This window comes from Ochotona curzoniae, unplaced genomic scaffold (assembly GCF_017591425.1).
Source record: "Ochotona curzoniae isolate NIBS_2020 unplaced genomic scaffold, NIBS_Ocur_1.0 contig_291, whole genome shotgun sequence".
NCBI lineage: Eukaryota > Metazoa > Chordata > Mammalia > Lagomorpha > Ochotonidae > Ochotona > Ochotona curzoniae.
In genome coordinates, this window is record NW_024465649.1 from 11540601 (window position 1) to 11823849 (window position 283249).

The 283249-nt window shown below is 45.6% G+C and overlaps 3 protein-coding genes and 1 non-coding gene across 7 annotated transcripts; 2 read left to right on the top strand and 2 right to left on the bottom strand.

Moving 5' to 3' along the window:
- Positions 1-27539: 27539 nt before the first annotated feature.
- On the top strand, positions 27540-27642 carry LOC121155397. The gene has a single exon (XR_005883658.1). It is a non-coding gene; the product is annotated as a U6 spliceosomal RNA (small nuclear RNA).
- A 24857-nt stretch (positions 27643-52499) lies between these two features.
- USP24 (ubiquitin specific peptidase 24) lies at positions 52500-183472 on the top strand. Of its 3 annotated transcripts, XM_040978488.1 has the most exons (68): positions 52507-53082; positions 77643-77808; positions 79013-79080; positions 83307-83450; positions 84046-84168; positions 91247-91282; positions 91647-91712; positions 96187-96252; positions 97341-97415; positions 98022-98180; positions 99963-100077; positions 100272-100375; positions 103073-103180; positions 103358-103453; positions 103546-103707; positions 103878-103925; positions 109738-109845; positions 110461-110610; positions 111208-111339; positions 112044-112155; positions 114732-114808; positions 116137-116277; positions 116442-116495; positions 117429-117544; positions 122131-122197; positions 122320-122430; positions 123035-123133; positions 123229-123402; positions 124882-124967; positions 125113-125206; positions 126182-126337; positions 128671-128768; positions 132739-132834; positions 132959-133187; positions 134076-134235; positions 136170-136325; positions 138194-138264; positions 138903-139063; positions 143943-144004; positions 145575-145766; positions 146743-146860; positions 149392-149536; positions 151647-151766; positions 152246-152371; positions 153695-153793; positions 154563-154645; positions 154998-155139; positions 155337-155456; positions 155809-156029; positions 156489-156613; positions 157764-157905; positions 158323-158473; positions 160632-160727; positions 162109-162212; positions 163512-163625; positions 164517-164613; positions 166514-166630; positions 167251-167343; positions 168432-168534; positions 170086-170207; positions 171722-171835; positions 172518-172583; positions 175436-175502; positions 176461-176539; positions 178377-178452; positions 178904-178990; positions 179307-179417; positions 180885-183472. In XM_040978488.1, the coding sequence occupies exons 1-68, from the start codon at positions 52768-52770 to the stop codon at positions 180945-180947; spliced, it is 7854 nt and encodes a 2617-aa protein (XP_040834422.1). In that variant the 5' UTR covers positions 52507-52767; the 3' UTR covers positions 180948-183472. The 3 variants fall into 3 exon arrangements, with proteins under 3 accessions (XP_040834420.1, XP_040834422.1, XP_040834421.1); XM_040978486.1 differs by lacking the exon at positions 180885-183472 and having other exon boundaries at positions 52500-53082; positions 179307-179596; XM_040978487.1 differs by lacking the exon at positions 180885-183472 and having other exon boundaries at positions 52571-53082; positions 77646-77808; positions 179307-179596.
- A 17533-nt stretch (positions 183473-201005) lies between these two features.
- BSND (barttin CLCNK type accessory subunit beta) lies at positions 201006-207175 on the bottom strand. Of its 2 annotated transcripts, none has more exons than XM_040978656.1 (4): positions 206999-207175; positions 203720-203811; positions 202330-202584; positions 201006-201426 (listed from the first exon to the last, which is right to left on the bottom strand). In XM_040978656.1, exons 1-4 carry the CDS (start codon positions 207173-207175, stop codon positions 201006-201008), a joined length of 945 nt encoding a protein of 314 aa, XP_040834590.1. The 2 variants fall into 2 exon arrangements, with proteins under 2 accessions (XP_040834590.1, XP_040834589.1); XM_040978655.1 differs by having other exon boundaries at positions 202330-202605.
- Positions 207176-216372: 9197 nt separating this feature from the next.
- TMEM61 (transmembrane protein 61) lies at positions 216373-220446 on the bottom strand. The gene is made up of 2 exons (XM_040978606.1): positions 220112-220446; positions 216373-216616 (listed from the first exon to the last, which is right to left on the bottom strand). The coding sequence occupies exons 1-2, from the start codon at positions 220444-220446 to the stop codon at positions 216373-216375; spliced, it is 579 nt and encodes a 192-aa protein (XP_040834540.1).
- Between the last annotated feature and the right edge of the window lie 62803 nt (positions 220447-283249).

A 283249-nucleotide genomic window follows, 5' to 3' on the forward strand; every position in this document is an offset into this window, starting at 1 on the left:
CAAACACACATACCTTCTGCACCGGCTGTGTCCTACCCCTCAACCTTCAATGTTGTGCTCATCAGTCTCTCTTCCAGGCAGCTTGCCCAGACTGCCAGGTGCCTGTGCTATGCAGTCAGACCAGTATCAACCTGTACTTTCCTTTTCTCAGTACTCACCAAGCTACGAGCAATGTGTTCTTTGATTATACTGCAATCAATCTAGAATTCGCACAGCATGTGAAAAGTAATTGTACCTACTAATAATACCTTTTATGTATGGAACTTCCTGCCAGGCTCTATGCTAAGCACCTATGTTAATTACATGTGCATTACATAGACACATGTACATGCGTGGGCTCAAATGTGTTTAAAAAGCTCATGGGAAATCGGTAAGTTTATTTTGATGCAGAAAAAATTTCTGAAATCTGTGTTTTTTGGTAATGTGCATTTTCCAGATGCTTTGAAGACCTCTAGTATGAAATGATTCAGCTTCTGAGGTGGTGAGGGCCACTTCCTTTGTTCTGTAGGTGGTAGCAGTGGGGGCAGGCAGGGACAGAGCCTCAGAGGGGTTACCGATTGGTCTCAGTCCCTGTAGACACCTTCGAGAGGCTTCAGAGTACAGGCTGCCCCAGGCCTCATTTCCTCGACACAGCACAGGATGCACTGACACCTTCATACCAGAACAGGGGCCCTAGAAGAGCTCGGTCAACCCCGAGAGTGGCATCTCTTCTTTCCTCCTCCAACTGTGACGACAACTGCTAGAAAAGTTATCAGCTCACAAATGATGATTTAAGTTTCTAGCACTGTAATATACAGGTTAAGCCATTGCCTGAGATGCCGGGATCCCATACAAACCCTGGTTTGAACCCCAGCTATTGCGTCATGACCCAGTTCCCTGTTCATTCACCTGGAAAAGCCAACAAGAGATGGCCTATGAGTTTGGGTCCCTGCACCCATGTGGGAGACCTGGAAGAAGTTCCTGGCTGCTGGCTTTGGGTTGGCCCGGCCTAACTACTGTGACCACTTGGAGAATGACACAGCAGACAGAAGATCTGTTTCTATCTCTCCCTCTGGAACTTTGCCTTTCAAATGAATAAAGAAGGTTTTTTTAAAATAGTTGTTATTTGAACTCAGTCATTAGAAATTTCCAATAAACTGCATACTGCCAGAAATGGATCAGAAAGGAATCACATGTTGGAGGTGTTCCCATTTCTAAAGCTCAAGAGGGACTCACTGAAACAAGTGAATTCCCATCCCTTCAGGTTTTACACACATACATTCACCTCCGGTCAGAAGCTGAGCTGTGTGAAGTGTTGCTCAAACAGAGACTCTAAGGTAGACCGTGTCAGCCAGTGGATTCTGGAGAGATTTCATCGTGCTTGGAGTGGCAAGATCGACAGCAATACAGAACTATTGAGCAGGACCCTTGCAGCATGCCCCACACTGGGGACCTGGAAGCTTGGAAGGCTGGGTGTGGCTTCTGCCCTTATCTCTCCCCTCCCCACAGATACAGGAAGGAAAGAAGAGCATTTGAAAACAATGGTTTCACCCACTTTTGTCTAACCCTTGACCCTTTGCACCCTAATCAAACATGTAAATATGTAAAGATTATCAAAAATAAAATTTATACAAGAAAAAAAAAAAGAAGTGTTGCCCAATGTGACCGCAAGACTAGGACAGAGGCTGGCACAGAGCTGCAGCTCAGGGAAAGGTGACGGACTGTAAGTGGATTTATGTTAAATCACAGGAGCTGACAAGAATCTTGAGACACCAAATATCCCTGTGGCAAATTTTTGTCATATTTTGTCTAAACATGGCACAAAACATATTTTCTATGCACTTAAATGCTCAAAATCACATCCAATTTTTAGAAACACATTTATCATTTTTCTTCTTTTTCCAATAAAAATAAAGGTTATATAACATAAAATACATCAATGATTGCAGATTACCCTTTTTCTTATATCATTACTGATAGTATAACATAAAGTGTATTAACAGTGCGCCATGGGCCTGGCACAGTGGTGCAGCCTAGATGCTCTACTTCTGATTCAGCTCCCTGTTAATGTACCTAGGAGAGCAGCAGGGAAGAGCCCAAGTGCTTGGACGCTGCACCAACATGAGAGACCCAGATGAAACTCCTGGATCCTAGCTTTAGCCTGCCCAGCCCTGGCTGCTTGGAGAGTGAGCCAGTGGATAGAGGATACCTCTTTCTCCCTTTAAAATAAATGTTTTAAAACACATAGTGCACCATATACCACACAAGTTGCTGATAAGCACACAACAGATTGCTACCATCTCCTGCAATACCATGACTGGCCCAAGGGAGAATCTGTTGAAACAAAAGGGAGAGAAGTGAGTGCAGGACAGAAATCAGGGCGCAGGGGGGAGCTGCAAGGCTGCTCAGAGGCAGGCGAAAGGAGGCTGGAGCAGGTGCAAAGGTGAGCAGAGGCAAAGGTGAGCAGAGGCTCTGCCAGGGCCACTCTCCACAGCACAGCTGACCCTGCGCAACCCACGTGCCCTCATGCCAGGGTCTCCCAGCTTCTCTGCTCTATCGCCCAGAGCCTCCTCTGTAGACCTCTTGGGGTCTTCCCCCAAAGCTCTGGCTTATCTTTCATCATGGTTATTCTATAAAGCTATTAATCCATGCTGTCCCCTCACCACGATGAATCCGAGCCGATTAATCAGCTCCTAAAATAAGAATGTGAGTGTGCAGTGGGTGAGAGGAAGCCCGCACTGAGGGCAGTTACAGGGCCCAATCATCTTCCGGGATTGCGCAAGCACAGATTTTCTCACTCAGGACTAGATGGTCCCAGGAACCTCCTTTCAGTCCAGACATGAATGACGCGGAAGGGTGTTGGCAGTGGCCAAGGCCATGCCCCCGTCCACAAGAGGGCGGTGGTGCACGTGCTGAGACTCCGCGACTTAAATCAACAGTGAAAGCAGATCCCAGCTTGCAAGAGCTGAGCCCAGCAACACACACACACACACACACACACACACACACACACACACACACACACAAGACCTGGGGAGAAGGCTGTGCCCTGGTCTACTAGGACAGAATACAGAGGCAGAACCATCCCCACCCCGCCTTCCCCAGGGCTTCCTCTGCATAATTAATACACAGCAGTGTAGAATGGCAACAGGGGGCGGGGTGCTGATTTCCAAAGCACTCCAGAGGGCCTGCCCTATTTGTCACTGCCTCTGAGCCTCCTGTGTTGTACCAGCTCTCATGACACCTGAACAGACACGAGCTGGCGGTGACATCGATAATGTTCTGAGAAAGTATTTGAAACCACATTACACATGTAACATCAATGTTACATGTCTATATACCAAGGTGCCAGCAAACAAATGTCCTACTCGAATCAGGAAGCTAGGGACATACTAAATGAATGACAAAACTACCCTTGGAAAAAGAATCAGCCCTGCAGGATGGGGACTCTTCCTCCCAGGACCAACCCAGAGGAAGATGTGCCCAAGGCAGGCAACATGAGAAGGGCCACCAGCTAGGAGCAGAGACCATTAGCTGAAGGAAACAGCCAAATCTACTTTCCCCACCCCTGGAGCTCCTTTAAAAATTCCATGAGGGGTCTGCATTTTGGCACAGTGGCCTAAGTCATTGCTGGCATACCATGTGAGCTCTGATTTGAGTTCTGGCTGCTCTACTTCTAAAGATAAATTTATTTTTATTGGAAAGGCAGATTTACAGAGAGAAGGAGATACGGAGAGAAAGATCTTCCATCTGCTGCTTCACCACAAGTGGCTGCAACTGATCCGAAGCCAGGAGCCAGAAGCCTCGTCCAGGTCTCCCAAGCCGGTGCTTTGGTCCATCCTCTGCTGCTTTCCCAGGCCACAAGCTGGGAGCTGGATGGGAAGTAGAGCAGCCAGAAACACAAACCAGCTACTGAGACCAGCCCTGCTCCACTTCTGATCCCAATAATGCATCTAGGAAAGCAGCTTCCAAGGCCACACTTCTCCACCACCAGAATTCAACAGACTTTCTCTTTCTTCCTTTCTTTCTTAAAAGCAGAGTTACCGATAGAATAGGGGAGACAAAGAAAAAAATCTTCGATCCATTGGTTCACTCCCCAAAGGGCCACAATGGCTGGGGCTGGGCAGGCCAAAGCCAGGGGTCCAGAGTTTTTTCTGAATCTCCCATGTGGTTAAAAAGGCCCAAGCACTTGGGCCATCTTCTGCTTTCTCAGGTATATTAGCAAGGAGCTAGACTGGAAATGGAGCAGCCAGGGCTCAAACCAGCAACCATATGGAATGCTGGTGTTGCTGGCGAAGGCTTAAGCTGCTATGCCACAATCCCAGCACCCCCTCAACAGCTTTCTTTCCTGCAGGAATTTTCAGGGCCTTTAATATGTTAATGTTTTTTGCCAGTCACCAAGCTGACAATTTTAGAGAAGTGATAATCTAGACAACTGTCTCCCAATCTTTTTATCACAATTCACTCTCATTAATAAAACTTACATGATGCATGATTCGGCATACAGACGCACACACACAATTCACCGAGCAATTACCTTCACCGCATTCCAATACTGTCTATCATTTCCTTTCTACATGTTCATATGTGGGAGACCAGTGTGTGTGTGTGACTGATAATGACAGAATTATTTCTCACTGTCACTGTAGGCTACAGCAGAAGTGCTGGCAAGCTGCAGTCTTGGCAACGCGCAGCTCTCGGACTCAATACGTGCCGGCTGGAGCTGCGTGCGGGTGTCTGATCACAAACGGTATGATTCCTCCATCACGGGCGCCTCTGTGCCTCTCCTCACAGCTGAACCGGGGTGCGGGAGCGTGGACAGGATGGAGGGAGGAGAGCCCGCCCTGTCCTTGTCTCAGGGGCCCAGGGAAAACAAAGAGGATGTCTGTCTCCCGGGCAGCCCATTGCGCCTTATTCACAGGCACTAAATTCATTCCACTCCGGCCGCCCGCGGGCAATCCCCGTCCGGCCGGGCCTGCCAGCCACTTCCACAAGGGCTTAGTGTCAGATCTGGGCAGCGCTCCCTGCCTGATGTGACGGGCATTCAGGTCCCCTGTGAGAATCGGAAACGGAGCGGTTCTTGTCCGTTGAAAAGCAGCCACCTTCCCCCACCCCCTCGAGCCCCATGCTGCCCCCCCCCCGCTCCGCACCCTCAGGAGGACCCAGGAAGGCCAGGCCTACTGAGAAATGTGTCCTGCCTGGCGAGTATGCTGGGGGAGGAGGGGAGCTGGCACTATGGGCAATGCCTCTCCACTTCACCTCTCACCCTTTTTCTTCTCTGCCTATTGAGGTGGTTAGCGAGTGCGCTGCCTTCCCAGAGATGCTTCTGGAAGCCACGGCTCCAGGAGGAGGAAGGGAAGGGAGGACACACTACCATGTAACCAGCACCTTACACAATCATCTGTGTAAGGACTCAAAATGCAAGGACCAGGGAGGGAGCAGGGTAGCTGAAGAAGCTTGAAGGAGCCCCAGGCAGCCTCAGACCTCAGGATAAAGGCCAATATTTCACAGGAAGCAGACCCACAGGGTCAGGGCACAGGCAGTGGGAGCCGACAACCAGTGTCGGCGCCCAGGCATGAGAGCACCTGTCTTCACCCCCCACAGGCCCAACCGCTGCTGAGACTAGCAGACTTCATCGCTTGCAGGAGCTTTAGTTTAATACAAAACTGAGTAGAAAATGCAAAATTTTCATATGTGCCCTGTGTCCCCAAATTCAACCTATCCCTACCCCCAACATCTCCCACCAGAGCACTACCTCCTTGACAGTGGTTAAAAAAAAAAAAAAAAAAACAAGCACAGTACTGTCACCCAAAGGCCATAGATTACACTGGTGCCTGTTCTCCGTTATATGGCATTTCTGGTGAGTTTGGATAAATGCATAAAGCCACATATCGGCCACTGCAGAATCAGAACCCATTACTCTTCTGCCCTGGAAATGTGTTATGCTTCACTCACTTCTCCCTCCTTCTCACAATTCTATCCCGTGTTGCAGCTTTTATAGAGATGCCCTCAGGCAGCATCCACTTCCAGGAAGATGAAAAGGACACACTTTCGCTCATCCCTCCCACTGAGCAGGACTCCAAATCCTGGCATCACAGATGCATGCCTGTCAAACATAAGAAGATTTTGAAAAACGGACAGGGACTCAGACTCCAGGAACGCTCAGTGCTGACTTCCTCGGTAGACTGGTCTGTCTTCTGTTACTCTTACGACATACCTAATGATGCGAACAGAAGCCAGAGAGAAGGAGCAGCCACGTGTGCACTTTCATAGCAACTTGCTCTTGCAAGAACTAAGCCACTGCAAGCCTTTCATGGGCACTGCCTCCAGAAACCCAATTGCCTTGAACTAGGCCTCATCTTTTTGTTTCGTTTAAATTATTTGAAAGGCAGAGCAGAGGGAAAGGGAGTGAGAGAGAGAGATGCCTTCCCTTTATTAGTTCACTCTCCAAATTCCCAGTAGGCATTGGGTCAGACTGAAGCCAGGAGCCCAGAACTCAGTCTGTGTCTCCCACAGGGGCAGCAGGGACTCTAGTACTTACATCATCATCCGCTGCCTCCCAGGGTGAGCACTAGCAGGAAGCAGAATCAGAAGTGGAGGCGGACCCTTTGACATACCTGGAGAGCAAGGCCTCCCCAGCAGGGGCTTAAGCAGCTAAGTCACAAAGCTGACCTCTAGGCCTTACCCCTTAAAGGCTCCTTAACACCTCAAAACATCACTATACTGGGGATCAAGCCTTGAGCTCATGAACCTTTGTGGGACACACATCTCAAATGCAGCACTGGGGTTTTCTTTTTGCCTCATATAACTCAGGTTGGAAGCTCTTGCTTTTTTAGCTAAAAACTAATGGTGTTCTATATTAAAAAAAAAAAATTAAATGCCATGTGCTTTCTCATCAGATATGCTAGAGGCCAGAAGAAAATGGGATAACCCTTATCAAGTATTGAAAGAAAAAAACTGACAGCACAGGATTCTACATCCAATGAAATCATTGTTCAAGAATGGATGATCCCAGCTGCTCCACTTCCCATCCAATTGCCTGGGAAAGCAGAGGATTGCCCTACACTACTGGCCTTTCAAAAAATAACAAATATTTTTTTAAAAAATAGGTTATAGGGCCCGGCGCGGTGGCGCAAGTGGTTAAAGGTCCTTGCCTTGCACCCCCGGGATCCCATATGGGCGCCGGTTCTAATCCCGGCAGCCCCGCTTCCCTTCCAGCTCCCTGCTTGTGGCCTGGGAAAGCAGTCGAGGACGGCCCAAAGCTTTGGGAACCTGCACCCGTGTGGGAGACCCGGAAGAGGCTCCTGGCTTCGGATCGGCATAGTATCGGCCCGTTGCGCTCACTTGGGGAGTGAATCATCGGACGGAAGATCTTCCTCTCTGTCTCTCCTCTCTGTATATCCACCTTTCCAATGAAAAAATAATAAAAATAAATCTTTAAAAAAAAAAAAAAAAGAAAAATAGGTTATAGGGCCCGGTGCGGTGGCGCAGTGGTTAAGGTCCTCGCCTTGCACGCCTGGGATCCCATATGGGCGCCAGTTCTAATTCCGGCAGCCCCGCTTCCCTTCCAGCTCCCTGCCTGTGGCCCGGGAAAGCAGTCAAGGACGGCCCAAAGCTTTGGGACCCTGCACCTGCGTGGGAGACCTGGAAGAGGCTCCTGGCTTCAGACTGGCAGAGCATCAACCGTTGCGCTCACTTGGGGAGTGAATCATCGGAAGGAAGATCTTCCTCTCTGTCTCTCCTCTCTGTATATCCGCCTTTCCAATAAAAATAAAAATAAATCTTAAAAAAAAATTTTAAAAATAGGTTATACAAAGAGATATGATTTAAAATTCTATAAATAAATGAAAATGGAAACCTCAAAAATCATTTTAAGTCATCTGTAGCAAGATGGTGAAAAATAAAGAAACAACAACAGAATATGCACAGAAAACAAAAATTTTAATGATAGATGTACTACATCAATTATTACATTATAAATAGTCAAAGTCCTCGATTAAAAGACAAGCATTGTCAGAGTAGATTAAAAAGCATGAGCCAATTCCATGTGGTTTACATGAAACTGATTTCAAACATAACAATATAGATGACTGAAAGTAAAAGAATGGGGAAAGATAAGTCATGCAAACACTAACCAAAGGTGGATTCTGTTGTGTCAAAGAAAACACACATTGCAAAGCAAAGAAAACTTATCAGAGTTCAGGAGAGCATTATATATTTAAAAAGTTCCCCAAGAAGACATAGAAATCCCAAGTATGTTTGTGCCAAACAAGAATATATGAAGTAAAAAAGGGATATAAAACTGAAAAAAATAAGTAAAATTACAATTCAATTGGAGACTTTGCCATTTTCTAGGTAATTGACAGAACAAGCAAACAGAAAATGAGAACGGCTGTGGACCTCAGCAACAGGCTCCAAAGGTCAGAGACAACCCTACAGAAGTGGTAGCATGCGTATTCTTTCCAAGAGCCTATAGACAATCCAAACTACTTCAGAAAGTTCATGGAAAAGAATGAAACTAAAAGAAAAAGTTTGGGTCCAGCACAATAGCTTAGCGGCTAAACCTTGCCTTGTATCCTTCAAGATCTCTTATGGGCATCAGTTCGTATCCCACCTGTTCTGCCTCCCATCCAGATCCCTGCTTGCGGCCTGAGATAGCAGTTGAGGAGGACGAAAGCCTTAGGACTCCGCACCCACGTGGGAGACTTGGAAGAAGTTCCTGGGTCCTGGCTTTGGATGGGCTCATTTCTGACCATTGCAGCCACTTGGAGGGGTGAACCAGCAGATGGAAGATCTTTCTCTCTGTATCTCCTTCTCGTTATGTATCTGTCTTTCCAATTAAAAGATTAAAAATAAATCTTAAAAAAATAAAAAGAAAAGCTTAAGCACGGGTGTTTGGTGCAGCATGGCACCTGTATCCCATATTCAGTGTCTCACTGTGTTTCTGGTTCCAGCTGTCTGGTACTGTGCACCCTGGAAGGCAGCATGATGACCTAAAGACCTCAGTCCCTGCCAGCCAAATTGGAAATCCAGATTGAGTTCTGCATTGCTGGCTTTGGCCTGGCCCATCTCTAGTTGCTGTGAACACTTGGGGACTGACCCAGCAGATGGATGTTCTGCCTTTGAAACATAAGTATACAGAAAAGAGAAAAGGTTTCAAATCAATAATTTAAATTCCTACCTCAAGAATCTTGATAGAGTACAACGCAATAGCTAGTGGCTAAATCCTCACCTTTCACCCACCCAAATCCCCTATAGGCATTGGTTCATGTCCCAGCTGTTCCACTTCCCATCCAGCTCCCTGCTTGTGGCCTGGGAAAGCAGTGGAGGACGGCCCAATGCTTTGGGATCCTGCACCCGTGTGGGAGACCCGGAAGAAGCTCCTGGCTCCTGGCTTCGGATTGGCACAGCACCGGCCGTTGCGCTCACTTGGGGAGTGAATCATTGGACTGAAGATCTTCCTCTCTGTCTCTCCTCCTCTCTGTATATCTGACTTTGTAATAAAAATAAATAAATCTTTTTTTAAAAAAAAATCTTAGGAAAAAATCTTCAAGATCCATAAAAGAAAAACATGAGTAAACACAACTTCACTTATATATAGATAATTTAAAAAAAAAAAAACCTGCTAAGACAATGAAAAGGCAAGGTACAGAGAAGATATTTGCAAGTCACATGTCAAATCAAAATTCAACCAGCTAAAAAGCAAACAATCTAATTAGGAGATAGGGAAAAGAGATGTAGAAGCATTTCAACAAGAGTAAGCACAGTGAACGTTGCTGGCATTAGGGAGATGCAAATTACAGTGTGAGATGTCACTATGCATCTGCCAGAGTATCTACAATGAAAGATAGTGACAACACCAAATGCTACTGAGGACTCTGAGGAACGGGATCCTTCACACGCGGCTGATCAGAATGTCAAACAGCACATACACTCTGCAAAGCTCTGCTGCAGTTTGTTGAAAAATTACACATGCAGCTGCCATACAGACCAGCAGTAGCATTCTGGGTATTTATTACAGAGAAATGAAATTTTTCATTCATGTAAATGCTGGTACAGAAGTGCTTCTAGCAGTTGTAATTGCAATAGTAAAAAAAAAATAGAAACAATCCACACATTTTATAAATATCAGCAATTCCACTAATGATCACTTTTGTAAAATATCTTCTCATATGCGTCAAGAGTATGAGACAGAGTGTTACTGTGACGTAGAAAATTAAGCCTCTGTCTGTGGCACCAGCATCCCAGATGGGTGCTGGTTCAAGACTCAGTTGCTGACTTCTGATTCAGCTCCCTGCTAATGCACCTTGGAAAGCAGTGCAAGACGACCCAAGTGTTTGGATTCCTGCGCCCACATGGGAGACTAGGAAGAAGTTCCAGGCTTGTGTCTTCTACCTGGTCCAACCTGAACTGTTCAAGCCATTTAGGAAGTGAACCAGAGGATGGAAGATTTCTCTCTCTCTCCTCTTTTTAACTGTGCTTTTAAAATAAATTTTTTAAAATCTTTTAAAACTTATTTTAAAAAGGAGTATGGGGACTGGAGTTGTGATGTTTCATGCTAAGCCTCCACCCAAGATACCAAAATCCCACATACTTTAAGTCCCAGGTGCCCCACTTCTGACCCAGCTCCCTGCTAATGCACCTGGGAAAGCAGCAGCAGATGATCCAAGTCCCTGGGCTGTGCACCCACATGGGAGACTAGGAAGAAATTCTAGGTTCCTGGCTTCAGCCAGGCCTACCTAGTCCAGGACATCCCAACCGTTTGGGAAGGAACCAGCAAAGGAAAGATCTCTGTCTCCTCCTGTCTCTGTAACTCTGACTTTCAAGTAAATTTTTAAAAGAAAAAAAAAATTAAGGAAAAAAAAAAGAGTATGGCATATTGCAGAATGTCTCCCACATACCCCATTCACACCTTCTAAAGCAACATTTTAATAAATGTTACAGACCCGATTCCCACTGTTGGAGCTCACAATTTGCATATTGGAAGAAATAAGCAAGAGAAAAGTGTCTGCAATGGATTGCTTCAGGAATGGGCCGATGTAAGTTCCTGTCACTTCCCTCCTACCCAACCCAAAAAGCTGCCAGATACACTCATGGACTTCCCAAGCTTTCACAGAATAGTCTAGGACTCATCATAAAACGTTCAAAGGAGCAGGTGAAAGCCTTAGGAGCCCTAATTAAATCTGACTTAATTAGAAATCCAAACATTGCAGAGGCTCTCTGATCCACGAAGCGAGGGACAGTTGGCTTGATTTAATTATTTTGTGAAAAGCTTGCTTATTCCCTCTTCTTGGACCTATGTGTTAATGAGCCCGTCCAGTAAGTAACCGTATCAAGAGCCCATACACTAGTCAGGTAATGCCAGCTCCTCCATGGTTTAACATTTCCCTGACTTATGAAAGCTTCAGTTTCTTCTATAAAAAGAGAGATTGTATGGGAGTACTCACTTTTTAAGCCAAAAGCATGCATTAAATGAAATACGGTCATTTATAACCTAATACACTAAGGCACTCAGCACAAACGCCAAGCACCTGCAGAATTCTCATTCCTGATAAGTGATGAGAGTGAAACATTTGTATGATTTTCATAGGATGGATACTTGGGGTAAAATTACAAACCAAGAATTTCAGTACTTTGAAATCTCATGAGAAAAACCAACCCCGTCTATTTTCTCCAGCTTTGTAGCACCCATCTCACTTTACCCTGGCTGACCTTGTATGCTCTCATGTCAAATTATTTGCAATTTATAGACAAACATTTTCATTTCCCTTCCTTTGTGTTTTTTTTTTTCCTGGTTATCAGCAAGGCTGAATGTTTTTTTCTTTCAATGTCTGTCAGCAATTTGCCTGGCTTCTTCACTAGATTGTTGATCCTCTACCTGGATAACTGACAGGGTTTGGGGTTGGTGTTATGGCATAAAGGTTAAATTGCCACTTGAAATACAGCATCCCCTATGAAAGCATGGCTTCAAGCCCTGGATGTTCTTTCATTTCTGCTCCCAGCTCCCAGCTTATGTATATCTTGGAGGCAGCAGGTGGAGGCTCAATTACTTGAGACCCTGCCTGCTCTCCACTTGGAAAATCTAGATGGAGTTCCTGCTCCTGGCTTCAGCTTGCCCCAAAACTGGCTGTTGCAGCCTTTTAGGGCGTGAACCAGTGAATGAAAGATATCTCTCTACTAATATATTGGTTTCTAATAATTTTCAGTGTCTCTTTATAAGTGAAGGAAGTTAATTCTTTGTTGGCAGTGTAGCATTTAATGAGAGCAGTTCTGTTTACCTCTGGGACGGTGGGGTGATAGTTATGGGTAGGTTACAAAGGATGTTTACACTATTTTTAAACCTGCATTATAACAGACATTTCTTGGGACTTGGTTTTAATTTTTCCCATCTACCTACCGTATCTCATCCACTAAAGACCTAATGATACAACTTCTGTTTATCACTGTAAGGCAGCTCTGGAGCACCCTGCAGGCGCCCACTCTCCACATGAGTTTTGGCTGAGAAAATTCTGCTGCCCTCTTCTACACAAAGTTGCTCTGGCTCGAAATAGAGCACTCTCCCTGCACAGGCTACACCACTTCCTGCCACACTTAACCTGTCCACAGCCACCAATCAATGGCTGGTTGCCATCTGGATACAACAGGATCTAGGATCCTAGGGAACACATATTGCACACAGGAATTCCTATCCTGGGCTCTGCTTCTAGGGAACCTAACCTGAGACAGTGACTTTTCCAGGAATAAACATTTTTGTTTGCCCATTAGTTTCTACAACCAACCTAAACTACACATCTTTGTGGATATATATGCAAACCATGTACCATCTGCTTTTCCTTAAGGATTAAGGGAATTGTTCCAGAAGCTTGTCCAAGGTCACCCAGTATATTGGTTAATTTACTGAGATTCCTAGGCAAGATTAGCTGAATGTGAACTTTTGACCACTGGCAGTTGGAATGCTTGCTTGGCACCTAGCCCCAAAGAACTGTGCGTTCACATGTTATTCCAAGGGTTGGCTTCTCTGAACAGAAAATGACCCACACTGCTCAACAGCTCCAGTATTGAAGGTACAGAAACTGTGTCTTCAAAAGCCCCAAGTGGCTGGCATATGCTGGTCCAATCATACAAGGTTGGGGCTGTAGAAGACACTGAGGGACAATGTGATCCCACAGACGGGAAAACTGAGACCAGAAAGGTGGAATCACTTACTGAAGGTCAAGCAACACAGCACTGCCACTACTGGCCATTCTTACACAGGGCAAAATAATGGACCTACTCAACTGCCTTTGCCTTTGATTCTCCCATTATCACCTATTCTAGCAACCCAACCCTCTCTCTCTTCCCTTCTTGTTGGTTTACCTAACAGACTGTCCTCCACCTCCTCACCATTCTGCCGTCCTACCTCAGTCAGTTTTCATGCCTGCACTGGTTCACCAGGCACTGCTGGAGAAAGTGACGCAGGGCAGACATGGTTTTTGCCTCCCACTATGGCTGACCCAGGCCTTACTCATCCTCCAATAATTTGTGGTTGACTCTCCTTTCCTTTCCATAATTTCCCAGTCCTTAAAAATGTACTCTAACAATATCTTTAAGGACACAGATGTGACAAATGTGTACCTCCTTGCTTGCCCTCCTGCTGTAACAGAGTTTGCATGTATGCTTGTATGAGTCATCCTCCCCCAAGTCCCTGAGGTGGCCCCCCTCAGCTTCTGTTCCCTGTGGGTTCCTTAGAGAGTTTTTTCTTCTTACCTTGTTCTCTTGCCTCTATCCCAATCCCTATAAACTTACTTGAGTTCATCCCATCTCCAAAACAAACCAAAACAGTAGGATGCCCTCCTTTGATGCCCTGTTCCTCTACAGCTGGCATCCCCTCTGTCCCCTCCCCTTGTTGGTAAACCCTTGTGGAAGAGCTGCCAGTGCTCCCCACATTTTCCTCCTGTTCTGTACTGCATTTTTCAGTCTGTGAAGCCTGACCTCTGCCTCCTCTGTCCCCAAGAACTGCTCTGGCCATGGCCACCAGTGTCCTCAGATTGCCACATCTAATGACTGTTTTCAGTGCTCATATTATACTCCTATCCACTTGGCGCTACACCACAACTAACTCCAGCATGACCAACCAACCTTCCCAGTTTGCTTGGGACTGACAGTGTGCATGGAACATGGGACTTTCAGTCCTAAAACTGGGACAGTTGGGCCCAGTGTGGTAATCTAGCAGCTAAAGTCCTCACCTTGCATGCACCGGGATCCCATATGGACACCAGTTCTAAACCCGGCAGCCCCACTTCCCATCTGGCTCCCTGTTTGTGGTCTGCAAAAGTGATCAAAGGTGTCCCAAAGCCTTGGGACCCTGTACCGGCATGGGAGACCCTGGCTCCAAGCTCCTGGCTCCTGGGTTCAGATCGGCTCAGCTCCTGCCGTTGAGGTCACTTGGGGAGTGAATCAGCAGATTGAAGATCTTCCTCTCTGTCTCTCCTCCTCCTCTCTGTATATCTGATTTTCCAAGAAAAATAAATAAATCTTAAAAAAAAAAAAAAAACCTGAGACAGTCTTAGGCAAACTGGGATGATTGGTTACTCTGACTTCCTGCCTTTTGAAATTACCTTTACTCTTCACTGGTCATGCTCGGTCTCTTGAACAATTCCTTCTCTGTTTCTAAAATATCCTTTCACTTTCGCTTCAGGATTTGATTTCTCAAGCCAATTTCCTTCCCTAGATATTAGCCTTGGGCCAGTACTGTCTATCCTTGTAAACTGGTAACTTTCACCTCTATATCTCCCTTCTAGCTCCCTTCTGAACCCTACAACACTTGAATTACAAGTCTACAAGGAAAATGAAACTCGGCAAGCTCACTGCAGACTCCATCTCTCTCTCTTGGTTAATGATGTCTGCTCTTAGAAATAGTGATGGCAGGGGCCAAGCACGATGGCGCAAGTGGTTAAGGTCCTCGCCTTGCATGCCTGGGTTCTAATCCCGGCAGCCCCGCTTCCCTTCCAGCTCCCTGCTTGTGGCCCGGAAAGGCAGTCGAGGAAGGCCCTAAGCTTTGGGACCCTGCACCCATGTGGGAGACCCAGAAGAAGCTCCTGGCTTCAGATTGACATAGCATCGGCCGTTGCGCTCACTTGGGGAGTGAATCATCGGATTGAAGATCTTCCTCTCTGTATATCCGCCTTTCCAATAAAAATAAAATAAATCTTAAAAAAAAAAAAGAAATAGTGATGACAGTGCCAATTATGATGACGAGGAGGAGGAAGATTGTGACTTTCAAGATATGAGCTGCTTTTAGCCATCCAGCATCTATTCATCTCTTTTCCTCATGGCAGCACTTGACTTTTTGGAGGAGATGGTCCACTTGTGTGGGCAGATCCCATCAAGTTCCATCAGATTAGAATCAAGGGATGTGAAGACATATTATGATTGGTGAAGGCTTGTCCCATACTCTTCATTGCTTCCTACAACACGAATTCCAGAACCCCCATTCTTGTCTCCTCTAGGGCCCAGTTAATGAGCTTTCCTTGTGATTCTAAGAGTAAACCATTGGCTTCCAGTAACTTTTTTCTTTTCTTTCTTTCTTTTTTTTTTTTGCTAAAATTATCCAGAACTGTTTTCTGGTGGCTGATCACCAAAGAACAGTAATAGATTCTGGTGAGATGTCAACCTGTCCCTTACCCTGCTGAATGGCCTATCCTCTCACTGAAAAGCCTGCAGCTTTTTTCTCACTCCCTCAGGTTTAATCTTTCTTCAGTGTCTCCATTTGACTCCTTTCTCATTTCTGTCCTCATTGTCTCTGCTTTGTCCTAAGCACCAAACAATCATTTCTTCAAAACCCTCATGCTAAGTTTAATCATCTCCTTCTTAAGCACAAGAAGTGGAACATGGAGATGCAGAGCCACCTGTCCAATGAGACAGGTGAGCCGGGTTTAAGCGCTAGCACTCTGCACCACTCCACACTGTCTGCCCAGTTGAGGTCCCAGGTTGAGCCTTGCTCCCCACAGACCTGCACAGAGGTTTGTTGAAAGGACACATCTGGCTGTTCACATTGCTGCTGCAAAGCTTGTCTGGGGCTCTCCTGGTCCAGAGACGCCAGCCCCAGACCTGTGTGCAGTCTTCCTCACCTGACCCCTGTAGCCTCACCAGCCCCTGCAGTTTTCTGCTCACCTCGGCTCTGTGCTTCTGAGTACCTTGCTTCTTTAGGATTTCCTGCACATACTGGGCTGATTCTCCTCCATACAACTCAAGATTTAATAAGCTGCTTCATCCCTCAAGAGGCTTTGTTTGAAAGCACACCCCCACACACATGCACACATACATACATACACACAGCCAAAATACGCAGAATTTCCCCCCAACATACACAAGCACATGTGCATCCTGCTGTGTAGACAGACTACCAACAACCCACTTGCTACAAGGGGCTGTGCCTAGAAGCTCCCAGCAGACCCCGGGGCTGTGGAATCTCCCTGGTTGAGTCAGGCCTCTGCCCTAGCACGTGGGAAGGGCTCAGCCTCTGGGGATTCCCCTCACTCTTCCTGTTTAGTTGGTTTCTCAGGCCTGTCTGCTGTGATCACAACTGGGGTTGTCACATGCTAGGACAACACAGACAAAATCATCACCCGTGTCACTGTCACAGTGCTGCCACTGTCACAGAAATTCAGCTCCACAACTGGAAAGTGATCTCTAAAGGACTCAAGTTCTTTGGTTGCACATGCTAACACTGCAAAGGGGACTGTCGCTGGAAGCACATGTCCCTTGGCTTCCTTTTCACTTCTCTGGAGTGCCACAGCTGTTCCGCAGCAATGTCTCCAACACTTCCCTCACCTTCTGCTTTCACTTTCTCGTCCTCCTGACATCACAGAGGCCTTAAAAGAACAAGCCTGGCATAGCTGACACCTCTACAGGGAACCTACAGATACAAAGGGAGAAGAGCAGTCTTCTTAGAGTTTACAACAGAGGAAAAAATAGGCGCACTAATTCCTTTGTATGGAGGTATCCAAATGCAGATAACTATTCCATTCCTACTTAGAATGTTCTTGACATTGTACTATCGAACAATGTTTGGCTTGATAAAGATATTCTTTGGCTAGAAATGTCTGTCCCAACATCTGCACTCACTAACGTTCTGACTTTTGAAGTTGAACACATTCCTTATCCCATCTACACCTCTGTTTCCTCAAGCATAAAATGGAGAGAATAATTCCCGCCTCATAGGCTTGCTCTGTGGACCAAAGGAGACATAAACAGAATGCAACATCCTTAGAACAGTAGCAAGTGCATAGCGTGCACTCTGATAACGTGTCACTTCTTGTTGGGTGACGGTTGCAATTGTTGGTTTATCATTATCAGTTCTTGGTCATCTGCTGTGAGCTATCATCTGACCACCAGTCTGTAAATCCGCCCTTGCATATCTCATGTGCTTTTCAAACACATTGAAGCCTGTTATCGTCCAGTCCAGTCCCATCTGTCTTCCCACCGATCACTCCACTCATCCTCTGTTTTGTTTGTTGTTTTCTATTTTTAATTTTCATTTAATAATTATACATACCTACAGGTTATGGTGTAGTCGTTTGACACGAGTGGACAATGTATAATGATGCAATCAGGGTAACAAGCATTCCAGGTCCTTAAGCATTGAACGTTTGTTTGTGTTCAGAAGTTCCAGACACCTCAGTTCTAAAACTTTGTAAATTTAGTGTACACTATTGGGAGCTGGAGCTACCTGCTTGTGCTGTGGCACCTGGAACACACTCCCACTCCATTCTGGTAGCTTTTACCTAATCCCCTCCACCTTCCTGTTCTTTATCTTCATGAGTGCCACTGTTGACCCCAGCAGTCTGAAGCTATCAACCAAGCAGAAAAATTTTCCTGCTTTGCTTGGGCCTGAGCAGTTTCACAGGGTGTAGGGCTTTCAATTTCCCAACTGGCGAAGCTCCTAACAAAGCAAGATAAGTTGGTCTCCCTGACTATTGAGGCTTCTCCCCACTTCTCACATACATTGGTCACTAACCAATAGCAAACACAACCTTCTAGCCAGCCTTCCATGCTGAACCCCATATTGGAGCTTTGTCTTGTGCGTGTGGGTCCCTTGCATCCATTTTGTCTCTCTCTTTTCCTTTTTTCCTTACTGCTACTAGGCTGATCTTCTCAATAGACAAAAGTCTGAAGGCTTAAATCTCCTAGTAGATTCCCCATGGTCTGGCTGTTAGTCCCAGCTTCTTGTCACTGCTACCGTCTCATTTGTCAAAACTCCACAAATAGATCAGTATCTATTTACAAGCACTTTGTATTACTAATGAGTATGTATTATTTATAAGCATCAAAGGACAGTCATCCAGATGCTTTAGCCTAATGTTGGTCATTGTAATGATAATGGAAAGCAAAACATTTTGATCAGAATTCATCTTAAGATGGGTGAACTAACTGTTGGCAAAAAAGCAGTGAATACTTGGGTTGGGCTGCCTCCCCTACAAGAGGAAAAGACTCGAAAAATGGAGGTCTGTGGGTTGGGATGGGCCCTAGACCTACAATGTCTGCTCCCATATGTCTTCAATGGCACAGGGAATGCTGGTGGAAGTTGGGGGAAAAGCAGCTCAAAGCAGCAAGACAGGAGAGGTCAAAGTCTCAGAGAAATCGCATACAAGATCCAGAGGTCATAGGCTGCAGTGTTGGTGCTCAGATCAAGGTTAGCAGCCCTCCATGGGGAACCCCAGTCAGCATCGAGGTTGCACAACTACATCCTGAATCTCATCCTCCTCCCTACATGTCCTGGTTCATGTTCAGGTATCACAACCCAACCACAGCACAGAGAGTAGAAGAGGGGAAAGATGTAACCTTGAGGAGGGCCAGGCCCCGACAAAACTTGGTACCCTCTTGCCGATTCTAGTAAAAGCTGGGCTACCTTCAGCCTCCCCCTGTACTCTCTGCTCAGGTCTCCTGCTCCTCTTGTCCTGACCAAAGCTTACCTGTCTTGTGTATGCATTTTCAGATTGTATCTCCTATGATCGCTGATACTTCTCCCTTATCCTCCTCCCCTCAGCCATACCTTAGAAAGATGTATCGATCAGAATGCTTTTACTCACAGTAAATCAATTTTTCCATAGTTTAACAATCATAGGCTTATATCCCATAAAGGAATTCTGTCCTTTTCCCTAAACATAGTTTCAGATATTCTCTAACTTTCTGAAGCCTGCTACTTCATGTCACTGTCCCCAAAATGGACAGCCCGATCCAAAAGTAAACTATGCAATGGGGAAAGCATGGACATAGACATCAAGCTAAGGCTTGGATTTAAATCGCTTCTCCACCATTGCTTCTCAGGTAGCTTCAGACATGTTTCCTCTCTTCCTAAGCCTCATAAACTGAACAGTAATAACACCATCCCCACAGGGTAGCTACGAGGATTAGCCATAGCATAAAAGACATTGAGTCATAATAGATCCTAGCTAAATGAAGACAGCTGTTCTTAGTATTATCAACATAAAGAGGATTCTTTTTTTCTTGCAAATTACCTTCTTGCTTTCCAGAAAGCTTGTACACACTTTGATGATTAATTAAGATTTAATCATTTAGACTGGTTACAGATTAAATTTGTCCTCTAAGGCATTCTCTTTTTACTAGAACTTTCCAGCAATAGCATATACCTCCATGTAATTATTAAAGATGGAATTACCTACTAATACAATATGGGAGAGGAGCTAATAATTGTATTCAGGACGTCCATTCACCTGTTTCAAATTAATCACTAATTACCATCTATATGCCAAGCACAATGCAAGAAGCTTTATCATGCTTTCTGACTTCATTCACATAGTCTTACACATCATCAGTTACAACCCTACTCTTCCTTTTTTTTAAGATTTTTGTTTGTTTTTTGTTGGAAAGTCAGATATACAGAGAGGAGGAGAGACAGAGAGGAAGATTTTCCATTTGTTGATTCACTCCCCAAGTGATCACAACAGCTGGAGCTAAGTTGATCTGAAGCCAAGAGCTTCTTCTAGGTCTCCCATGCAGGTGCAGGGTTCCAAGGCTTTGGGCCATCCTCAACTGCTTTCCCAGACCAGAAGCAGGGATGGGAAGCAGAGCCACTGGGATTAGAACCGGCACCTATATGGGAGGCAAGGACTTTAGGCAGGCCCACAACCCTACTCTTTTAACAGATTTATTTATTTGAAAGGCAGAGCAGTACTTTCCTCAGTAAAACTTATAGTAAAGTTGAAAAAACAATAAAGAGAAGAGAGGAGAGATAAACAAAGAGATCTTCCGTATGCTGATTCACTCCCATAGATGGCCACAACAACTCAGGCTAGGCCAGGCAGAAGCCAGGAGCCAGGAATTCCATCCAGATTTCCCACATCGTGGCTTGGGCCCAAGTGCCTGAGTCATCTTCTACTGCCTTCCCAGGCACATTAACAGTAAGTTAGTTTGGAATAGGGCAGCTGGGACTTGAACTGGCATCTGATACCAAATACCTGCAACACCACAACTCAGGCTTCCACAAAAATGAGAAAGCTTGGAGCCAGTGAGGGGGCATTGCATGCTAATTCTCTACCTGCAATGCTGGCATCTCATACGGGCACCAGTTTTAGAGTCATGGCTGCTCCACTTGCCATCCAGCTCCCTGTTTAAGTCCCCAAAAGCAAAACTAGACAAAACAAATCATTTTAAACTTAAGAAAAAAGAAGAAGAAAATAAAGTGAGAGTGAGATTTTAGAAATTGCATCAGGCTGCTCAGATAGAAGATGCTGAGTTTGGTTTCAAACGGAAATCTGTGTGACTCCGAAACTCACAACCCCTCTTCCTCGGCTGCTTCCCCATGGACTGAAATGAACATAGGAAAACAAGCACTGCCACGTGGACGATGGGCAATGCTGGGGTCCTGTTTGGATCTCCCTAACAGCGGCTGTGTTGGTGACCATTCTTTTCTGAAACTGTGAACTGGAAGCCACGATGTGATCAGATGTCCTCATCCTCAAGGCAAACATCTCAGCAAGGGCTCCCTTGTCCTGCGCTCTGAGCATGCCTCTGCTACGCACTGACCCTGCGGACGCTTCTTAATATTCCCCAGCCTCACCTTCCTCAGCCATGAAGTAGGTATAACAGCAGGACCTAACTCTGAAGGCTAGAATTAAGAAAATTAAATTAGCTCGTGTGTACAAATCCCTAATTCAGAACTCGGTCCTAGTCAATGTCTAATTAACAGTACCTATTATCCTATAGTGCTAATGTTATCATTACGTAGAGAACTAATCTGTTTCCAACTCAGGTGTCTTTGTCTTGAGTTCTTTTCTGCCCTGCATGACCCTCTTCCCTATTCCTCGTGATAGAAAAGCTGTTTGGAGCTTATTTCTGCCTGGGATTAGGTGGGCAGAAAACGAAATTGAACCAATCGGGCTATAAAAATTCCTCTTCGCCTAGATGGCTTTGTGCCAGGCTTACTGGCAGTCACATGTAACAAGCCAAGGAGAGACAAAGTGTACAAGTGCCTTCAGAGAATGTCACTGCCATGATCGGTCTCTGGCCTGGAGTTAGGACTCTCCTTCTCTAGGGCAGGACAAGTGATCCAGAGGCCCTGGAGAGGACAAGCCCAGACCTTCTTGTGTTCATCAGCCTGGCTTCTCCACCAGGAAAATGAGGACAGAACCAGGGACACTGGGTGTGTCCCTTGCATGGAGCGTGGAAGGCCTGGTTAGAATGTGACTATCGGTAGCCAGAGAGCAGAGAGGAGTTCCCAGGCGCCAAAGACAATGGACAAGGGAAGATCATCAGAGCGAGGTCAAGGTGGGGAAAGAGCCCAGGCTGTCAGGGAGAGAGAAAGCAGAATGCCAAGGTCTGGAGGGTGGTATGGGTGGTTGCAGCATGAAGGACGAATACAAAGCTGGAAGAGTGGACGACTGGCTGGATGGCAGAGAACCAAGGGGGTAGGACTCATCTCTCAGGATCATCTATCATGTGGGGTTTATAATGTTTATCCTGAAGGAAATGGAACTTTGAAGCTTTCTGTTTATGCACTTGTTTACTTGCTTACTTGAGAGAGACAGAGAGCACTCTCAAGCACTGGTTCACGCCTCCCAGCACCGACACCAGCTGGGCCAAGGCAAGCTGAAGCCAGGAGGCAGGAACTCCATCTGAGTTTTCCATAGGCACTGCAGGAACTCGGCTACCCTAGCCATCAGCACTGCCTCCCAGGATCTGTATTAGCAGGATGCTGGAGTCAGTAGTCAGAGATGGATTTCAAAACCAAGCACTCTGAGTAGGAACAGGGGAGTCTTAACCATCATCCTAATTATTAGGTCCAACACCTGCTCAGGAAATGGAACATTTTAAGCAGAAAAGAGACATAATCAGATGTGCATTTTTAAACTGTTCATTTAAATATTCTTGAGTACCTAAAACAGATTGTGCAAGGTACTAAGAAGGATGTTATGGAAAAATTAATGACCTTGATTAAGCATTCAATTTAGCAGGGGGATAAGAGCAGCAACCATATAAATGTATTATGTGGAATACATATTTCCTGAAGAAAGCTCTGTAAATGGAATCCAAGGGACTCAAAGGCAGAGATAATGTTTCTAAGTAAGAGGCCTGGAAACTTCCAGAACAAGGTAGAATTTTAACACAGGGTTATAGTTGCACAAAGATAACACATCCTAGTGTTACAGTATGGACTTGTAGAGTGTAAACACTGCCAAGTGACAGCTGAACACTAAGACCATCCCTAACACCTGCAAGAGAGTTGGAGACCTTGGGCAAACTATACTACCAAATAATTTATTAGAATTATTTCTAGATCAAGACAAACATCAAAGGAGAAATAAACTTTGGACGTGAAAGATGGGAAAGGGGACTTTTAAAAAGATTTATTTTTACTTTTTTATTGAAAAGTCAGATAGTACAGAAAGGAGAATTCAGACAGAGAGGAAGATCTTCCATCCCATGATTCACTCCCCAAGCAACCACAACAGCCAGAACTATGCCAATCCGAATCAGGAGACGGTAACCTCCTCCAAGTCTCCCACACGGGTGCAGGGTCCCAAGGCTTTGGGCAGTCCTTGACTGCTTTCCCAGGCCACAAGCAGGGAGCTGGATGGCAAGCGGGGCCTCTGGGATTAGAACCGGCATCCATATGTGATCCCAGCGCATGCAAGGAAAGAACTTTAGCTGCTAGGCTACCACATTGGGCCTGGGAAAGGGGATTTAAAAGATGAGAAACATGGGAGCTGGTGTGGTGGTGTATCATACTAAATTTCAACCTGCAATACTGGCATCCTATAAGGATACTGGTTTGAGTTCCTACTAGTTCACTTTTGATGCAGCTCCTGACTGTGGCCTGGGAAAGCAGCAGAAGATGGGTCATGGCCCCTGCACCCTTGTGGGAGACCTGGGAGAAACTCAGCCTCCCAACTTGGGATCAGCTCAGTTCTAGCTGTTGTGTCCAGTTGCGAAGTAAATCAACTAATGAAGACCTCTATTTCCTTCTCTCTCTGTAACTCCACCGTTCCTGTAAAAATAAATAAGTCTTTAAAGAGAGAAAGAGAAACAGCAAGGAAAAAAATACCACTAAAGACTCAGAGGGCTCAAAGTAGTTGAGCAAAGCAGCCTCATCTGGCTGGGACACTGTACTAAGAACATTGGAACAAATAAAAGAGCATTAGCACTTTGAATTTTTACAGGCTGTGAATCCAGCACACACCGATTCATTCACAATCTTCACAACAAACCAGCAAAAAAAAAAAAAAGTGCCATTTCCTTCATTTTTACACGAGCTCTGAATACCGGAGCTGGTGTAGCGCAAGGCTGTCAGTGACAGAGAGCATTTAAACCAGAGCCCTCTGCTTCCAGAGCGCACACTCCACCATGACCTGAGGGCACTGCCTCCTCCTGAGCGCCCCAAAGCACACAGGCTTGCTGTCACCAGGGACTGCTGGAGAGTCCTACCCCAGCTGAGACTAGTAATTCTTTTTTTTTTTTTCAAATTAATGATTCTTACAAAGATATTCCAGAAATGCTGTGAGCAGAGACTTTCAGCGTAAGCATAAGATCTTCCAGTGGCGACAGTGTAAGGAGCTCTCCCTGCATTCCAACGTGTGAGATGGCAGAGGATTCTGCGACACCAGCCACATGACTTGATATTCACACCTCTGCTTTACCTTGGAGTAGTAGCAAATTAAAGCGAAATCAGCCATCCACACTGAATGATTTCACTTCACGCCTGCAGGTTGGCTGCAGTAAATGCCAAAAAAGGAAGCAGAGAGGGGAAAAAACAGCATTCAAAGAAGGCACATAAATTACCCCCAAATCCCGGACCCTGTTCTTCCAGCATCTCTTTCTCGTTAATTCTTTTTAGCTCTTGGTTCAAATAAATAGAGTGCTGGCAAGAATTTAGAAAAACAAAAAGTATGACTTCTTTCCAAAAAGAACCATTCATGATAAATGTGACATGTGTATTTGCAGAGTAAATTCTGCCAGGAAAACAAACCAAGCAACCAGCATGTCTTTGAAAATGGATATTGACATTTGCGAGAGAATTGACATTTGCCACATTTAAAAATAGACACTCTAATAGAAAGAGCATCTGCCCACTGAAAATCAGAATTAACACACACCCTGCCACAGACCGAGAACTCTGACCAGTCACCAGGTTACTGGGTTACTCAATAATACCCTAATTTTAGGGCTGTGCAGCCATGACCATCAGGCTAACTTCAAAGGCTCAGTTTTAACACGTAATATAAGGACATTCAAGTCCACCTCCAGAATAACTAAAAAGAACACAGGACACAGGTTTTTTTTTCTTTTTCTAAAGTCTTATTTATTTTTATTGCAAAGTCAGACATACAGAGAGGGGGAGGAACAGGGAGAAAGAGCTTCTATCCATTGATTGACTCCCCAAGCGGTGGCAACAGCAGGAGCTGAGCCAATCTGAAGCCAAAAGCCAGAGCTTCTTCCAGGTCTCCCACACGGGTGTAAGGTCACAAGGCTTTGGGCCATCCTCAACTGCTTTCCCAGGCCACATAGAGAGATGGAAGGGAAGCAGGGCTGCTGGGGTTAGAACCGACCCATATGGGATCCTGGCACGTTCAAGACAAGGACTTTAGCCCCTAGGCCACCATACCAGGTCCAGAACAGATGTTTTGTGGCACAGTAATAATGCAGCTTAAAAAAATTATATATATATATATATATATATATATATATATATATAAAGGCAGATATACAGAGAGGGAGAGAAAGAGCTTCTATTCACTGATTCACTCCACAATGATCAGAGCTGAGCTAATCCGAAGCCAGGAGCCAGAAGCTTCTTCCAGCTCTCCTACATGGGTGCAGGATCCCAAGGCTTTGGGCCATCCTCTACTGCTTTCCCAAGCCACAAGCAGAGAGCTGGGAAGGAAGTGGAATAGCCAGGATACAAACTGGTGCCCTTATGAAATTCTGGTGCATTCAAGGCAATGATTTAGCCACTGAGGCACTGTGCTGGGCCCAGTGACAGAGCTTTACTCAGCAGCTGGGGTGATGCCTGAATCCATTCTCATGACAGCAGAGCCTTGGACTGTTCACATGAAGGCCCCCGCATGTCCTGCTGAACATGTGGTTTATGAGCAGCCCTTAAATCTGATCCTCTTGCTTTCTCCCCTGGGGGGCGCTGTTCTTAAAAACGTAGCTGAGTGGCAGAGTTGGCCTCTGGCTGATGAGAGCTCCAGAACATAACCTACCTAGGGATGTCAGATGCACTTGCTCAGGTTTTTGAGTCACGAGTTAGTGATGCAGAAAATGAAACAGGGGAGGCGAATTCTTTCCGAGAGTGTCAGCAAAGGCAGCAGTATCCAGTTTCCAAGGGCAGCATGCCGATGGGGCCAGCAGGGGTGTCCAGTGCCCACTTCTGGCACAGCCGCAAGCTTGGGCTTGCACACACTACCGTGTGGCGGCCCCAATGGCCTAGCCCCAGTCGGGCCCCTCCAAGATTCTGGCCCTGGTTTGACTTTGCTATCTTCTTTGTTTTCGCCCTTTTTCAGGATCTGGGTCTTTGGCTTCCTGGTCATCTGTGAGCTAGCCAGAATCCTTTGTGTCAGTTGATTTTTTGCTTCAGCTGCCCAGAGGCAGTAATTGTTCTTTACCACTAAGAGCTCTGATTGCTGTAATAATCCAGCCCTGTTGGTTTGTAGATGGGATTAAGAATGAGAGGACAAGAACACACAGCTGATTGGCAGCAAACCCACACCAAGAAAGCAGTTCTCTGGCTCATGGTTTTGTGTGTTTACTGACTTATCGTGTACCCTCATGGGGACAGACAGTGCCACAGCCACCGTGCTATGCTTTGTCCCCTAAAGAGCCCTTTAGTTCTCTCCCGCCCAAAGATTATCACTGCGATGACCTACATACCTACTTGCCCATACCTTCCCTGACTCATCCCTAAAGCGGTAATCTACCAGGCCTCAGTCACTTGCCCTCTAGGCCCTTTTGGATTCCAGCATCTCTTTAGGCTTGCTTCCTTCCAAAATCTATTTGTTGAGGACCTACTAAGCAATTGGCACTACATTAACTAAGCTAAGTATCCCATAGTGAGGAAAACAGATATGGGTTGCAACAAACATCACAGTATAGAGGGGAAGTCAGATGGAAGATCAGACAGTCAGATAAAGAAAAACACGGGCAGGCATGGCAGACAGTAAGGGAGGGGCTTTATCTAGAACTCAAGAAAGGCTCCCTGCAGCCAGGGTGTTTGAGCAAGAAGGGGGAGGAGAGCTTCTCACAAAGGCAATGGCATTCCTAAGATCTTGAGCAAGAACAGCACAGAAGCAGAACAGCTGAAAGGAGGCTGGCAAGGTCAAACGAGAACTGGATCTGAAGTGAGGGGCCGAGGGGGCCTTGGGGAGCAGAAAGAAGAAGCGTTCTTCCTTGTGCTATATTTTGAAATCATCACTGCAGTCATGCTGTGGAGAACTGGGGAAGAGACAGCTGTGTGTGTGTGTGTGTGTGTGTGTGCAAACCAACTGGGAGAGTTTAAGAGAGATAAATGATGGTAGCTCAGACTTAAGAGGATAGCATGGGGAAAAAGAGAAATGTAATCAGACAGAGGGATACTTGGATAAAACAAACAGGACTTGATGTATGAAAAGACTGGGAAGAAACTGTTACAAATGAAGCTGTGAGCGAGCTGCAATGGTTCAGTTGGCTGATCCTCCCCTTGCAAAGCACTGGGGTCCCATGTGGATGCCAATTTATGTTCCGGCTGCTCCACTGCCCATCCAGTTCCCTGCTTGTGGCCTGGGAGAGCAGAAGAGGACAGCTCAGAGCCTTGGGACCCTGCACCCACATGGAAGACCTGAAAGAGACTCCTGGCTCCTGGTTTCAAATCGGCTCAGCTCCAGCCATTGTGGCCATTTGTGCAGTAGACTGGCAGGTGAAACTGTCTGTAGATCTGCCTTTCCAATAAAAATAAATAAGTCTTAAAATAAAAAAAAATAATAAGCAGCAGAATAAGCTACACTTCAGGGTAGATGATGTATGCATTGCAGAGCAGCCGATTTTGACATGGGACACCATGAGTTTTATTTTAAATAAGTTGAGTTGTGCTCACTTTGGCAGCACATATACTAAAATTAGAATGATACAGAGAAGATTAGCATGGCCCCTGGGCAAGGATAAATAGTTGGGGATGCCTTTTAGATGTTCCAGTGGATGTGCCTATGTATATTAATCTGAGTCTTAGACAAGAAGTCTGGGCTAAGGACATGCATTTTTCTTTGTTGTATAATTGATCACCTAAGCCATGAGTGGGGATGAGTTCACTTGGAGAGAGGGAATGAACAGACAAGACAAAGAAGAAAAAGTCTTTTAGAAATCACATTTAGAGCCCGGCGTGGTGGCGCACTGGTTAAGGTCCTCGCCTTGCACGCCCAGGATCCCATATGGGCGCCGGTTCTAGTTCCGGCAGCCCTGCTTCCCTTCCAGCTCCCTGCCTGTGGCCTGGGAAGGCAGTCGAGGACGGCCCAAAGCTTTGGGACCCTGCACCCGTGTGGGAGACCCAGAAGAGGCTCCTGGCTTCGGATCGGCATAGCATCGGCCGTTGCGCTCACTTGGGGAGTGAATCATCGGATGGAAGATCTTCCTCTCTGTCTCTCCTCTCTGTATATCCGCCTTTCCAATAAAAAATAATAATAATAAATCTTTTTTAAAATTAATTAATTAATTAAATAAATAAATAAAAATAAATCTTTAAAAAAAAAAAGAAATCACATTTAAAGAGTTTATAAAATGTGGCCAGTGTTGTGGTATAATAAGTTAAGCCACTGCCCATGATGCCAGCCAGCATCTCATATGGACACTAACTGATGTCCCAGATGCTCTACTTCTAATCCAGCTCCCTGTTTATGTAACTGGGAAGGCAGCAGATGATGAACCAAGTGTTGGGACATGCCACTCATGTGCAAGACCGACATGAAATTCCTGGCTCCTAGCTTCTTCATGGGTCTGGCCCAGCCACTATGGCCATCTGGAGGGTGAACCAGCATATGAAAGATGTCTCTTTCTCTCTTTCTGTTCCTCCGCCTGCCAACCCAGCACTAGGTCTTTCAAATAAATAAGTCTTTTTTAAAAATGTCATACAGAAGAGGTGTATTAGGGCTACACAGACTCAGAAGCAATAGGCTATACAATAGGCTATAAAGGGACATTTATTAGGAGCATTGCCTCACATGAATACAGGAGCTGGAAAATTGTGCAATAGGGCTTGTGTAGGCTGGAGACCCTGGGATGACTATACTGTGGCTCAATTTACATCTGAAAGCCTCAGAACCAGGAAAGTCAAGGCCACAATCTCTAGTTGAGACCCAAAACATTAAGCATCTAGTGAGAGAGCTGCCTATGTAGGTTATGGAGTCCAAAGGTTGGCAAGCATGGAGTTTTAGTGTCCAGGACAGGGGTCCAGAAAGTCCCAGCTCACAGAATGAGACAAATGATCCATCTTTATTTATTCTTTGAAGGTAAGTCTTTTCCACTTAGCTCTCTCAGATCCACATGATAATCTCTGCAGCAAACACTCTCAAGGACACACCTAATGCCTTTCTGGGTTTTGGGGTTTCCCTTAATCTAGTCAAGTTGACACCTAAAGTTGGCCATCGCAAGAGAGTCCAGCAAACACTCATGAGGAGGAAACACTAAAGGAGGAGAAAAAAACAGGAGAATTATGTCACAAAAGCCACAGGCAACAAATGTTTTGAAGAGGAACTGGTGTCTGTTACATCAAATATTACTAAAAGCTGAGTAAGCTGAGGATTGAAAAGTTGCCAGTTTTTCCAGCAACATGAAGCTATTGTCAACCTCAGTGACAGTCATTTTGATTACGTAATGGAAATATGAACCAAGATGGATAAAGTAAGCTGGGAAATGAAAGTAGAGGAGAAAACGCCTCTTAACAATTCCTTGGAGATGTTTTTCTGTGCAAGAAAAAGGGGGATGTGAGTATTGGATGGGTGGGGTTCAGAAAGAATTATTTATGGTATACAAACCTATACACCCTTAAATGCTGAAAAGAAACACATACATAGAAAGAAAAAGTTGCCTATTTTCTATAATACTTACCTGATAACTATTAGCAGGCAAGTTTAAGACTATCTTCCTCAGAGGCATCATCTTTTATATAGGTATTTGATTATTTAATCCAAATAATAGAGGCAGGCACTGTGCACAACAGACTGAAACCACCACTTGGGATGCCTCCATCTCATACCAGAGAGTAGCTTCAAGTTCCAACTACTTTGCTTTCAATCCAGCTCCTTGCTAATACTCCTGGGACCGCAGCAGAAGATGACCAAGTATTTGAGGTCCTGCTACCCTACCTGGGAGATCAGGATGGGGTTCTTGGCTCTTGGTTTCAGTCTGGCCCAGCCCTGTCTGTTGTAGCCCAGTCTGTTGGCAAACAAACCAGTGTAGAGAGAACTGTTGATTTCATTCCCTGTCTCTCTCATCTTCGCTCCCTCTGTCAATCTGCCTTTCAAGTAAATAAATAAATAAATAATTTTTTTAGAAATCATCCAAGCAATAAATGATGTGTGACTTTCTTTTTTCATCTTTTAATGTTTATTTACTTTTGTATTTGAAAAGCAGATTTACAGAGAGAGAAACAAAGATGGAGAGAGAGCTCTTCCATCTGCTGGTCCACTCCCCAAATGGCCGCAACAGCTGGAACTGAAACAATGCAAAGTCAGAAGCCTGGAGCTTCCTTGGGGCCTCCCACATGGATGCAGGGGCCCAAGGACCTCTACTGCTTTCTCAGGTGCAACAGCAGGAAGCAGATTGGAAGTGGAGCAACCAAGATTCCAATCAGCTCCCAAATGGGATACCAGCACCACAAGTGGAAGCCCAACTTATTACACCACTGTGCTGCTCCCAGTGAATAACGTAGGACTTTCTATCATTGTTACAGTATTCCAAGTAAAATTAGCTACTCTATCATTTGTGTACCTGATTCATGTTTATGAATGTAAATGCAATGATGTACTATGATCTTTCATGTTTTTGCCCCTCATCATATGTTCTTTAATGGTAAACACACACACACGTTTTGCTCATATTTATGACCCTTGGAACAAGTACAGACCGTAACAGTGCAATGGCATTGCACAAAGGTTGATGTACCCAAATTGAGCTATACGGTGGCTCTTCCCAACACACAGCACTTTCCTGACTCATTTATTAAATGGACAAATACCCAACAAGAACAAGGGAAGAGACCCCTGAAAGAGAACACTGGAGTTTGGAAGACACTATTCATCTCTCATCAAATCTCACCATGTGGTGGCAAAGTAACCCCTGTCTAGAGTGGTGCAACTTTTGGTCACCAACCAGTGCAAGTAAAATGTGTGTGTCTGGTTCTGCCAGAAACATTCAGCTAAGTCAGCCCTTCTCGGTCAAGCCAACTTCTCAAAGAACCAAGACCCCTTACATCAAACTTGGTCTGAATTGCCTGCAAATTGGACCAGCATTCTAATAGCAACAGGCCAGAAATTATCCCAGACTTGGGCACCTGTTTCAACTCTGCCTACCTGCTGGCCGAGAAAGCAGATTTAAGTGTGATCTCTTTTTCCTCTTATTTGTCACCGAGTTGATCTGGGAGATTCCCTTGATTGGGAGAAAGAAGAAACCACAGCTTCATGTCCTCCATGGGCAACCATGAAGGTAGACTGAAAGTTAGAAGAGCCTGGGTGTGGCCGATGTGTTTCCCTCTTTGTGATGGTATCCCTTCTGAGACTTCAGTCACTGCTGGAAAGCCCTTCTTCACAACTCCAGCTCCCAAAAGGCTGTTAGGCCAACCAGGAACGAAGACTGCTCCCCAGTCCTCCCCAGCTCCACCAGTTCTTCTGGACTTAACCTATGCCAGAGGCCAGCTCCAGCCAAGTTCAGACCTCGAGAAGAGCGCATGGAGTCGGTGAAAAGAAGAGACACAGACACTGTCACTTGGTGCCCTCTTGTAACAGCTCAAGAAGCTGTCCTTTTTATTTACTCAGACACATCACAAGCCACTGCACACACATTTGATAGTTCTATTTTTAACTTCATGACCAAGCCGACATGCACAGATGTTTGATTAATTAAGTTTTTACTTCATGGTCAACCAGGTACTGTTAAAGATAATTCTGTAAGTTACTATGATCAGTTTCTTCAAAGCAAGACATTATTCATTCTTCAGTGGCAGCCATTAGGCGACAGCCAGGACTCCAAGGCCAAGGCACATGTAGTTACCTACTAATCAGTAATACATCCGCACATTTCTGCTTCTACAACTTAACTGTCACTTAATGGGAGAGATACATCAAAAAGGGAAAAAACATAAAGATCCGAGACAAAAGTTTCAAATATTAAATCCCCTTACAACTACAGGCTCTATAACCCTGTAAACAGTCAACCAATAATTAAAAGCTATGATATTAATAAAAACACCCTGTAATTCCTCTAGCCAAAAAATTATAAAAGCAGCTACATGTTCTATACTCCAATGAGTTGTAAGGACAGGCTAACCTTTAAGGTCACAGTAACTGTATTTATTGCCATAGCAGTTTCAGCTCATACTCCCATCACTTTCATTAGTTCGTAGGATTCTAATCAAGCCATTACCCAGAAGTCATTCTACATGTCTGAGCCAGATTCTGGAGCAATGGGTAGGCGCACAATAAGGTGTCCAGAAACGGCATGGGTTTAATTGTACTCCTGTGTGCAGTTAAAGGCCCACTCACCAAGACATTATCAGCAACATTAAACCATCTCACAGGGGCAAACAAAAATGCATCAATGGATTGCAGAATTCTCAGCAGGTTGGTTGAGTGTCCATGCAAAAAAGGGTGAGACCGCTTTGAGGTGGCGGGAGAGACATCTGCCAGGCCTTGCCATACAGCTGGAAGCTCCTTGTGGTCCTGCCAATAGGGGAGCTATCCTCTTCACAGCTTTGTGTCATCCACACATACTGCACAGACCCCAGCAAACCTGTGCTTAACCAAGCCCAAACTTAGCTTTTTCCTCCTGCCAGGAGCCTGACTGACACAACCCACTTTTTCCCATTTTCATTAGGATAAAGAGTGGTAAATATTTAAAAGTTGCTGGGTAATCCACACCAAGCAACAGCATACCCATAAGAAGAAGCTTAAGCATCAGTTAAGCAAAATTTTACTATTTTATGACTTGTGCACGTGTAGAAGTGGATTTTCAAAGTGTGTGTCAAACACACTTTCTTGGGCCTGGTGCTGTAGCCTAGTGGCTAGTGTTCTCACCTTGCACATGCCAGGATTCCCATATGGGTGCCGGTTCTAATCCCAGCAGTCCTGCTTCCCATCCAGCTTCCTGCTTGTGGTCAGGGAAAGCTGTCGAGGACGACCTTGTATTCACATGGGAGATCAGAAAAGGTTCCTGGATCCTGGCTTCCGTTGTGGCCACTTGGGGAGTGAATCAGCATAGGGAAGATCTTCCTCTCTGTCTCTCCTCCTCTCTGTGTATCTGACTTTCCAATAAAAAATAATATAAATAAATAAGTAAGAATAAAATAAATCTTAAAAAAAAAAACTTCCTTGTGGGATCTAAGCACTCACTGTGCTTGCTCACCTGCATGGGCGAATTTCCGACTTTGATTGAAAACTTGCTGCAGCACTGAGCAACCTGGATTAGCACACACAGGTATCAGCGTGGAGTAGGCATTCAGTAAAACTCTGCCTTTACCTTTCTTTTCCTAACCTTTCATGTGGCTCTAGCGCCCAGGGTCTGTTCTTCCATAGCACAGCAGAGAGAAAAGTTAGCATACCACGCTGTTGGAGGCCTAATTCAACTCTGCAAATCCCACAATGACCAGCCGCTGTTTTTCTATCTTGTTTTCACACACAGAATCCTGTCACGCCTCCATTCTTGCAATGTCACACACACTGAACACTAAGATGTGGGACAGAGCTTAGCCTTATTCAGCAGGCATAAGCCAAATAAGGGAGACAGAATGCAAAAAGGAAAAAAAAAAGAACACATGGAATTCAACAGTTTATAGAAGTGCATTTTCTGGGGAAAATTCAATGTGTGGATTTCAGGGGTTTTTTTGTGGGGGCGATGGGAGAAGGGGTACCAAAATAAATTCATCCTAACTTATTCTAATGTGTCCAAACAGGATCTAGTTGACAGCACTAAGAAGTATGACACGTTGGTTTAATGAGAAACCTTATCAGAGCAAATGAATTCTACTAAACCTGAAGCAAGAACAAACAGCAAATCCATGAAGTTTTGGGGAAGAATGACAAGATCACTGATGCTTTACAAAAGGTTTATAGAAACAAGCCCACTAAAAAGTACCAGCATATATGAGGCAGGCATTACGGCTCAGTAAGTTAAACCATTACTTGCAACACCTACATCCTCTATCAGAGTGCTGGTTCTAGATCTGGCTCCTCTGCTTCTAATCCAGTATCTGGCTAATACATACATGAGGAAAGATATGATGGCTAAATACTTGGGTCCCTGCCAATTGAGTGGGAGACTCAAATGGAGTTCCAAGCTAGTGTCTTCAGCCTCGTTTATTCTTCTCTCTCCCTGTGCATTTCAAATGCACAAAATATTTTTAAAATCCCAGTTTATAAATGAATAACTTGTTTTAAGAAGTAATACATTGCTGCTGCCTCTGAGGCCTGCAGCAGCAGATCAACCACATGAATCCTGCTTCTTCCCTAACTGAAGGAGACCAGTAACTAACAGCAGACATGGAGGTCAACATCACTAACAGATCAATTTTGGTCCAGCCTACATCATCTTGACTGAAATATTTAAGGAGAGCAAACTTCCTGCTTGATGGCTCTCAAATATTGTAGGACCCAAGTCTGCTAAGCTTTCAGGAGACAATGCAATTTTTTAAAAAAAAAGATTTATTTATTTTTATTGCAAAGTCAGGTATATGGAGAGAAGGAGAGACAGAGAGGAAGATTTTCTATTCATTGATTCACTCCCCAGGCAGCAGCAACGGCCAAAGCTGAGCTGATCCAAAGCCAGGAGCCAGAAGCTTCTTCCGGTCTCCCACAGGGGTGCAGGGTCCCAAGGCTTTGGGCTGTCCTCAACTGCCTTCCCAGGCCACAAGCAGGGAGCTGGATGGGAAGTGGAGCCACCAGGTTTAGAACCAGTGCCCATATGTGATCCTGGCCATCATGCTGGGCCCAATGATGCAAATTTTTAAATCAAGGTCTTAAACTTCTTTGAAGAATTGTAGTAAGTGATGAAGCATGGCTCTAACAGTATGACCCTGAAGACAAAGCAGGACCAAAGCAATGGCCCTGGGGGTAGAAGGCAACAGTAAACTGGCCAAGAGCAAAGGTCTTGGAAACTGTTTGGGAGAGATGTCCAAGACGTTGTTCATTTTTTTTCTGAAGGGCCAATGAAAAATAACATCTGCTTCTTGTGAGAGTATTTGGAGGAAGTTAATCAAAGGTTTATCAGGAAGATTCTGGAAATCTTCTCTACCATCACAGCACTCCTGTCCATTTCTCTCATCAACCAAGGACTTGGCAGGAGCTTCGATGGAATATCATTAGGAATCCACTTTAAAGGCCTGACTTGACTCCTTCTGACCTGTTGTTTCCTAAATATTTGAAAGGCATTCATTTAAAATATTTCATTGACATGCTTAAATTATCAGGATCTTCGGTTCTTCGGGGATGGGCTGGAGAGATGATATCATCACTTCTAAAAGTGACCTGAATGGGGCTGACATAATGGTGCAACTGGCTGATCCTCAGCCTTGCAACACCAGCATACCATAGGGATACCAGTTCCTACCCTGGCTGCTCCTCTCCCCATTCAGTTCCATTTTGTGGCCTGGGAATAATGAAGGATGGTCCTCTTTCCATTGGTTCAGTGCTCCAGATGACTGCAACTGACAGGGCTGGGCCAGACCCAAGCCAAGACTCAGAAGTTTCATCTGATCTCCCACTTGGACTTGGGGAACCCATCAGTTGAGTCATCTTCTGCTCTTCCAGCTGCATTAGCAGAGAGCTGCACTGGAAGTGGAGCAGTTAAGACTCAAACTAGTGCCATTTGGGATGCCAGTGTCACAGGTGGCTACTTATTCCACTGGACTATTCTCATGGGTCTCTCTATTGGGATTCAGGACTCAAGATATGACAACTGCACCTAGAAGAATTGGGACACAGGATACAAAGGCAAGATGAACTAATGCACACTTCATTGAGTTATACTGGGCAACTTACACCATGATTTTTGCAGGGCCAGCAGACCAGTGAAAGCTACTAGTTAACTAAGCAATAGCATACAAGCTACCCTAACAATAGATCACAAGGGATTTGGAAAACAATCACCAGATCTCAGACAACAGGATAAATAAACATGAGTTACAGTAACCAATACCAGTAAACAAACAGATGTAACTAGAAAAGGAATCTAACAGAACTTTGCTTGTATTCAGGTATGTTTAGGTCATAATCACTAAAAGAAGAGAAAGATAGTGAGGTTGCCTCGCACCTCCCCAGACACACTTCACCAGCAACGCGGTCCAGAATCTCAGCAGGATGTTTGCTTCGTGCAGCATTCTCAGTCTGCTGAGAATGTCTGAGATTCGGGATCTTGGGTTTTGTGGTCTGGTTTCTGGGGAACAAGCCTTCAACAGACCATAGCACCAGATCCACTGTCATCGTTTTTGAGCATTCATTTTCAAGGTTCCTGGAACTAGGGATGTTGTTTATTCCTTACTTTCTGCCCCGCACATGTTCTTGCGCTTTCCTCTGATTTGCTGACAATTGCCCTTTTTTGATTACTTCAGCCAATATAGCTGGCTCCCAGAAACCCTCATTTTCCATTCAGGAAATGCTGTGTAGTAGTTAGAGCTACTTTTTTCTCCCCCAGTTCCACCCCTCTTTTTGTTGTTGCTGTTAAGCATTTATTTATTTTTAATGGAAAGGCAGATTTACAGAGAGAAGGAGACACAAAGATCTTCTGTCTGCTGGCTCATTTCCCAAGTGACTGCAAAAGCCAGAATTGAGCTGATTCAAGCCAGAAACCAGGTATTAGCCATTGCGCTGGACCTCTAGTTCCACTTCTAATTAATGCCACCCCATAGCAGCTAACCAGTAAATCAGCTAGGTGTGCTTTATTGAAACAAGAGTCTGCTGAGATCCTTGACTTGTGTAATGCTGTAGCCATCTGGAGTACTGAAGTGAGTGGCCTCGTAGATGAAGCAACCATTCACATCTTCCTTAAATAACAAGAAGAGCACCTAGGCTGCTTCTGTGCATTACTCTGGAACCTACCATGGGTGGCAGCTCAGGAATTCATCAAAGCTTTTATTCCTTCCATCTTCATGCAAAGAATATTTACCATGGATCTATGTTGCTGGCCTAGGAAAAAGGAGGGTTACTCAATCCAGGGCTGCTGGTGGCACCATGGGCAGGGCTGCCTAATCCATCAATGAACATTGACTGAAGTATACTTCAACACCAGCTTTTATCAGAAATAAAAGTGATTTTAAGTTTCTTTTTGTAATAATTTGTTCGTAACACCAGCAGCAACAGGTGGAGCAGATGTTTTTAACAGGGGGTTGTTAGATGATGACCACCAACCGCCCACCGGCTGGTGGAATAATATCAGCAAGTTGTTCAGAGTTGTAATGGAAGCTTTATTGGAAAACCTGCTCCTAGGCCCCCTTCTCACAGAGGGGAAGGAAGAGGGAGGCGAAAAGGGCGCCTGAGATAAATGTGGAGGAGTTTTATACCCCTCTAGACATGTGGGCAGGTAAAGGGACTGTCTGTGCCCCAACTATGTAAGGAATGTCCATTCAGGTGTGCCATTGGTCAACTGGAATCCCGCCAGTTCGGTGACGTAACTGGCTCCTGTGGCCCCTCCTGTTCCAGGCTGAAGCCTGGGAGACATATCAGGTCCGGAGCAGACCAGCCCCTTGTCTCCAGTGCCCTGGGCAGCCATCAGGGTTAAGAGGAAGTTGCTCTGAGGAGGCAATGTAGAGGGACCTGAATGATGGCAGGACATGTGGGTGAGATACACCAGGAGCTTTTAAGAAAGCAAACAGTGAGGAGAGGCCTCTGAGGTGGGAAGAACCCAATATAGGCAATCAAAGACTTGTGTGACTGCAGTTTCGAAGTGATAAAGAAAGACCGAGACCCAAGGCCCAGAGACATGGCTGGGAGCAGACAATGGAAGGGGAAAGCATCTGGATTTTCTTCTAGTGGCAGTGGGAAGCTTTGAAGGGACTTTCAGTAAGAGATCGGATACAATCCGATTTGGGGGGAAGGTTATTGATGGGTTCACAGGAAGTAACAAAAACCTGTACAGACCGGTCTCTTAAAATATTAACTTTCCTCCTCAATGTTACTATTTTATGTACTATATATGTAAAATACATAGGACTATATTACTGTAGTACAATATCAATAGCTCAAAATGAACTTCACTGTAATTCAATGTTTCTTCAGATTTCACCAGTAAACCATGTGCTAATTTGTGTTTGTGTGTATGTGTATGCATTTTATAATGTGTAGACTTTGTTAACCAGCACCATGATCAGCATGCAGAATGTTCCATATCCACAGGCTCTGTGTTGTTAGCTCTTGGGAACTACTGCTTTTCCATCCCCAAATCCTAAACATTGAAAACCACTAATCTTCTTCCATGTCTATGATTACAGCATTCCAAGCTCATTATGTAAATGGAATCACACAATACACAGCCTTTTGAAACCTGCTTTTCTCACTCAGCAGAATTCCGTTGAAGTCCACCCAACTGGTTTCGCTCAGTGGTTCCCTCCTCTTTATTGTCAAGTGGTACTCCATGTCCTACCGTTTGTTCACGCCAAAGGAGGTCTGGGTTGGTTTCAGGTGTTGCTTACTTCAAATAATACAAACAGCCATGTGGTGCTTATTACATGAACCTAAGTTTTCATTTCCCTGGTATCAACTTCCAAGAGTATAAATGTATTTTCCATTTTAAAAAGAAACTGCTAAGCTGTTTTTGCAGAGTGGCAGTAGCATTTCTATATCCCTAATATTATCAATGATCCAGTTTCTTGGACACAAACACACTCACACACTCTCTCTCTCCCACTCTGCCTCATAAATACATACATACATGTTTTTATGGAAAGCAGTTGGGTTTATTCATGTGAGGCTGTTTCTGAGTTCTTTGTTCCTTTCATTTCACCTGGAAGTCTGTCTGCTAATACCACACTGTCTTGATAACACTACATCAAGCTATATACATAATACCAGGTAGGATGATTTCTCCCATGCTATTCTTCCTTTTCAAACTAGTTTTCCCTATTCCAAATCCTCTGCTCTGTCACATAGCCAGCTAAATCCTTGCCTTGCAAATGCCAGTATCCCATATGGGCGCTGGTTTATGTCCTTGCTGCTCTACTTCCTTTTAAGATCCCTGCTTGTGCTCTGGAAAACTAGTTGAGGACAGCCCAAAGCCTTGGGACCCTGCATTCACATGGGAGATCTGGAAGAAGCTCCTGGCTCCTAGCTTCAGATCAGCTCAGCTCTGGTCATTGCAGCCACTTGGGAGTGAATCAGCAGATGAAAGCGCTTTCTTCTGCCTCTCCTTCTGTCTGTATATCTGACTTTCCAAAAAAAAAATCAAAAATAATTTTATAATAAGATTTTCTAATTCACCAAAAAAAAGTCCCACTGGAGGTTGAAAGTCTGACTCAGGAATTATGATGCCACTTGGGGTGTTCACATCAGAATTCCTAAGTTCAAGTGCTAGCTCTGTTTCAAGTCCATCTTTCTGCTAATGCAGACCTGGGAGGCAGCAAAGAGTGACTGAAGTACCTAATGCCTGTCACCCATGAAAGAGACCCAGATTGAGTTCCACACTCTTGGCTTCAGGCTGGACCAACCCTGGCTGTTGTGGGCATTTGAGAAATAAACCAGTAGAAGCAAAATCAGTATCTCTCTCCTCCCCACCACCCACCCCTGGCCTCTGTCTTTGAAATAAATAAAGAATAAAGAAATAAAATTATTTTTAAGTCTTACCGATTTTGACAACAATTTAATTAAACCTATACATCAATTCAGAGAGAGAGTGAATATCTTTTCAAGTCTTTCACACAGTGAGCACAGATCTCACGACAATGTGTCTCAAGACATTGTGGAGAAGTGAAATTTTAAAATGAAAATAATAAGTGCTTTATCCCTCAACATGAGCTCTATCAAATTCAAGACACTTTTCTAAGTATGGTAGCAGTTATTTATTCCCTCTTGGAAGAATGCAGCATCTTCCAGCCAGTGCGAGCTGGAATGGGGACAGACTGTGCCAGGCCAAGTTACAGCACTAACTGGCAAATGCCAAAGTGAGATGGGCCATGCTATACTGGACCACTGCACCCACCCACTGGCCAGTTAGGTGATGGGGTGAGCCTGGCAGGAGAGTAGTAGGGACTCCACTACTAGGCCACTGCTCATATTGGCAAGCATGAGAACTGGAACGGGGGGTTGACTAGGCTGGGCAGTGCTACAATAGCTGTTGGCAGTGAATTAGATTAGTGGGAGAGCCAGACTGGGGTAACTGAATGTATCCACTGGTACAGGCATAAGCCAGAGCCAGGGCAGGCAGGTTGGGCTTTGCCTCATCATCAGCTGGCAAATTCTGGGACTGGGGGCAAGTCCTGTGGAGTTAGACTGCAGAAACACCTGGAGAGTGTAATACCTGAGGTAGAGAGTAGGTCCATGGGGAGGTTGTAGGCTCCTGTCTGATGGGTTTCAACTCCCTCTGGTGAACATGAGAACTAACACAGGGGAGTGGGCCTGGCTGGACAGGTAGTTACACCCCTGGCAAGAGTATGGGATGGAGGATGAAAATGGTATGCTAATGGTATGTAAGATCTCAATGGGATGTAGGGCAGACCAGAGCAGTCCACCATACATCTGGCAGGCAGAGGAACCAGAGCTGGGGGACCAGTCCAGTGGGGACTTTTAGGAGTAGCTCTGACTGGGCTGTAGCTCCCCCTGTTGTATGTGGGGGCCGAGTGTGTGTTGGATAGGGCTGGCTTGGCCACAGCACTCATTGGCTAGGATGGAGAGCAGAACAAACTGATCCCACTGGTGAACTACCCCAGTGAAGCTTGACAACAAATATCTGAGTTAATATCTGACTCAGAGGTGGACTATGACAGCCAATCAACCACGGAAGGATTTCCTCATCAGTGGAGTGGCGATATCAGGAGCATCTCAGAACTACCGAAACCACGTGAGCAGAACCTTCAGAAAATGCCCCACAGTAGGGACCCAGGAATGACATCGGGTGGCAGTTTTCCATCCTCCGGGTAATGCGGCAGTTTGGAGGCTGGATGTGATTTCTCCTGTTGTATCCCTTCTCCCCCATATTCTAGAAGAAGAAAAAGAAAATGTGTAAACAAGGGTCTCACCCACAATCCCCTGATCCTCGACCCTTCCCACCCTGATCAACTATGTAAACATCATCAAAAATAAAACTAAAAATTTCATATTAATGGCGGACAAATGAGTGAATGTCCTTTAAAGATTTTTTTTAAGGTCAGGAAATAAAAATAAATCACAAGGAGCCAAGTGAGGACTGGTAAGGTGGATGCGCAATTATTCCCCATCAAAATTGCTGCAAAGTTACCCTTAGACAAGGAGAATGAGTAGGAACGCGATGGGAGAGAATGCTTCTCTGGCCAATCAAGACGAGTCATGTAGAAAAAAATTACGGAACATCCAGAATAGACTGCTGGCATTTCCTTATCTCTGATGAGGATTTTCACGTGTTTGTCTGTTAAAGCTTTGCTAGCCTTTTCAAAACGGACTTCTAATAAATCAGGCTTTGAACCTCCCCCCCCCACCCAAGTTAACAAACAAAATGCCTATATGCCCTATCTCAAAACAAAACAAAACAAAAAGCCATTGCCATGACTTTTTCTCCTGGCTAGTCCACTTTTGCTGGGGCTGGATCACATCCACCTCTTGCTAGCCATTGCTTTGACTGTGCTCTGGCTTCGTGATCATACTAGATCAGCTCCTGCTACAATTCTCCAGTGAAATGCTTCCAGAATTGTGACCCCACATGGCTGAAATTGCCCTCAAAGCTCTGCTCTTGCCTGGAGCTTATCTGACACTATCAAGCAGAATGTCTGCTCCACCTGAATTTTTTCATCAGAATTTCTTTTTTTTTAAGATTTATTTTTACTATTTTTTTATTGGAAAGGTGGATATACAGAGAGGAGAGACAGAGAGGAAGATCTTCCGTCCGATGATTCACTCCCCAAGTGAGCGCAACGGTCCGAATGCTATGCCGATCCGAAGCCAGGAGCCTCTTCCAGGTCTCCCACGCGGGTACAGGGTCCCAAAGCTTTAGGCCGTCCTCGACTGCTTTCCCAGGCCACAGGCAGAGAGCTGGAAGGGAAGCGGGGCTGCCGGAATTAGAACCGGCGCTCATATGGGATCCTGAGTGTGCATGGCGAGGACCTTAACCACTTGCGCCACCGCGCTGGGCCCCATCAGAATTTCATAAACTGAACTGATCGAGATGTCTACAGTGTTGGAGCTGTTTGTTAATTTTTGGACAAGAGCAAGCATGGTATTTTTCCTTACAAGTTCATGTGGATGATCTATTGCAGCAGGCTTCATCCTGAAATGAGTTACTGATTTACAAACTGCTGATTTCTTCTTTTTTTTTTTTTAAGATCTATTTATTTTTATTACAAAGTCAGATATGCAGAGAGAAGGAGAGACAGAGGGGAAGATCTTTCGTTAGATGATTCGCTTCCCAAGCGGCCACAATGGCTGGAGCTGAGCCAATCCGAAGCCAGAAGCCAGGAGCCAGGAGCTTCTTCCAGGTCTCCCACGCGGGTGCAGGGTCCCAAAGCTTTGGGCTGTCTTCAACTGCTTTTCCAGGCCACAAGCAGGAGCTGGATGGGAAGTGGAGCTGCCAGGATTAGAATTGGTGCCTATATGGGATCCCAGGCATGCAAGGCAAGGACTTTAACCATTACGCTATTGCGCCGGGCCCAAACTGCTGATTTCTTTGGGGCACTGTACCAATAAACATTTTGTAAAGCACTGACAATTACACTATTCTTCCATGCAAGCTTTGCCATTATTTGTCTTTCTCTCTTACTTTCATTTTAGAAAAATTTTATTGTTTGGATAGAGACTGTTTTCGTGTCTCACATAATTAATTCTTCTAGAGACTCAAGCTAGATCCTGTTATAACAAATTAATATATGTTGCATTACCCAAAAAATTGAAATTCACAAATGGTTTTTTTCATAATATACATTTTTGTTAACTTGTTGAAGATTACCACACTATGGTATAAATATGTGTATATGAATAAATACAAATCAAGATGTCATGTGGGTAGAAATTATGGAACATGCAAAATACACTGCTGATATTTATTATTTTCTATGAATATGCCAGTTTAATCTTCAACTCCCTAAATAGAAAGCCTATTTTATGCCTCTCAAATAAATCCAGTATATAACCCCTGGTGGCTATGCAATGGGTGTTTATTAATGATACGAGTAGCAGTGAAAAAGGATGGTGTTCCTTGAAAATGACGCTGAAGGGCTAGGAGCTAAAGAAATTACACTTCTTGCATTTTTTTCAAGTATAAAGCAACCCATAGAATGTATTTTTATTGTATGGGTTTATATCAAAGGAATGGCTTCTTTTTGCTTTTGTCTCTGTCAGAGATCTGAATATGGCTATGAAATGCTTATGTTTTTGCCCTGAAGATGCTTGTAGATGCCTTTACAGACTGTCTCTAAATTACTGCTCCTTGGACTATGTGTTAATGGATGCTTACCAATGGTCAGCCTAACACAGTAGATTTGCAGCATTTGCTGTTTTCTCCTGCGCAAGTGTTCCCACGGCCATTTTAAAGCTCTTGGTTTCTATGATCAATGCAGAGACCAGGAGAAATGCATGGCAACACATTTTAAAATGCTGTAGAGATATAGGACTCATGAATGACCATCTGTAGCTAGTAGTAAAGTCATAAGAAGTAATGAATTTGAAATATTCTCTTTTTAGATGTACTTTATTTAATTATAAATTTGTATCATTCAATTTTAATAACGGTTACCAGCTAGCTCACATAATTCCTGCAACTTTAATATTCTGCCCCCAGGGGATGGTGTGAGCCAGTCAGCAGCTCAAGGGCAGAGCTGCCTAACAGATGCCTACTGACTATGGTGAACTGGGTCTCTAGTCAGATGAAGGGAAGGAAGGAAGTTGGATTTGCTAAATTGGCCCCAGCTACCTGCCTAAGCTCCGCAGAATGACAGGGTCACGCAGAAAGTTTCAATGAAGCGGCCTACAAGTTAGTTGGCTTAGGACATCTTCCAGACCTGCGTATACTGCTTTTATAAAGGCTGCTAAAGCTGAACACTCATTTTTCTCAACTTTCCATGAAGCTGAGTTCCCCATGAGACATCAGAAGTGCTAGATAGTTAAAGACTAGCTGGATCTGCCTTTCCTTGTTGTCTCAGATAGGAATTTTGTCTGGAGCTGTGGTAGCTATTTTGAAACTGTGAGTCAATATATGAGGAAAAGGTCGGGAGACTTGCAGAGCTCTTTGCCCTGGGTTTAGGGTGCTCCTAGACTAAAACTGAAGCATCCAATTTCAATATCAGACTTAGTGGTATGTGAGGAAAAGGGTTCTTATTTCTTTAAGCTCTTACGATGAGCTTTCTGATATTTATAGCTCAAACCATTCCTACCCAATCCATATAGAAATTTCATCTGTTCTGGCTTCTATTACCCTAAATGCTGGAAAGGGAATAGAAGAAAGGCAACTGCGTGGTGCGGGGTAGTTTTCACACTTCATCCTCTTTAAGTTTCACAACACTGTGAGAAAAGAATTTGATAAAAAAAAATGTGTAAACTATCAAGGCTCCTCATATTTTATGTTTTGAAGGGAGATGTGACAGCGTTACAGTTATACGGACCTTGAAGAATTGATTTCAGGGTGAACTTGCAAAGGCTTGCATACTTTTCTTTCTTCAGTAATTCTGAAATACATTGCAAAGATGTTTCCTCTGGATAAATTAGACCCAAACTTCATGCCGGCAAACACAGCATCCTTATCCACCCTCTGCCAAGGAACTGAAGATATTTGTTTTAATTAGTAAACACCCCGGAAACAACTTTCCTTTTGTCCAAATTGCCCAGAGTTGCAAGGAGATTAAGGGGCACATGGTGGCATCCACTGTGGGGGGAGGGACAGTGGTGCTTTCTGTGGTGTGGATTGCTTCTCTCTTGGGCAGGCTGGACACCTATGTTTCCCAGGGGTGTAAGACTCTCCTCGTCACAGGCCAGGCTACGTAATCAGACTGCAGATGCTAAGGTGAGGTGAGTTGTCAGCCTGGGCCCAGCAGAGTCTGTGTACATGAACCCCAGGGACAAGGGAATCTGACTGGGCTCAGGTAGCTTGACTCAGGTCATGGGGCTGTGGTGGGGGATGGATTCTTGAGACCCAAGGATTGGGGAACTGATGGGGTGTAGGTTGGTTGGTCCAGATTCTGGGGCCTGCCTACTAGGTGGATGTCAGGTTCATGAGCCCCAGGGGTGGGGGATCCGGCGATGTTTGGGATGCCTGGTCCAGGTACTTGGTCTTGCCTGCAAGAACATGTCCTACTTAATGACAAAGGTGGAGCAGTGGACACAGGTCCTACTGTAAAAGAAGAATATGGCAGCACACTTGGTGCTATAGCAGAAGAACAGAACTAACTGGACAACTACCCCATACAAACGATTATAGCAAAAAATCTTGGTGAGTGGAGCCAGTGGACGTTGGGAGGGTGACATCATCCTCGGATTAGTGAAATTGGCAGCATTTCAGAACTATCCAAACTACTTGGACAGAACCCTTGGAATATGTACACACTGAGACTCTGGGTTGATATGAGGTGTTCCTCGTCCCTGAGTACTGGGACATGTGGAAAGTCATGAGTGGTTTTCCCTTTTGTCTCTCCTGTTACCCCAGTAACAACAAAAATAGCAAATGTGGAAGCAATGAATTCACCCAATTTTCCCTAAACCTCAATCCTTCCTACCTGATCAACCATGTAACCATGCATAGGATAGAGTGTGGCCTTCCATCTAAACTAATCACATTAGCTATTTTTCTAGACACTGACATGGACTGCAGAGGGCCTTATTAACCATTTGGAGTTCCCTGACAGGATTTTGCTGGGCGGAGCTACTGGGAATAATCCTTTCTTCCTTAGCTGCTGGGTGCTGGAGTAACAGAATGAACACCAGCCTCACTCAGCCATTCTTGTGAGGGCATCGGTCTAATTAGAGAATAAACAAAGCTGACAAACACCGAGCAGAGATGAGTTTCTCAGTTGTATAAAACAACAAACGTCCCCTTTGGCTCAAATATGTTTGAATTCAATCTCTGTTATTTGCAACCAGATTCTGAGCCCATCTGCAAAGCAAGCAGAGTCATACCTATTTCTAAGATGATGTGAAGCTGAAATAACATGCAGCAAAGAGTCTACCTTCTGACAGTGCCCATTGCGACAGATACCAAGCATTTTCATTCAACACGTGTCACTATTCCCAAGGAACACTAATTGCAAAGGCTGTGCTTGGCTTTCTCCGAGGAGAAAAAATGATGAAATACTCAGAGAAATGCTTCGTAAAACAAATTCTTTCCCAGGGGACTTCTCAGAATCTCCAATCTTCTCATTTGCACCACGAATCTCCAAGAAGGCAAAGTTATATGACCACAGAACCATCTCTGAGCCCATTTTGGGAGCAGCTCTCCACTAATAACAGCTAATTCAGCAGATGTGCTACACCAAACACTGCTGCAGTGGGAGGTAGGCTCACATCGTGCGGCTCCTTTCCTACTGCACTGTAGTCTGATGAACTTCTTACCCCAGTTCTGACAGTTACTTCCTAATGCCCTGATTCTCAGTCTCTTGATATATAAGGTGATGATATTAGACTCCAGGGAATCCATCCAATAATACAATTCTTTGCTTGTGGGATTATAGAAAGCTGTAGGAAAACTGAGTGTAATGTAAGGACACACTGGGCCTAGGAAGGTAAGAAAGGCCCAGACATTGAAGAGAAAGCGTGAACAGAAAGGATGCACTCTAGGGAAGGTTCACAGTAGTCACTGGAGCTAGCTCAGCTTTTTTGGAGATTTTGCTGGAGTCATCAACAATCTAGTGCATGCAATCCTTGAACAAACTCAGGTTTTGGAAGATTTCTAATGGCACCAACTCCTATGCATTTGTACATTTCAAGTCTAAATGGAGCAAAATTGAAACCTTGTAATCAGAAGGTTAATTTTTTTCTTGTCTTATGGATCCTCAGAGATCAAGAAAGCCTAACAAAGCAGAGGTGAAAAGTGAAAGATTATATATCCCAGATTTCTTCAGCACTGTACTCCTTACTCTGTCAATCACTTGCAATTTTGCCAAGATAGCTGTAGTGTAAGCTCTCTTTGAAGATCCTCACCCAACAACCAAGAAACCTTGGAGAGGCGGAGTGATTATAAGTGAAGTGATCCAGGAGAGAGCCTTTGAAAACTGCAAACCATTTTACAAACATTCTATTTTTATCATTATCCATGCTGTTGAAGGTGCAGTTTTGGCTTTACCACAGACATGACTTCAGGCAAGTAATTCATCAGCTCCGCCCTTCATGTAAAATGAGTGTAGTAACGGTTGGGAAGGATTAACTAGAAAACCATGGCGGAGAGGTTTGAAAACTGCAGGGCTGACTAATTAACAGTAACCTGACAACTGTGAAGGTGAGAAGAGCTCTGCATCTGCGCAGAAGCCAGAGTGCCCTGCTCCTCTTCAACTTGTTGCCATTTCGATTAAATCCCTTAGCTCTACTAACCTATAATTAGCGCAACACCCTGGAAAATTAATCCAGCCTGGTGACTCAACATTGGGGAAATGAAACAGACTTCTTAAATCATGTTAAAGGCCTGAAGCTGAAGCCAGAGGACTAGGTCCTCCTGGTTTCAGAGGGAAGTGAAAACCTCAGAACCCTTTGTGTTCAGCTAAAGATAGAAGAGTCCATTTTTCTACTTTCAAGAGTTAAGTTTCAACATTGTGGGCAAAGTAAAAGTAGTCCTTGTAAGAAATTTTAAATACTTATAGAATTGGAAGTTGCATTGCAACTGTATCTCCTTTATTAGAATGTGACTTTAGAGAAGCTGTTTTTCTAATAAAGATAAACTCCAATTCTTGTCTTCTAGCAGAGACTCCAGAGTCAACCTGGGCAGGAGGGTTCTGAGGAAAGTATTTAGGAGGCAGAAGTATTACTGCCATAAATTCTAATAACTCATCTGAGTATCCTGAGAGCTCACAGAAAGAGGTATTCTACAGGCAGGAAGCAGAGTCGGCTGTTACGAAAGTCACGAACACATTTTAGATTAAAAACCAAGCCAGTTATCCTGGGAGATGAAAATGAGGTACAGCGGGGTACAAGCTGGCAGTGTGCTTGGGGCACTTCTCCCAGACGAATTCTGCTTTCTTCAGCTGTCAGTTAGTGTCGTGTGAAAGGGAGTCTGCTGTGTTAGACACCAGGAAGTGGGTCATCAGAGAAAGAAACAGGTCCTTCCAACTTTCCCCTTTCTGTACATTCTTTTCTCAATCTAGGTTAAACAGCCTTAATATACTTTCCTTGAAAATTCTTACCTAGTTTAACTGTCTTTCCTCCCTCCAATCTCATGCCTGGGATATAATTGTGGAAGATTGCAGGCAAACTTTCCTAATCATACCACAATTCAGCTAAGGCCAAAGTCATCACCTGGTCAAAGTAACTTCAGGAACACCACACTGTCTTCTCAATCATTCACCATTAAAAGCGAGGAGTCTTGGGCTGGGCACCATAGCCTAGGAGCTAAAGTCCTCACCTTGAATGTGTACTGGGATCTCATATGGGCACCAGTTCTAATCCTGACAGCTCCACTTCCCATCCAGTTCCCTGCTGTGACCTGGCAAAGCAGTCGAGGACGGCCCAAGGCCTTGAGACCTTGCACCTGCGTGGGAGACCTGGAGGAAGTTTCTGGCTCCTGGCTTCGGATTGGCATAGCACCGCCATTGCGGTCACTTGGGAGTGAATCATCGGATGGAAAATCTTCCTCTCTGTCTCTCCTCCTCTTTGTATATCTGCATTTCCAATAAAAATAAATAAACCTTAAAAAAAAAAAAGCTAGGTGTCTTTGATTGGTCTCAATTATCAGGTCCAATCGCTGAATCCAGAAGACTCTTCCTTCTGCAAAACTTCTTTTCATTCTCACTCCACAGCAATTTATTTGCTCTTGTATTCATTGCCCTAGTGCCAGTTTAATCTTCCTAAAACACAGCTTCAGCTATGGATTTCCTTGACTCAAAACATTAAACAGTTGCCTACTGCTTAATGAATCAAAGGAAAATTCCTTAGTTTGCCTTTACCTGTACCAGCTCCTCTGTATGTGACAATCCAATAAAAGCATTATCAATATCAATCCCCAATAATTTGAAAGTGTGGCCTGGCATGTGACTCAGTGACTAAATCCTTTGCAAGTGTCAGCATCCTATATGGGTGCCAGATCATGTCCCAGCTGCTCCACTTCCCATCCAGCTCCCTCCTTGTGGCCTGGGAAAGCAGTAGAGGATCCAAACAGAGGTCCAAAGCCTTAGGATCCTGTACCCATGTGGGAGATCTGAAAGAAGCTCCTGGCTCCTGGCCTTGGATCAGCTTAGCTCCAGTCACTGGGGCCACTTGGAGAGTGAACCAGCAGACAGAAGATTGTTCTATTTCTCATTCTTTCTGTAAATCTGACTTTCCAATAATAATAATAATAATTTTTTTTAAAGAAAGACTCTCAAAGTATGAACACTTATGTCAATTTACTGGTTGTTTATATTTTAATTTATTTTTCCTTCAATATACTATATGTGCTGCCTAAGCGAGCATTTTCCTTCAATATAGATAGCATGGATTTGCTTCCATCAGAAGGTGGGGTGATGTTACGATACAGTGGGCTAGACTTCTGCTTGTAACAGCAACATGCCACATTGGAGTGCCAGTTCCTCTTCTGATTCAGCTTCCTGCTAATGCACTGGGAAGGCAGCAGGAGGGTCCAACTGCTTGGGCCTCCACCACCCATTTAGCAGATACAAAGAAAATCACATTTAGACACATCAGAGTAGAAGGCACTGCAAACTGAGAACCAAAAGACAAAGATTGTGTACTGGATAAGAAAATAAAACTGCACTCTTCTTCACAAAGTGACTATCTCAGAAGGTGAACTGGTTTTGCCACTTGGCTGGATTCTCCACCCACAATGGGTCTTCTAAACCATTCTTCCACATTGCAGTTGCTCTTTCTAAAATGTAAGTATCTCACCCTTCTCTGCTCCATCAGTGTCCCCATGGCTTCCCCTCCTCCAGAATGAAGCTCAACCCCTTTGTCATAGTCTAGTGGCCCTGTTGGAGCTGGTGTTGATCAGCTTTTCCAGCTTTCTTTCTCAATGCGACCTCTCTAGAAAGCTGCATACATTCCAGCCACAGTGTATGGACTTTTCAATCTTCCACATTGCTTTCATCTGCCCCATCACAGGATCTCTGAACGTGCTACTCACAAGCTCTCTCAACTCATATTTCTTTTCCTATTTTGTCGCATTATAGTTTCAACATCATTTACTTTATGTAATTTTCTAATTTCCTAGACTTGGTAATTGATCCTTAGGGCGAACAAGAAATTTACCAATTACATTTTGACATTCTATTAAAGTACCAATCACATTTTATTATTTCATGTCCATCTCCCTGGATAGAGAATAAGTTCCAAAAGGGCAGAAATTCTGCATGTCTTGAGCATCAATGTCTCCCTGTTTTCTAGAACAGACACTGGATCATTCAAAAATTATTAATTAACATCAGAAACCCTTTCTATGTGTTTCCTTTATCTTAGCCCATCACATCTCACTTCTACACCTTTCCTTTTCTAGAAGACAATACGTATTTATGTTAAGTCCTTTTGACCTGTTCTGGATTTTACTGTAATAAAAATATAAACATGTAAAGCATGAAGACTCAGAGCATCAGCCACACCTCTGTGTGTGTGTGTGTGTGTGTGTGTGTGTGTGTGTGTGTGTGTGCTTACACTGCCTGCATTCTCACTTGACATTCTAGGATCTACTTCAGAAACAGCCTCCTACTTTGAAGCCTTCTGCAGTTCCTCTCTGGTTTTATCAGGTGTTGTTTTCTGTTTCCTCTCAGCCAGCAGTTTCCTCCGGGGTGTTCTGTGCCCCTGACACTGCTGCTAAGCGTTTTCAAATGCCATTTGAATCTGTTGGCTCCTACACTTCTTGGGTTCATCTCAAACTTTAGTGGCATACAATTTTTTTTTTCTTTCCTTACTTTCCCTGTGTGAGTTTTTTTTTTTCTCTCTCTCTCTAAGATTTATTTATTCTTTGGAAAGGCAGATTTACAGAGAGAAGAGGATACAGAGAGAAAGATCTGTCTGCTGGTTCACTCCCCAAGTGGCCACAACAGCCGGAGCTCAGCCCATCTGAAGCCAGGAGCCAGGAGCTTCTCTCAGGTCTCCCACATGATTGCAGAGTCCCAAGACTTTGGGTCATCCTCTGCCACCTAAGCAGGGAGCTGGATGGGAAGTGGAGCAGCTGGGACAGGGCTGGCACTCATATGGGTTCCCCGGGCATGCAAGGGCAGAATCTAGCCACTGAGCCATCACGCCAGGCCTAAGAGTCATTTCTTGATTTGGTCAGTGAGTTAACTCCTCAAACAAACCAAGCTGGTATACTTTGCCATCCTGAGACTTTTGTCTGTTTTGTTCATAGTTCCATCAACATGGCCAAAGACAGTAGCTGGCTGTTGACAGACAGTACACACAACACTCAGTGCACAGAACACTCAGGCATGTACTTGATAATTGTTCTTCATGTGTCCAGGCTATTTAGAACTTGTTCAATACCTGAAACTCGGCAACAGTAAAATTTCATTTCTGTATATACGCTGAGACCCAACCCAATTATAGGCATTCTTCTACAGCAGGATTTATGATATTTATTTGCACCTACTTGAAAGACGGCGGGGGTGGGGGAATGGATCCTGAGCCAAAGAAACGGGGATGGGTGAGTAGGTCCGCAGCGGGTCTGGAGTTGAGTTCTGTATGTCTCCGTCTGAGTGTGGCTGAAAGAGGGGAATGCAGAGAGCGTGTACGAGGTTTCCCTATAGGGCACTGTGGTTCGGATTTCGGCTTGGGGGGGATATTTGCACATGAGAACTGGGATTTCGGTTCAGCGGATTTCAGCCTCAGAGTCTAGCAGAGCCCAAACATCCTCAGCGGTGGCAGGTGGTCCGCCCATGTCTGAAGGAAAATTACAGCCAGGACTGGGAATTTGTCCCTAAAGTATTCGAGTGCTTTCCGAGAGAGGGCCTCGCGGAGGTCGGGGAACCTGAGGGGGTTAAGTTGAGCTCAGATGGTCGCTGTGCCGGGCCGAGGCGTGAATGTCCGTGGGTGGCTTCGGGCAGCGCTGCGGGTGGATTCCGCGCTTTAGCTCGGCTGTCTCGGATGACAGTCGCGGTGCAGGGAACTTCCTCTAGGATGGGGTGGGAGAGGTAGAGGAGGCGTCTCCGGCCGTGCCAACCAGGCCGGGGCAATCCCAAGGGGACTCCGAGGCGGTTCGGCTGTGGGCGGGAGGGCGGCGGCGTCAGGGCCGAGCTGCTCGGCCGGCTCTCGGCGGAGGTTCAGTACCGAGAGCGGCTCCGAGCGCCTGCCCCTCCCGTCCCAGGGGAACCTGTTGCCGGAGAAATGGGCGGGCTGCAGCTGCGGCGGACCCTCCCTCGCCTCAGCTGGGGCTGCCCGGCAGCCCTTTCACCCTAGCACGCTCACGGCGGGGCCCCGCCTTCCGCTTCTTCAGTGGAGGAATTAAAAAAAAAGTAATAATCAAAACAACAAAACAGTCGCCGCCTCTTCGCAGGGAGACGGGAGCCCGGTCGCGGCACGTGCCGCTTCCGGGAGCTGAGGCGCGGCCCCGCGGCCCCGGGAGGAGGAGGAGGCCAACATGGCGGCGCGCAGGGCTGGGCCGCGCCGCCGCCGCGCCTGAGCGCCCCACCGCCCCACCTCGGCTCGCGGCGCCCACGCCCGCACCCAACCTGGCCCGGCGGCTGCGGAGCTCGCGGGGCAGGAGCGCAGGAGCCTGCCCAGGCGCGGAGGCCGCGCGGACGTAGCGCCGCGCCGCCCGACAGGCCCCGAGAGCCGCAGCGCAGCCGCTCGCCGGCCGGGTGGCCGGCACGGCCCGGAGGCCCGAGCCATGGAATCGGAGGAGGAGCAGCACATGACCACGCTGCTGTGCATGGGCTTCTCGGACCCCGCCACCATCCGCAAGGCCCTGCGTCTGGCCAAGAACGACATCAACGAGGCCGTGGCGCTGCTCACCAACGAGCGGCCCGGTCTCGACTACGGCGGCTATGAGCCCATGGACAGCGGCGGCGGCCCCAGCCCGGGCGGGGGCCCCCGGGGCGACGGAGGCGGCGACGGTGGCGGCGTTCCCTCCCGCGGCGGGAGCACCGGCGGCGGGGGCGGTTTCGACCCCCCGCCCGCCTACCACGAGGTGGTGGACGCGGAGGTGAGGAGAGGCAACCCCCTGGTTCTTGTGGGGGCTGGGGCGAGGCCGCCAGGCCGCCGCGAGTGGGTTGGGGACACACCCCACTGGGCTGGCAGCCGGAGCGTATTGGGCCGTGGCTGGAATCGGGGTGGAGGGCACTGAGAGCCGGAGTGGGACACCCAGCTCCCGCCGAGGATAGAGGTCACTTGGCCTGGGCTCACGTGGGGGAGTGGGGCCCCGTAGGGGAGGGCTCTGAGTGGGAGTTGGGGCTCCGCGGGAAGGGGTGGAAAGGGCTTTTCTAGGGTTCAGGCGGAACTCGCGGAAGTAGCGGGTCGGGGATGGGGCTGGGGAGGCGGGTCCGGGGCTAACCTCGGAGGTAGGGGACTGCAGGCGAGGTAGCCCGGAGCCACCAAGTGAGGAAGAACGCGTGTGTCCGGGGTCAGAAATGGGGAACTGGCGGAATAAGCTGGGACGCACATTTCGTGGCACCTGATTTCTGTGAAGGATTGTGAGAAGCACCAGGTTCGGGATCAGAGAAAAAGTGGGATGGGCTCGCCAGAGTAGTAGGGTCACGGGATTGCTGTTAGTGGTGGATTTTAGCCGCGGGTTAGAGAAGAGAGGGCACGTTGGGCAGGATCTAACCTGAGGAAGGACTGGTAGGGGCCTGGAATTGATAGAAGGTGGGGGAGGGAACGCGAATAACGTAAGCCGGGGTGGGGTGTGGGGCGAGTTCTTCTGTAAGGCCAGGTATCCGAGCAATGGGGATTGACCGGAGAGGGTGGAGCTACGAGATGTGCTGGGGGAGGGGGCGGCTGGAATTGGTGGATGAAGTTGGGAGCAAACCTGGTTGGGTCTGGTGGGGTATGTGCCAGATAATTAGGTTAGAAATGAGGGATCCATATGACCCAGACTGAGGGTAGGGGGGGAGTGGGATATGCGCAGGAGTGGGGCCATGTGTAATAAATGGATGCTGGAGATAGAGCCCTCCAGACTCATGGCCTGGGTCAGAGGTCTGACGGGTAAGTGGAGACAAACTAGTCCCCTTTAAGTTGAGGTTACGGAGCAAGGGACATGGTGAGAGAGGTGACAGTTTCATTGCAGTAAGGGAGAAAAGTTGGGCCAGAAGCCACTGGACAGTTACTTTGCAGAGAAATGGCAGCTGAGGGCAGGGCTGGTGGTGGGATCCATCAGAGAGTGGGCTTCTGTGGAGGATTTTGGCCTGACTTCAGAAAAGCACAGGTTTCAAATTAGTCTGTATTTTTAGAAAGAGGCAATAATTTGGACAGTTCTTTTTATTTTAATTTGGACAATTCTTACAGAAGCTTGAGCCTTCTGAGCATTTTGCCAGAGGAATGACAAATGCTTTTTTGCAGCAGTTGCTGGAGCTGAAATAACTTGGGAAAGAAGGTGGCACTTGGTACTTCCACAAAAGAAAAATAGGTGTGCACGTATGATTTCTCTGGTGTGCAGACTTTTACACACTTGGTAACTTACCCACTGTTGCTGTGTCATCTGCTTGGGGGTGGAAGTGAAGGTCTTTGCTATTCCTTGTATGGGTATTAAGAATTCCGATATAACTAAGTACCCGTCCTGCACCCACTTCAGGAAGTGGGTTGCACATCCTGTCACATCTCACCTAGATCCTTCTAGTTTGGGCCCCCATTTGCAATGAGGAGGGAAGCCATTGCTTGTTCTGGCAGGTGTTGGCAGAACTCTTCAGAGCTCGGGAAGTCTATTATGTGAGACATTTTGTTCTTTGGTTACACTGTTTAATTTCCTGGGATTGAGGAATCAAACTGTGATAGCAGTTAACTGCCTGTACATTAAGTCCAAAGGATCGAGAGGGGGCTTGGTTTCCTGTGGTTTGCTGCCTGAGGAGTTTGCTTTTCAAGTGAAATGCAGAGACTCTTGGAAGAATTTGGGGAACAGTGCTTTCAGACTTTTGCTCCCCCCTCACCTGTGGATTTGGCCTCAGGGCAGTTCTGGAGGGCTGCTTATAGATGAAATAAGCCCGAACAAGTGCAGACCAGCCCTTGGCTGGCTTGAAGGGAGCCTGCTGAGAACGCTCAACTCAATGTTTGCCTGTGTTTGTAAAAATCTTCATGCCTGCCACCTGTGTGACTTTGTTGGCCATCCTTGTAAACAGTGGGAAGCTGAGGCTTTTGATCCTGGGGAATAGTTAAAGGTCCTGAAGTTGAGTGTCTGCAGAATGTTAGGGCCTGTTAGGCGCTTCAAACTTTCATTTGACCCTGAATGAGATAGATGATAGCGTCACCATTTTAGGGAAACTGGTTGGCAGAGCCTGCATTTGAACCCTTTCTTTGTGACTTTGAAAGCCAGTGTGCCTTTTACTCACTGAACCCCTCTTTAGAACTGAACTCATTCCGTTGCAATATAGATTGCAGAAAAATAAAAAGGACCAAGAGACACACTTGGAGGCTGCTGTCTTAGAATGATGTGGTGAGCAGTAACTCTGGGCTTGAGGAAGCGTTTAAAGGGACAAAGTTGGTTAAGGAAGAGTTTAGGAATTAGTGATTAGTTCAGTGCCCTTGTTTTACAAATGCAGCCATTCAGGCTCCAGAGGGGAAGTGACTTGTCCCCTGGGCAGGTTCATGGCTGAGGTGGAGATGGGCCTCCAGGCAGCTGCCTAAGGTCACAGTTCATTCTCCCCACCAGTCATCTCCTTTTCTAAGGAAGAAGGATCAGGCCTTGTTAAAGAGGCTGGTGCAAAATGTCGGTTATTGTGTAATGACCTTTTTTTATTTCTTAAAGCTGAGTAAAATTACTTGATGTAGAGAACATTTCCATTTCAGTGTCCCCTGAGAAGTGTGTAGCAATACATGAGATAAAACCTATTGATTAAAAAATTGATTAAAGAAGAGAGAATGATTTCGTTGACTTTATATCTGTAAGGGGACAGCAATGGTTCTGTCATCCTGTAAACTGCGCCTGCTTCTGAGCCCTGGGGCAGGCAGTAGACTGGTAAGGGAACATGCCTTTTACGTAGCCCAAGGCTCTAGTTTGACACTGACTTCTCAAGGTCATGTAACAAGTTAGAGAAAATCAGTTGAGTAATTTGGGGCCTTGCTATAATTAGGATTATGGCTTGAAAATTAATATTTGCCAGCTAAAAGCAGTTAACTTCTGGTTGAGCAGAAGCTAGGAGAATGCAGACAGAAAAAAACCCAGATGTCTAGCAAAACTCAACTGTACAGACAGCCACTTTCAAGTGTTGCTTTGTAGGAAACTTGCGTGCGGGTCTTGCTCTTATTGCTGGATGTAGGTGTCTGTAGAGCTTGCTCTCTTCTGTGTTTAGAGGGGACTTTGTGTGAGGCGTTCAGAGTTTGGTTTTAATACATTGTTTCAGCGTATCAACACAGGTAGCTGACCGCTAAGTGCTGGCCCCCTGGTTCTGCACTCCTTAGAGGTTGAGGAGTTGCGTGCTTGTGATCCTGTCCTGGAGGTGACTACCGAAGTCTGATCCAGGTATCCTGGGCACCTCACACAAGACAAAACAACTGTGACATGCATCTCAGCCACCACTTAGTCAACCTGTGTCTTTAGAGAATGCTAAGAGGAATTTTCTTGCAAGGCGATGTTAACTGAGGAAGTACCTTTCTTAGCTCCTCTGTTAGTATTCCCAAAAGTGACATTTAATACTATAATCCTAGGGTATGAATTGCTTGTTTTGTTCTTATTTTCATATGGACAGTCCTGGAGGTATTTTGTTGGCAATGTGTGCAGGATTTCGTTGCAAGATACAGTCTTCTAAATTTATCCTGCTATATTGTATCTAAATCACGTAAAAATAACTTTAATTTCTTATTCTTACTCTATTTCTGTCTTTTCCTTATTTTACTTGTAAGTACTAGGTGAAAAAGAATGAAAGCTGTAATACCACAAATATATGCATTAAAGTTTAAAAGTTCATGTTCTTTTCTTTCCTATCATAGTCCTAAATGCGTAAATATTTAAGTTGAACATTTCAGAATACCCTTATAAAGTTAAACCTTTGAAAAAAGTGTATAGTTAATATTAAATAAGTAAATTTTGTTAACTGTTAGTTACTTGTATACATGACCCATAGTTTGTGGTTTGGTCTGATTTGGTGTATCACACTAAAAAAATTCTCATGAAGGCTTTATTGTAAAAAGTTAAGATAATCCCCTAAATCAGTTGAAAGAAGATGAAGTAAAAACAGAGAACAGGCAGGACAGAACAGCATAGCCAAGGCTCACCAATGAGAATTTCTTTATGATCAGTATGTTTATATCTTTGGAGAGTGAGGTCTGTGAGTTCATCTGACAGTTGGATTCTCAGCTTGTAATTACCGCTCACCGTGCGCTTGCAGAATGAATGTAATTTGGCATGAAGGAAGCATCTTTCATGTGTCTGTGTGTGGTTTTAGTATAATCACAATAGATTGTGACAATTTTGTACAACATAATATCGTGTTAGCTTAAAGTTCAAAATCAGTTTCAATATTGGAAAGTAAAGATAGCAGTGTTTTAACAGTTTAAAGAAGTTTCAACTTTAATAGAAAAGTACAGCAACAGTATATTTACATTTTTTATGCTTTTTATCCATGTATCAGATAACATTTAAAGCTGATACTGAAGGTAAGAAATTCTTACATTTAGTAAGGAAGGCTTAACAGCTCTGTGGTAGAATCTTTTAAATCTGGAGTTCAGTTTTCCAGGAGAGTTTTCATATTTGGCACACCAGAGAGAAATAAACACATAAATATGTAGAATCATATCACTTTAAAACACCCCCATTATTTTAAAGCTCATGCAGTTCACACAACTCACATAGGTTTTCATATCAGGTTTCCTATCAAATTAGAAAGGTTTAGTCCCAACCTGAGGTGCTGGAGGCAAGCCTGGTGGACAGTCCTGAGAAGTGACGCAAGTAGCCCTGTGGAAGTTGAGGAGACTGCACAAGTGGAAAAGCCGACTCAGGACTGCTGCAGTGCACACTGGGCGGCCCTTGGCCCGGGAAGCTGCACTGAGGCTGACAGAGGGATGCCCAGCTCTGAGGTCTCATTGTGCTCAGCTCTCAGTGGGGCGGGGAAGGGGAAGCACATTTTAGTGAACCAGCACATGGAAGAGTTCTCTCTCTCTACCTCTCTGTCACTCTACCTCTCAATTATCTAAAACTTTTGTTTTAAGTTATGCTTTATTTTTGAAAGAGTGCATATAATTTTGTTCTCATTTTCCCCTCTAAGGGAGTTTGGCTCTTTTTTTAAAGCTTGCACTTCTCATTTTTATTATGTTCATAAGAATTTTACTGTTTAATATTGTCATATTTTCTGGTCACAACTGATTATTTTTTTGTTAGCTTGGTAGTTGGTGAATTTTTGTTGTTGTTAATATGGTAGTGTGTTTCTCCATCCAGTATTGAGAAACCCGAGGCCTGCCGCTGGTAGGTTACATTTGTGCATGTGTAAGGCAAGTAGAATCTACTTGTTTTAAAGATGATTATCTCAAGCTGGTTGATGTACGTTTATTTGTCCTGAAGAAAAGAACTAACACAAGTTGAAAATGCTTCAGCCGTGATGCTGGGGTGTAAGGGTCTCTTTCTGAGTTAAAGATCTGTTTGTCCTCTTAGAGATAAGCAGCTTCTTAGGCTCTTGGTAAGCCTACCTACTTGTAAAGATAAGCTTCTTTGTTGTAGTACCAGTGGCTTTCCTGTAGTATCTAGCCAGTTACTTGTATTGTGAAATTTGATTGATATTAATATCCTCTCACTCAAGTCTAAAACATGCTTTTTTTTTTCCTAAGAGAGAGATTTATTTATTTGACAGGCAGACTGACACAGATCTGCCATCTGTTAGTGTAATCTCTAAATGGCAGCAATAATGAATGTGAAGCCAGACACCAGGAGACTCTATCCATGCCCCCCATTGCGTGGTGGGGTCTCCAGTACTTGAGTTGTCATCCAGGGATGTTAAGGTAGAGCTGGGTTGGAGTTTGAATAGCTGGGACTGAACCTGTACTTTGATATGGGATGCTGGGCTCCTGAATAGCAGCTTAATCTGCTAATGTCTTGATGTTCACCCTACTGCTTACACATTCCTTATCAGCAAGTTTTCAGAATTGGTTTATGAAGTAAAAGTTTTTTTTTCAGAAAGACTTCAGCAGAATTCTGTTGCCAATACTTTTCCATTTCTGCTTAACGTGCTTTTAGAGACCAGCTTTTCATAAATACATCAATATTTTTTTTCATTTTATTTCTATGTCTCACTTTGTATTGTCAGTTTTGTTTGAAAATTGAATTGCTTTTTGTAATGTTTCGTTGGCAATTTAAAATGTAGTTTAGATCTTAGAAAACAGGAAGGCATTCCACAATGAATGATAATAGCATCTGTCGAATTAGTAATTCTAGACTCTTTTCCTTTAGTGAATAACGTGCCATTTTTATTGCTAAGTATTTTTCCTGCCCATCTCCCGGTCCTCTCTGTTGCTGCTCTGGTTTGTTCACAGCCCTTTAGCTGTTTCTCTGTGCCACTTGCTCTGTCACCAGAATGACCTAAACACTTGGGGTTTGATGGTTCCTCCTGTCCTGGAGGTGCAATTGAAGCCCTTGTCTTGGAGGCCTCCAGACTTGATTGGCCTCCCTTCTGGTTGCAGCTTAGGTGCCGTCTTCACCACACTCACTGCCTCCCTGCAGCATCTCTTCTGCCCACCAAGCACTCATTCCTCAGCCGAGGTTAGCCCAAATTTCACTTCTCATTGTGCTTGTCTCACACCACTGCATCTTTCCACTGCATTTTTCACATGCACCATCTGAGGCAGTGATGGCATTTCAGTTGAACAGTGATATGCTAACATCTGTGTTCCTGTCTTCCTTTGGGCTTGAGGAATGAAATACTCCTTTTGTCTTAGCATAGCAGTTGAAGTAAGTGCCAGGTTGGAATGCCTGTATTCCATACCAGTGAGAGTGCTGGGATTTGATTCTGGCTCTGCTCCTGATTCCAGCTTGTGTTGCTGCTGTACATCCTGGGAGGTAGCAAGTGATGACAAAAGGATTTGGGTTGCTGCCACCCCACATGGGAGACCTGGCTTGACCGCCCAGATCCTGGCTGCAGGCTGACCCAGCCCCAGTTCTTGCAGGCCTTTGTTGAGTGAGCCATCTAATACAAACTCTCTCTTTTTGCATATTAAATAAGAATACTCATCTAGCAAAAAATATCTAACCAGTGAGGTTTTTTTTTTTTTTTTGATTGGATAGGGAAAGATTCCCTAATGGATGGATGGACAGAAAATCTGAACAGAAATTTAAATTAAAATGAAATGATATTTGAAGTGTTAAGCTGGGAATTTTGAAGATTGTATGTTTCTGTTGCTTGCCAGCCATGTTGTTTTTAAGTTTGCCTTTCTGAGCGTCTCTTTTCCCTGTCATAAAATACAAGTCTTAGACCGCAACTGTGCATTCATTAGGTCCTGGGAGGGAAGATCTGTAAATATACACAATGCTCAAAATAAGCTGGTATCACATTTATATTTTTCTGAACTTATATAAAAATGAAAATAAATGATGAAACATATCTGGCCATCAACAGAGTAATATATATTCTTAGGAAAATCTTGCATAGTCTTAAAAATAATTTGAAAACTTTGCCTTTGAGAAAAATTGAATTTTAAGGAGACGGACTTTGCTTTTTATCTGACCCTTCATTGGGAATTTTTTGTTTTGTTTTAAGCTACACCTCATATTTTGTTCTCCAGTTGTTTCTAACTGTAAGGAGAGTCCAGAGATGCTGCTGAGGAGGACTTTTACTGTGGAGGCGCAGGGGAAGTTGGGGCCAGCTTCTGCCTGGGCACCTTTCCTGCCCTCTCCTCCTCGATCACCTCCCTCCCCTACCTCCCATCAGTGCTGCACCATTGTCTCCCATGTTTGGCCTGTGATCTTTTTAGAACATTGGTAGATGTGACCCCCCCCAGGGTATTTTCATTGAGCTTCCGTTTAACCTGCCAGTTGACTGTATTTTGAAAAGAGCTGTCTTAGAACCCTCTTCGGAGAAATGGGACAGAGCATAGCTATGTGCTTGTGCTGCAGGGCCTTCGCTTGCTCTCCGTGCCTCGGTGACCTGCAGCAGAGTGATAGCTGTTGGCTGTTGGCTGTTGGCAGCAGGCGGGCACAACCTCATTTGTTACTGACCAGGAGGAGTACATGCTCATTTGACTCTTGCTTTGGCGTACTTAAGTGAACTCTGTTGTGTCTCTGTACATTTTTTAAGAGGGTAGGAATGCTCATTCTGTTTTTATTAAGTGGAAAGTAATTTATAAGCTCTCAATTAAAACTCTCAATTTATATTTGATCATAGTCTAGAACAAATTGCAATAGTTGCATACAGGATTAAGTGGCTTGGGATGTCAACATTCAAAATTTTGAACATTCAGCTCACTCCCTGCTTCTGTGGGAAGGCAGCAGGTTATGGCCATACTTGTGGCCCTGCCACCTGTGTGGGACAGACACCCACATGGAGTTCCTAGCTTGGGCCTGGCTTGACTGTTGTGGCCATCTATGGAGTGGACTGTCAAATGGAAGATTTCTTTCTGCCTCCGCCCATCTTTTGCTGTGTTTTGCCTTTCAAATGAATAAGTAAATCATTTTTTAAAATTCCAATAAATAAAACATGCTGTCATGAATATATCAGAAGAACACATTAGCTGAAATATAGAACATTTAACAAACTAGTAGTCCTGGGCCTGGCGGCATGGCCTAGCGGCTAAAGTCCTCCCCTTGAACGCACCAGGATCCCGTATGGGCGCCGGTTCTAATCCTGGCAGCCCCACTTCCCTGCTTGTGGCCTGGGAAAGCAGTCGAGGACGGCCGTAAGCCTTGGGACCCTGCACCCACGTGGGAAACCTGGAAGAAGTTCCTGGATCCTGGCTTCAGATCAGCACAGCACTGGCTGTTGCGGCCACTTGGGGAATGAATCATCAGACGGAAGATCTTCCTCTCTGTATATCTGACTTTCCTATAAAAACAAAATAAATCTTAAAAACAAAACAAAACAAAACTAGTAGTTCTTTAATTGAGAACTTACTGTGTACTAGGTCCTAAGCAAAGTGTCAAGAGTAAGTGCAGGGATGAACAAAGATTTAATAATGGTGTAAACGGTAGTAACTAAATGAAAATCTGTCTGGGATTAATAACATTAGGAATCTTTGATTTATTACTTGTGTTTTGGTTCTTTTTCTTTTTTACTCATGGCTTTTTTTTTTTTTAATCTCTAACCTTTCCTTTACAGATTAAAACTGAAGATTTGTTTCCGAGCCAGATTTGTTTCTTCGGTGTTGGTTGGGGCTGAGGATGTTGGCTCTAGGCTCAGTGACAGTCAGGAAGGGATTCTGCCTGTTGCCTCCCCAGAGTTGTTTTTTGCTTCCTGTATTGTCTGTCTGTAAATGTGCCTTTCCAATAAAAATAAATTTTTAAAAATACAGAAAGTTTATGAGGAAGAATATATTACAGATGACCTACAGTTAAAGACTTCCTTGTGTCAGAGAGACAGGGATCCATAACTGCTAGGCTGGACCACAGGCCGATGCATTTGATATCACTCCTTTATGTTTTTTCTTTAGCTCATATGGAAAAATACTGCACATTGGAAAGAACAGGGTGGCTGCTAGAAGAAGCAGACCCTTGGTTTGCATTCAGTAGGACTGATGGCCAGTCTGTTTCTTTAGCTTTATTACATGCCATAGAAAAGCTCTGCTTGAGTAAAGAGAGGATTATTGTAGGTTGTCATTCCTAGAGAAGAAAGAGAAATTGTACTGTAGGATCATTAAAATAGGAAACTGATTTTTTGGTGGTGTTTTTACAATGTTACTTTTGTTTCATTTTTCTCTATGGTAATGATGAATGATGTTACTGCTAATCCAAGTGAGTTTATTTTACGGTGAAGCTGTTGTGCACCGTCACTTGCCATGTGTCCCCACCTTCTTTTCTCACACAAGAAAGGTGTGTGGAGGGACAGATGCAGTAGTTTGGTGACTGTTCCCATTTGCTCAGCATTGAGAAATGTTGAATATCTCCTGCTCTCCTGTGGCCTCAGAGGCTTAAGGGGCAGCCTCTGCTTTCAAGGAGTTCCTGGCTTGGCAGTGGTTCTGAGGGGCAAGCCAGCACGGCCAGCTCTGGAGTGGACACTGGGCTGCTTTGTCAGCATAACGTGTCCACATAAGGACTCCCCTCTCCCAGGAGATTCTTAACAGAGTGGGACTAGCAAGTCAGAGTGCTTAGCAGTGTTAGAAGATGGTCAGTTGCAAACCAAAGTGAGTATAAATTGATTTGTTTTCTAGATGTATTTTTCCCCAAGTTGAACAGGAACAATAAAATGCTGACTTGGCTGCCCTTGACCTTGATTCAACATTTGCATTCATTCTGTTAGGCTTGGTGTATTGCTCTGATTCTTACACTGTTTTTTCCTGAACCTTTCTAGAAAAGATACAAACATCTTGACACTTCTGAACACTTTAGTGAGGACAAAACTGGAATGTCATTCCCTCACCAAGGATATTTAACATTAAAGCAGTAATAATATCTATTAGCTCATATTTGGGTTTTTCCCAGTTGTAATAACAATGTTTATTGTGAGCTTGTTAAAAGAAAAAAAAATAGAATTCAAGATTGAGTCTAAGATTGCACATTACTTTCGGCTATCATGTTCCTTTAATCTAGATTCTGGGAAGTCTTTTGATATTGACAGTTTTGAAAAGTGTAACTCAATTCCCACTGCATTTTGAAAGACTATAATTGAATTACTTCAAATACATGAGAAATTTTATTTCTTATTAAAGTAGTAAAAGGGAAACTGAACAAAAATATTAACTTCTTTCCTTACATAATTTGTTCCACTTAGTAAATCTGCATTTATATATGTTTAATTTGAAAACTTTCACAGAATAATAACATTTTTAGATCTGGAAGGGATCTTAAGTCTGTCAGTAAGCACTTTGGTTTTGCACATGAACCTCAAGAGTAGAGACAATCAGCCTCACTCAGGGAGTGGTGACGGGGGATTATTTTTCCAACTGGGGCAGCATCTAGAGATGTTTCTGGATACTCTGGGCGGTGTCCAGTGGAGAGTGAGTTAGCCTAAAAGATGATGTTAGCAAATCCTGGTCTAAAGTCATACAGCTAATTGTGCTGCAACTTGACCGTGTTTCTGGGCTCTCAGTTCTGTGTTCTTTCTACGTGCAAATCATGTAGTGCCTTGCTTTCTTTCCCTTTTCTTTCTCTTCCACCTCACCCTTCATTTCCTTACGTGAGACATTTTTGCTAAGCCTAACGAATTGCTTCATGGCTATGAGGATTAAGGGAAATTAGAACATACTGCTTTGCTCCTGTAAGTAGAAAATTACGTAGAATAACCTTTTGAATGCAGCTCAGGAAACCATAATAGTATATTGCTTTTATTTATGTGAGGTTTATGTTCACAGAGCATTTTCAGATACACTCTCTTATTACTCACAAAATCCTTTGTAGTTGTAAGCAAAGCAAGCGGTAGTCTCCTCTCACAAGTGAGAAAATGAAGGTTCATGAGAAGTAACGTGCCATCAGATTGTGGTCAGGTAGGTATTAGTCAGAATTACTTAGAGATAGATTTCAGTTGAACTTTTATCTGCAAACATGAAACAGGCAATCAAAGTACTCTACACACCTGGCAGCTATACAGGTTTCAGCAGAAGTGGGGTATTGCTGAGGCGCTTGTAGAGTGATACCTGTTCAGACATTGAAAGAAGAATAGAGAATGTGATACAGCTCCTCTCATTGAATAACACCATGTAATAGGGGAGCCAAAACTTTTAAGTAGATGGAATTTAATTCAACTCAGTGTTAGCTGTTATGAAAAGAAAGGGCTTTAAATATACTGCAGCATGCATGACTCCATGTAAAATCTGTGCCTCAGATCCCTTCCCCTGCTGTTTGATTTAATAACTATTTGTCAGGTACATAGCTAAATTCACCGCCTGTGTATCACGCCTACCCTGTATCAGGAAGTGTTGTGATGATGCAGCAAACAAAAACTTTGCTGTGGTGGAGCTGATTTTCTAGTGAGGGTAGACAACGAGCAGCACTGGTGAAATGTGAAATGTCGGGTCATTAGGAATAGCATGGGGAAACATGAAGCAGGAGAGGGGAGAGAGCATGCTAGACTGTGGCTGGTGGCAGGTGAGTGTGACAGGGGCTTCTTTTTCACGAAATTATTCAGGAAAGGTCATATTTGGACAAAGACTAAGAGCAAAGTGCATGGGTAACTGAGGGAAAAATGTTCTAAGTCAGAGATTGGCAGATTTTCTGAAAGGGCCATATAGTAAGTATTTCAGGCTCAGCCAGCTATACAGTTTCTATTTCAGGTCCTCAACTCTGTTAGAGTGTGAAGGTAGCCATAACTATACATGAAGTTGAACAGGGCTGAGTGCCAGTGACTTTGTTGATGGAAACAGGCAGTACCCTGCACATTATTAATTCTTGCTTTAAATGGGAGGAATACCTCCTGTAGACTCAAGTAGGAGTGGGGGTGGTGCTGATAGGGGGTGGCATGTCCTGAGATGTAGCAAAGAGGCCAGTATGATTAGAATTCAGTGAAGGAGACGTCCTCTCCTCTTCACAGTCTTGTAGGCCCCAGTTAGGATAACTTGTTGATAGAATGAGGGAGGAAGGCATTGAGATTTTTGAACAAGAAGATGACTTGATGTGGTCAGAGAAATAGAAGTTATTTCTGGGACATGGTTATTTAAGATACCTGTTAGGTATCCTATTGGAATTGCCAAAGGGGACTTGCCCCAGGGTGGCACAGCAGTCAAGATGCCATGTGCAGGATCCAAGTACCTGGCTCTGGCTTCTGTCAGCTGCTTCCTTCCTTCTGTTGCAGGGAAAGGCAGATGAGGTACTTGGATCTTTGCCACCCACATGTGAGATTTTGATTGAGTTCTAGGTTCCCTGCTTGATCTAGTCCAGTCATGGTCATTGACAGTTTCCCTCCCCCCCCCCTTTTTTTTTAAGATTTATTTATTTGAAAGGCAGGGTTGCAGAGAAAGAGATAGATCTGCCATCTGCTGTTTCATTCCCTAAATGGCCACAGTGTCTGGCGCTGGGTCAGGCTGCAGCCAGGAGCCCAGAGCTTCTTATGGGTCTCCCATGTGAGTGTAGGGGTCTAAGCACTTGAACCATCTTCTGCTTCCCAGGCACATTAGCAGGGAAATGGAACAACCACGGCACAAACCAGCACCTGTATAGATGCCAGTGTTAAGAGCTGATGGCTTTATTCGCTATGCCACAATACTGACCATCCACAAACTTTTTGAAGCCTTCTTATATCAGATGTACCTGAAGCAAATGTGAATTTCATGTTTAGACTTGTGTTCCCTAGCCCAGATTATCTCATAACATACTTACAAATGTTTCAAAATCTGACAATAGAAATCCAAAGCAGTTCTGGTTCCAAGAAATTTGCAAGTAGATACTCAGCCTGAATTTAATTTGATTGGAGATTAAGGGGGAAAAAGTCTACAAAAGGTCCTGGGTAGTGTGATAATTAAAATAAGGTTGAACAACAATGCACTAAGTTCAAATTGGGTCACTGTAAAGGAGGAGGTGAGGTCTAGGCTTAGGTGCTGTGGTATCTGCAGATAGGTGGAGAGGAAGAACCAGCAAAGGAGAATAAAGAGTGGCCAGTGGGTGAGAGGAGCCACAGTCAGCTGTGGTCAGATTTGCTGAAGGGCTTGCAGCAATGGGACTGGGAACTAAGTGTGTACAAAGGATATGAGGTGGTAGAGAAGTTAGACACCTGCTCAGGTCTTAGTTTCAATGTCATGTCATTTATTGGATCATCCTGAGCCCAATTCAGGTCTGTCTCCCCTTTTCTAAAGTGAGGGAAAAAAAAATACTGAGCATAAAATTGCCATCTTGTTTTGAGTGTACAGTCCATAGTATTCAGTGTATTTACATTGTTAGGCAACATATCTTTTGAAAGGCAGTTACAAAGAGTGGGATACAGACCGAGAATCTTACATCACTGCTTTTACTTTTCAAGTGTCCACAACATCTAGCTGGGTATGGGCCAGAATCAAATCAAGAAGCCAGGAACTATACATCCAGGTCTTCCACATGGGGGCAAGGGACAAGGACTTACTGTCTCCAGCTGTTTTCTCATGAGCATTAACAGGGAGTTAGAATGGAAGTGGAGCAGCTGGGACTTGAACCAGCATCTACATAGGATGCCAGTGTCAAAGGCTGCAGCTTTACAATACTGGCCCCCAAATGATTCATTTTGCAAATCTAAAGCTCCATTCCCATTAAAACAACTCTCCTTTTCCCCCTCCCCCAGCCCTGGCACCCATCTTTCTACTTTCTTTAAGTTTGACTACTTCAAGCTCCCCATTAAATGGAATCATCAGAGTATACATGGATTTTGAAACTTTTTGCACCACAATAAACTTGGATTTTAATTGTATTTTCCACAAACTTTTTAAAGTGCCATCATACTGTGTTTATTATGACTGGCTTATATGATTTAGCATAGTATTTTGTATTGTAGAATGCAATCGACTTTCCTTCCTTTTTAAGGCTGAGTGGGTTTTCTCATGTAATTCCATAGTGCTCTGTCAGAATATATTTCTTGTAAGTAATTGTGATTTCTTACTACTATTTTTTTTTGGCAGATAAACAGGGTATTTCCAAGCTTCAAGAGCAGAATCTATTTGTCTTACTAATTGAAATATTCACAATCTTTGGGAAATGCAGGCCAAAAATTCTGCTTAAAAATAGGAGACTACTAAACTGTGTATTAGCCATTTTGTTAATGTGAGAGGATCTGCGAGGAGGGAGGATGGAGCTGACAATGAGAAGGGGCACAGGCCGAGACTGGGCAGTGCCATTCCTGAGGGGTCTGGTGTGGTCTTGCTGTGGTGGGTCTCATATAGGCGTCAGTTACCTGGCAAGCCGGGAGGCCTAGACCAAGGGAGCACACTCTTCAAAGCTCTGTCCTTACAAGCCACCATAGGGTTCTAGGCTGGCAACCTAGAGTGATTTCCCAAGGCCCGCCTTCTCCCTGCCAAGTTGGACTAAGCTTCTACCCTCCAAGCCATCAGCCTTTAATCTGTTAGTTGTTAATGTAAGGCTCTGGAATTTAAAAGTCTACGTGGGTTTGGGGAGTCAAATACTGCCCATAACACCTTGCTTAGAGAGAAATCTTAAACAATTGTGTTGAAAAGATGGTGTTTGCACTAGTTTTGAGGAAGTAGATGTCAAGAAGGCTGAGTGTTTTTTTTTTTTTAAGATTTATTTTTATTATTTTTTTATTGGAAAGGCAGATATACAGAGAGGAGAGACAGACAGGAAGATCTTCCATCTGATGATTCACTCCCCAAGTGAGCGCGACGGCCGATGCTATGCCGATCCGATGCCAGGAGCCTCTTCCGGGTCTCCCACGCGGGTGCAGGGTCCCAAAGCCTTGGGCCATCCTCGACTGCTTTCCCGGGCAACAGGCAGGGAACTGGAAGGGAAGCGGGGCTGCCGGGATAGAACCGGCGCCCATATGGGATCCCGGACATGCAAGGCAAGGACCTTAACCACTGCGCCACTAGGCCGGGCCCGAAAGAGTGTTTTGAACATTGCAGGGCAGGTATCATAGGCAGAGGAAGCATCATTTGGTTAGACGTGGTTTGATGGTGAGACCCTGTGTGCGCAGAGGCCCAAGAAATGTGATGCAGCCAGAGCAGGAGGGATTTGGAAAGATGCTGGCAGGTGAGGTTTTGTATGTTGGGGTGGTAAGGAGCCTGCATGCCTACACTTGGAAGCTTGTTTTTGTTCTCTGGGCACCTGCTTCAGCTGGGAGCTAATGGAGGGTTCCAAGCCAGAGAATGATGGAATTGGGTTCTTTTCTTTGGCTTGCTTTTTGTTTGTTTGCTTGTTTGTTTTTCTAAGAGGAAGATCATGGTGGAATTTGGTGGGTTCTGGGAGTGATAATAGAACTAGGAAGGATGGTAGTGTGAGGGGGTTGCTGCAGTCCAGATAACACACCAAGACATAAACTAAATGAATGCAAGGCACAGTGAGACTGATTTTTCAAGAGAAAGGTCACAGATGGAATTACTGTGGAAACTGACTGGGAAAATGACACAAAGCTTCAATGGTTAAGAATATTTGAATATCTGAATATTTGAATATCCTCTACGTGTAGTACTGAAATCCCAAATGGAAACCATTTCATATCCTGATTGTTCCACTTCCCATCCAGATCCCTGCTTATGATCTGGGAAAGCAGCAGAGGATGACTCAAGTCCTTGAGACTCTGCACCCATATGGGAAACCCGGAAGAAGTTCCTGGCTCCTGGCTTTGGATAGGCTCAGGTCCAGCCGTTGCACCCATTTGGGAAGTGAGCCAGTGATTGAAAGGCTTCTATCTGTCTCCCTCTCTCAATGTAAAATTTGCCTTTCAAATAAAAATCTTTAAAGAAAGTAAAGATTATTTGAGAGGAGACAATTGCTTCTTGGCCATTTGGCTAAGATCAAGTATGAAAAATCCAAGCCAGAACATAAAATGAGTTCTCCGTAGGTAAATCTTTAGGGCACCCAGGTTCAATCTTCTGCAACTAAAGCCTGTGGATAGAGCCTGGGCAGTGTTGTGCTGCTGTTTGCTGTAGCTGGCCTCTGGGTGGGTTAGGGGCTATTTGTATTAATCCTACAAACCCAGCACTAGACTCTGTTTTTCGTTTGGGAAAACTAAGGCACTTATAGATTAAGAAACTTCTGTAAGCTAATACAGCTAGCCAAGTGGTGGTGACAGACTCAGTGTTTAGGTCTGTTGTGTAGGAAATATAGTGATGTGTTGCTAAACAACAGCACGGGTTCTGAGACCTGCATTGTTGGTGACTTTGTCATTGCATAGACATCAGAGAGTGCACTTACACAAACCTGGATGGTATATGTAAAAGAAAATGAGTCAGGATCCCATATGGGCACCAGTTCTAATACCGGCAGCTCCAATTCCCATCCAGCTCCCTGCTTGTGACCTGGGAAAGTAGTTGAGGATGGCCCTAAGCCTTGGGACCCTGCACCCGTGTGGGAGACCTGGAGGAAGTTCCTGGCTCCTGGCTTCAGATCGGTGTTGCACTGGCCATTGCAGTCACTTGGGGAGTGAATCATTGGACTGAAGATCTTCTTCTCTGTCTCTCCTCTTCTCTATATCTGACTTTCCAATAAAAATAAAATAAATCTTTATTAAAAAGTATGTGAATTTATTTTAGTGTAAAATTTTTAAATCTGTATTTTGCACATATTATTAGAAGAAATACCAAAATAAACCCCTATTTTTAAAAATTATTTTGATAATCTTTACATAGTTGATTAGGGCACAAAGGGTCAAGGGCTACAGGAAAATGAGTAAGAACATTGTTTCCACATTTTCTTTTTTGCTTCTCTTTTTTTTTCTCCTGTATCTGGGGTAAGTGGTAGAGATAAAGGGCGAAGCCCCACCCAGCCTCCCACCCATCCCAGGTCTCCAGTGTGGGGCATGTTCCGAGGTCACTGCTCAAGTGGTTTTGAGAATTCAGCAGTTCTGAATTACTGCCAATCTCATCATTCCAAGCGCAATGACATCTCGCCAGACTGGCTAACATAGTCTGCCTTAGAGTCTCTGTTTGCTCAGATTTTCACTCCCAACACATGGCTGGGGTAGATAATCTATTTTTCCTGTCCTCTGTTGTGATACCAGGTGTCCTCTGCAAGTTCCAATGGTCTGCCGTATCCTCCATGTGCACCTGGATATGCTGTTCACTGCTCTGTCTGAGCCTCTGAGGAGGCTCAGCTTTGACACATGTACTCCATGGTCAGACCATGGAATCTGCACTTCTCTTCATGGTTGGGATTCTGAGATCAGCAGTTCAATTGGACAGATCCCCAAACAAACTTCATCTGAGATGATCCCAGACCTGATTCTTGTGTGCGTATTTGTATAGGGAGGGTCTGGCATAGTCTGTCGCCCCAGTCAGTATATGCACATGTGGTAGTTGCAGTTGCTGGGTCAGTTCTGTTTCTAGCCTTGTCTTATACACGAACCAATGGGTGTTAGAGTCCAGCCTGATCCTTACCTCCACATGCTCACTCAGTCCTTGCACAAACCAGTGGGTGCCTGACTCTTCCTTTGGCTTGGCCCAGACCTGGTTCAGAGCTGTCTCAGACCTTGCTCTGTGTCCATTTGTGGAGTGAGCCAGTAGATGATAGATCTTGCTGTTTCTCCATCTCTCCTTTCTTTCTCACATTCTGCCTTCCAAATAATACATCTAAAATACAAAAAGAGTTGTTGCCAAGCTTGTTTTTTAATTAGTATCAAATTTGTGCATCTCTAACAAAAGTTGACTATAGAAAAGCTCTAAAATCTTTTAAGATGCTATTTTTGGGGGCTGGCCCCATGGCAGATTAATTCTCCACCTGTAGCACCAGTAACCCACATGGATGTCCATTCAGTTGCCAGCAGCTCTACTTCCAATGCAGCTTTACTGCTAGTGACCTGGGAAAGCATCAGAGGAAGGCCCATGTACTTGGACCCTGCATCCATCTGATAGACCCAGGAGAAGCCTCTGTCTCCTTCTGGCCATTTGTGAGTGAGCCAGTAAATGGAAGCTCTCTCTGTGTCTCTCCTTTTCTCTAACTCTGCCTTTTAAGAAAAAAATAAAGCTTTAAAAAATATGATTTTTAAAATGAAACTTATGCAATATCATAATAAATAGGCAATAAAGACATTATCCCCAATAGTCAAAAAGGCTAAGAATGTTGAGTTTTTCCTTAATGCATTTGAAAAACTCAGTAGTGCTAGTTTTGTAATAATGTGTAGCTTCTTGCCTAGTATATTCTTAAACTTCTGCAACTATGTGTACATGTGCATGTAGTACACTCAGGCTATTTCCTCTCTCCTTCTTTAACATTGTTGAGATGTGTAATCTCACACACTTTATCACCAACAGTAAACACCTTGTTTACAATATAGCAAGCTTTTGTTATATATGTTTTGATCTTTTTGAATATTAATAGGTACATTGTATGATTTGATTTAACATCTAAATGAGAAAATAACATTGTTCATTCCAGGGTTCTTATTAAAAGCCTGATAATTGTATCTATCAGTAGCTGTTTTGCAACAGGACAGTTCCAAACTACTTTGCATGTGTTCTCTTGCTCAATATGCAGTTTTTGCCAAGGACAGGCTCTACTCAAAGAGATGACTCAGGATATAGAGCTAACCTAAAACCTAAATAGGGGTTTATGTCACTATTTCCCTCTCTGAATCTGTTTCTTTCTCTCTCTCTCTCTCTCCCTCCTCTCTCCCCACCCCCCTGTCTTTTTGTGATCTGTTTACTTATTTGGAAGTCAGAGTTGCAGAGAAATCTGCCATCCACTGACTCACTACCCAGATGGCTACACCAGCTAGAGCTGAACCAGGCCAAAGGCAGGAGCTTCCTTGTATCTCCCATATGATTGCAGGCACCCAGGCACATGAGCCATCTTTTGCTGCTTTTCTTAGGCCATTAGCAGGAAGCTGGATCAGAAGTTGAGCAGTTGGGACATGAGCTGTAGCCCATTTGTGATGCCGTCATCATAGGCACTGGTTTTGTTTGCTGCACCAAAACACCAGCTCTGTCATTCCCTGTTTTTCTGTAAAGCTGGCAGCCACCTCCTTGACATGGAATGCTACTCTGTATATTCCTTAAGTTTGGTGTGTGACACTTCTGGCACTTCTGTTCTCTACTTTCTTTTAATATTTCCCTGGTTTTTTTTTTTTTTTTGACTTTTTGTTCCTTCCTTTAATTTGAAGAACATTACATCTTTAGGAAGCAGCATGGTTTTTTTTGTTTTGTTTTGTTTTGTTTTGTTTTGCCTGTGAAGTACTAATTATTTTTGAGTGTATATGTATGTGTGCATCGTATTTAAAAGTCAGTATAGAGAATTTTGCCTCTTGATTTACTCCCTCAGTGCTTGTAACAGCAGAGGTGAGCTGGGCCAGAGCCGGATCCCAGGACTCTGCCTGGGTCTTGCACTTGAGTAACAGGGACCAAATACTTGAGCTATCACTTGCTGCCTTCAAAGGTGACATATAGCAGGATCAGATGTGGAACAGGGACTGTAGCCCAGGCATTCTGATACATAATGTGGACATCCCTTTGCAGCTTCATAGCCACTACACCCCCTAAGTAAATTTCCATCCCCTAAGTGAAGTGTTTTTTAAAATGCTGTTTTGAAAGTGTAATAGGAACAGCATTGTTGTGCAGTGGGTTAAGCCATTGCCTGTAATGCTGGCATCCTATTTGCATGTAAGTTCAAGTCCTGGCTGCTCAACTTCTCATCTAGCTCCTTGCTAACAGCCTGGGAAAGCAGCAGAGGATGGGAGACCTAGATGGAGTTCCAGGCTCCTGGCTTCAGCCTGACACAGCTCTGGCCATTGCAGCCATTTGGGGAGTAAAGCAGCAACAGATTTCTCTCTCCCCTTCTCCCTAACTCTGCCTTTCAAACATACAAACAAACAAACACAAATAAATAAATCTGTCTAAACAGACAAATGGCCATTCAATACCCCCCCCCTTTTAAAGTATTTAATTTTATTTGAAAGGCATATCTACTGAGAGGAGAGACAGAGGGATCTTAGCTTCCTAGTCTCCCTTAATTTTTGACACTTTTAATTAATACAGGCTATAAATTTTTTCAGTTTCCTCATTTTGGGTTTCTTCTAATTAAAATCAAGCCATGCATTTTGGTGGGTATATGACAAAAATAATAATAATTGCTTCCTTGACAGTGCATCACATTAGGAGGCTCAAGATTTTTTTTCTCATTACTGGTGACAATAGGATCCCTCACCCCACCCCACACACACGCCCAGGAAGCTTTTAGTTTTAGTAACTGCTGAATATAGTTGATGATTTCTTAGGTGAACTCCTGTAAATGCTGTTGATTTAGATATTGTGTACCAATGACACATACCCATTTCACAGTCAACCTACTGATTTGTGTACATGTGATTTTATGTCTTAATTCTACATTGATACTTGCATTTAATAAATCGAAGCATCTGATCTGCTAGGGCTGCCGTAACAGAATAGGTTACTTAAAGCACTACAGAAGTAAAGTTGTCACACTTGTGAAGGCTTGAAGTCAGAAATCAAGATGTCAGAGGGTGTGGTTACTGGTGAGGCTTCTTTTTATGAATTGAAAATGTCTGGCTTTAGCTATTTGTCCTCATATAACCTTTCCTGTGAGCACTTTATGGATTGCAGGGAAGGAAGAGAAAAAAGAGATTTGATTTTCTTCTCTTTTTTCTTTTTAAATGATTTTTTTTTTTTTTTACTTATTCGGAAGTCAGAATGACAGGGTGAGACAGATAAAAAAGATATTCCATTCACTGGTTCATTCTCCAAATGGCCTCTGGAGTCAGGAATCAGGACTCCATCCAGGCTCGGTGCGAGTGGCAGGGCCCAGCCTTGGGTGGTCTTCTGCTGCCTTCCTAACAACATTAGCAGGAAGCTGCGTTGGAAGCAGGGACTGGAACAAACACCTGACATGGTGGAGGTGTTGTAGGTGGAGGCTAACACCCACACTACAGCACTGGTCCCCCCTCTCCCTTTCTGAGGAAGTTACCATTCCTATCAGAGGAGAGGTCCATGTTTAGGATTTCTTTTCACTTTTTTGATGTGCTTTAAGCCCCTATCTCCTAATGTAATAACATTGGAAGTTAGGGCTTGTCATTGTGGTTGAGGAGCTGCAATTCAGCCCATTAACACTGATGGAAATAAAGATCAGTTTTTACTCTTTCCCAAAGGGGAGTCTTAGTAGTTATAGCTGCTGGGTACATTTGTTGATTTCGTATCTATTTTGATCTGCTAACACCATTAAAATGATAGTTAATAATTATTCTAATGAAAGTTTTTGTTTGTTTTTATGAGCCTTAATTCTTTGGTCTTAGGTTAATGTGTTTAAGTGTAGCAAGTGTACAATTTTAAGAGTAACTTTTTTACTTTTTAATGCCTTCAGAGTCCTTTAAGTGAAATTCGTTTATTTAAATATAAATTTATTTATTATTATAATAAATAAAATTATTTATTATTTATAGTACCTAGGAAGTAAACATTTTTGGAAGTCGTTGAGCTTTATGAACTGTATCTTCCTAAATATTATGATTCTGAACCGACCAGATTTCACTGCCCCTGACATCCACTCTCCAGTTTACATTATCTTCTACACCTATTTTTGGATTTTTGTCTTATTTTTATCCTTGTTTTTATGATTTCCTCCATCCAAAAAATACATTGAATTTTCTTCAGTATAATTGATATGGGAATTAGCTTTCTTCTCTTGCATTTCTCATTCATACTTTATATGAATATATTATAGTTTTGTTGCTAAAGATGACTTTTCTCAGTGCAATGATTTTATTTTGTGATGGTTCAATTCTAAAGCAACTTATTTTCAGGTCATGGAAAGAAAAACTGCTGTGGTGGTCCCTTGGCTAAGCTTGATTCAAGTTCTTGTCTACACAGTTAAGAATCTAAGGAAAGAGAAATAGATAAATATGAGCAGAAAGCAAGATTTATATAAAACAAAAGTACACTTTCAAGGAATAAGTGGGCAACCTCCCAAGAGGCAGTCACAGCTAACAGAAAATGGAATAGTGAAAACAGAACGATTATTCCACTAAATTGTTGACATTTTATATGGATTATATTTTAGTTTACTTTTACTTTGTGCTGTGTACCAGGTTCTTTTTGAAACAAAGCTGGTTAAAAATAGGATCCACCCATCATGGGATTCTGGCTGGTTGGGGAAAAACAAGATAAATTACAAATCAATGTAAAATTACATCTGTGGGGCCTGGCGGCGTGGCCTAGTGGCTAAAGTCCTCGCCTTGAACGCACCTGGATCCCATATGGGCACTGGCTCTAATTCCGGCAGCTCCACTTCCCATCCAGTTCCCTGCTTGTGACCTGGGAAAGCAGTGAGGCCGGCCCAATGCTTTGGGACCCTGCACCTGCGTGGGAGACTTGGAGGAGGTTCCTGGCTCCTGGCTCTGGGACCTCAGTAAGACAACTGGATGGACACCTCTGTGGGAGCTCTCCATTTGGCCTCGGTGCCCTCATGTCATGATGTCTGGTTTCAGGGGTGCGTGTTCCCAGATAGTGGGATCTAGGGGAGGCTGTGCAATCTTTCATAACCTAGATCTAGAAACATGCATCAATATTTGATTTCGCTTTCTGCTTATCAGGACACACACATACAACACAACCCTGCTTCAAGGTCGGGGGAGAAGATGCTGCTTTCTGATGAGAGAGTGATGACATTCTGGATGAGCATGTAGTACTAAGAATATTGCTTTGGCCTTTTAGGATAGTAGTCTGATACAAGGAACATTGTCCCTGTCAAGAAACCAAATCTCAGAGGAACAGTCTGAAGTGCAGAAAGCTGGAGGAAGAGGGTAGTTCCTTTGAGGCCTTGTAGAACATTTTGAGATGATTTGGGGTGATCATGGAAAGAGAAATGCCTATAAGCTATTTTAGGGTTAATTTTATAAAGATTGGTGTGAAGAACAAATTTTGTGGGGATTTATGGGAGACCAGTTCGTTGGTGAGGTGTGGAGGTGGAGCACAGACTAGGCAGATCTGAGAGAAAGCTAGGATGTCTAGTCTCCAGATCTTGGGAGTTCAGACAAGAAAGCATACCATTAAGAATGTTTCTCTGGTTTCTGACTGGAGTGGACTCACTCACTGGGCTGGGGAACCCAGAAAGTGGGTGAGGACTGAGGGGAGCGTCACAGGTGTGCTGTGTGGCACACCTGGTTTTAAAGATGTTGGGTCAGAGCTCAGGAGATGGGTGCATGTCCGTAGAGACTTCCCTGTCATCCACACACAGATGTCCCTGGATGAGGTCACTTCAGGAGACAGACCAGAACCAGAAGAGAAGAGAGCCCAGCCCCAAGGTTTGAAGATGACTGGAGTGGGAGGGGAGGGGTGTTCCAGAAGATGATTAGACTGAAAATAGCTGCACCCGTGGGATGGCAGGGCATGTACTGTCTAGGAGGGTAAGAGCCTAGAATCAGGTGTCTCAAGAGGGAGAACCAAAGGTCAGGTGCTCCTGACAGGCAAGCTAAGGACTGAAGCATGATGACATGTTCGGTTACCGTCAGCCCCTCACTTGAAAGTCCAGGAACCTTGGAATCCAGAGTGAGGTGGTGTCATAAGGGAGTCAGAGACAAGGAGTTGAGGACAGGAAATACAGAGAGCATGTCCCCTCAGGAAACGGCAAGGGCCAGGATAGAGTTGCTGGAGATGAGGTCAGTGTTCAACAACGAGGAACAAAGATCAGAGGTGCCATTCGCAGCAAAGGTATAGGGAGGCTAAAATGACAAAAGTTGAGATATTTGAGTTTTAATGACAAATGTGAATTTGAGAAAGCAAGCATAACTTGCACTGATTTGCAGCCAATATTGATCTGGTAAATTCTACCATACTTGGTTTAAATTCTAAATTTTTCAAGTAGTCACTAATTAACTTATTTGCTGTTTACTTTATTGCCTTTTTTTTAACCAGAAGAATGATGAAAATGGAAACTGCTCAGGAGAAGGAATTGAATTCCCTACAACAAATCTGTATGAACTGGAAAGCCGTGTTCTGACTGATCATTGGTCCATCCCCTACAAGCGAGAGGAATCGTTGGGCAAATGCCTGTTGGCTTCCACCTACCTAGCAAAACTCGGTAAGCTGCCTTCAGAACATCTGAAGAATGTTCTTTCCACAAGAGGTTTTGTTGTTTTTGGATTTAATTTTTTCTTCTGTGAACACATTGCAGCATCATTGTATTTTTTTAAAGATTTATTTTTTATTTGAAAGGTGAAATTAGAGAGAGAGGGAGAGAATTAGTGGAGAGGGGTAGTTTTTTTGTTTTTGTTTTTCTTTTTTAAGATTTACTTATTTTTATTGGGAAGGCAGGTTTACAGAGGGAAGGAGAGACATTGAGATCTGCTCTCTGTTGGTTCACTCCACATGTGACCACAGTGGCTGGACTGAGCCATTCCAAAGCCAGGAGCCAGGAGCTTCCTCCAGGTCTCCCACATGGTGCAAGGTACCAGGGACAGATTATTTATTCTTCCAGTCTTTTATTCTCTCTGGTATAAAAGGTTTTTAACAGCAGTGATGTGCATATTTTATAATTATTAAGCCTATAGAATAATAAAATACCACTAGATTGGAAGAATGGATATCAATATAAATAAACTTCTCTAGTATAAATCCATATGATAGAGAAAATAATTTATTTCTTAGTGAATATAGCTTTAAAATAAAATGAACATGGCCATAGTTTGGGGGAGTTTTTTTTTTTTTTCTCACAGTTGTATGTAGTTTATTCCCATGATTAAATGTAAGCTATATCAAATATGTTTTTAGGGTGCATTGAAGACTAGCTTCTTATCAGCAGTGCTTATTGAGCACCTGTTAGAATCTCTGATTGCTGTGCTAGGAGATGGGACTGGGGGGGAAAGATGAGCTCTGCAGTGTTCTTCATGATAAATGAAGTCTGTTAGTGTAAGAAAGAAGCCACATTCCATAGGAAGGATGAGTTACAGTAGATTCATTCATTCACTTAGCAAGAACTCACTACTTACTGAGTGGTTTGTACCAGACACAAACCACATTCTGTGCATTTGATTATACAGAATGCATCAGTTCATTTTAGGAAAGAGGAGTGGTGTTTATTGAAAATAGGTGTACATTTATGGAGTACCATGATGGCTGGTGAGAAGCTGCTGCTAATCGGCTGTTCGATTAGATCATGGATCTGTGACAGGGATATCTTAGTATCAAAATTTCTGTAGTCACGTGTATATTAATTTGGAATGATAAAAACTAATTTCTACAACTTTTGAAAATCTAAATAAGGCATATTCATTTATTTTACTAAGGTCTTTGTGAATCTGATGAGAATTGCAAGCGATTTATGGATAGGTGTATGCCTGAAGCATTTAAAAAGGTAAGAAAAATGTACTGGATTGATTTTTTTTTTAAGTGAAAGTAAAAGTAGACAAGCTTTTTGTTTTAGTTTGGCTTTTTTCATATGTAATTCAAGTTCATGAATCTTGTTCAGGTGAGGAATTTGGTGATTATTCTGTTTGAATGTAAGTTTTACTAATATTTACTTGTTGAGCAGGTGAAGACTTAATTTTTAGGAAATTGCACATCTTTGTAAACTAAGGCTTGTGGCACTTAGTACTTATCAAAATTGAGCCACTTCTGTTTAGTATTTTATGGACACAGAGGCGTGCTCTTTGACCAATTGCAAGTTTGAATGGATGGTCTTCCCGAGTGGCGTGGCATGCGCAGCATGCGTGGGAGTCGGAACCGGACTGAAGTACTTCTCCTGTTCCTCATCATATCTACATCTCTTAGAAAGCAGGAGTTTTGGTTTTTAGTTTTGTATTTTTTCCCCTTAAAAACAAATCAAAACAGAACAAATGACCCTAAGAATTATATTTGTAAAACAGGCCTACCACAGCATGGTTGACTTTCAGAACTGGTGACCCTTGTGTCTTGTTGGTGGCTTGAGGGCGGCTCAGTATATAAGTGAGCACAGCCTAGTGAGAGTGAGTCTTCTGCAGTCTTGTACTCTGGGATTTTGACACCCAGTTTTATCCCATATGTAACTAAGTTACTAAGATTGCAGATGGGCCAGGTTTGTATTTGTCTTCAAACCCAGTAAAACGAACTGTAAATGTTGATTCGTCTGCATTTTTGTACACAGAATATCCTTTGATTCAAGGCTTCAAAAGACAAAAAAAAAAGATAAAATTAATTAGTGAAGTAACTTCATCTTTGAAAACAAGGAGATACATTTTTAGATTGACATTTAGATAGCAATCATATAAAATCAACATTTATCTTTATTTTAGATATATTTATCTACCAATTTGCAACTTGATATAATTTGAGATTACTAAAAACTCCTTTAAGAGCTTTTTAGAAGTGATGGAGTATTTATAATGTAATTAATCATAATATGTGCATACAATTTTAGAGAAGGAGAACGCAAAATTGAAGTTAGGAAAAAGATCTCAAGATCCAGAAAGTTTCGTATCAAGTCAGTTTATAATCTCATTATATTTGGGAGTATAATACTGTCCTTTTCTACAGAGATGCCCTCAGAGACCTGTGATTATAAGACCCCGGGCTCTTAGGATAATAGCTAGCACAGTGGCTTGTTGATTGTTTTTGTGTGAAACTGCAAGCACCAAAGTACCCTGCAGTCTATTGATTTTGTGTTTCCAGAGCTGCTAGAAAGGTTCTGCTCTCCAACATGTAGGCATCTCTCTCTTCCCACAAGCATTAGGGAATTCTGTGAGCTTGTAGGTTTCGGTGTCAGAAGACTCAGTAGGATTTGGTCTTAATTGGGACAGCTTGCCTCAGCCTTGTTTCCTGGTTGCTTGACTCTCCCCCTCCATGAGGCCTTTCTTCCATGCTGCCTCAGATATTGCTACAAGTAAGGTCTGAACAGGAATGCCTGAGTAAGTGCACCAGGGAACTTTGCTGTCCCTTCCACACGCTCACCATTCACCTACAGGCCAGATGAGGATTTTTGCTGGTTTATTCTGGCAGGAAATATCATCTAGGTCTGGCCATAGTTGGGATTTATATGTAAGCCTGTGCACATCTTTCCCAATGCTTTCAGAAAATAGATTGCCATTTTTATTTTCCCCAGTAAAGAAAATCAGAAGTCCTAATTCAGTGGGAGAGGTGCTTGATCCTTAAACTGTTCACACTTGTCACATGAAGCTTCTTATTAAATGTTAGTATCAGCTTTTTTTGCTTTACTATTTAATTTTTTTGTGGCGCAGTGTAGGTTTTTTTTTTTAACATCAAACCTGCATTTAAAAAAAATTATATTTTGATAATCTTTACATAGTTAATCAGGGTAAAAAGGTTCAAGGGCTACAGGAAAGTGGGCAGTACTATTATTTTTCCATATTGTTTCCTTCATGTTTAAAGGAGGGTATTAAGGGAGAAGGCCCACCCAATTTCCCACCTTCCCCAGGTCCTTGTTGTAGGGTATGCCCCAAGGTTCTTGCTCAAGTGGTTTTGATATTTTAACAGTTATGAATCGCTGCCAATCTTGCCACTCCAAGCACTATGAGGTCTTTGAAGAATCCACTGATTGACATAGTCCATCACAGAGTCTCTGTTTGCCCCGTATTTTGCTGCCAAGATATGGCTGAGGTGGTTGGTTGACCTGTTCTGTCTTCTCTCTTTTCTTGGTTAGGGTTCTGAGTCCAGCATTTTGATTGGGGAGATCTCCAAAGAAACTTTGTCTGAGGTGTTCTAAAACCAGATTCTTGTATGTACTAGCAAGTACAGGGCCCGGCACAGTCCATCGCCCCATCAGCTGGTGGTTGCAATTGCTGGGTTGGTTCTGTTTCCAGTGCTGTCTTCAACGCGAACCAATGGGTGTTGCAGTCCAGCCTGGTTCTGCCCAGCACATACTTGGCCCTCACATAAACCAGTGGGAGCTGCAGCCTAGTTGGAGCGACCCGCAATAACCCCCACCAGGCCCGCCCCCTACCCTGGTTTGCCAGTATGTGTAGCAGTGGTGCAGTCTGTCCCACACCCCATTCCACCCCAACTGCTGTCCTAGTTTTCATGCCCTCCCATGGAAGTGGTAACCCAAGAGGGAGGAGCCCACTATTTCCCTCCCAGGCCTCTCCCACTCCCAGATTATGCACTCCAGATAGTTCTGTGGTTTTGCTTTATTATTTAATTTTTAAGAATAAGGGAAATAGTACAAACAAATTTTAGAGAAGCTAGTAACTCATTGGTTTATGTGAAAATAACCTTAGGAGCTATTATTTGTGAGCAAATGATATAGCTGATTGGTATTTGGAAAATCCAAAACTGAAGTTTTCCTGCAGTTCTCTGGGCTCTTTGAGGCTGCTCGTGTGAAGGGGTGCTCAGAGGCATGGCTAACACAATGTTGTTAGTGCACAGCAGGTTCCCTCCGAAGGGAAGTGTTACAAAAAGGTGAAGCGTACATGCCATTGTAAGTGGACCTTTTGATTCCTCATTCCTGTTGTGGCAGTTCCTCCTGCATCAGAAGTCTGAACATTAGGAATCCAGTTTCTCTTCTTTCATAACTAGAAATTTCCTGTTAATAAAATACATCCTTTAAAAAATTATGTTTATGGCAGAAAAAAAAACAATATTATAGTGTCTGAACTATTTTAAGTTCACATGAACTAAAAAATTATTACTTTTGTACATACACAAAGGAAAATTGACCAGTATACTAGAACTTTTCCACATCCAAATCCTGCTGTTCTTGCTCAGCAGATGAGGTTATGCTATTTCTGAGGTGTTAAAAATTATAAAATAAAATATGTTAGAACCCATGAAATATTAAGGAATCTTCAAAAAGTTCATGGGAAATGTATATTATGAAAGAATTGCTCATGAATTTTAACTTTCCAAATGAAAACAAACATTTTTTCCACAAACTTTCTGAGGTACCCACATATTGTGTCTGTTGACATGCTTTCACATCGGTGCTTGGGAGGTCTGTGTAGTGTGTGGGAATTGTACCTTGGTCAAGATGAGAGAATTTAGCCTCTGGGAACTCAGTGACTCTGAGAGGCCACACAGCCAGACAACAGCAGTAATAGGAATTGGTCTCAGGTTTTATTCTCTACCTCTTGGCCTCCTCTAATAATGATAAAACAAAACAGAAGCAAGTAAAAATTTAGTTTTAAACAAATGGCTGTTTAGCAAGGAAGCTAAAAGGTAAAAGCAAACCTCTGTGTAGACTTCGAAATAAACAGTTCAGCAGAGGGACTATGGCTGTGTGTGTGTTTTAAAGCAAGTCATTTGCATAAAAAAGTTGGTGTTTTACTTGAGCAAGAACCTCAGAGCATACCCTACATGCGGGACCTGGGGAGGGTGGGAAATTGGGTGGGCCTTCTCCCTTAATACCCCTCATTTAAACATGAAGGGGGAAACAATATGGAATTAATAGTCTTACCCACTTTCCTATATACCTTGAACCTTTTTACCCCAATTAACGATGTAAAGATTGTAAAAAATATAATAAAAAATTTTAAAAAGTTGGTGTTTTAAAAAATTTTTTGTTCATAATGTCCTGATTATTTGAAATTGACCTGATAATTGGTGGATTTGTTTTTCAAGTTAGATTCTAGATTGCTTTTTATGTTTTCGTAGCTCCTGACGTCAAGTGCTGTTCACAAGTGGGGTACTGAAATTCATGAAGGAATCTACAACATGCTGATGCTGTTAATAGAATTAGTTGCAGAGAGAATAAAACAAGATCCAATTCCCATTGGTCTCCTGGGTGTGCTTACGATGGTATAGTATCTCTAAAATGAATTATTGTGTTTTGGTTTTATTTAAAATACTTAACTATTTTGTGACTTGTAATTGAGAATGATTTTAACTAACCTGTTAGAATCTTTGCTTTTTATCTGAACAGAGCAATATGTTTTTATTTGTAATTTTAATGTTTTTTTATCAGTTGACTAAACAGCTTTTCCGCATCCTTTCTTGATTATTCACCTTCTTAAATATTTTCAGAGTATTCATGTAGTTTGGTTTTTGACCTTTTTCTTTCCTGACTTTTGTCTTCTCTGCCTCCTTTGCCCAGCTCTGCCTGAGGCAGCCCTAATAGTCGTGGGGCTTTACCATGCCTTAGCTTGAGTCAGAGCCCTCTAGGTGTCAGCTCTTCCTTTCCCTGCATAGTGAGCAGTGAACAGGCCAGGAGAGCCTCATGGCTGGCCTGCCAGCCACTGTGCCTCTGAATTGGCTGCAGCCTCTGCTTTTTAGTTATGCCTGAAAGATTCCGTTAGCAACAATTCCAAAGCTATCTTTTTATCTTCTTTCCTAATGCTAAAATGTGTTGCCATAGGAATAGATGATAAGATTTCTGTGTTCCCTTTGAATCTAGGCTTTCAATCCAGATAATGAATACCACTTTAAAAACAGAATGAAAGTGTCTCAAAGGAATTGGGCCGAAGTGTTTGGAGACGGAAATATGTTTGCAATTTCACCTGTATCTACTTTCCAAAAGGTAAACAGTTTTGCTTCATCTTTTGATAGAGCATTTTGTTGAAAAAGAGTTTTTATGTTCCAAAAAATGATAGCTTTTGTAGAAAAACAAAATAATCTATGGAAAATGGCAAACGTCCTATGTTTTATAAATCACCTAACTTTTTTTCATATATTATGTGCTTTTTCCATAGTTACTAACATTAGTTAACACTAAATACATTTTTGTAAAATTTGAAGGATTCTTAGGGAAATGACTTTATTATGCTATATATTAATTTAATTGGTATTCCAGTTTCTTAGAAGCATTTAACAGATGACAGCTTTTGAAATGATTTGAAATAACCAATTGTACCTGAAGAAAAAAAAATTATCAGATATATAATTTTCTTTTATGTTCCATGAGAATTAATACTTTCACTTTTTCATCTAAAACCTGTAGGTGTGCGCGCGTGTGTGTGTGTGTGTGTGTGTGTGTGTGTGTATTATGTAATAGCACCCACAAGAGTGTAGTATGAGCAGTCCTAGTTTAAACACTGGCTTTTGAGATACAGTGGAACAAGTCACTTTTTGATACACAACTTTTGCATTACTTTAATATCAGAATTAGATCAACAGTTACTTATTCATCACGTTTGTGGTAGTGGTATTCTACGTTTCAGTTATATAATTAGGCCTTTGCTTTTTTTTTGAATATTTTTTTTAAAGATTTATTTTATTTTCATTACAAAGTCAGATATACAGAGAGGAGGAGAGACAGAGAAGAAGATCTTCCGTCCAATAATTCACTCCCCAAGTGACCACAACGGCCAGTACTGTGCCAATCCAAAGCCGGGAACTAGGAACCTCTTCCAGGTCTCCCACATGGGTGCAGGATCCCAAAGCTTTGGGCCGTCCTCAACTGCTTTCCCAGGCCACAAACAGGGAGCTGGAAGGAAAGTGATGCTGCCGGGATTAGAACCAGCACCCATATGGGATCCAGGCGAGTTCAAGGCGAGGACTTTAGCCACTAGGCCATGCCGCCGGGGCCCAGGCCTTTGCTTTTAATATAAAGAGTTATAAGACACAGTGCCTACATATGGTATGGTGGGAGAAATATGAAACAAGAAGTAGAGCATACTGAACGATAGATACAGTTACAATAATATGTATTATGCATAGAATTTGGGAGCTAGGTGAGGACTAACCTGCCTTTGTCAAGTTAGAATATTTCAGAAAGGCAGTAACAGCTGAGCAGAGAGCTGGTAAATGTACATTCTGGAATTTAATGCACACAGCAACTCTGTTAGAAACAGTTTTTTGCACCCATTCTTAAATGAGAAACAGACAAATGGAGATCAAATATTGACTAAGACCACTTACCTCTCGTGGTAGAATCCTTGCAGTCACACTTCAGAGTCTGCAGTCTTTGTTGAATACAGTTCTGCCTCTCAACAGGTTAAAAATCTTCCCTTCAGTTTGTCTTGAGAATTATGTGCCGTATGGGGTATCACTATAGTGAGCAATAAGCACATGTTCATTCTCTTCCCTGTTACAAATATGCAGCAGCTGAAACCCAGAAGGCATCAGTCCATTTTCCCCTCTTCCTGTTTTTTTTTTTAAGATTGATTTTTATTATTTTTTCATTGGAAAGGCGGATATACAGAGAGGAAGATCTTCCGTCCGATGATTCACTCCCCAAGTGGGCGCAATGGCCGATGCTATGCCGGTCCGAAGCCAGGAATCTCTTCCGGGTCTCCCACACAGGTGCAGGGTCCCAAAGCTTTGGGCCGTCCTCGACTGCTTTCCCAGGCCACAGGCAGGGAGCTGGATGGGAAGTGGGGCTGCCGGGATAGAACCAGCGCCCATATGGGATCCTGGGCCTGCAAGGCGAGGACCTTAACCACTTACACCACCGCGCTGGGCCCTCCCCTCTTCCTTCTTGCTGGTTTGTCAGGCATTTTACTCTCTAGGTTTTCTTTTCCTCTGGGATATCCACAATCTTTAGAGAATTACTCAGTCACATTTGAATCTTTCCTGTTGTATGCAGGATACTGTGGTATTTCCCGCCTTTAAGTACTCTGCCTTTCAAAACACATCCCACTGTACCATTAGACTGGTCTTCTGCTCTCCATCTCACTGGTTCACTCCCCAAGTAGCCACTGTGGTCAGAGTTGAGCTGATCTGAAGCCAGCAGCCAGGAGTTTCTTCTAAATCTCCCACCAGGTGCAGGATGCCAAGGCTTTGAGCCATCCTCCACTGCTTTCTCAGCCATAAGCAGAGAGCTAGATGGGAAGTGGAGCAGCCAGGACACAAACTGGTGTCCTTCAGGGATGTTGTGCTTGGAGGTAAAAGATTAGTCAATTGAGCCATCACACTGCCCCAAGATCTCTTCTTGTTTTAAACTTGTCATCTTTTCTGTCATGGCAATTAAGTAGGACATTCTTTTTTTTTTGCTTCAAATTCATTAGACTTCTGAAAATCTAAGGAATCAGTTTGGAAAATTTCTCAACCATTGTCTTTTAAAATACTGCTTTTTCTCATGAGTCTCTTTTCTGGTACTGTGGACACATGTTAGACTGTCTCATACTATCCATGCCCCTTGTTGTGTTTTCCATGTTTTTGTTTTATGCTGTATTCATACATTTTTCCAGATCTATAGTCCAGTTTACTAATATTTTTTCTATTTGTTTTGAAACTACTCTTTACCGTATCCATTAAGGTCTTTAATTTTAGGTAGTCATTTACATAAATTGTTTGGTTCTCTTTTGACTATGTAGTCATTTCTGTTGATTTAAAAAAAAATGTATTTATTTATTTTGTTTATTTGAGAGACAGAGAGTCAGATCCACTGGTTCACTCCCCAGTTGTCTACAATAACTCATCTGGGACCAAAGCTTGAAGTTTAGACCACTAAACTTTAGCTGGGAGCTTGAAGTTTCTCAAAGGGGTGGCAAAAACCCAGTTATTTGAATGCTCCCAGGTTGTGTATTAGCAGAAAGCTGGAGCCAGAGCCAGGCAGTCCAACTCAGGTGCTTCAGTAACTGTTGTGCTAAACGCTTGCCCCCAAGTGTGTGTGTATGTCATGTTTACATATCAACATGCTGTGCCATGACGCTTTGTCTAAGAGATACCTTCCATTCTTGGGGATCAAATTATTCAGTTTCTGTATTGCTGAGCTTATCCTCTGTGTCTCATACTTCAGCCTTTACTGTGTTTGTAAAACTACTTTTATGTTGGTTTTTCGGTGACTCCATGTTTCTCAGATTTTAGGTAGGTCTGGTTTTTTTTGTTTGTTTGTTTTTTGAAAGATAGAAAAAATGCCAGATAACTGAGTCCAAAGCCAGGAGTTGTCAACTTAGTTGGTGGCTCTCCTGTGCATGGCAGGAACCCAGTTACTTCAGCCCTCACTGCTGCCAGCCAGAGTCTGTACCAACAGGAAGCTGGAGTTGGCGACCCAGCCAGGTATCACCTAGGCACTCCAGTTGGGGATGTGGGCCCACTAACCAAGCATCTTAATGATTATATCAGATGTCCAATAGGGATGTTTTTTGAGGCCTGAGTTTAAAGTTGCTTCTTCCAAAAAGGATTATTTTCACTTTTCCTGGTTGCCTGCAAGTCGCATAGTCCAGGACCATTTTTCCAGATTATAAAGTCACTGTATATTTGAGCAACAAAGCCTTAGGAGGAGGAAATCTGGTTATAAATGCTTGGAAAAGTTTTTTTTTTTTTTTTTTTGCTTCCATGTAATGCCACAGTCAAAACAGACAGACATTTCAGTTCACCTTCCATAATGACATTGCTCAGTAACTTCCAACTGGAAATGACAAGCACTTGTGATTTTCCCTGCTGCCACTTGGGTTGTGTCCTGTTTCTGACAAAGCTGCAAGCACAGGTCACAGGGTTCCGTAGATGCCTGTGCATGGAGAGCTGATGTTGGAGTCTGCTGACTTCACAGGATTCCTGCTTCCTCATTGTTTTAAACTCCTGAGCTTTTTGTACAACTCAGCTGTATCTTTTAAAGGATTGTTTTGTTTTATGTTCTTATCCTGTGATGCTAGTTATTTCTAGCTGGAGAGCTATTCAGGGAAACCAGGCTGAAGCCCCCTTGAACTCCTAGGGCAATCTGTTCTACCTTCTTCCATTTTGGCTAAGACACCAACCCTTATGCTAAGTCAGGAGGAAAATCATCTCCCAAACCCACTGGCAGCATCAGGCGCAGTTGCTTCTCCCTTGGTGTCCAGGACTCTCCCCCTCTAGCTTTGCTGCCTGTCTGTGGGTTCCTCTATTGGCTCCTTTCTCTTCAGCAGCGTTGATCCAGGGCTCTCCTCTGTGCCATGGCACTTTGTCTAAGATATACCTTCCATTCTCAAGGATCAAATTTCAGCTTCCTGCTGGTGCCCCCACTGCACAACCCACCCCATTTCTATTTCTGGCCTGAACCTCTTTTTTGAGTACTCTAGCCCTGAAGAGCCAGCTCTCACCCCTTAGTTGTCACACAGTTCTCAGACATAATATACCTGAAATGGAACTTGTTTTTGCTTCCAGAGGCCTAAGTGTTCAAGCTGCAGACATAGGAGTCAGCTGTCATCTGTCCATCCTCATTCCTCATGTGCAAACCATCAAGCAGTCCTTTTGAGTTCATTTTAGTTCATCTTTTCTTGACATTTCTCTGTTCTGCTGCTGTCCAACTTCCCACCACCTCTAGCCACTGCATTGGTGTCCACTCTTCCGTTCTCCAGAAAACTGCAACAAGAAATAGTCTTGCTTCAGAACTGCTGTTCTTGCCTTCTGATTACAGATTATAGTTTCTGCATGTGCTGGCTGTACCTCTCTTTGCAGCCTCCTCCATGTCATTGTCCCCGACTGACTGTTCCAGCTAGGAGAGTTTTCTGTTTTTCAGATGCAGTAGGTTCTTTCCTGTCTTCCTCCAACAGGACCTTTACCATTGCTGCCTTTCTGCTTGCACATTGTTTAAGTGTTTGTTCATCTTTATTGAGATGTTTATTTATTCATTTAAAATTATTTGGGAGATAGATCTTTGCTCTTGCTTCAAATATGCACAGGACTAGGTCAGGGCTGGGCCAGGGTAAAGCCAGGAGCCACGATCTCCAAATGGGTTTTTCCGTGCAGGAATAACAGGGGCCCAAGTACTTGAGCCATTACCCCTACTTTATCAGGTGCATTAGCAGAGAGCTGGATAGGCAAAGGTGGGACTTGATCCCTGCTCACCCAAACATGTTGTGGGCATCCCATGCAGCAGCCTAACTTGCTGCTCCATAACACATGCCTTCAGGATGTTCTTTAAATGACTCAATCTGTCTTATCCTTTAGGTGATGACGTCTTTAGAAATGTCTTCCATAACAACCACACTACTGTTTTTCCTCTCAGGACCTTTTGTTTTTTCTTTGGTGAAACTTAACACAGTTTGTATTTCTCTTATGTATGTATAAGATACATATGATTGGGCCCGGCGCGGTGGCGCAAGTGGTTAAGTCCTCGCCTTGCACGCCCGGGATCCCATATGGGCGCCGGTTCTAATCCCGGCAGCCCCGCTTCCCTTCCAGCTCCCTGCTTGTGGCCTGGGAAAGCAGTCGAGGACGGCCCAAAGCTTTGGGACCCTGCACCCGCGTGGGAGACCCGGAAGAGGCTCCTGGCTTCGGATCGGCATAGTATCGGCCCGTTGCGCTCACTTGGGGAGTGAATCATCGGATGGAAGATCTTCCTCTCTGTCTCTCCTCTCTGTATATCCGCCTTTCCAATGAAAAAATAATAAAAATAAATCTTTAAAAAAAAAAAAAAAAAAAAAAGATACATATGATTGACTTGCTAGAATATGAGCTCTTTGAAAGGTGCCACATCTCAGTCACTGTTCTACATCCAGTCCTTACATTGCAATTGCTCAGAAAAGGAAGAAAAAAGAGAGAGCTTACTGAAGGGCATTAGTTAATGATAGAACTGGCACTAAAACTTTAATCTCTTGGTTCCTGATTTACTACTCTTTAGGTTAATAATTCTTAATTTCTAAAACGTAACTTTATTAGAAGTAACTTTATTAGAAACTTTATTAGAAAATGCAATTCAGATTGTCCTCTGCATCAGAAAGCTGAAACAACTGTCAGCTACCCAAAAGTGCATTAATGCTCCACATTGAGGACATTTCTTCAAAATACACATTACAGGTTTCCCATAACTGCATATAGCAAAATCAGAGATTTGTGTTAATACGGTACCCAATCCAGTATGGTGAGCATGTAAACAGGTGCAGCCACTAGGGAAGACAGTATGGAGATTCCTCTGAAATCTGAAAATAGGTTTACCATGGGTCTTAGCCATCCCACTCCTGACAGTTTATCCAAATAAAATGTAATCAGCATATGATATTACTTTGTGTTTATGGTAGCTAAATTCATAATAACTATGATGGAATCAACTCAGATATGCATCAACTGATGACTGGATAAAGAAAATGTGATAAATGTGTATATACTGTGGGTACACTGTGGAATACTGCTCAGCCATCAAAAGAATGAAATCTTGTCTTTTGCAACTAAATAGCTGCAGTTTGAAATCATTATGCTTAGTGAAATAAGCTAGACCGAGAAAGACAAATATGTGTTTTTCCCTGATCTTTGGTAACTAGTAGAGTACAAAATATGTAATCTATAAATATATAATAAACACAAGCAGGATTTTTGAGAACCGGTTATTATTTACAGTGTTTTATGTGCTCTTGAGGAATAGTAGGGATTTTATTCTACTTTCTAGTTATTGGATTTGTGTAATGGGGTGTTAAACCTGTGTTTGAAAGTAAACTGAAAGTATGTCATTGTAAAAATGTAGGCCAAAAAAAAAAAGGAAGGCAGCGGGTGGGTGGGGAATACATGCAAGAGAGGGAATGTGGAGGGGAATGTAACACTATGTTCATAAATCTGTGTTGTGAAATATGTGCATTTTTTTCACTTTATGTATTAAATAAACATTGTGAAAAGCCTTTCGAAATATTTTTCTGATTTTATTATTTTCTCCGTGGCTTTATTTTATATAGAAGAAATGTAAAAAAGAGCTAATGAAAAAGTTTTTCTGTTATAATCTCAACCTCAGTTTTCTTTTTTCACAGGAGCCACATGGATGGGTTGTGGATTTGGTCAATAAGGTATACAACTTTCATTGATATGGCCATGTAGTATGTTCTCTGTCTTCTAAGGCAATTTCCCAGAATTTGATATCTTAAGTTAGTGTTAACTATTGGGAGTAGTAAGTTGTTTTTTTTTTTTTTTTTTTTCTTTGTGAATGGTCACTACTAGTGGCCTAAATTTTTTGTTCTTCCTTTTTTGTGTGGAGAAGAACGTTTATGTTTAGACTTGGCTCATGAGCTGCAGTACATCACAGGAGCACTAGACTGTGGTGATTGTTTCCAGACTGACACCATGGGGAACAGTGACAGAATAACCTTAGTTCCTTGCTTGCGTGGTTGATGTATAGCATTTAAAAATGGATCTGCTCCTTTTTCTTCTCAGTTTGGAGAATTAGGAGGATTTGCAGCAATTCAAGCCAAGCTCCATTCAGAAGACATAGAACTTGGGGTAAGTTAAACTGTTCATGTACCCAATGTGGAAGTTCACTCATAACCAGGGCTTTGCAACAGAACACTTTAAGCTCGCTGTTAAATTAAATATGAACCTTCATAGGAACACATTCCATAATTCTAATACCAGAAAAAGAAATACTCCTAATCATATAACAATTTCTATGTAGGATATTTGGAGTTTTAACTGCTGTATTTTCCCTTTGCCTATGGTAACTTTTCCTTAGTCCTTAGTAGTTTCATGAAGTGATCTTACTGTTTATTTACAGCTGGGTGCTGGTGTTGGGGTATAGTATAAAACTACCTTCTGTTACTGGTGTCCCATATGGGTGTGGTTGCGTCCTTGCTGCTCTGCTCCTGATGTGGCTCCCTGCCCCATGGCCTGGCAAAAGCAGTGGAAAATGGTTCAAATCCTTGGGCCCCTGCCACCCAGCTAGGAGACCCAGATGAAACTGCTAGCTGGCTGGCCCCAGCTGTTCTGGGGATCTAGGGAATGAACCAGCAAATGGAAAGTATCTTTCTCTTTCTCTCTTTTTCTGCCTTTCAGATAAATAAATCTTTAAAAAAAAAAGTACAATATGTGGCAGATACATTACATAATAGAGGTGATAACTCAGTTAAATGATTGTTCAAATCAGAATTTGTTTCATGGTGTCAGAGACAACCAAGAACATTGTATTTTAACAAGGCTGCTGGCTATGCTTTTTGTTGCTAATAAAGAGCTATGAATGATAGGGGAGCTGACAGCCCTCCCTGAGGTGCCGTCTTTTTATTTTTTTCATACTAGCTTCATTTACTCAGAAAATTGACAGGGAATAACCTAATCTTCATTTTTCTTTTTACAGACTGCTGGCCTGTTTGTAGCACAGAGCACTTTATTCTACTCTCTAGACAATAAATTGTTCAGTTAAAAATGGTTTAGTATGTACTTGGCATGTATGATGCCAAGTTAGCTGCTGGGAGTTCCCCAGTGCAGAGGGCAAGTGGTGACCTCATACCCAAATGCTGCACATGGTGTTTACTGTAGCAGCTCTCCCAGTGGGACTGAGCAGGGGCCTCCCATGGTCTCTGCTGGCTGAGGGCTTGAGAGAGTCCGGGGAGAGAAATGGATGATGTGGCAATGGATTGGCCCTTGGCAGCTACCAATGTTTATCCTTACAGATAAATTGTTTGTGAGGACCTGACAATCATAAGGGAGTCCTTGGACTGAGTTGTTGGACTGTGTCCTATGACCATGTAAGTGTATTGGAATTGCCTTTATTGACCTGAAAGAGAACAGGCAGTGATTTAAAAAGAAGCAAAGCCTCTTCAGGTCATTGGATAATATCAAAAATTAACTTCCTTTTTTTTTTTTTTTTAAGATAAATCGAATTGATTTCAAAGGCAGATTGACAGGGCCCAGTGCAAGGACTCAGTGGCTAATCCTCATCTTGCAAGTGCCAGGATCCTGTATGGGAGCCAGTTTGTATCCCAACTGCTCCACTTCCCATCCAGGTCTCTGCTTGCGGCCTGGGAAACAGTAGAGGATGCCTCAAAGTCTTGGAACTGTGCATCCACGTGGGAGACCCAAAAGCTCCTGCTCCTGGCTTCAGATAGGCATAGTCCCAGCCATTTGGGTAGTGAACCAGCAGATAGAAGACTTTTGTCTCTCCTTCTCTCTATAAATCTGCTCTGCCTTTCCAATTAAAAAAAAATTATATATGTATATGCAGCAGCCAACGTTGAGCTAGGCTGATGCCAAGAGCCACGGGCTCCTTCTGCTTCTTCCTTGTGAGTTCTCAGCACTAGGGCCACCTTCCACTGCTTTTCCAAGTGTGTTGACATGGAGCTGGATGAGAAGTGGAACAGCCAGGCTTCAAACTGAATCTCAGATAGGGGATGGGATGCCAAAGTTACAGCAGCTTAACTGACAATGCCTATTTTTAAAAAATATTAAAACACTCACTAATTCCCTACAGAACCAACAGTTTCCTTATGAACAAAAAGAGGAAGGGAAGGAGACTAAAATAACTATTTGTACTTGATGTGGAATTACATTGTTTAGGTTGTATTGAAGAAATGATGGTAAAACTTGGGCTTCAGAGAAAGAGACTGCAAAGGTTTAGACTAATCATTTTCATCTACTTGAAAGGCAGAGAAACACAAAGATACTTTGTATATGCTTATTCATTCCTCAAATGTTCATAGCAGCCAGGAATGGGATTAAAGTGAAGGTAAAATCCTGGAAGTGCATCCAGGTCTTCATGTGGGTGTCAGGGCCTCAAGCATCTGAGCCATCTCCTGCAGCCTCCCAGGGTGTCTCTTAATAGGAAGCTGGATCAGAAGCAGAGTAGTGGAAACCAGTACTTTGTAGATGCGGACATCCTAAGCGGCAGCTTGATTCGCTGTTTCACAACACCCAACCTAGGATTCTAATCTTAGCAACAAATATAACTAAAAATTTTTAAGTGCCTGAATTCTGACCAGTTAAGGAGGCTGCGTCCCAGAATAAATTTAGGCCATTTAATAAGACCAAGTACAAGTCATATATTTTTGAATTTGAAAAATACTGTGGCGAAAGTCCCACTTGCCCTAACAGTTAAGAATATCTGTACAAAGAAATTTAAAAATTGCTTTTTCTGCCTCACCCTCACACATGAAAACCTTCTCAGCATTAGTTACCCACTGAGTTGCAGCCTTTCTCATTTATGTGAGCCGAACATGGTCTCTACCTGTTTCTCTCTCTCGTTCCCTCCCATACTAAATTGTATTCAGTCAAGCCTATAGCTTGTATATAGTGTTATACTTCTGAGTTTTTGCTAATACAAGAACTTAGTGTTTCTTAACTGTGTTATAAAGACTAAAAATTGAATAGGATTGACAGTGCTGTCTGTATCTTTTTCCAAAATGCTGTACCAATCTGTAGTCCACAAACCCTTTCATAATACTCTTGTTAGTGCTAAGTATTTTCAGTTCTTAATTTTTCCCGTGTGATGAATAAGAAAAAGTATTGTTTAATATGATAATCTTTGATTTTCAGTGAGCTTACATGGTTTTTTTTTGAGATTTTATTTTGTTTGAGATTCCCCCAAACTCCTGACCCATATATTTTCTTAATTCTTGGATGTTTGTATTTCCCCTGTGAATTTGCTAGTAATTGAGGCCTCTTTGGGGATCCCTAATATTTAGAAATTGGTTTTGTGTTTATTAATGTACTATTTTATGTATTTGCAATTTTTTTGACTATTTCTTCAAACAAGTGTTTTTATTCATTTTTATTGATATTTTTGCATGAAGATATTTCAAGATTTTATGTAGTCAAAAGATTTTTAATTTTTTTGAAAGGCAAAGTTGCAGAGAGGGAGAAACAGAAAAATCTTCCATCCAACTTGTTTATTCCCCAGTGGTCACATAGCCAGGACTGTTCCAGGAGCCAGAAACTCCATTCAGATCTCCCACCTGGGTGCCAGGGCACAATACTTAGGTGATGTTTCATTGCTTTTCCCAGGCCATTAGCAGGGAGCTGGATCAGAAGTGGAGCGATCAGAACTCAAACTGGTGCCCATACGGGATGCCAGCTTTGCAGACAGTGACTTTACCTACTATATCACAATGCTGGCACCTTTAAAAGGAAGGTTTTTTAAACTTGTTTAGATAATATTCTCCCACCTCAAGAGTATAGAATGTAGATAGGCAGGTAGATACAGTTTTAATTATTTTAGATTTAGCTCTTTAATTTAGAGCTTATTATATATATTGTTGAAGGCAGGGATCTACTTCTATCATCTCCAGATGGGTAACCAGTGTGGATATCCAAATAGGTAGACTATTGAAGAACTTGTCTTACCCCCATTGTTTGCATTTGCCAGCTATGTGATGTGTCAGAGTCCCTGTGATGTGGATGTGGCCCCACCAATCATCCATTCATTCTTTGCTCCATTTCTGTATTACGGATAGTGCCAGTACTGTCAGTGCTGAAATATTGTGATGCTTCTCATAATTTTGCTCTTCTGGATGAAGGCAGCACTTCGGGTTCTCTTCTGAGCTCATGTTTGGAATTGTGCTCAATTCACATTCTTCCGAGGGAATTCACATTTTTACCACACTGTTCTTTCCATCTGGGAAATAGTGTCTCCCCACTTATGGAAACATTTTTTTTTTGTATATTTTGGAATAAAGCTTTAGAGCTTTTCTCAAATAGAGTGTTGCTTTTGATAAAGCCATATCCTGTTGTCTCCCCAAATTTCTTTTCCTTTCCAAAATAAATTTTTAAAAATATTCTGTAATGGATCTTTCAAATAATTTTATCCAGTTTTGTTGACATTTTCTGATTTAAGTTACATTAAATTTCTGTGATTAAGATGTATTGTCATCTTTCTACCAGTTGTGCTGTCCCAGCATTAGTGCATCATTCCTCTTTGAATTTTCTCTGCTGTGTGGAAGACTTGTTTATCTGTGCCCATTGATGTCTAACCTTCGGTGTGTCTGTGCAGGATGTCTCCGCCCTGGTGCAGCCCTTAGGCGTGTGTGCAGAGTACCTGAATCCACCTGTGGTACAGGTAGGGGCAGTCACAGTTTTCACAAGCTGAGATGCAACATATTTTTTCCTTTCAGGTTGTTTAGAATTGTCTGTAACTCAGATTAACAACTTTTTTTTTTCAGAGTAGCTGTGACTAAAATCATTTATCAAAAAATAAGCAAAAAATTCTGAATAATTTAAAGTAGGAGTAGAGGAGACCTCTAACATTTGAGAAGGTGGCTGGTTACCTTTTCAACTTGCTTTATCAAGTTTAATTTCAGGTTTTCATTTTCTGTCTGCACAGTAGGCAGAGAAACCTTTCTCGATGAGGTTGCTGAACGGTTCAGTTCCAGTATGTATTCAAGTAGATCAGTATGGAGCAGTGAGCCAGGCTCACTCGGTTGCCAAGTCGCCCACTTCTGTGTAGCACTTAGCAGCACGTCTTGTCTAATTGCTGCTCCACAGAAAACTATAGAATGGTCCAAGGTAGGAGCATTCAGTTTTCTAAGCTAAAGAAGTATTACCTTTCTGAACAGAATGTCATACTGAAATATCTCCATTTATCATTTTCTTTACAAATAAATCTGAAACTGGTAACTTTTTTAGAGATATTTTTAAAATACCACAAATGGTTTTGAAGGCGTGGTGTCCTTTGGAAGCAGTGTTTTGGATGTACTACTCTCCTTCCCCATTCTGGAGCAATATGTTGTGTGAGTCATCTATAAACTTCACTCATCAGCAAGCAGAACAGTTCATAAGGCAGTGCATTTTGCAGAGTGTGCTTATGTTCACTTTTTAAAAATCAAGTGCAAAACATTTTCTGTGACAAAAATAATAGACTTAGTGGTTTGAAAGTCCATGTGTCTTACCTAACTTGCTCTTCACAATTACTCTTGTAAGATAGAAATGATAGCAACCATTTTTGTTTAAGGCAGCTGAGGTACAGACTGAGTTGTGAGCATATGTGGGACAGTAGTAGCTGGTTAGTGGGGGCTCTTGTACTAGAAATCTCATTTGTTATTACAAATTTGCCTTTGTGAATTGTAAAGGAAGAAGCATCTTCTCTCTTCTCTCTACCTGGGTGTCTGTTGGAAAGTTTCTGTTAACTATAGCTCTTTGTTTCTGCAGCCCATGCTTGACCCAGTCATTCTTACCACAATTCAGGATGTGCGGGGTGTGGAAGAGAAGGACCTCAAGGACAAGGTATGTGCTGTGTCCAGTCAGGTGGGCTGGCACTGGGTAGACCCCAAGAGCAGTGCCAGAATGTGGTGGGGCTCATGCCCCATTGCTCTTTGGAGTTCACTTACATCTAATCACATCTGATTAACTTTACATTTCTAATGCTACCTCAACGGCAGAATACTTACAATGATTCATTCTCAGCGTTTGAGACCAGTCAGGATTTTACTCACCTGATTTTGATGATGTTTTAACAACCATTTTGGAATAAAGTATACTTTAACATACTGCAGTAATTAAAAGTTTATCCAAAGGTCCGGAAAGCAATTTTGACATTAAAACTGAATGCCCTTCTCTCTGTCCCTCCCTCTCTCTGTATGTCTGACTTTGCGATAAAAATAAATCTTTAAAAACAAAACAAAACAACTTAATGCCCTAGAATTTCTGAGGGAACCGTTCCCTTTCCCTTGCTGCTCACCCATAAGCTAACTTTTGTTTAGAAACAAAGCAGTTTCCGTGTGTGTGTGTGTGTGTGTGTGTGTGTGTGTGTGTGTGTGTTTTATCAAAATTGAGAACACAGTATTTTCACAGTTTCTTTTTTTTGTTTGTTTTTTTTTCATTAAACAAAAGAGACTGGTTAGCATCCCGGAGCTCTTGTCTGCCATTAAGTTACTTTGCATGTGCTTCCAACCGGATCTGGTGACAGTTGTAGATGATCTGCGCCTGGATATCCTGCTGCGCATGCTGAAATCACCACATTTCAGTGCTAAGATGAATTCCCTCAAAGAAGTAAGTTTTACATCTCTTTCTAAAAGACTAATATTAACAGTTTTAAATTATGCTAAAATTTGTGGTTACTGATATTAAAATGCTAGGAAATAACTTTTTTAAAAGATTCTTTAAATGTACTTTGAAAAGGCAGTTATGAGAGAGCGAGAGTGATACACTTTCCATCCACTGGTTCACTTCTCAGATGGCTGCAATCGCAGGAGATGTGCCCAGCCAAAGCCAGCAACCAGGAGCCTTTCCTGGTCTCTCATGTGGGCACAGAGTCCCAAGCACTTGGGCCTTCCCAGGCATATTACAGGGAGCTGGATTAGAAATGGAGTGACCAGATCTCAAATTAGCACCCATATGGGATGCTGGAATTGCAGGTGTCACAAATAAGCGCCAGAAATGATTTCTTTTAATAAAAAAGAGGTGATAGTAATTACACATAAAATGTTGTTTATAGTTGTGTATTAGTAGAGCCATCTTATATGTGTTATAAATTTCATTCTCAGATTTTTTTATGTACTTACTTGTTCTTGTGAAATTTCTTAGAATTTTCAGATTTACATTTTACCCTAAGGGTGCAATTCTTTTTATTTTATCACAGATAGGGGTTCACTTAAAATTTCTAAGTGGGATTAGAACACAAACAAAATTGCTGAGTCTGCATTAGTATAAGCAAAATGATGGAAGTAATTTTCTGTTACATCCTAAAGTTTTATCAAACTCACACAGACATCACAGTTGTGTTTACTGAATGAGAAGTGAAGCCAGTACAAGTTGGATATGGTTTTCCTTCAGTTTTGTACTAGTTAGGCGTCATGGCTAGAGTGCAGTACACTTATCCTGGACCATGTTAGGCCAAAGCAGGAATGTTTTGAAAGAAGGCTGCGCCATTGCCTTTGAGTGAGGGATTGAATAACCAGACCATGAAAGAATGGGGGCTCGTACAGGCAACAGGGACAGTGAGAATCTGAGGTTTGACTCTGGTCAGATCTCTGTGTGTGGCTTGCCTCCCTCTCCTGAGCACCCTCGTTTCCTCTCTTACTGCAGTGTGGCACCTTGAGAGAGGTGGTAGCCATGGATAGCCTTGAAGTTTTACATCTTGTAGTTCCCCTTATTTGAGAAGCACTCATACTTTTCTTTTTCATCGCACTTGTGAAATTTGGAGGAAGTGTGGAGCAGGTATTTGGCCTTGCAGTTAAGATACTCGTATCCCTCATCACAGTGCTTGGGTTCAGTTCCCAGCTCTGCCTCCTAACTCCAACTTCTAACCAATACAGAACCTGGAGACGGTGGAAATGACTCAAGAATTGTGTTTCTGCCTCCTTCATGGGGGAATAGAATATATTCTTGGCTCTTGGCTCCTGGCTCCTAGCTGTAGCTCAAGCCCAGCCCTAGTCATTGCGAGCATTTAGGCAATGAACCAGTTGAATGGGAAAGCTCATTGTCTCATGTTCTGTCTCTATTTTTGTCTTATGTTCTCTCTCTATTTTTGTCTCCTTCTCTGTCTTGCAAATCAGAGTTTTTTTGGAGGAATTTCCCTGATTAGATTTTGGGTTTGGGTTAGATGCTTGGCCCTGAGCCTATCAGTGTTTCAGGGAGTGTGAGCTATAATAATCATGTCTGTTCTTTTTAAGCAGACATCTCAAATAGTAGTCTGTTAACAGGTAATAACTGGCTTTCAGTATATTTTGATTAATTATCAGATCATATTGTAACACTAAAAATAACTGGTTGTGTATAAAGATTTCAATTATGCACAACCAGTTCAGTGGCAATAATTCTATCTTTTTATAGGTAACCAAGCTAATAGAAGATAGCACTTTATCCAAATCAGTGAAGAATGCTATAGATACAGATAGATTATTGGATTGGCTTGTTGAAAACTCAGTTCTTTCCATTGCACTGGAAGGTAAGTTGCTTTTTGAAAAAAAATAGTTACTTCACATATGATTAAATAGCAGTTTTCTGTAAGAAAGGACACAAAATTGTTACTTTGTTTTTATAGTTTGAGTAATCATATAGCTTGTCGCTGTTACTTTGAATTGTTAGGATTGTATTAAGGAATCAGTTGTATCTGGCTTCTTTTGTTCTTTCTTTCATTAGGCAACATAGACCAAGCCCAGTATTGCGATCGTATAAAAGGAATTATTGAGCTCTTGGGCAGCAAATTGTCTTTAGATGAACTCACTAAAATTTGGAAGATACAGGTAAGTATATCAGAATGATCTTTACCTTTGCCTCACTTTTAGACTATAGGAAAGGAAGAAAGCACAGAAGTTCAACCTCTGCCTTGTACTAACCATGCAGCTGAGTCTAATCCAATTTACAAGTTTGAGGTTATTTTTACAATTGCACATAAATGGGGATGATGCGATGGCTCAGCTTGTTGATCCTCTACCTGCTAGTGTCAGCATCCCATGTAGGTATTGTTTTATGTTCTGGCTGCTTCACTTCTCATCCATTCATTGATTATGGCCTGGGAAAGCAGTGGAGGATGGCCCAAAGCCGTGGAACCCAGAACCCACATAGACCTGGAACAGGCTTACTGGCTTCAAATTAGCTCAATCCCAGCCATTGCAACCATTTAGGGAGTGAACCAGTGAATGAAAGATCTTTCTCTTTCTTTCCTTCTCTCTGTAGATCTGCCTTTCCAATAAAATAATTAAATCTTTTTTTAAAGGAAAAAAAAAGATTGCATTTATAAAAAGGATTCCAGTACTCACGAGAAGCTTCAAGCTACTAAGATGGGCTAGTCTTTTAATGTCTTAGATTAAATATATAATATATAAAGTGTTTCCCAAAGATCATTTAGTAGTTAGAGGCAGTTAGTCCAGTGTTAATCTCATCACATTATTTATTCATTTCGCTAATCATGTTTTCTATCCTGTTATTACTTGAGGATTACGTGGTGATGTTTACTGATTTGCAGGTCTCCTAACTTAACAAAACAGGTATAACGGGGTTCAGTGTACTTAACCTTAACTTGCTTTTTCCTTCTCTGTGGCCACAGTCCCTTCTGTTGGGTTTTCTTCTTTCTGACATTTTCTTCTCAAGTTTCTTTTACTAATTTCATTTCTTCCACATTGCTTCCAAGTACTTGCTTTTTCTAGTCTTAGTACTTAGCCCCTTTCTCAGTGTAAATGCTTCTTTTAGTCAACTTCATGCATCCCTTTGATTCTTTTGTGTTCTGTTAACCCTGACCTCTTTTGTGGTTGCAGTGCAGTATTGTTAAGAATTTCACTAATGCATCTTTACATGTGGATTTTGTTGGCATCTCAAATTTATTAGATCTTCATTATGGTGGTATCCTTCATCTAGGTACTAACCCAGAGAGAAAGCTCTCAGTCAGAAGCTATTCAGGAAACAGAATACCATGCTAGATGTTTTAAACAAGAAGTGCGTAAGGGTGTTGCTGAGGTTTGAGAGCAAAAAGAGAGAACAAGGAATATTGGGGGAGTTGTAGAGCCCAAGCAGAGGACACTGCTTTTAAAATGTTTTCAGTGTGTGTTAGGACAAAGAGATGCCCCTACTATCAAGGCTTCCAAAATGCCTCACTACTTAACCCAGCACTTACATCTACTTTGTTTTCTTCTTTTTCCCTTATCCCATCCTGGATTTATTCCTTTTTATTGGAAAGGCAAATTTACAGACAGGAGAGACATAGAGAACAATCTTCCATCTGATGGTTCACTCCCAAAATAGCTACAACAGCTGGAGCTGAGCCAATCCAAAGCCAGGGACCAGGAGCTTTTTCTGGGTCTCCCATGCAAGTCCAGGATCAGAAGGCTTTGGAGCATCCTCTACTGCTCTCCTCAGTCACAAGCAGGGAGCTGAATCAGAGGTGAAGCAGCCAGGACATGAATTGACACCCAAATGTGATGCCAGGGCTTGGAGGTAGAGGATCAGTCAGTTGAGCCATTGCATCAGGCTACTACATGCACTTTCTAAACTAAATGAGACACACTTCTTCCTGCCTGCTCATTTCCCATCCGTGCCTCTCATGGCAGAACATAGTAGGAAGATAGCTGACAGATTTTGGGAAATGCAGTCGCAGACTGTGCAAAGTTGTAGGAGTGAAAGAATATAGGCCTGTGTTTTATAGATTTTACCTCTCATTGCTCTTGGCTTTGGTTAACTACCTCATGTAGTTTTGTTCTTTGAATATAAGTTTTGAATCTATGTGATATTGGATGGTAAGACCATGATACAATAGAGAATGGTATTAAAAGATGTTAATTTTGGTGTTAATTCATTTCCATGAATTTTTAAAGACCTTTTGCACATACCTCCTGCATTGAACGAACAGCTCTTTATGCATAGTAGAAACTCAGGAAGTTCTTAAAGAACTAAATCCAGAAATGTCCCGTTTCTTTGAAGTTTCTCACATGAGGAGTAGTGAGGCCTCAGAGGGCCACAGTTGAGGTATGAAGTGGTTTTCCACCATGAGGTTGACAGGAGAATCTGCAGCTCTGAAGCAGAGACTTTCTGCCCCTGAGATGAAAAATATTAATTGAACTGGCTACAATTAAAATGAGACAGATAATGCACTTAACTGAGGCCTTGGAGGTCATTTATTAGATTTCAATCAGTTTGAAATTTTTGGCAAGTTGAAAATATTTTGTTCTTCTATTGAAGTGAATATGTCAGATTGAGAACTTGATTTTCATCTTTTTGGCGATGTCCTTCTAAAGATTTAATGCTATAGGAATTATTTAAGTCAAGCCCATGGATAGCCTTTAATGATTGCTCCAAGTAGTCCTGCAGTTTTCTAACGCAGGTAATGGTGATTTAAGTCAGTTTATCTTTGTTATCTCTTTGCTTTGGCTTTTATAAATTGCTAGGGAGAAGGCTTAGTTTTGCTAAGTTTTAATACTTGACTTTTTTTCCACTTTCTCATTTTGTAGTCTGGACAATCATCTACTGTAATTGAGAATATTCATACAATTATTGCTGCAGCAGCTGTGAAGTTTAATTCTGATCAGCTTAATCATTTGTTTGTTCTTATTCAGAAGGTATGTAATTTAAAAATTTTCTTTAAAAATTAAATGTTCGGATGCTTACCCCTGAAGTAGCAGTGTGTTTACCTTTTATTGATTGTGTTTTTTTGTAGCTCAGGTTGAAAGCTTATGCTTATTTCGTTGATTTGATTGTAAAGCAGTTCCCTGTATCTTATCTTTTCCATCCTACAGAGCTGGGAGACTGAGAGTGATAGAGTAAGACAGAAGCTATTGAGCCTGATTGGACGAATAGGCCGGGAAGCTCGCTTTGAGACCACTTCTGGAAAGGCAGGAGAATCAAATGGATTTTTCTAGTTAAAAATGCTTAAAACAGTTTGATTTGAATATAGATGGGCTTATCATATGTGTTATTCTTGTAGGTGTTAGATGTGCTCTGGGAACTGGCTCATCTACCAACCCTACCCAGTAGCCTTATTCAGCAAGCCCTGGAGGAGCATCTGACCATCCTTAGCGACGCTTATGCAGTGAAAGAAGCCATCAAGAGGAGCTACATCATTAAGTGCATAGAAGATATTAAAAGGGTTGGTTTCACCTTTGACCTATTTTTTTTGTCAGAGCAATAGTATTTATTGAGTATTAGAGCCACAGTTTTCCTGCTCTTTAATGTAAATTAAACTAAAGTTTAAGAGGGCTAAAGTATAAATGTTACTGTTATCATGCAACTTACATTTCTCTTAAAATGAATTTTCAGCCTGGAGAATGGTCAGGTTTGGAAAAAAACAAGAAAGATGGATTCAAGGTAAGAATTTACAAATGGAATCACCCAAAAAGTGTACCAGTTTAATTGTGCTTTAATAAACTGCATCACAATTCTAAAATAACAGTGTGTGTTTTAATGTTCCTTAGAGTGGTGTTCATGTGTAAGATTGATGTTTAAATATTATTCCTGACATGTATGTGTATTTAAAGCTTGGATGGTTATTGATCCTTGAAAGGAAAAAAAAATACAGAATTACATTCAAATGTACAGTCATTAGATAATTTTATTACGTTACAAGACTTTGCAGTTCAGTTTTCCTTTATAGCAATCAAAGAAGACATAACTCCAGTAAAGTCAAGGAATTCTAGGTAACTGCCTTGCCCATTTTTCTCTATTGAGCAGAAGTGGAAGAACATTGATAGACTGAGAGATAAAGAAGGGAAGAAGGAGCTGTGGTGCTGGCACTTAGTAGTTTTGCAGGGGCTTGGATTAGTTGTGTTCCTAGTGTAGCTCCTTAAGTAGACAGTCATTAACCCAGTGCTGGCATCTAGTGTGTAGTCTGAGAGGGCAGGATTAAGAAGCTAGCCCTGTAGAAGCCTAAGCCTTCTGCACTCTGACATCCAGGTCACTGGGAATCTGGGGCTGTCCTTGGGGTGGTGGCTGGCAACTGAGCAGGAGTGATTGTAGCTGTACTGTTGCTGCAGACCTGCATCTCAAGGCTGTGCTTTCACTGGGAGGATTGCAGTGGCCAGGCCTGTGAAATGGACTGTGATATTTGCAACAGCCATAGCCATATGGGCCTTTTACATAGCCCAGAACAAAGGTACAGTCTAGTTTGGGAGGAGTTTCATTTTTTTTTTTTTTCATTTTACTTTTAACGTAGAAAACTGTAGGGGGCTGACATGGTGGCTTATCAGGCTGATCCTCCACCTGCAGTGCTGGTTTGTGTTCCAGCTGCTCCACTTCCCATTCTGCTCCCTGCTTATGAGAAGGCAGTGGAGGATGGCCCAAAGACCTTGGGCACTTCCATCCATGTTAGAGACCTGGAAGAATGCCCCTGACTCCCCGTTTTGGACTAGCTCAGCTCTGTCCATTGTGACCATTTGGGGAGTGAACCAGCAAATGGAATCTTTGTCTCTCCTCTTTCTGTAATTCTGCTTCTCAAGGAAAATAATTTTTTTTTTTTTAAGTTTAGTAGTGACTTAGTGATTCCAGTGACAAAATATGTTCCTTGATTTCCATTGACAGGTATTTCTTTAAAGGATCTTTACTGCTGCTAACTAGTTTTCATTTGTAACTTCAGAGATTCCTAGTTTTTACTAAGAGGCTTTGGCAATTCCGTGGGCTTTTATTCTCAATTTATTTCTGTCTGTAAAGTTTAGTTGGGGGTATTTAAGAATCTTGTCTTTCATATTTATGATACTGGAATTGGGTCAAGTGAATTTTCTGCAGATACTCCAGCTTTAGAGATTCACAGACTGGAGGTTGGCAGTGTGTTCTCAGGCTATGAGGAATGACTCTTAGTTCACCAACACTGCTGGCTTCCTGCTTGGGCACATTTGAACCTTTCTCTTTTTTTTCAGCTCAGTGATTCACATAATTTAGCAGCCTCTCTTTATCAGTGAAATTCATCTGTAGTTATCAAAGAAGTTTAGTAGTAAAGTACAAAGGAATAGGTTAACTAGAAAAATGGTCTCTTCACAGTAACAGACACATTGTTTGGCTTTCAAAGGGAAAAGCTAAAATGGCTTTTGAACCCAGGAATTTCCTCCTGGCTATTATTCCTCCCTTCTAACTGACTGGGCATTGCTGCACTCCTCCTGTCAGCTGCACCACCACATCTTCATTGCTTCTCTTATGCAGTCACTCACTCATGTCTGTTTTATAGCAAAACTCAACAGTTACATGAAAGTCTTTGAGTCATTTTGTGTGACTTGAAAGGAATCTTTTTGATTTTCCCCACTGCTCCCAGTAAAGAAGTTGTGGTGTACCGTTATCCCAATCCAAGTAATGCCTTGTTTTGGTATACAGCACTCTGCAGCTTGCCCAGTGCTTTTGCAGTTGCGTTCTTAAAGTACACATTGCTGAAGGGGGGCAGTGGGAAGATCACAGCCTGCTGGATGTGGCTCCAGGCAGGGCTGGGTTCAAGGTGTTTGGCCACTAAAGGTGTTTTTCTATGCTATGCCCTTTCCTGCCAGGCAGCAAGGTGGGCTGACTGGGGATTATGTCTCCCTGCCAGGCTACACAGAATCTAAGCAAAGGGTAAGACAAGATCACCCACTCGTATTCCCCTCCCACCCTCAGCTGCCTCTCTTCCCCAAGCTGATTTCCCTTCCCCTGCTTTTGACACTCTTACAGTTCCCAAGCTCCACTGTTACGCTCAGAGATTCTGACTTTATTTCTGTAGATTCTTCTGCCAGGGTACCCTCAGCTCCTCTGGGTCCTGTTACCTTCGCTTCCTTTATATATCCTGCTGTCCACCCCAGTCCTTTCCCTTGTATTTCATGTTTTTTCCCCTCAATTAAAAAGTATAAATGTATTCATCCAAAAAAACTTAATAAACACCCTCTCCCTGCCACACACACAAGTCACTTGTACTCAATTAGGAGTGTGTTTGCAGTCTGTTTTCAGGCTACCTAGTATACTGCTTGGCAGGCTTTATAGTAAGTGTTGTCTCCCTTCCTCTTACTTCCTCCTCTTGCCCCAAGAGGACACTAAAAGCCTCACATATGTTGAATATCCTTTATTTAAAATATGTAGGAGCAGAAATATTTAGGTGTCAGGAGTTTTTTGGATTTGGGGATATATAAATAGTCTTTTTTGGCTGGCCACCCCAATCTAAAAATCTGAACTACAACGAGCTCCAAAATCTGAATTTTTTTTTTTCAAATAGAGGAGAATCACTTTTAAACCTGAATAGTGCAAACCACTGCAGAGGAGAGAGGGGGTGATGCACAAGCTTGAAAACATTACAATTAAAAATTTATTTAAGATTACATAAACAAATCACATTTTGGTAGAAATTGTTTACAATGCTCATTACCAAGCATGAATACCCAGAAAAGCCTGAAGCTTTGTGAACATCATATTGACACTCAAGAAATTTCAGATTTTGGAATGTTTCAAATTTTAAATTTTCAGATAGAGATGTTTGACTTGCTATTGAAATCATCTTGACCTGGCAAAATGTGTAACAGAAAGGAAAAGGCAGAAGATATTCTCAATATGCATGCTCTCACAATGATGGGGTTAGTCTTGGAGGAGATATTTTAAAGTCATTTCCTCCTTTTGCTTTGGTTCTAGGTAGAATGCTAGTTCTTGAGAAACAGGGTAGATGAAGATGTGACGTTCAAATTCGAGAAGAGAGAACTCAGAAATATGTGAAAGCCTACGTTAGCTATTGTGCAAGTTTGACTCAGCTTTTTCCCTCTCCTAAGAAGCTGTGGGGAGACCTGGTTAAATAGGACAGAGCAGCAGACTTTCTGGAATAACAGTCTGAAAAGAGAAGGGACACCAAGAGACTAGGCAGTTGATTAGTAGCCACTGAGTACGGACTGGCTCATGCCCTTGACCTCCCAGGCTTCCACTATCATTGAAAATAATTGGACATTCTGCTAACCTTTACTTATGAAACCTCAACTCCATAACATCATCAAATATGTTCCTCTTAATTGTTAACCAGTCTTTTGCCTTTTTTTTGTGATTGGAAAACTTGAATTACTCTTTTAACTTGACAACATAATATCATAGGTAAGATAGCTTAGCTAACAGGTAAATGTTAGAAAGGCTATATCAGAAATAATTCTTAAATTCCAATTTTATATTTTAACTTCTCTATAGTGAGTTATCATGAAAAGAAAATTTTAGTGTTAGATAAAATGCTGTAACCATAATTGACTTAACTGGTCATAAGAATGGTGTTTAATATTATGTCTGCTTATTGCTAAAGGGTACAAAGTGATATCCTAATTTTGTAATCTTTTTTTGGAAAGTGCAAGTTTGGACTTCAGCCTTACAGTTTTGATCATTGTCATTTTGGAGCTTTTGTATTTTGGCAGAAATAATCTGGTTAGTTTCGCAAGTAGTAAGCCTACATTATAGAATTCATTTCTGTGAGTCTCAGGTACTATGACTGCAGCCTGCATCGCAGCTTGTGCAAATGCACAGAGAAAGGAGCTGTATGTTTTACATTACCAGCATGTGTTTAGATTTCTACTTGGAGCTTGAGCCTGAACCTCCTCTGACTGAATTAGATGCCTCTTCCCTGTGGCACACAATTGTGCATGATTCAGGGCCATGGTGAGGACCTTTCTCAAATGTTCAAGGTGGCCCGAGTAATTTTGAGACTTGTTGCAAATTATGGGGTTTTGTGTGCTCATCTTATGCAAAATCCAGGCTACTCTTTTCCTTAATCAAGTAGAGTAAACTACAGATGAGGTCCAGCATAGTGCAGAGAGACATAAATTGTTGAGTGTGTCAACCCTTCACAATATGTGGGTATCACAACAACTCCTGACTTTCAGAACTCTGTTAGTCTGAAACCACTCACAATTTTAGTTGTATTGTTAGTGTTGCATTGAGTATGATCCTTTGGGTATTACTTAACTAAAAAGTAATCCAATTTAAATTTTAAAACATCTGTGTTTGCTGTACCAAATAACAACCAAAAGGACAGGTAGAAGAGCAAATCCCTTTGGTATTAGACTTGGTTTGGATATAGCATTTTGAGGACAGCTATATCAAAGCTTACGCCTTTACTTAATGCTGGTATGTTTCTTTTGACATAATTGTAAGAACAACCCATTTCAGAAAGGCTACAAATCATAAAACAAACATCTTGGAATCTAGGAAATTTGGTATTTGCTGAATGATTAACAAGAAAAACAGTAGTTTCAGTAGCAAGATATTTTACTCCAAAGACATTCAAGTCTTTTTTTTTTACTTTCCACAGGTTTCATTATCGTAGGCAAAACTTCATTAAAATAAGGCCTTAAAATAAAAAAATTAGAACTTAAACATCAAAAAGACTTAAGTTTTTGTTTTTTATTTTTGTCAGAGATTTAGTGATTGACCAATTGATTAGTATTGTTTAACTAAATATTCTTGCCATATTTTGTGATGAACATTTACAGTTCCAAAGATGCTATTTATTAAAAAGCAGTTTCCTTGTTAAAGAGTATTGCATGAACCTCAGACTTTTCAGATTTGTACCGTGAAGATATGGATCCTCATGAACCATTTTGAAAAATCATATACTTGAAAGTGTTTTGAAAAACATAACTATGGTAAAAATGCCAAGTGTTTATAATAATGAATAAAATTAGTCTTATGAAATTGTTTTAGTTAGGAAATACAAGTATTATGAAGACATTCTCTTAATATTTAGACTACTGTTAGTATCTTGATCATGCCACTCGTATCTCAGTCATATGACTTTGGAAAACTATATTCCAATTCCGTTTTACTTACCAGTCAGAGCAGTATAATCCAAGTTAGGTTTTTGCCATGAGTTTATTTTACTGTGTCAACATGTCTTAGCAGCCTGTGCTACTTAATCTATCCTCTGAAGTTGCTAATTCCTTGTCTGTTTTTTTGGCTGGTGTACCCCTGTATATTTACTGTCACTTCACATCCACTCCTGTTTGCAGTTCTTGGCCTTAGGAAATTGCATGCAGAATAAGAACTTGAAGACTGAATTTTGAATGCATGGAGATAAGCTATAAATAAGTACTGTGACAAGGAAAGTAATAGAATGTGAACAGTAAAAGCTAATTGAAAAATTTTTATAGTGAATAAATGAGCCTCTTATTTATTTCTAAGTATAATTAATTTTACTTCTTTTTAATTCTAGTTATCTCAGCCTAATAATCCCCAGTTTGTATGGGTGGTACCAGCTTTGCGTCAACTCCATGAAATCACCCGCTCATTCATAAAACAAACCTACCAAAAGCAAGATAAGGTAAGAGACTAACTGATTTAAATTCATACAGTAAATACCAAAGCATGGGTAAAGCTACCTAGTTCATAGTTGCTATCATGAATATTTATGGTTAATCCTTATGGTTAATCTGGTTGATATCTTTTTGGTTGATATGATTCATTTATACTATGTTATAATCCTGAATTTATACATCATTCTGTTATTATTTCTGTGAACTTTTTGATATATTCTTAACCCATTTTTATTAGCCCAATTTGGTAAAATAATTTCTAAAAGTTAGAATACTAGAAATGTGTTTGAAAATATTCAAGAACATATCTATTTTACTTTCTCAATGTAATAAGACTTGGGAAGAAAGATAGGAAAAAGCTCATAGGAAATGAAATAGTTAATAAAGACCTTTTTTTGAAAAAGAATCTCATTTAGATTCAAAACACATGGCTGATAACTGTATTGTTTTTCTAGTAAATGTTTCTGTCAGCTTGATTTTATCTACCTTTATGTAGGAATGGATAGTGAGGATATCTTGGTAGTTTTTCACTTAGGACTACATCCTAAAATAGGAGTTTTAATAAACCACTAAAGTAGTTATAATTTCTCATGCCACTTTTTTTTGTTGTTGCATTTACTAAGAGCATTATTCAAGACTTGAAGAAGAATTTTGAAATAGTGAAATTGGTAACTGGAAGTCTGCTGGCCTGTCATCGACTTGCAGCCGCCGTGGCCGGGCCTGGGGGCCTGACTGGTTCGACACTGGTGGATGGCCGGTACACTTACCGGGAGGTATCAGCCATTGTCTTTTTGTTTGATGAGTTGCATCATTCACTTGACCTTTCATATTTGGACCATGAAAATAATGTTTGTGGTGTGGAGTTCTAAAGAGGCTGTGTGAGGTATCTTTGTAGTGAGAAAACAGCTTTGGACTTTGATGATAATCATTGTAAAAGTTCAGAAAATGACATTTGTGAGTTGCTGTTTCGGCATTTCACTTTAAAATTGTGAATGATGAGGTGAGAAATGTGTTTGTCTTTGATCTCAGATGAATTGCTAAAGTAATCATTGTTAATTTTGTGGATACCAGTTCTCATTTTTCAAATAGATTATTTTGTTGCTTTTTTAAAATTAGAGAAAGAATCTTAACTCATCTGTTGTGAGTTTATGGTGCTTAATGTTGAGACTGATGACATTATATTCAATTGACATCCAAAGTAATCAAATTTGTAATATTCTTGAAAAAATTTCTATTATGTGGCACTTGGTAAACAGTTTTTTCCTTTTGATTTTACTCTAAACGAAAGTTTGGTTTCAGCTGTTTTGTTTCACCGCTGAGTTTTTAAGCACGACTGCCTTGAGTTAACTAATTAGCATTGTTTTTTGCAGTACTTAGAGGCACACCTAAAATTCCTGGCGTTTTTCTTGCAAGAAGCTACGCTCTATCTTGGCTGGAATCGTGCCAGGGAGATCTGGGAGTGTCTGGTGACTGGTCAGGATGTATGTGAACTGGACAGAGAGGTAGGAATGATGGTGTTCTATGGGAAGTTGAGACAGGGGCATTTGAGTGTTCGGCTTTTCTGGGGGTCTCATGTGTCTCACGTTTTCAATTCTAAATACTTTTCAGTTTGATCAGTAAATGTTGAAAAAGCATTTTATATGGTATATATCCATGATATAAATCAATGTATGTGTTTTTTGATCATTTGAATGACAGTCTGGATAAAGTACCAGATTCAACCAATACAGATAAGGAATTCCAGGTCTATAGGGTAGTTTTAGTCTTTCCACTAAGCTAATCTGAAGTCAACAACAAAAAACTTCAAGTTTCTGTAATGACATCACACCTTAGAAGCACTAAAAAAAGAGGGGGTGGGGCATGCCTAGATGTGTTTTAAAATATAATGAAGCAGCCAAAGCAGGACCCAAACACCTGCTCTGATGTCCTCTAAGACTGAGTCCTGGCTTCCTTGTCTCGATGTACAGAGTAGTGTTAAGTACTTCTTAAAATTGTTGAGAGGAAAACCCAAGCATACAGTTCAGTGCAAAATTCCATTATTTGGGGAAAGATCACTGTAGTTTTGGAGTTCCAGACATTTCAGGCTGGTGTGTATTTTGGAGAAGTTAATTTTCGAATTATTAAATAGAGTTTAATATTACTCTGTCAGTTTGGAATACGTCTTCCTGATGGCTTTTGGTTATGGAGTGTTTGTCTTGACCCACAGATGTGCTTTGAATGGTTCACAAAAGGGCAGCATGATCTTGAGAGTGATGTTCAGCAGCAACTCTTCAAGGAGAAAATCTTGAAATTGGAGTCCTATGAAATCACTATGAATGGTAGGAAATCAGTTCTTTAAGAAATAGTATTCTCTCCCTGTAATCCAGCTTCTCAAAAGCAGCAAAACAGTTTGGACTATTATTTTAGAGTTTTCCTTATATATTTGTAGACATATATTGACATACACAGGTAAATTCCTTTTTACATGATGGTATCTTAATTTTTAAATGATATGCACCTGGGGCCCGGCGCGGTGGCGCAAGTGGTTAAAGGTCCTCGCCTTGCACGCCCGGGATCCCATATGGGCGCCGGTTCTAATCCCGGCAGCCCCGCTTCCCTTCCAGCTCCCTGCTTGTGGCCTGGGAAAGCAGTCGAGGACAGCCCAAGGCTTTGGGAACCTGCACCCGCGTGGGAGACCCGGAAGAGGCTCCTGGCTTCGGATCGGCATAGTATCGGCCCGTTGCGCTCACTTGGGGAGTGAATCATCGAATGGAAGATCTTCCTCTCTGTCTCTCCTCTCTCTGTATATCTGCCTTTCCAATGAAAAAATAATAAAAATAAATCTTTAGAAATAAATAAATAAAAAAAAAAATAAATGATATGCACCTGACAGACCAAAGAGTCAAATTTTCTTTGGAAATTCTATCCTACAAAGGGATTCCTTAAGGTAAAAATGCATCACAATATGAGGAATCATTCTTTCAGGTGTTTCTTTAGTCTTTGTTGTTGATATAATTCACATACCATACATTTCACTTTTTTAAAGTGTACAACTATTGGCTTTCAGTGTATTCATTCACAGAATCTTAGAATTAGAGATTATAAAAATCTCAAAACATTTCTTTCACCCCAGTAGGAAACCCGTTACTCTTCAGCAGTCATTTTCCTTTCGCAGTGCTGTTTCCTGCCTTAGTGGATTAGCCACATCTCAACATTTGCTATAGGTGAAATAATCCAGTGCATGGTCTTTTCTCTCTGGCTTCCTTCATTGTGGGCTAAAGTGTACACAGCTTTCAAGGTTCATCCGTACTCTAGCCTGTATCAGTTCTTCATTCCATTTAAATGTCTCAGACCAAATTTTTCTACAAATTTACAAGTACAAGATTATCATTTTGGGTATAAATCAAGGAGTCAAATTGCTACAGCATGTAGTTAAACTTTGAGAAACTGCCGAGTCTGCAGCGTGGTGACCAGCAGTCTACAAGGATTGCCGTTTCTCTACTTTCTTATTAATACTTACTACCACCTTTTTAATTGAGTTTAGACATTTCAAGTGGGTCTTAAGTTTTGTTTTGTTTCATTTATCTGACAACCAATGATATTAAATATCTATTCATATGTGTTTTTGATCGTTTTAAAATTGGGTTATTTATCTTTTCATTTTGAGTTGTATGCATCTTTTATATATTCTGAATACCAGCTCTTTAGAAGATAGGTGATTTCTCTCATTCTTTGGATTGTCTTGCTAGTATTTTTCTTCTAAGACTTAATTCAGTTTTAATTTAAAAGGGAGAGCTACAGAGAGGTCGTCTATCCACTAATTCATTCCCTAAATGTCCAGAATGGCTGGAGCTGGGCTGGTCCAAAGCCAGAAACCTGGAGCTTGTTTTAGGTCTCCCACATGGATACAGGGACCTAAGCACTTGGATATCTTCTGCTGCTTTCCCACGCGCATTCGCAGGGAAAGTGAGCAGGCAGGATTCAAACTAGTACCGTATTGGATGCCAGTGCCTCAGGCAGAGGCTTAGCTTGATACATCACAGCTCGGGCTTGACAGTGTTTCTATGAAGCACAAAATTTTCACATTTCCATTTTTTTTTAAAGAAGATTTAATTTTATTTGAAAGCAGAGTTGCAGAGAGAAGGAGAAAGAAAGAAATTCACCTCTGGTTCACTCTCTGAATAGCTACAATGGCCCATGCTGAGCCAATATGAAGCCAGGAAGCAAGAGCCTTCTCCGGGTCTCTGACATGGGTGCAGAGGTCCAAAGACTTGAACCAGCCTCTGCTGATTTCCCAGGCCATAAGTAGGGAATCTGATAGTAAGAGAAGCAGCTGGGACTTGTGATTGGTGCCCATGTGGGATGCTGGCATTAGAGGCAAAAGCTTAGCCTGTTATGCAGTGGCACCAGTCCCTAGTTTTACAGTTTAAGTGTGCATTGGGCCTAGTCATTGAGACACTGATTGGGACACTCAGTCTCTTGTTGGAGTACATGGGTTCAGTATGTGGCTCTGGCTGCAGCCTTAGACTCCAGTTTTATGCTGATGCATACCATGGAAGGCAGTGGTGATGGTTCAAGTGATTGATTTTATGTCACCAGTATTAGAGCTGAGTTGAATTTGCAATTCCTTGCTTTCCTCTCATTGCTATAGTCATTGCAAGCACTAGGGTGTCAGCAAGTGGATTAGAGTTCTCTCTTCTTCAAATAAATAAATACTTTTTAAAAGTTTTGATTAAGTTCAGTTTACATATATTTTCTTCTGTTGCTCATGTTTTTAGTACTGTTTTTTGCCAAGAATCTTATTGTTAAATACCTCCCAGAGCCCAGCTGGGAGTTCTTGATTGACTTTGAATCTTTGCTTTACTGTTCTGTTACTTAGAATATGTGAATTTCATGTGATGTTCTGTAATTTCAGGTTTTAACTTATTTAAGACTTTCTTTGAAAATGTGAATCTCTGTGATCATCGTTTAAAAAGACAAGGAGCTCAGTTGGTAAGTACATGTGTTAGCTTTTCTTTAATAGAATTCCCAAGGCTTTTGGCTCCTAGTCTTACTGTCAGAAGGCCCTAGTGGTTCCATATCTGGTAACAGTGTTGTAGCTGGTACCGGGCATCACGTGACAGGAGACACGCAGAGTGTACATTTCTGTCTCTAGCAACCTCTGAGTTTCTTTTCATCTGCTCTAAAAACTTGTGGGGATTCCACTCTATTCACCGTGTCTGACCTTAATCACTTCCTGGAGGCCCTACCTCTAAATACCATTCCTGGATTGTTTGTTCCCCTCGGTACCTAAGACTCAGTACTTAAGACTTTGCAGTTTAAACTCCTGCATGGGTTTGGGCAACAGTACATTTTCAAATTATATCAGTCCATTTTGCTTAAAATTAGGTAATTTGAATAATCTAGAACTTTTTATTTCACAAAAAGTATGTTATAACCAGAGGCAACGTGGAATTTTGTTACAGGCCAGTTTCTCCCAGCCTGCTCCCTGTGCTGCTAACAGAGCTTCTCTAGACAGTGGTAGAGGCTTGCTATCCTGCACTACTACCTCTCACCAGCCTGCTGCAGAGCACAGCTCACTATTTAAATCTCTGTCTACTTCTTGCTGATGTGGGAGTACCTAGTGCCCTCATGTGAATGGGTAAATGCTGTGTGAGGGCACTTCCCTGTAAGTTTCACCCACCTCAGATCCAGCAGTAATGTGTACCACCAAAAGTAGCGAACTTCACAATTCTTGGGTCATAGTGGCACATGTTTGGGGGTAACATTTTGGAAATATTGAAACAGTATGTATAGAATATGTATGGTTTGTGAGTATGCTTACTTGTATGCCTTACAAAAATGAAAATCAAATATTACCTTCTTTCCAAGTGCCTTTCTTTTAGGACCTGGCTTCATGGAATGAGTAAAAATTTTATCAAATTTTGTAAACCTGAATCCTTCCATTTCTAGTTGAACTTTGGGAAAGTTAGATTGAGCCCCAAGAATCAGCCACCAGTAGTAGCTTGACTCCGTTTCCTTTGCAAGAGAATCTAATGAAGTTTGTGCCCCTCTAACTGCTATGCTGGTTCTGTGTGGGTGGTCAGCTTGGGATCATAAGAAGCTAGGAAAAGTTCCCACACTTATCCACTGCGGCCCAGTGTTTTCAGTTCCATATCTGTACAATTTTATTTTCAGATGGAAGTGCATTTTTGCATCTTTCATTCATACTGAACTGAGGAAATGAGGATGCCAGATATAATAGCAAATAGTTGTCTGCAGTTTTTGATCTTGTCACTTTATGTAATTTTTACATAATTTAATTTTTTTCTTTTGAACAGTATGTAGAAAAACTGGAATTGGTAGGAATGGATTTCATTTGGAAAATAGCCATGGAATCACCTGATGAAGAGATTGCTAATGAAGCTATTCAGTTAATCATAAACTATAGTTATATTAATCTAAATCCCAGGTTAAAGAAGGTAAGCATCTAAGGAAAGACATTGCTCATATATCAAAAACTGAAAATTATTTGTGTTTTGATGTTAAGTTGTGAACATTGACATTTTCCAGTGTTTTGTCTTGAATAATGACTGCAGCTAAATGCCATGGACCGATTCTAATTTGTGTCCTCTCTTTCTTTCAGGATTCAGTATCTTTGCATAAGAAATTCATTGCTGATTGCTATACAAGATTAGAAGTGAGTAGTGGATTTTATTTAAACACCTTTGAAATAAGCACTTTATGTTTTTCCTTTTAAATTTTTATATTTTTAGGTAACATCTACTTTTGATGTTTCAGGCTGGATTCTATTGAAGAATTTTTCAACAGTATACCATATTATGGCTTAGGGAATAGACATTTGCCAAGATGCCATAAATCTAAGAAATTCAGAAGTCTAAGACAGGAAATCTTTACTTCTTCCTCCTACTACCTCACTTTCCCAAGAACTGCATCTACCCTCCTCTGTACCCTTTGGAGTAGGAGCTGTTTTCAAAGCAGCCCACATCTGTAATAGAACTTTTCCTTTTTCCATTTTGTATCTACATTTGCTTCTTTTCCTGCCCTTCTCCATGCTTTTGCCATAATTGCTGTGGTATTGAAAGTGGTATAGGCTGACACTGTCCCTCAGAAGCTGGCTGTGCAATACCATCTCCGGTATGCATCCGGTGCCGCGTCACGCTGAAGTGTTAAACATTCGTTTCATTCAAAGTTTGTGTAAAGTTTACATCTAATAAAGAACATTCTGGAGCATAAAATAATACTGTTCCTAAATATCAGTAAATTGAACTTTTTGGTGATTAATGTATGCAAGAATCTATGCAGTATTTCTCAAATCATGATACCATTCAAAAATGTCATCATAAAAACATACATGTATTCAAGTTCCAGTGTGTGAGAAAGTATTAACAAATGTAGAGCAGTCATTCTCAGCTGGGCTTGCGTCTGGCTCTCTGCCCCACTGGCAGTGTCTATAGAGACCTTTTTGATGATCATGGCTCAGAGAGTGCTTCTGACCCTTAGTGAGCTCAGCGCTCTGTGAGGAGCAGGCCAGCTCTCTACACAAAGTTAGCCAGCCAGATGCCAAAGTCTATGCAAAGAAACCCTAGTAAATGATTATCTCTATTTGTAGGCAGCAAGTTCAGCACTCGGTGGTCCCACTCTAACACATGCTGTGACCAGAGCCACAAAAATGCTTACAGCCACCGCCATGCCAACTGTAGCAACATCCGTTCAGTCTCCATATAGGTAAGTGATTAAAGAAACAAAAAGCATAACACACACACACATGACTATCAGTTCACAGCAATAGTTGGTAACTTTTTTTCCCTTCTGAAGATCTTTTTGAGTGATGAGGTCCTCTTTTTAAATCCTGACCTTTACCAGCAGTCGTGTCCTGGAGCACTGCATTCCCCAGTACATTTGTTTCTGTGAAGGGCTGTGGTCCTCACCAGCACCACCCAGGTTGCCCTCCCCTGCTCTGGGACTCACAACAGATGCTTGTTATTGCACTTATTCCATTTAGTGAACTTTTATCCTGCTTCAGCTGCACAGGACAGAACAAAAATAGGTTTATCATATGAGGAATAATTTTAAATATTTACTTTCTAGAGTTTTTTCTTTGAATAGTTCAGTCCAGAGCACCAATAGGGTAAACAAAATGAAAGGTGCTATGATAAGTAGTCAGTTAAAATTTATTTGATTTTATTTATTTTCCATTTATTTATTATAGTTTTGTTATTTAGTTTTTCTAGTAATTTCCCTCTTGTTTTAAAGATTTATTTTGTTTTCATTAAAAGGAAGAGTTAAAAAAAAAGGCAGAGTTCAGTGAGAAAGAGAGAGAGAAAGAGCTTCCATCAGATGCTTCATTCCCCAAATGGCTGCAATGACCAAAGCTGAACCAATCTGAAGCCAGGAGCCTCTTCCAGGTCTCCCATGTAAGTCCAGGGTCCCAAGGACTTGAGCTGTACCCTGCTTTCCCAGGCCATTAGTAAGGAGCTGGATTGAAAGTGGAGTAGCCGTGATCTGAGTTGGTACCCGTATGAGATGCTGGCACCTAGAAGTGGAGGATTAGCCTATTGAGCCACAGTGCCAGCTTCTAGTTTTTCCTAATATTATTATTATTATTATTATTAAGATTTATCTATGTTTATTTAAAAGACAAATTTACAGAGAAAGGGAGATATAGAAAGATCTTCCATTGTCTGCTGGTTCACTCCCAAAGTGGCTGCAATAGCCAGAGCTGAGCCAATCCCAAGACAGGAACCAGGAGCTTCCTCTAGGCCTTCCCACATGGGCACAGGGTCCCAAGGCTTTAGGCCATCCTCTACTGCTTTCTCACCATAAACATGAAGCTACATGACAAGTAGAGCAGCTGGGACTTGAACCAGCTCCCCATGGGATCCCAGTGTGTGAGACAAGGATTTAGCCATTAAGCCAAAATATCAGGCCCTCCAGTAATTTTTGGTCAGCTCTTTAAGCCCAGGTGTATGTGTGAGAACTGTGATCTGGTGTCTCTAGTCACATTGCTGTGCTCAAGTTTTCACATATTACAGTAAAATCTGAATGCAGCATTTGCTGTGGTTCTTTCCTATTTAAGGACATTAGGTTGCAGTAACTACAGCATTTTGTAGGGTTTTATTAATCAGTCATTTACTAGGAAGTAATTCTCAGCTCTGGAAACCTTGCTGGGTGTTTCACATAGTCTTTCTCTATTCCTGGAGTTGCTGTGCCATTTGCATATTTTTATTCACATAGTGGATGGGTTTTTTGTTTGTTTGTTTTTTCAAAACTTTAGTGTAAAAAAGATAATCAAGTAAGTGTCCTTGCCCACATCCTCCCTTCTCTACCTCCATTTTTAAAATTTTTATATGTGAGGCAGAGATACAGAGAGATCTTCTCTCATTCACTCCCCATTGCCCAGAACAGTGTATCCTGGGCCAGGTTGAAGTCAGGAACCTAGAACTCAGAATTTTCCATGCAAAGTAGCAGGGACCCCATTACTTGAGCCATTACCTGCTGCCTCCTAGAGTACAGAGTAGCAGGAAGCTGGAATCCAGAACAGAGCTAGAATGCAAGCCCATGCACTCTGCCATGGGACGAGACATCTTAACTGCTCTAGTGAATGCCTATCTTATTTTACTTCAAATAGTTTGGGTACTATGTAGTTATGCTTTACTAATATTCTGGAAGCCAATAAAACTTCCCTCTCAGACTTCATTTTTACATGGCAGAAATAATTATAGATTCAATTTGTGATTAGAATATTTTCAGGTCTTTCGCATTCCGATGTTCTTTTATTAAGATTTCTAATGGCATATTGGAAAAATACCTCCATTTTTATGACTCAGTTCATAAGCAGTTTATCTGCTGCATTATGAGGTCTTAGATTGGAATTTCCTGGTTGCTATTTCTTTAGATGTGTGTGTGTTTTCCAACATTAATGTGTCTTTATTTCAAATTATTTCATATTTGGCTAACTACACCGAAAAACCACATAATTTTAAAATATGCTTACTGTAAGCTCTCAAGAGAAATTATTAGAATTATAATCAGATTGTTAGAATGTATCAGAATATATACTTTCAAAATTGAATTCTAGCTAGAATGTTGTAGTTGACTCTATTTTCCTAGGTTTTTTTGTGTTTTTTTTTTTTTTAAGAATTTATTTTATTTTTATTGGAAAGTCAGATACACAGAGAAGAGAAGAGACAGAGAGGAAGATTTTCCATCTGTTGATTCACTCCCCAAGTGGCCACAATGACCAGAGCAAGGAGCCTGCAGCTTCATCCTACTCTCCCACATGGGAGCAGGATCCCAAGACTTTGGGCCATACTCCACTGCTTTCCCAGGCTCCAAGCAGGGAGCTGGAGGAGAAGCAGGGTGGCTGGGATTAGAACTGGCACCCACATGGGATCCCAGTGCTGGTAAGGCGAGGGCTTTTGCAGTTAGGCTACCATGCTAGGTCCTGTTAATTTTTTCAAACAAAGCGACAGTGAGAAATGGCTATCCCATCCACTGGTTTACTCCTAAAATGGCTGCAACAGCCAGGGCTGGGTTGAACCAAAGGCAAAAACTCTATCTGGGGCTCCCACCTGAGTGGCAGAGGGCCAAGCATCTGGGTCAATTTCTGCTTGCCCTCTGGCCACATTAGTAACAACTGGTGCAGGTAGAACTGGAACCAGCACTCCAGTAATGGGATGCCAGCATCACAGGTCGTAGCATACCCTCTTACAACGTAACAGTGACTCTTTCCCTGGTTTTGAATAACTTCATCTCTAATTACTCCAGGCTATATATGGAGGGATTAGTTTCTCATTTGCAGAGCCTTTTGTATTGGGACTAAGTTAATCATTACTGTGGCGTAACTAACAGGTTATTCAACAGTTTCACTTATCACATTTAGATATTTCCTAAAAATTTTTCTTTTGAATTTTAAGTTCTTTCGATAGGCTGGAAAAGGAGTAATTTAGAACTTGGTTAGGTGTATTAAAAGAACTGTTTTTTGTTTAAGTAACATTTTTTTTTTAAGATTTACCTATTTATTTGAAAAGCAGAGTGACAGATGATAGCTTGAGAGAAAGAGAGAGACCTATTCACTGGTTCAGTCCCCAGTGGCCACAGTAGCTGGGCCTGGGGCTGGACCAGGCTGAAGCCAGGGCCCAAAACTCCATCAGAAACTCCTGTGGGTAGCAGAGGCCCAAGTACTTGGGCCAGCTTCCACTGTCCTCCCAGGCACTAATTCACATGGGGCTGGTTCAGAAACCTGGCAGCTGGGACTGAAACCAACGATCTTAATGGGATATCTGAGTAGTAAACAGTGACATGAGTCCCTATGCTATCAGGCTGGCTGTTCAAACCTGTTGTTTCTCCAGTTGAATTTCCAGTGTTACTAATCACCATAAATAGACTGTTGGTCGAAAATGGCAGTATTTCTTTTACTTTGTACACTTGATCTTAGCCAAAAGGCTGGGAAGCAATATACTTCTTCTTTGTAAAAACGAGCGTATTTGAAATGCCTAGATTGCAGAATAAAATGTTTAAAGATATTTGGATTTTCATTTTTTAATGTTAGTTATACCTAAGACTATAAAACAAACTGCTGAACACCACAGTCCTCTTATTTCCAATGATCTCATCTTCATTGTCTCAGATCTCATCTTCAAAAAGTAACTTGTAGTATATTTGACTGGTTTGCATTTATCTTCAGATTTTTAGGTAGCTGAGAACTCTGTTAGATTTCATGTGTTTACAGCATTTTATGACGTGGTTATAAAGAATCAGATCTCACCAACTGAGTATTTTTTTTTAAAGATTTGTTTTTATTTTTATTGGAAAGTCAGATATACAGATAGGAGGAGAGACAGATCTTCCATCCAATGATTTATTCCCCAAGCGACCATATCTGAAGCCAGGAGCCAGGAACTTCTTCCAGGTCTCCCACACGGGTGCAGAGTCCCAAGGCTTTGGGCTGTCCTTGACTGCTTTCCCAGGCCACAAGCAGGGAGCTGGGTGGAAAGTGGAGCTGCCGGAATTAGAACTGGTGCCCAGATGGGATCCCGTGGTGTTCAAGGCGAGGACTTTAGCCGCTAGGCCATGCCGCCGTGCCCACCAACTGAGTATTAAAGAATAGTCACGGACCCTATCCCACCTGTGCCACTGCTGTGAGCTTGTGGAGCCACCTCCCACTGCGTGACAGGAGAGTAATCTTGGCCAATTTTAATCTTTGCCCATTGAGTACTCCCTGCTTTTGTGGTCTTGGAGAAACAGATGAGAATAGAGTTGTATCAGCAATTTATTTCCAATACATTTAAAATCATTTTTTTACCCCCTAGGTCCACTAAACTTGTAATAATTGAGAGATTGCTGCTTCTGGCAGAACGCTATGTGATCACTATTGAGGTAAGCCTGTCTTTTTCAGGTAACTTCATCTGTAGCATTACCAGACTAAATGTGCTGTGCATGGATATTTGATGTGGCTGACGGTGGCACTATTCATTTGATTTCATTTCATGTTTTTCAAGGACTTTTACTCCGTTCCACGAACTATTCTACCTCATGGTGCCTCATTTCATGGACACCTTTTAACTCTTAATGTTACCTATGAGTCTACCAAAGATACTTTCACTGTAGAGGTAGGTGTACATTAAGTTCTACAGCTATGTATTTAATCTTGTTATTTTTATAACAACAGTATTGATCATGAGAGCTGTGTGAATGAAGGTTCCAAAAACCTTTTGGTAACACAAGACCTGAAATGAAAGGAAGCTGAGGAGTACAAGCAGATATACACACACGTATATATATACAAGTGCAAGGATCTAATGCAGTGTCGGGTAGTAATGAGGTGCTACAAAGAATAAATAAAACTAGGGATAATTGGCGGAGAGTGATAGGTGTGCATGGGATTTTTAGATGCAGATGAACAGGGAGGGTCTATATGAGGTGATATGTGAGCAAAGATCTGAATTACAGTGATAGAGTAAATAAAGGAAGCAGCAGGGCTGCCCATAAGCATGGTGGGTGGAGGAAGGGACACACCTGAGGAAGTGGAAGGTGCTGCGTGGAGGAAGAGCTGAAGAGTTTATTCTGCACATTATGGGGACACTGAATCACAGCAGAAGGCAAGCCTCATAAGGTGAGGGTTTTGTATCTGGGTTGTCTGTTGTGTTTCCAACTTCGAGGTTTAAACAAGTTCATAAATGAATTCTCTCATGGCTGTTTAATTTTGTGTTACAGGCTCACAGTAATGAAACCATAGGGAGTGTCCGGTGGAAAATAGCCAAGCATTTGTGTTCTCCTGTGGATAATATACAAATATTTACAAATGACAGTCTGGTAAGTTTAGAGCCACCATTTTTAGCACTTTAGTTTGATGTGAGTACATTTCCTCTTCCTTTCCCTCTGGATAATTAAGAAACCACTTTTTGCAGCTGACAGTAAATAAAGACCAGAAGTTACTCCACCAGCTGGGCTTTGCTGATGAACAGGTCCTCACGGTGAAGACCTCTGGCAGTGGGACTCCTTCTGGGAGCTCAGCAGATTCCTCCACCAGCTCCAGCAGCAGCAGCAGTGGCGTTTTTAGTTCATCATACGCCATGGAGAAGGTACTGAGTGGTTCATTTCAGTTTGAATAGAAGGAGTTGAAACTATTTTTGCCTGAGGCCTATGTGAATTTTAACTGTGTAATTGCTGAGATCCAGCTGGAGGAGGTGTGTTATTTCTCCGTCTTTAGAACCACTGAACCTTCTGAATCACTCACTGTCCTCTCATACATCTCTTCATTGAGTCTTTGGTTGTGCCCACTGTGTGCACTCATTCCCTTTAGTATCCAAACATGTAATGTTCATTTCTGCCATCTTAAAAAAAAACGTTCCCAGTTGCCCCTTCAGTTATTGAGCCATTTTCTTTCTCAAATTGGCCGATCCTCTTGAAAGAGTGGTTCTTCTCTCTTGTTGAAAAGAGTCAGCTTTTCTCAGGTTGTTGTTGCTCTCTGCTCTCAGTCCTCATCTGGGTTTGTTGTTTTCTTTTTAGAGAAAAAAAAAAAGATGATTTATTTATATAAATAGTGGGCAGTGGTTTTAATCACTATGTTACAGCTTCAGCCTCTTGAAGACCTGTCTTTATAATAAGAATTTAATAAATCCCACTCCAAAGGTTAGCAGTTAACAACAGAAACAGCTTACCTAGAATCTTCAATTTTACAACTTTTAACTCATACTTATCCCTTGTTTTATTGCACTGTTGCCACATATAAATTATTCTGTAATTGTACCTAACTTTCATTTTTAAAACCAGAGAGTAATACTTTAATCACATCTGAATCTTTCTATATAGTTCTGTCAGTTTTTTTTTTTACAAAAAAACAAAGTAACAGCTCTTTCTCAAATTATGCATTTGTATGTATATAAATGTGAGAGTTAACACACACACATTACCTTAGTTTTTAAATTACTCATGGCCTTGTTTTTGCTGCAACCAGCAGCAGTTATAACCCTTCAGTGTGCCTGCTCTCCATCATATTACCTAAGGGCCTTTGTGTTAAAAACTGTAGCTGTGGGCCCGGTGGCGTGGCCTAGTGGCTAAAGTCCTCGCCCTGAACGTGCCGGGATCCCATATGGACACCAATTGTAGTCCCGGAGGTCCCACTTCCCATCCAGCTCCCTGCTTGTGGCCTGGGAAGGCAGTCGAGGATGGACCAAGGTTTGGGACTCTGCACCTGAAGGAAATTCCTGGCTCCTGGCTTTGGATAGGCGTAGCACTGGCCGTTGTGGCCACTTGGGGAGTGAATCATCGGACGGACGATCTTCCTCTCTGTCTCTCCTGCTCTCTGTATATCTGACTTCAAAAAACAAACAAACAAAAAAACAAAAAACTGTGGCTGCTTCACCTCTTGGCCAACAGGTGGCTAGGAGAAGGGGGAGCCTGGAAGGTAGTGATTCCTCTGGTGTCTTCCCCATACGGTGGTCTTCTTTGCATGTGAACACGTCTTCCTCCAGCCTTCTCAAGGCCCTAGTGTTGGTAAGCTTGGTTGGAGAAGGAGAGCATTCTTTAAGTCATGTTGCTGTTATGCTTTTTTCCCTTAGGAAAAGTCTCTGCCTGGTGTCGTGATGGCTCTTGTTTGTAACGTCTTTGACATGCTTTACCAGCTTGCCAATCTAGAGGAGCCAAGGTAAATATAGATCCCTTTGAGAAAAAATGGTTAGTTAAAGAATTAAATACTTGAAACATATCTTATCTAACATTGCATCCTAAATGACTTTGTTATTGAAACTGTGGCTTATATGAAAAAAAAATTTAAATTTGAAAAATTTTAGGATAACTCTACGAGTGCGAAAGCTTCTGCTGTTGATACCCACTGATCCGGCCATTCAGGAAGCACTTGATCAACTTGATTCTTTAGGAAGAAAGGTATGAGTGGCATAAATACTTAACTAGCATGGGAATTTTATACCACGAGTCAGTAAAAATGCCAACTTGAAATCACATTAAACTGTGTGATATCCTCTTCCCTTGTAATAGTTTTTCTTCTTTTGAAAGATACCTTTGTTCTAAGCAGAAATGAGAGTCTCATGCTGACTTTCAAAGTATTTGGATAGTCACCAGTGGCAACAATTTAGAACTGAGCCTCTAGGTGTCATGTGTTGGGAAGTGAACCCAAGTAAGATAGTTATTTGTCTGGGATAATGTTGTAGTTCCAGTCCACTTGAGAAGGTTTCCTTCTGTCATGATACCTCACGCCATCTGATTGTTGTGGTTTGAGTTGCTTGTATAGATTATTATTTAATTTTTTTCACATTTGATACTCAAGGTTTTTTAATTTGCAGAATGCTGTTTCTTTAGAAATTTTGATATATATAGAAATTGGCTTTTATATTGTTTAATTATGTGCTCATATACATTTAGGACAAAGTTGTTGTAAGTTTTGTATTTTATATTTTGGTGGTTAAAATTAAGATCAGCTCTGTCATGTCATTTATAGCTGATGTTTTCATTTGAAAGAGAGATAGGAACTAATATTATCCAAACTTTATTTCAAAACTCTGATGATACTATAACAATCTTAAAATTTCATTATCATTATTGAGAAGTGTGAGTTTTAAAATGCAAATTTAAACAACATTGCCAGTGTTCCTTAGAATGCATTCACAAAATATATGTGTATATTTGCATGTTGTTGAACACTTAGAATTGGTGTGAGGAGGTTTTATGTTTTAATACAGTGTAGTTTATGAAGTTAAAGTTATTGGTACAGCTTATATTAAGAGGGAAAGGAGCATTTACATTAACAGGAAAGGAATATTAGGAAATGTTAATAGTAAGATCTGTTCTTTTAAATTTAAGCTTCTAAGATGTGTGTTTTCTGTTTTCCTTCTTTAAACTTAGAAAACGTTGCTGTCGGAATCAAGTTCTCAGTCTTCAAAATCCCCATCCCTGTCTTCCAAACAGCAGCATCAGCCAAGCGCCAGTTCCATTTTAGAAAGCTTGTTCCGATCTTTTGCCCCAGGAATGTCCACCTTCAGAGTGCTTTACAACTTAGAAGTAAGTCTGGTTTCTTTTTATTTGGTTCTGACAGATCCATTGTGATTTGCAGATTAATGCTTTCAGAAATCAGAAATAGGTTGACAAAGTAGTATTAAAATGGATACTCTGTTATAGAATTAGATTAAAGAAAAAGAAATTGAAACTTTCTTGGATCTAAAAAATACTCAATTTTCTTTTGTGTTCATTGTTACACTTGGAAAAAAAAAAAATCCAGCATGTCTCTTGCCTTTCTCTAGAGTCTGTGTAATAGGAATTATTAGTCCTCAGCTTATTTTACTAAATGGATCCTCAGTTTCTAAAACACTCTTATAATTTTTTAAAATGAATGAAGCTTCATGAGGAATTTGTCAGGACCCGTGCTATTATGTTTCAAAGTCAGAAAGCAAACATTGGATGTATTAGAGCAGAAGATGATCAGCATTGATCACTCAGTTCTTCAGCCTGCAGAGTTCAAGATCAATATCTGGTGATGTCCCACTTCTTACTTCAGACAGCTATCTATCCCACACGTCACCTGGCAGGCAGAGACAAGGGAGCTCTTTGGGGTTTCTCTTTCTATTTGAAAGGTGGAGTTACAGAAATAGGTCTTCTATTCGCTGGTTCACTCCCCAGATGACCACAACAGCCAGGCCAAAGCCAAGAACTTTATCTGGGTGTGCCACTTGGATGCAGGGGCCCAAGCACTGAGGCCATCTCCCTACTGCTCTGTTAGGCACCTTAGCAGGGAGCTGGATAGGAGACAGAGCAGCCAGGACTTGAACTGATGCCCATATGAGATGCAGACGTCATAGGCAGCAGCTTTATCAGCTCACCAAAGTGCTTTGTAAGAGCACTAGTTTTATTTGTAAGGGTTCCACCTTCATGAACTTATAACTTTCTTAAGGCCTTGCTCTTAGTGCCTTCACACAATACAGTTTCACAGTATTATAATTATCTACTTCCCTAAACTAACATTTGTTTCAGTAAACATTTAGCAGTTTGCTCACATCATTGTGATTGTTAAACATTCAGAGTGGTGAGGAGCAGGATGTGGCCTCCAAGGTGTTAGTGGGACTTAAGGGACACTGCGTGCACTAGTCTACAAAGCACAGCACAAACTAAGCGCTGTGCAGAAAGCATCCAGGTAGGAATAGTCCTGCTGTTGAAAAGTAATATATGAGGCCTTTGTGTGACTTTAGGTCTGTAGAAAATGAAACCTTGACTGTCCTGCTTTGTTCTGGGAAGTAATATCCAGGGAATATTTCTCAATTTGCATCCAAGCTTTGGCAGTGTTAATTATTGTACTTTGTAGTTTGAGTAGGTATCCTGTAACATGTGTAGGTTTTGAATCACATAAAGATTACAATCAATAAGAGGGTACCAACAATTTTTTAAAGTCTTATTTCATCCAGTCATTTGGAAGCAATAGTTGCATTCATTAGTGCATTCTTTAGCTCTGTTTGCTTGCATGTTCAAGATGCAATAATGTTTTATATTTTCCTTAAAATACTCTTGGAAAAAGGTGTGATTCAAAAAGAGAAAATACTTTGAAGATGTTTAAAACAAAGCATGTCCTTGTTTAATGTGGAACCTTAAAATATACAGTACTTCAAAACAAAAGATTATGTAGAAATTTTTGGCCAATTTTTACTTACAAAATTTTCATATTGGGAACAGCTGCTAGATTTATCGCTTGCTTTTTTTTGTGTGCTTATATTAAAAAATATAAATAAATAAGGTAGAGTTCCTAACCACCCATGTTTGAGAATATCGAGAAAAACAGAATGGTTCAATGATGGGTCTGACTCATCACCAAATACTTAACATTGTATTATCTTAGAGCATTATCCGATATAATTTTAGGACTTCTGAGTAACTAAGAGTTGCTTTGAAAGGTTGTGTTTTCTTTAAATACACAAAATATTTGAAAAACCTAACCATTTCAAAAGAAGTTATTATTGTTGCCATCCAAGTGGCCGCAATAACCGGAATTGCACCAATCCAAAGCCAGGAGCCTCTTCCAGGTCTCCCACACAGGTGCGGGTCCTGAGACTTTGGGCCATCCTCGACTGCTTTCCCAGGCACAAGCAGGGAGTTGGATGGGAAGTGAGGCCACCAGGATTAGAACCGGCAGCCATATTTGGATCCTGGTACATGTAAGGCGAGGACTTGAACCACTAGGCTATCATGCGGGGCCCAAAATGTGATCCTTTTAAGTGTGAACTGGCAGTTTCCATCATACTCAGTACGTAACATTTAAAGAAATGCCAGCTTGAGTTGTCAGAATCTTACTTAAAGTGTAATTTCTGCTGAAAGTATGAAAATGATTAATTGTATTTACCTGTTCCTAGGTCTTAAGCTCCAAACTCATGCCAACAGCTGACGATGACATGGCAAGAAGCTGTGCAAAATCCTTCTGTGAAAACTTCCTCAAAGCAGGAGGCTTAAGGTTAGACTGAGTGTCATGTTTTTTGAGTTGCATAAGATATAGATTGGCAAGGTACTACGTGAATCATGAGAGATATAATAAGAAGTAGTAATGTTTCAGTCCTTTAGATCACTCTGATTCATTGTATGACTTTTAATTATTTGATAAATATACAGAAGGATGTCTCTTTCTCCTCTGGTAAATGAGAGAGGTCCTCAAGAAAAATCAAAGTGAAAGTGCTGAAACAGTGTCCTAAGTGTAAAGGTCTGTTGAGAGAAGTGACCGAGTAGTGACACATTGTCTACATTTGTATGGAGTGGCTGAGTTACACTGACCTAAGTTACACTGCAACCGAAGTAAAAGTTCTCCATCTGAATAGGGATGGAAGGGAAAGGGCACAGTGCGCTGGAGGTAAAGGGTGGCACGAGTGAAATGTGAAGCTGTGGTCCCCGTCTTGGGAGCCAACAGTTTCCTAAAAGCCTTGAGTAACTAGTAAGAGAGAGAATTGTGCAAATAAAGGTCACATTGAGGACCAGAATATTATCTTACAGCCCATGGGAAAACAGGCCCCTGTTAAGCCAGGAGTCCCCTAAAAGTGTTACCCTGGTAGCATTGGAGAAGATGAATGGAAATAAGGCAGACATGGTGACTAAGCCCTGTGGTAATGGTCCTGAGAGGAGAGAAAAGCAGGATTAGAGTGGCATCAATGAGATCAGATATGCTAGCCTTTGTGACTAGTCCAACATTAAGTAGAGACATTAACTAAATGGTCTTTAAAATGGCTCGAGAGCATGAGTAAATGGTGAATATTTTTTAAAATATATGTATTTTAATTCTTAACTGACATGTAATCATACATATTTATGAAATATATATTTGAATACATTTACCCAGTGTGTAATGATCAAATTGCAGATAATGATGTATGTATTATCTTCAACACTGATAATGTCTTTGCATTGGGAAAATTCCAGATGAGTAGTGAGATGTTAGTTTGGGAAATAAACATTTTGGGGGATGAAGGGAAAAGCAAGATTAACAAATGTGATTGTAGTGTGAGCTCCCTGTGTGTCACATGAAGTGGGTGGCTAGCATGTGGGGCTCAAGGGAAAAGTGGAAGATGGTCTGGACACTTGAGTGGCATCAGTGTGGACAACCATCAGGCGCACAGATCAGCTGGCAGAGTTGAGAGGCAAGTGTAAGGACTCAACTCAAGGTAACATCAGTAACAATCTCTGCTTTTAGATGGGTGAGAAAAAGATGTCAGTAGATGTGAGGGAGAAGTTTGCTTTTTTTGTATTGGCAATATTTTCTTATTTGATTTGTGTTTGAAAGGCAGAAAGACAAAGATCTCTCAGTTCCCAAATGTCTGTAACACCAAGGGGTAGGACCACACTGAAGTTGGGAACCTAGAACTCAGTCTAGGTATCACATGTGTTTGGCAGGGATCTAACTACTTGAACCATCAGCACCTCCCAGAGTATGTATTAGCAGGAAGCAGGAATCATGAGTAGATCCAAAGCTTGAACGTTGGGCCCTCTGGGGTGATATCTTAACTGCTACACCAAATTCCAGCCCTGCTTTTCTGATTTGATATTAGTTTGTACAAGACTTGTTCTGTTTATTGGCTAACTTAAATTGGCCACTGATGGAAAAAAGAATAAAGATCAAAAAATTAGGGTAATTGACAGAGCTGAGCTTTACTGCTTCAAGAGATTTGTGCTAGGAAGAAGTAACATGCCATTTCCGTAGGCAAGGAAGGAGTGAAAATGAACTTGAAGCTTGAATGAAGGAGGAATAGTTGCAGACATTCCTGTTTGCAGTTCTGGTGGGGAAAAGAAAGCTGGGTAGGGACCTTGAGGAGATATAGGAAGGAAAAATAGGAAATCAGGGCTAAGAAGTCTCCAGGCCATGTGGGAAAGTCTGGTACCCACATGTAGTTCTACTCTTTGCTTAACACAGTAGAAATAGTCCTATTAAAAGACTGATTTCAGATTACTTAGCTTTTATTGGGCTGTGAAAAGAAAGCCATTTTACTTTTGGCTTCTTTATGTTAGTTAATTCCTGTACCAGTTGTTTTAAGTACTGAAAACAGAACAGTAGGTAGATTAGACCGAAATGCACATCCTCATCAAGCTTACAGTCCAGAGGAGGGGAGAAGTAAATAAAACTGTATGTCAGATAGTGATCAGAGCTGTGAAGAAAAAGAAGGAAGCAAGGAGGAAGAGGGTGTGGTTTCTGTAGGGTGATTCCAAAAAGCTTCACTGATGGGTGACATTTTACAAAGCCCTGAAGGCTAATGCTCTATGACAAGATGCTCTGACTCCTAGTGCCAAAGGTTCAATTCCATGTATGTAACTGAACACACGCATCCATTTATGCTTTTCTCCCCACACCCCTTTTTCTCTTTTTTTATGGTGCTTAAAGTAAAGAGCCCCCCCTGGCAAGTCATCCATGTTATTCCTTAGGCATTTTATCTTTGCTCAATTGTTGGAGAATGGTAGCTTGTTTCATGGTTTTGTATTTGTGTCTAATGCACGTTTTAACACAATAGACACAATGCATTGTGTAGTTACAGTTTTCTGGAAAAGTTTATCTTTTAGGAATTGTTTTTCAGATCTTCAATAAATTTTTTCTTTAAATTTCAAAAAAAAAAAAAAAGCCCTGAAGGCAATGAAAGAGCAAATTTCACCTGGAGATGCTAGGTGGGGGCACCGGAGCTTTCCAGAGGAACAGGCAAAGTGCAGCACTGCAAATAGAATCCCTTGGACCTGCAGAGACCATGGGGGCAAGGCGTGCAGAATGGTTGAGTCTCAGTGCCAGAGCTTACAGATCTCAGGTTAGGTAGGACCTTTGCGGGCTGCTATGAAGACGTTGCTGTTTTCTGTCTAATAGCTGGGAAGCCATTGAAGGATTCTGCATCAAAGTGCTGATCTGTCTTAGCTTTTAAAAGGGTCACTACTGTTGATCTTTTGAGAATAGGTTTGGAAGGTGGAAGGGCAAAGGCAGAAACAGCAAGAACAGGAAACTTTTGTAACATCATAGGGTGTGGTGGATGTAAAAAACAAGCACAATTAAATTCTGGATACATTTCTGAGTTCATAGTTCTATCATTAAGGTAGCCTTGTTCCACATGAACTCAGATCCGTGCCATGGTTTTTATCTGATTCATTGAAACACTGAGTTTTAGTATCAAAGGAAAACATTGTTAAAGGAATATACATAGTCTGTTTAAATATAAGGTTCTTTTTATTTTTCCAGTTTTACTTTATTTATTTGAAGTGCAGTAAGAGAAAAGAGAGAGAGACCTTCCATGTTCAGTCCTCAATGGCCATGGCAGCTGGAGCTGGCCAGACTGAAGACTGGAGCCCTGCACTCCATCTAGTTCTGTCTCGTAGGTGGCAGACATCAACTATTTGGGACATCTTCTGCTTTCCAGGCACATTAGTAGGAGCTGGATTGGAAACAGCAGCTGGAACTGAAACCAGTGCTTACTTATAGAATATGAGATGCCAGTGCTTCCATGTAGGATATGAGAATCCTTAAGTGATAATTGGTAACATTTATGAGCAATGGCATTACTAACATAAAACTAACATAAAAGAAAGAAAGAAAGAAAAACAAAAGTCTTGGGGCCAGCATTGTGTCACAGCAGAAAAGTTGCCACTTAGGAAACCCGCAGCCCATATCAGAGTGCTGGTTTAAATCCAGGCTATTCCAGGTTCTGGTCAAGCTTCCTGCTAATGCATTCCTGGAGGCATCAAATAATGACCTAAGAATTTTGGTCCCTGCAACACACATGTGAGACTTGGATGAACAGCAAGACTCATATCTTTGGCCTAGCCCAGCTCTGATTACTATGGACATTTAGAGAGTAAATCATTTCTCTCTCACTTTCTTACTTACTCTGCCTTTCAAGTAAATAAAAATAAATTTTTAGTTTGAAAAAAAAGAAATCTTTAAAGTCCTACCTTTTCATTTTTCTTTGAAGTTTGGTTGTCAATGTCATGCAAAGGGACTCCATCCCATCGGAAGTAGACTACGAGACAAGACAGGGTGTTTATTCCATCTGTCTGCAGCTTGCAAGGTATGTTAATGTACCACATTATTCTCACATATCAATTCTCGACTTTATTTTCCTTCCTAAATCAGATTATTTTATGTATTATGAAATCATCTTGAGCAAGTCTGGCTTTTTTTTTTCTTTTGAGATTTTTACTGGTTGGACAAACAATGCCCACACTGCTAGATGAAGACCTGACCAAAGATGGCATTGAAGCACTTTCTTCTCGCCCATTCCGGAATATCAGCCGTCAAACCAGCCGACAGATGTCCTTGTGTGGCACCCCAGAGAAGTCATCGTACCGACAGTTGTCAGTATCTGATAGGTCTTCCATCAGGGTGGAGGAAATCATCCCTGCTGCTCGAGTGGCAATACAGGTAGGTGATGGTACATTCAAACTCTAGGAAGTACCTCTTAGCTGAAAGACCCTGCTTGGGGAGGAGCTATATGAATATAAAATGATCAGAATGTATATATTGCCTATGCGGAGTTTTTGATAAAGGACCGCCAAGGCAAATATTACTGTAATTCAAGGCAGAACTTTCAAGTGTTGTGAAGCTACAAAGGCAGTGTTTCCTATCAGCTTTACAAAGTAGCCTGTTTCCCTTTACCTGTGGATGTCATGGAAGGTTTTAGAATGGAAGTAGCATTTGCAGTAGACTTCAACAACCAAGTAGGGATCGGCTACATAGAGGTAAGTATACAGAGAATTGGAGAGCAATATGTTTATGTAGGAGAACAGATAGAAGTAAAATCAGAGCTTGGGATGGACATTATGTCGCAGAAGGTTAAGCCCCCACTTGCAGTGTTAGCATCGCATTTCAGCACCCCGCTGGTCCCCTTCCAGTTCAACTCCCTGCTAATGCGTCTGGAAAGGCAGCAGAAAATGGTCAGAGTACTTGGGCCCCTGCTGCCCACATGGGAGACCTAGATGGAGTTTCTGGCTCCTGGCTTCATTCTAGCTGCTATAGACATTTGGGGGAGAGAATCAGCCATCAGCTCTCTCTTCCTTTTAAATAAACAAAAAAGGATGGAGGAAAGGAAAGAAGGAAAAGGAAAAGATTGTAGGAAAGGGGAAAGAATGAAAACCGCCAGTGATGGAAAACTTGAGGTGAAACAGCAAGAATAGAGTCTGTTTAGCAGTGAACAGAGCAGTATGGCCGCATGGGAAGGGCTGTCCTGGGTGATGGTGGAGGAAGGTTATTGAAGTCATGGAATGTGTTCAGAATACCACCTGTTCTAATGCTCGTTCCCTGTTTCATTAGACAATGGAAGTGAGTGACTTCACCTCCACTGTGGCTTGCTTCATGAGATTGTCATGGGCTGCAGCTGCAGGACGGCTTGACCTCGTTGGGAGTAGCCAGCCAATTAAAGAAAGTACTTCTCTTTTTCCTGTTGGAATCCGAAACAGACTCAGCAGCTCAGGTACCTCTTTAAAACAGGGCAATAATTAAAACACCGAGTAAGAAATTGCCATTAGAGCTTGTCAGTATCATAAAAAGGAGAGAGCCTGTGTAAAAATTCATTAAGTCATACAGCTAATATTTGTGTTACTTTATTGACTATGTAAAGCACTCTTCATTAAAAAAAAAATTGCTCATAGTTACACGGAATTAAGTAGAGAAAGTAATTAGATCTCTTGTAGCTGAAGTGAGTTATAAAGGTGACAGAAGACCAATGTTGTGACATAGTGAAAACTCATCCCAAATTGTGACCTGAAAAGTTCTTCCCTTGGTGTTTTTAAAGATTTGACATATATACAGTAAAATGAAGAAATGTTAAAATGTTTTTGGATTTTTATGTGTGTAACCATAACTAGATTAAGTTTCAAAACACAGAACATTTACTATCCTTGAAAGGCTCCCTCTGTTGCGGGATGTGAGTGAGATCACACCAGGCATGTCTAAAGCTTATAAAGCAGTCTATTAACCAAGCTTGGTGATAACAGAGCATACTAGAAATAGCAAATTGCCAAGTCCATACAGCAATCCAACCAAACATAATCTCAAAAGGAACAAATGGTCATTACCCTGAAGTCCATCCGTTAAGTGAAGACCTATGTCCCAGCTTCCCCAACAACATAAGTTATCCTAAGAGACACGCAATGAATAACCTAGACACACTTACAAAGCTGCAGACATTCACCTTTCCCTGGCTTCTCTGCCCACATTCCACTACTGCTAGGCCTCACCTGTCCTGGAACTACTGATAGTACATAAACCAGAAACAACACTACTATATCCATTGTCCCATCTAAGCAGTACACAGGGACCATGCTCAGGGGATTTCCTGTCCTGAGTCAGGCAAGAGTTGAGGTGCCAGAGCAATGGAAGCACCTGACCAGAGAGAGCCCCCACTTCACGGGCCTTTTAAAGGGGCTTCTGAGGGGAGTGGTTACACAACAGTGCAATACCATCCCCTCTCAGATGATAGGTGAGTCATGGGTGGGCAGGAGCGAGTATCTAAGTGTTGTAGACTAAGGAGTTGATTAGTGCTCCTTGGGATGGACAGGAACAGGAACTGGGCTTGTAGCTAAAAACACCTAGACTAATTGGATTTATCTGCATCCAATATCCTGGCTAAATTAGGACGTGGGGGGAGTGGTTGAGGATGGAATTTTCATTCCATTGCTGTTAGGACCACCTTCAGGGCAGAGGGTAGGAGACAGCCAAATTTCATTTGCATACTGTCAATGGTTGCACCCATAACTCCTCATGCTCTTAAAATTTTTAAGTACTCTAACTTTTTGTCAGCCGAAGTGAGTTTGGTTCATGAACACATTTTTGAATATTTGCCCATGTCTGTTCAGCAGGCAGGATGTTTCGGATGCATTGTTTCAGTCTCAATACTTAGGCCACAGTTCTTGAAGTATAGCGCGAGGTTGTGGGGACACCTGGGGTCTGGTTATGCAGCATCTCACAGGCTATTATGAAGAGTGGCCTTTTTCTGAAAATTGACTGGAGGGGCCCAGTGGAATAGCCTAGTGGCTAAAGTCCTCCCCTTGCACATGCTGGGATTCCATGTGGACACTGATTCTAATCCTGGTGGCCCTGCTTCCCATCCAGCTCCCTGCTTGTGGCCTGGGAGAGCAGTTGAGGACGGCCCAAACACTTGGGACCCTGCACCCAAGTGGGAGACCCAGAAGGAGCTCCTGGCTTCTGACTTTGGATTGGCTAAGCTCTGGCCATTGCAGCCACTTAGGGAGTGAATCATTGAATGGAAGATCTTCCTCTCCGTCTTTCTCTCTGTATATCTAACTTTCCAATAAAAATAAGTAAATCATTAAAAAAAAGAAAGAAAGAAAATAGACTGGGAGGACCTGCAGGTCTCCCAGCACTCATCTGTTTGCTTATTTTTAGGGAGCAATTGCAGCTCTGGAAGTGAAGGCGAGCCGGTAGCCCTGCATGCCGGGATCTGCGTGCGACAGCAGTCGGTGTCGACAAAAGATGCGCTGATTGCTGGAGAAGCCCTGTCCCTCCTGGTTACGTGCCTGCAGCTTCGGAGTCAACAGCTGGGTATGCAGCAGGCTCATGTGGGAATCATGTCTTGTGGGAATAGGCCAAGTTTCTGGGGGAATTACAGCTTTTCACTGATAAGGTCCTGCTATGGGAGTGTTGGCATGTGAAGTACACAGTGCTGGTGGAGTTTCTTCTGAAGCGGTACTTGCAGTTCCCCTGTAGGTGATCAAGGCAGTGTCTGTACTCTCTGAGCTTACTGCCTAGTTGAAGAGTTAAAACCCAATTTAGTTTATCTTCATGGTAGGCTCTGGCAGGCTGGGCTGTTACTGATCATTTGCTGTTGTATCACAGCAAGCCCAGGCTCTGTCCCCAATGGTCTCTTCTCTGTCTACACTCATTTTGTGTATCTCATCCAGGGTCACAGCCCTAAAGTCCGTCTAGATGCTGACAGCGCCTCAGTGTGGCTGTAGCCTGGACTCTGGCCTGTTCACCCAGCCATCCTGTGGACATCCCAGATTTATCCCACCCAGAGCAGAACACCTCATGTTGCCTGTAGCACTCAAGAGGTTTCCCAGCTTAGATGATTCCTTTTTTTCACTCGCTGCCTCAAGTCTGCTGGCCTGCTGTCTTGCACACTGGACTGCAGTTCTCAGGATCCCGTCGTGTTAGCAGGCCCTCCCACCATGTTTCTGACTTGGATTGCAGCCACAATGCCCAGCTCCTCTCCCTGCTTCTGCCCAGGCAGCATATTATTTACACAGTAGACATAGTGGACCTCTTAAACTGTAAGCCTTCTCCCAGACCTTCGAACAGCTTCTCTTCACCCAGAGTAAAGCCAGATATATTATTAAAGCTTTTAATATCCATACACCCCGTCTCCTTGACATGTGTGTGCCTCCCCCTTCTCCCTGTCCCCTCCTTCTGTGTCCTGGCCTCCTTTCCCAGGAGCACCTGTATGGACTGTTCCCTCCCTCTGACATGTCCTAGAACCACCTTTCCACATGGTTCTAGAACACCTCATCCGTTGCCATTGTTTACATGCCATTGCAGTGAGGTGTTCTCTGGCCACTTAAAAAATTACAGACCTTTCTTAGCCCCAGCAGTATCCTACCTCCTTACCTTTTTTCCAGTTTGTTTTCTTGGGTTTATTATCATTACCCCATCCTCAACTAGGTTCTAAGCTCTGTGAGGTCAGAATCTAGCCTGTTTTTCCCACTCTGGGCCTTCAGCCAGTGAGTGCTGCTCAATGCGTGGCAGGCCTTCAGTAGCTACACCAAATGAAGTCGTCACAACCCCACCCCTAGAAATTATACCCATGCGTGGAGCCTTCCTCTAAAGGTTGTTATTTTTTATTTTATACTGTTACGTAGAAGTGGTGATCATTATATATTGTGTACAGCACCCCAATCAATCACGATGAACATAGAGAGAAAGTAAAACATCCTATCGGTCATTAAAATAATTCCCAGTGATTTTCTGTGGGCAAGAATGCTTTAGAAGGCTTACATATGGGAAAGGCAAGTCATTATCCCATGGCTTTTGAACAGTCACTCTCCAAATTGACTTTTCCTAGAATTGCTTACTTTGGAAATATTTTCAGATCAAGATAACAAAAGTATCAGTTCAAGTTTTTGGAGTATATGTTGCATTTCATAAGCATCACTAATTTATCAAGAGAATTACATGTTTATTTTATGACTGGGATATGCAGGGCATTGTGGGAACAAGTGCTCCTGCTCTCAAGCACTTAATTTCTTGGAGCAGATGTGCAAAGATGAAAGCAGTTGTGGAGGGTCCTGAATTCTGACCCACATAACAGATGAATCTGCTTAACTTGAGCCTAAGGAATTACTGAAGATTCATAAAATGTGTGACCTAACTTAGTTCTTTTCCACCCCCAACCCCATTCTCTTTTTTACTATTAGCATCTTTCTATAACTTGCCCTGTGTTGCTGATTTTATCATCGATATCCTGCTGGGATCACCAAGTGCTGAAGTAAGGAATTTTTTTTTATTATTACTTAGGTCCTTTGGTCTGTTCTGATAGGATTCTCCTGGATACCTGTGATGTTATTGCAGATACGGAAAATTTAATCCTTCCATGGACTCAGACAAAGACCACTCTGAAAGAAGTGGGACCATTTGCACTCACCTGCCATCCCCTCTGCTACCTTTTCCATATTCCAGAAAAAGTTGTAGACTAGAGTCAGGATTTGTGTATGTTCATAACAAATTAAGCACTATGGCTAGTGTTAATATCCACAGCTTACAAAGGCAGCCAGCATTAAGTATCAACATGCTGAACAAATTCAGGAAGACAAAGTCAAGCCAAAACCTTCCATTAGATTTTAAAATTCTGACTTTATGATGTGACCTTGAAAAATAACTTTTTAAACAACCTGAACAAGAGATTTTCTTTTTTTCGTTTAAATTAGTGTATAAAATCAAATGATTTAGGAAATCAATTACCAAACTGTATTTATTTTAAATTACTCCAAGGTTGTTCAGTGGAAAGTTACCACTAAAATTGAAACACTTGTGGCCTGTACAGTCCTTCAGCACCCATCTGAGTAGTGTGGTCCCTCGGAGAATCACTGCCGAGTGTTCTTAGTGCAGACTGGTATCTAATTTCAGATTCGCCGGGTTGCCTGTGATCAGCTGTATACTCTGAGTCAGACGGACACTTCAGCTCACCCAGATGTGCAAAAGCCAAATCAGTTTCTCCTGGGTGTCATACTTACGGCTCAGCTGCCTCTCTGGTCCCCAACCAGTATTATGAGAGGCGTCAATCAGAGGTATGTCATGAAGACGAAAGAGCTCACAGTAAACAGACAAAGGATAAATAATGTATGTTCTGCTCCCCTAAAGTCCTTAGTACATAACAGATCATGGAGTTTCTATGTTTTTCTTCTAACATCCTACCCTGAAAGCGAGATTTGTGATTTTCTGTCCTTTTGGGACAGAAGAGTTAGAGTAAACGCTGCCAGGCTTTCTTTTGTGTTATCCCATTTTACGTGAGCCTGGTCCCAGTGGAGAGGTCCACGTTACTTCTATCTTCTTATGTATCACTTTCTTATCTCAGATGCTTCATAGCTCCATGCCTGGAGGGAGCTGGGGTGTACTCTAAACTTGCTTTCTTGGCTTCAAACATGCCTAAATGTGTGACTCAGTGCCTGGCTTAGACAGGTGACTCTGCCTTCCCCATGTCATGTCCCAGGCTAGTCTGATGCCACATGTTCAGACCCTGAAGGGGAGGTGGAGGTCACCCATAACCTCAAATTCTTGTTGCTTTCTCCAACTCAGCTTTACCAGACAGCCCCAGCCATGGTGCTTTTCAAGTGCCTTGGCTGTTTATGTATTTATGTATTTTTGAATTAGAGCCTGGAGATGGGAGGATTTAGGGCTACTCCTTTTGTGTCTGTTTTATAGCAGCATAATATCCTCAAGGTTTATTGAAAGACTGCCTTTTCCTGTCCATTCACTTCCGTTTTAATTGTTTCTGTGTTTTGGCTGTGGAGAACAGTGCCACTGTTAGTTGAGCACACAGGTCTCTTGATGAGACCCCTTTCAGTCCTAGGGGTATGTGCCTGCCATGGACCTTGCTTTGTCATACGGTAACAGCATTGGTTTTCCAAGGGACTGCCTGTGTTTCCCACAGCAGTTGGGCCTGTATACTCTGCTGTTAGCATGTAGGCACACTCATGCAAACTTCTCCACATCCTAGGCAGCCCTTGTCTCTCCCAGGATGGTTGTTTGTTGTTTATTGTTGAGTGTGAAGTGGTATCTCATTGTGGCTTTGATTTGCATTTCCTTACTGGTTAAGAATGTTGAGCACTTAATTAAGTGTACATGTTCTTTGGTGAAGTGTTTAAGACCTTTGCTGTTCATTTTTACATTAGATAAATTTGCTTAATTTTAGCTCGTTTAGTTGACTATTTGATCTATTTTTGTTTGATTTTGTGTGTTGTGTTAGGCAAGAGTCCAACTTGATTCATTTCCAAGAGATGCCAAGTTTTTCCAGCAGCAGTTTTTGAAAAGGATATCCTTCCCTCAATGAATGGGTTTGTCATGCTTGCTGAAAATTGCTGAATCGTGTAGTCAGAGATGTGTTTTTTGAGTTATTTCAATTTTCTTATTCTGTCTGTCCTTGTGCTGGTACCATGCTGTTTTGATTACAGCAGCATATAGGTATGAGTACTCCAACTTTGGACTTTTTCAAGATATTTTTGCTATTTTGGTTCCTTTGCACTCCCATGCAAATTTTGGGATGAGTTTTGCTCTTTCTATAAATGTCATTGAAATTTTGATAGGGAATTCACTAACTAGGTATGTGGGTTTGGGTAATATTGCCATCTAAACAAGATTGTCTTCCCTACTTTGAATTCAGGATCTTCCTTTTGCTTATATCATCTTTAATTTCTTCCATTAGTCTTCATAGTTTTCACTTTATCAGTATTTCATTTTCTTGGTTAAGTTGAATCGTAAGTATTTGGGGTTTTTGATGCCATTGTAAAAGGTATTTTTTTTTTCAAATTACTCATTGTAAGTGTGAGAAATACAACTAATATTTTGGGGGATTTTTTAATTTGTCTTGTTTGTTTGTTTGTCTTTAGAGAGAGGAAATATACCTGGCAGGAGTGGAGGGATGCGAGACTCACTCCTTTCTGCTGCTTTACTCACCAGGTCCTCGATCTGTCCCCAGTCAGGGATTGAAGCTGAGAGCTATATATATACACACACATAGAAATATATATTATGTTTTTGCATTTTAATCCTGCAACTTTTCTGAATTCATTTATTAAGTTATTTCAGACATATATGTGTATTTGTGTGTCAGGATTTCTACATGTAAAATCATATCATCAACAAGCAGTTTTACCTGTCCCTTCCAGCTTGAATTTCTCTATTTTTCTTACCTAATTGCTCCAGCTACAATTTTCCATTTTATGTTGATTTAGGAATATCAAAGCAGACATCCTTGTTCCTATTCCCAGTTTAAGTTTTTGTCATAAAAGTGTGCTAAATTTTGTCAAATGCTTTCTCTATCAAGTGAGGTGAAGATGGTGGTTTTTTGTTTTCTTCCTCCTTTCTGTTAATGTGGTATTACCTGATTTTCCTGTGGGATCATCCTTGTGTTCCAGGAATTGATCCCACTTGTTTGTGATCTGTAATACCTTAAGTACATTGTTACATTGTATTTGCTGGTGTTTTGTTGAGGATTTTTGCATCAGCATCTGGAAGGGGTATAAGTCTGTTTTCTTGCAGTGTTTCTGTCATAGTCTGTTTAGTCATGTGATAATTCATGCCTCTCTATAAGAAATTAGGAAGTGTTGCCTCCTCTTCAGTTTTTTGTTTTGTTTTAAAGATTTTTGAGGACTGGTGTTAACTCTTCGTGAAGTATTCGGTAGAATTGGCTTCATGTCAGGAAGCCATCTGATCCAGGACTTCCCGTTGTTGGATGGTTTTTAATGACTGATCAGCTCCTTGCTAGTTATAGGTGTAATCTACATTTTTTATTTGTTCTTTATTTACTTCTTGACCAGTTTTACCTCTTCAGGAATTTATATCATCTAGCTTGTTCAGTTTGCCAGCAACCAGTTGCTTATGCAACTTGCCGTCTTCAAGCCTTTCTGTTTCTGTAGCAGTGTCTCCACCTCCATCTCAGAATTCAGTCACTTAAGTCTTCCTTTTTTTTTCTTAGTTTGTTGCAACACTTGTTAGTTCGATTGATTTTCCTCCCCCAAAACACCAACTTTTGATTAGTTTTTGCCTTTTCTGCTCATTTTACTTATTTCCACTCTAACCTTTATTATTTCCTTCCTTCTACTAGCTCTGAGTTCAGTTTGTTCATTTTTATTTCTAGTTTCTAAAGATGTGAAGTTAAGAGTGTTGATTGGATATTTTTCTTGGTTTTGAATGTATTCAGTAACTTTTGTTGGTGTGTTTTATTTTTATTTTTCATTTGCCTCAAAATATCTCTAATTTTCCTAGAAATTTTTTCTGCAAGTCTTTACAAATTTGAGTAGGTAAACATTTGTTAGATTCTCATGCTAATACTTGAATGTAAGAGGTTTTTTGACCTTGGGTCTGGCATGGTGGCCTAGCAGCAAAAGTTCTTGCCTTGAACACACCAGGATCCCATATGGGCGCTGGTTCTAATCGAGGCAGCTCCATTTCCCATTCAGCTCCCTGCTTGTGGCCTGGGAAAGCAGTCGAAGACGGCCCAAAGCCTTGGGATCCTGTACCCAAGTGGGAGACCCAGAAAGAAGTTCCTGCTCCTGGCTTCAGATTAGCTCAGCACTGGCCTTTGTGGTCGTTTGGGGAGTGAATCATTGGACTGAAGATCTTCCTCTCTGTCTCTCCTCTCTGTATATCTGACATTGCAATTACAAATAAATAAAACTTAAAAAAAAAAAAGGTTCTTTCACCCACATATCAGAGTCTCAAGATACTATTTTGAAACATTTAATTTTCAAAAAAGGAAGCAGTCAATCTTTTGCTTTCTGAGATGAAATCACTGTGGATGACTTATAAATGTTTAAATGTAGCCAGAATTTACAATCATATTCTTAGCCATCAAGATTTAAATTGAATTAGGCATTGAGCATGTACAGTAAAAACCATAAAAATTCTTTTGTGTATCTTTTTACTTTAGAATCTCAACATTTGCTAGCTAAAGTATTACTAAACAGATAATCCTTTTGTCTGAGAGACCATTGATTCTGAATGTTAATGCTGAAGCCATTTTTAAAAAGGTAAAGCTAACCCTTATTGATAGGGTCAGCTTACTTAATTTAGAGTTTGGATGTAGTATTAAATTCTCCTAAACTTGGGAAAGAAGCAGAAAGTACTAGATGAAATTTTAAACATACTTGCTCAAAGTATATCTTTCTAAAAATACATTTTGAATATAGAGCTGTTTGATTTCACATAAAATTGAGTCTTTATGTGTTTGCATAATTTTGAAAATTATGAGTCAGTGCCCCAGTTTGTTTTCCCTCACAGTAATGACAATAATAGTGACTATTGTGAGCCAACTGCAGGCCACACAGCATGCAGGATCCTTCACATACATTTTTCCATTTATTCCTGAGGATAGCCCAGTGAATCTCCTTTTCTTACAACCATAATTCCTAGATCGTTATATATTTTCAACAATCCATTTATGGACCTTTTATTTATGTTTGTATATATGCATGTGATTTTATTTTAGAAATTACAGAACTCAGAGATAAAAGTGGAAAAAAGTTTCCATGGATATCCAGCCATCAGTATTGGAGCCAGGATTCAGGCCAATGTCTATCCGATTCTAGAACCTGTGTTATAGCTACTAGAACTGCAGAAAAGCTTTCCTGTTGCTCCTACATAAGGAAACTTGTCACCATTTGAAATGTGCATCTATTTGTTATTTGTCCTCTGTCTCCCTTGTTCTTTCGTCTGCTGTTTCTTTAAAATAGTTTCAGGCATTTGATAGGTTCTTAGTAGGATTAATTGATATTGGAATGAATGAATATAATCAAGGCATATGTGATCAGCTCATGTTACTTAAAAATGTGATAAATTCAGTATTCCCTCTTTTGCACTGTTTCTGTACTGTATCTGTTTAAGTAATACAGAATGTAAGTTAATATAAAAGTAGTCAATTGTGTAACTAGAATCTGTCTTGTTTTTTAGATTATTATCTCAGTGTATGGAGTATTTTGATTTGAGGTGCCAGTTATTAGATGACCTGACAAGTAAGTAATTGCCTAACTTTGGGGAAGGTGGGAAGAAAGCCAAATAAGCATTTTAAAATCTGACTTAAGTATCTCAATTGTGAATGAAGTTGTAATTACTGTGTCAAGTTGGGTTTTGAGAAACGGCATGGGCTTTACAGTTAAATCCCTGCTTAGAATGCCGGAATCCAATATGGGAGTACCTGATTCAAGTTTTAGGTACTCTTCTTCCTGTCCATCTGCCTGCTCAGTATGCTCTGGGAAGCAGCAGGTGATGGCTCAATTCCTGGGGTCCTGCCACCCACATGCGACACTTGGATTGGATTCTGGGCTGCTGGCTTCAGCCAGGCGTGTTGCAGGCATTTGGAGAGTGAACCAGCCACTGAAAGCTCTCTCTTCTTTGGCCCCTTCGCTTCTCTCCCCTCCCCTCGGGTTCCCCTGCTCCTCCTTTTTTTCTTTCTTTCCTTTCTCCTCTGTTCTCATCTCCCTGTTCTTCTCTCCTCTACTCTCTTCTCTTCTCCTCCCCTCTCCTCTCCTCTCCCTTTCCTTCCCATTTCTCTCTTCTTTTCCCCGTCCTAGCTTTTCAAATTAAAATTGATTTAGAATTTTTTCTTAAAATTAAATTTTGTCTTCTGGAAAATTACCGCATGTGAACAATGAGCTCTTGGAACCTTCAAAGTTTTACTCTTTGGTGTGTTTATTAAAGACTGGAACCAAGGATTGCTAAACACATACAGCTTTTGACTTCTCTGTTTTTTGAGTAGTAAATGATGGATCCAGAATATCTTAAAGGGTCTTAGTGGGTAGGGAGGCTTTAATTCCCAGGGAAGTTGTCTTGAACCTTCTAATGGTTGCCAATTTTATATAATTTTCCATAATCTAGCACTCAAGTAGGCCTTTTGTGCAATGCAACTTGCAGTATGAATGTTAGCAGCATTGTGTAAACAGGGAAAAGGGTTGCACAGTGAGTGAGTGGTAGAGACAGAACTCATACATGGAACCAGTCCAGCTCATTGTGGCGTCTAGGGTCCATTTACTCCACATGAAGACTGCTAGCTCTCTCCTTGGAGGGCCATGGGCATAGCCCATAATCATCCTTCCTCTGACCCCCAGTGTTAACTCCCAATGCTTGTTGGAAGAGAAAATGAGATAATACATGAAAGCAAGAGTAGTTCTCGGAGGTGAGCTCCTCATTTAGGAACCTGGACTCCAGCGTTTCTCCTTTGCAGAGCTCCACCCTCCTTTGGTTTAGTAACATTGGCAACTGTGTAGCTTTTCCCTTACCCCTCTCTCCCTGAGGTGTCTGGCTACCATTCCCAGCAAACAAGGCACATGTGCAGTGCAAGAATTGTCTTATACCTCACAGTACAACATCGTGACTTGCATGGAGGAGGCAGTTAGGGATATTGCTTGAATGAAGGCATCTCCCCAGTCTTTGTACAGTAAGTCCCTGTAACCTGCTGTTTCATAATGACGGGTTTTGGAGACATGTGAAATAAACAGTTGGAACTTGACTTTTTCCTACTTTGCTCGAGCTTTGACTCTGACATCCAGTCCTTTCTTTGTGAAGAATATGATTTTTCCCTCTCAGCTTCAGAAATGGAGCAGTTAAGAATCAGCCCGGCCACGATGCTTGAAGATGAGATTACTTGGCTGGATAACTTTGAACCTAACCGCACAGTTGAATGTGAGACCAGCGAAGCAGATAACATCTTACTGGCAGGACATTTACGGCTCATTAAGACACTTCTTTCACTGTGTGGAGCAGAAAAGGAAATGCTTGGTAATTATTGCTTCGTCTCATTATGTGGCAGACAACCTCAGTTCTCAGTTATTGTCATAGTGTTGTGTGTAATTAGGAAAATAAAATAGGGCCAAGTGTCCCATGGGGGAATTAATCGGTTGGTAGGAAATTGTCTGGAATTTTAATGGATGATCAGCCTAAGGTGTATTTTACCTATGTCGTTATACTAAGTGGAGAATCTTAAGGAATTTCAAGTGGTTGAATCACATAATTTCTTACTGCCATGTAAAAATTATACTTCCATGTAGTTCTTCTCTTTTTGCTGTTATGTCCCTTATAATACATAATCTATTATATGTCTTACTACTGTAACAATTTTAATCTAGAAAAATGGCCCTCATTACCACCCAGCCTCCTTGACAGGGTACATATGAGACTCTGCTGGGGTACGTAAATAATTTTTAGAAGCAAGCTTAATATTATCTGCTGTATTCAGAAATCAATTAAAAATTAAGTATCCTTTTGTAACATAAATTCTGCTGTCCGAAGTCTTGACTGCTGGGAGATACATAGAAAAGAGTGATTCTCAACCCAGGAGAGACAGGTATATCATTTTTACCTAAAGAAAGCAAGGTTTAAAAACTCTCAAAAACTGTTTTGTGGGCTACCTGTTTCCCATAGTACAAATTAATTATGCACTCAGACTGTTCTGCCTTGTAGTATTCTTGACACTTGTTTCTAACATGAAAGTTTGGCTTCTTTCACTATGTCATATGCTTATCAAAGAAGACACCTTCATGCATCTGTCATTGTATCCTGTCCCCTGTCCCCCCGACCCCTGCACCACAGAGCCCTGGTGAATAGTCAGTGCTGAAAGACAAAGCATTAATTTGGCCTGTATGCACTGCTGTTGAATAGCATTGGGTTCTTTTGCCTCTCTAATAGAAAGTTCAAGATAGGCTCTCTGAACTGGAATTTGTGATTATACTCAACATGGATTTATGCTCTGTTCCAGGTTCATCACTCATTAAGCCATTGTTAGATGACTTCCTTTTCCGAGCATCTAGGATTATTTTAAACAGTCATTCTCCAGCTGGCAGTGCCGCCATCAGTCAACAGGACTTTCATCCAAAGTATGGAACATGCACGTTGTGTTCAGTTTTGGTAAAAATTCTCATTTGAAACTTTAGTCCCAAAAGATTTTCTTAATTGAAGTTTATGTGAGTCTGTATATCTGATAAGATGCTATCCCTGTGAAGGGGCTTAGTGCAACGCCTGTCCTGCACACAGAAAGCACCAAGCGTGTATGCTGGTGCCATTACCGCCACCTGGAGGGCAGGATGTGCAGTTGCACAGCTAACCTGATGGGTAACATTCCAGGAGGAACAAAGGTTGTGGCAACCTGTGTCGAAAACAAAAATACTCTTGAGGAATTCATAGGAGGAAAGTATAGATGCTTCAGTGCATGAACCTGAGTGTCAACTGTGTTCTAAGAACTGCAGCTGCTAGGATTTATTAGTCAACTTGGAACACATTTTCTGTTGGCTTTTATGGGTAGAAGTTAGAAAGCTCCCTTTTCGATGTTGTTCTTGAGTGTTGTTTGTTTATACCTTTGGAAATAGGAGCAGACAGCTGCAAGCTGCTGTCTCATTTGCTCTCAATCTAACTTTGGGTAATGCAGTAGGGACAATGGGGGCTTGATGTGTACAATGAAAAAATGGTAATGCAGTTTCAGTGGTAATTGAAATGGTCAAGGCATAAAAATCAGTGTTTTATAAAATCTCAAGTTACTTTTCTTGCATAAATATTTAGACTCTTTATTAGCAAAATCCATTATAGTTTAAAAATCTCTATACTAAAACTTTGGGGATATTGCTTAGGCTATGACTGCTATCCCCATTCCTGTCCTAGTCGTGGGGTTATGGAATTGGATGCCAGGACTCTAGGAGACTTTTATTAAAGCAGCAAAATACACAAGTGTTTTTAGTTATCATACAAAATAAGTATTTTTATTCAGACTAATACCTCCATCAGCAGGAAGTATTTTTTAGTCATTTGTGAGAGCATTTTGTTTCACCCTTCCCTAGCATCCTGATTGGCGTTCACTTGTCCCAGTGTCTCTTAGCCTTTTCCCATCAAAACCTTAAAGCAAGAAAGGCATGTAAAGTATGCAGAACTCTTCATAAGTAACACTGCTCTTACATCACAGTAGCACGGTCCTAATGCTGTGTATGTGGTACTTCCATTCATTTCTTACCTGTGTTTTACAACCCTTTAAGTCCCAATAAGAAGTGAAAATGCCAGCTCCATGGCCACTGTCCGAAGTGCCCGGTGTGGTACGGCTCCAAGAGCCACGGCCCCTCCTGAGCGCCTCCTGCGCTCCTTCCTCTCGGCGCCGGATGGCCCTTTTCTGCATGTGCTTGCTATGCTGCGGACCCTGGGTGACGCAAGGTTGCCTTTGGTCACTGTTACTGTCCATCTGAAGTGATTTCACTAAAGGCAGGCAGCAAAGAAAACCTTGTGTTACCTGCAAAATGCTTGCTAGTTTTCTTTCATGCCACTCTAAACAGAATATTTTTAAAAGATTTATTTTATTTTTATTGAAAAGTCAGGTATACAGATGAGGAGAGACAGAGAAGATCATCTGATCGTTGATGCCCTGCCCAAATGGCCACAATGGCCAGAGCTGAGCCTATCTGAAGCCAGGAGCCAGGATTCTACTTGGAGATCCCATACGGGTGCTGGGTCTAATCTCGGCAGCCCCACTTCCCATCCAGCTCTGCTTGTGGCTTTGCATGGTGAGGACTTCGATCACGAGGCTACTGCGCCAGGCCCTACTTTAAACAAATTAATTTGGCAAATTTCAAGTTTCTTATCTTTTTTTTGGTTTTTAATGTAAAAATAAAAGGTGAATCTTTAATTTTTTGTTTTCAGGCCCCTAAAAAAAGTATATGGGTGTCTTCTGGCTCACATAGCTTCATTTCCCTGCCACTTATATATTCAGATTTTAAGGTGACAACTAGAGAAACCATTGTTTTTCCAAATGCAATTGAAAGATAGTTGCTTTTGTGCAGTATTTGTTATAAAGTTTCAGACTTTTTCCATCTTTTCTTGCTGATGCTTTCCTCAGATTAAAAATACTATGGAGAGCCCATCGCAGTAGCCTAGTGGCTAAAGTCTTCACCATGAACACCAGTTCTAATCCTGGCAACCCTGCTTCTCATCAGCTCTTGACTTGTGGTCTGGGAAAGCAGTTGAGGACAGCCCAAAGCCTTGGGACCCTGCATCCACATGGGAGATCTAGAAGAAGCTCCTGGCTTCTGATAAGCTCAGGTCCGGCCATTGTGGCCACTTGGGGAGTGAGTCAGCAAACAGATCTTCCTCTCTGTCGCTTCTGTCTGTATATCTGACTTTCCAATTTAAAAAAAAAAAAAAAAAACTTAAAAATAATACCATGGAGCCAAAAGTGAAGAAATTCTGCTACTTTGTCATTGAGCCAAGAAGATTTTTGCCACAAACTGGTGACCTCTAGATTACTAGGTTGCTGGAGTTATACTTAACTTAGCAATGCTTGAGGAATTGCAAGTTTTATGCTTTGGTTTCAAATGTCGATTTTTTTGCTGTGATTAACTTGTTGCAACTGACCTGTATCATTTGTCCCCAGGTGCAGTACAGTAAACAGCCGATTGGCAGCCTATGAAGTCCTTGTAATGTTGGCTGATAGTTCTCCTTCAAATCTTCAAATTATTACAAAAGAACTACTGTCTATGCATCATCAACCTGACCCCGCCCTTACCAAGGAGTTTGATGTAAGTTTTCTATAACTTGATGCATGTAATGTTTTTAGGATGACTTCTTGAAATGTAATTCTAAGACAATGCGTTTTCGTAACCACAAAATAGTATTATTTTGCTTCCTGTGTTCAGATACCCAAATCAGCTGCCAACTACAGTATCACAGTTTATCAGAATAGGCTGCAAGATGTAACATTTCAAAGAGGAGGAGCATTTTCAAGATGTTAGAGAGTTACTCTCAGTGAAAGTTAGCATCACAACCTATTTTTGAATAACTTTATGCTAAGACATAATACAGAACTAGAGATAAAAAGTCCAGTAGACATTTGCTCTGCCATAGCACAGTCTTGATTCACTTAGATTCGACAAATAGTTGAGTTTACTGTGCACAAGGCTGATTAAGCCCCTGGAACTCAAAAACGACAATACGATCCCAGTCCTTGGGAAGGTTGATGTCCATTGGAAGAGACCCATAAGCAGATCCTTCCAGTGAAGGGTGATACAGTACAAGATAGAGGTGCTTCCTGAATGTTTTGTCAATACAGAAGCACTACATCACTAGCCAGTGATGTCTTCTTAAAGAAGTGGAATCTGGAAATACGGCTTTAAGGGCTATTGAACCAGTTGGCACAAGGTAGGGAGATCATTCATTCCAACAGTGAAAACATGAACAAAGCTGTGGGGCCGTAAACAGTTTAGAGGAAACTAAGCTGCAGCCACATGGAAATCTTCAGACCAGGAGGGAAAGAACGCTGTAAAAGCTATCTTTGCATTCTCTTCTAACATCATGAGAAGTTAGGCTTGCCCTTTATGTGCCTAACTATGTATTACAAAATATGTGTTAGGCAGGGAAAGAGGTTGGGCCAGGGGTCTCAGGTAGGGGAGTAAAACTTACAAGCACTTAGAAATGGGAAAGCACACAAATTGCAACTGTTTTGATAGTGAAACAGTTTATAATGCTTTATTTTGTAATGCTTATTTTATGCAGAGCTTTACCTTTTGTGCCCTTATTTCATAATTGGATTAAAAGAATATTTTATATTTTTCTAATAGGTGACTATATCAGCATAATAAGTGCAATATTTCTTAGATAAATTCTTACCTTTTTATCACTGTTGGGCACCAGTTTTTCTTATTTTTTGTTTTGTTTTGTTTGTTTTAATCTGTTCTTTGAACTGTGTGTAAATCTGTGTTGATGAATCCTGGGAAGACTCCTGCTGTAAGTATATGTCTGCTGTTAATAAGAAGTGTATGATATTTAGCAATTCCTTTAAGGTGCAAAATAAACCTGCAGGCTCTTGTTGACTGGTCAGCTGTTTACTGATGGCAGGCACTTGGTGTGTGCAGGGAACACGGTGCCCATCATGGCATGAGAGCCAGGATCCTGTTGAGGCGTTTCAGAGGGTACAGTTCCAGCACCCTTTCTGCTTGGAGAAGTGCCATGTTGGACTTCCACCAGGCTGCCTTTCCTGGACTGTTTCTACCAAGAGAACCACCCTACTAGGTTCTCTAATCTTTAAAAATCTCAAAGTGAAATGGTAGTAGGATATTTACCTATTTATTTAACGGTATGCTTGCCACAAGAAATTTGGTAGAAAAGTGTTACCTTTTTTTAAAAGGAAAGGGCTGAATACAGACTTTCCTTGAGCATCAGACTGGTGAGGAGTCTGCTAAAGGAAGTACTTCCTAGACAGTTATGCCTGTTCTTCAGCATACTGCCTCAGGTTGCGTATGTATTTGGTTCATGCCTGTAAACCCTCCTAGGCTAAAAGATTTTTGAGATCAGGGACTATATATATTTTTGTTCTCACACATACCCCTGGCACTTTCCTTAAAATTTGCTCAGTCATGACTGGTTGCATGACAACATAATTTATAAATACAACACTTAATAGATGCCAAATACTTTATAAACAAAATAGAAACATTGAGATAGCACTGTTTTATATTAATGTCTACAGAAGTGCTTCATGCGGATAGGTTTTATAACATGAGTTTTACAAGGCTGAATGGATATATCTGTGAGTTCATCTGTTTCTCAGACATCCCAAATAACTATAGTGGAAATGTGCCTATGGCAGATGCTAATTGCTCCCTCCGCCCTTTGTGTTGCTCTTTTTCCCAGTACCTTCCCCCGGTGGACAGCAGGTCCAGTTCAGGCTTTGTGGGACTGAGGAATGGTGGCGCGACTTGTTACATGAATGCAGTCTTCCAGCAGCTGTACATGCAACCTGGGCTGCCTGAGGTGATTTCCTTCTTCTGTGTTGCTTGGTTTACTGTAACTAGACATAACTAACAATTCTGGGAGCTTCTGAGACCTGTGTAGACGTACTGTCCACAGACTCACATTTCTGTAAATCTGCCATTGTGATGTGCTGCCTGTTGATGGATGTAGGCTTGGCCTCATGTGATCTTTGAACTCCAGTTACTCTCAAATTCTATTCAATAGAACTAGCATTTTTAGAGCTGCATGGTCTCTATCTTACTACAGTATCAAGTTGCCATTATTTCTCATAGAGATCCTGGTATTGCAGGTACCAGTCTTTCAAACTCAAATGGAAGTTCAAAGGGATGATTTGTTTCTGGTTATACCAGCTAGGAAGTATTGAAGCTACAAAGAGGCAAAGTTGTAGCCACATCCAAACACAGGTAGCAGCGTGGTGCTCCCATGTACACATGTCAAGGTTTCATAATTGTGATTTGCTGTGTATCTCTTCATTTTAGTCATTACTTTCAGTGGATGATGACACAGACAATCCAGATGATAGTGTGTTTTACCAAGTACAATCTCTGTTCGGGCACTTGATGGAAAGCAAGCTACAGTATTATGTACCTGAGAACTTTTGGAAGGTAACTCTTTCTATATGGCAAACTAATAGACATTTGGAGTTCAGCTGCCACCTTTTCTCTAGTGATAGGAGTTTCTTATCTTTGTTAACTCTAGACTAATCATAACTCCAGGAAATTGTGAAAGCATTGCATATATCATTCTTAAAATTGGTGCTTGGTTTCAAAGAATCACAGTGTTGAAAATAGTCACTCAATCCCTAAGGACTCACGAATCTTAAATTATATTGAATATTTCTCATTCTGATTTTCGTTCTTTGAAGTATTTGTTTAAATAATTTATCCAGATGTGAGCATTATGGCATATTAGGTAAAGCCGTTCATTGGGAGTCCCACATCCCAAATTGGAGTGCCTGGTTTCAGTCCTGGCTACTCTGCTTCTCATTCAGCTTCCTGCTGATGCATCCTAGGAGGCAGCAGATGGTGGCTCCCTGCCATCTGCCTGTTCCAGACTCCTGACTGTGGCCTGGCCAACCCTGGCCGTCGCAGCACTTGGGGAGTGAACCAGCAGATGAAAGATCCTTCTGTCTGTCTCTCCTTCTCTGTAAATCTAACTTTCCAATAAAGAAATAAATAAAATCTTTTAAAAATTAAAATAAAAGTGGGCCCGGCGCGGTGGCGCAAGTGGTTAAAGGTCCTCGCCTTGCACGCCCGGGATCCCATATGGGCGCCGGTTCTAATCCCGGCAGCCCCGCTTCCCTTCCAGCTCCCTGCCTGTGGCCTGGGAAAGCAGTCGAGGACAGCCCAAAGCCTTGGGACCCTGCACCCGCATGGGAGACCCGGAAGAGGCTCCTGGCTTCGGATCAGCATAGTATCGGCCCGTTGTGCTCACTTGGGGAGTGAATCATCGGACGGAAGATCTTCCTCTCTGTCTCTCCTCTCTGTATATCCGCCTTTCCAATAAAAAAATTTAATAAAAATAAATCTTTAAAAAAAAATTAAAATAAAAGTAACACTGAGGAAAAATCAACAAATAATTCCTCTAAATCTGTGCCAGTTGCTTTATTACTATGTCGCATGTGGTGAAAGATTCTCTGCATTTTCTCCCATTGGTTGGTTATTTTCTATAAGAGAAAATGTGGAGTGGTGTTAGACTTCACTGTGTACTCACTGTGGGTTCAGAGACCGGCCATGATTACAGGAAACCAGAGAAAAACCTTGGTATCTGACACAGTCTCGTTTTACTGAAGTAAAAGTGTCCACAACCTGCTTGGTTTAGAACCTAGCTTGGTTTAGAAACATTTAAGGGCTCTTTCCTCATCTTTTTCTACTATATTTAGAAATGTCTACTTTTCCTTTAAAATCTACTTAATTCTTGTTATGTAGATTTTCAAGATGTGGAACAAAGAACTTTATGTGCGAGAACAGCAGGATGCGTATGAATTCTTTACTAGTCTCATTGATCAGATGGATGAGTATCTCAAGGTAAAGCAAATGTACTTTCCCTTTGGCTCCATCGAATTCTAATTACAGCATGAGAACAGTCTGGGGATTTGGGATCACTCTGAAACGGACAGATCAGAAATTGATCATCTTTAACGTTACACCTATAATTTCTTCTGGTTTAAACATCAAAGCATACACAGATCAGTAGAATTACGCATTTATTTTTAATTTGTCTGACACAAAGAAGTATGTAATTTTTAGTTCATACTTCGTATTGTGCCTCTTCGGAAAAAGCTGTACTCACTGGTCAGCCAGTGGCCCAGGGAGAGTGTTCTTGGAACCCAGAGTTCTCTGGCAGAACAGACACAAGGGCTGATGAAAGTGTGCTTTGTGGTGACTTTTAAGCCCAGAGCTCTCTATCTCCTCCCAGTAAAACACATGACAGACTCCCTAAATGGTACTGACTTCCACCCTTGGCATTTGGGCAATAGGCACAATTTGCCTGTTTGCTTTTTTAAAAGAACTTGTAAGTTTATATCTTTATGTCCACAAGAAAGAGGTTGTAGGGAGGTGCTCCTAACTTGGTAACTGGTACCTGGAGCAGGGAATCACTGTCCTTGTCATCAGTCATCTGACATCATGCATTTCCTTGACTGTGGCTCTCATCTTAGGTTATTCATTAACTTCCATCAGTTCCCAGCCAATACCACCAGCATGACTCCTTTCATTTTGGTGGTTAAATTGAAATTTCTGTTATGACTGAAGTTTTAGGGACATTACTTAAAATTTTAACCTTTAATTCCAACAGAAAATGGGGAGAGATCAGATTTTTAAGAACACATTTCAGGGCATCTATTCTGATCAGAAGATTTGTAAAGACTGTCCTCACAGGTGAGTGATGATACCACTGACACATAAATATAATCTTCATTTTTAAATGAGTTTTCTGATATGCTGCAAATTTTACGTATGTGGAATGATTTACTTGTCTTGGTGGATGCATAAAGTTCTATTGAATAAAACTTCTTTGATTTCTGCTATGAATTTTTTGTGTGTAACCTTAAAATATTTGTTGGAATTTGTGAGTTTAAGCATTCTAAAACTGTCAGAATTGCAGCTGTGATATGTGTTTCTGAAAGGCTAGGGGGCAGGGAGAGGTGTGAGTTTCACTGATGAGGGTAGTTTTGTGTTCGTGCTCAGGTGTCTTGGCCATTGACTGGGTTTTCTGCTATTTCCTAATCAGATATGAGCGTGAGGAAGCATTCATGGCTCTCAATCTCGGAGTTACTTCTTGTCAGAGTTTGGAAATTTCTTTGGACCAGTTTGTTAGAGGAGAAGTTCTGGAAGGAAGTAATGCATACTACTGTGAGAAGTGTAAAGAAAAGGTATTACATTTGCCCTTTTTAAGACAGCAGGTTTAATTTATTCATGTCCAATTTGTTGTATGAAAAGTCAGTATTTGCTCCTGTTGTTGCTTTCATTAGATTGTGTCCTTACTTGTTTCATGTGGGCGGGAAAGCCCTTTGCATTAATTTCATGGCTGTTTTCTCTCTTGAAATCATTGGTTTTTATTTTACTTTAGAGAATAACAGTGAAAAGGACGTGTATTAAGTCTCTACCCAGTGTTTTAGTGATTCACCTGATGAGATTTGGATTTGACTGGGAGAGTGGACGCTCCATTAAATATGATGAACAGATAAGGGTAACTGTTTTACTTTTTATGAAATTTCCTAGTCAATCATGCCTCATTCCCATTTTTCATTTTTTCCTCTTTTCAAAATTCATGTTCATGTAAGAGGTGGATCTAAATATCATGAGAAACTCGCAGCTCCTGATTGTGAGCAGCTGCTCGGGTGGGCTGGGTGGATCTGTGAACAGGAACCCTGGTTTGTAGATGGTACCCTGGTGAGCACCCAGAAGAGGAGGCTTTCCCTAATGCTAACACAGACTCAGCATTTCAGAGACCTTTAGTCTGAAACAGAGTTAAATTAAGGGGGCGGTGCATCACAGCTGCATCTGGTCAACATCAGTGTGATCTTTATGCTTTTACTTAGTTTCCTTGGATGCTAAACATGGAACCTTATACAGTTTCGGGAATGGCTCGTCTGGATTCATCTTCAGAAGTTGGTGAAAATGGGCGAAGTATGGACCAAGGAGGTGGAGGATCCCCACGAAAAAAAGTTGCCCTTACAGAAAACTATGAGCTGGTTGGGGTCATCGTACACAGTGGGCAGGCACACGCCGGCCACTACTATTCCTTCATTAAGGACAGGCGGTAAGTGTTTGTCTGTGGAGTACCCACTCACTTTATCATGATGTGTTATCTCTACCCTGCTTCGTTACCATCCTTACTACAGTGCAAGGAAACTTGTGCGCTGTTGTTTAATCTTTTTTTTCTTTTCGTTTTTAAATTGTTTTCCAATGTATTTTTGTAGGTATACGGATTCATCACTTCCCCTCCCTTCCGTCTTCTCCATTTCCCCCTTGCCACTATTTTTACCACTTATTATCACAATAGTGTAGTCCCTTGGTACCAGTTACTTCATTCTGACAAGGCTGGTATAACTATTTTTACCCCTTCATTTTGAAAAGTTGGGTTAGAAATTGAAATACTTTGCTGCATTTAATGCTTAGATATTTTCAGATGGTCATAACCTATGTAGACCGTATGTAGAAAGAATGGCAAAGGAGACTTGCATTTAACCTTATGGTGTGTCTGATCTCTGGACTCCAGGGGGTGTGGAAAAGGAAAGTGGTATAAGTTTAATGATACAGTTATAGAAGAGTTTGACCTGAATGATGAGACCTTGGAATATGAATGCTTTGGAGGAGAATATAGACCAAAAGTTTACGATCAAAGTAAGTATTTACCATTTATATTTTTCACTGTTCTAATTTTTAATTTTTTTGTGTGTGTGTATACTCTTTGTTCACATTAGAAGCAGTATTCTTTGTCTAGAAAAACAGCAGATCTCAGGGCAAGTGTTGTGGCACAGTGCGTTAAGCTGCCTTCATTGCATATCAGATTGCCTGGCTCAAATCCTGACTATTCTACCTAATACACTTTTAGAAACATATTTGTTATGCAGTATGGCAAAACAGTCTTTCTCTGCACAGCCCCCATCTTCAGAGGGGGTATGAGGAAAGTTTATCAGATAAAACTCAATATGTTATCTTTTTTAAGATTTATTTATTTTTAGTAAAATGGCAAATTTACAGAGAGAAGAGACAAAATAGAAAGATCTTTCATCTGCTGCTTCACTCCCCAAGTGACCACAATAGCAGGAGTTGAGCCGATCTAAAATTAGGAGCCAGGAGCTTCTTCCAGGTCTCCCAGATAGGAACAGGGTCCTAAGGCTTTGGGCCATCCTACTCTTTCCCAGGCCACAAGCAGGGAGCTGGCTGGGAAGTAGAGCAACCAGGACTAGAACCAGTGCCCATATGGGATCCCAGCACATGCAACGCAATGATTTAGCCACTAGGCGATCGCACCAAGCCCCAAATTTACCATTAAGAAAAAAAGGGTGGGAGGCGGGGGTATTTGCAAAGATTGAGCCATTTCTGATACCTAATTTTGAAGCATTCTAAGGGCATTTCTAAATTTGTACCGGTGTCAGACTCCCTGTCTTTGATTTTTATACCATCCCATTGTGGTTGTATATCTGATGGTGGTGACCTTTAAGGGCTAGCTGTGGTATCATTGCCAGAATTAACCTGTATTTGGCCATCTTTGCAGAAATTTAAGTAACGGCACTATGAGCCCAATCTCTGCCACAGGACACATTTTTCATGTAGTTTGCGTTTTACTTAAATGCATATTACCTGTATTTCATTACCATACACTGCCCTTACTCTCTACCTTAGTCTTAAGAACTCCAAGTATACTGCTTATCCTCCACATTTAACAGACTTAATTAATGCTGACTTGGTGGATTTATGGGCCTTTGTTTTAGATTGTCAAGATAAGAAAAACTTATTTATAAAAAGTTCTTTCTGTCTTGTTGTAAAGCAAATCCTTATACTGATGTCCGCCGAAGATACTGGAATGCCTATATGCTCTTCTACCAAAGGGTGTCTGATCAAAACTCCCCAGTATTGCCAAAGAAGAGCCGAGTCAGTGTTGTACGGCAGGAGGCCGAGGATCTCTCGCTGTGAGTTCCTCTCTTGGTAATCTTTGAAAATGCACTGTTTGGGATTTAAAGTTAATCAGCTAAACTAAAGGGAAATTCTAAAATGCACTCCAAAAAGAAAATGAGGGCATAAATGAGCATGGTCCTTGTTTCCATGGCAGAAGTTCTGTTGTGTTTAGAAGCAGTCATATAAAGTAGCTCATGCCATCTAAACTGGAGGGTTTTTAAATCTATTTCAGTAGCATTTATCAGCATACATCAGTTCCCAAGCATTGAACTGTGCCAGCAGTGTCAGGAAGTTACTGTTGGTGAACTTGCCCTTTGATCTGTGGGATCGGGGAAGTATACAGCATCTCTGTACATCTAGCACCCTGTCACTGAGCTGGGCAAGTTTGAATAGTCAGTTCTACTAGATGGTTCTGTGATTGGGTCTCTCAGGTCCGCACCATCTTCACCAGAAATCTCGCCTCAGTCATCTCCTCGACCCCATCGACCCAACAATGACCGACTCTCTATTTTAACCAAGCTGGTTAAAAAAGGCGAGAAAAAAGGATTGTTTGTGGAGAAAATGCCTGTTCGCATATACCAGGTAAGATACATGATCAAAAAAATACCTAGCTCACTCCCACAGGTGCCGGAGCAGCATTGTCCTGCTTGTGCCTCCCCACCCCCTTATGTTCCCCATCTTGTCCTGTGAGTCAAAGGTGCCTGTGCAGCTAGTGCCATGAACAGACACTCAGGATCGTCCAGCACTGTGAGTGCTACCATGAGATAGCAGGGTATCACAGTAAAGTGACACACACTCCACGTTAACTGAAAGAAAACAAATTAAGAATTGTAATGTGGGTGAGATTAATACAGTGGTGGCCGTTATCTATTGATTGTGTACTCTGTGCTGTGTTCTTTCAGTAAATCTAATTCTTAAGACGTGAAATAGCAGGTTTTTTTTTTAATTTAATTTTCTTTTTAATATTGTTTACATAGTTGAGAGGGATGCATACCCATGTGGGCCTCTGGTTAGGGTGTGGAGGGTCGAGGTATGGAGGAGAGTGTGTAGGACAAATGTTTAAGTTTTTTTTATCTCCTGTGTCTGTAGGCAGGGGTGGGAGTTGTAGGAGAATTGGCTGCTCCTTGCTGTGGAATTACATTGGCAGCCAAGGATGGGGGGTGGTCATTTGATGTTTGATGATGCCTTTCGGGAAAGAATGTTCCAAGGGTGTTACTTGAATGATGTTAATAGTTCTGAGACACCACCAGCTTCATTGCACCAGGGTTGAGAAAATGTTTCCAAGGTGTTTTGACTGAACAGATTCATCTTGGTGCATCCACAAACGCAGACACTTACTGCAAAGTTTTGCCTGGTGAGTGGTCCAACCTGCTCTGCTTTCCATCCTCTGATTAGGCACTCAACATCCTCTGCTGGCCTAGATGAGCTGGCTGTCATGTCTATCATTTGCATGTGGGCATGCTGTCCATTGCACAGGCATCAGCAGCAGAGGAGGCCCAGTACATGTTCATGTACTCTAAAGTTGGATTTGTGACTTCCCTATGGCCAGGGTTTATGTCTAGAGATCTCACTGGGGAGTCTGCCAAGAAACTTCACCTGGGGTAAGCTCAGACATTCTTGTGTGGGCCAGCCAGTGCAGGGTCAGGTATGGTCTGTCACCTGCAGCAACCAATGCACATACTGGTGAATGCAGCTGCCTGGTCAGTTCTGTCCCCATCCCCATCTCTCATGCAAACTGATGGGTACTGAGGCCTAGTCCAGCCCAGCTTGCCATAGTCTGGTCTTCACACACACTAGCAGGTGCCACAGTCCCAAATAACCCCCACCAGGCCACCCCCAGCCCTGGATTTTGCATATGCTGGCATATGTTGTAGCCTAGCCTCATCTGTCCCTCATCTGGCTCTTACACATACTCATGGCTGCAGTTTAGCTTATCTCAACCCACTCACAAATCTGGCCCACACATATGCTAATGGGTGCTGCTGCCTTAACCAGGCTGGCCCACCCCAGCCATGGCTCTTAATGCTTACCAGCCCAGCAGAGGGTTTTATCCACAGATTACCAGGCCAGGTCCCAGACATGGATCTTGTGCCTGTCAGGGGGTGCTGCAGTCCAGCTTGACATGATACATACATAGTCTCAGCACTTGCTTGCTAATTTTATGGCCTAGGCTGGCTGGCATGGACCCATTGTGGCTCTCATGCCAGCAGGTGCAGCAATCTAGCCCGGCCTGGCCCACCCCCAGACCCATCTCAAATGAATTAAATAACAGGTTTTACTTCTCATTTTTCAGGGACTGCAAATGTGGCCCAGAAAAAGAGAAATGATCTACCAATGTCACTGAGTTAGGATTTAAATTTAGAGCTATTGTACTACCCAGTCCAGAATTTTAAATACTAGATGATCAAAAGCAAAATCAGCACTTAGGGAGGCAAGAAGTTTGTTATACTTGGGAAAACTCTACTTTTCCCTTCACACCCATAATGTTGAGCTAGAATTCACTTTTCTTCATATGGTGGCTTTCCTCAATTTCCCAAAGAAATAATAAATCACCTTTTTATATCATCATATTTGAAATGATTTCATGTTTCTTTTCATGAAATTTAGAATTTTTTTTATGAAATTTCTTTTCATAAAAATTTAGAGCTTGAGAGAAGGGAATTATAAATTGTAATTCACTATTTACCACTTCATGTATTGAATATTTTACTGTGTCTTAATTATTGATTTTCTTTTATAGATGGTGAGAGATGAAAACCTCAAGTTTATGAAGAATAGAGATGTGTACAGTAGTGATTATTTCAGTTTCGTTTTGTCTTTAGCTTCGTTAAATGCTGTAAGTAGCTTGTTGGATTCCACTAAAGACCTGAGAAGAGATTACAGTTAAATATCTTTGAGCTGAAACTCTCTTCACCCTTAGTTGTTAATAATCAGGTCATATTTTTAAAATCCTTTAAGTGTATTACTTACCAGATGCTTGTGAGATACAGGCTGTGTTCCATAGCTTGGCTGGTGGTGACTATGAGTGTGGGGGGGCTGCTGGTGTATACTGTTTTTTTTTTCTTTAATTTATTTATGTAGATTTTTTTACATAGTTGATCAGGGTGGGAAAGATCAAGGGTTAGGGTAAAGTAGGTGAGATCATTGTTTCCAGTTTTTTTTTTTTTCTTCCTGTTATACCTGGAAGAAGTCAGGAGACAAGTGGAGAAGCCACACCCAGCTTCCCAGCCACCCCAGTGCTTGGGGATGGGGAATGGCCACCTGATATGAGCCTGTGGTCCCTGATGTGGATTGTGTTCCAGGGCTCTATTTAAGTGGTTTTGATAGTTCTGAAATGCTGTTAATCTCACCAATCCAAGGATGAGGAAATCCTTCCAAGGTCCATTGGCTGACGTAGTCCACCTCAGATTCTCCGTTCACCAAAATATTTGCTGTGATTGCTTGGCTGGGGTATCTGGCCAATTTGTTCTGCCCTCTTCTATTTGCCATGGTACCAGATGTCCTCTGCAGGCCCCAATGGACTGCCATATACTCTATGTGCATCTGGACATGCTGTCCTCTACTCCGTCTTTCCACTGAGGAGGCCCAGTTCTGACATATGTGCTCTGTAGTTAGTTCACCAGTCCTGGACTTGAGCCCTCAGGTCACCACACACCCCTAGCTCTGCCATCCCCTAGACCCCAGCAAGTTCACACTCCCAAGCCCTCACAAACATGCTGCCGGGCCCATGGCTTTTCCTGGCCAGAACCCTACCCCCAGGTTTCCCAAGCCCAACTACCTCCACCCAAGCAGGACAAAAGACCCAGGCCATGTGACTCTGGCCCTGATACTGAACTTTCTGAATGCATTTACTCAAATTACACGAAAAGCTGGTAGCTGTGAGTTCGTGTCAGTGAATACTGGACTCCCTGGGGATTTTATTTTTCCAGTTTGTACCGGATTCAAGGTTTATCTGAAGTACTTTTTTAGTTCCTGTCAACAGGGGACATAAATGTCCTTAGTCTCTTGCTTATTTAATATCCTGTGGTGTAAATGACCTATTTTAAGAGGTCTTCATAAGAGAAATGAAGAGGGTATCTTGACCTTTTTAATAAATTTTAGTTAGAACATTTCATATGATAAACTGGCTGGATTTTTTTAATGGACATTTTATGTTTGCATACTATTATACAGCTTATAACACTGTTTAATAAGCTTTTTTCTCTCCTCTCTTTTAGACTAAATTAAAGCATCCATATTATCCTTGCATGGCAAAGGTGAGCTTACAACTTGCCATTCAGTTCCTTTTTCAAACTTACCTACGAACAAAGAAAAAACTCAGGTAAGAAGTAGTGTTTTGATGCTCTGTTGTGATAGAAAGCACTGTTTGATTCAGTTAAAGTTAGATAGGTTTCAGAGTCATTGGTGTTCTCAGAATTTGGGAAGGTATAATAGAGAAAAAAACAGAAAAATTGTTGTAGGCAGACAGGAAGCGGGAGTGACTGGCTGTATTCTGGTCAGGGCTCACTGGAGCTGAGGCAGAATGGTTGGGTTTGGAACTCACTCATGCATGCCGTCTGCCTGAGCTTTGATAGTGGGACATTGTAGACGGTTTGAATAGGAATGTGGATTCAGCATATTCTTCCTCATTGTTTTTGTCTTCAGCATCTGTTAAGTAAGGTGCCCGGCACATTGTAAGTTCTAGGTAGTAAGTAGTTACTCTGTGAGTAAATTATGAGGGATAAACAGAGTAGAACAGTGGTTTGTAGGATATAACTGGATTTGGGGGCTGGAAGTAAGAGAGACCAGACAATAAAACCATTGAAGTTTTGATTTGTTTTTTTTCTTTCTCACTGACATTAGTGATTTTCTTCAAGTATGGAGAACGTGTTGGACAGATTTTTTTTTTTTGGTCAAACTTTTAAGAAAATAAATATGATGAAATTATTTTATGCATAGTAAAGCTATTCTAAGTGATTTCTGCATTAATAATTTGATGGGAAAATGAGAAATAATGTATTCTTTTAGTGCATGGCATGGGATTAACTAAGGAAATTTAGTAGGTTACACTGACTTGTGAAATTTTCTCATACTGCCTCCACATTGCATGTTCTCTGCATTTTGGGTATTGAGGGCAAGGCAGGGACAGCAGGTCATGAGTATAATCACAGTAAGTTTTTTTCTGTCTTGATGATTTTCTCTCAAATAAGGATACTAATGGTTGTAAAGTATATAAATGTTGATGCAATCTATTGTGGAAGTAGGCATTTTGTAAATGTAAATGGATTGAGCAAAATGAAATGCTATGCATCAGACCTTTTTACCAGTTTAGGTTGCTTGACAAGGTGCAGCAAAAGGAAATAGCAGAAGATAAAAATAAAGTGTAAGACTTAAACTTCTCCACAGGGTAGGGCAGAAAGAGTTACACCATAGGCAACCAAAGAATACAAAGCCTTGTTTCTGGGGGGGGGGGTGTCATTGAGCAGTGTTAGTGAGTCCTTGAGTGTCTACTTCATTTCTCCACCCCACCCATCGTAGGTGCATGCATGCTTGCTTGCACACACACACACAGAGCTACAAAAATCAGGTAGCTCTGTAGAGTTATTTGCTGGAGTCTTGCATTTCTTTGTTTTTTCTTCAGGGCTGATACAGAAGAATGGATTGCTACTATTGAAGCATTACTTTCAAGAAGTTTTGATGCTTGCCAGTGGCTAGTTGAATATTTTATTAGTTCTGAAGGGCGTGAATTGATAAAGTAAGTGTTATGACCTTTTAATGAAAAGTTTGTTTTATTTCAACTTGAAATTGTTTTCCTAATTGGAGTCCCTGGGAAAGCAGTAGAAGATAGCTCAAGCGCTTAGGTCCTTGCCACTCCCATGGGAGTTTAAAGAAGCTCCTGGCTTCGATCTAAGCTGTCCTGGCTGTTAGCCATTTGGGAAATGAATCAGCAACTAGAAGATCTGTCTCTGTGTCTCTCCCACTCTGTAACTCTGCCTTTCAAATAAGTGATTCTTAACAAAAAAACTGAAACATTCCAGAATCTGAAACTATTTGATCATGTGTATGATAGTCATAGAATTTCAGATTTTCAAGTTAAGGGTGCTCAGCTAGTAATGTGTGCAGATACTGTGAAATCAGAAATGTGCCAGCTCCCAGGCATTTTTAGAAACCCATCCTGTATGTGTCTGTGACTCTTAATCTTCAGTTCTTTCTTTGCCCAACCATTTTCCCTTTTTTTAATGCTGTTTATTTGGGAGGTACCTGCTCTTTTGCCCTACATAACTTCCAGTGTTCTGGATCTGTTTGCAGTCTCTTGGTGCCTTCTCAGGTACTGTGATGGGAAATGTGCAGTCTCCCTCATAGGTATTCTTCCCAAAATAGTGATACCTGAGTCAAATCCTGCACTCTTTTAGACTTATTTTATAGCTACCTCACAGAAGAATCTCGGATTTTGAGTTTTCAGCTACGGAGGATGAGCAGTTCTGGAGACCTCAGAAGGCTCCACTAGCCAGAGAGCAAGTGCCGGAGCTCTTGGAAGACTCAAGCTGACATCTTTGAGTGTTGTTGTTTCCTGAGGGACCTGTGTTAGGAAGGTTGATATTACAGAAATCAGTCCTTTTTCAGTACGATGTTTCTCTTCTTTTAGAATTTTCCTGTTGGAGTGCAGCGTGAGAGAAGTACGAGTTGCTGTAGCCACAATTCTGGAGAAAACCCTTGACAGTGCCTTGTTTTATCAGGATAAGGTTGGTTTAATTTTTAAAATAACACTTAATGATGCATTCTGATTTCACCAAATGTTTTTAATTGTGTGCTTTGAGTTAGAAAACCTAAAATTAGAGTGTGGGAAGTCTTACAGCATGAAATGTTCCTTCTATGAACCAACTTTCTAATATATCCCAGGATGGAAAACCTTCTGCCCTTTCTCCCCATATTCCAAAAGTCTGGGCAGGCTAGGAATGTAGGTCTGCTTTTGCCTGTTTCAGGGTGTTTATTAGAACACGCCCCTTACAAAATCCTCTCAAGAAATTATATTAAATATCTCTGAACAGAGCCTCGCCTAAATCTCAAGACTATTCTAGACCAAGAAGTAATTCATGCCACATTTGGCTTTTGGTCTCTTTACTCAAAAGCTGTTTTCCTGATCTGAACTTGCAGTTGGTAACCAATCAAATAGTGTCCTTCCTCTCGGGGCGCTGGCCATCCTAGCTTCTTCCTGGGGCTCTATTCTTCACTAGTCTGTGTTCCTGTTCCTCTGAATTTCTTCTTCCCAGCCCTGTTTCCTGACTCATACATACATGTGCTAGAACAGACTGTGGTGTTTATTTTATCTTCAGTCCCCAAAGACTGCAAATCTTAGGCAAATAAGTGATAGACATTGCAATTCTGATTAATTCGATCTGTCGTTGAGTCCTAGTGAAGAAAGCAGTTACTTTCTCAAGTTTGCTGTTTCAAACAGCTGACACTACTACATGGAAAACTTTGAAAAATGTTTTTCAGAACAAATTGGTTTCTTATCAGCATTGGCTAGAAGAAGTGTGTCTCACAAACTTGAATTCTAGGAATTGCTGCCAGGTGTCAGCTGTGGGCACAGCTGTGAGTGAGTCCCCCTAAGGAAGGTGTTGATCCAGAAATGGTGCCTGGCACCATTTCCCAAGCACTTAGTTCCTTCAGCCTGACCAGACAAGCCCATGTGCTTTGTTCAATCCGAGATAAACAAAGAGGCGAAGAGGAAGTTAATTTAGGAATTGGGAAGTGGTTTTTGATCAGTTCAGTCCTGAAGGCAGCATATCTAAAATAGATCATTGCTATCAGTGTAGGACAGCTTGAATGTCAGCGCTCTGAGATAGCCTTCTGCTTCCTCCCTATATTGGCCTGAGAGCAGGTGGAAGTGGAATGGCCATGCGGTCTCCCATGAGATGGGGCCAGGCCACAGCAGGTTAGCCCTCCCTCCAGCAGGCAGCAGAGGAGAGCGGCACACCTGTCCTTAGTTCTTGTATCCCATCGCCAGTGAATTTCTAGGGACTTACTCAAAACCAACTGGGTGGGAGGGAGAGAATAAGCAATGTCCTAACCCAAATGGTTTCTAAACAAATAAAATGTTTTTCAAAGCTTTCCATGAGGCGTCAGCGGGCTTCCAAGTAAGTTCCCAGTCGGATTGGTATTACGTTGTCATCTGTCAGGCTGTCGCTCTCCATTCACTCCATCGGCTTGGTTTCTGGCCCCTATGCCTGTGTCTGTGTTTTTTATTCTTTGCATCTGTGATTATGTGAAGGAGCAGTTTAATGGAGCAGGGGATTCAGAAAGATGTCTTCCTTAATCAGCTGGCCTTTTTAAGAGCGAGAGGAATTGGGTCTGGGAAACACGTAACTGCTGGACGTTAGGTTCAAACCCTGGACTCTGATCTGGGACAAGTTGAACTAAGTTTTTCTTTCAGTTACTATTGAAGACCAGTCTTTCCGGGGAAGGTAAAACTGGTCATTCCAGTCTTGCTCCCCAAAGCATAAATTCATCTGATTCTGAGATTGGACTGTATCAGACTTTCCTTTTATTGTTATGGTGATTTACTTCAAATTAATTCTGCCACGACAGATGTCTATCTTACATTCTTTTTCTTTATATAATTTTCTTCTTTCCCCAACCTAGCTGAAAAGCCTTCATCAGTTATTGGAGGTGCTGCTTGCTCTGTTGGATAAAGATGTCCCAGAAAACTGTAAAAACTGTGCTCAGTACTTTTTCCTTTTCAACACTTTTGTACAAAAGGTAACTGATTTTTTTTCTGGTATTTCTTAATAGCAGTTTTATGTGTAGAAAAATTGATGTGTTCATGTGAATTATATAGGATTTACATGGTTTTACGAGCATTCCTCAAAATGTGTTTGTAAGTTGTACAAATATATTTGCAAAAATTCTGAGGGAAGGTAAGTACAGTTACTCTTTGAGAGTTGAAGTCTACAGAATAGATTGATTGCTTCTACCTCCTCGTTTAGCTCTGTTAAAATACCATTTTCGGGCCCAGCGTGGTAGCCTAGTGGTTAAGGTCCTCACCTTACATGCACCAAGATCTCATGAGCATCGGTTCTATTCCTGGCGGCCCACTTCCAATCCACTTTCCTGCTTGTGATCTGGGAAAGCAGTGGAGGACGGCCCAAAACTTTGGGAGCCTGTACCCACATGGGAGACCTGGAGGAGGCTCCTGGCTTCAGATCAGCTCAGCTCTGACCGTGGCAGCTGCTTGGGGAGTGAATCATCAGGCAGAAGATCTTCCTCTCTGTCTATCTGCCTTTCCAATAAGAAAAAAAATAAATCTTTAAAAACAACAACAACAAAAAGACCATTTTCTCTGGGTGAGAGTGATTGTCATTCTCGTTCTCTTGTGACAGCAAGGTATTCAGGCTGGAGATCTCCTTCTGAGGCACTCAGCTCTACGCCACATGATCAGCTTCCTCCTCGGGGCCACTCGGCAAAACAACCAGGTAATGACCATGCCTTCCTCCCAGCAGCTGCTCTGTGGAATCCACACGCTGAGCCGGCAGACCCAGTGGGTTCCCACTCAGAATGTAGGAGGACAGGTGGGGACTTCAAAAGCTCTCGAGGAAGCGGGTGTTGGGACCCGCTTCTCTAGCTGTTTGGTTGGCAGCTGGTGATTCTGAGTCAGGTGACATGCCAGAGGAAATAGGGAATCAGCAGATGAATGGGGCTCTCTCTTTGTTGCGCTGTCATTTCTATTCTCAGTCAACAGTTAAAGCATGGAGAGCCTAAGTAACTTGTTCGATGTTGCAAGTAAGAAAATCATCAGTGAAGCAGGGATTTCAAAGCCAAGGCTTCTCCCTGTGTGCCAGTACATGGGTACAGCATCCTTTTTTGGTTACAGAAAACAGGTTTGCGGCTTGAGCTTCACGCAGTGGCCCGTCACATTCCTGCTGCTCCTCCTTTTTGGCAGTGAAAAACAAGTACTGATGCCGTAGCATGTTCTCACTATTAACAATATAAGATTTTATCCTGTCCATTTTTTAGGGAAAGCTTTTCGTAGTAGGAATTCCACTGACACTAGTATTAGCTTTACTTTCACTTTAATTCTGCTGCACATAGAAATGGTATTTGGTATCAGTGGAGCAATTTTACTTTTGAAAACATTTTCACTTTTACTATTTCATTTTATCCTCAACCATGAAGTAGGCAGAACAGGTAACACTATGCCTGCCATTACAAACAGCAGCCTGGTGCTGTTACGGTAAAGAACTTACCATGTTCGTGTGGACAGTGTGTGGCAGAGGCAGAGCCACGCCCCTGCTCTTCACCCTCAGGAGCTTTTCCCATGATGCCTGGCACATCATAGGCACTCACGGCCCAACCTGAATGCTTGAATGGATTGGTTTTGAAATATGAGCTGTTATGTACAAGGGGAACCCTTTTAGCCAAATTAAAACCAGTGGCTGTTTTGCACTTTGACCTTTTCTGCTGCCAGTGTTGGAAAGTAATTGTGGTTGAAAATGTCATGAGCCAGCAGATCCTCCCCCTTCTTCTAGAACACTAACATCTGCTTTATTCCCTCTGGTGACAGATACGTCGATGGAGTTCAGCACAGGCACGAGAATTTGGGAATCTTCACAATACAGTGGCACTGCTTGTGTTGCATTCAGATGTCTCTTCACAGAGGAACGTTGGTGAGCTTTCATTTCTTAAACACATCAGAAAGAGGAAGGGGCTTAATTTTACCATTTGTGGGAGAGAAAATGGGTCAGTCACTCACCTGGGGAATGAGAAGATAAATACTTTTAAAGCTACCATAGGAGTAAAGATTCTGTATTTATCAGAATTCATTCATACCGTAATTTGAGTAACATGCAATGAGAGAGATAGCCGGACTATAAATTGGAATCTCCTCACTTGTATGAACTTGACTGAGCCACCTGCCCTTTTTGATCTTCAAGATAAAAAATTAAAAACATAGGTCCCTGGAGGTAGCCAGAATTAATGAGGTAAACGCTTTAAGCACTTTGTACAAAGAGAATCCATGTGTGACATGTCAGTGCAGTGTATTAGCTATCAGATAGAAGTGGCATTCCCTGTTTTGTCACCCAGAGCTGAGAGCACAGTCATCGTTAATGCAGCAGGGACACGATTGTCAGAGGTGACGATTCCATGTCCTCACCTACATGCATACCGTGCATTCACAGCAACAGCAGCAGCAGAAATGGTCATTACGAAGCACAGCCCCTAGAATGTGCCCAACGCTGTCTGTGCCACTCTTTCCCGTCAGCCTCTGACTCCACTGTGCTTAATTTACACAGCAGACCTAAATAAATGAGGAACCAAATATAAAGAGAGGTGTAGTGACTGCCACAGGGCATCAGCCACAAGGAGGCCTAGCAGCCATGGTGTCACTGCAAACCTCTGGCCCCCAAGCAGGAAGCCAGAAAGCCAGATGAAACCCCCGAGTGCATTCTAGTAGGCAGCTGCTCACAGACCCTCCACAGGGACACAAGAGGAGAACGTGGGGTAGGAGTACTGTGTAAGTCATTTCCTTTACTTTGCTCTTCCTCTTTCATTTGAAAGTGAGAGAGACAAAGATCCCATTCTACTGGTTTATTCTCCAAATATCTTTAACAGCCAGAGCTGTGCCAGGCTGAAGCAGGAGCCAGGAATTCAGTCTAGGTTTCCTGTGTGGGTTGCAGAGACCCCAGTACTTGGGCCATTACCTCCTGCCTCTCACCGGGCACATTAGCAGGAGCAGAGCTGGGATTCCAGTGTAGCCACTCCCACATGGACAGACACGTTTCAGTCAGTATCATAACCACTGTACCAAACGACCACCCTGCCACAGCTTCCCAAACGCTGGTTCATTTGTGTAAAGCAAAAATCTGCCTCATTTCATAAGTTCGTACAGCCTGTAAAAAGAGCAGATTACACACCCTTGTTCTCCTAGCGGTTGAGGTAGCTCTTGGGTTAAAGTCTGCATAGCCTGAGGACAGTGGCTTGAGGAACAGGTGTCTTGTCAGTGGCAGCTTTGGGCAGGTTTTCCTCGTGTCTTGAGTAGGAATCACTAAGAGTCCCCAACTCCAGCTCCACATATACTGTTAAAGCGAATAGGTGGAGTTTTCACACGTCTGACCTTGCCCTCAGAAGGGGTGCGCATCTGTCAAGTCACTTCACCTCATGGAGCAGCACCGAGTGACACAGGTTTTGTTCTGTTTTGCTTCTTGGGTTTCCTGAAGCTCCTGGCATGTTCCAACAGCGGCCTCCTATTAGCATTGCTCCCTCGAGTCCTCTGCTGCCCCTGCACGAGGAAGTCGAAGCCTTGTTGTTCTTGTCTGAGGGGAAGCCCTACCTGTTAGAGGTATGTAGTTGTTCTGAAGAAATCATCTGTGTCATTCCTCCTGTTTGGGGAAAAATGCTGTTTATTATAGTTAATTTGTACATGTTACTCTGGTGAAGAAGCAATTGATGATAAGTGAAGAAATAAATTTCCCTTACTGTGTATATGTCAAAAAGAAATCCTTCATGACAGAAAGTGTCAGTCTTCTGTTTAGTCAGGAGATGGCGCTCCAGACCCCATCCAGCCCCGGGAGGAGGCAGCAAAGCACTTCACCACTGCTTACAACTACCCGACTTACTATCCTGTCAGAGGGATGACACCCACCTGCCCACCTTATGGCTGTCCCTCGCCCTGGAGTGCTGCAGCTTATTCACACAGGTTTTTTAAGCCTTAGTGACATGAAAGTGGGCTGCTCCTAGCTGTGGCAAATGTGTGGTCTAGCCTCACTCCAAATCACCCCTTTATTGAGTGACACCTTTGGCAAATTATCTGTTTTCTCTGCCATATCCTGACATGTACATGAATCTATTCCCAGGGTGTCGTGCTAGGTTTTGGAGTTTTGGGGTTTGTTGGTTTATTGTTATTGTTATTACTATTCAGTAGTACTGTGCACTGTGTCTGGTTTTTAAACCTAGTGCAGTGATTGTTTTAATCTTCTAGGAGGTATTTGCCCCTGAAAACCTGATGAAAGTAGTGTACCTCAAATTGTTAAGTTTCAGATAGATGCAGACACTATGAATTCTGTCTGTAGACATCTAGCAATTAAGAAAGCCACTTCAGGTCGTTGGGTGGCAAAGCCATCCACTCGTTCAGGGCCGGAGGGTTGCCCTACAGCGGCCAGCACTGAGCAGAATGAGGCGCTGGGTGCGGGCAGGTGGGTGATCCCTCAAGCTGCAGTCCTTGGGAGGTCACTGCTTGGGCCCAGTGCCCTCTCCCCACTAAGCTTCTCTCTCATCTCTTCCCTCTGTAGATTCTCCCATCAGCCATGTGGTCTTCCTGTCAGAGCCAGTTGAGCATCGTCCCTTCCCCAAAATTGGCTTGTTGATGTGATGCCTTGGGCCCGGCTTTCTTCCTTGCTCCTATTACCACCCCCCGCAGGAGGGAGTTGCTGGTTTCCTCCCTCAGTTCTTTTCTAAGTAGGGTCTGTTTACCCTGTTCCTCAAGTTTCTGAGCTGGAAGTGGGTACTTAAACCCCACACCCTGAATGTCCTGCCTTACTCCTGTTGAGTTTTTAGTATCTTGTACTGTGCTGGTGGTACTTGGGCTGGGAGGACATTGGCCCATCTAAATTTTTATAGATGTCTTCTTCAAGTTCAAACTGGCTTGTGAATCACCTGTGCCTTTTTTGACTTAGTAATCAAGTATTAGGCTTGGGGACTAAGAGGAAGTTGTTGAGGAGGGTCTGTAATGTGAAACAACTTCAAGAAAAGAAAAGAAAAGATAAAGCAGGCATGCTTTAATGCACAGTTGGTGATCTCAGAGATGTCAGATAGATGTGGGCAATGTGGAAGAGCTTCCTGTGTGTCTTCCACCAGGTCATGTTCGCGCTGCGAGAGCTGCCAGGCTCACTGCTGGCCCTCATGGAGATGGTGGTGTACTGCTGCTTCTGCAACGAGCACTTCTCCTTCACAGTGCTGCATTTCATCAAGGTAGGCCCAGCAGCCCGGGACACCAGCTCCAGCGCTGCATGCTTTGCTCCCGGGCAGCAGTCCATAGCTCATGACCTTGGTTGCTTTTCCGGATCATGAAAACTGTATAGGCTCATGCTTAACTAAAACAGAATTCAGTAATGATAATCACCACGAACATTCTCTTATTTTATCTTTTGCTTAATCTTTCATAACATTTTATTTTCCATACATGTGTTTTAACGTGCCAGGGATCTTACTGTTTTTATGATTTTGTTTTCATTTTAAGTCTTTTTCCATATCATTAAAAGATAATCTTTAAGTGTATGTTCAGAATACTCAAAGCATTGTTTTATAAACCTTATCTTCTTCATTTAGTGCATCTTAGAACATTTTTCTATTTTGTTAGCTGTTTTGTATATTTCACTCCAAGTGTACTCAGAGCATTCTGAGCTGCATTCTGTACCCACATGTTCTGGAAAGCCCAGGGCTTTTCCCTTTGCTTTTTCCCCTCTCCTTAGAGACAGTTTATTTCAGCCCTCAGAGTTAGCCTAGAAGGAAACTGTGGTCCCAACAGCAGAGGTATTTGCCCAAGGTCAGCCAGATAGTGGTAGAACTAGAGCTAGGTTCCAGCGTTCCCACCCCCAAGTGCTTCCCACTAAAAAGTTACCAGAATTTTAATGCTTTTTAAAAAATATTTCAGAATCAACTCGAAACAGCTCCACCCCACGAACTGAAGAACACTTTCCAGCTACTCCATGAGATATTGGTAAGTCATAAATCTTCTGATGCACTTGGATTTGTTGGATAGCATATACTTACAAATAAGTTACATTTCCTTATATTACATTTCTGTTCATTTTGCCTGCATTTATTTAGCTCTCGTCACATCGGGAATGTATATTGAACATTAGGGATTTAGAGGAGAGCAGTTGTAGAACTCACCTGCTGGCTCAAGTAAAGAGCCAGCAGCAGTTACGGTGTGGGGCACCAGGGAGGCCTGCGTGGTGCTAACCCTTGCTGAGTCACCGAGCTGAGTACAGTGTTAGCGGTGCCCAGACCTCATGATAAACTCCACAGGAAATGGCTGCCTTGGCACTTCTTCCAGTCTTAGACACTGCTGAGTGTACTTATGCTACTGAAAGTGTTAAGAGCCATGAAACTGAAGTGGAATCAATTTCAGGATGATTTCTAACTTCCTAAATGTGAAAAACGGGAAAATAAGTTATCATCTGCAAAATAAAAGTATTATTGGGAACTGAGATTCAGAGCTATGGAGTGGGAACCGAGTAGAGCTTGAGAAAAGAAACCCATACCATAGGATGGAAGGCTTCGGATGCCAGGGCCAAGGCATGTGGACTTCCCCTTAGACCAAGGTTGCACTCAAGGCTGGGGACCAGGTTCATCCTATTTGCTTATTTATTTGTGTGACTGTTTTTTGTTTGTTTCTGACTTTTTGATCCAAATTGTATTTTTTTTTTTTTTAATTTCTGGGTTCTATCCTACCTTTAAAAATTGAATCTCATTCTTTCGCATAGCAGTCACCTAAAACAGCAGTGCCATGGCCCCTGGATGAGGCCTGTCTGAAATTCAACCCACTTGGTTCATTGGTCATTTTTCAGCCTGTGTAGGTATTAAGTCTACAGGCCCAGCTGTCAGTTATGGGACTCCACAGAGGGGTTGGAAGTGGGAGAGTGATGTGATCAACTAGTGTATCTGAAAGATACCAGTCTAAGGCAGGTGGACTAAAAGAGAAAGTGAGGCAGGTTAAGCCACTGCTAAATCAAGTCCTGACTGCTCCACTTTTTTTTTTCTTTTAAAATTTATTTATTTTTATTGGAAAGGCAGATGTACAGAGAGAAAGAGATAGAGAAAGATTTTCCATTCACTGGTTCACTCCCCAAATGGCCACAATAGCTAGAAGAATTTAGCCACTAGGATGTTGTGCTGGGTCCCTGACTGCTGCACTTCTAATCCAGCTCCTTGCTGATGCACCTGGGAAAGTCACAGAAGATGGCTCATGTTCTTGAGCCCCTGCCGCCCTTATGGAGCTCCTGGATTCAGCCCTGGCTGTTGTGGCCATGTGGGGAGTTAAACAGCGGACAGAAGATCTCTCTCTGTTTTTCACTCTCTGCCTTTCAAGGAAATAACTAAATCTATTTTTTATAATTTATTTTTATTGCAAAGTCAGATAGAGAGGAAGATGTTCCATCCAATGATCACTCCCCACGTGATCGCAATGGCCGGTCCTACGCTGATCCGAAGCCAGGAGCCAGGAACCTCCTCCAGGTCCCCCACATAGGTATAGGATCCCAAGGCTTTGGGCTGTCCTCAGCCACCCTCCAAGGCTACAAGCAGGTTGCTGCATGGGAAGGTGAGCTGCCGGGATTAGAACCAGCACCCTAATGGGATCCCCATGCATTCAAGGCGAGGACTTTAGCCACTCATCTACTGCGCTGGGTAAATAAATCTTTTGTTTGTTTTAAAGAAGCGAGGCCTGGCACGATAACCTAGTGGCTAAAGTCCTCATCTTGTACACAGTGGCCCTGCGTCCCATCCAACTCCCTGCTTATGGCCTGAAAAAGCAGTCGAGGACGGCCCAAAGCCTTGGGATCCTCTAACCGTGTGGGAGACTCAGAAGCTCCTGACTCCTGGCTTCAGATTAGCTCAGCTCTGGCAGTTGCGACCACTTGGGGAGTGAACCATCAGACAGAAGCTCTTTCTCTCTGTCTCTCCTCCTCTCAGTATATGTACTTTTCTAATAAAAATAAGTAAATCTTAAAAATAATAATAAAATAAAGAAGCAAAGTCGAAAGTTGGAAGACCACATATTGAAGACCAGCAATAATCTGAGTGTAAAACAACAAGGCTTCCTCTAGGGAAGAGGCAAAGGCAAGAACAGATCCAGAGCAGTTTTGGAAAGAGGATCAGAATCCAGTGACTGTTGTAAGTTGATGAAGAGGAACTAGCTCTGGAAAGAGAGGGCGGTACTGTAGCACAAAGGAGCACTTAGGAAAATGGTTTTGAGAAAACACATCTTGGTACAATTTTTAGAGTCTGCCTTTCTGGCTCTTTATCTTCTTTTGGTCCTAGTACTTTTATAAGCATTGATAGGTTATTGCTTCTCAAGTGAATGACTGTGTTTATCGGATCAGCCACAGATTAATGTAGTTGACTGTACTCTGCAGCAACAAGTGAGACCCAGGACCAGCCCAGTGTAGCATGATACACACTTTCATGTGTATCTTTAGAGCCTCTGTAATAGCAAAACTTAATAAACAAGTTAGAAGGTAGATTACTTGTCCTTAGGATCCTGAAATACATGCCTTCATAATCCACAAAGAACCTCCAATAGAGTTGGTAGGAAGATGTGTGTAAGAAATGGGTGGGTCTTAGATATATGTGTGTGTGTGTGTGTGTGTGTGTGTATAGCTTTTCATTATGGTTTAAAGTTTTAGATAGATGCCAGAGGTAGAGCAGGGGCTCAGTATTTGAGTGGGATTTTGTTTCATTAGAAACGGATTCTCCTGGATGAAATTGTAAAGAAGGTACTATTGACTGGAGCTCAGTTTCCTTCTTTGATTTACCAACCTCTGCTTCTTTCCTTCCTCCATTTCACAGGTCATTGAAGATCCCATACAAGTAGAGCGAGTCAAATTTGTCTTTGAGACAGAAAATGGATTACTAGGCAAGTATGCCCACCTCCTGGGCAGGTGTGTCTGGTCACTGTTCATCACCCTAGATCAGTGAGCAGCATCCCAGGAGTGGGAGAAGTTCTTGTATTCCCTCCTGGTCGGGAGAGTTAAAATCCCAGGATCTCACTCCTGCTTACCATCAGTATGGGGCAGCCTAGGAGTCCTGTGACTGAGGCAGGTGCAGCTCAGGATACTTTGGGTTTTTCCAGCAGACTGATGGCCACTTTCTAGGGAAGGGAAAGCTAAAACCTCACCCTCAGGATGTGGCCCAGCTCATGAGACAAGGTTGTCTTTCTACGTGTGGTTGTCTGCTCAGAAATTAAAAGATTAAATTGGCTTCGCTGAGTTACTAGAAAATGCTGAGTTTGAAAACAGTGTTGTCCAGCTCCCACTATCCACATGTATTCCCAGTTCATTGGTGTCACATGTGCACTAGGAAGAGGTCAGGGCTCCTTGGATTGCGCAAAGGAGATGTAAGGCAGAAGATACTGTGGCCACAACCTTCCAGGCCACAATGGCAGTGGCAGCTGCTCAAGAGCAGGGGCTGAGTGGGAGTTACCTAAAACAACAGGAAAGACTGTTGAGTTTAACCAATGCCCGTAACCTTCCATTTATCAAAAAAAAGGGGCGTGGGGGTGGAGAAGGGAATGTGACACCTCTTCCTATAGAAAAGGTTTGGCTTCTGTCTGCATAAATAAGCAACAGGTAGAATTGGTGGTTCCTTTCGTTTTTCCTAAAACCAACCTTTGACTACCATTCACACTCTTTAAACATACCTGAGGTAGCAGCATTCCCCATTCGGGAGTTTTGGTTGGGTCAGGCTCCATGCTTTTAGTTAGGTAGCAGCTTGCCGATCTGCACGTTAGAATGTAACTTTGATAGGAAAGCTAGTTCCCACCTGGGCCCGCCCTTGTCTCTGTCAATGCTGTCAGCCTCCCCTCTTTCCTCCAGCTCTGATGCACCACAGTAATCATGTGGACAGCAGTCGCTGCTACCAGTGTGTCAAGTTTCTTGTAACCCTTGCTCAAAAGTAAGTATGAACTTAAAATGCAGAAAGTAATGGTATTTTAACTACAAGTAAAATATACCAGCCGAGGGTGGAGGTGGGAAGCGAAGCAGGCAGGGGACCAGGGAGTGGAATCTACCTTGTTTTTTACCTAGAGAATCTAAGTCAGGGCATGCTTTTGTGAGAGGCACAGAGACCTGTTCAGATAGTCTCAAAAGAATGTAAAGGAACACCAGAGAAACAGTAGCAGACCCATCTGTATTTCAGAAGGGCAGCAAGCGAAAGAGAACTTGGCCCAAGAACTCTACACAGGTCTCCCACATGGGTGGCAGGGGTCCAAGCACTTGGGCCATCCTCCTTTCCCAAGTACATTAGCAGGATTACCAGCTCCATGTTCTTGAATCTTCCCTTGAGGTCTGTGATTCATGGAACCCAAGCACCAACTCTGAGTCTCCAGGACCTTGTTTCAGTATAGTCTCTGAAGGAGCAGAGCCATTTCATTTGTAGCTGTCAGGTATTCATGGCTGCACATGCCGCGCCAGCAGATCACTTCCTCTCTGTAACAGCCTCGCGACAGCAGGTAGTTGGTCATCACTGTGGCCTAAGTGAGGTCCTCAGGATGGTAGAACTAACAGTTGACCACAGGCTGGTTGACTTCAAAGTAGATCTCTTTTTCTTTAATGGTAGTACAACAGACATAAAATTTCCCATTTTTATTTAGTTTTGTTATGTGCAGCACAGTGGCATTTAGTGTGTGCCCACTGTATGGATCTGTTATTATTATCCAGCTCTAGAACTCTTGCCTCTTCCAAAACTGAAGCTGTGTGCCCTGACTCCCCTGTACCCTCTGCCCCTGCTCCTTGGCACAGATGGGAACGCTCTAGGGACCTCAGGGCGGTGTGCTCCTGCAGCATTTGTCTGTTTGTAAATGACTGACTGTCTTCATGGTCCACCCATGTCGCAGCATCTGTCAGAAGGAAGAGGTCCACAGAAAGTTCATAGCAAATACATATTTCAGAACAGTTGCATGGATTTCAAAATGTGTTGCGCCAAAATAAACTTACCTTTTAATTCCATTTTTCTGTGAACCATTTGGAATCCTATCCTATATTGCTGTATGTATGTAGCAGATTTTGTGTATCCAGTCGTATTAATTGGAGTAGACTTGGAAAGTAAAAGTTCTTAATATTAGAGGAACCTTAGTGGGTTGCTGGTATGACTCTTCTGTAGTGAAGGGGATCCAAAGGGCCACGTGACCACGTATAGCACACATTTACCAGCACACCACACTACCACCATGGAGTCTCACACCAAGTCGTCTTTCTGACTGAATTTATCTTGCTTCAGATTTTAGCTGATTCTTAGACACAGGAATTGCCTTTGTTGGACTTGTACCAGATTAAGGAAGTGGTTTGACCGCATCTACTGCATTTGAACTTCCTAAACAGACATAAAGAGAACCCCGTTCTAGTAATGCATGCACATCCATTTTGCAGATGTCACAATCCTGTGGACACAGATGCATTGTCGTCCTACAGTAACTATGGGCTTATGGGCTTCATACTGGCAGCATGCTGGCTCTAGTATTTGCTTCTGATTGGCACTTCCCAGTGATCCAAAGGCCACTGGTGTACCTGATGTACTCATGCATTCTTAAGATACTGCTCATGCACTCATTCGGCCACACAACCTCTAGTACTAGCTTCTGGTATGAGAAATAGCTTTCTAGATAACCAAAAATGAAAGGGACAGTCTCCACAGCCGTGCAAATAAAAGTGTTTCAGAGTACAAGGTACTGTAGGTTAAATGAGTATGTTTACAAAGAAAACATGTGACTGATAAGAATGTCCTCATTCACCAGGTGTCCCGCTGCTAAGGAATACTTCAAGGAGAATTCCCATCACTGGAGCTGGGCTGTTCAGTGGCTACAAAAGAAGGTAAAGGGATTTTGTTACATTTTGCTAGGTTCTAGTTATAACATGGGACTCAATAATAACGCATCTTATCAGAGAAAATTGTGTTAATTTATAAGCAGATCTCATGGTATTTTCAGACTTCAGGTATTTCTTTACCATAGTCAGCACCCACATACATGCATTAATTTTGTGTGTTGGGCTTTGTGGTGCTAAGCCTCCACTTGTACAAGTGGCATCACATGACGGAAGGCTGGTTCAAGTCCCAGCTACTCCAGTCAGCTAGGAAGGAGGTCCTTTACTGTGGTTTAGAGAATGGAAGTAGCCTTCCACCAAGGCAGAGGCGAGGAAGGTCTGGGCAGACCACATCCTATTTTGGGATGCTTTTGGATCTCCAGTGTCTGCTGATAGGAACTGTAGACTAACAGGCTTGTTTGTTTTATCATCTCTGCCGTCATTTTGTCTTCCTTCTCAGATGTCAGAACATTATTGGACACCACAGAGCAATGTCTCTAATGAAACATCAACTGGAAAAACCTTTCAGCGAACCATCTCAGCTCAGGTGAGCCCTGCCTGTTTCCCTGTGGTGTGATCAGAGGGAACTGTGGCCTTGGGGAAGGGAAGTGTGCGCTTAAGGTGAGGGTGGGGACTAGAAGCCACTGCGTTCTACAACAGGAGACAGCTGATTCACATTGAGGCTTGTGTGCACAAATTGCTGTCCTAGAAGAGATGTGCTGTGGGTTGGTCCATCTGGTCAGCAGAGCAGAGGCTGGGTACTGTCATGAAAGTGCCCTCACTGGAGTTTCATATGCAGGGTGGCTGCCCTGCCAGCTCAGGCAGGCGCTAATGTCGTTGTCTTGTGTTTGCTTTTCCTGCAGGACACACTGGCATACGCCACAGCTCTGTTGAACGAGAAAGAGCAGTCAGGAAGCAGTAATGGGTCAGAGAGCAGTCCCGCCAATGAGAACGGAGAAAGACATTTACAGCAGGTACACCTGTGGGGTGTGCCCTTGCATGCCAGGGCTGTGCCTGCCCCTCAGCTTTCCAGGAAGCTGTGCCTCCAGGGACCTCAGCTCTGACCTCTCCAGAGCTGAGCCATGCTGCCATGAAAGGCTTTAAAAAGGGAGGTGGCTAAGAATTTGGCACAGCGACTCAGATGCCACTTGGGACGCCCACATCCGTAGTAGGGAGCCTGGGTTCAAGGCTTCCTGCTGATGCACACCTTGGGATGGAGCAGGTGATGGCTCAGTCTGCTCAGGTCGCTGCCATCCACCTGGGAGACCTGGTAGAGTCCCAACTCCTGGCTTTGGCCTGGCCCCAACTTTCACAAGCATTAACAGATTGAAAATCTCTGTCAGTCTTTTTCACTCTTTAATCCATCAACTTCTGTCTACTTTCAAATAGATTTTTTTAAAGTTTTCAATACCAGTCATTACAAAAAAGAAACAGTTATCAAACACCTACTATGACAACATAGTAGTTGTATATAGATTGTATGTATTTTGTCATATCGAGTCTGTGACCTTGTGTGATGGTCCATTTCCATTGCTGTGTAAAAACACCTGCTCATCTCTGGTGAGAAACTTGAGGGGGTGATCACAATAGAGGGCTGGGGAGAGTGTGTATAGAAGCTAAGATCATTCCTGACAGCGTGCGTGGAACTTCCAGGCCCAGGACAAGGACACACTTGTACCAGAGAAGTCTTCCTCCCTCTTAAACCTCCCTATAGGCCTCTGCACACTGAGGGGGCCTAGCCTGCCCATGATGACACAACTTGACTTCTCTTTAACCTCACTCTTGAGTGTCTTGTACTCTGTCTATAGCTGTTGCCTGTCTTCTTAACAAAGCTCTCTTCACCACTTTTCTGCTGCGTGCTTCCCTCTTCACAGCCAGACTTCTCTGAAGAATTTCCTGAACTCAGCCCTCTGCAATCTTATTTCTCGCTCACTCCGGCCTCTTCCTGTCTGGTTCCCTCCTCCTCTGCCCTCAGTAGGGGCCTGACCGGTAGCCTGTATTTTTCTGTCTTCACCTTAGCTAACTACCTGCTCCTCCCCATTGAAAAATTTCCCCAGGACCTCTCTGGCACCTTGCTCTCCTGGTTTCCCTTGAGGCCTTTTGTTTGGGGACAGAGGCAGGATTTGGATTCAGGAACAACCCAGAGCGCATCTCACAGGTGCAGAGCAGAGTGGGAAGTGCAGTGCCCAGCACAAAGTGGGCATCAGTGCTAGTCAGCCCACCACTCTGCTTTTCCACCTTGCTCATATGGAACTTGGACGCAGGTAAGTCACCAGGCCATCTCAATGATGAAATGAGCCTGGAGAATTGAAATGTAAAATAGGTTACTTTTTATTTTCCTCTAATAAGCATTGATTTAGTTGCCAGGTGAAGATATGCTTAAATTTCAGAGCCCAAATCAATGAAGCAGTGTAGAAAACTTTGTTCTGAAACTTCCACAGGGTTCAGAGTCTCCCATGATGATTGGTGAGTTAAGAAGTGACCTTGACGACGTGGATCCTTAGGGCAGGCGCCCAGCACCTGAGAAGTCAAGCCAGGATGCCGGATGCTTAGCCCCTTTAGCAGCGTTTGGCAGAGCCTGGAGAGCGGGCAGGGAAGGCTGCGTGACAGCACCGTCAACTGTAGAAGCAAGCAAGCGTCTATGGGCACCAGAAGGTTCGGGAGCTGTTTAGCCATGGGAGAATGCCAGCCTGTGGATCAGCTGCGCAGGTGGCATAGTCCTTACATGAATCAATGTTTTTGTGATGATTTTAGGAAACAAAGTTGGTGGCAGACTTTTGTTACATGAATGAAGTGTGAAGATAAAGCTCTTACTTTCTGTATGATGTTACGAAGGAAATTCTTTTGGTTTTTATATTTTAAGGGGAAAAAATAGGCTGCCTTTAGATATGTGGGGCAAATTTTTAATCTTGTGGTAACATTGGCTAGAAATATCCAACTTAAAATGATGTAAAGATATGTGATACAATTCCTCTCTGTTGTACAATAGTAGTTAAAGAATACAGTTTACACAGACCTTTGTATTTAATATGTCTCCCTTTTGTATAGAATTTCTGAGGGGGTGGGAAAATCCCGGGCAAAAGCCTGGATCTTGACAAAATGTTACCAGGATCAAAAATTGGGAAATTATCAAGCTCTTTACTGTATTTTTCTGATATAAATGAGATTGAGAAGAGCAATAAAAAAAAAAATGCTTTGTTCCCCGGAAGTACAGGGTGCATTCTTTGACATGATTATAACAGCAAAGCGAAAAGCACTTTAAGATATAATTTTATTGAGTTTGGCTTCGTAAAACGACCTTTTTAATGCTTGGAGACATATTGAATAAACTGTAGTCCTGAATCATGTGATCTGCAATCATTTGCTTTCGCTTAAAATGTAATTACTGAAGCCCTAGAGAATGGTTGTAGATGACGTTAGAAAACACTGCTTGGGAGTGATTTGAATGCAGAGAAGGAGTCAGACTGTGATTCTCCTCAGTATGACTAATCAACAGTGAGACAACAGGTCGGGCTTAAGATTTCTTTTCATAGAAATAACTAGAAAAACATGGAACAGCCACCCGTTTCGTTGTACTTCCCAGTAGTAGCACTATTCACTTAGAGCTCCACTTAGATATCAGCTTCGGGGCCAGGGGAGGGATCTACACCAACACACTTCATATATTTTGTACATTTTGTATTTTGAAATGCACACATTCTCAGCCCTGTATTGCCTTTAGTTGAATGCCCTGCCTTATTGTCAGCTCACCGTGTGCAGATCTGGAGGGGCCTTAGGAAGTGCCAGGTTGCCCATTCAGTGAGACTTGCCAACTCAAAGAGGCACAACCAGCCCCGAAGTGCCTTTCGGTTGCTTTTGTGTTCTGTGTGGACAGATGGCAGGGCAGGCAGCCTCTCAGTGCTGTGCACTTGCCGTCACATGGGAATGTCGCCCCTCAGCTTGGGAAGGTCCCGGCTCACAGGCGGCGGTGGCCGTGGCCCACGTGTGGAGATGCAGGGCAGCACATCAGAGCAGTGCTGGGGCCGGTGCAGGTGACTGGCAGACTTGCTCTGGTTGTGACCTTCTTGCAGTTGTGACTGTGCCATTCCCAAACCGATTCAGAATATGCAGCTGCATCCCCTCCCCTCCTGTCCACACCCATCCTCGCCAGAAGGCCATGTGGGACACAACACTGAAAAGCCAGCAGTGATGCGTGTTGGGATATCACCGCTGGCAGCTGCACTCTCAGGAGCCCAATGCAGGAGTGAGCGATCACTTCTACGTCCCCTTATTTCCTATGGAAACGACACCTTGCATCCCTGCACCTGCTGTCCTCGCTGTGGAGCTGCGTGTGGCCAGCCGTGACTGCGGTCCCCACCACTCGCATGGGCTCTTCACCTTGCCCATGTCATTGCTGCAACAAGCATCATCTCACCTTGCCAGTAGCCAACCTGATCGCTAAGAGCTGCAGCCGACAAACCTGCTGATGACTTTTTTTTTTTATATCATCCAACAAAGTGACAATTGCAACAGGCTTACCTTGGAAGAGTTGTTTTTACTGCCGATTTTTTTGGATGAAGATGTTTTTATAAATTCTCAAAATGGTCTGCAAATCAAGCAAAAATTGCACAATTCACTCAAGGCACTGTGTTGGTGAGAAGCTCCCTTAATGAAGGCCAGTCTTGGGATGGCCAGTTGTGTCCAGCAGAAGTGTCCTGAGACGAAGAGCTGACGAGCCTCCCAACGGACAGCTTGCCTGGGGCCTCTCCGGGTGGACTCGGGGTCAGGACCCAGAGTGCCACCGCAGCATCACAATAGTCCCTGTCCCGCCCGCCTTCCCTGCTGACATCAAGGTGTGTGCAGTTCCCTTTCCAGCTTGGGACAAGCAGACTGGAATTGTCCTCTGCTACCTCTTGTGTACAAAGTCTTGTTTATAAAATTTCAAAAAGAAGTAGATAAACTAGAGAAGAACTGTAATTCTAAATTTGGTTTGTGCGTGGCAGAGTTCTTAGCTTCTAAGAGCATAAAATAAATTTTTCAAAAATGTCCAGTTGGCATCTCCCTGGAGTTCTTCCTCTTTCTGTCAGCACGTGACTGAGACACAGAGGCTCCGTGGGCCTGTGACTTGGTGCTAAGCGGTCTTCAGAGTCCTTTCTGGGGTGTCGACTGGTGGTGGTGGGAGTGGACACTGGAACTGCTTGGGGCAGTGAGCAAAGCTATAGGAAGGCATTCGTTGCATCCCCAGGACAGGCCCAGCAGGAAGCCCACAGGTCTCAGACCCTGCCCATTCCTTGTACTCTGGAATAGCAGTGCTCGTCTAGGGCTGGCTTTGTTTCCCCGTTCAGTCAGCCCACTGAGGACCTCCCATCCACGAAGAACTATCCCAGGGCAGGCAGATCGTACCAGAGGCATGGCAAGGTGGTTTTTATTTTTAAAAATCGTTGACTAGTGAAACTGCTACAAAGCCCAGAATAAATGCCTAAAAATTACAAAAGCTGAACAGGTCTAGAAATGCTTCTTGCTATAAAGAGAACTGACAGATGCTGAGCGGGGTGGAGTGAGCGGCAGTCACCCCTCTTGCTAAGCAGTCCCCTGGCACTGTGAGTGGGTCGGGACAAGCACGGGAGTTCTGTGCTCACAGGGAGGGGCAGGGTGTGCCACAGACTGCCGCTTCTCACAGCTTCCTCTAGGAGCCAGCCCTGTGTGGGGCTGCACCTGCACGGCTTCCCTGCTCAGCTGTGTGAACTTGGTGAGCAGTCCCGTCCCTAGTAACGAGCTTCTTCCTCTAGTACAGGGTGTCGGGGGATGCAGGTACCATTGTGTCCCAGCCCCTCAAGGCTGCTCACTACCAGCTGAACCTGCAGTTAACAGAGTTGCACCACCCTAGCCCACTCCAGAGGTGTGGGAGCCCAGGGGCGCTCAGTAAAAGGGACCTCAGTAAAAGGCAGCTCCACCCCAAGTGTGAACGTGCTGAGTAGGGCCAGCAGCAGCTGAGCTAGCTCCAGAAGTTTCCCCAAGGGCTGCCAGACGTGGTGGGAGGGGCTGTCACCAGAGGGCCCATGAGGCTTTCCCCGAGGAGAGCCAGCTCTGTCAGCAGATGGCGCTGGCCACAGCCTCCAGACCTTCACCACACACGTGTTGTCTATGGCATAGGTCCCCAGCACAAGGGAGACAAAGGAGGGCACTGCAGCCAGTCAGGGTCCAGCCCTCATCACAGGCCACACCGACCTGCGGGGGCCCGGGAGAGTCAAAGTTTCCGCCCTGATTTCCCCTCTGCTCTCAGCAGTCCCAGCGTGGCGGACACAATGTCCAGCTCCAGGCTCCCGGAAGGAGCCCAGTGTCCAGTGCTAAACACACATGCGGTTTTTGTGACGACAACGAGGGCCACAGACATCAACACCAACGCCTACCCTGCCCCCCAAATCAAACCTTGCAGCCTTCCCCAACCCACTAATGCAGCTCCATGCTCCCAGGCTCAAGGGCACCACCCCACTCCCACACCTATGCAGCAACCCCACAGACCCTTCCTCAGATCCCAGTGCAACCTGGGCTCTTGTCTGTCTCCCTGGCCCTGGCTCTGTCCCCGTGTCTTAGTTCGGTAGCCCTAGAATCCTCAGAGGCTCCCAGCCCCCTCCACCTTCATCTTTTCAGCATGGTCTCCTACCCTTCTGCTCTATCGCTCCCTTGCAGGCATACTTGTAGTATCTTGTAGTACTCTGTGAGGGACTTAAAGTTCAAGTCTGTTCTCCCCACAGCTGCACAAGCTTCAGGAGGCTGGTGGAGGCCCACAGGGTTTATCTGCCAGGCACCTGCCACAGGCAGCCTGTCACACATTGGTCCACTTAGCAGGCACACCCAAGGCAGCCTCCAGGCTGGAGGAAGGCTCTATCCAGGCCACAGTGGCGCCCTTCCAGAGCCAGTCTGAGTTTACCAAAAGTGGGCTCCTTGGGGTTTCCTTTCCAGAGGCTCCCAGTGGTTCATGCAAAGCTACAACTGCAAGCAGTAGGCACATCCACACCCCAGCCTGCCTCCAGTGTCTGGACCTAGGGGTGCCTCAAACTCTCCAAGCTTGCCTTGGGCTAGCGCAAACTGTCCTCAACCCTCAGTCCTAGCACAGGGCTCAGGGCTGGGACAGCTCTGGGTGTCTGAGTCCAAAGGGGTCCCTGGCCCTGAGCTAGCTCCCAGGAGATTTGGTCAATCCATGGACCCCACCAATAGCTGCCCAGGCGCCGCCTGTTGCTGTTCGCCTCATGTGTGCACATTCACCATAAAGGGGTGCAGGCACCCAGAAGCATTTCCAATCTGGACAGCAGCATAAACCAGCCCCGCCCCCAAGAATGCACATCCGGGCTCTGCAGGAGCAAGAAAAGCTGCCCATGGCCATGACGCATGGCGTTGGTAGCACCATCACAAAGAAAAGCTGCACAGAACAGACACAGGCCTGGGTGCCCACCACACTCCCCAGGCCTGTTCACCTGCTCTGCAGGGCCCAAGATCCTGTGCTCCTTGGCCTTGCCCTCCAGGCCTGGGGCGTGGCAACACAGTGCTGGATGCTGGCTTCCTTGTGGACCACACACTGGGCAGGCTGACCTCAGGGCCTCGGCCATGGCCACCTGTGGGTGCTGAGACCCTTAGCTTGCAGCCTGGAGCAGAGGGAGGCCAGCTCAAACAGGACATGCCAGGGGACCTCCCACCTTGTTCTACCCCAGTGGGCCTGATTTGATTCTTTGGGGTCTGAGGCAAGAGCTGGGAAACCCTGAGGCAAGATGGAAAAGAGATGTTGGCCTAAATGACAGGTCTCTGGATCCCCACTTCACTCTGCCATGGGTTGGTTGTGTGACATTAAGTGAGCTACTCAGTTGGCACCCACATGGAATGCAGGCAGTGTCAATGACAGCTTAACCCACTACACCACAGCACTGGCCTCCACAATGTTGACCTCCACATTAACTCATTTATTAAACAAAACCAAAAACTTTACACCGTAAAATCCAAGTGTCATGTTCCCCTTGGTCCACTCTCAGTCTACCTCCACGGCCTCATCTACACACCTCCATTCATGCGCCTTGGACTCCAGCCACAAAAGAATGGAGTCCACAATCCTTTATCCAAAGCTGTGGGGCCTCATGAGTTTTCAAAGGCAGATTGCATTTGGGTTTTGGAAGCGCAATCGGGAATGGCCAGGGAGCCCGTGCAAAGGAGTCTGGAGGTGCATCCGCCACCTGCAAACCGCCCGGGCCTGTGCACGCCCACACACGTGCGATCTGTGAAGAGTGTGACCACCGCGCATCAGTTCCGGTCAGGACTATCACTAGCCAAGTTACAGACACCGTCCGGTGTTCAGGCGTCTGACCTGTTGGGAGAGGGAGGAGAGCTGCTCTCCACCCTTGTCTTCTGCAGCTCCCTACTCTGGCTCCTTCTTCCCGGAAGAAAATTCTGCACCTTCCAGGGCTGAATTCCTGTTTAGGCGCCAAAGAGCATTGAAATTATCCCAGGCTAAATAAAAACAGACGAACTTGGGTAAGCAGCGATCACTCTCACTGGAATGAGAACTCTCCAGGGAGCGTAACATAAAGACACCTCCTCTCGCTGGGTCTCAGTTTCCTGTGACTAATACACAGATGTTTTGAAATCTTTCTGTGATTGTCAAAAACAGTTTCATTCTAAACTCAGTTATTTGTTGAAGGAATAAGTGAATGATTGAAGATTGGGCGGGGGGGACGGTGGGTGGTCTCTGTTCAGAACTTCCTCCGAGGAGGAAGCGCCCTCATGCCTTGTCTCGGGTGTCTAGATAATCCACTCACCCCATCTCCTCTAAGGGTATGGGATGCTCAGGGCTTGCACACAGTTATTCTAGGGCCCTGAGGGCTTAAAACGCCCCCTTGCTGTCCTGGCCACAGCGTCACCAATTATCGCGAGAACCCAAAGATGCAGGAGCTAAGGAGGAGGTTCTGGGAACCCAGTGAGCACCCCACACGAGGCTGCCCAGCAGACCAAGTTAAGGGGGACACAGAATTTTCCCCTCTGCCCAGGACCTTGCGCTTGGTGCCAACGTGAATGTCACTAGGATGCCACCTAGTGGCCAGGTGCGTAACTGTCTCCCGCAAGGGAGCTTTCCTGGGTTTGGATTCTTAGGTCACCCAGGGGTGTCAAATTAGAACTTTTCCACTGCATCCCCCACCCACTGCCTCCGCCCGGCCACAACCACCCATGGGGAAGGACAGCCGAGGCTCCAGGCTAAATGATTTTCCAAGCCTCACAGTTAGAGAGGTGTAGCCAGGAGTCACCCCCACCCCCCACCCCACAGGGTACCTCAGCATAGCCTGGGGGTTGATTACGTTCAAAGGGCACCAGCGGCTGCGCAATCCCCCCCACATCCCTCCTCAGAACCTACTCATAGTCCAGAGGCGGGGCTGGAAAGAGGGGACTGCAGGTGCGGTGGGTACTCAAAACTCAGCCCGAGAGATCCTGGCACCTACGACCCATCACCTGTCGCCCTAAACCTCAATCCTGAACAATTCCAGTGGGGCCTGGAGAATGACTGCGTCCTTGCCCCTTCACTTTGTTCCTTTCTTCAGCAGAATAAGACTAGGACATGAGGAAAATGTCTTCGGCCCTAGTGTCGACAGAGTGAGCGATGCTCTCGCTCCAGGCCTCTCTCCACGGGCACAGCAAGCGACCTCTTCCGCGCCCAGATCGGTCCCACGGGCGTTCAAGACGCGACCATGGTCACACATGGGACGGGAGGGAGCGTGGTGTCTTGAAACCCGGCACATAATCCCAAAGCGCTCTGCCTCCTGGACCTCCGCCAACGGGGCTCCCTTCCCACCGCACACTACAGCCGTGCGTCCCAGCGCTTTCCCAAATCACCATCGTCCCTGCCCGTTCTCTCCCCAACCGCCCGTGCCTGCAGTCCCAAACAGCGCGCTTAGCCAGTCGCCGAATGAGCAGAGGGTCTCTGGAGACCTCCATCCCAGCTCCTCTTCCATAGGAGAAACTGGGACTGAATGGGGGAAATCGCATCCGCACACGTTCCCGTCGCGGGCCCTTCCCCGGCCTCACACCCTCGTACTGTACCTCGCACCTCGCACCCTCCTCCTCGGACCAGGACTCAGGCACCTGCGAGACCCAGGAAGAGGAGCAACAACAGCTGCCACATCCTCCCATAGCTGCCGCTGTCCATCAGGGTGACCGGAGGAGTCTTCGTCCTGCCACCCAGACCTGGAGGACGCTCGCAGTCTGGGCCGCCGGGCCCGGTGTCCGGCAGAAGGAAGGACCGACTTGCTGAGCGGGTGCCTGGACCCGGGGCTCAGGACTGGGTTCTGTGCGCTGCGGATGCGCGCCCAACCGACTTCTTCGTGCTCCAACCCGGAGTAAATTGGTACAGCACTCACTTGCACCGAAGCGCACCTAGACGCGCCAGAGGCAGAACCTGTGCGGGGTGTGGGTATCCCACGCCCGGGGCCAAGAGATCACACCACCACAGTCACATCTTATGATCTGATCCGATCAGATTAAATCTTTTTTCGTTTTTTGTTATTATTATAATTTTATGATACAGTTTCATATCCCTGGGATTTCCCTTACTCCCTTCCCAAGTCTTCCTCCAACCCCACTGAGTTTTCCCATGTCATTACAACAGCATAGTTCCCCATAAACAGTCATATGTCCGTCATCGTGGTCATGGACAATGGCAGAGAGTCCAGCAGCCCATTGTCAAGACACATCCAGCAGTTTCACTGGGAGTCCATCCTTGATCTGGAAGTAAAGGTGTCAGTCTCCACCATACAGTCACTATACATCCCCCCAAATGAGAAGCCACAAGACAAAATCAACAACAGGAAGAACAGGAATCAGCAACTCCGTGAAGTTAAACACATGCCACTAAATATGATAGTCTCAGTTACACAGTTACTATACATTCCTTTAAATCGAAAGCCATAAAACAAAATCAACAGCAGGAAGAAAAAAATTTTTACGTCATGAAGTTAAATAACATGCTGAGTAATTAATGTGTCACTGATGAAATGAAGCCAATCTGTTCCTCCACTTAGAAGTGACACCCATGGCCAGCCTTCACACTTCCTCTTCCAAGGCAAGCCCACGGCCATTCCCAAGTTCAAAGGGTGAGCTCAAGAGAAAGAGCAGCAAATACCATGAGACTGCAGAATTCACCTGCTGTGGTTCCATGGTCTGTCTGTGGAATGCATGTGTCAGAGCTGGACCTCCTCGGTGGCTTAGATGGAGCAGTGACAGCATATACAGATGCACGTGGAGGATATGGCAGTTCACTGGAGCCTGCAGAGGACCCCTGGTACCATAACAGAGGACAGAGGATGGAACACATCAATCAACTACCCCAGCCAAATGTTGACAGTGAATAACTGAATGGAGACCCTAAGGTGGACTGTGTCAGCCAATGGATTCTGGAGATCTTTCATCATGATTGGAGTGACAAGATCGGCAACAATACAGAATTATTGAACTATCAGAATCACTTGAGCCGGGCCCTTGAAGCATGCCCCACATCAGACACCCTGGGATGGTTGGGAGGCTGGGTGTGGCTTCTCCCCTTTATCTCTCCCCTTCCTCCAGATATAGTAAGGGAAAAAGAGAATGTCAAAACAACGGCCACACCCACTTTCCTCTAGCCCTTGACCCTATGTAAAATGTATCAAAAATAAAATTTACACAATAATACCCCCTGCTGTGTGCTATAGGACTAATTCCAAGTTCGTTGACTGGATTTTGCGATTAAGGGACTTTTTTCTCCCTCCAAAAAATTTGAATTCTTATGAGGTCAAATTCATCACTTTTATTTCATGATTCTTAGATTCTTTGTAGTGCTTGGATGGCTTCTGTCTCACTAAGATCACACAGAAATTGTTCTTTTTAAAGTATTTATTTATTGACTTTAAAAGTAGAGTCAGTGAGCAAGAGAGAGATTTTTCCATCTGCTGGTTCACTCCCCAGGTGCCCACAACAGCCAAAACCAAGAGCTTCACTTGTGTCTCCCGTGTGAGCGACAGGCTTCCGCGCAGCATGTCAGCTGCTGTACTAACGGCCCGTCCCTAAAATGTTCCCTGTCCGAGAAGAAATCGGCTGTGGCCCAGAGGGAGTGTGGGGGGTGCTGGTTAGTTTGTTCTTCCTGGAGGCAGGACCCCAGAGACACGTGTAGGCTCATGGGCATGACGCAGGTAGCCAGGGGAGAGCCAGCAAGGGGGAAGGGGAACTGGGGAGGGAGGGAGGAATGCACATCGAAAGACGGAACATGGGCATCACACGTGTAGTAACAGCAGGCAGGTGAAAGCAGAGGGTGCCCAGACAGGCCTGTGTGGGTGGTGGTGGTGGGCGCCTCTGGACACTCCTTATAGTAAGCAGTTCATCTGCTGGAGGGAGATGGGGAGGTGAGCCATGGAGGTGAAAGGGGAAGGAGCGGGCATTGGAGGCAGCGGTGCCACACGGGCTGAACACAGGTTCCAGGGGCAGTCACCCACCCCTCCTGGGCATCCACCACGGCACTGTGGTGGCATGATGGAAGGCCTCTCCCCAGAGCTGCTCAAGAATTGCAAAAAACTGATGGCCACACGTGCTAAATTATTGCCTGCAGGTCTGACTCGCGTGGAAACAGTTATGAAATGAAATGAAACTCTGTGCAGCATGGTGGCGTGAGAAAGTGAGCGAGTTTGCAGAGCAGCTGGAGGCCCGTGGCCATCATTATGGTAGGTGTGAGTGTGTGCCTCTCGCTGGTGGCCACCCTGGGGGAGGGGGCTGGAGCGGGGCTGGCGGAGAAGTGGGCTGGAGCAGTCATGAGGAGATGCCCTGGGAGTGAACAAGCAGTGAGCAAGGGGCTGGACCTGAGCTAGGGTACACATCAGGCTGGCCCAGAAAGTGGCTGGGCCAGAAATGAGACACACATGGGCTGGAGATGAAAGGGAAGTGGCTGAAAGGCCCAGAGGTGACTGCTGATGACCAGAGCTTGCAAGCACAGTGATAGTGCCTGGAAGAAAAGAAGCAAAGGACCCTCCAAGCCAGCAAGCAGATGGAAAGTCTGGTCGCTGTGGAGCGGATCTTGCCCAGCTGTGCCAGCAGAGGGCACCAGTGCTTGGTCTGAGAGCCCTCTGTAAGGCAAAGCAGAGCGCTGGTGGCATAGGGAGGGGCGGGCTAGGGGCTGGGGACCGCAGTTGTCTGGACACTGGAGCCAGTCAGGCCCTCCGGGTGAAGCAGCTCAGGATTTGTGATCCAGTTGTATCGGGTGACACGTCTAGGGAGCAGTGCACAGCCCAGCTGGGAGACAGGGATCAAGACGAGTTTTTAATACATTTGTGTGTGTGCACATGTATACACACACGAACTCCAGACCAGCCGTGACCCAGGGTCCTCCACACGTGCCTTCCCTCCTCTTTCTCCCCAGAAAGTCCCTCAGTCTCTTGATTGTCTGTAGAACCACTGTGCCAGCCCCTCTCTCTTTCTTACCAAGCTTTGGTCTTTCTCTTTCCTGCCAACCTCTGACCAGCTCTCCTCCACCTTAACAGAGATTTCATTAAGAAAGCAGTCGGTATACAAGCTCCCCAGGGCGGGTTGGGGTAGGGTGGGAGATGTTGAGGCAGCCCCAGGCATGGGACCCTCAGACCTCTTCCTTGAAAGTGTGCCCCTGCCTTGAGTGGTCCCGCTGCGTGGCTCCACTGCGCAGCCAACAGGCGGGTCCGTGCCTGGCGCATGCTGCTCCTTCCGCGTGACACCCTTCTCGGCATCCTTCACCACCTAGCTCCTTCCAGGTCCCAGCTCAGAGGCACCTCCTTAGGCCAGCATTCCCTACGGCTCCCCAGTGCCCCCTCTCCTTGCCCAGGGGAGCTGGTATTTCTTTAATTCACTTATTTATTTGAAAGTCGGTGTGAGGGAGAGAGAGAGATCTTCCACCTGCTGGGTTACTTCCCAAATGCCTACACCAGCCAGAGCTGAGCTGGTCTGAAGCCATGAGCCAGGAGGTTCTTTTGGGTCCACCATGTGGAGGTAGGGGCTCAAGCACTTGGACCATCTTCTGCTCTTTTTCCAGGTGCAGGGAGCGGGATTAGAACTGGAACCACTAAGTGAAAAGCACTGAGCACTGGCTCGGAGAGCTGACATTTCCATGTGACCCTCACTCTCTGCAGCAGCCACGGCTCCCTTTGGCTCTCTTGGGGCGGATCTGCAGAGAACAGTCTCTGAGCCCAAGTACCATTTAGGAGACCCCCTCTGATGGGCATGGGAGGTCCCAGCCAAGGGCAGGTGCTAGCAGTGAGCACAGGTCCAAAGGGGTGACAGTAGTAACTATGATGGGGAAGGGAGGGGGAGGAAGTAGGAAAGCAGGAAGGGGGAGGGCCTTGGGAAGGCAGAGGCTTCCGCAGCAGGTGGCACAGGAGCCAGTACACAACTCCTGCCTCCAGCTCTGCCACGAAGCCCCCATTTTCACTTGGCGACAGCCTACCCAAGTGTCCTCGTCAGTACAATGATGACCGAAACTCTGAACCCACCAGGGGGAACACGAGGCCAAAAGAAACAACCAATGTGCAAATGCCTTCTGTCTCATGGCATGAAAGGACTCGTGACATGAAGTGAGCACAGCAGGCCAGGGCATGGCGGGCTGATCAGATGGCAGTCTCTCCCTGCCACCACCACCAAGGCCCATGCACTGAGCAGGTGTCACCCAGACCACCGATTTGGAACCAAAGAACCCATAGACATGCTCCCAGTCCACATCAGTGCTTGGGAGGCCAAGGGCCAGCTGCGGCACAGGGCCCCAGGGCAGGCAGGCTGGCCCGGGAGGAATGTGCCGTGGGCAGTGGATGGGTGGGGGGACGCTGCTAACCATCACCCCGGGTGAACCTCCCGCCTGCATCCTGTTAGTGGAGCAGGAAAGTCAGCCATATGAGCCCAGGAGTGGTGCGCTAACCGGGAACTGGATGAGAACAAGCCCTCTGCTCTCCGCAGGCCTGGTATCTCTGCCCCAGACGCAGGGCTGCTGCAAGCAGGCAGCTGAGGCCAGGGGTCCCCAGGGGGTAAAGGGAAGGGTCTAGATCCCGCACCCCAGGGTCTGGACCTCCCTGGGAATAGGTAAGGAGGCAGTGACTGGCACCTCATCATCCGTCCCTAGTTTTAAAGGACTTATTTTTTTTAACTTTGTGAGTTGGAGAGAACTCCCCTCCACTGGTTCACTCCTAATGCCCGCAGTGGCATCCTGGGGGCCAGGCTGAAGCTGGGGATCGGGCCTTGAACCCAGGTCTCTTCTGTGGGTAGCAGAGACTCCAATCCTGGGGCCGCCCCTGTATCGTCCCAGCATGTGGGTTAGCAGGAAGTCAGGGATTGGGTGGTGAGGCTGGAGCTGAGGTCTTCCAAGGCTGGCTTCTTAGCCGGCATCTGACCACCTGCCCCAGCAGCCTGCTCCTGTGGTGACAAAGCTGAGGCTCAGACACAGGACTTGAGCTGTGGGATTCAGAGCGCGAGGATCGCAGAGGCGACAGGGAGGGAGGAAACGAAGAGAGCCAGAACCTGGCACCACTTGGTGCTCTCAGCGCCCTCCGGCTGTGCCCACGCACGCTGTTCTAACAGCAAGGGGGACCTCAAGAGAAAGTGGCACAGCCATTTTGCAGCTTCCTCCCTGATGGTGCAGTCCCTCCCCCAGATAAAATACCGCTGCCCTGAGGTCACTTCAGCTGGTCTCTCACCCAGCTAAGGTGGTCATGAATGCAAGGGCTAGCAGGTGCACTGGGGCTCTCCCCAAGCACTGTGGCACCAGAGACCTGACCCCTGGACGAACTGGCAAGCTGGAGGTCTCCCCCAAGAAGGTAACATGGCAGTTCTCAAGGGATGCCATCAGTGCCCACAGCACTGAGCTGTTAGGGAAAGAGCAAGATGGCCCCCTGCCACGTGTGCTCTGCACGGGCAGTCCCCCAGGGCAGGCCCACCCAGAGGCCCAGGCCTGGGCTGCCCAAGTGGGGCTTGTTGCCTCCAGCACTGTGACCTAAGCAAGCCTGCCCACCTCCCTGCTCTCCCTTTCTCACTCAACTGCCTTTCTTTCTCTCTCTCTCTCTCTCTTATTTTTAGAAAAGAGTCATTTATTTTTATTTCTGTAGAAAGAGAAGGAGAGAGAGAGAGAAAGAGACATTCCATCATCTGGTTCAATCCCCATATACTGCAACAGCCAGAGCTAAGCCAATCTGAAGCCAGGGGCCAGGAGCTGCTTCCAGATCTCCCAGGTGGAAGCAGGGCTGCAAGAACTTGAGCCATGCTCTGCTGCTTTCCCAGGCCGTAAGCAGAGAATTGGATAGGAAATGAAACAGCCAGGACACAAACCAGAGCTCATACAGAAAGTTGGTGCTTGACGGCAGAGGATTAGCTTGCCATACCATCACACTGGCCCCAAATTTCTTTTCTTTTAAAAAGAAAACTTATTGAGCAGTTTATGTGAAAAGTAACACTATGAGAGAGAGAGAGAGAGTGTGTGTAATCTTCCACCCATGGATTTACTCCCTAAAGAGTTCCGGGTTTCTGGGTCTTCCACATAAGTGCAGGAGCCCAAGCACTTGGGCCATCCTGCTGCTCTCCCAGGAGAATTAGCACGGGCCATCCTTGCTGCCCTCCCAGGAGAATTAGCATGAAGCTAGATTGGAAATGGAGCAGCTGGGACTAAAACCTGTACTCATGGGGTGGGTGGTCTGTAGTTGCAAGCGGCAGCTTAACCCACAATACAGTATCAGTGCTCTTTCTTTTCCTCCCTCCCTCCCTCTCTCCCTCCTTTCCTTCCTTCCTTCCATCATTCTCTTCCATTCTTATTCTTTTTCTCCTTTTTAAATTCTCCCTCTCCCTCCCTCCCTCTCTCCTCCTCTCCCTCCCTTTCCCCTCCTCTCCCTCCCTTTCCTGATTTCCATTGCTCTTTTCTTTCTGTCACAGACTGCCCAGCCTTGGGCAGCTACAAAACTCCCTCGGAGCTGTGTAGAAGCTGCAGCTGCCGTGGGGACGAGGGCCAGCCACTGTCCTCCCATCTGTCGCAGCCCTGCAGCAGGACCATGGCCGCCCCACCCCATGCATTTCAGGGGCACAGTCAGCACCCCAGCATGTGCAGCATATGCCCCCGTCACCTTGTGCTTGTATTTCCTCCTGTCCGTCTTCAGGGTCACTTTCACTGAGACCATGGGTGGGGTTTGTGGTGACAGAGATGGCAGCCCTGCTTCCTGTGCACCTGTGTTTACAGCCAAGACAGGTGCGGCCTCCCTAGCAGACCCAGGGCTGCCTCATCTCCCTGGAGCCTCAGGCCCAGACAGTGGTAGATGTGTCCTGGCAGGCACAGCGGGCCAGCCCCTCCTTGCACAGGATCCCTCAGGTTTCAGCTCCTTCTATCTGCCCTGTCCCTCATGGGGTTAGACTCCCTGAGCTTTAGAGAGAACTCTTAGAGGTCAAGTCCACCCCCAGCTTGGTACTGGAGCCTGTTCTCCAGACGGCCCTCAGTGGGGATATGGAGTTTCCCACAGACTTGCCCAATAGGTGGGAGTGAGCTGCTTTCTGGGGATTCAAGTTACCGTTCATTTTTTAAAAGCTAGAATTGACAAGGGCTGGCAATTGTGGCATAGCAAGCTAAGCCTTCACCTGCATCACCAGTATTCCATATGCTGCTTTGCTTTTGATCCTGCTCCCTGCTAGTCATTGCAGTCATTTGGAAAGTGAGCCAGAGGATGGAAGATCTCTCTGTCTCTCCCTCTCTCTAACTCTGCTTTTCAAATGGATAAATAAATGAGGGAGAGGGCTGGTGCAGTGGTGTAGCAAGCTGCTCTTCTGCCTGTGGTGCCAGCATCCCCATACAGGTGTCAGTTCCAATAGTCCTGGCTGCTCCACTTCCTTCCAGCTTTCTGCTAAAGGCCTGGGAAAATAGAAGAGGATGGCCCAAGGCCTCGGGTTCCTGAACTCATGTGGGAGATCCAGAAGAAGCACCTGGCTCCCAGCTTTGGACTGGCCCAGCTCAGGCTGTTGCAGCTATTTGGGGAAGTGAACCAGAGGTTGGAAAATCTCTCCATCCCTCTCTGTCTCTCTCCCCCACACCCCACTCGTAACAACAACAACAGCAACAAAGAACTGGGTCATTGTTTATTTTCTGAAGGTAAAAGGTTGTATCTCTGACCATGGTTGACATGCTTATTGTAACCAGTTTGCAAGATAAAGCTATAGGATATTCACTTGTGTCAACTTTTCTTTTCCTGTTTTGCTCAGTCTCTGTCCCTACTGCATACTACATGCGACTGGAAACTCAGTAGCTTCAACACATGGGAATTTCTCCCACCTAGCTAGACTCCCGAGGATGGCTTGCCATGATTTACTAAACCAACAGTTCTAGGCCCAGCATCTCTGTGGTGCTCTACAAATTGTCCTCGTGGCTGTCAGATGCAGTGGCAGCTCCAGTCACTACCTCCCTTTTCAAAGCCAGTAATGACAACTCCTTCTGCATTTTGCCCAGGCAAGTGGAAAGTTTTCCAGAAGTATCTCCTTGGGTTTCTCTTTAGACCTCACTGGCCAGGTCTGGGTGCAAGGCTATTTCTAGAAGCAGAGAATGGAGCGTGGGACTTGGCTTTGGGTCAGTCAGGGAGTGTGGACTGAGAGTGAGCACACGTTCCTTCTGAGAAAAGCCAAGGAGAGGGAGCTGAGGCTGGCAGCACTGCCTGTGGGATCCTGCAATCGGCTCTGTGCTTCCTGCGCCCTGGGAACATCCTCCTGTACCTCGGAGTGGCTCGGTTACTCCCTTACAGCCACTTCCACCCACTGCAGTGCCCTGGGCACCGAGGACATGGTGGTGGACACAGGAGAGCCCCAGCTCGCATGGGGCTGCAGAAGCCCATGAAGAAAGTCTCGGGAAATGTGTAATTACGGTTACAGCATGTGCCTCCTGGCGACAGGCACCCAGAGGGGACAGATCCAGCTGCCACCCGGTCGTTTTGATTCTGTCCCCACGGTGAATGCTTCTTGGGACTAAGAAGCCATTTCTGGCCCCACACACACTGCCACCCGCTCAGGGCTCTCCTCCACAGCTCTGCGCGCTGCTGCCTTTGGTGCCGCCTGGCGGCGATGTATGTGAAATACACACCTGTCATTTGTGCCGCTGTGTCTCTCTGACAGACCCACAGTCTCTTCTTCCCTGATTTCTTAATCTCTTCCTAACCCCCCTCTACTCCGAATCAATCCTGAAACATGGTGGGTGATGCTGGGCTCCCCAAACCTTGGTCTGGGCTGTCCCTCCTTGGGTTTCTTCCCTGGTGACCCTCTCAGGACAGGGTTTGATGGGAACTGCCTCCCTGAGACGCCCTGACCGTCCCCAACCCCTCGCTGGGCTTCCATCCCCTCGGTTCTGATCCTGCTGGCTGGTCAGAACTCTTCATCCTGCAGTCAACCCCCGGGGGCAGGGGCTGGCTTTGTCCACCAGCCAGGGAGGGGCACAAGCTGAGAGAATGCTAGAACAAATGCAGGACCCCATGAACGACTGAACAGATGAGTGGATGAATGGAATCCTACCCTCCTGCCCACGGGCTGCTGACCAGGCAGCTGGAACTGGCCCTGGCCCAGCCACCATGCAGCCAAGGGCTGCTCGTCTCCCGGTGCCCTGGGGAGGAAGGACAGGTGGCTCATCACGGTCACCATCTGAAGAATTTTCCAGAAGGCCCATCATGTGACCTGGGGACTCTGTGGGTCACTCAGGCCCACACCTGCCCTTGCTCAGGATCTCAGCACCAGGCAGAGCCTTGGCCAGGGCTCTGATATGTCGGAGATGAGTGCCAGGCCCTGCCACAGGGTTTCAGACCTCACTCTGCCGTGCTTGTGCCCAGCAGGAGGCGTCCAGGACACTGACTCCTCCTGGCTTCAGTCCCAACCTGGCATCCACACAGGGCCAGCGGTAGGAGAAGCCCTTTCCCAGGGCAGGGCACTCCAGCCAGATTTCTGTCACCAGTGTCCCCTCTATACACATGTTTTTATTTTATTTTTTAACTTATTTATTTTTATTGGAAAGTCAGATATACATAGAGAAGGACAGACAGAGAGGAAAATCCTCCATCTGTTGATTCATTCCCCAAGTGGCCGCAACAGCCGGAGCTGTGTTGCTCCAAAGCCTGGAGCCAGAAGTTTCTTCTGGGTCTCCCACGTGGGTGCAGAGTCCCAAGGGTATGTGCCATCCTCGACTGCTTTTCCAGGCCACAGGGAAGGGAAGGGAAGCAGGGTCACCGGGAATTAGAACCACCCCCCCCCATATGGGATCCTGGCATCGGCAAGATGGAGGATTAGCCAATCAAGCCATCGTGCTGAACCCTGGCTGCTTGATTTATAAGAAGAGCAGAGCTGACCCCCATGCAGAGGTGAGGAAACTGACTCCCAGAATGGGTAGGAAGGTTTGGCCATCATTCACACAGCTGTCATGTGCCAGTTCTTCATGACAGTCCAAGTTCTTCTCCTTCCTCTACAAAAACGTGCATGTTAAGGTCACTGAGATCCCCAGGAGGCTGTGACTTGTCTGAGGCCACAGCAAAGAGTTGGATGCTGAGGGCAAATCTGAGTCTTTCTGCTTCCTTGCGCGAGGTTCAGAATCCTCATTTGCTGTGTGAAGTTAGTAGATCTTCCTCAGGAGTGCTGGGTGGGAGGACCAGATGGGATCCCAGGCAGGGGGCACCTGATGCGCAGTGCCAAGGGGGAGGGTAAAAATGCAGTCTTGTGTGTAGAGGAAAGGACAGGAGCCCACAGAGAGCTGCCCTGTCCCTGGGCCACTGCGAGCAGCTGGCAGAGCTCAAGCTCCCTAGACCAGGACCGCAGCTTCCCCGATTCACCCCTTCCCATGAGACAGCAACCTCCCCAGGTCCCTCTGACCTACCAGGAGGGTAAACAGCAGCAGGCATTTCCACCTGCTACATAGCTGGCATCCCAGCTTGTCGTCCCTGGATGGCTCCTCGGCCCCTCTCAGCCCCACCCTCTCCTGAGGACCCTCCTGAGCACCCAGGGGTGCTGTGTTTGCATTTAGAGCAACCTTTTGGACTTACTGTAATCAAAGTCCACACCAGTGTCCGTGCCCACCCACACCCCTGCTGTCTCCATGGCAGACTCTGAAGAAGACAGCTAGGCAAGAAAGATCTGAACAGGAGAGGGCAGTCACAGGAGCCGCCCCTTGCATCTGTGCACGAGGACACAGGTGCATTGATAGCAGAACGGGTAGCAAGGGAGCACTCAGACCTTCACGTGTATGAGGGCTGCGTTTGCGAGGGCCAGGGTGCCCTATTCAGTGCTAAGCCAGGACGGGGGTGGGGATATAATCAGGTGTGCATCTTCCCAGTGTGCACGGGTGTGTGTTGCGGGGAGAGGGTGTCATTCCCTTCTGCCCTCCCCTCCTGGGCCAGGTGAACGGGCAGTCCCTGCCCTGTATCTGCAGGCCACATTGGGTGGGGCCACGGCGGAAACCCAGTGCCACTCAGCTGCTCACATGGTCACACTCCAGTCCACTTTGCCCAGAGGGCCCGCCATGCTGGTTGGCCATGGTGCCACCTTCATTCTTCCCCAAGGGAGATGGGCCATTTAATCGGAAAGGATCAGCAGGTGAACAACAGTGACCTCTTTAGACACTGAAGCTGTGATTGATTTGTTTTTTATTTTGGCCACGGGTGCAGGCTTCTCTGTGATGTGGGTCACAGGTGTCCCTGCCTTGGCCAGCACATCACAGATAACATGCCACCCCTCATCTCGTCCATGACCGGGCCCTTAGATGACCACAACACCTGTGCCTGCATCACTTCTATAAAAGGAGGAGGTGTGTGTTCCAGAAAAGGGGGCTTCTGGCCCAGCCTAGGGGGTGCGTCTCCCTCCCTTGATTGTGAGGACCCCCACCTCTGCCCTGTGAAATACATCATCCACCAAAGTGTCCCAGCTCCTGGCGGAATTGTGCACAGTCCCAGCCACCCCCGATTCTGGCCAGGCCCCCCAGCAGGCACAGCTTGGTCCAGGAGGGCAGTGGGATCAGGAAAGGCTTTCCAAGGAGGTAGCCTAGGTTGTCCAGGCAGGGAACAGTAGAGGCAAGGGCAGTCAGGGATATGGGAGGTAGAGGTAGTGAAACCGAGGTGGGGCTGATCAAGGTGGGGGGCATGGTCAGCAGGGGTCAGCCATGGTAGGAACACTAGGGCCATAGAGGGGCCTGGGCGGGGAGGAGGGGCATGGTCCACGGACAAGGACGGGTTACGATCAGGACAGGAATGGGAACCCTGAGGGGTCTCACCCAGGATCAGGAGCCCAAGAGCAGCACCAAGGGGGGCCCTATCCAAGGCTAGTGTTGGGGGAGGCTGAGAAAGCTTTGGAGGGTTCCTGTGGCTGTGGATCTTCTCTGTAGATCCTATTTTACCTTCAGAGGTTTGCCTAAAGAAACCAAAAGCACAGAAGAGCTGTGCTCTCCCTGCCTCCTCCCCGCATCCAGCCCCGACACAGCAGCACCCTGCCCCTCCCCATCAATGGCTTCCCGGGGCTCTAGGTGCATGGCGTACACCACCGAGGGCTCTGCAGCGGGGCCAGGCTGGAAGCCCAGGAGCAACTGCATCTCAGCCCTGTGTGTCAGGCTCAAAACCCAGCTCCTTGTCCGGGAGGGGGTCTCCGGGACCATCAGGCAGCCCATAGTACAAGTCCTCCTCTTCCTGCTCAGGTTCCTTGGCACCTGCATCCGAAGCTGCATTCTCGTCTTCCTTCCTCTTCAGGCTGTGTGGCCACTGGCTGGGCAGGGGCACCTCCTCCAACCAAGGTGATGATGTGGGTGCTTCGTCGATCAGGGCAAAGTCGTGGAAGCAGTCGGGTGGGCTCAGGCCAGCCCGGGGCTCTGGTGGTGGTGATGGTGGTGGAGGTAAAGGTGAAGGTTCCTCCTTGTTGGGCCGAGAGGGCCTGGGGCTGCTGCCTGAGCTGGAGCCCACATCTAGGTCATCTTGGAAGGAGGCCAGGGGTGCAGGGCCATGGGGACAGATCGGGGGGCTGCAGAGGAGAGGGCAAAAACAGCAAGGGCAAGGGTAGCTCTGAGTCAGAGTGCCCAGGTCCTGGTCCCAGCCACCAGCTGCAAGGCCTGGGCTGGGACAGTTCACCTCTCAGAGTCTCAGTAAACTGGGAGAACAACAGCATTCACTGCTATGTCTGTGCCCGAGGTTCCATGACATGGCTCCACGCAGCATGCTCGGCTTGCTGCCCAACACCCAGCAGGTGCATGAGAAACAGGCCTCCGGCCAGGTCACTACCTAGCCCAGGCCTTGCATGTCGCCAGTCTTTCTGTCTCCTCCTCTGATCACCCACTCCCCCAGGCACATTGGGGTGTCCTTCTGGCCCCTGGTTGGCCTCCCCCATCAGACTGGGAATTCCTGAAGGGTGGAGGCCAGCCAAGGTCTGGTGCAAGTTTAGGCGCCCGTAATGTTGAAGGACTGACTAGGTTAAACGGATGAACCAGGAGTTCAGTTTGCAAACAGAAGAGGCCAGGGATGCCCAGGCTTACAAAGCAGGCCAATGCTGGGGGCAGGATGTGAACTCAGGGCTTCTGGCTCCTGGCCCACACTTCCTACAGCAGGCATTCAGACAGCCACAACCTCCTTCAGGTCAGCCCTTCACCTGCATTGCCCAGTGTTCACAAGGACCCCAGGTGACTGCAGGGACTATCCCCACACGAGGAAACAGACTCAGGCAAGGAGAGAAGCTTGCCAGGGTTATACAGTAGGTGTTTGAACCTGTGGTCCTTGGGACCCCCGAGCCCAGACTCATTCCTCCGCCACACCTGCTGCCTCAAAGGGTCCCACATCCCACTCTGCCCCACTTCCTCCCTGCCAGTCACTCTCTCCCTCTCCTGTGTTACCTAGGAGCCACACTGCTTTCTCTTGCACTTAGCCCACTCACCCGGGTCTGCTCTGGCTGGGGAGCAGAGTTCCCTCCTTTTCATCCGAGGTTCTGTGGACAACGATGGGGGCCTCCACCCAGGCCTGAGTGTCTCCTGCACCGCTGCTTCCAGGCTTGGGCTGCCCCGGCTCCGAGGCCAGCAGGGGGCGCGGGTCCTCACTGTACGCGTGGACCTTCATTTGGATGTGGCTGAAGTCTGGCAGGGTCTGGTCGTACGCAGCTTCCTCCCACAGCCTAACATAGGGGGCCTGGGGACTGGCCAAAAGGGGAGACCCTCTCACTCACCAGGCACCAGGGTTCTCCCTGCCCCTGTCTGCTTGGGGCATGTGGACTCCCCCCTCACTTGTGAGAAGTCTTGAAGGTTTCACTGGACCAGTTTCGCAGATGAGGAAGCTGAGGCCCCATGAGGTAGGTTAAGAGGCAGAGTTTGGGCCCGCCCGATGTTGCTTTCCTTGACATCTCCTAAGTTAACCCACGTAAAGACTGTGCGTAGAGAGCTTACGGCTCCCCCAGCGGGAAGAGGATGGTCGCTCATCAGCCCCATGTTCTAAACAAAGCCTGGAGGCAGAACAGGCCATTTCACAGATGAGGCCACATCTGCAACACACTGCCACAGCCTGCCTGCTGGGCTGTCAGCTCTCTAGTCCCCACCAGAACAGCCCCAAGGTCTGGGACCCTCATCCAAGCTCCCCTTACTTCCCCTGCCTCCATTACCCCACACCACCCAGTGATGTGTACTTACTTCATTTCCAGAGGGCCCTTGGCTAGCGCCATGTGCCTAGAGCAGACCTTCTGAGCTCAGGGCACTGCCCAGAATACCAGTGGCTCCCAGCTCCAATCCTGGGTGGGAGCTCTCACCTGTGCCCACAGCCAGGCCTTTGCACCCCAGAGGGGGAATCAAAGTGTTGCCAACTCTGGCCTCCCATGAGGTTTGGAGCTTTCATTTGTACATCTTTCAGCCTCAGTCTCCACATCTGTATGAGGGGTCAACACTCCCCACTCCATGGAGAGATAGCAGCTGCCCAGGTCCTGCCCAGTCTCTGGCACTCTAGGGGCACCTCCTTGCAATGGGAAACACTTCTAGAAGATGTACTGTGTACCAGGACCTCTCATCAGCACTTGGCATATACTAACTGGCTGACTTTTCCTAAAATTCTAGAAGATTACTGCTAGTACCCCCACTTCCTAGACAAGGCAGAGAGGTCAGGAGCCTCCCGAAATCCAACTGGGTATAGGTGGCACAATCCCAGGAGCTCCTGCTGGTTTTGGCAGCGGTGGCATCTGGGACTCACTGTGTTGTCACCATGTACTCTGAGGTCTTGGGAGAGGGAGGCCCAGCCAGGACCCAGGCCAGGGGGAGGAGAGGCACGGGGAGACGCCAGCCACCTACCTCTTCTCGGCAGCAAGTCCATTCTCCAGCAGACCCAGGGCCTTCGGGGACACAATGCCTTGGAAGTCAGAGTCGGCAGGGACAAAAGCAATCTGTAGGGTGGAGGGAGGTGGGCTCTACAACTGTTCCCACAAGCCTGGGAGCTGTTCCCCTGGAGCACGGACAAGCCCCTGCACACATGCTGGGCCTCCCGGTTCCCCCGTTCCCCGGGGCTGGTAGGGCCTGCCCAGGGCTCAGCACCAGGAAGGGGCTCAGCACTCTCTTCACCATCATCACCACCAGCATCATTAGGAATCAAAATGCAGAAATGCCCAGAGCCTGAGCTAAGGAGCTCAGCCTGGATGCGGCTGCACTGAGGAGCCCTGGCAGAGTTCTCAGCAGGACAGGCCTGGTCTGACACGTGCTTCTGCAGAACACTGCATGGTCCCCGAAGGGAGGGAGCTAAGGCGGGGGGGGGGGGGGGGAGGACAGGAGGGGAGGGTTTACACAGGGTCCCAGGCTCCAGCAAAACAGGCAAGAGCCAGGAATCGGGATATTGCGAGCAGAGGCTGACGTCAGGCAGGGGTGGTCCTGCCCTCCCTGATGCTCCTCCCCTTTCTCCTGCCCATCTCAGCTGGCAAGCTTCACATTCCCCAACGTCCCTTCAGTAGATTCCCCCTGTGGTCCTGCAGGCCAGCTGACTACAAGATCCCACAGCTCTGCTTGGAAGCCAACAAGAGCTATTCCTCAGCCACAGCAGGCTCCCGGCGTGTCATGGCTTGGCTGTGACCTCACAGCCCAAGGCAGACTCCGCCATAGTCAAGATGGCCAGCCCCTCCCACTTGCACCATTGGCACAGCACGCACTGCCTCGGGACTGTCCGCTTCCCAACACCAGCTGGTCACCCTCACGCAGCAGAGTGGGCACACCCTTCTCTTGTCCATCAACCGGGTCTAACTTCCTGAGCCTGGCATTCCCGGAGCTGAGCCCTGACTCCTTCACCTCCTCTCCCACCCCTCGACGGCCTGGTCATTCCACTTGCCTTAACCTGCAGCACATGGCTTGGGCCATGCGCTTCCTCTGCCCATCCTCTTTACTTGGTGAACTTCTACTTAAACTGCAAGGCCCAGCTCATCAATCTCTGGGAAGCCTCCTTGCTCCCCACAAGGCAGAAGATGGATTCTCCGCCCCGGACTCCCAGCTCCTCCAAAGCAGAGACGGCTGCCCTCCTGTTGGTGTGGCTGGCCCCACTCTCGTTGATTTCTGTTTCTTTCCAATCCTGAAACTTTCCATTTGCCAAGGCTGCCCTGGGCAGGCCCTGAGAGCAGGGGGAGGGGCTGGCACTAAAGGCCATCACGGCCCTGGTCCCAAGACCCTGCCGTGGCTTACCACTCCCTTCCTCCATCCTTCCCTCACAGGAGCCAATCTGTGCCAGTTCTCACACACCCACACACGCAGTTACCCCAGCCCATGCACCTGAGCATACACACAGCACCTCTGATACCTGGCCTGAAATGTAACCTCTATACCTGCTATGTGCCAGGCACAGTGCCAGCCTCCCTCCCTTGCCCTGTCCCTGACACACACGCACAAGAACCTGTGCATGGCTCAGGGATGGAGGCAATGGAGCGGGGTGGGGGGGCGGGTAGTCCCTGAACCAAGGTCACACAGATGGGTGTGACGGGGAGGGCCTTGAGGCTGGGCCTGTTGCACAGGAAACCATGTGCCCCATTCTCCACATCCCCAGCCCCGCACTGCGTGCCCAGCAGTATGTGAAGCTGTCAACAGTTACTCATTAATGCTCAGCAATAGGCCCGCTCTGCCCGCTGGCCTGCCTCACTCCCACAGCCACTGCGGTCACGGCCATCACATCAGAGCTCCTGTGGGTCCAGGGAGGGGTGGGCAGGAGGCTGGTCCATCTCCTACCCTCATCCCCAGCCCTGTCCTTTCCCAAGACACAAGGTAACATGGGTGACATGGTGGGCCCCAGGCACTCTTCCCGAGGTGACCTCTGTTTGGGGCATTGCACACATGGAGTTGACTGTAAACTGCTTGTGAATGACTACAAACCAGCCCAGGCCGCCCCAGCTCGGGATTTGCCAACAGCCTGGACTGGCCCTTGGAGGGGGCAGGGCTAGGGGAGCAAGAGCCTGGACTGACCTGGAGCCTCCTCCCTCCTCCTAGAGTACAGCCACCCATCTGGGAGCAGTGGACTGGGGCCCACACCTGGGGGCCCTGGGGGCCGGATGAGGAAATGAGGGCTCACTGAGCCAAGTGGGCTTGGACAAGGCTCCCCGGGAAATTTAGAGACAGGGACCAAATTAGAATCCATGTTTCTCTCCTAGTCTTGGTGTGGCTCTGACCAGCTGTGTGAGCTTGGAAGGATCACCCAACCTCTCTGGGATTCCAGCTCTTGACACCTCCATTCCTCGGGCTGCTGGGAGATTGGTAACAGTCCCAGCAGCAGCCTATCATCCCAACAGCACACTCCACAGCTTGCGGGTCTTCCCCTACCCCGTCTCTTCTCTGATCCTCACAAGAGGCTGTGCAACAGAGGCGCTTGAGCTCCCATTTCACAGGTGAGAAAACGGAAGGCCAGAACGATGAAAGTCACACAGAGGGACTTGGAAGAGGACCGGGACTAGAATGCAGGACTCCCAAACCAGTGCTCCTCCCATCATCGAATTACAAGGTGAGGAGCACAGCAAAGACTCCAGAGGACAGAGCGATGGGACCGTCGCTTCAAAAGCCTCAGGCTTCTTCATTGTGAAGAGGAGCTACAGAAGGGGCCCAAAGGCTTGGGATGTGACTGAGGTTCCTTGAACGTGAACATGGGAAAGCCCAGCAGTGGTAAGCACTCGGGAACTTGTGTTGCAAGCACGCAGAGTGTGGGTTGTGTTTCCCTGGACTTTCATACTCAGGGGCCCAGAGCTACCCCATGCTAAGTGATGTCTGGGTGGGTGGAAGGATGGATGGATGGATGGATGGATGGATGGATGGATGGATGGATGGATGGATGGATGGGTGGATGGACAGGTGGATAGATGAGTGGATGGGTGGGTGAAGAGATGGATGGGTGGATGGACAGGTGGATCTGTGGGTGGCTGGCTGGATGCCAGAAGGGTAGCCAGGAGAGCAGAGAAAAGAAACCAGGGAGTGAAAATGGAAAGAATGGAAAGGCTATTGAAGGAGGCAGGACTGATTCCAGGAACAGAGGCATAGTCACCAGCCCCGATGGTCTCCAGTGCCCCCAGCCAGGCGCCAGTTGCCCTGGGCCCCCAGCTCCTCCCAGCTGCTCACCTTTGGGTAGCATTGGCACATGCTCCAGATGACACCCCCGATCACCATGACACCTCCCATGGCGTAGAAAGTGCCGTAGACTTGAGGCCGGTCGTGGCTCATGAGGAAGGTGCCGAGTGCCAGCAGGAAAAGCCCCAGCATGATAAAGCCGATGCGGAAGGTCTTCTCCTCAGCCATGGCTGCTGGCCTGGGCCTGGTCTGCGCACCCCCGCAGAGCAGACACAGGCTGTGTAGACACCACACAGGGGGAGGTGGAGCTCTGACCCGCTGCAAACCAGGGCATCCAGGTTCAAGGCAGCCCAGGCACCCCAGACCCCAGCTCCAGGCCTGGGTCCCCCGGCTCAGCAGGGGCTGGAGAAGGCACGCTCCAGTGGCCCTGGGCACACCCACCTCCCTTTCCTCCTCACCTTGTCACCTTCCCTCCAGGCCCGGCTGGCCTGCAGTGTGTGTGTATGTGTGTGTGTATTGTGAAAGAGAGAGAAAGCCCGGACCCAGGGGAGGGACATGGGGAGGTCACTGGGGCTGGACCCCAGCCAAGGCTTTGACATCACCTCATTTGCCTAGAGCGGGGCTGAGCAGGCTAAGTGGCTGGCCCCACACCTGGCAGCTGCGCACAGGTCTGCAGCCACTGGCTGTGAGCAGGGATCCCAGGACTAGCACTGAGGAATCCCCCAAAAAACTGTGGGCTTTCAGGGGGCTGCTGGGGCTTTCGTGTGGAAGCCCATGTTCCCCAGATGGTGGCTATGGACACAGCACTTCCAAATGTGGCAACTCCCTGAAGGGAGCCCTGAGCGACAGCAGCTGCTGGCCCTGCTCTGTAGGGTCAGGGCACTTCCTGGGGGCTCGGACGGGGGTGGGCAGCAAGAAGTGTTAGTGCAGCTGAGGCTGCATCCTGGAAGCAGTGCCCAGCCGTAACAGGGAACAGCAGGACTGCAGTAAGACTTGCACAGCACAGACTCTCTTGGGGAGGGGGCCTGCCCGTGCAGGGGTCCTGGCTTCCCTGACATGGGGCAGTGTGACATGGGGCGGTAACCTGTCTGTGCCTCCATTTTCCCCTCTGGAAAGTGGGGCTCATAATATAGGCTGAGCACACACAGTCCCCAAATCCAAAATGCCTCCAAATTCAAAACTTTTTGAGAGCCAACATGATACCACGATGGAAAATTCCATACACCATGAAGTTTGGTCTCATGTGCAGCTACTGAAGACACCCTAATAGAGTCACCTGCGGGATACGTGTGTAAGGTACATGCGAAACAGTTGAAATCGCATTTATTTTTGGGTTCCATTCTCAGAAAATATTCCAGAATATCCCCACTGCCCAAAACCCCACATCCTAAATATTTCAGGTATTAAATGTCTTTGTTTTCAGATTTATTTTTTAATTTGAAAGGCAGAGTTACACAGAAAGAGAGAGATGGAGAGGAAGAGATTTTTTATTCACTGGTTCATTTTCCCCAAAGGATCACCTCGGCTCTGGCTGGGCCAGGGAGCCCGGAGCTTGATCTGGGTCTCCCACATGGGTGTCAGAGGCCCAAGCATTTGGGTCATTTTCCATCACTTTCCCAGGTACATCAGCAGGGAACTGGATGGGAAGTAGAGCACGGAGCAGCTACATTGCTTGACGCTGCTCAAAGCAGGCCCCAGTCCCAAGCTGAAGGTCATCCAACCCATAAGACCCCCCAGAGCTGGAATTCCCTCACAGGCCTGACCTCGCTGGCTTCCTCCTCCCCTTCCCAATTCTGTGCACCTGCTTGCAATGAGCAGCTAGTCCCATTGCCCCCGCAAAGGCTGTGGGAAATTAATGTGCCCTGGAGTGTAAGCAACAGGCAGCCATGTGCTTGGTGTCCCCGCAGCCTGACCAGGACACCTGAGTGCTGAGATGAACACTGTGACAGCAGATCTCAGCAACAGGGACTGGCTCCTGGGAGACAGAGATTATCTTACAAGAAAGCAGGAGAACTAGGGGTATCCCATCCCTAGATGCTCCCACACAGTATCTGGCATATGGTGCCCATATGGGATCCTGGCATGTTCAAGGCAAGGACTTCAGCCACTAGGCCACCGTGCTGGGTCCTGGCCACCGGTTCTAATCCCAGCAGCCCCGCTTTCCATCTAGCTTCCAGCTTGTGACCTAGGAGAGCAGTTGAGGACAGCCCAAAGCCTTGGGATCCTGCACTCACGTGGAAGACCTGGAGGAAGTTCCTGGATCCTGGCTTCAGATTGGGGCAGCTCTGGCCGTTGCAGTCACTTGGGGAGTGAATTAGTGAATGGAAGATCTTCCTGTCTCTCCTCCTCTCTATATCTGCCCTTACAATAAAAATAATCTTTTTAAAAATAAAATAAAATAAATCTCAAAAAAGAGAAAGAAACCTAGATGCCAGGAGATGTCCCAGGCCAGTGACGAGGACAGCACGCAGAGGCCCGCGCGGACAATGTCCACCCCAACCCTCTACCTTCCTCCCTGCCAAGCGCGGGAGGATGGGGCGGATGTGTCAGCCGTCTGCCGGCAGAGGGCGCGCTAACCGCTGCGTTCTGTCCAACCTCGCCAAGGAGCCAACCTCGCCAGACTCTTCTCCAAAGCCGGGTGGAAGAAACACACAGATGTGAAAACTGAGGCCGGTGGAGCCTGGGGTGAGTGGCCCAAGGGAGAGCCTGCACCCAGCACAAGCAGTGCTCTAACCAGGTCCCCGGCCACCTTACTACTAGATGCCAGGAGATGTCCCAGGCCAGTGACGACACAGATTTCATGGAAGAGAGGCTGGAGGAGCCAACCAAAAGAAGCAGGAAAGATGAGTCGGGCAAAGGGACCGTGTGTGCAGAGGACCTGAGGTACATTCCCAGGGATGCACCAGCTGCAGGCATGGGCCACTTCTGCTCCACCCTCTCATCCCACCTGCTGCAAATTCCACCTCCAAGACAGGAGGTAGGATACCCCACCTATATCACCCTGGTCTGAGACACCTGTCATCTCTCTCCTCTAACCCCTCTCTCCCATCTCACATCCTGGCCAGCTGCTGCCACCCCTCTGCTCAGAACCCTCGGGCATTTCCTGCCACACTCCCCTCACTCCGCTTGGCCACCTCTGGCTGTGTGGGTGCCGGAAGGGTCTTCTCTCAGGCCTTTGCCCACAAATCTCACACATACAGATCCACTGACCTTGTGCTGGGCCCCCAAGGGCTGCCTATCTCCTTCGCAATTTACCTTTCCGGGGTACTCAGTTACACCCTTCGCACACTCTCCTCAGCCATCTTGCCCCTTATCTGCCCGCTCCCCCAGAATACCTTCAGGGGGAAGGCACTGTGTGTTCCTGGTTAGATTCCCAGGACTGAGAATGGGGCAGGCTCTAGGTGTGTGTGTGTGTGTGTGTGTGTGTGTGTATGTGTAAGTACAGATCTGGAGCCTCAGGAAAGCCCGCGGGGTTCTGCAGGGGGCGCTATGTCCCAAGTCCAATGCCAACAAAGTCTGCGTGGACATTAAGGCCTCTGTTTCCCCAATATCCAGCGAGACCTTCAGCCCCCAGCACACCAATTTCTCCAAGAGGAGCAGCTCTTCCATCCCTTAATCAAATGGCAAATCAGAGGAAGCACAGACCATTCCTGAAGCAGTAAGCACAGAAGTAAAAGAAGAAAACTGAGCAAAAAGGCTTTAAGAGAGAGGGAAGTCCCTTGAGCACAGAGCGCCAGCCATGAACCTAATTTTGTGCATCCATGGGAACGGGGATTTTCCAGAGGGTTCAAGAACACACACTCCTTCCAGGTGCCTTCCAGTGGTTCTGGCTGCCAAGCCACGTACAAGGCATTGCTCCAGCAGAGCCTCTGGCCATTTCTTACAGAGTCATGGCATCACGGCAGCTGAGCGCTGGGTCTCAGTAAGTAGGCAGGAGGCACTGCGATGGATGGGCCTTAGCTGCCAGGTGTCAGCCCCAGGTCAAAGCATCCCACGTGCATATGGGCACACGGGCCATCACTGTCACTATGGCTCTTGGTCAGTCAGGGTCAAGTAACGGGGTCCCTTGCTATCAGTCAGCCCCTCAGGTACAAGTAAAAGCAAGAAGGGCAGACCGTGGGGCACAGCAGGTTAAGCTGCTGCCTTGGAGGCCCAAACCCCATACTGGAGTGCCTGACTCCAAGCCTGCAGCCCCGCTTCTGAGCCAGCTCCCTGCTAATACTCCTAAGAAGGCAGCAGAAGATGGTCCAAGCAGACGTGGGCCCTGCCACTCAAGTGGGAGATCTTGACAGAGCTCTAAGCTCCTGATTCTGGACAGCCTAGTCCTGCATACTGTGAGCATTTGGAGGGTGAGAGATCTCTCTGTCTCTCTCTCTCTCTTTCATTCTGCCTTTCAAGTAAATAGGTAAATTTCTTCTTTATTAGAAAGAGTGACATAGAGAAAGATAGGGAGAGAGAGAAATTTTCCAACTATTGCTTCACTCTGCAAATGACTGTAATGAGCAGGGTAGGCAAATTCAAAACCAGGAGCCAGGAGCTTTTGCTGGGTCTCCCATGTGGGTGCAGGGCCCCAAGCCCTTGAGCCATCCTCCTTGGCTTTTCCCAGATGCATTAGCAGGGAGCTGAATTGGAAATGGAGAAGCCGGAACACAAACCCAGCACCCATGTGGCGACTTACTACACCTCAATACTGGCCCCTGTTCAGTTAATTGTTCTTAAGAAATTGGGTCCCAATGTTACGGTGTTGCAAGTTAAGCCACTCCCGGCAATGCCAACATGCCATATGGAAACCAATTTTAGTCCCAGTTGCTCCCTCCTCTCCAGCTCCCTGCTAATGTGCCAGGAAAAGCAGCAGGTGATGGTCCATTTAAGGAGTTATTTGAATATCCCACCCTGGACCCAGCACCATTTCTTCTTCCTCACAGCTCACGAAATTCACGCCAGTCTAGCCAGCCACCAATCAGATGTAACCTGGCATTCCACCTGAGAATCCCACCCCAATCTTTCAGCCCCTTCCCCAACCCTGCCCACTCACCAATCATCCCTAGGCATTCACCTGCAGTCGCCAATCCCCTGGGGCCTACCCTCAATCCCTCCCAACCCCACCCCCCACACCTGGCAGGCAAAAAGGCCCCAGGTGCGGCCGGTTCTCTTCTTTGCTCTCTCTTGCTCTCTCTCCCTCCTTCCGGTCTCCCTTCCCCCCTTCCCCTTTTCCTGCCCCGCTGGAATAAACCTCCTAAGATACCTCGTTGCTTCTGGTGTTTTCAGCTCACGGTAAAGAACCAGGTTGTGGGAATTAGCTGCGCGTATAATATTGTAATATCGTATGAGCTAGAACTAGAACTCAACCCCTTTTTAAATAACTAACAGTCCAAGTGCCCAGCTTCCTGCTGCTCGCACGAGTGAGACCAGATGAAAGTCCTGGCTCCTGGTTTCAACCTGGTCCATCCTTGGCCATTGTGGCCATTTAGGGAGTAGACCAGTGGATGGAAGATCTCTTTATCTCTGTCTGCCTTTTGAATACATAAATTTCAAAAGAAAAAGGCTTTAAATATCATTGGTATCAGCAAATAGCCATGTTAATCATTACTACAATACCAGTGTGTCTTTTGCAAACATGTCACAGCACAGCTACACAGGGGAACACGGAGTCAGACTTTGTCTCTGTGATTAGAGGAAGATGGGGATGAGCAGCTGTTAGCTGGGGGAGCAGCCAGAGAGATTTATGACTGGGAGGAGCCCAGGGAATGCGTGGGAGAGGCCATGGCACCCAGGGTCCCTGCTACCCAAGAGGTGGCAGGTGAAGAAGTGGGCCAGGTGGAGCCAGGAAACCAAGCAGTGCCTGGTGGGGGCCACAGAGCAGCAGACCTGGTCCTCGTGTGGGCCCTCACCCTGGCAGTGGCCCCAGGGATCCCTGCTTACAGCAAGAACGAGGCAGCTCCAAGCAGGACTGACTGCCATTTCCCGGCTCAGGATACTCCCCTTCTGTGGGCTCCAAGGTGCTGGTGACTTTGAGCGAGTGTGACTGCTCTCCTAGGACACAGATGAGCTGACCTGGAGAGAAAAGTGGGCAGGGTCCCCCTCCCCTGGCCTTCCTCCCCTGGCCAGCCCCTGCAGCTTCCACAGAACAGGGGCCAGTGGCACCTCCTGACCACACCTGCAACTCATTAACTCCCTGGCCTCAGGGGAATTCCTCACTTTGAAGGCAGGGTGCCCCACCATTAATCCTTTAGGAGTCTCAGAGGGGCTGGTAAATTCCCCCACATGTCTGTGTCCAGGTCAAGGTTACAGCAAGGTAGGCAAAGCAGGATTTCGGTCTCCAGACCTGGGGTCACAGCAGGAAGGGGCTGGGGGAGTGGTGACCCGGAGTTGGAGAGGAAGGGGGGAAGGCCCAGGAGGGGACCCGGGATTCGGTGACCTGTAGGGAGAGGGGTACTGAAGCATCACAAAAAAGGGGGTGAGGAGCCAGCCCTGGGGAACAGCTGCTGGGAGAAGGTGGGGCTGAAGGGGGACAAGCACAGACCCTATGAGATGAGCTTCAGCCAGATGCAGGACAGGAGCCCATCCAGAGCCAGGCAGGGTCGTGGGCCTGAGGACCAATGATGTTGATTCAGACTAGGAAGATCAGGGATCAGGAGCTGGAAGCCACACCTCTCCCATCCTCTGTAATCCTGTCCAATCACCTGTCAGTCAAATACCTTCCCAGCAGGCTTCCTATGGCTGGGAGCCAGGAGCCTGGGTGAAGATGGGGTGACTGCCTCTGGGAGCCAGGGCTCCGGGCAGCCAGATGGGAGGATCCCAGGCTGGAACTCTGCCAGCTGAAGAACACCAGCTCTAACTTCATGCTAGGTCTCTCCTTGCCTATTAATCAGAGACGTCATCACCTGCAAGCAGCAGGCTTTTCCATTTTTATTTTATTTTTGAAAAAGAGTTACTTGTTTTTCTTATTGGAAAGGCAGATATACAGAGAGGAGAAAAGACAGAGAGGAAGATTCTTTGTGTGCCAACTCAATCCCCATGTGACCACAAAGGCCGGAGCTGAGCCCATCCAAAGCCATGAACCAGGAGCCTCCTTAGGGTCTCCCACATGGGTGCAGGGTCCCAAGGCTTTGGGCCATCCTTGACTGCTTTCCCAGGCCACAGGCAGGGAGCTAGAAGGGAAGTGGGGCTGCCAGGATTAGAAGTGGCCCCCATATGGGATTCTGGCGCATACAAGCTGAGGACCCCAGTTGTTAGGCTACACTGTCTCTCCTCCTCTCTGTACATCTGCCTTTCCAATAAAAATAAATAAGTCTTTAAACAAGTCTATTTGACAGAGACATCTCTCATTCCACCAATTCACTCCTTGGATGCCTACAAGGGCTGGGCTACACCAGGCCCAAATAGATAAGATTTATCTATTTTTATTAGAAAGTCATATTTACAGACAGAAGGAAAGACAAAGAAAAAGATCTTCCACTCACTGGTTCACTCCCCAAGTAGCCACAACGGCCAGAGCTGAGCTGACCTGAAGCCAGGAGCCTCTTCCAGACCTCCCACATGGGTGTTCAGGGTCCCAAGAACTTGGGCCGTCCTCTACTGCCCTCCTAGGCCGTAAACAGGAAGCTGGATCAGAAGTAGAGCAGCCAGGACACAAACTGGTGCCCCTATAGGATGCTGGTCCTTGAAGGTGGAGGATTATCTTGCTGAGCGACAGCGCCAAGCCCCATGCAGCCCATTCTCTTATCTTCTAGATGGTGACAGCCATGACCTGCTGCCTGCCTGGGTGTGCCTTAGCAGGAAGGTGGACCTGGGGACAGCACGGAGGCCTCAACCCAGACACTCTGATATGGGATGCAGCACTTTCTCTCTTGTGCCAGACACCTACCCCAGACTTTAAAGTTTTATTTATTTATTTGAATGGCAGAGCGACACAGAGAAGAGGGATATATAGAGAGAGAAGATCCCTCCCGAATGCCCACAATAGCTGGGGCTGGGTGGGCTGAAGCCAGGAGCGAGAACTCCAGTAGGGCTCTCCACGAGCCCCCCACCTGGGCGACAGGAACCCAATCACTTCAGCCATCTCCTGTTGCTGCCCAGGTGCACACAGCAGACAGCCAGATTGAAAGTGGAAGTGGGGGACTGACACCATGACATAGCAGGTAAAACTTCTTGCTGCAATGCCAGTAGTCCTTATGGGTACTGGTCCATGTCCCTGCTGTTCCACTTCCAGTCCAGCTCTCTGCTAATGGCCTGGAAAAGCAACAGAAGATGGACCACATATTTGGGGTCCTGTACCCACAGGGGTGATAAAGAAGCTCCTGGCTGTGGCCTGGCCCAGCTCTCGAGTGGGCCAGCAGACAGAAGATTTTTGTCTCTCCCTCTCCCTGTATAACTCTAATTTGCAAATAAAATAAATATTTTTAAGAGTACAGGTTGGGATCCGGCATGGGAGCCTAGTGGCTAAAGTCCTCGCTTTGCACACCCAGGGTAACATATGGATGCCGGTTCTAATCCTGGTGGCCCCGCTTCCCATGCAGCTCCCTGCTTACGGCCTAGGAAAGCAGTCGAGGACGGCCCAAAGCCTTGGGACCCTGCACCCACGTGGGAGACCCTGAGGAGTCTCCTGGCTCCAGGCTTTGGACCGGCACAGCTCTGGCTGTTGCAGCCACATGGGGAGTGAATCGTCAGATGGAGGATTTTCCTCTCTGTCTCTCCTCTCTGTAATCTGCCTTTCCAATAAAAATAAAATAAATCGTTAAAAAAAAAGTGCAGGTTGGACTCAATCCCAAGCACTCCTATGGGGGAATGGGTGACCCGGGCAGCAGTTTAACTTGCTGTACCACAGCTCCACCCTAGCGGCTGCTACGTTTATATGATGCTTCGCACTTAGCATGACTCTGCAGCATCAACTGCTGTCATCTCATGTACTCCTCCCACCTTGGCCCTCTGCTGCCACCGCAACCCCCACTTCCCATTTTGCAGATGAGGAAACTGAGGCAGAGAAAAAGAAAGTCACTTGTCCCTGATCACTAAGATGGCACCTGGTGGAACCCACATACAGGCGGTTTGGGTTCAGAGTCCCTGTCCGTGACCTTGTGCAGGCTCTGCCTTTCCCCGTCATTCATGCAGAAGCTCCTGGTGACACAGCACTAACTGCCAGCCACACGAGCATGCCAGTGTGGATAACTGGATAATTATAGCCTCTTTGACATCACGCGTGGCAGAAGAACCTTGCCAGCTGTGCCCCGAAACCCACAGGACCCTGAGACACTGTAAAAGGAGCTTTATTTTGAGCCGTCAGTTTTAGAGGTGGTTTGCTCTGTAGCAATAGATAAATAAAGCAGCATTCAGCATCAAACACTCATGGAGTGGCCTTTCATGGACCAGCCACTGTGCAAGGCACTGGAAAAGGCTCCATGGTTTTGTCTCTGTTTTAAGGGCTGCTAATGACCTGTGCACACAGCATCTGGAACAGGGCTTGTCTCTCCTGAAATGGGATTAAGATCAAGAACAATACTTTCATAGCTGGGAGGGGGAAAGGGTGGTGGGGTCCCGAGCATGGCATCCCCCGGTGCATGGTCCTGCAAGTCTTCCTCCATGGAGTATGCAGGTGGGGCTGGCAGAGCCTCGGCTGGTAAATAGTGCATGACGTCCGCATGTGTGGGCATGGTGACCACCTTCGGGGTCCTAAGGATACAAGAATAGAGCTGTTAGCAGCAAGGCTGGAGAGACCAAGTCCCACCCTGGCCCTCACAGAGCTTTGGCAGGTCATGAAGTCAGAGCCCGTTCCCGTCCTGTGGCCCTGGGGGTCAGGCATTGTGGAGGTCACCAGCCCTTGCTTTGGGCACAAGACTGTGTAAAGTAGGGACCAGTAGGGCATCTACCAACAGGATGGACTGCAGGTGACACAAGACAAGGCAGGCAGGCTCCGGGCTGGCTTGCTCCCAGGTCACCAGCATGGAGCAGGTCTGGCTGTCCAGAATAGGGAGGGGCTGGTGGCAGGAAGCCAACGTGGAGGAGAGGGAAGGTGGGGTAAGAGGGATCAGCGCTGGAACCATGCTGCCACCCCTTCTGTGAGCACCCAAACTTCTGGGACTGGGGACACAGCCTTTCCTCTGCAGGGGGTCTTCTCTGTCCAGCCCCCTGCTGCCCTCAGAGCAGCCCCCAGGGGAGGCAGGCTCACCCCTCTTTGTCACAGAGCAGGTACTGGAGGCCCTGGCTGTGAACCCCACCTGTGAACCACCCCTGCCACCAGGCAGGAGTCCATGGTGGAGGAAGCTGCTGGGGTCAGCCCCTGACGCTGCACCCCCAGCCTCCTTGGAGGAACATGACTCCTGGAGGAGGACAGTGAGGTGAGTTCCATTGCTGTCTGACCTGGATCCTATTCATACCTTCTCTGAGCCTCATTTTCCTCATCTATAAAATGAAGTTCTAACACCCATTTCTCAGATTTAGAGGAGGGAGACACATTGGGCAAGGCTTCAGCAGCCTTCACAAAGCGATGGAGGTGGCACTAAGCCTGCTACAGCTTCCAGCCCCTACCCCACTCACCTGCCGGCCACGCCCCAGGCCCACCCCAGGAGCCAGGCTTTGTGTCAGCTAGGGCCACACCAGCAGGTGACAGCTGGCACAGGGAGGCACAGGCAACCAGGGAGCTGAACCTGGAGCAGGAAGTTTGCTCAGTGGGCAGGTGTGGGTCAGCCCTTGTGCCAGCTGTTGTTGCCACAGTGGCCAGCAGGGCCCACCCAGCCCCGAGTCTCAATGCCAGAACTTGTGGAGCACAAGGCCCCATTGCAAGGTGGCACATCACACACTTCTGGGAGAAGGACTCCATTCACAGCATATTCTGGGTACAGTGGAAGTTCCCCCCAGGCCAGTGTGCACCCCACTCTCTGGGATCCGGTCCAGGGTAGGAGGTCTAGGGCCTGGCACTGGCTCCCCTGCCCCTCAGCAGAGTGAGACAGCAGGGAAATGGGATGAACTCATATTATCCCTGCACCTGCTCTATAATCTCAGCGCATATTCATGACCACTCTGCGAGGTAGTGAGGGGTGGGGAGGACAGCAGCTCTCACCATGGCAGATGAATCAAGATCAGACATCAACTAAGTGATCTGATGTTAAGACCCAAGCTCATTTCCCTAGCTCCCCTTGTCCCCAAGCCCAACTGGAATCTCCACACCTCAGTCCTTCCATCTGTATAGGCTCATCCTTACACAAACGTCGCAGGTGGTCAAGGTTGGCATCTGGATGGGGCTGAGAGCACACCCTAATCCGAAAAGCAAGGCACTAGGCAAGGAGGTGAAATGTGTGTACCTCCTTGGCAGTGTACACCCAGCCCTGGGATTGTCACCTGAGCCATTGCAGAAGGCATGTGTCCAGAGGCTCTCAGAGCAGAGACTGAACCTGGTCTTGAGCACAGCCCGTTGTCTTCACCAAAGCAGGGAGTGGGGCTGTGGGGAGGCCTCTGTCCAGCCACTGCACTTAGGGGGGTGTCAGTCAAGTCAAGAGCGTGCAGGGCATCCAGATGAGATGGGTTTCATCTGCTGTTATGTTCTCAGGACTCTGAACAGGCCCCTGCACACAGGGCAGGTGTTCAATCAAGCATAAAAGCACTCAAGATGAGCAGGTGAACCAATGAGGAAACTGAGGCCCAGCAGGGGTTCAGGATCTGCGCAAACCATCAACCCAGGATGTCCCTGGCTCAGGCCTGGCAGCCAGGTGCCCAGGGCAATAGCAACCCAGGACCCACCATGGGACTGCTGGGGGCCTGGACCAAGGAGGTCTCTGAGATGGGACAAGGAGGATAAGCCACAGCCTCATCACCCAGCTACCCGTTTCTGAGTCTAAGACTTGGGTTCCAGAGCCTCATGCAACCTCCTGGGTGGGCTTCCTGTTAGGCGAGGCAGACCTGGGCTGTGTGCATGCAGGCCCAACAGGGTCCTGGCCTGCTTCCTTCTCACTGCTGCCTGTGAACCAGCTTTTTTCAGTGAAGAAAGGAAGGTTGAGGTGGACCACCCCCAGGGTCCCTATCCTTCCCTACCATAGTCACTTTGCCCTGAAATGCCACTATGGACCCAGGAACCTGTGTTGAAGGAGTCATCCCCTATTGCCTGGGGGAGGAGGGGCGGGCAGGTTGGCAGTGTGCCCTTTAACTGGAGATGGCAGTTCCTCCAGCAGAGGCCAGCTCCTGGAGGTCGCAGTCAGGAGGGAGGTTGGGCTCAGGGCTTCGGGTCTTCTGTCCAGGGCTTGAGCAAAGAGGGAGGAAAGCTCTGCAGCCAGTAGCCCTGCCAGCCTTGGTGACTTGCGCCACAGCCAAGGCCAAGGGCAGGAGGGCAGGAGGTGACCACAATGGCCTCTCTCTGGGAGGCAGCACAGAACCAAGGCACACATGGCACATGTGCTCTCAACAGGCCCAAGCCGGCTCTGGGCTGCAGTTCAGACTTTGAAATCCTTGCGTCTTTGTTTTTATACCGTGTACTTCCCACATGCATTGTGACACATTTCGGTACATACAGAGAACATCACAGAACACAATATGTGCCTGTGGTATTCAAATGTCCTGCGAGAAGCACTGGCTTAATTCAGCATTCTGCCTACAACCCCTAGCCCACCCTGGAGCCTCTGTGCATGCTCTTCTGTGTGCCTCCACCCTGTCTGCCAGAGGAGAAGTTGCCATTGGCTGTGCACCTGTTATGTCCTTGGTCTGGGTTCTACACAGACAGTCTGATTCCACCCTCCCAGAAGCTGCTGTGACAGCAGAAAGGTCCTTTCCCATTCCTTCTTTCCTTCAGAGAAGCAAGCACAGCTTCCCACTGCTGGTTAGGGATAGCCAGGACAGGATCCCAGTGGGGGTGACTCCATGCCTGGGCTTTTACTATCCCTCAGCTACTCTACTCCATGACATGCTGAGCTCAGTAGCCACCTCTCCCTGGAAGCCTGTCTAGATTTCTCCATGACTCCACAAGACCATACCCATCCTTCTCTCACAGCTCTAACAACTACAGCAGTTTGTCATCTGTCTCCCTCCTGGGGGCTTTAAGTTCCTTGGGGGACTACAAAGGTGCTTCCCACATTCCCAGGGCACAAGGCAAAGCCTGCTTCAGAAGAGAAACCTCTTGAGATGTCAGGCTGTGTGACGAGGCATTACCCTGCCCTACATCCCCATTCCTACCCCACTGACCTGCAGCCCTCCTTGTCTGAGGCCTCCGTGGTGGTGAGGTAGTACAAGTGTCTGGAGCAGTGGTACGGGTCCCCCGGGGGTGGCCCCGCTGCCCCAGCCAGGACGGACCACAGCAGGCCGAAGAGCAGCAGCAGACCGCCGACGCCACAGCACAGGAAGCTGACAGATCTGAGCAGGGGACTGGGGGCCGCAGGTGCAGGGTGCTCGGAGGGAGAGCCCTGCTGGACGGGCTGGGCATCCACGTCTCCTTCACTCCACCAGGCGAAGCACAATGTTCCAGTCACCAGCACCACCGTGCCACCGGCCATCATGCAGCATCGGATGGCGGAGGCCATGCGGCGGCCAGCAGAGGCCACGCGGTGCCTGGTGCACATCTGGATACGGCAAAGGAGGGAGAAGAGCGAGTGAGCCCCAGGCCACGACCTGCAGATTGCAAACTCCATACAACCCACAATGGTCCCTAGAGCAGAGCTGGACTAGGTCGATGCTGGACTTGGATTCAGGTCTAAGGTGATAACGATGTGGTGTGTGTGTGCATGGCCAGGCCTATCTCTACACCACTGGGATGGTGCTGTGGGGAGATGTGTGTTTATGTCTTCAGCATGAGCAGTTCTCACTGTCACCTCGCACTCCATGCCACCGTCCTAGAGTACTGGGGTACTGGGGTCATCCCCTCTGCTATGTGTGTGTATGCCTGCATGTGGGTGCTCGCCCCCTAGGGATTTCCGCCCCATTTCCCCCACTAAAGGCAGGGCAGCTGCCTCCTGGTGTGCATCCCACTGTGCACAGTGATTTGCTTTATTATGGCTCAGGCTGGGGCTGGCAACCAGCAGGGGTTCAGCTACCCACCACCTTGCAGAGAAGTGGTCTTTAGGCAGTAACTGTGCCCTCACACGGGGCAGACAGCTAGTAGGGCAGAAGAGGCACAAAGCTCCATAAACCCAGAAAGACCTGTCCCCAACCCTGCCACCGAGAAAACATGGAAACCCAGTCAGTTTGAACGCAGAGCAGACCGCTCACAAGCCACCGGGGCCACCCTTACAGGAAAGGTCCAGGTCGGAGCCAAGAACGCTTACCCTGTTCCAGGGCGCAGCTGAGGCGTCCAGACAATCTGGTGCGAGCTGGGCGCTGGCTCCGGGCCCTCGGAGGCTTCTTGGCCCTGCGACCTAGGAGCTGCGCCAACCTGCGGGCAGCGGTCCCTCCCGGCCACGCGCCGCTCTCCGGCTGCGGCCGACCGCCCCGCGCAGGTGAGCCCGGCTTCGCTGCCGGCACCGGTCGGGGCACGCTTCTCCAGGACGTGGCGCCTGTGATGCCCTCGGCTCCTGAGGTGACCGCCCGGGCAGGGCTTGGGCGGGCAGCAGCCGGCCCCCCGGGGCAGCCCCCACCTATCCCCCCGAGCCGCGTCTTCTTGAGGCACAAGTCTCGCAGCCGACTGCGGGCAGCCAAGGTGTGGGCGGCTCCAGGTGCCCTGCCGCCCGCCCCACCCGAACTTAAAGCGACGGCGCCACCTGTCCTGGCGAGAGAGGCAGGGCGCGACCAGGCCGCTTCTGACCGGAATCCCCGAGATCGGTGCGGGTCATCAGTCCTTCGGGAGGGTGGGAGGCAAACCTGGAAAACCGGGAGTTGGGGGCAGCTAGAGGAGCCCTGAGCCCAGGCCTCGTCATTCCCATTCCACAAAGAGGAAAACAGGCCGAAAGAGGCTTCAGCGCATCTGTAACTGGGCGGCGTTTGCTTCTCCCTGTGGCCTGACTGAGAGTAAAGTCCCCAGCCCTCTAGGGCTGAGCAGCAGGCTTTCTGGGGAGGAAGACCAGCTGTTACTGCCTCCTGGTTGTCGCTGTGAGCAAGGGGAAGGCCAGGGAGAAGAGAAGGGGGCTGCGTAGCTGTGACCCGCTGCTCCCTGCCCTGCCTTAGCCGGTGTCCCCAACATGCATCTTCCGCTTCATGAAGGAGTGAGGTAGTGCTGGTTGTTGGTTAAAGGCAGCTTGTGAGGACAAGTGATGGAAGAGCGTGGAGGAAGGGGCAGCTCTACACGTGTGTGCAATAGACGGAAGGAGAGAGCAAGAGGCAGAGAGAGAGCGCTTTTATGGGAGGGCACCTGAATGAACAAGTGGTGATGGGAGGCAGTGTCTGAGCAGTTGTCTGCTTCCAAAGCCTGGGCAGAAACACTTGTGTGAGCAGAAGGGGCTCAGCTTCTGGCTTTTATCTGTTTCTGCTGCTCCAACGAATTAGGGGGCCGGAATCAGACTGCCCTGAGCCATGTCAGGGATTACTCCTAGGGTTTAGGATGCCCACCTCCTCTCCCAGCCCAAAACACAAAAGATGTGAGCAGCCTGGTTCCAGGAGTAGCTGGAACTCAGGGAGGGACCACTATGACCTCGGAGTCTCAGCCTGATGGCTCAACAGGCTAATCCTCTATCTGTGAGCCCTGGCATCTCACATGGGTGCCAGTTCCTGGCTGCTCCACTTCCCATCCATCTCTCTGCTTGTGGTCTGGGGAGGCACAGGAGGATGGCCCAAGTCCTTGGAACTTTGAACCCATGAATCAGACCCTAAAGAAACTCCTGACTTCTGACTTTGGATGGGCTCAGCTTTGGCTATTATGCTCTTTGTTGAGTGAAGGGTGGAAGATCTTTTTTTGGTCTTTCCTTCTCTTTGTAGATATGCCTTTCCAAAACAAAAAAACAACAAAAAAACAAAAAAAGCCCTCTCAGCATCCAGTGGCAGGGCCCAGGCCCAGGCGCCCAGGCTCCTGTGTCTAAGGACACCTTGCACACCAGGGCCTCCGGCCACAGAAGTGCTTCCCTGGTAGCTGACATCTCCATGCCTGTGTGTGCAGTCTGTGTGAACAAAAGCAGGCTCAGAGAGGGACCTGGCTGTGGGCAGTCCCACAGGGCTCAGAAGCAGTTCAGCTGAGCCAGGGGCTGGGTAGGTTTTGACTTTGCCCAATCTAGAGGTGGGTACCATCTCTTCCCTGGACCAAAGGCCCTGGGTGCTTGTGAGCTCAGGGAGATGTGAGTGGGAAGCTGAGGCCTTGGATCACTCAGCCACACTTGTCCTGCTGAGGGAAGGCAACCGTACAGAGTGCTAAGTCCATCAGTTGCCAAAATGTGCCCTCCCAGGACCTAGTGGGTAAGAGGTCACATCACAGCACCTGGGTCCTTCCCAGCTCTGTCTCCATGCTCCAGGCTCCTGCTAGTGCACACCCTGGGAGGTAGCAGGTGGTGTCTCCAGCAGCTGAGCTCCTGCCATGCACGAGGGTGACTCGGACTGCGTTCCTGGCTCCCAACTTCGGCCCCACCCAACTCTGAAAACATGGGCAGTGAACTAGCAAGTGGCAGTGCTGTGTGTGTGTGTATGTGTGTCCTCCCTCATTCCAGGCTGAGGTCCAGGAATAGGCAGGATGTGTCACTCAGGCCCTGCACAAACTGGAGTCCCCTGGCCCAGGGTGGAAACTTGGGCCACCCAGGGTGTTGGCCAAGTGGTGATTTCGTTACTGCCTCAGCCACTCCCAGGCTGGACGAGGTGCCATGCCCTTCTCTTGCAGTGGCCATCTTTTTGTAAAACAGAAACAATGGAAGTTCCTTTCCAGGGTTGCCATCAGGGTTCAGTAAAGTTCCCATTCCCTGGGAGCTGGCATGGCTCTGGTCTCCTGTGACACAGTGGCCATGTTTAAGGATTTCCCCTGGTTCATGGTGACAACCCCAGGAACAGGAGCAGGTATGACATTGCTTACACCTGCTGTGCCCAGCCAGACCCAGCCCAGCTGGAAGCACAGCGACCAGGAGTTCCTTGGGACCCAGAGAGCTGGGCTGTTCTTCTGACTCCATCTTCCTCCCCATCTCTCAGATGAACTGATGCAGCTGTGAAGACAGCCAGATGTGCAGATGAACTCACAGGCCAGGGTGTACCTGCAGATGCTCCTTGAACAAGTATCCTGAATCTCCCCTGCAATCAGCTGGGGTACTTGGAGCAAAAAATTGGTCACCTCTAGGGGTGGGCAGGGTAGAGGGCTTTCCCTGGCCCTCCAGCTGAGTCACAGAAGTTTGCAGACAAGGGCTTTGCCCATGTTTCTCAGAAAGGAAGTGGGGAAGTGGTTGAAGTCCACATTGGTTGGATCTTCCAGACCCTGTGTTTTTTCCATTTTTGCTGTGTCTTTGGTTTCCCCATTGTAGCCCAGGATGCTATTACTGCCTCTCCCTGGCCCATCTGTCCCCAACGCTGTCTTCCCTTCATGCTATACCCACTTGAGATTCCAAACCAGCATCCCAACCGGTCTGGCACCTGCCTAAAATCTCAACTCCTGAACATCCAGGCTCAGAGCCCATGTTCCTGGCCACCTGCAACCTTATTTCCTGTGCGCCCCACTGTGTCACCCTGTATGTCACTGTTCTTCACTGCGTCACAGGTGGAGTGCCTGCCTGCTCACCTGGTAAACTCATGCATGTTCCCAAAAGCTCAGGTCACAGGTCACAGATTACAGGTTACCTCCTCTGTGTGATTTGGTGACGAGGTCCCTCTTCCAGGCTCCCTAAGAAGCTAACACAGCCCTAAGCGTTCTGAAAGCAAAGCCACATGCCTTCCTGCTTTTGTTTCCAGTGAGAGGGAATGCCTAGGCATGGCAGTAGGAAATTTCAACAAGTGAAAATAAAGCAGAGCTACTCCACTTCTGATCTGACTCCTTGTTTAAGGTCTAGGAAAGCAGCAGAGGACAACCCAAAATCTTGGGCCCTGCGTCCACATGGGAGACCCAGAAGAAACTTCTGGCTCCCAGCTTCAGATCAGCTCAGCTCTGGCTGTTGTGGCCATCTGGGGAGTGAACTAGCAGATGGAAGGCCTTCTGTCTCCTCTTCTCTGTAAAATCTGCCTTTTATATAAAAATAAGTAAGTTTAAAAATTATTTTTCATTGATCACAATCCACTATAAACATCTTTCTGTTTCTCACTGTACTCTAAGTAGCTGCCAGTGTATCCAGCTCCCCTATGGACAGCTTCTTGAAGGCAGTGGATGTCTCATGTCCTGTCCTTGTCCCTTTTGCCCTCACAGTGCAGTACATACGTGCCTGCCCTGGCCCGTGGCTTGGGCATGGGACATACTACGAAGCTTTTTTGCCTCCTGCCTCTACAGGGAGGGAGGAGCTCAGGAGAGAGGAGTCACCTCAAGATCTGCCAGCAGTGCAGCCCATCTGGTAAGGTCAAGGACACAAGAAAATTCTACAGCATTCACATGTAAGCACCCATAGTATTATATTGGAATGTGGCCATTCTTTAAGTGTTAGTTTATGCTATGATGTCAGAATTAGATAGAGGGACAGAAACCACATGGTTCATCCCCACAAGCCCAAAACATTTACTATCTGCAGAGTATTTATTGTCTGCAGAGAACGCGGCTCCTGCTCTGGTCTGCACCTGCAGCCCGCCCTCTGCCAGGTGTCTGTTCTGGACATAGAGTCTGTCATTCTGACATTTACAGGGAGACACTCTTAAGTGTCTATGTGGAGAAACCTGTGGCCCTTGATAAGCAGCAGGCAGCTGCTGACTTTCCAAATGCCAATCATCATGCTGGCACCTCGCATCCTTAACTCATTGAGGTTCCAAGTACCTCTCCAGGGTGGGATATTTCCCTGTCACAGCTTTACTGAGATATAAGCCACAGACCAGGAGAACCACCCATCTTATTTAGTTATTTTTGAAGATTTATTTATTTTTATTGTAAAGGCAGATATAGAGAGGAGGAGATACAGAGAAGAAGATCTTCCATCCACTAATTCATTCCCCAGGTGACTGCAACGGCCAAAGCTGCACCGATCAGAAGCTAGGAGCCAGGAACTTCTTCCAAGTCTCCCATGTGGGTGCAGGATCCCAAGGCTTGGGCCATCCTCGACTGCTTTCCCAGGCCACAAGCAGGAAGCTGGATGGGAAGCAGGGCTGCTGGGATCAGAACTGGCGCCCATATGGGATCCTGGTGGCGCATTCAAGACAAGAACTTTAGTCACTAGGCCACCACACTGGGCCAGAGAACCACCCATTTTAAAGTGTACCACTCAGTGGCTTTTGTACCCTCATGGAGTGACATGTCCATCATTATCATCTATTTTAGAATATTTTCATGCCCACCCCCTCCAAAGCAACCCACAGTTTTACTGCCACATCCTAATTCCTTCATCCATGTAGCCCAGGCAGTCACTAACCCACTTCCTGTCTGTGGATTTATATGTTCTTGACCTTTCATACAAATGAAAATGTATACAATGTAGGGGTTTTTTGTTTGTTTGTTTTGTTTTTGTTTTTGTTTCTTTGGCAGCACAGAGAAGACCTCTTTCTCTGTCATTCTGTCTTTCAAATCAATAATTCAATCTTGAGGGAAAAACCCTCGGTTCCATCCAGTACCAAGCTCCATACCCTCCCACCTCAGAGTATGTGTGAAAATGCAGAATGGTGCAGAGTCCTCTGAACCATACCCCTCTTAAAATGCCATGTCCTTGACAACAAGCCTCTTTGTTTCATCTGCTGTGTCCCAAAAAGTTCCAGTGCCTGGGAGAGGATCAGCAGATAACTAAGCTCCATTAGCCAAATGAAGGGGAAGCAGCCCCAGGCGGGGCCTCAAGGGTGGGAGAGTGAAGGGCTTGGGAGGTCCCCCAAGACTCCTGTGGGGTCCAGGATGAGTCTTTGGCCCCAGCTGGATAACAGGATGTGCCCTTGCGGAGCCCCGACCTTGATGGCTGGCGGGCATCCCTGGTGGCGCTGCTGGTTCCTGTGACTTGGTGCTGGCTGACAATCTGTTTGCAGAGCGGCTAGGAGCTGGGTCCTCAGAGTTCATGGTTTCAGAAAGGAAGCTGCAGTATGTGAGGAAGCAAAGGACACTGCTTCCTTAGGAGGCAGTCGCTGGCTATTCTGGGCAGGTCCCAGGTAGCCAGTGGCCTGGGAGCTCGACGCCTGGGGCTGGCAGGACGAGGAGGCCTTGGGGGCTAGCCGCTTGTGAAGGTGGGGCTGGCAGCATCCTTGACTTCCACACTCTGGGAAAAAGCCTGAGTCCCTCTGTTGACAGACTCTGGAAAGATATGGCAGGTCTGGAGGCGGTTGCTGAGAGCCAGACCTGACCTAGAGTGGGCAGGAGGAGAGTTGGACAGGAGGTGTTGGGTTTAGCCTTGACTAATGGCAGTGATGGTGGACTTGGCAGAGTCTGCCTGCTCTCAACATCAGAGTCCCTATCTGTAAGATGTTGGGGGTCCTTCTGAATTTGGGGACTCTGCTCTCTTTCTTCCTCCCTTCAATCTCTTCTTCACCCTTAGACTTACCAGCAAGTCGCCACCCAAAGCAGACGGACACCCTGTACTGCATTTCGTTATTGAGTCAGTGCTGCTACTGCTTCTTCTTAAAAACAAAATTATTTATTTGTTTGTGTAAACCACAAGTAGAGGGAGAGACAGAGAAAAAACAAAAGGTCTTCCGTTCTCTGGTTCACTCCCCATGTGGCCACAGCATCCTGGACTTGCTCAAGCCAAAGCCGGGAGCCAGGAAGCCTCTTCCAGGTCTCCCATGTGGGTGGAAGGGACCCAAGCACTTGAGCCATCTTGTGATGTTTTTGCCAGGCTGTTAGCAGGAAGCTGGTTTGGAAATGGAACAGCTGGGACACAAACCAGTGACCATATGAAATGCCAGCACCACAGGTGGCATCTCTGCCTGCTATGCCACAGTGCCAGTCCTGAGCCTCCATCTCCCCATCAGTAATCCAGATGGTCGTGATGTGATGTGACTGGCAGGAGGATGCTGAGGCCTGAGACTCCAGCCATGGTCGCAGCAGTACAGGGCATGCTGTGACAGCTCTGGCCACCTGCTGCAGCAGAGGTCCTTCTGGCCATCACAGCAGCCATGGCTAGTCCCCACGTGACAGCCTGGTCCATGCACCTACCTTCCTTGTACCACCAAACACCACCTCTTCCAGGTGCCAGAAACCAGCTGAAAATATCCAGAATGGCTGCAGACTCTGCCCCATGATGGCCTCTACATCATTACAATAAATTACCATGGCTAAAAAGTAAAATGATCAAAAACATCCCCCTCTTTGAATATTCAGTTCCCCTACCCTAGACATCCTCTATGCTCTCTGACTGTAAAGGACAGCCCTGGGCCAGCGTTGTTGCACAATGGTTAAACTGCTCCCTGCAGCACAGCATCCCATGGAGGCACAGGTTTGAGCATCAGATGCTCCGTTCCGTTCCAGCACCCTGATTTCAGGTTGACTGTTTGGGTGGATGGAAGATCTCTGTCTTTCTGCCTCTCCTTCTCTCTAACTCTGCCTTTCAAATAAATAAATATCTTTAGGAAAAAATATTTTAAATTCGAAAAAGACCTTAACCTTGTTGAGGTTTTTTTCTCTGTTCATCTCTTTCTCCTTTTGCTTTTTAATTTGCCTATACTTTCTTTTAAAAAGATTGATCCATTGATCAATTGGTTGATTTAAGTGATAGCGTCTACAGAGACAGGCAAGACAAAGATATCTTCTATCATCTGGTTCACTCCCCAGATGACTGAAATGATCAGAGCTGAACCAGTCCAAAGCCAGGAGCCTCATTCATGTCCCACTTGGGTGCAGGGCCCAAGTATTTGGCCCATCTTCAGCTGCTTTCCCAGTCCATTAGCAAGGAACTAGATGGGAAGTGGAGCATTGGAGACTTGAACTGGCATCCAGATGGGATGCCAGTATTGCAGCTGGAGGCCTCTTTCCACTACAGCTCTGGCTCCTACACTTCTTTCTTGAGTGTATACCTTTCCTTTGCTTTCACTGCAACCTGTTTTCTTGTGTGCCTTTATGCTTTCACCTGGAACTCTCAATGCATGAAGGAAGGAGCCTGGAGCCCACTGCCCACAACATTCAGCACAGATTAGATCAGTGCAGGGGCAGTGGGGAAAGCTCTAAATGTGGAGGTCGGACCTGACTTCACATGATTAGGTTATCTGACCCTTCCACAGTTGGCTGGAAGGACCGGCCCACCTGCTCTGCCCCTGTCCGTGACACCCTGGGACTCTGGCACTGGTTTCCTTAGGTCATTTTGCTAACAACTCCAGGATGTGTTCAGTTCTTCTCACTCTGGAAGCTCCAAGACCATCCTCTGCAACAATTAAAGTCCCCATTCATCACTGTGACTCTCCCAGCAACTGGAGAACATGTGGCCCGCTGGAGCCTCTACTGTACTACTTTAGACAGAAAAGGTAAGGCTGTGTTCACATGTCTCCTAAGAGAGCCAACAACTTTTCTGAATGCAGCTGAAACACCTGTTGTCATTAACATCTGGTCCGCAAACCACTCAGGATTCCCACCTAAGAATATTGGCTTAGGTGGACTTTGCACACTAGGTTACTGCACAGTACTTTCAAAGAACATGACTGGGATGCAATTACACTAAAGTGATGTTTTACGTACAAATTGAATGCAAGTACCACTTAGCAGGGCAGGGAAGCAGGCCAAGGCGTCACCCACATTCCCCTGGGAGTGCTGCTTTATGACTGTTGGTTTCACCCTCTCCTGAGTCACATCAGGGGATGGGCCATGCTAACCACTCACCACGCTCATTGTCACTGGCACACCTATCATCTCATCAGCCCCCAGCACCTCAATACTTTGGTTCTAGGTCTCAAAATTCCCAGGGCTGATCACTTGAGCCAGGCAGTTAGATCCTGTGGTCGAGGTGACACACTTGGGTTCACCCCTCATCTGTCAGAGATGCCATGGTTTGAGTGTCACGTGACAAGCTTTGTAACTGGGAGTGTGAGACCTTTAAGAGGTGATGAGGTCGAGGGTGCCACCGTCATGATGGATTGAGGTCGAGGGTGCCACCATCATGATGGATTGAGGCCGTTATTGCAGGAATGGACTGGTTTCTCAGGGAGTGGCTTTGTCATAAAAGCCACCTCCAGCTTCCTCAGATCTCCTTTTTAAAGATTTACTTATTTATTTGAGAGGCAACCTGGCAGAGAGAAAGAGAGATGTTCTGTCCACCAATTCCTTCCCCCAAGTGGCCATAGTGACCAGAGCTGGGCCAGGCCAAAGGCAGGAGGCAAGAGCAAGGATTTCCCTCTGAGCTCCCACGTGGGGGCAGGAGCCCAAGCACTCAGCTTTCTTCTTGTTCTCATGTGCTGTGTGGCAGGGTGGCAACGAAGCAGAAAGGCCTTGGTTGGACATCAGCACCTAGAGACTGAACTTTCCAATCTCTAGACTGTTATCAGAGTGAATCTCTCATTTTATCAACAACCTCCCCATGGGCCAGCAGAAGAAAGCATTTACAACATAGGAGAAGGGCAACTGAGCCAGGCAGGCCTGGCGTGGCAGCGTCTGCCTGTTTTACCTTAGTGCTGGGGCTCATTTTCCACTGGGGGCTGTGTGCTGCTTTGAGGATTGGATAAAAGCCACAGTGCCCTCTTCCTAGAAAAAATAAGCATCCTTGTAAAACTCCATACATGTGTCAAGGGATCTTTAGACCTTCTCAAGTTCAGCTCTGGACTTCAAGTTCAGAACTCATGCCTGGGGTCATTGTCTTTGGCCTGGCTCTCAAGACCTGGCATGATCTGGCCCAGTCACTCTGCACTGCCTCCTGGCCCCTCTTCTCCAGCCAGGCCCTTCACAGGGACCAATGCTCCTGTTCCCCGCCCCCCTGCCACCTTTTGAGTTCATGCTGTACCCAGCTCATGGGGGGCTGCACACAGAATCACACCTGTTCCACTCTGTCCAAGCCCAGTTGCAGATTCAAACTGCCTCTAGTGCCTCCCAAACAGCAGTACCAACAATTCCTGAGAAGGCTCCAGAATGTTCTGGAAGCTTTCCAAGGAGTCACAGCAGTCTAAACCACAAACATTTATGAAAAGCAGTTTTTGGCCATCTCCCAGTAGATATCATTGTGGTCTGGGCACACTGAGCCAAACCTAGCCCACCGTCTATTTTTGTACAGCCTGTGAGCTAGGAATAGTTTTGACATTTTTGACTGGTTGGAGAGAAGGAGAAGTAAAAAAAAAAATGCATTTAAAAAAAGATTTATCTATTTTTATTGGAAAGGCGGATATATAAAGAGGAGAGACAGAGAGGAAGATCTTCTGTTCAATGATTCACTCCCCAAGCGACTGCAATGGCTGGAGCTAAGCCAATCTGAAGCCAGAAGCCTCTTCCAGGTCTCCCATGTGGGTGCAGGGTCCCAAGGCTCTGGGCTGTCCTCGACTGCTTTCCCAGGCCACACGTAGGGAACTAGATGGGCAGCAGGACCGCTGGGATTAGAACCAGCACCCATATGGGATCCTGGCACATTCAAGGCGAAGACCTTAACTGCTACGCTATCATGCCAGGCCCAAGAATGCCTTCTTTTAAGACTTATTTATTTTTATTGGAAAGACAGATTTACAGAGAGAACGAGAGACAGACAGAGAAAGCTCTTCCTTCCACTAGTTCACTCCTCAAATGACCTCAATGGCCAGAGCTGAGCCAATCTGAAGCCAGGATCCAGGAGCTTCTTCTGGATCTCCCATGTAGGTGCAGGATTCCAAGGCTTTGGGCCATCCTGCTCTGCTTTCCCAGACCATTAACAGTGAGCAGGATGGGAAGTAGCACAGGCAAGACACAAACTGGCACCTATTTGGGATGCTGGCAATTGCAAGGTGAAGGATTAGCATGTTGAGTCATAGCACTGGCCCCAAGAATGACATTTTATGACCCATGGAAATTACATGAAATTTCCAAGCTGGTGTCCATAAGGAATTTTATTGGACCCAAGCACACTCATTCATTTGCATATCATCTGTAGCTGCTTTTATGCTGGAAAAATTTGGGAGCTTTGACCACGTGACCTAGCAAGTCTAAACTGTTTGCTATCTGGACTTTTGTAGTAAAGGTTTGAAGACCTCCATCCTAGACATTTCAACTTGCTACTGTATTTTGTGGAAAGTAAGATGCTGTCAATCGTATGGCACCAAGTCAGAGATGTCACTGCCAGCTGGACCCCTGCCAGCCAGCTTTGTGTTACTACACCAGGATCCCAAGGACAAGCTAGTCACCAAGTTGGGAAGCATGTGGGGCTCACAGCTTTGCAGAGTCCCAGACCAAGCCTGGGTGGGCCCCGTGGCTCTGTCCATCTGACGAGGCTGGCCATGGCAGTGTTGGAAGGACCAGGAGGTGAGCAGGAAGCAGCAAAGAGCTGGTCCTGGCTTAGGCTGCCTTCCAAAGGCTATACCCCAGCCCTGTGAGCTAAGGACTACTCACCACAATCCCCTCCCCACTGGCAGTGTGGTTAGACACAGCCCTCCAACTCTTAGCACCATCAGTTTGCATGACTCCTAGGTCTAGCCATCACCTTGGGAGTCATAGCCTTTAGAAACGCTAACACAGACGTTGATACTGAATCCCAGGGTTCAAACTGAAGCGGACAATGCCTGCCTCTTTGGAATCAGTTCAACAAATCATGCCTGGGTAGTTAATGTCGACCACAGCCGAACACCACTCACTGGTACACACTAAAGCTAGAGCTGGGGACCTACCTGGCAGAGCTGGATCACAGTAACCTCCAGTGAGAGTCAGAACAGGGAATGTGTAATGTTAGGCTGGGTCATGACACTAACCAGCACGTTAAAAAACCAGGTCTGGGGCAGATTCTGTGTAGGAGTATATGGACCCACCCCTATGGAACTACAGTTTCTGCCAGTTTTCTTAAAAGCTGGGGGTGGTGACGGGCTGAGCTAGGCATGACCATGGAACACTTCAATACTCATGGGTACTGGGATTGGGTACAGGCCGGGCTGGTCCAGGCTGCAGCACCACAGGCACATCCAAGAATGGGGTGTGGGGTGGGCCAAGCTGAAACATTCACCAGTTCGTACATACTCCAGTATGGAGGGGGCAGACTATGCCAGGTAAGAAACTTGTATCTGCTGGCATGACCTGGGCCATGTGAGGTCTGGGAGTGGACCTGGTGGGGGAGCTTGCAAAACTCTGATGGGCCTAATAGCTCTTGCGGTGAGCATGTGACTTAGGCCTGGGTATTGGTCAGGCTTGGCAGGGTAGCTCCACCTGTCAGCAGGCATGTGGGTTGGTTCGGGGGGCAGGGGGAGGTGGACCAGGCAGGACGAGGTCAAACAGCCCACTGGCAAGTGCAGGAGCCAGGTTGGAGTGTGGGTCATGCCAGGCTAGGCTATCACACCTATTGGTTTACAAGAATTAGGGTTGGAGTAGGCTGGGTAGGGCAGGGCTGCAGTATCCACCAGTGAGAGTTGGAACTGGGGATAGATTGGGCCAGGCCAGGCTGAAGTATCCAGTGGCAAAGACATCGAGCTTGGGTTATGCCAAGCTCGATCAGAGCAACCACTTGCAAATGCACGATCTGTGGCTAGAAATAGATCTGGTCAGGGAGAAAAGGATATGCCCTGGCTGGGTGTAGTTCCCACTGGTGAATGTGAAGACCAGAATGGGGTGGCAGTATGGGCTGAACATGGGTGCAGTGTCCCTCAGCATAGGTATGGCTGGATATGAGGTGCTCCAGTCTGGGCTGGACTCCGGCACCCACTGGCACTCATGAGAGCCAAGATGGGTGTAGAACAGGCTAGGCTATGTTTTGGCTCCCGTTGAACCACACAAGAGCTGTGTCAGGGCATGGACTAGGTGTGGCTGGGCTGTAACACTCAACATTAAGAACCAGAATGGGTGTGGACTGGTTGGGCAGGACCACTGTTCCTTCCAGGACAGGAGGTGGACTAAGTCAGGCTAGGTAACTGACCCAATGGTGTGCACAACATCTTGCCACTGAGAGGAGACCTAATAGAGGAGCTTGGAGAACTCCTTTGTGAGGACACAATCCCTGCAGGTGAACACAAGAACCAAGGCAAGAAGCAGCCTAGACCAGGCCAGGTTATAGTACCCACCAGCATACATGTGGATCAGGTGTGGGAGTAGGCTAAGCTGGGCCAGTTTATAATACTCACTGGAAGATCTGAGAATCAACAGGATTCAGAACAGACCAGTTTGGGCCACAGTACCAGCCAGTTCACATTAAGGCCAGGATTGGAGACTGGTTGGGCCTGGATAGGCTATAACACCTGCCAGCATATACCAAGATGAGAGGGACCATATCAGATGGGGCCACAGCATCCAACAGCACATTTGAGACCCCAGGGGGGCGGGGATGAGGGGTGATGTTTGAGTCCAGTAGGGGAGCTGTGGGGACTCCACTGCTGGGCCACTGCTCCTGCTGGTGAACATGGGAATTAGGACTAGAGGCAGACCAGGCCAGGTAGTGCTACAAATTCTGTTGGCCTGAATGTGGACTGGATTAGGGAGAGAGCCAGGTTGGGCTAACTGACTATATCCACTGATACAGGCATGAGCCAGAGTAAGGGCAGGCTGGTTTGTCTTTGTCGCAGTATCAGCTGGCATGTGCTGGGGCTGGGGACAAAGTCCTGATAAGCTGGACTGCAGAATCACCTAGAGAATGCAAGATCTGGGGTAGCGAGTGAATTCAATAGGAAAATAGTGGCACTTCTCTGATGGGCTATAGCTCCCACTGGTGAGCATGAGAGCCAGGACTGGAGGTGAGCCTGGCTAGACAGGCATGAGCATGGTCTGGAGGATGGAGTCAGTTGGGTTGAGTTAGACTCCAACTTCCAATGACATGTATAAGAACTGAATGAAATGTGGGACAGAGAAGAATTAAAATGGCGGAATAGGGTAGGACACGTTTAAACAGATGGAAAAACATTTAATCAGGATGAAGCAGAGAGGACATATTTCAGGAAATAGGAAAGGACAGAACAACAGCACAGGGGTACCTGGAGACCGACAGACACAGGAAAGCAGCGGGCTCAGCAGTGTGGTATTGTAGTGACTGATACGCCAGTGGCATTCAGCTAACGATCTGAACTCCACCAGCAGCCAGAAATCCGCCAGCAATCAGGTGGGAAGAGACCTTCACTGGGAGCTTGGGAAGTGAACCCAGACAAAGAACTGTCCATCCTGCTGGTCCGTTTGATTTGACCAGGAGCAGAGATAGAGCAGCAGATCTCAGACGGGTAGTGCAAGAACAGGGTGGATTTCATAGCCCCCTAGAGCTGAACTGGGTGCCATTTTGTGTAAGGAGGAAAGAGCAAGGGAAAGGACTGAGCATGCGCTGAGCTGGGGGTGAGCTCATTTCTGATGTGGCATTCTACGGGTTCCACCCGGGGCAGGTCTGGGTAGCCCTTGGATCTGACCGCCAGCAGATCAAGAACTGTAGTGGTGGTACGTCAGGCGCCATTTTGTACACCATGGCAATAGCTTAGGGACTGCAGGAGACAACAGTGAACTGCGCATGTGCTGAGCTCACAGGAACTTGCTGAGTTCACTGGATTGCACTGGTCCCGCAGGAAAATAATACGGAGTGTGGCATCCTACCAGTCAAAATAGGTCCGTGTGACACCCAGACCTAACGTCCCATAGGTTCCAACAAGATCAACGCCACCAACAACCTAATTATATAGGACCCTGGTGTCGCTCTAATCCTGGGACCTGCTCCAACCGGAAGTGGGAGAAAGGTTGCAGAGACAACAGTGCAGCCTCAGCATGGTATCACAGGAGGAGCCAAGAGCTGGGGCTGTGGAGACCACGGCGGAAATCTGACATAAGAACCCAGACCTAGAACTTGCTGGAGGTTGTGGCACAAGTGGCTGCAAGCAAAAAGTTGTGCACCAACTGCAATAAGTAAAATCGCATTGTAGACCTGTGGGTGACACAGCTTAGAAACCTGCCCCAAGGAGAAGACTCTGCTAACCAGAAGCACCATGATCAAGAGCAAAAGAAGAGACAAAGGCACAATGCATATTACCGAAAACTCCCCTGCAAAAGAGAAAAACCCTATGCCAAGCTCAGAGTTAACTGAGGAAGACAAGAAAATGGAGGACACAGAATCCATAAGACTCATTTTAAAGGTTCTGATCAAAACTGAGAAGCTCATGCAAGAGTTCAAAGAATTTAAGGAAGCAGTAAAGCAAATCAAGGCTGGTATATCAGAAATTAAGAACACAGTAGAGCAAATTACAAGTACAGTGGAGAGTCTCCAAAATAGAATGAAGCAAGCAGAAGAACGAATCTCAGAATTGGCAGATATCTCCTGTCACCAGGGGGAAGCAAACAAAAAGCTGGAAGCAGAGCTGCATCAGGCCAAAAAAAGTATTCAAAATTGAAAGACACTATTAAGAGGCCAAATATAAGAGTTATTGGAGTCCCAGAAGGTGCAGAAAGAGAAGCTGAGTTTGCAAATGTATTTAATGAAATAATTAGGGAAAATTTCCCTAATCTGGAGAAAGAATTAGGAAACAAGATCCAGAAGAGGCACAGAACTCCCAACAGACTTGACCAAAAGTGATCTTCACCAAGACACATAATTATCAAGCTCTCTTCAACTGAACATAAGGAAAAGATCCTTAAATGTGCACATGAAAAAAAAATCAACTGACATATAAAGGAATGCCAACTAAACTCACAGGAGATCTCTCACAGGAAACTCTACAGGCAAGAAGAGAATGGAGTGACATATTCCAGATTCTAAAAGAAAAAAATTAGGATAACATATCCAGCAAAGCTTTCTTTTGTCTTTGAAAATGAAATAAAATTCTTCCACAGTAAAGAAAAGTTAAAAGAATTTGCCTTTTTCAAACCTGCCCTACAAATGATACTTCAAGATGTTCTCTTGACAGAGAAGAGGAATAGCACCTACCAAAACCAAAGGCAAACGGGAAGAACATCCCAGTAAAATGACAACGTAAGTCTAAACCAATGAACAACCCATTCCTAAAATGACAGGACCAAAGTACGACCCATGCATATTAAACTCTGAATGTAAATGGCTTAAGCTCAATCAAACGTCATAGATTTGTAGACTACATTAAAAAACAGAACCCATCTCTTTGTTGTCTGGAGGAGACACACTCCAACAAAGATCAGCAGAAACTATATCACATGGGTTTTGTTGTTTTCTGTTGGTTTCATCTCTTCAAAACACTTTCTTCTGATTAAATCATTCAATGACTCGTAGATCATGCAGTGGCATCATTTTCTTCAAGAAGGTTCTTGATTTTCATTTCTTCAGCTACATGTTAGTCATTTAATAGCATGTTATTTAACTTCTTGCTGTTGTTAATTTCTTTTTTCTTCATGATGTTGATTTTGTTTTGTGGCTCTTCATTTAAGGGTATGTATAGTAGCTGTGTAATGGAGACTGTCATATCTAGTAACGTATTATTTAACTTCATGGCATTGTAAATTTTGATTTTTCTTTCTGTTGTTGATTTTGTATTATGACTTTTCATTTAAGGGGATGTACAGTAGCTGTGAAATGGAGACTAACATCCAGATGTGAGGATGCAGTGTAGTATGCATTTCTACTTCCAGACAAAGATGGACTTACAATGAAACTGTTTACTATATATTGGCAATAGGATTCTGGACTCTCTGCCATTGTCCATGCCTGCAATGATGGACATACGACTGAGTAGGAAGAACTATATGTTAGTAATGATATAGAGGAACTAGGTGGGGGGAGGGAATTGGGGAGGGGATAAGGGAATATGGAACTGTATCATGAAATGATAATAATAATAATAATAAAATGGAAAAAGAGAAATTGTAAAAAAAATAAAATAAATAAATAAATAAATAAAATAAATAAAAATAAATAAAATAAATAAAAATAAATAAAATAAATAAGTAAATAAATAAAGAGAATGATTCTGGACTCTCTGCCACTGTCCATGCCCACAATGATGGACATATGACTGAGTAGGAAGAACTATATGTTAGTAATGATATAGAGGAACTAGGTGGGGGGAGGGAATTGGGGAGGGGATAAGGGAATATGGAACTGTATCATAAAATGTTAATAATATAAAATGTTAAAAAAAAAATGTGGGCCAGATTGGAATAGTCCACTACACATGCTGGCAGGCACAGGAACCAGGGCTGGGGCCAGCCCAGTGGGGGTTATTGGGGGCTACTCTGACTGGGCCACAGCTCCTGATGGTGTACATGAGGGCTGAGTGTGCGATGGACAGGGTTGGGCTGGGCCACGGCATCTATTGGTTTGCATAGGAGATGAGACTGTAGATAGATCTGACTCAGCAATTGCAACTATCAGTGTGTGGGTGACAGAACAGAATGAGCCAGACCCCACACTGACAGGCACACACGGGGGTCAGATCTGGTATCACCTCAGATGAGATTTCTTTGAGGATCCCCCAATTAAATCACTGGACATGGGAAGACTGGCAGGACCTGTGATCTGACAGTGAAGTGCATGTGTCAGAGCTGGGCCTCCTCCATTGCTGCACATGGTACAGTGGACAGCATATACCCAGATGTGCATGGAAGAGTGGGCAGTCCGTTGGATACAGAGGACATCTGGTACCATAGCAGAAGAAGGAGAGCAGAACAAATTGGTTAACTACCACGGCAGAAAGTTGACAGCAAATATCTGGGTGAATGGAGACTCCAGGGTGGACTGTGTCAGCCAATGGACCTTGGAAGAATTTCCTCATCCTTGAATCTGCGAGATCGACAGCATGTCAGAACTATCGAAACCACTTGAACAGAACCCTCAGAACATGCTCCACATCAGAGATCCCGAGGTGATGTCGGGCAGCCATTCACCACCCCCGGGCACTGAGGCAGTTGGCAAGCTGGGTGTGGCTTCTCCCCTTATCTTCCCCCTTCCCCCAGATACAGGAAGAAGAAAAGCAAAATGTGGAAATAATGGTCTCACCCACTTTCTCCTAATCCTAGACCCTTCCTAATCAACTATGTAAACATTATCAACATTTTTAAAAATCATACTCAGTTGCTTGTTATGTGCCATGCCCATTTACCACCCCAGTGAGACTTTTCTCCAAAAGAAAGAGTGATTAGTTCTACTCACAGAGTAAACAAGCTCAGAGAGGTTCAGGCAGCTCAGCTCAGGCGGCGCAGCATGCGTGTGTCCAGCTCCCATGCCTGACCCTTCCAGGGCTCTGGGCTGCTCCCCTGATCCAGGCTGCTCCCCTGATCCAGGCTGCTCCCCTGATCCAGGCTCCTCTCTCGACCCAGGCTGTTCCTCCCATCTAGGCTGCTCCGCCGATCCAGGCTGCTCCCCTGAACCAGGCTGCTCCTCCAATCCAAGCTGCTCCTCCAGTCCAGGCTGCTCCCCCGATCCAGGCTCCTCTCCCCGATCCAGGCTGCTCCGCCGGTCCAGGCTGCTCCCCTGATCCAGGATGCTCTTCCAATCCAGGATGCTCCTCTGATCCAGGCAACTCTCCCGACCCAAGCTGCTGCGCCAGTCTAGGCTGCTCCCCCCCATCCAGGCTGTTGCCTCAATCCAAGCCGCTCCCCCGATTCAGGCTGCTCCCCTGATCCAGGCTGCTCCCCGGTCCAGGCCGCTCCATATTCTCACTCCCTGACCCTGGTTTCTGTGCCTTCCCTGTAAGTAAGTGGGAACTCAGTACTCTCCTTTCCCTGTCCTTTGCAAACTCTGTTCCCAGTGCTGGCATACCCTTCGGCCTCTCCACATTTTCCCCTCCCAGCTGAGGGGTCCCTTTCTCAGGACAGCATGCCCAGGTCAGAGGAGTGTTCCTGCCCCCATACAGGGCTCCCTGATCCTCCACAGCCTGTCACCCTGTGGCCAGTGCAGTGTGCATCCCCAGATTGAGGACCCAAAGCCTCTGACTGTGTGCATCAATGGGGAGTGGATGGATGCTGACACCCAGCACAGGGATGAGGGGAGAGACACCCAACATCACTGTCCTCTACTCCTGCTTCCTGCACCAGCCTCCCCTCTGCACCTGCTACACCTGCAGATGACAGGCATCACCCCCTGGAAGGCCTGCTTCAGCAACGTGTTGAAGAGATGTGGGCCTACTTCTACCTGCATGTGCTACAATGAGAAGGAGGGTCCCAGGTGCTCAGGTGGGGCTTACCTGGAGCAATCAGTCCTCCTGCCCTGCCCGCTGATGGAGTCCAGTCCAGCAGCCATCTCAAGCTCAGCCCCCTGACATTGATGCCTTATGGGGGTGAACATGTGGCAGGGTGGGCAGATTGTGAGAGAAGGCAGAGTGTAACTCTGACTTCCAAAACTCCCCCAAAGATTGAAAAGGGGGCACTCTGAAACTCGGGTATCCGTTGGGTGTCTCCCACAAGCACCTGTGTCAGATCTTACATTAGTGATTAATGGAGATGTATACTCCCAGCAGTGTGGACAGCCAAGTGGAGTGAGTGCTGAAACCGAGAAGGGCATGACAAGAAAGGAGAATTAGAGGCCAATCCTGTTTGGGCATAGATGTTCAAACCCTAAACAAAGATTTTAGATTAGGCCCGGTGCGATAGTATAATGGTTAAAGTCCTCACCTTGAAAGCGCCAGGATCTAATCCCGGCAGCTTCACTTCCCATCCAGCTCCCTGCTTGTGGCGTGAGAAAGCAGTCGAGGACAACCCAAAGCCTTGGGACCCTGCACTCACATGGGAGACTCAGAAGAAGTTCCTGGCACCTGGCTTCAGATCGGTGCAGCACCTGCCGTTGCGGCTACTTGGGGAGTGAATCATCGGATGGAAGGCCTTCTTCTCTTTCTCTCCTCCTCTCTGTATATCTGCCTTTCTAATAAAATAAAATAAATCTTAAAAAAAAAGGTTTTAGATGACCAGATATGGTTATATGACATCTCAACCAAGTCATTATTTAAATTATTAGGCTGATTTAATTATTTTTAGATTTATTTTTATTGAAAAGGCAGATTTACAGAGAGAAGGAGAGATAGGTCTTCCATCACTGGTTCACTCTCCAAATGGCCACAATGGCCAGAGTTGAGCCAATCCAGAAGCCAGGAGCCAGGAGCCTTCTCAGGTCTCCCACATGGGTACAGGGTCCCAAGACTTTGGGCCATCCTCCTCTGCTTTCCCAGGCCACAAGCAGGGAGCTGGATGGGAAGTGGAGCAGCTGGGACACAAGCTGGCATCTATAAGGGATCCCAGTGCTTGGAGGTGGAGGATTAGCCAATTGAGCCATTACAGCAGGCCCATAATACTGATTTAATACTCAAAGTACTACACACACACACACAGAAAGAGAGAGAGAGAGAGAATTGAATCCATCTGAAACATCTCCAGACATGGCCAAACACTCCTTTGAAAGGAAAATCACCCCTGGTTGAGAACCACAGATGAAGTCATCTCATGGACAGATAAGTAGAAAATCTACAAGGTGATCGTAATAGATGAAAACATTCGATCAAATATTCTAGCCATTCATGACTTTAAAAAAATGTAGGGAACTAGAATGAAAGGAAATTTAATCAGGTAAAGGATCTCCACTTTGAAACTCAGTCTACAGTAGCCATCATATTTAAGGGTGATACACTGACAATTTTCCCTTCTGTGTTGATTCTATTATATTTTATTGGAAAACCTGGTAAGTGCAATAAAGTAAGGGAAAGAAATAAAACTATTGTTATCTGCACACGGGGTATGATTGTCTACGTAATAAATTCAAAAGAACCTAAAGGTGAATTTGACAACTTTATTGTATATTGATTCAACAAACAAACAAAACGTTCTGCCTACTCTCATAAAAAAAAAAAAAGTTAACATTTTTGAAAACCAGCAATGAACAGTTGGTAGTAAGGCTAGTAGGGCCCATTACTGCCTAGGTCCTTCCCATCTCATGGTGTGGGTCAGGCGGGAGTGTTGTGGATAAGAGAACTTCCTAAGACAGAGGTGGGGGACCCCTGCATGAGAGAGTGCTGCAGGGGAAAGCTGGGATGGGACTGAAGTCTGTGGACAGGCACAGACAGGGGGGCAGTCAGATCTGCCCCAGCCACCTCCACACCTTCTCTCCAACTCTTGCCCCCGACCCCGTGCCCACCTGCCTCACACACTGTGACCCTGCCAGGTTGGTTCTCTCCCTTTCCCTCCATGTGGGCCCTTTCCTCTTGTGGCTCTGTGCATGCTGTGGCTCCTGCCCAAAATGCTCTCTCATCCAGAGAACTCCTACTCACTCTGCAAGACCCCAGTCTGATGTTCCCTATCCTGCCCCCACTTCCTGGGCAGAGTTAGGTGCCCTAGATGAGCCCTGCGGCTCAGGTCAGTGAGCATGTACTCACGTGCCCTGCACAGGGTAGGACCAGGTGAAACCCCTGCGGTCTCTGCCTGTGACCCCGCCCCCACCCCAGCAAGCCGGCCACACTCTCCCTAATCCCTACTGGGCTTGCTGAGTGAGGTGCAAGGGGAAGGAATGGGAGTCTGAGCTGCTGGAGGGTAGCGAGGTGACATACTGTAAGGAAGGCCCCCGTCCCTGAATGGCTGTGAGGAGCAGACCCCATAAGGCTGATGTGAGTGACAGGTCTCCAGTGTGGTCAGTGCAGTGAGTTGAGTCACCTTTTGCTGCACTCATGTCATCCTCACAGCAACCCATTTCACGGATGGGGAAACTGAGCCATGGTCAGGTCACTCGACCAAGTATACACAGCTAGCGAGTGGCAGAGCCAGGATCTGAACCCAGACGATCTAGCTCCAGAGTTCATACTTGTAACCACAGCACCATGCCTCCGAGTGGGCCAAGATTGTTGGAAAGACACAGTAAGGGCTGTGGCCAGTCGGCATCAGAGAAGAGCTGTCCTAGCCACTCTCAGACTCAGGAGACAGGCAGGCAAGACCCAGCTCCAACGTGGTGTGCTCCCTGGGGACTCTATCTAAGCAGGAGGGTGTCACACAATCCCCCGGCCAGGAGACCCTGAGTCACCACAAGGACTACAACTGTTAGTCTTGCAAGGCCCGGGCCTACAGGAAACCAGGTCATTTTTAGAAACCACCCAATGGTGCTTTCGGGTAAAACTCTGTGTGAGGGCGCAAGCTAGAGGCTCTGTCTGCAGGAACAGCCACCCTGCTGCCCAACGTGCTCAGGGGCCTGGCAGGTGTCAGGGGGAGTCAGCAAAAACAAGTTGCTTCTCTGAATTCCTGTGCATGGGGCTGCTGGTCAGGACACGGGGAGCCCAGCCCTGCGTGGGTCACAGGTTGGCCAGGAGATCTGCAGCACCCGGGGTGCAGGCCCAGCCTCACATCAGCTTTGCCTCCTCAGAAGCCACCGCCGCAGAAACATGGGGGGCTGGGAGCAAGGAGGCTCTCACATTAAAGTATACACTGCTTCTCTTGCTCCTCTCCCACCCCACCCCAAGAACTGTAAGCAAGACCGATGCTCCCCTTCCCATTTCCCACAGAGGAAGACAAGGTCGGAGTGGTACACCCCGCACAGTTCATCAGAGAGCTACATTGTTGCACCTGCTGCTTGCTACCTGCCAGACCTGGTTGTGGAAGGTGGGCCTCCCTCTGGTTTTTGAGCCTAGGCTGACTTTTCAGACTGGGAGTAACCACAGCTTGTCCGAGGAGAAACCAGCATAGCACTCGGGGTTTGGCATCCTGGCCTGCCACCACTAAATCAGGGGTTACTTAGTTCAGTCACGTAGCAAATATTTCAAACAACCCGGGGATGGATGGACTGGACAGCGGCAGGAAGCCTGTGAGCGCCACCTCGTGGTGCGCTGCGCCATCACATGTCTCGAAGTGGTGTCTGCAATAACTGGGGACAGGTGGTTCCGGGACCGCAGGAACCACAAGACAAGTCGCTCCAGGGACTCCAGCACAGACTGAATTCCCATAGCTGGCACTCTCAGTCACCCTTCCTGTGGTGGCCCAGGGCCAAGGCGCCAGGTATTGCGCAACACGCACAGATACAAGGAGCCATGCTCTCTCTCTTGGGGCCCAGCTCCAGGGTTCACCAAGGCTATGCTGTCCCCACAGGCTTGTCCTAGGAGTAACCATCTCTCCCTGCTGGGCAGTGACAGCCAGATCCTCCCATCTGTGTGTTCCATCTCCTCTATTTCCCTCCCTGGCTGCCACTGTCCCAGTCCAAGCCACCACCACCTCTGCCCTGGACAATTCCAAAGATCACTCAGTGGCCTCCCGGCCCTCAACCACACGCCATAATCAGAGTGAGCCTTCCCAAAAAGAAACAGGTGAGAAGGCACACTCCCGTAAGAAACCTGTCTCCCACCCATCCCCAGGGTTAGTTAACAGTTTCACAGAAAGAATGTAAAAAACAGATATAGATATAGATATAGATATAGATATAGATATAGATATAGATATAGATATAGATATAGATATAGATATAGATATAGATAGATAGATATAGATACAGATAGATATAGATATAGATAGATACAGAGCAGATGCAAAACTCAACAGCCAGACAGCTCACCCACAGACAGGCAGTTGGCCTTGTGGTCGAGATCCATGTCCTCATGTGCTGGGGTCCGTGCAGTAGTTGTGAATAACACGAAGGTGTGAAGAGAACAGCTACCTGCTTGGCAGGGCCCAGGGGAGCTTCCAGCTGTTTGGCAGGGCCCGGTGGATTTCTTTCTGACCACCCTGACACAGTTTCACCCTCTTTTGCATGGACACTCAACCACCCCACTAAGAATTCTGTAATCTATTGAGGCATTGTTGTTTGCCCCTGTGAGATGGCTTTTGTAACCAACATGAGCTTGAGAGTTAATGTTATTGATAATGTCTTGGTGAGTGGGCCTTTAACTGCACACAGGAGTACAATTAAGCCCACACTGTTTCTAGACACCTTATTGTGTGCCTACCCATTGCCATGAAATCCAGCCCAGACATTTAGCATGCTTTCTGGGAAATGGCTTGATAAGAATTTTACAAACTAACAGAAGTGATGGGAGTATGGGTTGAAATTGCTATGGACAAAAAATATAGCTACTGGGACCATAAAGGCCATACTGTTACTGTGACCCTAAAGGCTGAGCTTGCAGGCCTAATGGCCAACTATGTCACTGGCCCCAATCCCCTTAAGCCAAGGCCCCAGACCTTTTAACCCATACGTAATTCCCACACGTGGGAGAGCTGAGCGAAGTTCCTGGCTCCCAGCTTTGGCCCTTGGCATGGCCCCAGCTATTGCAGAATTTTAAAGAGTGAACCAACTAATGGAGGAATCTTTCTCTCAAATACATTTTAAAACGAAATATTATGTACGTATGTATATTGAAAGTCAGCATTACAAAGAGAGGGGAGGGAGAAAGAGAACGATTTTCCATCCGTTGGTTCATGCCCCACATGGTCACAACAGCCACAGATGGGTCAGTCTGAAACTGGAAGTCAGAAGCTTCTTCTGGGTATCCCATGTGGGTGCAGGGATCCAAGAATTTGGGCCATCCTCTTATGCTTTTCCAGAGTGCATGAGCAGGGAGTTGGATCAAAAGTGGAATAGCCAGAACATGAGTCGGCACCCATTTATCTGCTTCATCACAACTCTAGCCTGTTTAAGATAAAATTTTAAAAACTAAGATGTGTTTGTTAGAGTGTTTTGTGCGAGCCGCTGAGAGATCTTGATTTCACACAGTCTAAATCCTTCCTCCAGCAATGTGACTGGCCACACTGCATCCCAAGGCTTGTCAGAAATACAGAGTCCTGGGCCCGGTGGTGTGGGCTAGCAGCTAAAGTCCTCGCCTTGAACGCCCCGGGATCCCATATGGGCACCGGTTCTAATCCCAGCAGCTCCACTTCCCATCCAGCTCCCTGCTTGTGGCCTGGAAAAGCAGTGGAGGACGGCCCAAGGCTTTGGAACCCTGCACCCGTGTGGGATACCGGGAAGAAGTTCCTGGATCCTGGCTTCAGATCAGCATAGCATCAGCTGTTGCGCTCACTTGGGGAGTGAATCATCAGATGGAAGATCTTCCTCTCTGTCTTTCTTCCTCTCTATATATCTGACTTTCCAATAAATAAATAAATCTTTAAAAAAGAAAGAAAGAAAGAAAGAATGAATGAATGAATGAATGAATGAAACACAGAGTCCTGGGTCCACCCAGCCTGCCAAGTGGGTTCTGAGTGTGCAGATCCTCCTTTTGACATAGGGATCTGTCGTCTCTGTGTCCCTTCTTCCAGCCTCCTGCTCCCTCACAGAGGCTGAAAGGCACCACAGAGACAGGCAGAAACCCTGGGGGCCACAGCAGTCTCGTGGCATCTGTCTGTCCGTTGTGCAGACCTGAAAGCTGCTGTGTGCAAAGCTGGAGAGCAGGTGGAAAATTACCCTTGTTACTAGAGCAGACACACGGAGAAGTGCTAGTCCATTGGGAAAGCTTTCTCCTTGAGAAGAGAAGAATAAAAATCACAAGCTTTTCTTACCTTTTGTGATTTTTAGTTGAAGGCAGAGTTTCAGAGAGAGACAGATCTTCCATCAGCTGATTCACTCCCCAGAGGGCAGCAACGGCCAGGACTGGGTCAGGCCAAAACCAGGAGCCAGAGTCTCCATCTTGGTGTCCCATGTGAGTGGTCAGAACACTTAATCCATCTTGCTGCCTCCCAGGCACGTTAGCAGGAAGCTGGGACAGAAGCAGAGCAGCCAGACTCGAACCAGGTCTCTGACATGGGAGAGGGGCTCCCAAGGAGTAACGGTAAGCCACTGCTATACCACTGTACCTGTTCTCCACCTTTATTCTTTCCAGGCCTTGGTGACCCAGGGCAGGCCTGATGACACAAGGTCTGCTTGCCAGCCTCCTGCCTGGATTTGGGGCTCCCCCACAGCTTCTCCTCCCACAAGCCTCCTGGTTCCCAGAATCCCTCAGCAGCCTCCCTCCTTCCACAGCTTCACCCCTGGGTCTTCACCTCCTGGCCCTGTCCACCAGGCCAGCCCCTTTCCCACACTTTGCATCGGGGCCAGCCAGAACTCCAGACACCTCTCTCTCTCTCCCCAGCTTGCATGACAGTTCCTATTGATGGGTCCACTTCCGCCCCTCTGCAGCCCATCCTGACTGCTGCCTTCCCCACTCCCACCCTTGTCTCCCCGCGTCCTCCTGTTTGCCTCTTTTCCCACTTATTCCGACCAGGGTGCTTCTCACCCCGTGCAGGGGCAGGGTTGGCCTTACAGACCTGGGTCCCTGATTCTCAGCTAGGGCTGTTGGGGAGGGTCGGTGGCTCTGGACTTTTACTCACAATGAACGAAGGAATGCATACATGAATGGGGGAAGAAAACGGGAGGAAATGTCATTTTCCTAGTTTTGGGGGTGGATACCACGGCCCTAAGCAGCTCAGATGCTAGGTGAAGTCAGTGTCACTGAGCTGAACTCCCTATTTTAGGTGTTCTGCTACCTCACATCAGTGCCTCACCTGCCCTTCTGCTTCACAAGGTACGGTCACCTCGGACCTGACTTTTGAGGAGCTGCTTTCTGCTGCCACCTTGTGGCCACTCAGGAGAGAGTTTTTTTTTTTTTTTTTTTTTTTTATCATGTTTTTACACCAAAGGGTCACAGGACTTTTAAAACTTGCAGTACAAGCTAAGCACAACTGGCTCCCTGGGGAGAGGGAAGTTCAGCGGGCCTCCAGGACTACCCCATCCTGGAGGTTGGGTTTTTTGACCCGCACAACTGCCTGTAGCAGGGCCACGTGGTTTCCCTGGGGAGGGGTGCTCACAATGGGCCTTCAGGACCGCCTGCTGAGGCTTTTTGAACCTGGCGCAGGTATGTATGTTCAGCTGAGCACACTGGCTCTCTTGAGGGACGAAGCTCAGCAGGCCTGCAGGACCATCCCATCCTGGAAGTTAGGTTTCTTTGATCCACACAGGTACCTGTAGCCTGGCCGTGTGGCACCCCTGGAAGGGCCCCAAGCAGGGCCCAAAGGGGCTGGGCGAAGCCCCTTGGGCCGCCTGGTGGTGCACCCTCACAGTAAGAGGGTCTTGATTTACAGGGGATGATGGGATTACATAGGTGGTAGTGAGAAATGACCTGTGGTTTTTATGGCCAGGTTAGGAATTACAGATGAGGGACTTCCATAGATAAGTCCATGACATATGTATGTAAGTAGGGGACTGACCCAAATTGGTTTGGAGGGGAGAACAAGAGTGAGAGAGGTGGTTCTGATAGAATTGGTTCTGTGGGGGCAATGTGGGCTTACCCTGTGGAACTGCAATCTCTGCTGGCTTGCCCAAGAACTGTAAATGGGATCAGGCCTTGCTGGGGAGCTAAGATGGCACCCCAGCTGGGTTGGGGTTCCCGCTGCTGAGAACGAGAGCAGGATGGAGGACAGCAGGCCTGGCTGTACATGGCCACAGACTGCACCGGCATGGGTGTGCACTGGGGCTGTGGAGCAACAGGTTGGGCTTGACTCCAGTCCCCACTGGTGCTCGTGAGAGCCAGGTTGGGTGTAGAACAGGCCAGGCTAGGTCTTGTCTCCCACTGAATTATGTGAAAGTTGTGTCTGGGCGTGGACTCAGTTGCAGCACCCAACAACGAGGACCAGAATGGATGTGGCCAGTTAAGCAAGGCCACTGTTCTTGTCAGGACAGGAGGTAGACAAAGTCAACCTGGGCCAATGACCCACTGGGATGAGACTTGATGGAGGAGCTTGGGAAATTCCTTTACTGGGATGCAGTCCCTGCAGGAGAGCACAAGAAACAAGGCAGGGAGCAGCTCAGACTATGCCATGTTACACTACCTGCCAGTATACATGTGGGTCAGGTCTGGGGACAGACCAGTCTAAACCAGTACATAACACCCAGTGGCAGATCTGAGAACCAGGGTGGGAACAGGAGGAGCAAAATCAGGCCACAACACCAGCTAGTTCACTTTAGGACCAGGACAGCAATCAGGCTGGGCTAGGATAGGCTGTAGCACCCAACAGCAGGAGCTAGAACAGGGAGCAGACTAGACTAGGCCAAGCTGCGCAGTAAGACTGAGGATGCTGAGGTGAGGTGAGTCATGCCAGCCTGGGCCCAGCGGGGGCCGGGTACTTGAGTCTCAGGGATGGGGGATTTGATAGGACTCAGGTAACTTGGCTCAGGTCCTAAGGCCTACCTTTGTGGTGGGAGCTGGTTCCTGAGTGCCAGGGACAGGGAAACTGGTGGGATTTGGGTCACTTGGCGCAGATCCTGGGGCCTGCCTTCTAAGTGAGTGTTGGCTTCCTGAACTCTAGGGGTGGGGATATGGCAGGGCTCAGGTCACCTGACCTGGGTCTTGGGCCCTACCTACTACGGAGGTGTCAAATTCGTGAGCCCCAGGGGTGGGGGATCCGACGATGGCTTGGGTCACCTGGCCCAGGTCTTGGGGCCCACCTACTAGGTGGGTGCTGGGTTTGTGAGCTCCAAGGTTGGGGGATCCGACGATGCTTGGGATGCCTGGCCCGGATACCTGGATTCGCCTGTAAGAACATCTCCTACAGAATGGAACATGTGGACACAGTGGACACAGGTCCTATAGTAAAAGGAGAATATGGCAGCACATTTGGTGCTGTAGCAGAAGAACAGAACTAACTGGACAACTACCCCAAACAAACAATGACAGCAAGAAATCTCAGTGAATGAGCCAGTGGCCACTGGGAGGGTGACATCATCCTCGGATCGGTGAAACCGGCAGCATTTCAGAACTATCCAAACCACTTGGACAGAACCCTTGGACTATGTACACACTGAGACTCTGGGTTGATCTGAGGGGGCGGTTCCTCATCTCTGTGTACTGGGATGCGTGGAACGTCATGAGTGGTTTCCCTCTTTGTCTCTCCCATTCCTCCAGGAACAACAGGAAGAAATAAGAAATTTGGATGCATTGAGTTCACTCAATTTTCCCTAAACCTCAATCCTTCCCACCCTGATCAACCATGGAATCATTATTTAAAATAGTAATAATAAATGTTTTTAAAAGCTTGCAGTGCAAATGATCTGAACTGACTTCATCCTAACGGATTTGTCTTCTCTATTCACCAGCAGAAGACACACTCAGGTTACAGGTGAGGAGAGCTCACTAGCTTGTCCGCCCTGATCTATGATTCAACCGTCACCATGCCTGGAGCCCTCCAAAGCCCGAGATGTTCTCCTGTGGGTGGGTGACAGAAAAGATGACTGTATTTTGAAAAATTTTCAAAGTATTTATTTCTTCTGATTTGAAAGGCTTATTTACAGAGAGAGAGAGAGAGAGAGAGAGAGAGAGAGATCTTCTATCTGTTGGCCCACTCCCTAAGTGGCCACAATGGCCAGAGCTGAGCTTATCCGAAGCCAGGAGCCTCTTTCAGGTCTCCCACATGGGTACAGGGTGCCAAAGACGTGGCCCATCCTTTCATGCTTTCTTGTGCCATAAGCGGGGAGCTGGATGGGAAGAGGAGCAGCTGCGACTATGTGCTCCCACAAGGGATGCCAGTGCCACAGACTGGAGGACTAACCTACTGACTCACCATGCTGGCCCCTGAGTTTTGAAATTTGCTCAATATCCCTACCCCCATCATGCAGGGGCAGCATCCTCCAGTGCCCACTTGATGGTGCCCACTCGGTGCCAGGCACCGCCCTTGGACTGGGGTCCAAGGTGAGCAGAACAGAGCTGGGCTCTCCCTTATTCAGTAAGGAGTCTAGAGGCTGAGCTGTATCTTACTGCCATCCTAAACTTGATGAAGAAATGCATGTGAGTGACTATGTATGAAGAACTATACTTTAGTAATGACATAGGGGAACTCGGTTGGGGGGGAATTGGGGAGGGGATAAGGGAAATCTCAGAAGCCTATGGAACCATATCATTAAATGATAATAGTAATAATAAATACAAGATGAAAAAAAAGAAGTGTATGTGGGGCCTTAAAAGCAAATAGCAAGGGCATCAGATCTAGCAGGTGGTAGGGGAGCGGGGGAAAGGAGCGGTTACAGGAAAATCCTCCCAGAAAGTGAATTTTGAGCTGGATTCTGGAGAGTAATGAATAAATACACGAGAACGACATGTGCAAAGGTCCTGGGGTGGGGAGTAGGCTGACCCATGAGTAGAGTGGAGCATGGAAAGACAGGAGAGGCACCAACTGGGTCTGGAAAGGCTAGTGAGGTGGGAAGGACAGTGTTTAGGGGCTCGGGGCCAGGATTGTTGGGGAGCAAAGGGCTTTAGCCACAGGGTTTGCATCAGAGGCTTTCTCATCAAAGAGCACTCAGTACCACTTGGAAGTGAATGGGAACGAGCACAGGGGCTCCAGGGAGGACTGTGGGGAGGTGAGTCAGGTTGCAGGGAGTGATGGTGGGCTCACTCTGAGGGAAGTGGGCTGGAGAAAGACCAGCCAAGCAAGGCAAAGTTGGCAGTGATGGACATAGGAGGGGAAGGAGAAGGAGGTGACCTTGACATAGCCCAGATTTCTAGATTTTGCTTGATGCAGTAAACAACGGTGCCACTTTCTAGGCAGGGGCACTGGAGAAGGACTGGGTTTGAGGTGAGAGCAGATGTTTGCATTTAGGTAAAGGGAACCTGAGGGACCAGAGGAGCATCCACTTGAGATGACAGGTGTTAGAGCCTGGGCCGTTTTGCTGCTTACTAGCCTGTGTGAGTTTATGTAGACTATAAAAGTTCTTCGCTGTCTTTTCAATTTTTTTTTTGAAAGGTAGAGAGATGGAGAGACACAGAAAGTCAGAGACAAGGATCAAGATCTTCTTGTGCTGGTTTACTTTCCAAATGCCCCTCAGAGCTAGGGGCTTGTGAAGCTCAATCTGTGTCTGCCGTGCAGGAGGCAGGCACCAGGCCCTGGAGCCATCATCTGCTGCCTCCAGCAGTACACCTTGGCAGGAATCTGCAGTCAGGAGCCATGCAGGGACTCTAAACAGGCAACCTGATGTGGGGTGTCATCCATGTCACACCCGGAGCAGTGTCTTAGCTGCTGAGTGGACAGCCTGCTCTGACACAAGGAGCCTCCTTCACTCTCCATTTTCTTAGGTGCCAAGTAGGGATCACAAACACTATAAGCCTAGCCACGCCAAGGTTTACATTCGGAAGGCATGACGTGATATAAAAAAATGAAGCGTTGACTATGGCACCAAGATACAATTAATATCAAATACCAAAGGTAGAGGACAAACACCAGTATGCATATTTTCTTCTTCTTCTTCTTTTTTTTTTTAATTTTGATTGAAAAGTCAAATTTACAGAGAGAAGAAGATACAGAAAGGAAGATCTTCTGTCCGCTCCCTAAGTGGTTCACTCCCTAAGTGGCCACCATGGCCAGAGCTGAGCTGATCTGAAGCCAAGATCCAAGAGCGTCTCCTGGGTCTCCCACGCGAGTGCAGGATCCCAAGGCTTTGGGCCATCCTCTATTGTTTTCCCAGCCACAGACAGGGAGTTGGATGGGAAGTGGAACAGCTGAGACACAAACTGGCACCCATGTGGGATCCTTGGTGCGTGCAACGTGAAGCTTTAGTCACTGAGCCATTGTGCCAGGTCCCAGGATGCAGATTTTCAAAGCAACTTCCAGGGCTTACATTGTGGGGCAACAGATTAAGTCTCTGCCTGAAACACTGGCCCTGGTTCAAGTCCCAGCTGTTCTATTTCCAACCCAGCCTCCTGCTAATGTGCCTGGGAAGGCAACAGAAGATTGGGTCCCTGTATCAATGTGGGGAGATCCAAAAGAAACTCCTGGTTCCTAACTGACTTTGGCCTGACTTTTGCAACAATTTAGGGAAAGACCCAGCAGATGGAAGATCTCTCTCCTCCACCTCTCTTCCTGTAACTGCCATTAAAAGAAATGAAAAATAAATATTTTTTAAAAGGGCAACTTTCTAGAGCTGGGCTCTTAACTCACTTGAGGGTCAAGGTCTTACAATTCTGAACAACTGTATGGCTGGAACTTCACAGAAAGCAGAGGCCGGGGCTGGGCCCTGGAGCTCCCTGGCGTGCCCCATTAACTCTTTATTTGCTGGACTATGAGGAGCTCCAGGATGTCTGAGACTCAAGAAGAGGAACTAGGGGAAGCTGGAGTGAAGGCGGCAGGGATAGGGTGGGGTAGGTGCAGGGGAGAGGCAGTTTTTCACTAATTGGTACAGAAATATTGTATTTTTAAAAAATTGTTTCTTTGAAAGGTACAGTGGGAGGGAGAGATCTTCCATCAGGTGATTTATTTCTCAAAGATCAGCAATGACTGAGGCTGGGCCAGGCCTGAGCCAGGAGTTAGCAGCTTCCTCTGAGTCTCTCATGTGGGTGCAGGGGCCTATTTTGAGCTGATAAATTCTTTTTTTTAAAAAAAAAAAGATTTATTTTATTTTTATTGGAAAGTCAGATATACAGAGAGGAGGAGAGATAGAGAGGAAGGTCTGCAGTCCATTGATTCACTCCCCAAGTGGCTGTAACAGCTGGAGCTGTACCAGTCTGAAATGGGCAGTCCTCTATTGCTTTCCCAGGCCACAAGCAGGGAGCTGGATGGGAAGCAGGGTTGCCGCGACACAAACCAGCGCTCATATGGGATCCTGCCACATGCAACACGAGGACTTTAGCCACTAGGCTACCATGCCAGGTCCAAGCTGATAGATTCTACTCCAAAAATGAGTCTTAGAAATTCAGGAGTCTTTATTCACCCTCTGGCCGACTGTGCTATTCCACTGCAAGTGGAAGAGGGGAGCAGCCCCAATAGGCTGCAGTTAGGGGCTGTTAAACTCACACTGGCATGAAAAACTATCCAATCAACTAAGCTAGCATTGCTGCAATGTGATGGAGGAGGAACTCTCAGGAATTCTTGTCTTCTCAAGGTTGAATGCTCTTTCTTCCCAGGGTTGTAAAGGACCTGTGCTTTGACCTGGGCTGTCAGGGGAAACTTTATAGCTGCATGCTAATCTGAGGATAACGGGAAGGTCAACCACCTACAACCCAACTGCCAGGTATCATTAGGAGAAACAATAGCACCGTTCATTACATTAAGCTATCCAATGGGCAAGTGTTTATACAGGTTGAGCTTAGTAGAGAGAAGCTATAGCAAGCAAGCAAGCCTGGTTTACAGGAGCCAATTTTGCATATAGACAAGTTTTTAAGCAGACAGTGGATGTCCTAATATCTGGTTCTGCATGTGTGTCCCTAATCGATCACTTATTTTCCTACTTACCCTGAGACTCATGTAGAGTTAGAGGGCCTGACAGAACTGATGCCATTTTGATTTTTGAGGTTGTTATAGGCCCAAGCACTTGATTCCTCCTCTGCTACTTTCCCAGGCAGATTCCCAGGGAGCCGAATTGCAAATACAGCAACTGGAGGTCAAACAGGTACCCATTTTAGATGCTGGGTATCATAGGCAGCAGCTTAACCCATCATGCTGCAGTGTCAGCCCCCAAAATATTTGAACATCTTAATAAGCAACAAGGCCACACACATCATAATGCCACACCTACATCCCTGGAAATGAGGGTCAGGCCAAGCTCCCACAGGCAACAGCTTCATGGGAAAGGTGACGCCTGTCCTTCATACGCCCAGATCCATGGCAGACACATGCAGTGGGCCTTATGGCTGACTGACTCTGAATCTCATGACAAGCCCTGACTGGGATCTTAAACTGCTACTCCCAGGCAAGCAAACTGAGGCACGAGCCGGGGGCGGGCGGGGGGGGGGGGGGGGGGGGGCGGGGCTTTGCCCAAGAGCACAGGGTCCAAGGGACAAGTCTGCAGGCCTAACCCTCCTCCATCAACATCTGAAGGCATGTCTCAGCCCTCAGGGCTTCCCTGCACAGCCTGCTGCTGGGTCTGGTCTGGCCTCTAGCTATCTCCCACGTGTCCCTGAGAGATAGCACGGAGCAGGCCACAGCTCTGCTGGCAACTAACCAAGACACCAAGACACCAAGACACCGTATCCTTCAAGGCTCCTAGGCTTCAGTCTCCACACCTGCACAGTGAGTGCAACTGCCATCTGCTGTGGGCTCCCTCTGACAGCCCCCAGTCACCACCCCAGGGTCAGAGATGGGCCGGCTACATGCAGCTTGACTCCTAGCCTCCCCCTGCAGCTCTAACTCCTGCCTGCCTTCCAGCCCAGCTCCAGGTACCACTGCTTCCCAGAAGCCCTGGGCTCTCACAGGCCTGACCAGCAGCTGTCTTGCTGCTCCAGAGTCCTTGTCCTTCCCATTCTGCATTACAGGTGCTTATGGGGAGGTTGGGGGGTTGCGCAGCAGGGCCTTATGTACAAACCTGGGCCTAGCCCCGCTGCAGGCACCCAGGAGGCATGCAGCACATGTCCCCTACATGGCAGGAAGGGCAGAACACAAGGAGTGACCAAAAGGGAAAGAAAGGGGGAAAAAAGGAGAGAAAAACTAAACTTTGGCTCTTTGAGACCAATGCAATCTCCTTGCTTGTCTCCCTCAGGTCCTGCTACATGCCAGCAGTGCCCAGAGCCCAGTGTTCACCTGGGTGTCTCCCACATTCTGTCCTGGGGCTGCAAGCTGGGAGCCCCTGGCTCTCCCTGCCCTCCCCCTGCCTTTACATGGTGAACTTGGCTCATCTCTTTTCAATGACCGCCCCCTTCCACATCTTCCAGGCTCTTCCCCTGCTCTCCTTATCTCCCTTCCCATCATTTTCCATCTTAGCCCTTGTTTCTATCTGTCATGACACCCGCTTCTGTCTATCCATCCATCCTTCGGACACCCACTCACATCCAATCAACCCTCCTCCTGTCTGGCTGTAACTTGACTTCACCACATAACTTGAGCCGCCTGAAGGGAGTATTTTCATCTGTTCTGTTCCCAGCAGCATTCCCAGCATCCAGAATGGGGTGGGGCATTTTCAGGAATGGGCAAATGGGCAGGACTGGAATGGCTTTTCCAGATCTGCATTTCATCAGCTTTTCTGGGGTCTAGGTGGCTGGAAGGAATGCAGAGAGCAGGGTAAAGGCACAGCAAGGTACAAGTTAGCTTGGAATGTAGGAGCAAGTCCTAGAGCGGACTGGAGATTTCTTGCTCCAAGTTCATAAGGCTCAAGTTTGTGTCCCTGCTCCCTCAGCAAACCCAAAGAACTCTAGTTCACATCTCACATACAGATTCCTGTAGGCAGAGATTCTTCTGGCTTTCATAGTGTCCCCTTAGGAGTAAGAACTGGGGTATAGGTGCTAAGTTGAGACTGTCCAAGCTCTTTAAAGCTTCTTGTGAGGTCCAGGGGCCAGCCTTGTGAGGCCAATCTCCCTGGGCTGCCATCTCACTGCCCCTTGCTTGCACCTAGGCTGTTTGTCAGGAAACACCATTTGTCAGTGGCTCAATAGCGCCTTCAAGTGGGCAGCACAGCAATTGTCCAGCCATTTCCTAACTGGCTAGAGACCACCAATGGGGAAGGTCTCTGCAGGTTCCTGCCCAGACCAGGAGGACCAGGAGGACCCAGGGAATCCTTAAAAACCGAAAACACTCCAGAAACCTCCGGATCTCTGTTTCATTTCAGGGGACACCCCCAAACTCCTGCATCTCTCCTGTGAGGTGCTTTCCCCTTTCTTCTTTCTCACATTCATTTATTTACTTTGCAAATAAAACTTCTCTGCAAAAAATCCCCAACTTTTTATTTTTATACTAAGCTGAGACAAGAACCCACCAAGCTTTGCCATTAACATGATCATCTGCTTTATAAAATAGCTGTTTATTTTTACTGGATAAGGTCCTCGTAGGCAGCTAGTTCAGGGTCACCTGAGTTTGGAAGTCACACCTCCCCTGCCTTTGTAAACGTTTCTGCCCACCTGTGATTCAAATGACACCTATCTTTACCTGGGACCTGAGCCGGGGTGTTGTGCTACACTCCCCTTTAAGCCCGTGCTAGGGACTCACTTGCTCTATTGCTTCGCAAGGACAAACTCCAAAGATGGCAAGTAGCAATCTCTTCTACCCTTTCTCGGCTAGCCCTTCCTGAATGTGGTCCATGCATGTCTGTATGCCTCACTTTCTGAAGAAACCTTCCCAATTTAAGCTGTGTCGGTGCCTGTGCTTAAAATGCCCTTTACGTAAGAGGCAAGAACCTAGGAAATATTCACCCAAACCACAACACACCTACTTGAAAGAGTGAGAGGAAGAAAGCTTCCACTTTATTCTTCACAGCCAATGCCTGCCTCAAGCAGAGTTGCCCCCGGTGGAAGCCATGAGCCAAGAACCCCTTCCATATTTCCCATGGGGGTGACAGGAGCCTGAGCCCCTGGGTCACTGTCTGCTCCCTCCTTGGAGCATTAGCAGGAAACGAGCAACCGGGACTCAAATGAGTGCTTTGATGTGAAATGCAGGTATGGCAGGTGGCAGCTTATTCTGTTGTGGCACAACACCAGCCCAGTTACTTACTTTGCAAGTAAAGATCTTCCATCTGTCCTGGGTTGTGATGTGTGAATTCAGGATAAAACAGATACAGGTGGATTTTAAAACGCCCACAGCTGCCGGCCGTTTGAACAGCCTGCCTACCTGCACTGTGGGAATCCCCAGACAGGAAACAGGTAGGATGCCTTGGAGCGAGGTGAGGCCCCTCCTGGTGACGCTGTACAAGTGTGGGCACCAGCTGAGCTGAGCTGCTTGCTGCCCACTCCCTGGGAAAAGCCGCTCCAAAAAGCCTGATGCCTAGGTCTGGCCTTCAATGCCAAGGAGAAGTGAGTGTGGGGGGTGGGGGAGGCAATGAGAAACCCAGGCAGAACCATGGCTGTGCCTGCCTACCCGGCCCCCAAATATTCCTATGGAGCCACCCCAAGACTGGGAAGCCCATTTGTGCCCTTCTGCTAGATTCCTTCTCCACTTGGGTTTGTCTAGAACCGGTTTTCTGAACTTGGGGAAGAAAACAAAAGCCGGACATGCCCAGCTGAACTGAATTCGCTGTGGAATGCCTGTGATGAAAATCTCAAACCAGCTCAAGCCGGTTGAAAGGAGAGCCCCACCCCACCCTTCCCCTTTCGGTGCAGATAAACAGCAGCAGCTCCAGCCCCAGCAGGTCCGGCTCCTGGACCGCCCAGGGTGTGCCGCCTGCCAGTGGGTGACCTTCTCCCAGGGTCAGGTGCAGACTGCATTCCTGCCTGCAGGAGGTCAGACCGTTGCCAGCTGAACAGCCTCCTCTGTGGCCGAGGAGAGGCACTTTCTTATCCCTGTAGTTGGCCCAAACAAGATTTCATTCCCCCGCCCCATCTGCACTGCCATGGAGGGCCCCCAACTCTCCCTGCACCTTCACACCTCTGCCATGGCTCAGGAGGGCTCCCTGAGTGCTTCCCTGGCCTTTGCCAAATAGAATCCCACGATGTGAGGGACCTGGGCCACTGCCCACCTTCACCTTTCAGAACCAACACTTCCCTCTCATCCTCTTCAACCTATTTCAGTACCCTTTGTACTGATTATGCCACAATGGTGTAGTTTCTTTTCTTTTCTTTTTTTTTTTTTAACAAGCCTTATTTATTTGTCTGAAAGGCAGAGGGACAGAGGAGAGACTGAAAGATCTTCTACCTGCTGGTTCACTCTCAAAAAATGGCTGCAACGGCAGGGTATGGGTCAGGTCAAAACCAGGAACCTGGAACTCCATCTGGGTCTCTCACATGGGTAGCAAGGAACCTGTCATATGAACCATCTATCATGCTTTTCCAAGAACATTAGCAGGGAGCTAGATTAGAAGTGCAGCAATTAGCATAGAAACCAAAGCTCCAATATGAGATGCTGGAGTTACAGGCCACAACTTGAACCCATCCAGTGTACCACAATGCTGTGCTCTCCCCACCCCGACAATAGCTTTATTGAACTGCTAATAGTTTATTGAGCTGCTAGTCACTACATAGTGCTGGTCTCCTAATGACGATCAATGAAAGCTGGATGACTGAGTAAATGAGTGAATTCAATAAAGCTGGGGTTCGAACTCCAGGCTGCCTGCATCCAGAGTACCACATATCTCCTAGTTCCATGCCTTCGCTATGGTCTTCATGTTGTCCCCACCGCTACTTCCATCACACCACCATCATCACCAGCAACATTACCAATAAGCAGGACTTCCCACATCAACATCACCACCATCTCTACCACCATGATAACTCTCCCCAGCCTTACAATCTTGGCCACACTGTTACCATCACAACTGCCGCCTCTCCACCACCACCACCACGGGGATCACCACTGCCATATCCCCATCTGCACCAACACCTGCTGCCATCATCACCTCCAATGGCAACTACCAGCCTTACCACTGCCAGCATGACGAGCCTCACCACCAAGCCTTCTGCCAACACCTCCATGGCCCCTTGGTTGCACTCATCATTCCTTTCACCATTGCCATCTCCACCGTTTTCCCCACAACCATCATCACCACCCCTGCATTTCAAGTTTATCTGAAGAATTTAGAACGCTAATTGAATTACTTTTACCTTTTTTAAAATTTTTATTTTTTATTAGAAAGATTTACAGAGAGGAAGATTTTCCTTTTGTCGTTTCACTCCCCAAAAGGCCACAATAGCCAGAGGTGATCTGATCCAAAGCCAGGAGCTGCTTTCCCAGGTTGTAAGTGAAACAGCTGTATCAGATGTGGAACAGCTGGGATGGACCTGGGCCCATATGGGATGCCAGCAATTAAAGATGAAAGATTAGTCTGTTAAACCACGCTGGCCCTGTTTAGTTGCTAATCAGATTTCCCAGTAGTAAGTCCCCAGACCTGCCTGTCACTATAAATCTTGATGGAATTCATATATGAGCCCACTGTGGGAAAAAGTGAGTTTAGGGCCCAGTGCAGTAACCTAGAGGTTTGCTTAAGAGCTGGAGTTAGGGCCCGGCACAGTGGCCTAGCAGCTAAAATCCTCACCTTGAACATGCCAGAATCCCATATGGGTGCTGGTTCTAATTCTGACAGTCCCGCTTCCCATCCAGCTCCCTGCTTGTGGCCTGGAAAGCAGTGGAGGATGGCCCAAAGCCTTGGGACCCTGTACCCACGTGACAGACCTACAACAGACCCCTTCAAATTGGCGTAGCTCTCACCGTTGCAATTGCTTGCGGAATCATTGGATGGAAGATCTTCCTCTCTGTCTCTCCTCCTCTTTGTATATCTGACTTTCCAGTGATAATAATAAAAGTGAATTTAAAGAAAAGTGTATTTGGAGGGAGGAAATTTGGGATGGGGGTAAGGGAAATCCCAGAGCGTGTGGAATTATGTCATAAAATTAAAAATAAAATAGAAGGAGAGAAGAAAAGTGTATTTAAGTACTAAATAAGGGGACAAAACTGTTAAAATCTGTGGATGGAGGCAGGTGCTATGGCATGGTGGAGTCAAGCTGCTGCTTAGGATACCCACAACCCATATCAGAATGTGTGGGGTACAGTCCAGCCTCTGCTTCTGATCCAGCCTCCTGTTAGTGTGCCTGGGAGGCAGCAGATCCTGGCCCCATGCCTTTTACGTAAAGGGTGGAGTTTTGTTCCTGGCTTTGGCATTTTAGGGAGGGAGTCTGCAGGTGGAAGAATTTCTTTTCTCTCTGTCTCCTTTTCTCTGGCATTCTGTCTTACAAATAAATAATTTTCTTTTTTTAGAGATGTACTGGTTTGTTGGACCCGGCATGATAGCAGAGTGGCTAAATCTTTACCTTGCATCCGCTCGGATCCCAATATGGATGCCAGCTTGTGTCTCAGTTCCTCTACTTCCTGTCCAGCTCTCTGCTTGTGGCCTGGGAAAGCAGTGGAGGATGGCCTAAAGCCTTGGGAACCTGCAACCATGCAGGAGATCTGGAAGAAGCTCCTGGCTCCTGGCTTCAGATTGACCCAGCTCTGGCCATTGCGGCCATTTGGGGAGTAACCAGCAGATGGAAGATCTTTCTCTATATTTCCTTCTCTCTGACTTTCCAATTAAAAAATATCTACTTGTTGGAAAAGCTACTGTGTTGGGCATTCATTCTCATTCATCCCAGGGCTGGTATAATGCTTGGTTCCCTCAATTACTGCTCCTGAGCTGGTTACCCTAAGGACATGAAGGATTACTAGCGTATAAAGGAGGTGACAGCTAAACTTAGCTGGAAAGTGGAGGCAAGGCAGGGATGCCAATCAAAGGGGGCTTCCTGGGAGAACGTGGTAATTGAACTCACTCTGATGCATACGCGAGATTTCCCCTAGCCAAAGAAAAGGCTTTCTGACCTCAAGTGAGGGAGGGTTCATGCTGCAGAATGCCTAGCCCAGTGCCAACTCACAGGTTAGTTGCGTGTGAGAAAATGTCACGGACATGTTGCCTTATCACCACTGCTAAACAGCGAGTCCTTGGCAGCAGAACCCAGCCTTACCCATGTCTACATCCCAGCCCCCAGCACAGCGTTCACCATGTGGGTGGTGATCTCTGCTTGCAGGCCGCATAACCCAAGGCCAGATATTCACAGAGGACAGGGCCGTGTTCAAGGCTGCTGCCTATGTCACTGCGCCCTGGGAGCACTGGGCAACCACGCAGGGAGGCACCACAGTCCCAGACAAGACTCCCAACCCCCACACCCTGCAAAGACCCCAATGCCGCCCCCACCCTGGGCATTGATCTGGGCCTGGAGCCGCCTCAAGGAGCCTGGTGGGGCTGCCATGGCCCCTTCCCTCACCACAACAAGGCTTCCTTGCTCTCTCGCCAGTGGATCTGTGCCAGACACTTCTGATTGCCAGTGCCCAACCACCAGAAAGGCAGACAGGACAAGAACGGGCTTTCTTCAGCTCCTGTATGTACCTCTCGCCTCCCCTCTAAGATGTGGAAGCTGGGGTTTCCCAGCTCTGGGAAGGACTCGAATGGAGGAGCTAGCACAGCAGGAGAATACTCGTTCCAGAGTACAGAGCAGCACCTAAGACCGTGAGCTTCCATGGCTGGCCCTGAGCTCCCTGGCATGATGTGGAGGAAGTTAGAGGTTGGGATGCCAGCATTGTGGTGTAGCTGATTAAGCCTTTGCCTGCAATCTCAGCATCCTATACAGGTGCCAGTTTGAGTCCCAACTGCTCCACTTCCAATCCAGCTCCCTGCTTATTACCTGAAAAAGCAGTGGAGGATGGCCAAAATCCTTGGGACCCTGCACTCATGTGGGAGACCCAGAGGAGGCTCCTGGTTTGAGATCAGCTCAGCTCTGGTCGCTGCAGCCATGCAGAGTGAACCAACAGATGGCAGATCTCTCTGTCTTTCCTTCTCCCTCAGTAAATCTGCCTTTCAAATAATTTTTTAAGAAGAAAATACTTTAAAATTACAAAGGCAGCATGTGCTCCACAACTCCTGGGGGTGGTGGAGATAGACAGAGGAAGAAGACAGGGTCAAAATGCTCCCGGGAGCTGGTCCAGTGCCCTGCAGGCCAGGGATGACAAGGAAATCTCGTAAGGCCTGAGAAATGGCAAAGCAGATCCCACTGCTGTGGGAAGGCAATGGTACCTGCAGTGGAAGTGCTACCAGCCAATCCTCACAGCAGGAGCACAGAAGTCCTCAAGAGGCCTCATCCCTTTTCCCCTGCCCAGCCAGGAACCGAGCTGTCCTGCTTGTTTGCTCCCTCTCGCTCTTCTGTCTCTTGAGCACATGCACAAACCCCAACCTGGAGCCAGGGAGCAAAGTAGAAGAGTGTGGTGGGAGCCACAGTGAGGTGAGTTGCAACCTGGGGAGTCTGCATTCCGTATCAAAGCACCAGCTGCCTCCTATGGCACCCGGGAAAGCAGGAGGTGATGACCTTAGTGCTTGAGTCCTTGAACCCTGCTCCCCACCGTGGGAGATCAGGATGGAGGTCCCAGCTCAGTCCCAGCTGTTACAAGTATTTGGGGAGCGAGTCACTACATGGATGTCTCTATTTCTGTCTCACTCTCATTTTGTCTCTCTTCTCCCCCTCTACCTCCACCAGGCTGGGGATGAGAGGAGACACAAAAATTTACTCCATGGTAAAGCTGCAGCACCCAGTGTCAAGATAGAAGGACGAATCTGCAAAGTCTGGGGTTCATGTAGGCCTCCAAGTGGAGCTAAGTAGGAGGCATCACAGCCATAGAGGAGAGAACAGGGTGTATGTATATCCAGGGTGGGCAAGTCCTCCGTTCACTGTTGCAATTACACACCATGAGCAGATGGTGTCACTGTTTGACAGCGTCCTGCAAATGCCAGCCCACTCAGCTGATGGAGCAGAGCAGCCTGTCTTGGTGGCTGACGATCAGTCAGCAGTCCTCACTGCCAGTCCTGGCACACTCTCCCACCAGACACTGCGGCATGCTGTCCTCCCTGCTGGAGACCACCCCTGGCAGGTGGTCCACAGTGGCCTGCCCACACTCCCTCTCCACTCTGTCCCTACAATATCCCCTACACACAGACCTTGATGTATTCTGGGTCTGTGGGTTTGCACCAGCTGAGCAGGAAGTCATACTGACGTTCAGACAAACTGTCCTCCACATGCCACTTCCTAAGAGTCCTCTTTGTGTTTTTCTACCAGGAGTCAGTGCAAATGCAGAGCTTGGGGGAAATCATGCTCACTAGCTCAGAACCTCTATATTGTGTGGCAGCTAGAGTACCCACACATGGTCCCGGCCTCATCAGCTCCAACGGAGATACCACAGAGTATCTGGAGCCCACCCAAGAAGCTGCCAGTCATCCTCGTTAGCCCTGGACCCAACACCCTGGTCACAACAGCCGACCCACACCTGCTGGACAACGAAAGAAGCCCAGGAACACGGGAAGGCATGGGAGACATTTCTAGAGACTGCAGTTGCTAATGGCCTGGCCATGCAGTCCAGGGCCCTGAGCTCCATTACTGAGGCTGGCTCTCAGCTGAACACAACTGTCTTGCCTCCCTCAACAACATGTGCATAAAGTCACTTGGAAATGTCATACCTCCTGCCTACCAGTGCATCTGGGACACCAGGCGTTGGGGAAAGGGGTAGACACCAAGACTCTCTGGTCTACAGGTACCGATTGGAAGTTTCCAGAAAACTTGCTAATTTTCATGGAGGAGTTGTATTCCCTGCCCCTGGGCCAGGCCCCTCTGACATCCTGTAGTCACTTAGGAGCAACTGACTAGTCTGGTGGCCACCTGACTGGCCCACCCTTGACAAGTGACCCTTTCTCCTTCTATGTTGTACACGCATAGAGGAGCCTGCCATGAGCTACCCTGATCCTTCAGCTGAACCTCCGTATAGCATCTTGGTGCTGGCTTCCATCTCTGGCTAGTACATCGTGGGTTCAAAGACTGCTCCTTGGTTCTTACCACAACTAGATTGCTGGAGTCTTGGTGGGCCAGTAGCTGCTGGAGCTTTCTGGGTTAGCCTATACAGGAGATGATCCAACTGGCCTCCCTCAGCCACAGTCCCAGCCACAGGTCAGTGAGGGGACCATTAGAGTCAGCCTGGGTTCCAGGCCACCCTGGCAGGGGCAACCTGCCTTGGTGGTCCTTCATCCTCCCTGACAGTTCCCACACACCATGGCTCTGATTCACTGTGAGGCAACCATGCCTGGAGCCTCATTACCTAAGTGTTCATGTTGAGGCTAACTGGTCCTGAGCCTGGACCAGGGGCAGGTCTGCTCCCAGTTGCTCCCACCCTCTCCCGGACTAGTCAGTCCTCTGATCCCACCTCCTCCTCTAGTGGGCTGTGGGCTGGGGCTCTGCTGCCTCCTCCCCTGCGATTTGGGACCATGGAGGAGATCATGGTGGTCCACCTGCCATGTATTTGGAGGCTTGGGCTGGGGAGAGAATGGTGATCCAGTTCCCATCAGCCCAAGGGTGCAGGGACTCTTTATCCTTGGCTCATGGCTCACAGACCCTCTTCCAATCAAGGAGACAATTGTGGCCGAAACCTGCTTCTCCCAACACAAAGACCCCACACAGCAGAGAGGACAGAGCCAAGTGTCCTACCTGAAACCACCTTTCTGCCCGCTAGGCCCCTGCCACCTCAAAAAGCTGGAGGCCTCTGCACCTAGACAACAAGCTGGTTCACCCTGGGATGGAGACAAGGGCAGGAAGACAGGGGGAGGGATGGAGACAGGAGGAGGGATGGGGGAAGGTATTGCTTAGAGAGCAGTGAGCCCACTGGCTCTGGCCCCACCAAAGTCATCAGTGGTTAGGACAGAGTCATGGCAGCCCAGGGGAGCTCACTGTGAGCACAGATTTGGGCAGTGGGGGCAGTGAACATGAGTGGAGGGTAGAGGTGGGGTGGCTGGGAAGGTGGGATCAGAAGCCAAGTTGGTGTTGCAAGGGTGCTTTTGAAGATGGAACAGAGGCAGGATCAGTACCCTGAGAAAGGAAAGACCGAGAGGGACTGGGGACCTGTGGGGGGAAGGGTGGGCCTGGCCCCAGCTTGGGTCACCTTGTGGGTGCTCCAGGACCCTGCACTTTCTCAGGTGGGGAAACGTTGTGCTGACAGGCAGGTTTCTAGCAGTGTCAGCAACTGCCTTGAATCAATACTCCTGGGGTTGTGGGGGAGCTCTCTGAGGCTCGCTTCCAGCTGACTTACCTGATGACCATTAGCCATCTGGGTAAAAAGGCCACAATTTCTCCACCCTGTCATCTTTGCTGCGGATTGAGCAACCTGTTGGGGTTGGCAAAGGCAAGGAAGGATGTGACTCCAGCTGAAGTCTGGGTGGGTTGAACCTGTTTCATAAAAGACAAAAACCTGCAGATGTCCTGGGGTTAGGGGGACAGAATCACCCTCACATTAGTTGTGGTGAGGGTTGCACCCATTTGTGTGTATTCTAAGAAAAACTTATTGAGTTGTACACGTGTTCTGTGACACACTGATTCTCTCTCAAGACAGCTGTCTAAGACAACAAAAGCCCCTATGCTCCGCTATGGCCTTGAAGCCCTCTCTTCATACGCTGCACACTCATGGTGCTAAGCTAAATGGGGAAATTACATGGTTGAGAAATCATGGTGTGGAGAGAGATCTTAATTGCATCAGGCGCAATGTACAGGCTCCAACTCTTCCCAGCTGCCTCCACACACCACACCAACAATAGGTACTCCAGCACAATCCCTAGGCGTTCCCGGACCATCACTAGGCTAGGTTTTCTTTATTGTGGAACAACACTTTAGTCCTAGCATGCCAGCCCTGTTCCCTGTCACATCCAGTCTTAGGCTGTATCTCAACACCATCACGGCATGCCGGAAGTGGGCTAACTTTATCAAGAACATAAGGTTCTAGAGGTTCATGGGCAGGGCACCTGCTGTAGATAACCCTAGTGAGGACCACAGTGTGAGGAATGCATGTGGGAGCAAAGAGGAGCTTTTGCACTCTGGCTTCCTGTTGCCTCACCCAACAGGAAGCCAGAGAGCAAGATCCCTTGATCCTTCCAGGGACACACTGGCAGCTGAGCTAAGAACCCCCATCCCCCCAGGCCCACTAGATCCCATGCTCTGCCACCACCACCATCATCCTGCAGACCAAGCTTCCAACATGCAGACCCTGGGGGACGAACCACACTGTAATCCTAGCACATCCCTAGCACTTAGTGGACTGTCTAAGTCACAATAAATGACCAACAGATATTCACTGAATGAATGGTAAAATGACACAGCTGGGAGGAACATGAAGATTTATTTTGAGAAAATGGATGCTGAAGGATATTGGGAAACTGAGACCACGGAGTTGGGAAGTGATAGTTCTGGCACCTGTGGCAAAAGTCTGACTCCAAAAAACCTTGAGAGAAAGATGCTCTTCACAAACAGGGAAAACCAGTGCTATTCCCATGCAGGAGAGAGAAGACCTTGGTGGGGAAAACCTGCTACGAACAGGGCTCTGAGTAGGTAGGACGTCTCCATCCTTCATTCCATCTCAGGGTCACAGGCATCCAGCAAAGAGGCATTTAATATTCCCAGTTCATGCATGAGGCAACTTCCTCTCAGGGACAAGATTCATTGCTAAGAGGAAGACTCAGAACTTGAACCCAGCTCAGAGTGGTAGCAAGGGCTCAGCACGATGGCGTAGCAGTTAAAGTCCTTGCCTTGAACACACCAGGATCCCATGTGGGCACTGGTTCTAGTCCCGGTGCCCTGCTTCCCATCCAGCTCCCTGCCTGTGGCCTGGGAATGCAGTCGAGGACGACCCAAAGCCTTGGGACCCTGCAACCACATGGGAGACCCAGAGGAGGCTCGTGGCTGTTGGCTTTGAATCAGCTCAGCTCCAGCCATTGTAGCCTCTTGGGCAGTGAACCATTGGACAGATCTTCCTCTCTGTCTCTCCTCCTCTCTGTATGCCTGCCTTTCCGCTAAAAATAAAATAAAATAAAATAAAATAAAAACTAATGTGGCAGCAAAATCTAAGCTTTTTTCTTTTTACTCTATTACCATTGCAGAAAGCCCCAATGAGATCAGAGATCTCTTTGGAGTGGTGGAAAACTTCCCTAGCACAAAGAGTGTGGCATGAGCTTTGGAGTCAAATCAGAGTAAAGTCCTGACCATGTGATTATTAATTATGTCATCTCAGTGCTCTCCCTTTCCAAGCCTTAACATCCTCATCCATACAATGGGGGATAAAAACAGCATTCAGGCTGCTCTGAGCTGGAAATGACATAGTGCTGATAAAGCACTCAGCAAGGTGCCCTGGTACACAGCAAGAACTATCTCTGTAATTACCAGTGAATGATACCTGTGCTCTCAAGGGAGTAGGCTGCCAACCACCTGGGGCAGCTCACTTTGAAAGAGGTGTCTCTGTAGGTGGGGAATCCAGTTCCAGTGGGCAGAGAGGGAGTTCCTAGGAGAGGTCTATGAATCCGTGGGCTAGAAGGAAGGAGCTGTTTTGGTAGTTCTCAAACTTGGGCAAGTTGGAATTATTTGTAGGATGTGTTGAAACACAGGACACCAGGCCCCCTTCCTGAATGCTTGTTTCATTCAGCCCAAGAATTTGTGTCTCTCATTCATGTCCAGGGGAGACTGACACTGCTGGCCCAGAGCTCACACTCTGACAACCACTGGTTTAGCACTATAAAGGCAGGGACTGTTTGGTGGATTCCTGATGATACTTCCAGAAATTGCAGCAACGCAAAAAGCTGAAGTAACACAGCACATTTTTCAGCATGCTTCACAGGTTCCATCTGAAGGCCGATGCTTCCCCCTTTCTGATATTAAAATATCCCTTCTTCTATGGAGAGATGCCAGTAGTGGCAGTCCTTTAATGTCTTCGTGTTGCTTAATGTCTTTACACAGCAAAAATAACAAATTGGAAACCCTGTGATGGCTTTTAATGATAAAATATTTTCAGTCCCTGAATTCCAAAAATCTAGGAAAGCCTGCTTCTTGGTGTGGAGTAGTGAGCGGTTTCTGGATGAGCCCTCTTCCAAGGTCAAACTTGGGTTCCCCAGGGGATCTTTTAAAAAAACATTACACACCTCTTGGTGTCTCACTCAGAACACGTTTGACCATTTATGGATGCTCCAAGTGATCATTATGCACATTTAGTACTATTAAGAACTTCAGCCCTTGGCATGCCCTTCCAGAGGCTGCTTAAGGAAGGACTGTGTGTCCCTCATTAAACCACCCAGGCTGCTTTTATGTTTCACGCTTTGTCGATCTTGCTACCTCTGCAGTTCACACCCTCTAGCTATCTCCTCTCCTTAAGTCAGCTTCTCCTTCCACTCCTGCTTCTGAAGAGTCAGGTCATCATATTTATTAAATCAGAGTTTGCATTCTGCATCTCAGCTCAACAGTCTGCAATGCTGTCATCACTCATCTTCAAGTAAGCAGAACATTAGGCATTAGTAAATGATCTAAGGAGATATGCCTCCTGCTGCTAGGAAATGGTAATGACAGACATTCATCACAAACTTAAACACATGTTAGAAATTATCTGGAGTGCTTAAGTAACTTCTGCAAAGTTTCAAAGATAATACCTGGGGATGGAAGCATTGGGATTCAAATAGGACTGTCTGTTGCTATCTTCCACTGCTTTCCCAGGAGCATCTGCTGAATCATAAAAAACAAAGCAGCTGGGGGTACTCTGATATGGGATGCTAGTATCATGAGCTTAGGTTAACATACTGCACCACAACGCAAGCCCCTCCACTTGGCTTTGCCAGTGTATTTCAGTAGTCAGCTGCTGGAAGTCTGACCACTAAATAAGTGAGGATGTGTAGATATTATTGTTTGCACACTGTGCTTATTTGTTGATAGTGTTCTTTTAAGAGCTTTTCTGACCTGGTTAGGGAAAACGACCATGATTCCAAGGCAAGAATCAAGCTGAGGCTAGCTCATTTCAAAATGCAGGGCTTGTGTAGAACTCTGGGCTGTCCTTGAGGGAGCACTTACCCTTGAAGAGATCCCAGCCTAATGGGCCCAGCTGTGGGAGAAGACAGCAGGACTTGGGAGCAGGGCAGAGAGGGAAGGAGATTTGCTATTTGTGTCCAAATCCTTTCAGTCTCCTGTGGCCTGCTGGACCACAGGCTGTGTCCTTTGTTAGAGCTGAGATCCGCACTGGCTGTGTGTGTCACTGGTTGTGTGTGCCTTGTCTGTGACATCATTCCTAAGAGGGTAAGCGTCCAGCACAAGGTCACCTATCTTGCTGTCCTTGGATTAGATCCTTGACTTTCCTAGGCACTAATATCTATCTGGAGGATATGGCCATTTTGCAAAGTTGTTTCGAGTGTTACATTGAGATGATGGGAGTGTCAAGGCCAATACAGAACAGGTGTGCAATACTTATTGAGTCAGAAAAACTTCCCTGCCCTTTTACATACTTCCACATTATTGAACCACACATGAGGTATTTATCTTAGTCTACTTTATGCTGTTATGCTCTGTGTAATGATGTTATATTTAAGTATAGGCTTTTAGAATTGTAGTTGTATCAGACTTCTCTGGAGAAACTCAATAGAGGGAGATCTGTAGATAGATAGGTAAGAGGGCATCCATACACGGGAATGTGCTCATGGGATTACAGAGAGAATCTCATGATTTGCCATCAGCAAGCTGGAGCTCCAGGGAAAGCAGATGCACAGCTCAGCCCAAGTCCAAGTCTAAAGGGCTGAGAACCTAGGGAGCTGGTGATGTAATTCTCAGTCCGAAGCCAATGACTTGAGCACCAGATGACCTGCTGGTGCAAGTCCCAGAGTGGGAAGGACAAAGAACCTGAGCTCTGATGGTTGACAGCGGGAGGAGACAGGTGTCCCAGCTGCAGGACAGGGAGGGGCAGAGAGAGGGGAGAGAAAGATTTGCCTTTCCTTCTGTCCAACTGGGCTCTCTGCCAATTGGATGGTGATGGAGGAGACTCCTAGTCAGTGGACTAACACTGACTCAAATGCCAGTCTTCTGGAAACACCCAGGCACACCCAGAAATAATGCCTTACCAGCTATCTACACATCCCTTAGCACGGCTAGGCTACCACCTAAAGTTAATCATCACCCTGGCTGACAAATGCTTGAGCCATGTATCCTAGCTCTTAGCATTATTCCAACTGACACTGTCCTTTCTGCTTACACACCTTACCTGTCAAACTGCAATCTATGGGCTAGCGGTTCTGTTAGATTAGCCAACATTTCTTTTCCCAATGGCACATTGCCATTACATGATGGATATTCATGGGATGGGGTATTGACTCTGTTCAAGAATCATGAACATATATGCAATGTTTGTAGCATTTTTGCTCCTGTTCTATTTATCCTGAGTTTTTAAGTGCTCATTTACTGCATCTAAAATGTTTTAATTTATTTAAAGGGGGAGACAGAGATCTCCCATCTGCTGCTTCACTTCCTAAATTCCTCAGCAGCCAGGGCTGGGCCAGCTGGGGTTCTTCTGTGGATAGAAGGGATCCAGCTACTTGAGCCACTGGAGCACATTAGCAGCAGGAAGCTGGAATCGGGAGCAGAGCCAGGACTCAACTCCAGGCGCTCTGAGGTGGGATGTGGGTGTCTCAAGCGGTATCTTAACTGCAACACCAAATTCTCAGCGTTCACCTGCCTCCCTCTCTGCTTCATGTCTGCTCCCTAACCAGCAAATGTATGTCTCTCCCCTAACGCCCAACTCCAGTCTGTGGTCTCTGAAGCTGAACACAAGAGAGGATTTACATGCAATTGCTGAATGCTGAAATCTCAGGGCCTCTTGCTTAAAAGAGCATTTGTCAAAGCCCAGGCCAACCAGTATGCTCAGTTCAGAAAACAGAGATTATTTGCTATGTGAAAACATTTGAAATGCTTTGAAATCTTACAGAAGAAAGCCTCAGAAGAAACTTAACAGAGTTTTCCCTAAATTGGCCAACAATCTTAAGATCTTAACAATAACTACAAGGGAACTGGAAAAAGTTTGTGGAAAAAAAGTAAATTAAAAGATGTTTGGTGCAAAAATATGTTTGAAATCCATGCAGTTTTTTACATGAACTTTCTGAAGATTCCTCATGTTTGGGTAGCTAAAGCTTTTCGCACTTATTAACAATAAAAAACAGAACTTGAAGGGCTAGTGTTATGACATAGCCAGGAAAGCCACTGCCTGTGACACTGCCATCCCATACGAAAGCTGATTCATATCCTAGCTGCTCCACTTCTGAACCAGCTTCCCTACCAACAATCTGGGAAAAGCTGCAGAAAATGGCCCAAGTTTTTGCATCCCTGCACCCACATGGGAAACCTGGATGAAGATCCTGGCTCCCGGCTTAGGGTAGCTCAGCCTTGGCATTGTGGTCATTTTGGAAATGAAGCGACAGATAGAATATCTCTCCTTTCTGTCTTCACTGTCTCACCTTTCTGCTTTCTGTGTGTAACTCAAACAGATAAACAAACAAAAAACAACGAATCAATTACATACTTCAGGACTCAATCATTTTATTCTCCCTGCATAAAATGATATTAAAAATTGTTGTCTCAGGGCTGGCACAGTGGATCAACAGGCTAAATCTGTGCCTGCCAACACCCATATCCAATAGGGGCACCAGTTCTAGTCCCGATGCTCCACTTAGGATCCAGCTCCCTGCTTATGGACTGGAAAACTAGCAGAGGATGACCCATGTCCTTAGATACTTGCACCCATGAGGAAGACCCAGAAGAAGCTCCTGTCTTTTGACTTTTGATCAGCTCAGCTCTGGTGTTGCAGACATTTGAGGAGTGAACCAGTAGATGAGGATTTTATTTGTGTCTCTCCTTCTCTCTGTAAATTTAGTTTTCAAACAAATAAATACATCTTTTAAAAAGTCATTGTCTCTGGACAATAAGATGCTATACTCTCTGCATGGTCCATGCCCGCAATGAAGGAATCATGATTGGTTATGAACTGTACTTCTGTAACAATATGGAGGAATTCAATATGGGGGGAGGGCTTGGGGGAATCCCAGAGCCTATGAAACTGTATCATAAAATGAAATTTTAAAAAAAGTCATTGTCTTCTAGCCAACAGGATCCAACAGCACATCAGGCAGATCATTCACCCAGACCAGGTGGGATTCATCCCAGACATGCAGGGATGGTTCAACATCTGCAAATCAATAAATGTGAAACATCACATCAATAAAATAAAAAGTAAAAACCATATCATCCTCTCAATAGATGCAGAGAAAGCATTTGTTAAAATCCAACACCGCTTCATACTGAAAACCCTAAGCAAGATAGGCATAGAAGGAACATTCTACAACACAATCAAAGCAATTTATGAAAAACCTAATTCCAGCATCATTCTAAATGGGGAAAGATTGGAAGCCTTTCCACTAAAATTTGGAACTGGACAGGGATGTCCACTGTCACCACTACTCTTCAATATAGTATGGAAGTCCTTGCCAGAGCGTTTTGCAAGAAAAAAATTAAAGGAATCCAGATTGGAAAAGAGGGACTGAAATTATATCTATTTGCAGATGACATGATTCTTTTTTTTTTTAAAGATTTATTTATTTATTGGAAAGTCAGATATACAGATAGGAGGAGAGACAGAGAGGAAGATCTTCCATCCGATGATTCACTCCCCAAGTGAGCACAACAGCCGATGCTATGCCGATCTGAAGCCAGGATCCAGGAACTTCTTCCAGGTATCCCACAGGGGTGCAGGATCCCAAAGCTTTTGGGCCATCCAAAAGCCACAAGCAGGGAGCTGGATGGGAAGTGGAGCTGCCGGGATTAGAACCAGTGCCCATATGGGATCCCGGGGCGTTCAAGGCGAGGACTTTAGCCACTAGGCCATGCTGCCAGGCCCAGATGATATGATTCTTTACACAGGAGAACCAAAAAACAGTCAAGACACTTCTGGAACTCATATGAGACTTTGGCAGGGTAGCAGGGTACAAAATTAATTACACAAATTGATGGCACTAGTGTACACAAATAATTCCATGGCTGAGAAAGAAATTGTAAGTACAATCCCCTTTAAAATAGTGGAGAGGAATCTTAAATACCTAGAAAGTAAGCTAATTAAATATGTAAAAGACCTCTATGATGAAAACTATAAAACATTTAAAAAGGAAATAGAAGAAGATATTGAAAAATAGAAAAACTTACCATGTTCCTGGATTTGCAGGAGCAACATCATCAAAATGTCCATGTTACCAAAAGTAATATACAGGTTAGAGTCAATGCAATCCCAATCAAAATCCCAACAACATTCTTCTCAGAAATAGAAAAGAGGATACAAAAGTTCATTGGAAGCACAAGAGACCACGAACAGCCAAAGCTATCCTGAAGAATACAAATCAATCTGGAGGAATCACAATTCCAGACCTCAATACATACTATAGAGCAGTGGTCATCAGAACAGTCTGGTACTAGTACTGAAGCAAAGAAAATCAATGGAACAAAATAGAAGCACCAGAAGGGGGCCTACAGGTATATAGACAACTAACCTTTGACAAGAAAACTGAAAACAATCGAGGGAAAAAGCCTAGTCTATTCAACAAATGCTGTTGGGACAACAGGATAGCAGCTCAAAAATAAAGAAGCAAGACCCGCACCTGTCACATTATACAAAAATCAGCTCTAAATGGATCAAGAACCTAAATCTACACCCAGAGCCCATCAAACTATTAAAGGAAAACATAGGAAACACACTCCAAGAAATGGGAACAGGGAAAGACTTGTTAGAAAAGACACCAAAAGCAAAGGCAGTCAAAACCAAAGTAAACAAATGGGACTATATCAAACGAAAAAGCTTCTGTACAGCAAAGGAACCAATTAGCAAAGTGAAGAAGCAACCAACAGAATGGAAGAAAATTTTTGCACACTACACAAATGATAGAGGACTAATATCCAGGATTTACAAAGAGCTTCAGAAACCCAGGGACAGCTAAACAAAACAAAATAAAACAAAACAAAAGCTGTAAAAAAAAAAATGGGTAATGGAAATGAACATACATTTTTCAAAAGAACAGATTAAAATGGCTAACAGACATATGAAGATGCTCAGGCTCCCTAGCCATCAGAGATACAAATGAAAACCACAGTGAGGTACCACCTAACTCCAGTCAGATTGGCCTACATTCAGAACTTAACTAACCCTTCTTCACTGTTGGTGGGAGCATAGGCTAGTAAAACCAATATGGAAAGCAGTATGGAAAGTACTTAGAGAATTGCAAATAAACCTGCCACATGACTCAGTTATCCTGCTCCTAGGAATATACCCAAAAGAAATTAAAACTACATATGAGAAGGGAATCTATAATCCTATATTTACAGCAGCACAATCTACAATAGCAAAGACATGGAAACAACCCAGATGTCCATTCAAAGAGGAATAGCTTTCCTCGTGGGTGAGTACCCGCGGGAGATGGCTGGGAGCTGGGGTAAATTCCTAGCTCTCCCCTGCCCCCGCCAGCCAAAAGCTGGCGGCAGGACAGGTCGGGTGGGTCTCAGTCTCAGGACAAGGGGCAGGCTTAACCCCCCATCGAGGTGGCACTTGTCAAGGGCGCCCCTGCCGGACAGAACCCCGCCGGGGTCTCGGCCACAGCACCCGCCGCAAGATGGGGACAGAGACCCCGGCCTTCTCCTGGCCCAGGAGCACCTAAAGCCTCCCTCCTGGGTGAGTACCTGCGGGAGATGGCTGGGAGCTGGGGTAAATTCCTAGCTCTCCCCTGCCCCCGCCAGCCAAAAGCTGGTGGCAGGACAGGTCGGGTGGGTCTCAGTCTCAGGACAAGGGGCAGGTTTAACCCCCCATCGCGGTGGCACTTGTCGGGGGCACCCCTGCCGGATGGAATCCCAGGCTTGTGGCTCTCCTTTGGGGAGCCTGTTACCTCTATCTCAAATGATGCTTAGCCCCAGTTGCTGTCTGGAAGGTGTCTCCTCTTTTAGATTTCAGATTAAATACTATTCTCTCAGCAAATTGGCCCTCCTATCTAGACAAGGCCATGTTAAAAGGCAGAGTGGAATTCAGTGCGGCTGGGGGAGGCTCTGAGCGCTGCATTTCTGCCACATTCCCAGGCTGCTTTGGACTGAATGTTTGTGGCCCTGCAAAAGTCCTGACTGAATTCAATCCGAAAGTGATGGTGGGAGGTTGTAGACACTGTGGTGAATAATGAGATCTTGAAGGGAAGATTTAATTGATGGAATTCATGCCCTTATTAAATAAAAATAAAAGCAAAACACCCAAACTCGGAAAAGTTTCCTTATCTCATCTACCATTGAGTGTATACAAAGATAGACGAATGGGCCTTAAGTAAACATCAGATCTGCCAGTATCTTGATGTTGAACTTTCCAGAACTGTGAGAAATTAAATCCTAGCATTTTTCAAGCCACACGGTACAGGCTATTCTGGGTTAGCAATTTTGCAGCTTGAATGGGCAAAGGATGCTGCCTGACCAAAGCCACATTAAAAAACAAACAAACACACAAACAAGGGAAAAGATTTACCTATTTCTTATTAGAAAGGCATATTTACCGAGAAGGAGAGACAGATCTTTCATCTGCTGGTTCATTCCCCAAATGGTAGCAACAGCCAATACTGGGCCAATCCAAAGCCAGGAGGCAGGAGCTTCTTCTAGGTTTCCTGTGTGAGTATAGGGTCCAAAGATTTGGGTCATCCTATGCTGCCTTCCTGGGCCATAAGCAGGAGTTGGATGGGAAGTGGGGCAGCTGGGACATGAACTGACGCCCATATGCAATGTCAGCACTTACATGAGGATTAGCCAGTTGAGCCATTGTGCTGGTCCCCAAAGCCACATTTTGAACAGTGAGGCCTCGGGTTCATGGAGTCCACTTCTGTCCCACCCACCATGTCTCTCCTGTGCAACTTGAGAAGAATCTTATGATTGCGCATGTGCACTCTGTCTTCTCCTGGGAACACTGAGCAAAGCCTGGACACGCTTCAAGTTGTCACAACTTGGTTAAGGCTATGATTTAAACACCCGAATAAATAGTAAGAGACACAAGCTAAAACACAGGGAATTCTTGACTACTGTAGATAGTTAGTAGATAAATAGTAGCAATGGTGTTTTAAATTTTTTTATTTATTCATTTGAGAGACAGGGAGACAAACAGAAAGCTCCTATCTGCTCATTCACTTTCCAGATGTCTACAAGGGCTGGGCTGAAGCCAGGAACCAGGAACTCAATCCAGGTCTTCCACATAGTTGGCAGGAACTCAATGTCTTGAGGCATCAGCAGTGCCTCCCAGCATCTAGATTATCAGTTCTCTGATGACAGGCACAGATGTCTTCATTGTTAGGCAATGCCTGCCCCAGAAATCAAAGATGTATCAATGGGTTGATTAGTGATTAAGTGTTGCCCTCCAGAGCACTGGTCAGAAAACTTGTCGCAGACACAGAGACAACACTGCTGCCTCAAAGGAGCCACAAAATGCCCTTGGGAATGATATCCAAGGGTGACTCCACTCTGGGCTGCCACAACACCAAGGACAGAACTGGCAAGGCCACTCATGTCTGCTGATTCTCCTGCCTTTGCCAAGACTGGTCAGCCTTGGTCATGTCCCTCCTCCTTTCTGAGAACTGGAAAATATGACCAGCTACACATGCAGGCAGGTGACTGCCTTTCCTTTTGGTGGGTTGGTCTTAGGCAAAACGCCTACATGTGTGACAAAGAAATAGCAGAAGGCCAAATGGAGAGCCGTGGTACCAGGGTGGTCAGGGTGCAGGTAAAGGGGCATTTGGATCTGCTGTGGACAGCATTGAAGGAAATTTCCTAAGTTGGAAACCACGGACAAAAAGTATGATTAACTGAAACTTCGCTCATCATAACTAAACTTTGGGAACAGATTAAATGCCATTTAGTAATAGAATGGATCAATGAAGCTGCACATATGGAGGTGTGCACACACACATGCACCTGTACACATACCACACATACCCAGTGCAATCCAAAGGAACTAGAAATACACATAATAAGAGCCTAGATGGAACCCAACCCTTGGGTAACCAGGGAAAAATAACAATTCAGCAAAAAAATTTGTCTTACAGGCCTGCAAGATGAAACCTGAGGATCTGTCTGGGACAGTCACCACACATAGCTAGAACAACAGCACATGTGCATATGTGTGATTTTTTTAAAAAAGATTTATTTATTTTTATTGGAAAGGCAGATATACAGAGAGGAGAAGGAGAGAGAGAGGAAGATCTTCTGTCCAATGGTTCACTGCCCAAGAGGCCACAACAGCTAGAGCTGAACCAATCTGAAGCCAGGAGCCAGGAGCTCTTCCAGGTTTACCACATGGGTGCAGGGTCCCAATGCTTTGGGCCTTCCTTGACTACTCTCCCAGGCCACAAGCAGGGAGCTGGATGGGAAGTGGGTCCGCTGGGATTAGAAGCGGCAACCATATGGGATCCTGGCTCATGCAAGACGAGGTCTTTAACCACCATGCTACCATGCAGGGTCCCATATATGTGATTTTAATACTGGCATCCCGAGACCAGAAAGAACATGAATCTAATTATCAGAACACACGATTATGTCAAAGCATTTTTTCTTTTTTAGTTGTTTTAAAGATTTACTTTATTTATTTGAAAGGCAGAGTTAGAGTAGGATAAAGATGAAGAAAGGTCTTCTACTGGTTGGTTCACACCTCAGATGGCTACAATGGCCAGGGCTGCGTCGGGCTAAAGCCAGGAACTAGGTTTGTCTTCCAGGCCTCCCACATGGGTATGGTATAAGAGCCAAGCACTTGGGCTATCCTCGGCAGCTTTCCCAGGTACATTAGTGGGAGTGCTCAGAAGTGGAGTAGCTGGCACTCAAACTGGCACCCAGATGGGATGCTGGCAATAAACGCAGTGGCTTAACACACTACACCACACCACTGGCCCCCAAGCATTTTCCTAAGCTCCACCTGCATGGGGTCAATTCCTTTTCTTCCCACGTATTCATTTTGCTAACATAAAAGATATCCACTCTGTCCAGGAAGTCCTGGCTGTGAAAATGATTCCCCTAAGGGCTCCTTGTTTTCTGCAGGTAAGTTACTTTGTATGAGAACTCCTAGCAGGGATTTTCATTTCCACCAAGAGGGAGACCCACACCTAAGTAGGTAACAGAAGCATTAAAAAATGTCCAAAAATGTTTGTTAAGCTCTTAAAAAGTGACTTGTTGAGCTTACATCAAGCCAATCTTAGTTTGCAGAACAGGAAACAGGCATATATAGGGGCCCAGACAGACCTGTTTAAAACAGAGTCATGAAAATAGAAGCTTTGGGCCCAGTACAGTATCCTAGTGGTTAAAGTTCTCACCTTGCACGCCCCAGGATCCTATATGGGCACCAATTCTAATGGCTTTTCACTTCCCATACAGCTCCCTGCTTGTGGTCTGGAAAAGCAGTCGAGGATGGCCTTGGGATCCTGCAGCCATGTAAGAGACCTGGAAGAAGCTCCTGGCTCCTGATTTGAATTGGTTCAGCTCCAGCTGTCGTGGCTACTTGGGGGAATGAAACAGCATATGGAAGATCTTTCTCTCTGTATCTCCTCTTCTCTGTGTATCTGCCTTTCCGATAAAAAAATGAATCTTTAAAACAAAACTTAGCTATTTAGAAAAAAAATAGAAGCCTTGGGGAGCTGTGCATGATGCAATTAGAGGCAACGTTTAGTTTTTCTGGGCACTTTCCTGTACAGTCTGCTTAGAAGGGTATATCCCATATTTACAAAAGCAGCAAAGTGATTTCTACATAAAATAATGTAACACCTATTGCTAGTCTCCTTCCAAAATACATTGCTGGTTCTAAGATGCCATGCTAAGATGTCCATAAGACTCATTGATTGATGCTTTGGAAAGAAGACCACAGAGTCCTAAGGGAGAGGAAGGACTCCCGTGGCCTTGTCTCTTCTTCACACCCGGATGGTGTCCACTCTTCATTTCTCTACACCAGGTTTGATGATCTCTGACTTGTCTTTCCTCCCGTGCTTCCCCCAAGTCTGATCCTACACCTACGTTCTCGGCCTACAATTCCATCATCTCATCACCTGAGCAAATTGTTCTTTGATGTTCCTTTTTTTTCCCACCTGCTCCTTCTATGGAAGATCTTCTGTCCAATGATTCACTCCCAAGTGACCACAAGGGCCGGTGCTGTGCCAATCCAAAGCCAGGAGCCAGGAAACTCCTCCAGGTCTCCCTCATGGGCGCAGGGTCCCAAGGCCTTGGGCCATCCTTGACTGCTCTCCCAGGCCACAAGTAGGGAGCTGGATGGAAAGTGGAGATGCCAGGATTAGAATCAGTGCTCATATGGGATCCTGGTGCATTCAGTGTGAGGACTTTAGCTTCTAGGCCACCGTGCCAGGCCCTCCTTCTATCTCTCTTAGACTTACCATCGCCTTCCATGTCTACAGGTGTTGCCTTAGCTCTGACAGCTTATTTAAGCTCAGCTGGCTTTGCCCCCACTTGCTCTATTTCCCTTCCCACAGTCAGTATGACGTGACCAGACCGTCACTTCTGAAATCTCCCGATGTCTTCACTGCACTGTCTGTATTCTTTTCAGTCCCAAAGATATCATACCCATTTGCCCAGTACCCAGTCCATGGTCTCTACTCAACCATTGCTTCCATTCAAAATTCCTCCCAGGCTGCAGATAGATTCTCCCAGGCAGAAGACAAATACCTATACATATACTTGCATCACACCCTATAATTCCTAATCAAAGTACTTATCACATTAACTTATAATTACCTGTTGATTTGCCTAACTTTCCCACAAGGATCGATTAGGGTAAGAATTGCATCAATTCACTGCTGTATCCCAGCACTTTGCACAATTCATACACTTAACAGTCATGGAGCCAACATGCTATAGACATAATTCATTTCCATTCAAAGGTGTTTCCCATCCTTCTCCTGGGTGATATTATATCTGATGTAGTCACTAGAACCACAGTGTCTTTCGCCTTCCCAAAGGGAGTTAATCTGAAAAGACAAAATCCTGCAAGAGCTAGGGAGGACTGAGCATTTCCAATTTTTACAGAGCCAATCGTTTAATTTGCTTTGGGTCAGTCTCCACCCAGACTTCTCATTATAGGAGATAACAAGCCCCTTGTTGTTATGGCTGCTTGAAGCACAGCTTCCTGTGACTTGAGGCCAAAATCCTCCTAAGCAAGAAAGACTTAACCAATGACTCAGTCCACTACCATGAACAAGCTGCCTCCCCCAGAATCTTGTCCAAATCTTTTTTAAATATTTATTTTGTTGGGCCCGGTGGCGTGGTTTAGCAGCTAAGGTCCTTACCTTGAATGCACCAGGATCCCATATGGAAGCCTTCTAATCCCAGCATCTCCACTTCCTATCCAGTTCCCTGTTTGTGGCCTCTGGGAGTGCAGTCAAGGACGGCCCAAAGCCTTGGCACCCTGCACCCACGTGGGAGACCTGGAGGAAGTTCCTGGCCCCTGGCTTCGGATTGGCACAGCACCGGTCATTGCAGTCACTTGGGGAGTGAATCATAGGACAGAAGATCTTCCTCTCTGTCTCTCCTCCTCCTCTCTGTATATCTGCCTACAAAAATAAATAAATATTAAAAAAATCAACTGAGCATATTCAAATGATGAAAAGATCCAGAAGATCAGTCACACTTCTCACAATTTCCCAGAATAAAACATTAATCAGGAAAACTTGATCTTAATCCAATGCCCCCAATTATTTAAAACAACACAGATCAATAGTTCCTATTGTCACCTGCAGACCGGTTGGCTAAAACAACAAGCAGGGCTAGCATTGCGGTATTATGGGCAAAATTGCTGCATTCCATATAGGTGCTGGTTCAGGTACCAGCTACTCCACTTCTGATCCAACTCTCTGCTAATGGCCTGAACAAAGCAGCAGAGAATGGCTCAAGTGTTTGGGACTCTGCCATCTACATGGGAGAACTGAATGAAGCTCCTGTGGTCTGGCACAGTCCAGGCTGTTATATTCTCTGAACAGTTAACCAACAAGTACAAGATATCTCTGCCACACTTTCAAATAAATACTTCTTTTTAAAAATTACTTTTAAAAAAGGTTTTTTTAAATTTGGAAGACAAATTTATAGAATGAAGGAGAAAGAGAAAGGTTTTCCATCTACTGTTTCACTCCTCAAATGGTCTCAATGCCAGAACTGAGCTGATCTGAAGCTAGCAGCTTCTTTTGGGTGTCCCCTTTGAGTACATGCAGGGGCCCCCAAATTCAAGCCATCCCCTGCTGCTTTCCAGACCATAAGCAGGAACAGCTGGAACACGAACTGGCACCTATATATGATGCTGGGCTGCAAGCGAAGGATTATTATGCCATGGGGCGATAGTTTAATGGCTAAATCCTTACCTTGCAAGCAATGGGATTCCATGTGGGCATCTGTTTGGGTATCGGCTGCTCCATCTCCCTTCCAGCTCCCTGCTTATAGCTGGTAAGCAGCAGCAGAGGATGGCCCAAAGCCTTGGGATCCTGCACAAACACGCAAGCTCCTGGCTCCTGGCTTCAGATTGGTTCAGCTTCTGTGGTAGTGGCCACTTAGGGAGTAAGCCACAGTAACACCAGATAGATCTTTCTCTCTGTCTCTCCTCTGTAAATTTTCCTTTCCAATAAAAAATATTTTTAATTATCTTTTAATTAATGCCATCTTCCATAAACTTTCTGAACTATCCTGTATGAAAGGGATTTTATTTACCTTCTAGTTAATTTCAGAAGTTGCTGTCCAGAACATCCTATTCGTGAGTGCTCTGGTTACATGTATGGTCATGGTCCATGTAGCCTGCAAAGAAAGGACAGCAATTACCAGGCTCCCCATCCAAAGCAGCTGCTTTGACTTCAGCAAAAACAAATGGGCTCAAGGTTACATATCACAGGATCTCATTCCTATGAGCTCTCAGGGAAAAAGAAAAACAAACAAACAAAAAACTTCAAATGACTGAGGACAGAGCCCTGTCTGCTAGGGGCAAAGCGGCAGCAGGAGGAAGAGCTGGACTCCAGCAGCCTAGAATCCTTTGATGGGCTGAAGTCCATAAACTGTACAAACAGGTGAACAGCCTGTTTATTCAAGAAATGAAACAAACTAATGGGCCTTACTCAAGATGACAGTGTATTTCTCAGACAACAGCAGTTCCCAGGGCTGGGGTTTGTGGAGAAGATGCAGGAATCTGAGGACAGACAGACAGATGGACAGGCATCTCAGCTCAATTGTTCTGAGTGCCTCTTCCTTGCTTTCATTTTTCCGGAGTTGTTAGCTAAAGGTTAGCCTTACGTACTTGGGAAGGCTTCCTCCTCCTCCCAAGTGTGAAATTATTTCAATTAACCAATTTACTGCCATTAACTCTTCTTATTGACCAGCAATTTCCACCGCTTCTCCTACAAGATTCTCAACACCTCCGTTAACTTTCAGATTGAACTTGACTTTTTCAGTGACCTCATTCACCAGAAATGCTCAAAGAAGCATCTAGGAGCCATCTGGGGAGTGAGCTGCTGGATGGAAGACCTTTTTCTTGTCTCTCCTTCTCTCTGTAAATTCGCCTCTCCAACAGAAATAAATAAATCTTAAAAGCAAAGCCTATCAGTTGCCAACGCCTAAGAGTAGCCAGGAGCTAGGAAAGGCTTTTCCCATGTGCACACCCACCCCCACTCCTTGGCTAGAGTTTCTAGAGAGAACTCAAGATCAACCTGTACATTTTCTAGGAGCAATTTCAAAAAAGTAAGTGAGGCAGGTAAAATCTTAACACTATACATATTTGATTTAGCCCACTCTATCAAAATCTTGCATTTGAATGTTTAATATTAGCTATTCATGAGCTACTCAGCATTCTCCCTTTCACACCACATCAGTTCATTTCTCGTTGAAGGGACATATCCTTTCAGACTCAGCCTGTTCTGTGAGATGGGATAGGTCTACAGGGTTCCTTGTTGGAGCCCAGCATAAACAGTCTCACTCTTTGGACTTTGCTATTTGGACATCTGCCTATAACTCAGTCATTGGTCAACGCACACTGGCATGTGTATTGCACACCAATCCCTGTACTAGATCTACAAATGTGAACAGAGGGCACTGATCCTTACACTGTTTATGGGCTGAGAGACAACCAGGGAAGACTCACAAAACAGATGCTGGATGTCATGAGCAACTCAACGGGGAAGGAAACTACCAGAGGAACAGTTT

What these genes read in the sequence shown, in the direction of transcription:
- USP24 (XM_040978486.1), top strand. Translation starts at nt 52,768, where the DNA reads ATGGAATCGGAGGAGGAGCAGCACATGACCACGCTGCTGTGCATGGGC. An exon ending in TGTTTGTTCTTATTCAGAAG is followed by an intron (nt 103,181 to 103,357) that starts GTATGTAATTTA and finishes TCCATCCTACAG; the next exon opens with AGCTGGGAGACTGAGAGTGA. An exon ending in TATTTACAAATGACAGTCTG is followed by an intron (nt 123,134 to 123,228) that starts GTAAGTTTAGAG and finishes CACTTTTTGCAG; the next exon opens with CTGACAGTAAATAAAGACCA.
- BSND (XM_040978655.1), bottom strand. Translation starts at nt 207,175, where the DNA reads ATGGCTGAGGAGAAGACCTTCCGCATCGGCTTTATCATGCTGGGGCTT. An exon ending in TGTGCCAATGCTACCCAAAG is followed by an intron (nt 203,812 to 206,998) that starts GTGAGCAGCTGG and finishes TCCACCCTACAG; the next exon opens with ATTGCTTTTGTCCCTGCCGA. An exon ending in GGACTTGCTGCCGAGAAGAG is followed by an intron (nt 202,606 to 203,719) that starts GTAGGTGGCTGG and finishes CTGGTGAGTGAG; the next exon opens with AGGGTCTCCCCTTTTGGCCA.
- TMEM61 (XM_040978606.1), bottom strand. Translation starts at nt 220,446, where the DNA reads ATGGCCTCCGCCATCCGATGCTGCATGATGGCCGGTGGCACGGTGGTG. An exon ending in TCAGACAAGGAGGGCTGCAG is followed by an intron (nt 216,617 to 220,111) that starts GTCAGTGGGGTA and finishes TTGTATCCTTAG; the next exon opens with GACCCCGAAGGTGGTCACCA.